This window comes from Melanostigma gelatinosum, assembly GCF_949748355.1.
Source record: "Melanostigma gelatinosum genome assembly, chromosome: 24".
NCBI classification, from domain to species: Eukaryota; Metazoa; Chordata; class Actinopteri; order Perciformes; family Zoarcidae; genus Melanostigma; species Melanostigma gelatinosum.
This window is the reverse complement of record NC_136657.1, coordinates 5,328,540-5,586,642: the sequence shown is the minus strand read 5'-3', so window position 1 is coordinate 5,586,642 and position 258,103 is coordinate 5,328,540. Positions and strand designations below refer to the sequence as shown.

Here is a 258,103-nt window from a genome sequence, read left to right as displayed (position 1 = left end):
AAGAAATATATCATATTAATATGAAGAATGCAAGGAGCAATGGAGCAACATCATGGCCGTCCTTCAAATGCATTCATTTGTATAATTAAATGTTTCTATTTTTAACATGCCGGCTTGTTTTTACAATAAAATATGTATTGAGTGCATACAAAATGACCAATGAAGAGAACAACATGTCAATCCAAGGATGAGTATACTTCACCTCACTTCACATATTACTCATTTCAGATATCCAATGTTCCTAATCAAATCAGAAACGACTTAAATGAATAGAAAGGGGCAACGTGTCCTTAGACTTGCCGAAATCTCTTCACGGAGAGTCCAATTCAACAGCAGAGATGAGAAGGACCTGATCCTTGACCTCACATGTCCTCCTGCTTTAAACCAACTCCTGTTTTAAGAGCACCAGCGCCCTCTAGAGGTACAACAGAGTGACGCATGAGGGCTCAAACAGGGCGATAGATCAGCCTGAGAGATCAGACACTGCTGCATGCAGGACATCTATGATCAACCAAAAATATAGATTTACTGATCGTCACAATCTTAACACATGTAATCTTAAGGCCCTTGACGCTGATGACAGATGAACCATTTCGCCATAAGATGGCACTACACATCCCAAAAACATGAACATGAAAAAAAAAGGACAATCTAGAATTGAAGTCCCTGATGTATATTAAAATGTCATGCAGGAGTCAGACTGCTGTTTGGATCCTTTTCCCTAAAAGTTATTTGCAAGACTGCAAATTAAGTTAAACAGTTTGTGTCTGAATGACATTTTTTTACACTTTTGAATCATGCACTATAATTTTAAAAACGCTAAATCTCCTGCCGTTATATTTAGATATAAATATGTATATTTATCTCTGCTTGCAGTTCTCGGTAGCGTCCACCAGGTGTCCTCACAGTCATTATTCTTTGTCCTGATAAGAGCAGCTCAGTTACAGTGTTGGTTACAATGCCCCGAGCTACATTTCCTTCATTTGTCATTACGTAACACGATTACTGCGTTACCTTTTGACACAGTTACCACGAAACTATTTACTCCAGGTAATCTGGGACTGTGACCTGGTCATGATCACTTTCCAGCATTATCATTCATTCTCATTATCTAGCATCTGTTTGTATCGTTTGTGTATTTTTCAGAAACTTGTACAGTTCCTGTTCTTTGTAATCAGATTACAGTGCTGCTGTTACAGCTGATGAGAGAGAGAGCGAGAGAGAGAGGATGAAAGCTATGAACCACCAGGGGCCCTCAGTGATCTGCAGAGATCCATCTCTATAGCTGCCAGCAAGCAGCTCAGTCCTGTTATTCACAATCAGCTGTGAGCGGATGCAAAAGCTATTTCTGTATTGTGTCACGCAATCCCAGCAGCTATGTTCAGTGGCTGTTTGGGAAGCCGCAGACGCCATTTCCAGGAGGCAGCGTCTGCTGAAATCATCACGCAGCTGATTGATGCATTTTGACTCCTGAGGCTTGTTGAGTGACAGCGACATCAAAGAAAGAAAATGATACATTACAGCATTTAATAAAGCATGACAGCTCCAAAAACACAGCCTGGCCGTTCCATTCATTCTCTTCGTTCATTCATTCATACAAAACACCAAAACAAATGTTGCTATCCTTGGACTTAACATTCAAACTGAGAAACATCAAAGCAGCAGGAGGTTGGGAGAGTGACAGATTGGAAAAGCTCAATCCTCATTCAACAGACAGATTGGCAGGCGGCTGCCGTGTGGCTCCACTCGTCGGACTAATGTTGTCAACATCACCAGTGGAGGTGGTTTCTGTCCCACCGGGGCCGCGATACTGAGACCTGCACGCAGGGATTCTGCTGCGAAGCGCTTATGTAATCGACTGCGCGAGGCCTCGGGAGGCCACTCCAGCACACACGAGGTGAACCGGTTCGGCGTGAAGGAACACAGCGTGCTTTTGCATGGATTTGAACCAGCAACCTCCCAGCCACTGTCGCTCCGACACGCTCTGCTCTCAGGGAGTTCCTGCTGCAGACCTGCCTGATTTATTGCAATTTGCTCAGTGATGAGCATTTAAATGACAAACAGTACATCAACACATTTCACTCAATGAATCAATTAAAGTGTAGTTTGCGTATTTCTATGTGAATTCCATGTGCTTTTCCTCTTAATGTTCTGCACTGACCTCAATAATAACTTCATACATATGCATGTCTTCCTTCTCGAGCTGAAATCATCTATTTTGTATGTTTATGTCACCAGGCTGGCTTTGTTCTTGTTTGCTGTACTACATTTTTGATGAGATAATCTAAATTCACCAGCGATATGAACGATATCAAAGTTTGATTATGATGGACTTATGATGGCGTTTAAGTGTAATCTACTATTTCCAGAAAGTAAAGAGATTCTTCTCAATAATTTTGATTTACAATCGATTTTTCACACGTGAGGCAGGATTATGTAATGTATTATGACAGCGTATTGCCGAGGGTGTGAAATACAGTGAGTGAGTGCATGTGGGATGATGAATGGAGTGGCTGTACTTTAACACACTGGCACCAACGTGAACAGCTCATAAATCCAGAAGGTTCTCTGAGTTCATATGCTGTTAACAGTTGTTGATGACATCACACTAGGCTGATAAGATGAAGGCTTGCTGACAGTCTGCAGTGTAGTGGAAATTATAGCTGCGACATTCGTCAATTAGTCAGTTGAGAGATAATGAATTGTTAATTCATGATTTTTTTTCTCTGGTGTCAGCTTCTTGTGCTGCTTTCTTTTGTTTTATAAGGTCGTAAATTGAACATCTTAAGGTTTTGGGCAACTGAAGACATCAATGTGGGCTTGCAGAAATAGTAAATCATATTTTTCCAGAGAGCGCTGTCTTTATACTTGCATAGAAAACATTCAAGGCTGTTTTCTCTTCAATGAATGGCAGAAAGGACTTTCTTCTGAAGGAAGGGGAGATGAGCACTCGTACGTGCAACTGAACTGATTGTTTTGCAGACAAGATGGAATCAAGAGAATAACAGAGACAACACGAACAAGCAGCACAGACGTCAATAACACCAGTTTAGTGTTTTTGATGTCATGAACCTAACCAAGGAAAGTGTTGCAGATGACCCGTCCTGCAGAACTCACGCGTAAAGATCAACCAACAGCAGTGTAACCACAGATTATCTCTGTGTACTGCCCCTTTAAACGGCTGAAACTTGGCTTTAAAACAACCGATCTTTTCTTCCATTGGCACTACTGAACTCACACACACACACACACACACACACACACACACACTTTGTATTTCCCTCACGTTTCCCGAGTCAGTCGTGGGTTTCAGAGAGTGTGAGAAAGAGAAGAGAGGGCGACTGTGTGTGTGTGTGTGTGTGTGTGTGTGTGTGTGTGTGTGTGTGTGTGTGAGATTGGGGGGGGGGGGGGGTCTAGCCAACTGTGGTCTGTGGGAGATTGCATAACGTGATGAGACTGCAGGAATCTGAGAAAGAAGTCCTATTGTTCACAAGCATGTGAGGGAGAGAGAGACCATGTGACACAAGGTCAGAGTTCAAACACAGAAAAGAGGCAGGGAGACGGTGGGACATCATATTCACCTCCTCAAAATCAATTCAGGAGAAGCTCAGAGACGTCATCTTTAGAAAGACTGAAGTCAAACGTTTCTTACACTGTGCAGGACTGTCACTTGTAATTATCAAGATATCTGCTGACTACTTAATATCTTTTCATTGATATTTTCTCAAAGGGCGCTCCTGCTCTTGAAGTTCACCCCATTAAAACCTCAACATCAGGCTCAAAGACACCCTACCAGGATCTAAAGGGTACTCTAGACACCACTGTGTGTGTTTTAGCCTTCAGTCTGTACACTATCGTTTTCTTATTCACCTTTTAGAGCTCCCAAGTTAAGAAACAAAACTATAGAAGATATAAAATAACAAACAATATGAAGAACCAAAGATGACAAAGCCGCGCTGTCGCTAATTTCCGGGGTGTAATGGTTTCTCCGGAGGACTCAGTTGTGTGTGTGTGTGTGTGTGTGTGTGTGTGTGTGTGTGTGTGTGTGTGTGTGTGTGTGTGTGTGTGTGTGTGTGTGTGTGTGTGTGTGTGTGCGTGTGTGTGTGGAGCCTTGGGTTAACCTGGGTTAGACCTCCTCTGTCTATTAATAATTAAACTTTAATGGTCAATATAGCCTGAGAGGCTGAGCGCTGTGCAGGACCCATACACGGTAGTCTAATGCGCTTGCGCATATACTGGGGGTTATGCGGGAGTTCCGGAAATGCATGTAAAGTGAGACACACTGTGATCCTTAAAACCAGCTGAGCAAACTAAGAAGCCTATATTGCATTAATGTGCAGCTCCCTTCCTCAGAGATCCACTGATGGAGGATATTAGTTAGATTAGCGTTTTACAGGGAGAGAGTTCTTCCACATCGCCAAGATCCGTTATCACATCATGATGACTTCCTGTACGAGCGCCATCGAGTCTGCCGACAAGAAATCATGTATTTAGACCTTCTGGAGCCACACATTGAACACCACACGCCGCAGCCGAGCACTGACTGTCCCACAGACTGGATGCAGCCTTGCGCTGTTCTGCGAGTGCTACATTTTAGTACAGTGTCGGCGATGCGGAGAACATGGGGAAAGCCGCTGCATGCCGCGCTGTTCGCAAAGTTCATTTGGCGCTTAATAAACTTATGGATGTGTTCATTACATCACCATGGCACATATTGTATTGACTCACCATTCTGAATTGTGTGTGTGCTTAGTGTGTACTTGCTCCCATGTCCTCTTGATGGCTGGTTGCATACATGGGGTTAAAGCACTCATAATGATATGACAGTGTTATTAGTACACCAGCACATCATTACTGTAGAACATGATGAAGGTGGACTCATGATAAGAACAGAGAGAATCACACACTATTTCTTTTCACTGCTTCAATTGATTGAATGTCTGATTATGAATAATACACATGCTGATCCGCCCATAAACAGATTCTCACACACACATATTCAAACTAGTTCTATATGGTAATCTACACATACATGTATATACACATATATAGTAGGCTACATGATACATAAGGGCATACAGTACATATATCCTCATATTAATTCGTATCAGTTAGATGCTCTTTGGGCTTGTTTTTATCTACTTATTCTGAAAGAGTTGAGATCATTATTGTCGCTATAGATCTCATTCGATGATGCATTCATGAAGTCTACTGCCAGCAGCACATTAAAGACATATCATCTGATTGGTTGGGGTGATGAGGCATTAAAATTAGCTGATACATTTTCCCAACACTTACGCATTTAACTTGTCTGATGTTTTGCCGTGCTTCCTGTCTCGCCCTCGCAGCGGTGCTTATGGGTGTGAGAGAGAAAGACAGAGATCCCATTAACGGCCATTAGAGCGAGTGTTAACGAACGCTTACATGGCACTTAATGTTTCGGCTTCCTGCTGCGTTTCATAGTCGGTGAGGTAATGATGGTGGGAACGAGGAGGAAAGTGACAGCGATGACAGAGATGGAGAGATACGATCCGACGACGCGCCAGAGAGAACGTCGACTGCAAAATTGAGAAAAGGGGGTTTTAATATTTAAGCAGATATTCTTTCCACAATTTCCAGGGCAATTGCGAAACCAAAATCTGTTTGTCGTCACATCGGACCGAAAAAGCAAGCCAAACGATTTCGCTCACTTCAGACTGCTTTGTTGCTCAGAAGTGGAGCTCATCTTCCACTGATTTGTCTTCCTCTCCTCCCCCTCTTACCCATCTCTCCCCCAATACCTCTCCATCTTCCTGTCAGCCGCCCCCCTTCACCCATACATGTTTCTCTCACTCGTTTGTTTTTTTTCCCTGACGCATTTTGCTTGTGTTGCTCGTTTTCATCTTCCTCTTCGCCGTAATCGTCTCTCCTTTCCCCAGAGGTCCAGTCTTAATGCTACTCTCTCTCTATCTCATCTCTCTCCCACTCACATTCACTCGATCCATCCATCTCTCCGCCCCTTGTTATTTATTATTCATGAATCTGGTTCAGAGAGAAAAAGGAATAAGGATGCATCTGCAGCTTCAAGAGGTCCACAGAGTCTGCTAGCGATGCAGCTTCAGACTGATTCTGCTGCTGTATGCTTGGCAGGACTTTTGACTGCTTGAGTAGAAAATACAGTTTGAATAATATTGATGAAGATGCTCAGACAATTTGGTACTCAGTTGAACTATTCGGGATCGTTTTGCACAGCATGGTCTATTACTCACACGGAGTATAAAATAATCAAACAGTACGCTGAATGTTTTATCCTGAGGCTGAATAGAAAGGAGTGACAAAGAGCTACCGTAGCTTTATATTTGCCGACTGTACCCATGTTTACATCCTGCAGTACTCAGGGTGTCTGTCCCCTGTAATCTTTGATCAATATGACTGAGAAGCTCTTCACCTGCAGATTAAGCAGAATTGGGAGTGTGATGGACACACTTGGCAGGAACTCAGTTTTGAAAGTTTCTTCCTTTAGTTTTTCATGTCAGTTGCACCGATTAAAACCCTTTAATTCCTTTTCTGGGTTAGTTGAATTTCAATAAATGTACTTTGCTAATTAAATCAATTTGTCCAGCTGTCAGCAGGTGCATTCGTTCCTTTTCTTAAATATCTAAAAAGTGCAGCGCCGGCTTCACCGTACCTTTTAAGTGTTGTGTCCACTCTTGAGGCCGTTTGAAGCAGCTTCAAAGGAAACACCAATCATTCTGCATTCGATATATTCAAGGTGCCACATGAAACTGCTTTGCAGCGGCTGTAAATAGCCGCCATTCTCAAAGAGTGTTGGTAATAACATGAATAAACCAACCTTTGAAATAACTGAATAGAATCGGATTTACTAGTGCGTGACAAATAGAGTCCTCTTCAACCGATATACAGTCATTTTGTTATGTAGCTGGTTGATAAATGAGGCAAAAATACATTTTAGGGCACATGCAGGCCTATTTGTAATCCAACTCTTCTCTGTCCACTGCTCCATATTTCACAGAATGCCTTTGGCAAAGTTTGACCACGCCCATCTCAATGCTGTATGAATGTCGACCTGCTTCTGTGAAACAGCCAGATAAAGGATGTGATGTTCTAGTTGGACATGAAACTGACCGTCTTTAAATGCTCCCAGTGGGGTCTGAAGACCGTTACCAATCGGTCCCTCGGGTTCTCATATTTCCAGCAATTTTCGATACTTTACACCACTGACTGATAGTGCCGTGCTGTTGCAGGTGACGCTGTGCTGTTCGGGACTGACCCTGTCCTCAATTTCAGGTAGAAACATTTAGTTGTTAATTAAAAATTTGTTGCTGAATGCCAACTTTGCCTTCTGTTCCTGAGAGAACTCCGATGAAACGCAGTGAAAACAGATGGCAGCGTTGGGGAATTGAGGCATGGCCATTTTCTTTAGCACACCAAGTTGCTAAATTTGAGTTTTCCCTGGATCCTCTATTAAGCAGTCCCACCAGGACCAGCCACATTTTGGTTTTCTTTCAATATCTTCATCATCATCTTTCAAATCTTGCAATTTTCCGGAGGGCTTTGCCACATGGTGCTGAAGGTGGGAAAGGAGGATTCGAGGCCGGACCCCCTTTATTGACTTGGTCACAGGCCTAACTTCCTCATGTTCCTCACATCCTGGAATTATTCTTTATCTTTAAAACAACAATAAACTTACAGTATACAAGGTACTGTATTTCCTACTTGCTTGATTTTTGCCCTCTACGGTCTGTCGCTCTGGATTTGGGAGCCCCTGTAATTATTTTATTTGAGTAAATATTGACGGTATGCTTTGTTGAATAAAAGGACAAGATATTATTCACATTTTGTGGGAGCCTTGATTCCATGGTGTTGCAGTAGCACTCACGACAGTATACGGTGATTGAGCTTTTGTTCCTCGAGTCTGGACCGGAGAACTTTAAGCAGAATACAGGAGGTATCCTTTCTGTGCTTTGCAGAGCCCAAAACACGGCTCGATTTCAGCGGAAGAAAAGGAAATTTAAGCCTGAGGAGGAACAGGAAGACAGCGGGAGAGAGGTGGGGTGAGTTGTGACATAACGTTGCGAGGCAGGGCCCGGCTCCCTCTGCTGGGACTCCCATGATGCCTCTCGGTTGCTCGTAAACACACTGCTAACAGCTAGGTGAGGCTGCTGCTATAAATAGCGCCACACCAGCCCACCGTGCCGCACACACAAACACACTCATGCATAAATGTATGCATACATGATGACGGTGACACATGCATGCAAGGAGCCAAACATAAACACACGAAGCCACACACTTCCACACTGAAATGCTTTCCCATCTTTCCCCTTCATCTCCTCCCTCCCCCCTCTGGATGTCTCTCCATTGTGCTTTCTCTCTCCCTCCATCTCCTCTTGGCAGCACTGCTCCTTCTCCTACTTATCATGTGCTCTGTAGCAGATGGTGGACATGATAATTACCAAACAGTCTAAACAGTAAGCACATGAGAAATCCCTCACTGTCCCTCTCACACACACATATGCTTTTGCCACCTCTGACAGTCTGACAACCCTGAAGAAAAAATTGAATGTCAGACTGATATTTCTTGTGAAGACACTTTCATAAGATAAAGATATTATATCCCATCCATAATCTCAGAGCTGCAGCAGCTCTTTACAGCAGAATGATCCATCCTCCCTTCCTTCCCCTTGTCCCCCATGTGTCCTGATGTGCTCCTCCTCCTCTCCTCTGTTTCCTTGCTCTAATAAATGCCCTATTTTCCAGCCCTGTGGTGATGTAATAACTGCAAACAGCAGCCATGCAACAAACGGTGTCCACATCAAAACATTGAGCCTACTGAGACATTTATTTATTTTCTCAAACTAAACAAGTATATCAATTTTAATAATTGATTATCTGTTCACATTTTCTTCATGCCGAAATGCCAGAAACAGATTTCAGCTTCTCTAATGAAAGCATTTGCTGATTTCCTTATTCTTCTATCAGGTAAATTGCTTATATTTAGGTTTTGGTTCGGCAAAGCAGGTAAACTTGAGCCCTGTGAGACTTTGATGGTATTTTATCGACCCTCGAGTCTTTAATTAAGTGAAATTATTAACTGAAAATTAATCAGCAGGTCAATCCATAATTATAATTATTAGCTGTAGCCCATCAGCAGATATAAAATAAAGCAGGGGTCTTCTGCCCACAAAGAAACTGAGTATTACCACATTTAACTCCAATGAAATATATATCCTGCAATGATTTACAGTGAATGGACACCTGCTAAACAATCAGAAACAAGTGTTTCTGTGTCAAGATAAGGAAAATAATCTATTTCCTCCAACTTGACAGCTACTTCAGGGGAAACCTAAGGGAAGCTGAGTGTAAAGAAAAGTAATATACAATCCTAACAAGTGAATGAATGAAGAGAATGCTCTCACAAAAGTAACCACAGAGCTGGCAAACAGGAACTAATAATTATGGGAAATATCCCCAAAGTCAGGCCGTATATTGAACTTTCGTTATCTGAATGTGCACGTTAGAATAACATTTAGATACAGTGACAATAATGTATATTTAAACAGGGAGGGGAAGGTGCTGACTGAATCTCAATGACTTCCATAAAAACTGTAGCAGCAGAGATTCCATCTGCTTTCCTCCCATAACCTCTCAAACATGTCCCTTTCTGTGTTCCTCCCATAACCTCTCAAACATGTTCCTTTCTGCTTTCCTCCCATAACCTCTCAAACATGTTCCTTTCTGCTTTCCTCCCATAACCTCTCAAACATGTCCCTTTCTGCTTTCCTCCCATAACCTCTCAAACATGTCCCTTTCTGCTTTCCTCCCATAACCTCTCAAACATGTCCCTTTCTGCTTTCCTCCCATAACCTCTCAAACATGTCCCTTTCTGCTTTCCTCCCATAACCTCTCAAACATGTCCCTTTCTGTGTTCCTCCCATAACCTCTCAAACATGTTCCTTTCTGCTTTCCTCCCATAACCTCTCAAACATGTTCCTTTCTGCTTTCCTCCCATAACCTCTCAAACATGTTCCTTTCTGCTTTCCTCCCATAACCTCTCAAACATGTTCCTTTCTGCTTTCCTCCCATAACCTCTCAAACATGTCCCTTTCTGTGTTCCTCCCATAACCTCTCAAACATGTTCCTTTCTGCTTTCCTCCCATAACCTCTCAAACATGTTCCTTTCTGCTTTCCTCCCATAACCTCTCAAACATGTTCCTTTCTGCTTTCCTCCCATAACCTCTCAAACATGTCCCTTTCTGCTTTCCTCCCATAACCTCTCAAACATGTTCCTTTCTGCTTTCCTCCCATAACCTCTCAAACATGTCCCTTTCTGCTTTCCTCCCATAACCTCTCAAACATGTCCCTTTCTGCTTTCCTCCCATAACCTCTCAAACATGTCCCTTTCTGCTTTCCTCCCATAACCTCTCAAACATGTTCCTTTCTGCTTTCCTCCCATAACCTCTCAAACATGTCCCTTTCTGCTTTCCTCCCATAACCTCTCAAACATGTCCCTTTCTGTGTTCCTCCCATAACCTCTCAAACATGTTCCTTTCTGCTTTCCTCCCATAACCTCTCAAACATGTCCCTTTCTGCTTTCCTCCCCTCAAACATGTTCCTTTCCGCGCTGCCTCTTTGCTCAGATGCTTTCTAACTCCTGCATTTTCTCTCCTGAAGCTGTATTAGAATTAATGAGGCCATCTTTCATAATTAAGGCAAACATAAAGCCTCGTCTCCTCTCCCAGTTCTTCTGTTCTCAAATGTTAATGAAGCTCTCGTGGAGTGAATCACCCTGTCTGGAAAGAAAGATGATTTCTTTTGTAATTGCTTCTATGTAGATATATCTGAAGTGGTTTTGGTTGAACAGACTCGTCACTAATGCTCTCCTGCTTGTCTTGGAAGTGCTGGACCTTCATGTCACAAGTGCAGCAAATGTAATGCGTATATCTCTATGCCCCCAGGTGAGGCTTTACCAGTCTTTATAGCCCCCCCCCTCCTCCTTTTCCTCCCCTGAGTTTTGCCTCCTAGTGTCCTTGCGTCATCTCTTTATCATTTCCTTACTGCAATATCTCCCATCCTCCCACCTTCCTTTCCTCGTGCTGTATGGCTATATTTCATAATTACAGCTAATCTTTCTTTTTCTTCTGTCAATCCCAAGGAGTGATCACATCTCCCTCGCCCCTGTAACCATGATACCCGGTACACAGGAGAAATGGCCGTGGTGTGTGTGGTCCCTAAAGGCTGCCTGGCCTATAAATCAACTGCTATAATTCATTCTACTCGTGAACGCACATCTGTCTTAATACACATACATATTTAATGTGCACTCTGCAGCACCTGACGAATGAAGACAAATGATCAATACAAAGGGGTTTGACAGAATGTCAAAGGCTTACGAGGAGCGAAATACCTAGTAATATATTTTAGAGCGAACAATGAATCAATAAAACTATGAGTTGATGGACAGAAAATTAATCAGCAACGACTTTTTATTTACTCATTAGCAAATGCTATTTTCCAAATACAGATTTGTGCAGATGTCTCTTTTATGTGGGAATGAATTCAACTCCCAGCTTCTCAATTGTTCATTTTTGGGATTTGAATACATTATGGAAAACCTCTGGGAAGCTAAGGAATGATGCGTTTAGGTGATTTAAATTTAAACAGCACTTATTTTAGTTTGAAAAACAATTACCTTTTTGAGATTACAACAGTTATTTGACATTGTATGACTATATTTCCAAAATGCAAGGATCTCCTGAACATATTTATTGGCAAAAATTGTAAAAAGAAAAATCCATTTCGCTTGCATATGCCTGTCAAATTCTTATGTGCTTTTCTTGCAGAGTAAATGTTGATGACAGAAGCCTGTCCAAAGATGCATGATGCAAAACAGGCTGGAAAAAAAAATAGGCCAGTCCAAAATGAGCCAGGACTTCCATTCCAGCAACATCTTCACTTATCCACATGGAGCCACATGGAGCCTCGGCCTCACATCCTTCCTTCCACTCACAGCATCAACTAGTACTCTGCTCTCTCCCCTCCATCATCTAGTGAATGGAAGCTTCCTGGTACATGTGCTCTTTGATCTGTTATCTGCTTTGGCCCTGCGATTGATATCAAGAAATTACACTCAAATCTGATTTCATCTGGGCCCACCCGGGCTCAAGTGGCCGTTGAATCTTATTTTCTCATCCCCGGTGGCCTCTAACTCAGTTTGCCAGCCTACTACCAGGAACAAGAAGGGTTTTCCAAAACCTGAACCCTTAAAGCCAGTTACAACAGCTGCAAACACAACACTGAAAACTAATTGAAAGCTCCTTGAATTTGTACATCATTGGTGAAATAACACTTCAGCTTTGTTTCCTTGCCTTTTAAATGTCCTTATACAACTGTTACAGATGTTTTCATTTCATGCTGATGCGTTCCTTCAAGATATAACAATTCATAGTGCACACGAGTTAGAAATCAGTTTTAAATGAAACAGCTCTTATTTTGCAGAACAGCTGTAACGTCGCTTCACTTGAGGATTGGAGAGAATAAATGTTCTTCGTCATCACAATGTAGAGAATGCCATCCAGTGGCTTTTCTTCCAGATCTGACGGAGTAAACGCTGACAAACTACTCAGGGAATACTCGGTTGATCGAACAGGGCAGTCTCTGAGGCCGCGGAGGAGAAGAGTTAGTTTCCTGCCTTGACACGCAGCCACAGTGGACCGTTGTTGCTTTTGGGGACACTCAGCAGAGTAATTACTGAAGGGAACCCCAAAGCACAGAGACCACAGAGAACAGAAGAAAGAGAAGGAGAGTGTAGTCAGGATGACAAACTGTTTCCTGTTGCCATTGAACCCAATCGCCTGCATAGAAATACACTGCTTAGAGTAGATCGTTACCGTAATCTCGTAAAGGTATAATGTACCTTTTTGTAATTTGTTATTTGTTATCACACTTAGCTTGAGATCTGCTATCAGTCAATTCATTTCTGTTCGCATGCAGCATCAGAGTGAATGATTTAGACACAAGGGGGCACAATGTTTTTGGCAGACGCGGCAAATCAAATACACGACCGAAACAAATCATATAACAATCAATACAACCACGGAGCAAATATTTGTATCTTATTTCTTTGCACTGAGCTACTGTGTTTATTCTGTGAGCTCTGGTTCTATGCTTTCCTTCTCGTCCCGGCTTTGTGTGGAGTCCAATAATGACCACATTGTTTTTGGTGCCACCAGCATCACTGGTGGCGAAATGCTCTGCTACCACACACACACACACACACACACACACACACACAGAGAGAGCCTCCGATCGCAGCAAAGAGCAGGCTTATAAGTTAGTGTGTGAGAGTGAGGTAGTTTGCCCGTTTGAAAAGCCGGCATGTCCGCTGATGTGTGTGTCCATCTGTGCCCAGTTGAACACCTTTGTGTGTGTGTGTGTGTGTGTGTGTGTGTGTGTGTGTGTGTGTGTGTGTGAGAGAGAGAGAAGTAGAAGTAGAGTTGGCCAAGGCAGTGGAAAATGTGCGAGCCAGAGACGATGACGTTGGCAGAGTGGAGAAGGACAAACTACTTCCTGATGAATCTATTCAACGCTTTGACTAAACACTCTCCAGCAGACCTTCTTGTCCTCTCTTTCTTTTCTTTGGCTCCAGACTTTCGGTTTTGAACTCGTTGCAGTCTAAAATATAACCAAATAGAAGAAACCAGATTTTGCTGTTGTGGATTTGCGGAACAGAAACATTAAATGGTTCTCATTTGCCTCTCTTAGTGAAAGTCATTTTTATGATTAACATTTTTAATTACAATAACCCTCTTTGCTCTGGCCTTTGATTAGAAAGTGTTGTGGCTGTCATTTAAAACTTAATTATACACTTTATCATCTTTAAACTGTGCATCTGCAAACTCAAATCTGAGCAAATTTAGTTTAGGCCCCTTCTTCAAGGTAAAGAACAGGTAGCAAGGCATTGCATTCATGCTTCAAAGTGATTTTGTTGTCTCTTCTTGTCTTTTATCTGTTTGATTTCCCACGAGCATGCATTGGTCCTAGTTTGTACTTTAAACTGCACTAACATGTAGGTAAGGTGCTGTAGAAGTAAAGACTTGAGGGTTATTCTTTGCCTCTAGTATCTTCAAGACTCAAAGGATGATGAGGACGGACATTGTACACACACACACGCAGGGTCAGTCTGTAGATCTAAGCTTTAATCTAATCAAACCACCCAGCCTCTATTCCACCCATGAGTTTGCGCAACAATTTACACAACAAACACTTTTCCTTTTTTTAATCTTTCTGCCGCTCCATTCATCTCAATAAACCACAGATTAGACATTTTTATCAAACACATTTGTAATTTAACAGACACCTGTTTCCCAAAAGAATCCATAATGTGAGACTCTTACGCTTTGTAATCACATTAGTCTATTCCTCTTAAGCCTTTATAATGAAACATTATTGGGTTTTGTTTGGTTTTGCTGAGGGCAAACTTTGGGTTGAGAAAACTGACATACAAAGAACTTGATTGGTAAAATTCTCGACATAAAACAGTAAAAATGAAAGAAAGAATTCTTCCTGCATAACTGTGCAGGTTTAGGGCTTTAGTTCTGTTGTGACTTATTATGAACAGATCTTTTAAAGTAACTTCCATGCGTCTAAATGTCCAGGTATGCAGCCACCGTCATTACAAAACTGCTTATAATTCACTGCTCAGTAGTCAAACAGAATGAAGGCTGTTGATTCTATGCGATAACTGCTGGGATATACAGAAAAACTCGATTTCAAACTTCACATGCATAACTACAAACTTTCTTCTTTTTAATGGACACATTAGTGTGAAACAAACAGCTTAAGAGTCTTCAAAGAGTTGCATTTCGTCCTGTCTTGATGTACTCTTAGTCTTTTTCAAAAGCACAAAAGACAAGTTAATTAGTGCTCAGTGTGCTGGAACCTCAAACTCCGTCATGATGCCACAAAATGAAACGGCCCAATTAAATCTCAAGGCTCTGCGAGTCTTTCAACGCAGCACAAGACGAAAACAAGGATTCTGAGAAACAAAAATTTAAATTTCATCATTAGAGAGATTGTTCACGCCACTGCAGTTCCTGTTTACTATTTCTACAGCCGTGACACGGCGTAGTCATCTGTAAGATTTCAGCATGTGAGTTTGTGTGCTGCACTGAGAGTAGACAGCTGCAGTTGTCTGAGAAATAACTTCTGCCTCAGGCCAGCGGCCTGCCTCTCAGCGAGAGAGAGACAGAGAGAGAACACACTGAGGATGGAGGGAGGAAAGAGTGCAAGAGGATGGAAAGAGAGAAAACATTTCTGCGACTCGATTTAGCCCTCAGGAGACTGAACAACAGAGAAACCCATCCACTCTGACACACAGTTAATATGTAACTGCTGTCATCTCCTTCATTGGTGCTTGAAGAGGGATAGCCAGCGACTTGACATCTCAGCTAACTCTACTGAGCAGTTTATGGCTTTATCAATCTTTCCTATTCGCAAATTCAGTACATCAGGGCAATCCCAGCCTGCAGAGGACTTCCATGAAGCCCTAGAAGGCTGAAGATGATAATAAACAGGCCTACTGGAAATATGAATATTCTAACAATCATCTTGTGAACCTCTAGGCTTCTGGAGAACACACAATAGTTATGTTTGGGGAGAAATCGCTCAGGATAAAATGACAAAGGTTCAAGATATTCGATGTGTTAATTTGTGTTCGTGGATGTAAATGATTTGCAGAAACACATGGCACAAATGATTCTAATGACGTTTGTTCACAATGAACAGCATACAGACGACACGTAGACGAGATGAACCGGTGCGTGTCTCACAATGTGGCATCCTGGCTTTATAAGGAGAGGAGACAGTTTTATCTGAGGCAGTACCAAAGACCGTTACAGGATACGGAGAGGACTGAACATTCAGCTGGGCTGTCTGGAAAGAGGCTTGTCGTCACTGTGAGATTGTTTTGTTGGTGAGCTTTAGAGGCACATTTTGATCACTTTGGAGTGAACCATGCTAGCCGTTTCCAGTCTTTATGCTAAGCTACGCCAACATCTGTTTAAAAGCACTAAGAGGATCATACTATTCTCATACTTGGATGTCTCTCAAGAAAAGCTAAATGCAACGACAGTGATTTCTTTTTTTTTTTTAAACGTATACTTTTGCACAATGCATCACATGTTCTGTGTTTCTTTGAAGCAGAACGTTTCATACAAGTCAGATTTCCCCTTTAAAACAGCTAAATGCTATGAAGAGTAGCAGGCTAGGGTGCCGCAATCAGTCACTCTACTGAAAATAAAAAGCAATTGTCACAAAACCTTCAGAGAGAAAGTTATAGCACAGGATCGTGCTGCCTGTTCTAGGATGAGAGGAGTATTGCTACACTCCGTTCAAAGGAAGAGTGACATGTCATGCTGTGGAGATATTAAAAACTGTGCCAGGGACAGGGCAGAGAGTGAAACAGGATGCACCGTGTCCCTGCCAAATAAAGTCAAACTGTTCATCTGTCAAGCAGGACAAGTATTATTGTTGTTATTTATGAACTAAACTGAAGGCAACATAGATTCAGAAGGCTAGCAATCAACCGTATGAGTATCCACACACATCATGGCAGCTGGTGCCTGCTAGTCAAAAACACAATCTATAGCGAGTGTAAAAAAAACAGCATTTTCGTAGGATTTTATTGTAATTTGCACAGAAAAGCATGTAGAGTGTGTTTCCATCAGCTTGCAAATGAGGCAGAACAAGTCGTCCCTAAACACTGCAACAGTTATGTTCAAGCTCTTGTGTCTGGTTGAAATAATTATGAATGTTCTTTTAGAGTGTTATTTAGAGAAGCTTTGGGTTGGTGAGGTCACTGAAGAGTACACACTGTACTCCACTTATCTCTTCATCTCTTGAGTGCAGGGGTCACCGACCTTTTTTAAACTGAGAGCTACTTCAAAAAGGTACAAAGGGCTACTTATTTGATGCAAACTTCCTGAACAACAAAATTGCACAGATCACCTTTTAATAATATATGTGAAGAGACTGTTTGATCACATGTCAGTTAATTATTCCTCACAATAATTATTAATAATGATTTCCACAACAACGATGGTATAGCTACACATATATGTTTAAAGATGCAACTTTTATTTCTGTTAATCTGTTTCAACGTTTGAAAGTCAGAGGTGTCACATCTCTGATATTTTTGTATCATCACGTGATTAACGCCGGTTACTTTTGCACATAGCACCTGCTGGTGAATGATCCAGTATAATGTAGACTTTTTGGGACGTCTGGGTCACCTTTCCATTGCGCAATGAAGCCTGCATGCCGGCCCGTCATCGCGGGAGCCCCGGCTGTTGTCACCGACACCAGCTTCTCCAATGGTACCTTTTTCTCCACGAAGAAACGAGTAAAAAGTCTCGTCTATAGCCGGGGGGGATCCAACCCTCCGAGGTGCGTGAGCATCTTCGGGCGCCCGCGTTCAAACCTCTCGTCTGGGCCTTTTCGGTTGGGTACCAAACTCTCTTATGACGAGAAATATTGTCATTTTAAAATCTACACGAATGCGTTTTTGATTAAAAAAAGACAATATAAATATATAGACAATAAAAAAAAACAATTTTAGACGGAGCTCCATAATGACTCGTGCTATTTTTCCGTGTTGGCTACCTCTCCTTTAGTGAGTCTGAAAGTTATTCCTGCATGTGTAGAAAAAGCTTTCTTTAAAATATCAACCAACCACCTGACTCACCATGAAGAGGCTTCTACTGAAGTGAAGACAATGAGACAATTCAATGCTGTATGTGGATGGAGAGGCAAAAACCTGCACCAGGGACCCCCGCGAAGAGGCATCTCTGACGGTGTGATGTCACTTTGGCCGTGCAGACATACGTCACCATCACCGACGTATCGAGCACAGATCAAGCTTAATGACGGCCATTTAGACAAGCTGTCAAGTGTGCACTGGACAGCAGGGCCGGTCATCTACCACAAATACCAGGATCCACCAACAACACTGGCTTTCAACCAGGCAAACAGAGAAAGAGATGAAATGATTGTCTCCATCATACATCCCCTCTTTCCATTTCCAATGAGCAATGGGTTCACACACACACACACACACACACACACTGGAGATCAGAGTGCCAGAGCTGTCACCGGGGTCAGTCGGGAGACGTGCGATATCTTGACAGAACTGAAGTGTTCACTGACACAGAAACACACCGACTCACAGTCTGTCCCTGTGAGCGACCAAGAGTGTGTATATTTAAGGATGTCCTTTCTACATGAAGTTAAGTCCGCCTTTATGAGAAGATTTGGTCTGGACTGGGAATCTGCTCTTAGCTCCTAGCAGGAGAATTTAATTAAATCCATTCATCCTTTCCAATCTTATGCTGTTGCTCTTTTGTTGTCTTTCATTTTCTGATTACTTCAGCACAGTTAGGGCTCTTAAAATCTAAACCCTTATTATATCCAGTTGCTTGTATTTCTGGATGGGCACTTATGGGTCGAGAACATCTGCTAAACATAAAACATGCACATATTTAGTGCATAATATCTGTCAGATTATACAATCAATTAACCCTGGTTCAATCAACTGAATACCCGGTAACTAATAACCTGTGTTAGCCAATAAAAAAATGCATGCTCTTCATTTTAAAACAGCAAACATACTTCTGCTAATTTCAGCATCACGTACAAGTATCTTGCAAAAAAAATACAGTACTGCAGTCACACCCTGTACAGGGAAATACTGAAGCGTAAGACATCAAAGATGTTCTCTTTAATGAGCACCCAGGACACATGATGAGGACGTTTCACTGGGATGAAGGACAGGCGTCGACATTTGGTTGTTTACCAATTACGATGCCGTGTGGAGTCACAAATGTCCACAAAGTTGCAGAGAAACATGCGCTGGTTTGTTCTTAATTTCCATTTTAGTGGTTTGCGCTGCATTCTCTTTTTAATGTTGTTCATGCATTATGTAAAGCTCTGCAAATCAACATCCTTTGCCTGTCCTGTCATATGCTGTCTGAATTTAAGGTGAGAAACCAGAGTGGTTTTGTAAGTACGATAATGATGCTTTTTACAAGACGCTGTTGTTTACTCATTGTTCACATTATTACTCAAAGCTGTGCTCGCCCTGCAATGGGAATTAAAAACTCAGATGGAAGAAAATCCATATAAAAATCACATTAAAAGCTAAGAGTGGTGACTGCTGGTGTTCAGCACTGAACTCAGCAGCGTGTGTGGGCTTCTTTCCCTAAATCTTCAGAGAAATACCTCTTGTATAATCAAAAGCATCAACACCAATATGATAATTCAGCATGTCCTCATTGCATAAATGAATAGACTATGCCAACAGTACCCTCATTCCCACTGCTGTCAGCTGCTGGTTATATATGCGCTCACCTTGTGTCACGTCTTCAGGGACCAGGTGAGACATCGCTGCTTCACTCGGTGGCAGTTTCTGTAACATGAGGAGGGTTGTACATCACCATGCGACCGTCTTTCAGTTAAAAAGTGATACAGAAGATCATATTAATTGGTACAAATTAACATTAATACAACAAATATTGTTTTTGGAGTATGTTATTTTACTTCTCAGGCCTCTATGCTGGTGGATATCATACCTCTCACACACAGGTGTGACCAAAAAACCATTCATTAAACATACTGCGTTAAATGAACACAGCTAATTAGTTACACCTGTGGTGTTCATGCAATAAAAAGTACCATTGGTGGACTAGCTTTAGGTACAATTACTACTGTACGTATACTTGAGGTACTTTTTTGTACTACTTCATACTTCTACTCCATTATTACACATGCTTGCATCACATACAACTCTCGCGGGGGTATTTTTTCTGCACGAGGAGCACTTTTACTTTTATGTTACCTGAAGTTACATTTTGCTACTGTGACGTAACGTTATATAACGTTACTTCCACTAGTATTTTTTGAATGTTGTATTACTACTTTTACTTTGCAAAAAAAGTACAAAATATATCTTAATACTTCCTCTACACTGTCGAAATATTTTCATTTTTTTTTTTTAAATACCCGCCAAAACACCTGTGAGCCGTCATACGGTTACCACATTAGTTTACAGCAGTCTTAAAACACCGATAAGCTCACCTTTTCTTCTGATAAAACTGAATGCTCTTTCCTTGCTTTCTTTTCATGTTGGGAACTCTTTAAATCGGAGTTTTGGGTTAAAGTATCTCACAACCTGCCAGTTAGCAAACCGTGGAAGTGCAGACCAGATCAAACCATTTGATCCGCACTGAGAGGGGTGCGTGAAAACACATTTTTGTTAAATAAATTGTATCAACTTGTTTAACAAGCGAATGTGAATATATAATTGCACATTATCGTTATTTCAATATTCATTTCCAAATGTGGCAAAAGCAGCTTAAATGGCAGTTTTAAATTGCCTGTTTTAATTGTTTGTCAGGTAAATTAGAAGGTGAATAATCCATATTTATGTCCACAATGTCTCAAGAGATTAGATGTCTTTAAAGCTATTTTTATGTTTTGTTTTTAAATATTTAACAAGAAATGTAAAGTTATAACCGTCAAACACAACTGAAATGTAATGCCTTTCCAATTCTGTGGGTAATTCAGCCAAATCAAATAGCTTTTCATCATCACTACAGCTTTTGGTTTTAATATTTTCTGTTTTTTTTCCCCCCCCAACACAAAGATCACAAATGTGAAAATGTTCTAGTCGTATTTAATCTTCTCATTTTTATCTAAAACTGTACAATTGTAAGGCAGCTGAGCTTTTGCTCTCTTAAAAATCTCCTCTGTGTGTGTTCACATCAAGACACAGCAAGCAGTGCGTGGGAGGACAGAGACCTCATGCAGTAGCTGCTTGAAACTCTCCAGCTTCAAGCATAATGGATAATAGATTAGACATACCAGAGCCTCTTGGTAAACTAAAACACCCACCATGTCCTCCGCCACTCTGAGCCAGGACTGCTTCTGCAGAGTTCATGTGAGGCTAGAGTATCTAGCTACCCATCAATCTAAAGCTGCGGGATTGATTTTGACTAACTGATATATCACTGGTTCAAGTCTTGAGTAGAGCCGTGTGTGGAAAGGTTTCCCTTTAGAGTTACCCAAGCATTCCTTGAGAAAACAAATCTCATCTTCGGTTACAGGACACACGCAGACAATAAATGAGCACAGAAAACGTTTATGGGACCTGACTCGAGCGCATTTTTATTGACGGTTTATAACTGTTAAAAACATGTATAAAATTGGTCCTGTTTCAGAAACAAGGCACAGAGTCATGTCAATGTTCAGTGTTCCGTGTCATTATTAGCATTATCAACATCATCATCAGCACGTTCCATCTCAGTATTTGTCTAATAGTAGTATCAAGCATTCCCTAATATAAAAACACGTTCCAATTATTTTTCACAGAGGTTAAAATTTTATTCCGAGCAGCAAGACAATATTCATGCAAAGACGAGAGTGGAGGAGAAGACGCGAGCTGACTGGACCGACAGGTCTTTAATAGTAGGTCTCCCGTTCCACCCAACCTGGAGAGAAAACAAACAGAAAACAAACACGGGATTTAGAGGCAAACAAGGGAGGAATGAGCAGCAGAGATGGAGAAAGAGGCAGAAAAACAACAGCAGAGGGAGAGAGAGAAGTAGGAAAACACAAGAGAAGATAATAAAAGCATGGATTCTGGACTCACCTCCTGGGCTGCGTCTGAGGATCAGTTTACGGATTTCATCATAGAAAAAGATGAGCAGGGAGTAAGGGAAGGCGCAGAACCACCAGCTGGGCCTGAAAAATCACACACACAAGAGGTGAGGAACATGATCCAGTGCCCCGGGCCTGCATGAGCAACATGAGGTAGGTGGAGTTCTGCACGATTGCGGAGTCAACTCGATGTGTGCACGGCTCGCGGGCGGATTTGTGAGATGAGCCTTTTTGTCTGCGCTTTACTCACTTGAGCGGGTACATTCTGAGGGCGACGTCCATGCCCGGGCAGTAAGAGAGGAAGGCGGCCAGGGCGGTCTCCTCGAACAGTCCAAAGATCAGGATCTTGTTCCTGAAAACACACAGGGGAACAATTAGGACTCACCGTTTGGGACAATGAAACCGGAGACATAAACAAACCAATCCGAGTTGACTGAAAATAGCGAGGATTAAAAAATAAATAAATAAATAAAAAAAACTTCTTCATCTTGGTGCCAGGATTTCAAACTGTTGACACTGAGCCAAGGCACTGACGCAAAGCACAGTGTGAAATGCCTTTTAAATACACTTCATATGGTTTAAAGCACAAAATAAACACTGAGGTTATCTAGAGTTCTTCCTGAAAGCACAGCGGCACTACTGAAAAAAAGGAGGTGTGACATTCAACATGGCAGCCGTTTGAGGAGCAGAGGAGAGACTCGACGCGTTTCCTGAGTCGGATGAGGACACGGAGGTGCTTTGAAATATATACCGGGGTGTTTTTGTACTCACTTCATGCCCTGCTGGAAGACAGAGTTCCTCCTGGTCTTACAGATGATCAGATCGGCCCACTGGACGACCACGATGCTGGCGAAGAACGCCGTGTGGCAGGTGAACTCCACGATCTTCCTCTGCTCGTAAGTCTGGCAAGGGAACGCACATCAGAAACGGCGTGAACCAGGCGCCGGCGGCCAGGTTATGACCTTCTACTTGTGATCTGTGCATTGCTGTTACTGACCCACTGCTGCCCATAGCTGTCCTCCAGGTCATTAACGTATTTATTGTCCCAGTTCACTCTGATGCCCAGCAGGGTGGCGGGCAGGAAGCCATTTTCAGCCAAGATCACAAAGTAGGTGAAGAAACCTGCCAGCGCCTGGATCATGCCTGCAGGGAGGAGATTATCTTTTTGATTAATGTCGGAAATTAGTTTGTCTTTCGAGCAGTTTCAGACTGAAGAAATTGATGCAGTTAATTACAATTTGAAACCAAGGATCAATAAATGATTCTACTGAAACAAATTGGCCTCGAGGTCTTTCGGGGGAAAATCCGCAAATATGAGAAAGTGAATGAATTTCAGTCTTTTGAGGACTAAACCATGTGTAATTTGATCCATAAATACAAGAGACTCAGCAGTCTTCTGAGGAATTAGAGGCTTAATCAATGATGATTAAATGATGATTAAATGTTGAAATTGTTGCGATGAATAAACCATGAAGCCCATCTGATTATTTCACGATGCAAATACATAACAGGAGAATTAGACAGTTGTGTCAAGCGGGTCAAGACATTTGAGGACCCTCTTCATCTCAACCCGAAAAATGTATTGATTTTAAAGGTCAAAATGTTCCTTTTTTTTAAAGCCTGTGACATGATCTGGTTAAGAAAATGAACAGGTGCTAATAATACTTTGTAAAAGGAAACCTTTTCCTGGCTACATTACCAAAGAGGGGAAAATCCAAATCCAGAGACACAGCTCTGTCACCACACACATCAGTATGAGCCTATATATGGTGAACGCCTCTACTGGTTATCTTGGACCACCCAGATGCTGAGCTCCAGAAAAATCTACCAAGGAGACGCGGTTCAGCAAACTCCTGGTTCTGGTGCGACTTCAGCTGTGTACTTGGTACATTTGGACTTCTCATCGAAGCGACACAACCTGCTTACCGATCTGTCCGTAGGCGATGCTGATGAGCCGCTCGTTCACCAGCTTGTCTGTTTTGGGGTTTCTGGGCTGCCTCTTCATGATGTCGCTCTCGGCGGCTTCGTACGCCAGGGAGATGGCAGGGACCTGGCAGACGGGGACGCGATCGATGAGCAAGTTGACACATTGACTTCGATGAACCGCCGATCACAAACGAAGGCGGACAGTTGGCCGAATTCTAAGTCATTCAAATGTTAGGAACTGAATAAACCCGAATTTATGTATATTTTTTACATCTTTGCGTTGACGCAATAACAGGAATAGAGTGCGTACTATATTATTGATTTTGGATACTTTCACCACATTGTAGAAATGCAACATTTTATCAGCACACAAGTCTTCACCATGTCAGTTCCCAGGTCAATGCAGAGGATGGTGACGGTTCCCAGGGGCAGAGGGATGTTGGCGATGATGAAGAAGAGGAAGGGGGTGATCTCAGGGATGTTACTGGTCAGAGTGTAGGCGATGGACTTCTTCAAGTTGTCAAAGATCAGACGTCCTGATAAAGTGATGGAAAAATGAATATGGCGAGGAAAATTCAAGCGGTTACACGGATGCTTCTTGCGGTCTGTATTTCCACATTTCTGGAGGTACAATGAGCTTGGCTGCTAAGTCTTACCTTCTTCCACTCCGGTAACGATGGAGGCAAAGTTGTCGTCCAGCAGGATCATGTCAGCGGCCTGCTTGGAGACGTCAGATCCAGCGATACCCATAGCGACACCAATGTCAGCCTTCTTCAGAGCCGGAGAGTCGTTCACGCCGTCGCCTGTCACGGCCACAATGGCTCCCTGCAGAGACGGAGCACAGAAGCGTTGAGGGAAAGATTCATTGTGTGCGTGTGTAGAAGTTATACTCGGACAGAGAATTAAAAAAAGAAGTACAAATGACGATGAACTCCCATTTCCAAAAAGGCACGCATGCTCAGAACTTCTCTGTAACAGGTGTCACAGCCACGTCAGAGAAGAAGCCCCGTTCTTGCCGTTGAGTGTCATTTCCATTTTCTTTGCTTGCACTGCATCACACAGCGGCTTTTCTTTCACACAGCAGGGAATTATTCAGTTTTTCAAAAAGGTTTCAGGGCAATTCTACTTCATCCGACAAGACAAGATAAAAGTGAGACGACAGAGGTGGAATCAGATGACAAACAGAGCTTGTAATCTGGCGAAAATGTGAAGATAATCAGTTGATGTGCTGCATGCTGATTACAGATATGGGATTTCCTTGAGAGAGACGCATTGTTTCTATCATTTGGTATCTTCCCAGCTGTGTTACGCATGGATTCAAATCCAAACGTTTCAATTTTGGTCAAAGTTTGTATGTTTTACCGCAAAAAAATCTATTTTCGCACGTGCGCAGAAGTAGGTTTCTGCATGAAAATATTCTAAATATAGCCAAAAGTGAACGGAGAGACATTTGAAATACAACCTCGGTAATTCTGCACTGCAAATAGCTTGGAGTGTCCGAGTTAGTGAGGAGGGGAATTTAAGTTCTGGGTTCACAACAGGAAATATCAAGAAGTCATCATTGATCCCTTCCCACTCCTTTAGGAAACATTTGGGAAACACTGGAATACAATATGCTAATTCGTTTTCAACTATTTCAGCAGAAATGGATTACGTAGTCAGGGTTTTGTTAAATATTAAACGTCAAGGGATGAAACTGACATTGTATCAGAAAAATATAATATTCGTGGTTGCCCTTGATGAGGCGATAATTAACAAAAACATTTATATATAAATAAATCCATCGTCCAATTCCACACTAAACAGAGTTCTCTGCCTACTGACACATGAATATTCATGCGAGGTCACAGCTTGACAGATGCTGTGCTTGATTATTCCACCAACTTAAGTCATCAGACCAAAGCAATAATCATGAATAAGCATTGGGGATAGGGATATCAAATATGCACTCGTGAATTTACATAATAAGGCGTCGGCACATGCCGTTTGTGTTGATGTTTTTCCAGTTTCCCAAACACTACAGAGGCTCAGAGAAATGTCCTCCCCGACACACAAACACCTCGTTTGTTTAGTTCCTACCTGTCTCTGGCAGCCCTCCACAATGATCAGTTTCTGCTGCGGGGAGGTTCTGGCGAAAACAATCTCAGTGTGGTACTTCAGGATGTCGTCAAGCTGCTCGGGCGCCAGATCTTTCAGGTCTCCGCCATGGACGACACAGGCCTTGGCATCTCTGGAGTATACAAAGCAATTTGGTTACACAAACACAGTTGCACTAGATTAATCAGAAACGGGTTTCTGAGGTCTGAAACAAATGGGGCCCAGAACATGATCTTGGGGTGCTCCAGGTGCAGTTGTGTTTCCATGATAACTGGAACAAAACGCACCCAGGGTTCCTCAGTATTGTCAGTACCTTGGGTTGACTTCGTTGATTGGGATGTTCAGACGAGCCGCAATGTCTTCAACGGTCTCGTTGCCTTCGGAGATGATGCCCACACCCTTAGCAATAGCCTTGGCTGTGATTGGATGATCACCTGTCACCATGATGACCTGGGAAGAGAGGAACACTTATCAAGCCTGAGCATTGTACTTTAACTCTCCCATTATATTGCCACTTAACAGAACCACTGCATGTGATGGAATTAGCTTCATGTTGGCTCTGCATTAGAGTCAACAAGTCATTTCCATGATATTGTGGGCTTCACCTTGATTCCGGCGCTCCTGCATTTGCCGACGGCGTCGGGCACAGCAGCACGAGGAGGGTCGATCATGGACATGAGGCCGATGAAGCACAGGTTCTCAGTGGGGAAGTTCACCTCCTCCGTGTCAAAAGCAAAGCCCTCTGGGAACTGGTCATCAGGCATGCTGAAGTGGCAGAAACCTGGAAGGGAGACAAGAAACGCATGAATGAAGTGATTTCCAGAGTGGTTTCTGCTCTGTTAATTCATTTATTAATTTCAATTCCAGCTGCCGTCCATCCTTACCCAGCACTCTCTCTCCCAGACCCCCCAGTTCCAGGTAGGCGTTCTGGAAAGAGTCCTTCAGCTCGTCGTCCAGAGGCTGCTCTTTGCCGTGCAACAGGATGGTGGAGCAGCGGTCCAAAATCCTCTCTGGGGCGCCTTTCATCACCAGCAGGTGCTTGGACCCCGTTTCAGGTGTGTCATCTTTATGAATGGAGAGCTAGGTGCACAGAGGTAAAAAGAGAAATGAATATCTCCAACAGCATCTGAAAACAACATGAACAATTGGCTTCCGTATGTTAAATGATTGATTAAACTGGAATCTAGCTCCTCGTTCCATACCTGGTACTTGTTAGTCGAGTTGAACGGGATCTCAGAAATTTTGGGGGTTTTGTTTCTCATTTCCAGGACTGATCCGCAGCACAGCTCGATGCATTTCAGCAGAGCCGACTCAGAGGCGTCACCGGCCACATCTCTCTGGTGGGGGAAGATGGAGAACATTAACCTCGACTCTATAAACTCAATGCGTCGCTGTAAAAGCCTCCTGAGGACGTACACGAGGATGTGGCACAAGGCCTGGTACCTCCGACTGTTTCAAATAGTACGGTTATAGCGAAGACACGTGTTCGAGAAGTAGTGAGTATTCAATTAGATTTAAAAAAAAAGATGATATTGCACGAATTGGGAGAGTTTGCAAATGGATGTTTTGATATAGTTTTGCTTTTTCTTCTCTTTAATTCGTGGTTCACTGTGGAGGCATGAGAGAATAACAAAGTCTTCTTCAGGAATTAAACTCAATACGGGTAGTGTAGTTGATATAGATGTCATTTTTGGGGTGAAATATTCCTTACAGCCAATGGTGCAAACCAGCCAAGAACAATGAGCAACGAGCAGGAATGACTGGTAATTAGAGCCATGATGCCAGCCAGTCAGTTACAGGTGATTAACACACACCAACAGGTTTTTAACACAGGGTGGAGACCGGGTCCAAGGACAATTCTGGGAGCCAAGAGACATTCATACATCTGTGTGTGTGTGTGTGTTTGCCGGTGTTCGGTATAATCATGTGGTTACAAAATGTGTGCGTTTACTCCAGGGAGGGAGGTACACGCTGGAAAACAAGCCTGTTGGGCTGAGAAAACATAAAGCCGAATATCAAGATCCTGAATCAATCTGTGCATACGACTTCAGGAAAACGCATCATTCGGCCACATGGACACCAAAGAAGAAAGAAGTTTCCGTTTTAAAATGGCTGAGTTTAAAGAAGGGAATTATTTGTGCACAAGTATTTTTGCTGAAGTGATGGGCAGCTGCTTTCCGGGAGGCGTGAATTTGCATGAATCTTTTAAAATACATTGCAGTCTCGTGTCCCTGATCAGAGTTGAACAAACACTCGAACAGGTGTTGGCATTACTAGAAATGAAGCCAAAGAAAAAAAGAACAATAGGGAAGAGGAACACTTGTTTGGTTTTACTGTAATGTACAAACCGTTTGAAAAAGGGCACATTCAGACTGAAAGATGAGTCAGCAGCACAGGTCTTGTAAATCCTGCCCACATAATGAGCAACAGAAAAAAAGCTTTATTGTTGTTGAACAAAAGAGGACTTTTTCATTTGTCTGATAACATCAGCCCTGAAAAAAGGGCTGTCGTCTCAGAGAAGCCTTAATATTTGGCATTATGTATTCAAGTAAAACACGACTGCAGGGTACAGAAACCCACCTTCAGGATGGGAAGGTTGGACTGCTCTGCCAGGAAGACGGCGCGGTTACACAGTCCGGCGACTCTGGCCAGGGCAGCCCACGTGGCAGAGCTCTTGTCGAAGGAGGTGCCGCTCTGGTTCTCTGTGGTGTCGGCCTCGTGGATCTGGTTGTCGAACCACATGTGGGCCACGGTCATCCGGTTCTGGGTCAGGGTGCCGGTCTTGTCGGAGCAGATGGTGGAGGTGGAGCCCAGGGTCTCGACAGCTTCCAAGTTCTTCACCAGGCAGTTCTTCTTCGCCATACGCTTAGCAGTCAGAGTCAGACACACCTGGAGACGGGAATCAAGTGTTTCAGCTGTAACATCTCAGTCTTTGAACCTATCGAAAATGAGACTCGGGGCAGAAATGCTGGTGAACTCACGGTGACGGTAGCCAGGAGACCTTCTGGCACGTTGGCCACAATGATACCGATGAGGAAGATGACGGCCTCCAGCCAGCTGTATCCGAGGATGAGCGAGAGGACGAAGAAGGAAACGCCCAGGAAGATGGCCACGCCGGTGATGATGTGGATGAAGTGCTCGATCTCGATTGAAATGGGAGTGCGTCCAACTTCAAGGCCAGAGGCCAGCGTGGCGATGCGCCCCATGACTGTACGGTCTCCGGTGCTGATCACGACACCACGGGCCGTTCCTGTAGCAAGGATGATTCCATTTCGTTATTGAATCTCTTTTCAACAGCAAACATCTGTTTCATTACATAGTCTCTGAACTACAGACGAAATGTAGCACAGTCTCTGAACGGCTTTTATGTATCCTGATCCTGTTGTCGTACCTTCAACACAGTTGGTGGAGAAGAAAGCAATGTTCCTGGTCTCCAGCGGGTTCTCATTGGAGAAGTCAGGAGTACGAGTCTGGGGCTCTGATTCGCCGGTCAGAGAGGAGTTGTCCACCTGAGAAATGAAACAGAAAATGAGACAGAAAATCAATGTGTCTACAGGAAAAGAAACATAAAAACTGGGAAGAACGCTGCCACAAACAAACTTCATCCTCCATATGAATGGTTTTAACTCAATTAATATGAGACCTGGAGAGATGAAAAATAACACGCACCTTGCAGCCGTGGGCGGAGATGATTCTCAGATCAGCGGGGATCCGGTCTCCACCCTTCACCTCCACTAAATCACCGACCACCACCTCCTCAGCGTTGATGCACTTCTTCTCGCCGTCACGGACGACCAGGGCTTGCTACGAGACGAGACATGACGGCGAGAGTCCGTTTTAGCTGCTGTCGCTTCTTAGTATATTTGATGCAGAAATCAAACGTTCAATGAATAAAAGGTGTAAAGCGGGAGGGGCACCTGTGGGACCAGGTTCTTGAAGGAGTCCATGATCTTGGAGCTCTTGGCCTCTTGGTAGTAGGAGAAGCAGCCAGTGACGATGACGACAGCCGAAAGCACGACACCCAGGTACAACTGTGAACGTGAAACGAGGTTGAAGAGGTTTGACCCACCGGTTCAGCTTCTGATTTAACGTAAAAACTCACGAAATGTTTTACATCAAGACACTACACCGGCTACAAGGACCTTTGCTTACATTGTCGTTAGCTGGCTCGTCCTCCATTACAGCCTGGATACCGTAGGCCAGGAAACAGAGGACGGCACCAGTCCACAGAAGCATGGAGAACCCGCCAAACATCTGAAGGAGAACAGAACAGGAGGGACCTGCTAAGCCTGGAATTTGAATGAGCACCTGAACTGAACTTCAACACGGCGTCAACATCAACAACTGTAGGAAAGACAACGTGCTCATCACGGCACGGCAGCACCAACACAGACGGCGGATGTCACCTGTTTGCAGAATTTGACCCACTCTGGGGTGGTGGGAGGAGGAGTGAGGGCGTTGGGTCCATCACGAATCAGAATCTCAGCAGCCTTCGCACAAGTCAAACCCTGATGTGAGCAGAAGATACACGTGTTGACAATTCAGCCACATTTAAAAGCAGACTGCAGGCCAGCTACACCGTACACACAAACAAGTCCATGGGGGACTGGAGGTGCTACTAGTTGCCTGCCAACACGCCATCAACAGAAGAACAGGACGACTTCCTTCATCAGCAGGTAGGAGGAAAAACAGAAGGAAGAGGAGGAAGAAGAGGATGAATACACACATTTTCCTCTTCATCTCACTCACATTGTTGAGGTCTGTTCCATATTTGCGATTGAGCTCATCAAGGGTCAGCTTGTGATCATCCTGCGAGAAAGACAGAGAAGAGACGGTGGCGTCAGTTCAGCGGTTATGTCTGCCGCATGCGTGTATCCACAATATGTGTGTGTGTGTGTGTGTGTGTGTGTGTTCACTATGCAGCTGACATTCAGCGCTCATTGTGTGCCGACCTTTCCGTCTTACAAATGACCACCTTTCACAAGGTGGCGCTGCGACAGAAACAGTCAGAGGTGAGAGAATGAGGAGCCAACAAAAGACAGGGGGAGGTGAGAGGAAGTAGAGAAAGGAGGGGGGGGAGGAGGAGGATAAAAGGAAAGTAATGAGGCGGAAGAGCAGAGGAAGATTGCAGGTGAGCAATACGTCGAGAAAAGAAAGGCGTGAAATTAAGTGAGGAGGGAAGGAGAACGCCAGATGAAAGACGGGAGGCAAGAAGGGGTACTTGAAGGGAGGAGAGGCAGAGGACATAGACACTCACCATATCCACTTCCTTCTTCAGCTCATCCATATCCTTCTCTTTCTTCTTCCCCTTCGCCTTCTTCTTGCTGACCTGCTCCGAGGTCGCAGCCAGCTCATACTGCTCGCGGCCTTCCTGGAGACGCAAAATAAACATTGATTAGTAAGATATAATACAGATGAGGAGAGGAGATAGAGATCACAACAACAAGATGTGAAAAGTGGCAGGTTGAATGGGTAATATTCTCAGAGAGCGAGCCTCAGCCTCACTAACTTTACCAGACAAGACCAAAAAGAGGCACCTCTCTGCTTGTCACATGCGGTTAGGCTGCGAGACCACGAGTCCTGTCGGATGAGCGGAGAGTGAATTGTGGATCCCGTCTTTGTGGACACCGGAGCCACCGAGAGGGAGGAGCAAACGTCTGGTCGTTTTTTGGTCAGTTTTTGGCAGATCAGGCCGGAGGGTGAAAACAAAACTCGCTTGTTTAAAACACCCACGTTGGCACTAAAGGGTGCCACTGTGTGAGTGAGGAAAAGCACACAACGCTTTCCTCATTCACCAGCTTTCCGAAACATAACCTCACCAATTAAGTAGCTCAGCCAAACCCCACAGCAACAGCCCACACTGGAGTCTGTTACTGCTAATCACACTTGGGGACATTTTGTTGATTTTCACTCCGACTGCGACACAAACTCTCTCGCTGTAGGCGAGAACGATTTTAATTAACAGAGAGTTGAACCTGGATCTCACAGAAACACACACCATAATGTGTGTGTCTTCCCCAATCACACCATGAGTGTCGGCCCCTTTCTCTCCGCTGTCTCCTCCACACACATCCCCTCTCACTATCGGCAGCCGCCGTGGCTGACGGAGCAACAAAAGGTTGCGTCTTCTAGACGGCTGAAAGCCAGACGGTGTGTGTGTGTGTGTGTGTGTGTGTGTGTGTGTGTGTGTGTGTGTGTGTGTGTGTGAGGCAGAGTGACGGAGAGAAGGTGCGATAGGGAGGAAGAAAAGCGCTGAAGTGAAAGTTCAACGACAGGTAGATCACACGGCAGGAAACAACAAAACGATTTCTACAAACGAGCAATGCGTGTGCAACAGCCATTTTGGAAAGTCTTTAGAAGGCGATATACTTGACGTAAAAACGACCCACCACTGGTGCGACCACGTACGGGCATCCTGCACACAGTGCCATGTCATGGAAATATGCTAACTAATGTAGTTTTTTTTTGCTGCGTTGGCCTTTTAAAGTTTCCCAGGGAGTCACCAGAGCGGGAGAGTGTGATCCCAGCACATGTTGTTATTGTTGATCCAGCCCCCCGGCCGGCTAAGCTGGGAAAACACAGAGCCTGGTTCTGGATCACTGCGGCCAGATCCCCACCCTCTGGACCCCCCGAGGACCCCCAGGGGCCCATCTGGCCCGAGGCAAATAATTCAACGGGGCAGAAGTACTCGAGGTTTGTTTGAGCCTCATTTTAAGTGCCAATACTTATAATTTCAGTTCTGGTTGATTTAGAATTTGTGGAAACAATACTCACAGTTTAGTAGTCTGGAGTCTTTTTATTAATACATCAGCTTCAAGTTTCGGAAATACTGTTTACGTGTACTAAATAGCATATTAGTGTGGAATTTTGGAGGAAACACTAGTTTGTAGTACTGCAAATATATAAATATTGTAATTCTAATTAGTGCGAGTTTGAAACAGATCAGAACAGGTGAAAACAGACACAACACACAAACAGAAGCCTCCTGGACACAGAACAATGGCCCTTTGTACAACTTCCATGAAATCCGCATCAAAAACAAACAAAAAGGCTCAAATCTTTCCATGAGACCGTTAAAGACCACGAGCATGGGGCCACTCCATCCGACCAGCGCTGCGTTTCTTTCCTTCAGCCCTTCACGGAGATTTGTGGAGATTTTTTTGTAAATGGACTATGGCCGAGGAACAAAACTTTACAAAAATGCAGCTTATTTACGCGTGCGTGTTACAGATGGAGACGCCTCATTCGGTGACGTCAAGTTCGAGAGAACTGGACTCTGAGAACCCCTTCAGATAGATGAATGAACGCTTCTCTCTGAATACCAATGAAACCCCAAAAACATAAGACTTCTTGAGCCCCCCCCCCCCACTGCTGCTTTTTTTTCCTCGCCTGAGAGAACAACGACCTACGGGCTCAACCCGACATCAGAGCAGAGCGCTCGGTCAAGCGGACGCATATTTTAATGCACACACTGGTTTTTACAGGCAAGGTGAATTCCTACGAACTGTCCTCCCGAGTGCCGGCAGGGTCTTCAGCCAGATACACAAGCTGCTCATTCAACTGTGACGACACACACACACACACACACACACACACACACTCTCTCTCTCTCCTGGGACTTTGCCCGGTTGCTACCAGCGACTATTACCACACCTATTCAGATCTGTGAATGGACAGAGTCAAGTGTTGGGGCCCCCCCCCTCTCCACTCGTTCATTTCCGCCATTTCCACCCGTTTTTCTCTCTCTCCTGTTTAAAGAGTGAAAAGAAAGGGTGTTAATATACACACCCGGTCGTGTTTAACACTCCGTTCACGTCCTGAGCATCTCGCAGCTTTCTATCCAGCAGAACAAACGTGAATGAATGAATCAATGAGTGTCCTTGTTGGAAACTTTGCGGGAACTTGTTGTTTTTTTTTAACCGCCAGTGACGCACGACGACACAGACATGAACGATGAACAGACGGCCACCATCAGCTTCCAGTGCGTTTGTTGGTCATGTGAACGTGGTGTCACCCGACTCATCTCTGACACTCTATGATCTGTTGAATAGGACAACCTGCTGCTGACAGACGTGGCTCTTAATGAAAGTCACCTTTCACTGAGTCACAATCCACAATATTTCTTCAAAAGCTTTGTGACCACAGGGTCTTCTAACGCAGCACTGCTTTGGACTAGAATGAATGAACCAGTAAATCTACTTTCGGGCCTTTAGCCACACCTCCACGACATCAACCGGCCAAGACAACATAGCTACAAGTTGCATCACTTCCTCAAACCTCTTGCGTGTTCCTGTTGTCATAATCACACGAACAAAGTAGCCTCTGATTCAGGTTTCAGTACCTGACCTGGATTATGGGTTTTCTTTTGGTCACATGTCACATGTCCTCATGGACAGACACAGAGGGACAGTGTCCTCCTCTGGAGTGGGGTTTTTTCTCTCGATGAGACTGTTTCGCAGTGAAAGTTCAAAGAGCCGCTCAAGCTGTTTTGCCAAACACACACACACACACACACACACACACAGAGAGACAGTATGTGAAAGAATGGGAGAAAGCGAGGGAGGGAGGCCAGAGAGGAAAGCAAAGAGGGAAAGAAAAGAGAAATGAGAGATGAAACACTGAAACAACGAGGCGAAGGGAATTACAGAAATAAGAAAAAAAAAGAGAATGAGAGAGGGAGTTCGCCGTGTTCTGTCACAGACGAGAGGTGGCGTGTGACAAAAGCTCTGGCTAATACACAATGACTGCCGAGCGGAAAGAATGTTAAATCCTCAGAGAGCGAGAGAGAGAGAGAGGGTCAGAGAGGGAAGGAAAACAGGTACAAACACAGAGAACAAGAGGGAAACGGACTGTAAAGAATGAATGTGGGAAATGATTTAATTTCAAGTATCAGATAGCTATACGATGGACACGAATATTTAAGTTTCGGGATGAAATATGCTTAGGAATTGCTGCCGACTTTATAACTGAGTCAATTAGGGAGAAGAAGACGGTATGTTGACCCAGGTGAGATTATGAAATATTTAGCTGGACCCCCCCCCCCTCGTCGGTCTCCTGTGAGTTCGTCAGCTGTCTCCTAATTTCTGCTCTGCATCGCTGCCCAGTAAACCAGTCACACTGTGCTGAAGACTGCTGTATACGTCTTGAGCTCCGTATCTGCATTCATTCAGAGAAGAGAAAGCATCCACTAACATAGAGACAGATGACATCTTTATTCACGTATCCCTTCATCTAAAGCTCAGCACTTTGGAAATGTTGCAGTATTCAGCCTCCGTCATGTCTGGGAGCAAAGTTGCTCAATGGTGGCAATGCGGCAACTGGCGGCAACTGGTGCCTCTTGCCCCCCCCCCCGTTTGTTGCACTGCGCTGCCGACGTGATGAGAAAACACCAAAAAGAGTGATGTCACAAGGGTGGGACTGGAAAACAATAACCAGCGCTGTTTAGACTCTCCGTGCTCTCTACCTGTGCTCACTCTCTCCTCCATTACAACAAAACAACTTCTCTTCCTCCCTCTCCTCCCCCCCCTCCCACCAGGAGAGCTCTGTGGTGGAGACCATCTCCTCCAAGTTTAGTCATTTGTTCGTGCCAGCACTGAATGTATGAGGGGAGAGGAGGGAAGGAGGGGAGACGCAGTGGGGAAGAGGAGGGAGGTTGGATGGGGGCAGGGCATGGCTTTCATCACATATGGGAGGAAAATCAGCAGCAGAGGAGCCAAAGGGAGAGGGAGCAACGGTTCTGTGAGCATCATGGATAAAGAGAAAGGAAGAGAGACTGAATGAGCCATTCTGCTTCACATCTCTCGCGGTCCATCTCCCCCCCCCACCACACACACACACACACACACACTTTCTCTCCCTCCATCCAACTCTCCATCCCTCGCAGGCTGAATCCATAATGTTTCTGTAGCATGGCAGGGTGTGGTGAACGACTGATATTTCACACACCCGGGTTCTTACAATTTAAGTTTTTTGGAAAAAAACACAGATATCAGAAGGGCTGCTGGGAGAGCCACAATCGTCTGAATCCTCCTGCATTTGACGGGACAGCCTCTAAAGGAAGCCTCTTGTCAGAATCTCACACTCTCAGTGGAAATAATACTTTAGAATAAATAACGGGACAGAAAAAAAGACACGAGAGTGAAAGATTTTACAACACAAACCACACAAAACCCTGTCTGAAGCCGATCACCTCAGCAGGGGGGGAAGAAAAGACGGAAGGAAAGATGGAGATCTTCTTACCGAGCCTGAAACCTGACAGCAGATGTTTATTAACAACTTTCACACGATTTGTATGCAACATGACACATTCTAGTTGCGATATCAATAATCTGTCGGTGACGGATGACTGCTTTTTGGTGCAATTTTCATATTTATATGACACAATAAGAAAGCTGTGATAAAAAAATGCTGCAAAATAAATAAAAAATGAACCTTTTTATATGCTTTATTCGTGAACCTAGAGGACTAATGTGTTGCAGCCTGAAGACGCAGACACGCGCACAGCTGTTTTCCCTGAACACGGTGCGCAGACCTGATTTAAGATGAGTTTGGAGAGAATTGGTCATAAAGCTCCAAAATCCCCCAGCAGACCAAAAACGTGGGCTGGACTTTGCTTTCCCGTTATCCCTCCCACGAGCGAGCCAGTACCCAGCATTCACAGCTGCTCTGGGGGGGAAAAGTGACACTAGAAGCGCGAAATGTTTGCAAACGATAAAGACACATAACGGCACTTTATTCCCCCTGGAGGGAGAGCATGCGTCTTCATGTATCCGTCATAAACACGAATGCAGATAACTAGTTTTGTCGGATTAAATAAGACACAAACCAGCCGTGAAATAACCTCCCGCAGCCGTAGTTTTCTCGGCTTTTCCTTAAACGTCGCAGCTAATTCCGTTAGTCGGTGAAAAACTTTGACAGTCCGGGAGTTTGAGATCTTCCCCGTTACGTAACCGGACACCGAGAAGCATCTTTGTATCTTTGTGAGCGATGGAAACTTCTTTCTACATTCTTGTTGCCTCTTTCCCTCGACCACATATCTCAATATGAACATGCATTCAACACAAACAACACGGATACTCACTCCTCGTCCCATGGCTGCTTAGGATGTGGACCTAATTCTTCCCAGTTCAAGTAAAAGTTGAGACACAAATCCTTTAAAAAGTATGTACAACATAAAACATTACAGCGAAATGATATATCCTGGCTGTGTCCGTTGTATATATATTTATGTTTTTCTATTATTTTTTTTTGTCCAACAGCACGTGTCACTCCTCCAGGACACACATCCGAGCTCGCGAGCAGTCGCGGCAGACCCTCCAATACTTATAGACGGCGTTCCTTCCATTGTGACGTCGACGCCGTTTGCCATGGTAACTTCACGGATGGAGGCGGGGCGTTCTCTATTATTGGGCATTTTTTCTTTTTTTTTCATGCAACACACACACACACACACAGATAATTCACCATGGACGGGCGAATAAAGACACACTGATATAAATCCAACACAAATAACAGAGCTAAGTTATCAATAACTAAGATGATATTACAGGAAAACACAATGACATCATTGTAAATAACATGCAACAGCTTGAGAGAAATAACATTATTATTTTCCCACAATACACACGTGCACACCATCAAACACACACACACACACACACATCTTGAGGGGCTGTCCAGCACCTCTAAAACCCACCAATTACCGTGTTATATCTTGTTTTGTTTCATCTGAATTTTGCACAAAAGTATAAAAAAAATATTGCCAACAATTCCTCCTACGGTCTGGTTGCCTGGCAACTGCTCCAAGCTAGGAAATAGTTTGGCACACCGCCCCACGTCAACCAGTGAATTTACATTTTAAAACGTTCTGTATGCTTTATTAAACAAAGTACAACGTGAGAAAGTAGAAGTGCCGCTTGGTGGATTTTGTTATCTTCTGACAGAGCCAGGCTGCCAGCGAGGAGGCCCACGCCCACCGTACCCTACACACACACACACACCTCTGATTCATCTGCATCTCACCCGGTTTTAACAGCTGGGTTTGCAGACACCTCCTTCCCCCTGCTGCTCTGACAAGGTTGTTGTGTGCTGAAAGCGGGCAGCCAACTTCTCAACCCTGTGCTTCTAAATCCGTGCGAATGCAGATTCATCCGCGCAACACTGCCATCACCGCAGACAGTTATTCTATGATGCATGCATGGGCCCCCTTTAGCTCTGGGGCCCTCTGAAAGTATCCCCCCCCTTGCATTGTTTCCTCTAACATATCCACCCACCTTCACTGTTATTGGGCCGCAAATACTTGCACCTCTGAGCTCCAGGATGCACCCAGAAACATGCAGCGACTTGTTGTATGTACGGACAGGAGAAGAGGAGGAGTGTGCCTTACCTGCATCATGCAAACCTCTATCTGAGCTTTTGGATGTTTCCAAGGCAAACCGGTTGAAAAGAAACCCACGTTTCTAACCGCAGCAGCAACAAATTCCCTCCATCGCGCTCCTCTCGGCAGCTCTAAAAGCGACCTCTTCAACCACGAAGTAGACTCAGGCAGGACGAGTCCACCTTTGGAGTGCTATTGTACCCTGATAGGCAGACTGTGTCACTCACTGTGTATTCTAATAGACCTGATCAGTTGGCCTGGAGAGCAAGATAAACCCGAGACGGATCAAACAGCGACGGGAAGGATCTGCTCCATCTCGGGCTTTAAAAATCTTTTCTAAAATATGATGAAAATACACAGAACAAACAAAACCACGAGTAAACAAACTAAACCACAGGTGGACTCAATTCACAGATGGACACACAGCAGCCAGCCTTGGCATTGTGGCGGAGTGTGTGTGTGTGTGTGTGAATGTATCACACCTACACACACACACACACACTCCATAACTATCGACAATCTATATTTGTGTTTTGGTGAGTGCATTGCGTGTGTGATCAGTGTAACCGTGTTGCCAGTGCTGCTCTATAAATAGCCGAGATTTTATTTAGATGTTGGCGAGAGAAAGAGAGAGAGTTGCCATAGCAACAGGCACGTTCAGGGGGCCCTGCTTGTGAATGTCGGATGAAGGTATGATAATGTAAGTGTCTGTCTGCCGCCTCTTTCTCCTCTTTTCACAACAGCTTTCAAATCATAATACGATGATTGATTACGCGTCTTGAAGACGCGCGCTACAAATACGCCAATATTGTCTGTTCTCTTGCTCCGACTCTTTCCTTCCTCTATCGAATCACTGCTCTCACCGCCCGTCACTCTCTTTCTCCCTCTTCTCTCCACATCCCTCCATCCTTTTGTCTGCAGACTCCCGCCGTCTGTCTCACACCAGCACCCTCTGCCGTAACAGAAACCACCTGTGAATCAAGGAAAATGACCCCCGATCTACCCGAGTCGGGCAGCATGCGGCTTTCGCTACGATGCTTTCTGGTTTCATTCTGCCTACAAGCTCAAGTGCTTCCTAAGTGTGTGTGAAGCAGGCCATCTGTGATGACACTGTGCACACACACACACACACTGAGGGGGCGGGGGCATTCACAATGACCAAGGTAAACACAAAGTAGACAGCGCGAGAGTAGTTCATTTTCACTGAGGGCCTCTTTAGCATTAGCGATCAACAAAGCTATCCATCACAAACACCATTGTGGCAGACTCTTGAGATAATGGACACACACACACACACACACACACTACTCTGACATGCTGTTCCTTAATATCTGTTCGGTAAAGATAAAATCTTGGGAAAATAAAGATAAATAAGTTGCAGATAACACTGATGAGTCAATCAACAGAAAATTCACTGATCAGTTATTTACTTTAGTCACAAGTACAAACAGCAAATCCGTACATTTGATTTCATTTTCTGTTTTCATATGTTGTATGTGGGCTGCTGTAAAAACAGCTCATTTGCTTGTTGAAGTGTGAATGATTCTCTTTCTCTTTGTCATGATTGCTTTAATGTATGTCCCCCTCTGTGAAACCAATCTGAGGCCAGAAGTGAAGTTTAGGAACCGTCGAGGTGGATAATCCCGCTGCACGGGTCACCGGACCTGACTCACCGGTACACATCTATTGAACCGTGAAACAACATCCTGCATCGAAGCCCTGAAAAGCTGTTTTGAGAGAAGTCTGAGCAAAAACAAAACAAATTTCCAACTGGCATCAATGTACAATAGTACGGAAATGTTTTATTGTGAATGACATATACATCAAAATATTCTTATTTTATCCATGCTTTTTGTTTTCGGGGTCTGACTGACATATCAGACAAATATGTAACATGGCAGTAAATAACGATGGAACACTGACTGTGTGTTGACTCAGTAGTATGTCTCCTGCTCCACCCAACCTGGAAACCAAAAGAGACAGAGTTAGGGACAGAGTCTTGGGGGAATTTTTCACCTCACATGTGGGGGCTAAATTCTCCATGTTGTCTTTCACAGTCAAGTCAAAAAGGGGGGCCGACTCGGTGGCTCTCTGTGACTTTGCACTCAGGCTGTGGGTGGAACGAGGCATTGACAATGGCACGGTTGAGGGTTGAAATCCCACTGGGGGCCTTGCCATCTGCCACAGTTCACTGGTCTGTGTGGAGGCGCAGTTGTGGCATCTTCACAGCTCATGCTAAAAGCTATGTTGTTCGCTAACCTGACAATCCATCATTCACTGCTTCTGCTCTCTGTATTACACATGTGGAACACAAAAGCCTCAGAGTCAGTAAAGGTCTTACCGCCTGGGTTGCGTCTGAGGATATATCTTCTGCCTTCATCGTACAGGAAGATGAGGAGGGAGTAGGGGAAGGCACAGAACCACCAACATGGCCTAAGGTGAGACACAGACACAGGCATTTGATGTTGAATTGGTTCAATATCTGCTGTGTACATCTTGGACTTTCTTGAGCAATACATTTTTATGCCGTATCTGAATATGAATTGAGAAGTAAAGAGAGAAATAAAAGAAAGAGAACAAAACAAAAACACAGAAGGCAGATGAGACAGAAATAAAGACAGGGAGAGAAAAACTGTGAGGAGAGAGACAGGAGACTCTCAGACGGAGAGGAGAAGACAAGGTTATTCAAACAGCAGCAATCACTCGAGAAGAGAAAGGTGAGTGGATGGATGAGGAGACGGCGAGAAGATGAAAGGGTGGCGAGGACAAAAGGAGAGGAGAGGAAGACGCAGAACAATAACGAGGAGAAGAAGACGAGGAGACATGGAGACTTCAGCTCATGAGCCTGTTTTCTGTTTTTCTCTGTCGGGCAAAGAATCTCATCCGTACATTACTATAATAATAAAGATAAAACAGCACGTATTCAGTAAAACCATGTCAAAGCACTGATTGACAAGAAGCTTCTGGGATATGCAGTGAATGAACAGAAAATAGGATTTCATGGATTAACACTTTAACAGGGACACACTTAATGAATATTGTGCTCATGAATTCGCCTGCATACACGAAAAGAAACATTAACATGGAAACATAAAACCAAATAGTTGTCATTTGGGTAAATTCAATATCATGGCTGAGGGAATAATCCCAGATTGAGTATGTAATAGTCTGTGTGCAGGTTTTACTCACTTGAGAGGGTACATTCTGAGGGCAATGTCCATGCCGGGGCAATAGGACAGGAAGGCAGCCAGAGCTGTCTCCTCGAACAGACCAAAGATGAGGATACGGTTCCTGTGGAAGCAAAGAGTCAACACAGTGAGAACACTTTCACCGACGATGAAGCGATGAAGATATGAAACAATGAGTCTCTCAGAAATATTAGAGACAAAGCCCGGACTGCAGAAGTGCTGCATTTATTGTGTGAGGAAATAGAAGTCTGGAAGTGTCTGTATGTGTACGTACTTCATTCCCTGTTGCAGGATGGAGTTCCTCCTGGTCTTACAGATGATCAGATCGGCCCACTGGACCACCACGATGCTGGCGAAGAAAGCTGTGTGACATGTGAACTCTACGATCTTTCTGCGCTCGTACGTCTGGCGGACGGAACATTTAAAAAAAAAAAAGGATGAGCACAACTCCTCCTCTGTTCTTGCCTTGAATGTGAACATTCATTTTGGGCTTGGCATGGCAGCGTTATTAAGAACACGAGCACGACTCACCCACTGCTGTCCGTAGCTGTCTTCCAGGTCATTGACCGTCTTGTCGTCCCACAGCATTCTGATCCCCAGCAGGTCAATGGGGAGGAACCCGTTTTCAGCCAGGATCACGAAGTATGTGAAGAAGCCAGCTGTGGCCTGCATCATACCTAACAGAGAAGAAGAACTTTGATGGGTCTGCTGGAGACGGAGCGTCGCCCTCCCACAACATGGAAGAGGGTTCATTGAGAAACAGCACCAAATAACAACAATCATTCATGCTTACCGATCTGTCCGTATGCGATGCTGATGAGCCGCTCGTTCACCAGCTTGTCTGTTTTGGGGTTTCTGGGCTGCCTCTTCATGATGTCGCTCTCAGCTTCTTCATAAGCCAGGGAGATGGCAGGGACCTGGCAGACAACAAGTAAATAAAACACCAGTCAGTTCAGTATTTTCAATCTCTCTGTCACACAGAGTTGCTTTTATCGCGACTGAAACACGATTAAAAAAAACGTCTGTTATGCCGTCGCTCAAAGAGCTCACCATGTCAGTTCCCAGGTCAATGCAGAGGATGGTGACGGTTCCCAGGGGCAGAGGGATGTTGGCGATGATGAAGAAGAGGAAGGGGGAGATCTCAGGGATGTTACTGGTCAGAGTGTAGGCGATGGACTTCTTCAAGTTGTCAAAGATCAGTCGTCCTGATAAAGTGATGGAAAAATGAATATGGCGAGGAAAATTCAAGCGGTTACACGGATGCTTCTTGCGGTCTGTATTTCCACATTTCTGGAGGTATAATGAGCTTGGCTGCTAAGTCTTACCTTCTTCCACTCCGGTAACGATGGAGGCAAAGTTGTCGTCCAGCAGGATCATGTCAGCGGCCTGCTTGGAGACGTCAGATCCAGAGATACCCATAGCGACACCAATGTCAGCCTTCTTCAGGGCCGGAGAGTCGTTCACGCCGTCGCCCGTCACGGCCACAATGGCTCCCTGCAGAGACGGAGCACAGAAGACTTAGGTTAAACAACCACAAAGAATCGAGGACAACAGACATTTCCCAAAGCTTTTAATCCCAATTTGTGTCGGTGTTTGTTTCCTAAATCCTCTGTGACGCTCACCTGTCTCTGGCAACCTTCCACAATGATGAGTTTCTGCTGAGGGGAGGTTCTGGCGAAGACGATCTCAGTGTGGTACTTCAGCACATCGTCGAGCAGCTCTGCGGTCATTTCCTTCAGCTCACCGCCGTGGACAACACAGGCCTTGGCATCCCTGGAGAGGAAATCACAGCAGAATTAGGACAACAGTTGTAATCCCACATCCCGTTTCTGAGAGGAAAACTAAGGATGGGGGATAATCAAAAGAGGAAAATCATTGGGAAACAGGAAATTCCTTTCAAAAACAGGCAGCGTCACCCCTTGATTAAAATAATGGCACCATCAGCAAAAAGCTCTACATCTTAGCTCGACATCAGACCTTCACTTCAGACAATGAATACTTTTATTACATGGTACATATGTTTTGTATATTTTCATGTCTGTGTCTATATATTTAGAGACACAGGACCGCTCAGAACTGAGCTTTCGTATTTAGTATGTGTACTAACCTGGGGTTGACTTCTGAGACTGGTACATTCAGGCGGGCAGCAATGTCTTCAACGGTCTCGTTGCCTTCAGAGATGATGCCCACACCCTTAGCAATAGCCTTGGCTGTGATTGGGTGGTCACCTGTCACCATGATGACCTGAGGGAGAAGACAAGTATTAACACAGGACGCGACAATGTTTTTGGTCTTGAAATGATGCATACGTGTGCTGTGCAACTGGAAAAACTCACCTTGATTCCGGCGCTCCTGCATTTGCCGACGGCGTCGGGCACAGCAGCACGAGGAGGGTCGATCATGGACATGAGGCCGATGAAGCACAGGTTCTCAGTGGGGAAGTTCACCTCCTCCGTGTCAAAAGCAAAGCCCTCTGGGAACTGGTCATCAGGCATGCTGAAGTGGCAGAAACCTGGGTGAGACGGGAAGAAAATGCTTCACATATTACCGTTTCTCCACCAACATTTTGAAGACAAAAGGATGTAGCTTTAGAATGGAGCTGTGTTGTACCCAGCACTCTCTCGCCAAGTCCCCCCAGCTCAACGTAGGCGTTCTGGAACGCGTCCTTCATCTCGTCGTCCAGAGGCTGCTCTTTGCCGTGCAACAAGATGGTGGAGCAGCGGTCCAAAATCCTCTCTGGGGCGCCTTTCATCACCAGCAGGTGCTTGGTCTCTCCGGGAGTTGCATTCTTGTGGACGGAGAGCTGTGGGACGACAGGTAGGCTGGATTTTAAATCTCAAGTTACGCTGGAACTCATTCATCAAAAAGTGGTCGATGGAGACATGAAAGAACCCAACCACTAGAGGGCGCATATCAACATTTCCCTCCATTACCACCACTAGTATCGTCTTACAAAAGGTTTACTAAGTTTTTGGGGATTGAAATCTGCATCACTTCACCTGCATCGACAGGTTGAACAAAGGTAGAGGCTGTGGGGAAACTCTGTGGGTTGTTTACCTGATATTTGTTGGTGGAGTTGAAGGGGATCTCAGCAATCTTGTCGTATTTGTCTCTCATGCCGCCAACGGATCCACAGCACAGCTCAATACACTTGAGCAGGGCGGCTTCTGAGGCGTCACCGGCTACGTCTCTCTGTGGATTCAAGCCAAGGACAAAGAGTCGGATCATGTGGATCATGGAGTTATTGTAATATAGTGTACACAAAATCTGATATAACAGAGATACACTCAGAATATCCTTTGATAAAAGACGAGAGTTGTGTTTCTGATTTACATGTTACTATTCATAGCAGGTGGATGAAACAGATGAACTCAGACCATCTTAAATTGCAATGATTCGTTCCACAAAAAGACATTCATGATTAAAAGGAGGAAAAATATTCCATGAGGTGGAGATTCTGCTCTGTGCTTATTTACAAGAGATTGTGTTTCACCAAAAGCCAGGGATATCTTCCTCCGCTGGTGAATTGTTTCGACTCTTTAGTGGTCAGAATGGGTGAACTAGAGCAAAACGTTGAGTGTTTGGTAACCAGAAGAGTTAAGAGGAGGATATTCATCGAAGGTAATAAGCTTTTCACCTTCAGGATGGGGACGTTGGACTGCTCTGCCAGGAAGACGGCGCGGTTACACAGTCCGGCGACTCTGGCCAGGGCAGCCCAGGTGGCAGAGCTCTTGTCGAAGGAGGTGCCGCTCTGGTTCTCTGTGGTGTCGGCCTCGTGGATCTGGTTGTCGAACCACATGTGGGCCACGGTCATCCGGTTCTGGGTCAGGGTGCCGGTCTTGTCGGAGCAGATGGTGGAGGTGGAGCCCAGGGTCTCGACAGCTTCCAAGTTCTTCACCAGGCAGTTCTTCTTCGCCATACGCTTAGCAGTCAGAGTCAGACACACCTGGAGACGGGAATCAAGTGTTTCAGCTGTAACATCTCAGTCTTTGAACCTATCGAAAATGAGACTCGGGGCAGAAATGCTGGAGAACTCACGGTGACGGTAGCCAGGAGACCTTCTGGCACGTTGGCCACAATGATACCGATGAGGAAGATGACGGCCTCCAGCCAGCCGTACCCGAGGATGAGCGAGAGGACGAAGAAGGAAACGCCCAGGAAGACGGCCACGCCGGTGATGATGTGGATGAAGTGCTCGATCTCCTTGGCGATGGGAGTTTTGCCGCCATCCAGACTGGACGCCAGGGTGGCGATGCGACCCATGACGGTGCGGTCTCCGGTGTTGATGACGACTCCGTTGGCGGTACCTGGAGAGAGCAACAGATTGTCTCCATAAATAGCCCTTTCACAACTTTCATATTCCTCTAACTTCAACTTAACTTTCATCAAATGAAATCTGTACACAACGAATTTTGACGCAGTGAGTTTCGTGTTGTCTGTTTGTTAGTTCGCTACCTTCAACACAGTTGGTGGAGAAGAAAGCAATGTTCCTGGTTTCCAGCGGGTTGTCGCTGGAGAAGTCAGGAGTACGAGTCTGAGGCTCGGATTCACCGGTCAGAGAGGAGTTGTCCACCTGAAGGAGTGAGAAGTAAAGCAAGACTGAAACACCAAAGACATCCAGAGGAGTGAGAGTGACGTGATGTCTACAGGACAGTGTAAAAAAAACAATGACTGCCATTGTTGAGAGGGAGAACAGAAGAAGATGCATTTAATCCCAAATAAAACTTCAACTGAGGAACAACTCGAGTGAGTCAAAAGAAACATGAGAATAAAAAAAGTAAACTGATGCTTAACAACCACACCTGTCAACATATAGTACTTCCCATCAGATGTTAATCAGCTCTAACCATGACAGACTGTACGGTGTGTGAGTAAATCATGACTTATTTTGTCTCAGTATCCACTTGATCCATGTTTGTACTCAAAAACAATAAAAATGCAGAAATATTGAACATCTTAAGTGCGGTTGAAGCCACTGCTCCAAAGTCTTTGAGGTACGGACCTTGCAGCCATGAGCAGAGACGATTCGCAGATCCGCTGGGATCCGGTCTCCACCCTTCACCTCCACCAAATCTCCGGTCACCACCTCCTCAGCGTTGATGCTCTTCTTCTCGCCGTCGCGGATGACCAGGGCATGCTACGAGAACAACGGTAGAATATGTGTTTTCAGGGCAATTTCTGAACAGGATTATCTACAATCGTATTCCCAGTAGCGAGAGATTGTGCAACGTGTTGTATTATTTGTCACTGTCTTGATTGTAGGAAGTAAGTCAGGAGAAACTCACCTGTGGGACCAGGTTCTTGAAGGAGTCCATGATCTTGGAGCTCTTGGCCTCTTGGTAGTAGGAGAAGCAGCCAGTGATGATGACGACAGCAGAAAGCACGACACCCAGGTACAACTGCAGAAGGAGAGAAAAGACTCAGTCAGTTCATCTTCGGTGGTATCAACTCCTTATCTCACGCTAACAAAGACCCCCTTACGTTATCGTTGGCCGGTTCGTCTTCTGCGAAAGCCTGGATACCGTAAGCCAGGAAGCAGAGGAGGGCACCAATCCACAGCAGCATGGAGAACCCACCAAACAGCTGGAAAACACCATAAAACAACATGCAACTTTCAAGACGTTGCCGGTTTTCACAGTCTGCAAAGAATCAATTAGCATTTCTAAAATTTGAGTATGCAAAACAGCATTCTGTGGCACTCCTGACGAATACAGTTCAGCTGAGGAGAAGTGACTTTTACCTGTCTACAGAACTTGACCCATTCGGGCGTTGTGGGGGGAGGTGTGAGGGCGTTGGGGCCATCTCTGGCCAGGATCTCTTTTGCTCTGGAGTTGGAAAGACCCTAAAAAAGAGACATGAAAAAATGTTTTCACACGGTTTGAGTTAAGTATGTGTTGTTATGTCAGTGTAAACTGAGGAAAATTAGAAAAGGAAAACCTGTCAGTCCTGTTTTTTGTTCTGCTACTTTACAGCTTTGGGACAAGGACGAGTCTTTTTTCATGCCAAACGGCTTTATTTGCTCAACACACACACACCGCTAGTACTTGAGGAGGTGGTGGATTAAAGTTTGAAACAAAAACATCAGCAACCCCATCGACAGGAAGAAAGAACTCCGCAATCTTACAATGACTGCTTCCTCCTTCAATAATCGGTGTAATTAGACAACAAAAACGTGCAGTTAGCTGTCATTCACAGCTTGGGATGTGGAAAGAGTGATAACAGAGTGAGCGGGAGACAAGACAATCAGGTTGTATCTCGGCTGTTATTGAGCCGTGCGTACTTAAACACGGTCATGGTTTTCTTAAAGTGTAAAAAAAAAAGGAGAAGAAATCAAAGAAAGTGTGATTGAAGGTCTCTTTGGAGGGCGACCAGGAGTAAACCTCACAGAGTGCTGCAGTAAATGAGTCCTAAAACCAGGAAATGAGTTTGCATTTTCCAGTTCCCTCGTCTCAAAGTCTGTAATTAGCACAAGCTGAACAGATTTTCTTTGACATAAATGCGTCAGTAAACCTCCTACTAGTGAATTTCGAAGCTTTTACATGTCTTAAAAAAGGCTAACAAGCGGCCGAATGAAACTACAAGACGGCATCACTCAGAACACTAATCCGCCCTTGGCTTAGTGGTGGTGACGTGAAGTCATGTGACCCTGGTCTCGTTCCTCTATAGCCTATCGTTGTCGTATTGCATTCAGCATCATGCACTTGTGTTTGCCACAGAGCTGATTTTCTGCAATAATCCAAATGGAAAATCCCATCGGCTTTTAGTTGAGGGAACCGGTGCGATGCTAACTTCCGGGTTGGCCGACAAAAACAAAAAACGTCATCCCTGCAGCGCTCTATAAGACCGGTGTTCCTGCGTGAATGAAGTCTTTGTTTTGGATCAAACCGAGACAGATCAGACTTCAGAGGATAATCAGCATCAGTGGAGCATTTGGCCAGTGTGCGGCTCTACTGGGTTGTGTAATGGGATTCTGTGCGTGTGTCCTCAGCGTGATGAAGACCATGGTCCAAACAGGAAAATTACATTTTGTGTAGCAGCTGAGTTTCCCCCTTTTTCAATACAAAGTGACATTTAATGACTCTTTGAAAGGTTCAGTCACAGAAATCACAACTTTTCCCTTCCTCCCTCTAGTGGTTTCCAGCCATGCAGACAGTTTTGTATCTACTTAATGAACAGACTGGGACTGACCCATTAAAATCATTGCCCCGACGTGAGTTACTACTTTGCACTAATCTAACGCACAAAATATCTACAAGTGAAAGTGCGTCTGTGCTTTCGACCTCAGTTTGTACTGTGACATCTTCCCTGGCCTCTGGCTTTATCTGCCTCTGTGGCTCACACACACACACACACACACACTCACCCTGGTTAGGTCGGTCCCATATTTTCTGTGGAGTTCATCCAAGGTTAGTTTGTGATCATCCTATGGAAAGAGAGAGAGAGATTGAGAGACATTTGTTAAACCAAGCTAAAACCCCTGTCATTCTAAACCTGCAGATATTATCTCCTTTGAGGATAACAAAATGTGCCGTCAGGTCCTCCAGAGGGACACAGGGAACATAACGATGACGTGGTGAAATGATGGATGCACGCCGGTCCATACAGCCATGAGCTCAGTTACAAACGGACTCATCCGAACAGTTTGCTGCCAGTAAACAGCCCGACTGATACACTGGTGTTTGCTCCACAGAGTAATGCTCATCTGTTGAACTCACGTCAGCAGCGGTGTCATCAACATGAATTTGTTGGATGATTTAATCACAGAAAGTGTTGTTTCAGGTAATTAATTGATCATAGAGTCTATCATTTCGAAAAAGGGCTCACCCGGTAGCAATCTGTTCATTATTAAATGAAAGAGCCGAGGGAAAATGCAAATTACAGCGGATCTGCAAATGAACAACCAGAGAATCGGGCACATTCATTGAAGAACGCCTACAGCGAGTGAACGAACAGAGATTCTTCCAGCGTCAATTGTACGATCTGTAGTCATATCTGACTCCCACCTTTCATTTTTGTCATTCTACGAAACAACAAAGCATTGTGGGCTTTATACAAAACGCAGGAGAGTGAAACATCCCCCGTAAAGACGCCAACGCTGGTTCACTCACGTAGGTGACAAATTCTTGAATTTTCCATTGCGGCACATCGTTTTCTTTCCCCCAGCGACTACTTCCCCCATGAAATAAAAGCTGCACAGCCTGCTGCATCCGGACAAGATATCCGTTCTATAAATAAAAATGTTGAATGTAATGTCATAGGAACCTGTTCATGATTTACCAGTGACCTGTTTTATGAATGACGTTTGCGTAAAAGCACATTTCCTCTGATAGACGGCAGCTTTGTTCCCGGCTACTGTTGGTCTACAGTGAATGAATGAATGAAGCATCAGTTCACACCCCTCAGTGTGTCCCATTGTGTTACGTAAGTACAAGTTTACATTGACCGCTTAAAGCATAATGTCTCACATCCACTGCTTGAGTATACACGAGTCCTGTGTGAACTTAAGACATTTGCATAATGGTAATTTGAACACAATTGTGTTACGCTTGTCAGCAGTTCTTCTGAAGCCTGCGGGGCATTTCTTCAGCAGCTTTGATAGTGCGGCTCGTAAGCACACACATATTTAAATCCTGATTGGATGTCCTAACACACACACAACACACACACACGCCTGCACTACTTTCTTGTGGACGGTTGATGTTGCACATGATTCTATATTTGGCATTTTCTGTTGGACTTTGTCTCATTTCATAAAATCACTGGCTGCTATGTGTTGCTATGGGAATATTCCGCTGGACTTTGACGCCTCAGTTAATTGCATGACGGTGCAATAATGATTAACATGTCGGCTTCATGGGCTCCATAGAGACACACCGTCACACTTATTACTCCTTTGCTACTTACTGTTCTTAAACCGTGGCTCAAATGTGAAACCTGAGGATCATCAATACCCTGTTGCCCTTTCTGTGTTCCCACAATCAAACCCTCTGAGGACACGAAGTGCTTTGGACAGTAGGCAGACACACTAAAGACACCGCCTGCTGTTGATTGCAGTAAATGATATGCTGAGTTAAGGAGGTCATGGCACTTAGATGTCCTTCAGCGGCGGCAGACTTTGAGATCTGGTTAAAGCGTACCGAGGACAATAATCATTAATATGTCACAGAGATGGAAACTTTACTACCTAATGACCCACAGCACTCTGTGACCTGTGGAGTGACATTGGGCAGAGACCGTTGCAGACAAATCCCCACGAATTAAAGAATTAATTGTAAAACTGGCAACAAGCCATCACATTCATATAAATGTAGTTTTTTGAAAAGTTACTTTAGTTCAGCGAAAAACTGACAGCGTCAAGCAACCTTCACTAGACCCTGTGAAAGTCAAAGAGCAGCTTACAGCAAAATGGCAGAAAATGATCATTATGATATGATCCAATCATCAGGGAGACATTTGAACATGTGCCCTTGTATCTACGTCGGCCTTTGAGCTGAACTTGAGACCTGAATCCGCCTCCTTGTGAGCTGACCTTGTGAAGGACACTATCCTACAAGACAAAAGACACTTTGTCTCCAACGAGACGTTTTACGGGTTTGTGTGGACCGCCGTACGAGAGAAGAGCAAGATACTGGAAGCTGCAGATGAAACAACTTTAATAAATGTATATCTGCCTGTGAAACGCCACCGTTTTAACAGACAGTGGGCGGAATGATCGCTCGTCTCCGTTATTGGGGATGAACTGAACGCCTCGCTGACCTTGCAGGCCGAGAAAGAAGAAGAAAAAGCTGACACGAGTGGAAACTCGACTGAACTGTTCTACACAGGAAAACCACGAAACCTCTCCGCGTGCAACTTAACAACTCTGCACATTTCTGGTATCTGCATGATTGTGGCTGGAGGTGAAATGAAACGACACGTGATCTGAACTCAGAATCAGATTCATTTGTGTTTACGGGCCGCAGAAAAAGGAGCAGTTCATATGTTTTGAAGACAATAATGACAACAGAGCCTCTGACCCGGCGTTTCAGCGTTGAAAGCTAATCTAGATAAGCGTGACTTAGACGTTAAGTACAGCTGTGAACTCCTTAATAACATGTGACAGCACATGCAGGCGTGTAAGTAGCAATCTTTATGAAATACGGGTCAGACAGCTACGTCTCATGTGACCAGCCGAGAGGTCAAAGCAGGGGTTTGTCTGACTGTAACACTGCTGTGACCGATGGCAGTGGCCAAGAGTGTTAACATGGCCTGAATAAAGCTGTCATTAAGCATGAGGCAGACAATGTACGAGAGGACAATGGTTGTTAAGTTAAACGCGGTCAACGCCTGTTCCTCTCGGCTCGAATCCAGTCAGATTTTGCAAGTTACAGCACTTTTAAAAAGTGAAATATCGCCTTACGGAAATACAGTTTACAATTACAGAGTGGTTTTACATTTCTTTGTGTACTCACCAGGTCAACTTCTTTCTTCAGTTCCTCCATATCCTTCTCCCCTTTAGCCTTCTTCGATTTCTTGTCCTTGCCATCGGAGGTTGGCGCCAATTTGTACTCATCTTTCCCTCTCTGGATTGAAGAAAGTGAGAAAAAGTAAGCTTCTGAACAACACCGAGCACACGTGGTAAGTTTGCGCCAAGGCTTCCTCTTAAGTTGCACCAGCAGAGGCGCAGAGCGGTGTCAACTTTGCTGTTCAAACATGCTGTAAAACCTGTGTTAACCATTGTTAGAGGGATCGTGAATGACTCATGAATATCTCAGATAAAAAAAAAACAAGTTTGAAGAGTTCCCTGAAACTGTGAACAAATAAACTGAACGCATGCACAGAGCATTTCGAAACTAACTGTCACGCTTAACCAATGACTCAAGCTCAAAACTGAAAAGCACAACCAGCTTAACCTTAACCTAAAGACTCTTGAAAAACTAGTCCAAAACATGTGACAAAGCTCCAATACTTACTCCCAGCCCCATGGTTGCAGTGCAAGTCTGAGAAAACTCAATCCAATTGTCTTTTTAAATTGCAACTTTCCTACTCCGCCTCTCTCTCTCTCTCTCTCTCTCTCTCGCTCTCACACACACTTTCTCTCTCTCACACACTCAGCCCTGAGTCTTCCGCACTCTCCAGAGCAGAGATAGGTTGCTCTGCATTAGCATACCTTTATACCCACAACTGGCTCACCTGCCCTGAGAGGAGGAGCTCGTGGGGGGGGGGGGGGGGGTTGGGAAGAGGTAAAACAAAGGTAAAAAAAAAGGGATGCAGCGGTGGAGGAGGACTACAGGAGAAAGGGGAGGGGTAGATCTTGCTCAACTTCCCTGTTTTGTTCTCACCGCTTCCGCTCCTCTTCTTTCGCTCTTACCCATTCAGCTTCGTGACGACCTTTACATGCGACAGGTGGGCGGTTTGGACAACCAAGACGCCCTCCGAGTGTGCGCGCTCCGTTTACAGTACAAACAGGGATGAACGAATGAAAAAGAAACAGTGGATGGTGGAAAAGGAATGGGAGAGGGATAAAATCAGAGCTCTTTAGGTGAAAGTCCAGCTCTGCGCAGAGCTGAAAGATGCATTTGAATAACAAAGACCCAGAAAGAAAAAGGTGAGACGCTGACAAAGACTTGGGAGGAAGGTTGAAGAAAACCTCACAGCAGAGATAACGAGTGGAATGCAAAGGGAGGAACCCTTTAGCGTTCCCTCGCTCTCTGAGGTCAATGTGGCCTGGAAGAAAGCTACCTTGAAATTGATTCTGAAGTCCTTTCGCCTCATGAAAAGTCAGAATGTCTCTCACAATGCGAACACATTGTGTTCAGATATAGATTCACATCGCTGCCACACTGCGTGAGCTCAAACAGGTCGTTGGCTGACTGGGATTAATATACGTTAATCATCCACAGAAACGCACGGAAATCTGGTTTGAAACCCAGTTCAGGTGAGATTTAGGTTTCTCGTCCAACCTTGAGCAAAGCTCAGCTGCTACTAAACCAGCAAATGGATATTAATACTTGATTCATTGGTCAAAGTGTAAGCCCCACCCTGGTGTTCCTGCGGTGAGCAGAAACTAGGCAAAGCCATAAAGTTGAACTGAGAGTGTTTTAAATGAATGATTGAGCCACACAATGACCCGCACACTCACTGTGTCCTTGAACAGACAAAGGGATTTCTCAACTGGTCAACAAGCTGGTACAGAAAAGCAAAATACTAAAAGTAACTCTGGCTTTATCTTTTATCTGTGGCTGCCACCTTAGCTCGTGACCCTGAAGTCCCTCACACAACCAACAAGTGGCTTTCCTGTTCACTGAAACTCTCAGGGAGGAGGAGGGCTTGTCCTTGTTGGCCGGCTGGCAGCTGGATGTGTTTGTAGTAAACTTCCTACTGTTTATAGTCACTAGACTATGCAGGGAGGCATACAAAGATGAGGGGAGAGTGTGAAATAGAAAAAAGATAGACGAGAGCAGTCAAGTTTTAGGTATATCTGCAGCTCATGCTGCTGCAGCAGAATGCCGGCCTCGGCAACCTGCCACGGCAGCGCAGTCGGCAGTGCATTGAATTCAATTTGTTCCAAATCCACTCATGAGGAGAAAGAGCACGGTGATGCAAGAGACAGATAAAGGGAGAAAGGTTGAGAGAACCCTGAAGGGGACAGTTCAACCCAAAATAAAATTCAATGACATACGACCACACCTTCTATTCAAACACATTCACACACACACACACACACACTCATTGAGACTTTCTGTTTACACTTTTATCGGCGGGATTTCTACTTGAGCATGTTTAAGTCTTTGGGAAATCGACCTCCCACGCAGCAGTGATGTCTCTCCTGCGTCTATAAAACCAAAGGAGCAAACCATGATGGAGCCTCAGCGGCCCCCTCAGAGTTTTTATGCGGCTGTCGGGGGGTTTCAGCTCCATAATTAATGCAGTGTACATTCTTGTTTAACCCCAAACAACGCTCTGACAATCATAAACAGTTTGGGAAGCGAAGACGTAAACATGGCCTTTGGAATGTCATTGTAGGCGGAGTACAAGGAGTAATACTGATATTATCAGAGTAAACATACCAGTAAGTAAACTGTCACTTAAAGGCCATATTAGAGCGGGATTCGGAGACTATATTCACAGCTAAACACCACTAGTGGTATGCGAGGGAGTATTTGTTCTTACTTTTTAATACGTTCTGTGCGTTCTCTTTCTCCTGAGAGTTTCTCGACACGAGTTTAGGGCATTAATAAGTCACTCTGGCTCCAGCGGCCTGAACAAAATGTACATTTAAATGTTCCTTTGGCTAAGCATGTACATGCGGGTACATTGTAAATGTTTCACTCGGCTGCAGATTGCCCTTGTAGTATTCAAACTGTCCTGACCTTTGTACCGAGGGTGACGTAGAGGCATTTTGAAACGTTCAATAATCAAACCACAACCAGCAGTGTTTTACACTTGATAGAGGTCCAGCACTGAGCCAGACTCAAATAAATACAGCTGGAGACAGTCTGCATCCATCCAAACAGATACATGATGACTCCAACACCACGAACTGAGATTACACTCCGACACCAACAATCTGTCTGAAGTTTATTTGGCAAAGATATAGATGTGTGTTTACGCAGCACCTAAATAAGAATATGCACAAGTGTTCAAAGTTGAATTCAGTGTGTTAACTAGACTTTGTCGCCTTGAGTGGCACCATCATTGTGTTCGGTTACATGGACTATAAGGCCAAACACAAAGCCAAAGACACGTGCAGTGACTTTTAGGTTGTCGGGCCACTTTTCATTGTTAATTCAGCGTAGCGGGGGAAGTCACGTTCACGTGGAGTCATTCCTCGTCCTCCAGAGAAGCCTGAACAGACAACGACCGATTGTTTTCTCCAGCAGCCGTCACGCGATTTCAACAACTCGAGACTAAAAGCGAACAACTCGTTTCCAGCCTTTTGGGTTCGACTTCATGTTCTATCTTTTTAAATGACACCAAACAGCTCACAGTGACAAATAAGCCACTACGTGTTAAATTCAAGTCAACATTTATGTCATTTTGTCGACGATCATCTGAAACATACATATGGAGACTATTGGGAAAGACAGCAGTGAGGAAGTGAATAACAAATTCCCACTCACCACATCATAAGAACAGTGTGTTTCTCAACCCACCGAGCTTCCAGGGCTCCCACACACACTGCTGTATTGTCACAGCACAACGCAAGTTATGGAAGTAAGGTTTATACTTGTTTAAAACCATCCCAAGACAGCAACGTTTTCTGTAAGATCAGTGGGAATCGTGAGTAACTGAAGGAGAGAGCAGATTAACTCTTTTACTCACAAATCAAATTGTCTCATTTTTGAGTTGCTATTTTATTTAATGATTCTCTTCAATGCAAGCGGATGTCCTTTGGTCATTTTAGTTCTTTTGAATATGTGGCTCTGAATTCCATTCAAGCTTTATTCCTAAACATTTACAGGCCGCCTAAATACTGTGCAACCTTCTTTGATGAGTTTACTGAACTGCTGTCTGTAATCTGTATTGATTTTGACTGTGTTGTTATTGTTGGTGACTTTAATATCCATGTTGATAATCCCCAGGACAGAGAGTCTATAGAACTATGTGGTGTCCTTGATAACTATGATCTGACTCAGCATGTGACAGGACCCACACACAACAGGGGGCACACTCTGGACCTAATCATCACCAAAGGTGTAAACATTTCCAAGGTTGCTGTGACTGATGTTGCACTCTCTGATCATTTCTGTGTTTTCTTTGAGAGTGCAATCTCCTTGCACACAAATGTCCAAACCAAGGTTGTGACAAAGCGTTACATCTCTGAAAACACCAGTGAACTATTTATTCAGAAGTTCTCCTCCACACCAGCCCTCTCTTGCCTCTCAGTCAATGAGCTTGTAGATGGCTTCAAGTTAAAAATATTATTGATGCCATTGCACCCACTAAAGTGAAGGTTGTCTCGGGTAAGCAAAGATCTCCTTGGAGAAATGCTACGCTGGTCAGAATAGAGAAACGCGAGTGACCACTGATCTTTTACAAATTATAAACATCCCTTCTCTCAGGTGTCTTCCCACAAGCCCTAAAAACTGCAGTTATTAAACCACTCCTAAAGAAAGCTAGTTTAGACTCCGCAACAATGAAAAATGATAGGCCAATATCAAACCTCCCATTTTTAAGTAAAATAATTGAAAAAGCGGTTTTCCAACAGCTGACCAACTTCTTGGCCGTAAATAACTGCTTTGATGTTTTCCAGTCAGGCTTTCGACAGCACCACAGTACTGAAACTGCTCTTGTTAAGGTTTTCAACGACATCCACTTAAACATAGACAATGGCAGAAGTTCAGTCTTAGTGTTACTAGATCTCAGTGCTGCATTCGACACGGTCGACCATGCCATACTCCTAGAAAGGCTAAAAATCTGGGTGGGACTCTCTGGCACAGCACTTAACTGGTTTGAATCCTACTTGAAGGACCGAGAATACTTTGTGTCTGTAGCTGATTACACATCAGAGCTGACTAAAATGACATGTGGTGTTCCCCAAGGTTCAATACTGGGGCCTCTTCTGTTCAACATCTACATGCTTCCACTAGCTCAGATTATGGAAAACAACAAAGTGTGTTATCATAATTATGCAGACGACACACAAATCTACATAACTATGTCACCAGGGGACTATAATCCCATACAAGGGCTGGGTAACTGCATTGAACAAATCAACAACTGGATGTGCCAGAATTTTCTTCAATTAAACAAAGATAAAACAGAAGTAATTGTTTTTGGTACCAAGGACGAACGATTGAAAATCACCGCTCAGCTTCAATCAGTGATGTTAAAACCCACAAACCAAGCCAGAAATCTAGGTGTAGTTATAGATTCAGACCTCAACCTGAACAGCCATATCAAGACAATTACAAAATCAGCCTATTATCACCTGAAGAATATATCAAGGATTAGAGGACTTATGTCTCAACAGGATTTGGGAAAACTTGTCCACGCATTTATCTTCAGCAGACTGGACTACTGTAACGGTGTGTTTACAGGTCTCTGTAAAAAGTCCGTCAGATTCAGAACGCTGCAGCTGGAGTCCTCACTAAGACCAGGAGGGTGGATCACATCACCCCAGTTCTGAGGTCTTTGCACTGGCTTCCTGTCCAACAAAGAATTGACTTTAAAATCCTGCTGTTGGTTTACAAAGCACTGAATGGTTTAGGGCCAAAATACATCTCTGATCTGCTGCTACCTTATGAACCATCCCGACCCCTCAGGTCGTCTGGGACCGGTCTACTTTCTGTTCCCAGAGTCAGAACTAAACATGGAGAAGCAGCGTTTTTAAATCAAGACTGAAGACTTTTCTGTTTGCTGCTGCCTTTAATTGAACCACATTCAATTAATATATTAATCAATTTCCTGCATTTCTGCATTTCACTACTGTATTTTATTTCTTACCCTGTTTTTTAATGTTTTAATGCAATGAATGTTCTTAATTGTTTTTAAATCTCCTTTTCTTTTGCCTTATGTTTTGATGCTTTTAATGGTTTTATGTGAAGCACTTTGAATTACCTTGTTGAAATGTGCTATACAAATAAACTTGCGTTGCTACTAGGAGAAGTTCTGTGTTTTCCGCTTATACGTGAACGACAGTGTACTCACTACAAGTCTCTTACAGGATGTTGAGCTTTGAATCACGCTGAACAAGATGTCACCTCTCTCGTTTGCCTCATATTTGGAGAGCGAGTCACAGAAAGTTCTCAGACGACAGAGCAGGAGCAGAGCCTGCGGTGTTACTGCTCTAAACAATGAAGCTTTACACAAAGAGCAACTCCCTGTTTATGCTTTTGCTGTCCCACATTTTGGAGCATTGGCTGGTGACACCTGCAATTCCCTGAAGAGCACACTGATGTTATTGCCAGCTTCATGCTTCCATCACCAATCTGCCTCAGCATTCAGCACACCAACAAACCAGGAATAGTTCTTTTTGGTCGGAGAGCCAAGAGACTTTAAAGAGCATCATGGTCCGAACTCTCAAAAAGAGACTTCACACACCTGCTTGAAATTCCCAACCCAGGTGTTTGTGACAGGCTGTTGACTCTTAGCGCTCAACGTCAAGCTCAATTCAGCACATGTGGCTTCAAATTTGAAATGTTTTTGGAATTGTTTTGGGGCGAACAGAGATTGCTATCGAGCGGATGACACCAGAACAGAATAAAGAGATTTAAGAAAATTAAAGAGATAAAGAAATTAAACAAGAAGCCTCCTCTCCTCTTAAGATCAGGTCAGATAAAGGAACAGGACTTCATGCGAGTGTTGCTCTCTGTCTAGAAAGAGATCATTTTGGCCAAAAGAAAATGAATATTAGGTCTTTGGTTTGAGACAAAAGATGAGAGATTGACAAAATGTCCTGTCCCTTTAAGGTAATTTAAAATATACTTTTGTTAAACTACCATCATTTCGGACAGCTCACATTTCCATTCAGCAGCTTTCCTTCATTCCACACTGAGCTAAGATTCTCCACAGACAAATCACATGCTCCCCACGGAAGTTATAGCTTTCATTGAAAAGCAACAGACACCGAGTAAGAACGCTTCATTCCACAGGACGTCTTTTCTATGAATTCTGCAATTGACGGCCTTGAAGACGAGACAAAATAAAGGACAGTAAATTGCAGTGAAATGGATGGATCATAAATGCGCAATAATTAAGAAACACGACAACCAGGCCAGACTTTGCGAGAGAGAGAGGAAGAGCGAGGCACACGACTGAGTGTGCTGCTATTTATAGGTCCAAACATTTGCCAGAAAGCCTGTTCCTTCCAGGCCAACTTGTATCAAAGAGAGAGCAGGCAGGATTTATGAAATTGGGTTTTTACATCAAAGGAGAACTGCTGCAGAGTTGGTGATATTAAGGATACAGCATCAACGTATGCAAGACATAGGACAGCTGATGGACGTATTCGAAAACAGGCGGCAACGACAAACATTACAACATGTTTGTCATGACGTAAACGCTCAGTTTGTTTGCTTTGGTTCCTGCCGGAACATCCGGCAAGAACCTCTGCCTGGAACCTCGGCAGGAACAGATGCCTGTCATCTCTGAGAGATCTATGCATCGTTCATTCAGACCACACACACACACACACACACACACAAGAGACCCTGCACATCCCTCTAATCTGGCCACGGATTACAGAGCAATTAGAGGAATGAGAAAGTGAGATGAAGGCAGGAAGAGAAGGACGGACCGGCAGGGTGAGAGATGTGCTTTTCTAGTTTTGATTATTGTTAGCAGTATTAGGGTACTCACTGCCTGATGCCTCACTGTCAAAGCTGCGAGCAGGTATTTCAAACTTAACCTGGAATGAAATTAAACAAGAAGTCAACTGTGATGATCTTGGATTGTTGATCATCTCAAAATGTATCTATAGCTGCCGAAACAAGTGTCAAACTGTCTTCAATGTGGTTAAATGCAAACATTAGCTGCCTTTAAATTTAAAATATCCAGGAAAACTACTATTTAAAAGGCCTGCGAGTGTTTTATTTATGAAAAGAAAGCATACATTAATGATGTAAGCACTGGGAGGCTCGTGTCCAGAACTTCAAATGTATTACAACCACAAGAACAATGCCTTCACAAGCTTTTTGCTCATGTTGATACTGTTGTGGAAGTAACCAGGTCTGCCTTCATATAATATATATTAAGGACTCATGATCTTAAATTGTACAATATTGCACAAATAAATAAATCTAAAGACCCAGGTATCGCCTTTTTTAAACGAGCATATGTTTCACTCTGCAGTGGAGAAGTAGAGCACATGGAAAACGAGTGAAAGAGTGAATGAAAGGATAAAGAAGGAAAAGAGTGACTGTAGGCACTGCCAGCCTGGCTGATCCCAAACCCTGGCAACGGCAACAAAGAGCCACTGTCCCTGCTCGCTCGGTGCCTCACACACTCACGCATGAATACTGTACTGTGTCCACGCCGGCACACACGCAGACAATGACCCCCCGAATGGGAATATTGTTTCAGTGATTTCCTTGTGAACTTTCCTCAAGATTCAGTGCCACTTTAATCAATCGCTGTCTGGTGCGGAGTCAAGACTGGGGTCAAGAGGTCGAGAGGTCCATGTGAATGCGTTGACCGTCGAATGCCGCAGATCGTTACGGAGTCATGAACTCATGATAAGGCGAAGGTGTTGCTTAATTGTCTGCGCTTGGAAATCTTTCTTCTGCTCCAAATCAGCATCCACAGCTCAGGCGTTCAGCTGACGGGCCGCTAATGCCTCTAATGACTCATTTTCGCTTCACCTACCAAAACAAAATGACACATAATTGTTTTAATGCTCGTCTTTACACTTGTTCAATTCGTCATTTCCTCCCCGTCGGCTGTCCCGGTCATGCAGCAGTCACGTCATCTGATTTAGAGCTGCGGTGCATTGTGTGTGCTGAGTGAGGCTTTCACAATAAAAGCCCTGCTGCCGGATACTGACATTCCGAACCAAAGTTGTTTTCACTTCCCTGACAGACAGCAATAACAGGACCTCTGCTCGCTGACTGGGTCAAAGGTCACTGAGCCGGTGGAAAGTTCTCAAACTAGTAGAAAAAGATAAATCAATGGTTGACACAGATATAGATAAAGAGATGATTGAGAGAACGAGATGGTTAACCAATGTGATGTTTTCTTTGAATATACATTTTTTATTCCCTTCAAGTAGCTTTAAGTTGGTCACAATCGGTTTATTCCACACATATGCTACTTTTTAAAATGTTTTTAAGACAAACTTTGAGAGAAAACATGTTGGAGAAGGGGAAAGGAGTTTAAATCTTTACAAAAGCATGATTTTGAAAGCTTTTCTGTCGCTGCTTTTGACTCGTTCTTCCGCACTAGTACCGCTGCAGACAGCAGCTTCCTCGACTTTGCATTCACCTCCACATCGCTGAGTTGAAGAGAGTTAACAGTCCAGACGAGTGGAAGTTGGAGGGAGGAGTCAAAGAGACAGGGGAGGAGACGAGGAAGAGGAGGAGTCTCCTCACATGACGCTCATGGCATGTCTGCTTGTCCTTGGAAAGGACACCGGTGTCTCACAACAAACGATTTCTTTGTCTTTCTATCTGTCTTGTTCTCTCTTTCTCCTTCATACATCCTCATCTCTCTCGCTCTTTCTTTTCTGTCTCTCTTGTCTTTAGTCTTTGCACTTTAGCAAACTTTTTCATACTGCGGAAAAGTTATGAAATGACACGACGGAAGGATTGTTCCACTTTTCTGCGAGACGAGTGACAACCCCCCCCCCCCCTTTCTGCTCCACTGCAGTTATTGCCCAATAGTTCACACACACACACACACACACACACCTCCCCCACATTCCCTCTTCCTCTTCATTATCATAATCATGCTGTCACACACAAAATTCCTTTGCTGACTCCTCCCCTCAGTGAAGACTTTCTTCTGGGGCCCTCACAACTTTCCCTCATGGAAAACTACCAGTGCGCACGCACAAAGACACACACACACACACACAGTGTGATCTGTGTTAACAGTGGACGGCACAATAATGAGAGAAGAGATGGAGAGAGAGAGAGATGTGATGAAAGTGGGAGAGAGAGGGTCTTTGATGGTATTAACAAAATCTGATGAAAATTGTAAAGCTCTCCAACTTACCCACCCACACACACACACACACACACACACACGACAACACTCCTATTTACATTCCCAACAGCCTTGAGTGACTAACGGACGGTTGACTAGAGACAGACTCTCCCTCCACCGTTACCTGCTGTAGAAAGAGAGAGAAGCAAAGCAACACCACCTCCCTCTGGACTAATCCTCCATCGACCTAACTGTGCCTCGCAGGTGCTTTGCTGTGTTCATTCAGTTTTTGTCTTTTCTGTGAAAATAAACAACATATCTGCGTTATAATCAGTGGTGTATAAAGTACCCAAAAGCCATACTTGAGTAAAAGTAAAGATACCTGACTGGAAAATGACTCCAGTAAAAGTAAAAGTCACCTATTAGAATACTACTTGAGTAAAAGTCTTAAAGTATCTGATATTTATTGTACTTAAGTATCAAAAGTAATTTTCTGATATTAAATGTACTTAAGTATTGAAAGTAAAAGTACAAGCAAATGCTGTTCATAAAAAAGAAAAGGGTCAGAATTTTGAGAATGATGAAGTTTATTCTTTTAAGTGCTGTGGCCACCATGACCGAGGACATGGAGCTGTGTTGAACATAATTGGGTTGGCTGTGATCCATCCAAGAGCAACAATGTTCAACATAACATATTGTACATAAGGATACTTTTGCATCTACTATGAACTTATCATCATAACTCTCCGAAAAGCAATATGACACTATGAAGGAGTTGTAACAGTGCGTTTATAAGTCTGCTCATTAGACTAGAGGATGTAGAGGCCAATGCATAATATTATGTTCAGCAAAACATATCCACTTGATGCATCAGGTCAGTGTTGTGAGAAAGGACACCTGCCTTGTAAACTCCTATGGGCCTGATTTGAACACAATAGATTTGATTTATAGTGTGTGAAATAGGATTAGGAAGTTTATCATATTCAGTTACATCTCCATCAAATCAGGTTGAATATCAGGAGAGAGTCTATCCTTCATGTAGACAATCAGAGGAGCAGACAGGTGAGCTGAAGTTTGTTTAGGCACAAACAATGAGCTCCTCTTGTATGCGGGTGCACACACATATTTCCACACTGTACCAACAAACTACTCATATTCACTCAACTGAAAAACTTGACAGGCTCAGCAGAATTCAACGCCTGATTGCAGGTGCTGGTGGAAAAGAAAATGTGATGACTTGCTTCATTCTCAGTTGATTTAAATATTGAAATGTTTGATATTAGATACACTGCTTTTAAAATACTATATTTAGACGTAATACTCAAATTAACTCTGTGGGATGTCCACCAGCATCAAAGTATGTAACACACACACACACACACACACACAGTCAGATCTCTCATGTGGGAGGACGTTCTGCAAGTGTTGCATAGCAACAAAGCATCACGCACAATGAACAAGTGTAGCGGTGTACTGTCCGCGCTGCTGGCACATGTGTGTGTGTGTGTGTGGAGAAGTAATTTGAAGGAATTTAATGTAAACAAAAAAGATGCGGTATAATCACATACTGAGGCTGATGTTTCTCTTTTTCTGGTAAAAGAGTGCAAGAAGGGGAGGATTTGTGAGGAAGGGGCCCTCAGGGGCCCTCAGGGGCTGGTCTTAACAAGGAGAGAGCAGATTGATTTCACACACTCGTAGGGATGGCTTTGCACTGGGAGCCTCTAGGGGCCAATATGACGCTGGATGCAAAGTCAAATATTTCCAGATCCCCTCTGAGCTTCTACTGCAGAAGAAAAACCTGGATTTAGATTTAGACTGCACTCACAGCCCTGGTGGATCATCTCACTGGTCTCACACACACAAAACCACATGAGCATGGGTTTGAATCAGGACAACAACATTACACACACCCACACACACACACACACACTTGACAGAGACACACACGCAGAGTAGCATGGATTTCTCTCTGGAGCCAGAGGGATCGATCTTAGCGTCTTAATGATGACAAAACCAGAGAGATGGTTTTACTGTGGAGGGGAGGGATGAGAGAGGGCAGCCCTGATAGACGTTTTCACTATAAACACACACACACACACACACACCAAGATAGTCATCGATGATACTGTAACACACTCCCAAAGAGACACTCCTGTTAGAGAGGGGCAAAAAAACAACAACACAGACACCACTCTCCATCTTAACCCCATTATTTAGTTGCCATGACAACAATCCACACCCCATCTACCCAAGATAACCATTCTAGCAGTACACCACACACACACACGTGTGAACGCAGATGAGACGATGTGTGTGCAGTGTTTTAGGATCAGAAGAAGGCAGTCGGTGTGAACAAGTTCATCCAGAGTGTGTGTGTGTGTGTGTGTGTGTGTGTGTGTGTGTGTGTGTGTGTGTGTGTGTGTGGGATTAAGGGCATCCATACGATGGATTAGCAACGAAAAGAGCAAGATGTCATCAGCATCTGCCATCGCACCATTTCACTTTCTATTCACCATTTTACTGTTCTATGTCTGTGTCTATTATTAGCTTGCAAATTAAGATGACGTAGTTACATTTTCATTTAGAGGCAAACATGTCTGAGACAACATTGGCAGATTTCCTAATACAGCGTTGACTGTAGAACAAGTGGAAAGCAAAATAAAGAATTATTAAATGTATATTCTGTCTTTTCTTTTTCGGTCTTTGTATCAGCTTTTATCCTGCAAGCTCTTATTCACTTTAAATGAACGTACATATGAATATATTTACAAGAAAATGAAATGACTTGATACAACAAATGAAATAAATGCGGGACTATTGCAGCAACGCTCCCGTCCTGGTACAGCAGGAGTTGCACCTGCTGTACATCCTGTATGCCATATTTTGATGTATTCATATTAATCTCTTTTCATCAGCGTTGACAATCAGGAAAAACAAGAACATATTTGTGGATTAGTCTGTTGCAGGTCAGCCGTTTCGTCAAAGCCTCATTTTTCAATCTGATCATGGCGGGATTTGCAGGGCGCTTGAACATTTTGAAGCTGAATATTTCCATGTGGTTACTTGAGGGGAACATTCACATTTACAGCTGCCTCTTAGGAGCATTTAATGAGGAACAGATATGTGGCAAACAGCATTTATACTGCGTCAAAGTACGATAAAAAATGAATGTCTTGTGACCTTTCGTATTGATTTTTCCACTCCCTGCTGTCTCTCCAACTCTTTGTCCATCTGTTTTTCTGCCCGTCACTCTCTTGTGAATGAAGATTCTCACACACACACACACACACACACATAGCAGCAGCGCAGCATGTCGCATGATGTGGGCAGCTGACATTTCACTGCAAGCAATCTGCCAGTCAGAGTTGGACACACTCACGCGCACACACACACACTCATACACGCAAATCTGGTCAGTGAACGAGGGGTTTTTTCTTCAGCCCCGGTTTACGCGATCGCGTGCACGTGTTACATAACACTTCATTCTCCGACTTTCTGCCATTTAGTTGTCCATGTGTGCAATGAATCACCAAGCTACCAGTTTAACATAGCGTGCACGTGCGCACTGTTGTGTAACAATCGAATCATCGCGTGGTTGGAGAGGCGTCGGGTGCACTAAACGCTCCATGAACCTTGGAGCCGTAGAGATGCACTACAGCTTGTGAACTAGCAGGACATACAGAAGTCTGATGGAGCCCCTCACTCATAATAAATACGTTGAAGCTAAACCTACGATACATCTCACCCACGCTGTAATACACACAAAAGATAATGAGCAGTACTTTTTATTGCAGTCGCAATACTGATATCCCTGAAACGTCGCTTGCAACTGCACTGCATTCTGGTCTTTTGTCAATTACAGCTGCTATTCATACACACATACATGTAAAGTCATATTGTTTGTCTTTTTATGAGAATAACAAATCCCGATGTTTTTGAAAGTCAGAGAAGAAGCTGCTGCTGCGGGAGGAAATCGTCCACCGTTGAGCTTTTCTGCCAGACTGCCATCGCAAAGTTGCTATTTTGAGATGGAGTGTGCTGCAACGTGACAGGTGTAAAGGTAACCATGGCAATCAGACAGCGGGAGTGGCGAAAGATGTTTTTAGAAACCGTCTAACGAGGAAAGAGAACTATCATCAGTCCTGTCTGTAACCAGAGTTCATTATCTCTCCTCATCGCAGCTGCAAGAAGTGAGCCAACTCAGTCTGTAATGAACCAGCGAGGAGGGGATTTGCATAAAGAAGGTAAACATATAGTTTAAAAAATATAGTAAAAAACAGCAGATGGTTGCCACCGGCGGTCCAGCGACGTGACGGCATCTATTGCTCCCCTCACATCTGTCACAACGTCCCTCTGATCACTGCAGACCTTTGTCCGTTACAGATGATGAGACGACACACAAAACTCCAGCTCGAAAAAGGTATTTTGTAAACTTGAGAATTGATCGATGCACACGTCTTCAAAGTGTTAAGAGAAGACACAGTGCAGTACTCCTCCGTCCTCTATCTGCTGTGTTCTCTCATCAGGGAGCCCTTTTTCCACATGGTGCTCCACATCTGCTTCTGATCATGAAAAGCAATGCAATATTTATCCAACGTAACATCTGACTGTCATTATTAAAACAAATAGAAATATGGAGCGGAGTTAAAGGCCAAATCCCCAGATCGGAGTGTATCAGCTTTACGCTGCAGAACACAAAATACGGGTCCGAGTTTACACACAAAACAAACTGTTGAGAGCTTGAGAGGCAACGCTGGGGCGGCTCTGAGATCTTAACCTCTGCACTGCGAGCTCGGTCATCAAGAGCGACTGTTCATTCAACGTAAACAAGAGAATGAATCGGAATTTAAAATATATGAAATATATGAAAACATGAAATCCAACAATGTGTCTGTGGCTCCCTGAGGCCCAATCATTGCTGCTTGCACTGCTGTTCAATCTGGGTCAAATGTAAAATCAGAGCTAAAATGATTCTACAATAATAAAACTAATAAAAAAAAAGACATGCGCTCCTCTATCTGCCTCGCACACATACACACAGATGTTGTTTATATTTAAGGAAAGCCCTCCTCCTGTCTTTCCCAGAATCCCTTGTTGTTTCTCCCAGCATGCTCGCAGGTTGCAGGGAGAAGGAGGAGGAGCCAAAATGTCAGAGGTCACCTGACAGAAATGTTTGATCTGTCTTTCTCCTCTCTGCACGTCCTTCTCCTCAGTATACATTCGCTCAGTGATCAAGTTTGGGATGGAGGGACGTGTACGTGCACTTTAACACGCTTCCTCTGCTCTCTGGGCTCATGAATCAAAAAAAGTCCAGACTTTTCCCATTTGATAAGATCACAATGACAAGAAGCGAAAAACAGAATCCGCTCACTGTTTTCTGCTCTGGTTTTATGCAACGAAAGGTTTCAGCGCCTCCATGAGAGAATGTCTTCGGACACCAAACAACTGACAAAGGACATTTCTTTATATGTTGAAATTAAATTCCCTTTAAAACCCTTTCCAGATATGGTCACACAGCAGTCCCGAAGAGTTCACAATACGTCTTCAACATGTCAATAATACGATGCTGCATTTATTGCTGATGAAAATCCTCCTGCCGTCCTCAATCAGGGAGGTCAGAGGACAAAGTTGGCCGTCTCAAAAAGTGAAAGCTCCTTAATCTATTCCCTTACAATCCTGCAGATTGTACCTTGATTTCATGTCGTCTCAGGTCGAGTTATTCGGCCTCGTAAAATAAACCTCTAGCTCCACCTAGTGGACCATGTTGTGTAAGACTGTTACACCTGCAAGTCTGTGTCCGGGTTGATAGATCCTGCTAAGAAGCCTGCATACTCCGACAGTCCTCTTCGGCTTTTGATATTGAAACCCAATCTCAGATTCCTGGTATCATTGTACCTAACAGCTGCAGGGATGACAGCATGGAGGAGAATGCCACAGTACCAGCAGCCTTAAATGGAGCCACTAGTCCTCCAAATGACTCCGATATCCATTTAGCAAACTGTTCACTGACGCATGCTTGTTAGCGGCGGTTATGCGTTTCCTTTGCCTTTAAAATGACTCAATATCTGTTCCAGGACGTTTTAGAGAACATCCGTGTTTGCCAAGCAACTGCCACAAAGGGATTGAAGCTATGTGACCTGCAGAGAAGGTCACATATCTCCGACGACACTTCGCAGTGTGCGTCAGTGGCTTTGGGGGTCCGAAACGCTCCACTTGAAGAGATAGCTTCCAGAGCTATTGTCTGAGAATGCAGGCGACGCGTGTCAACACCGCATTCAAAGCGGCCACGGTGGGATACCGCTGTTAAATACAAGAATATGTTTTTCAAGACTTGTCCATCGATCCTTCATCTCATACACAACAATTAAACAATTAAAGTAATTCATGCATTTCCTTATCAGTGTCATACATCACTGAGAACAGCCTCAGCCGACACCGTTTTCTTTGTCACGCAGTTTAAAAGCATTCACGAGTCGTTTCTGCCTACAGCTCACTGCTCGATAGAAATCATTTGCTAATGCTGATGCGACTCCAGTTTGACCTTATTCATGGGTCAGCGTGACTCACGGAGCTACAGCAGGTGGGGGGTCCTTTCTCTTCGGAGGTTTAACTCTGCGTGTCTGTGGAGCTGGGTGATCCACAGCAGAGCTCGGCCTCCCCTCTATCTTTAGTGAGCCGCGGCCTGTGAATGTGGGGGGGGCTAACTTTATCTGGACCTCTGTCATTGAAGCTGCTGGTATTTTTAGGTGGTGGCTAGCAGTGGCGGCAGCAGCTGCGAAAGCATTTAAAGCCCCCCCCCCCCCCATTCCAACTCTCTCTCTCACTCTTTAGCCGTTGGACAATGACACTATCAGAGCTGACGCATAAACCAGGCGCTCGGCTGAAACGCTGTGGCCATTTCCCTCTCGGCCACCTGCAACCTCACGCCAAACCGAGGGGACGCAGCCGAGACCTGGTACCTGTGACTGTGGGCCGCCAAGTGTGACCGGAGGATTGACTTTTTCCTCACTTGCTGCGACTCTCGGCGAAGAGGAGGTTTGCCAAATGTGAGCCAGAATCTACAAACAACAAAGCGGCGAGACAAAGAACCAGAGCTGAGGAGACTCGCAGAGCAACAGAATCTCTGCCAACTCCACCACTCAAATTGAAGGGACATCAATGAACGTTTCGAGGACATAAACCTCACATCTGTGACGGAATGCTTTAGAGACTCGTATCGCGGTAAGTTTATCATGTGACTGCTTAAGAAGAATGATTTCTACCCATGTGCCAACACAATGCTCAATGAGTAGCTGAGCCTCTTCCGTGTGTTCACTGATCATAAGACTTCAGAAATATCTGACATGCTACCCGGAGAGCTATTTTCCAGCCAAGACACGAGCATGACTACATGATCCATGCTGTGCAGAGGACACGCATCAGATGCGAGTGCGGTGCGTCAGGGACGGTTAATGCCAAAAGAAAGATGGCGACAACAAGCGGGAAACAAATGAGCCACATGAGAGAGATGAGAGTTTTCTACTGGCTGCTTCAGGATCAAACCATAGGCTGTCAAGAAAGAGGAAGTTAGCTTGAAGAACTTATTCAAAAATGGCAACAATGTAAAGAGACAAAGACAATCCATCAGGAAGGATAGAGCCGGCATTCATGCTCCATACATACAACTCATGAGTCCGTTTTGTCTTCTTTAGTGGCTGCAGACTGTTCAGTTTACCTGCTGTGTGGCACACGGGCTCTGGTCTTTTTTTGGACAGACTCCTTTATAAATACACTCTTCAGTGAGTTACAGCACCAGCTGAGAGACGAACAAGAGCGGTTTACGATTGCTCAGAACCTACTTTACCAAACCACCAAGCATGTGATCAACACCTCACTGAACATGTTCAGCTGAGCCTTCATGACATGTTGGATACATGAAACATTTTAGAACACTCCTGCATCGAATCATCCCGATCGGATTCCTGCCCATAAAATATCTCCCATTTGAGGTCAGGTGTAAACAGGTCAATGTGTCACCAGTTTAGATCGTGACTTTGGGTGCGAGCTTCCATTAAAGACCAACGCCTTATGAAATATACATTGTCTTTATCTTACAGCTCCTTCACCAGAGATAAGAGGCTCTTACTGAGGCGATCCCGCAACAAAAGAAACTCATTCAAACCACAGAGAGGGTGACTTCGTCATGGATATTTTTGGAGGTGCTCCTCGTCTTTTGGGCTACCCACGCCCTGTGGTGGCACATTGTGGCTCAGACGCCACACTGAGGTGCCAAATTGGTGGGGACCCTCGTCCCGATGTGATCTGGGAGCGTAAAAACATCCAGATTGTGTCCGATGGACACTGCAAGCTCTCCGAGGATGGAAAAGCGTACCTGCTGACCATTACTGGAGTAACTCTGCAGGATGCTGGCCAGTACATTTGCAAGGCCAAAAATAGCATAGGTGAAACTTGTGCTGCAGCCTCACTCAAAGTGGAAGGAGAGGCCCAGCCACAGGAAGGGGGGCAAACGCAATTAGGAGTCAATGGTATGCAGCAACCACTGAGAGAAAATGGAGAGTTTGAAGGACACCAGAATGGCTACTGCACAGGGGAACATGGTGACCACAAGAAAGAAAATGGAGAGGAGCTGAAGTTAAGTGCACAACGAGAGGCGGTTGATTTAGTGTCCGATGATAAACCTCGATTCCTCATCAAGCCGCTCTCTTTGCGCGTGGGCCGGGGAGAAGACGCCGCCTTCTCCTGCAAAATCTGGGGCACTCTGCCCGAGGTGACGTGGGAGAAAGACGGGAAGAAGCTCGGCGACATCTTCGAGAGTGCACACTTCAGCGTGAGCAATCAAGATGGCGGCTGGTTCCAGCTCAAGATCTACAGGACGCGCATGCCAGACAAAGGCGTCTACACCTGCAGGGCCGTCAGCAGCCATGGCCAGGCCTTGGCCGGCGCCGTCCTTCTTGTCGAGCCCGTACCGGAAGGAGAGGAGGGTCAAACGTCCTCAAACGGTCACGCTAACGGCCAGTGGTCGCCGAAGCACAGGGGCGGGAGGCTCAGTTTGTTGAGGGTCATAGAGGAGCCGCCCGTCAGAGCCTCTAAAGCCAAGAAGTTTGCAGTGGCAGAGGGGAAGCACGCCAAGTTCCGCTGCTTTGTGACAGGAAAGCCCAAGCCAGAGATCATTTGGAAGAAAGACGGGGTTCCCCTAGAAGCCGGGAGACGTCATCTGATATTTGAGGACCGAGAGGGTTACTACACGCTGAAGGTTCTGTACTGTAAAGTGCAAGATACGGGACTGTATGTGTGTGCAGCATCAAACGCGCTTGGAAACACCCTCAGTGCTGTTCACCTGTCCGTCAAAGGTAGGCGACATCTGCAAATCATCCCCTATTTTGAAGTAAACACATCCACACTTACCCGTTTCCGTTGTTCTTCAGGCCCAGCGGTGCGCTTCAGGCGTCCATTAAGAGATGTAGAGGTGAGGGAGCGGGACGTCGCCGTGCTGGAGTGCGAGGTGCCCGACGAATCGCTCCCATCTGCCTGGTACCTGGAGGACCAGCGGCTGATGCCCAGCAGTAAGTACGGGATGGAGCAGAAAGGAGCCACGCGGACACTGACCGTCCATGACGTTGGGACGGACGACGACGGAGTGTATCTCTGCGAGATGCCAGATGGAGCAAAGAGCATTGCAGAGCTGTCCGTTAAAGGTCTGTTGGACAAGAGAGGGTAACACTTTACATTTTTAGCGGAAGAAAATTGTTGCACAAAACAAATGAACGTAAAGAAAATAACTTTCCACTTTCAGGGACGATTGTTCGTAAACTTCAGCGGAAGCTGGAGGTGCTGGAGGGCGAGAACGCGGCGTTCTGCGTGGAGGTGGACGGCGACGACATGGAGGTCCACTGGTTCAAAGAGGGTTTGAAGCTGCACGAGTCTCATCAGACGATCCTCAAGTCTTTCGGCAAAACTCACATTCTGGTTTTTGTCAACGTGGCCTATCACGACTCGGGGGTAGTGACCTTTGTCGCAGGAAGTTCCAAGACCTCATCGCGTCTCAAAGTCAAAGGTGCATTCAGGAAACGCTAACGTACATGTTTGTTTTAACCGTTTTCAAACCTTATTCTGCTCATTTTCATATTCTGTGTCTTTTCCCACTTTTAGCCACAAGACATTGCCCTCCTATCTGCCCTGTGGGAGTGAAACTGGATGTGGAGCGACCCAACAGCACCCTGCTCACCTGGGTCCCTGCCCCCAACAGCCAGACCTCCACCCGATCCATCTTTGTCGTGGAGAGACAGGAAGTGGGCTCCCAAGAGTGGCAGAAGTGTTTCACCTCGGAGAACGCCACCTCAGCCGAGATCACCAGCGACAGCGTGCCGTGCGAAGGCGACTACCGGTTCCGCGTCTGTTGCATCAACAAGTACGGGCGGAGCGGCCATGTGGAGTTTCCCAACGCTGTCCACCTGGGTGAGGAACTTCCTGCAGAGCAGAATTGTACATGTTAGATGGCAGACTGCCTTTAAGTAGACTAAGTTTGTATTGTAAAGAGTGGAAATCTCTACCAGGAAGGTGAAACTGCTTTAACTTTTTTTTGAGATTCTAATTGTTCCATCTTCCTTAGTTCCCGGACCAAAGATCTGCTGTCGGCTCAAAGGCTGCGAGGTTGTGGAAGGAGAAGACGCTCCCTTCTCCATCGAATTGTCCGCCCCGATGGTCGGAACCTGGTTTCTGAACAGCGCTCAACTGCAGCATGGCGGACGATACTCAATACAACAGTCCCAAACACGGCACTCGCTGGTTATCCGTGGAACGAGCACGACGGAGGACACGGCAGAAGTCACCTTCATAGCCAACGGAGTCAGGGATTCAGCCGTGCTCGAGGTTAAACGTAGGTGTCGCGATCCGCTTTTCCTTTCACTCAGCATGTGACGGATGCGTTCCTTTGGCGTTTATTTGTCGTGTATATTTCTTTGCAGCTGCGGTGGTGAAATTCAGTCCTCTGTCAGACTCAGACAGCAACAAGAGGGTGGACATGAGTGACCCCATTGTTCTCTACTGCGAAGTCTCCCACCCCCCCGCCAAAGTAAGCTGGTTCAAAGACGGCACTGAGCTCCAGGTGACCGATGGCTTCAACATCCAGTCAGATGGGAACATGAGGAGGATTGTGATTCAATCAGCTGATGCATCTCACTCTGGAGTTTATTCATGTGAAACGTCAGGAGATGTCATCAAATTCAACGTGGACGTTGCAGGTATCAGGTTTTTGAAAAGTTGACAAAGATTGCTTTGTACTCATTCATACTTTTTATTGTGAATTAAGAGCTTTTTTTTTTATCGAGACGAATGCTACACACTTGCTGTTTCCAAAATGTTTACATCTTGAAATGTTAGTGTGAACTTCGGCTCTAAGTTAATCTTTGGTTTCACCAAATTGTCGTCGGATTATTTCTCATTTTAAGGCGGCATCTCCGGTACCTTGTGTTCCAGCTGTTGATCCGTCGCTCGCTCCTCCTGTTGTTGTTTTTCAGGTCGCGCGGTGGAGTTCAAGCCGGCCTCAGAGGAGGAGCTCCATAAGAGCGGCATGGAGCTGGACCCCGTGGTGCTGCTCTGCCATGTCTCCACAGACGATGCCGAAGTCGTGTGGTAAGACGACGAGGAGCCAATTCCTGTCAGAAACATTTCATTGAAAATGATCCACGAGGCGTCTATTTTTAATCTGTCATCACATAAATGTATCTAAACTTTGATAAGTGAGTTCTAAATGATCTAGTTGATTATTTGAAACCCCGTGTGTGATTCGGTGCGTCTCAGGTATAAGGACGGCTGTGAGATCCAGCCCACTGACAACATCACGCTGCAGGCAGAGGGAAGCCTGAGGAGGCTGATCATCCGCTCTGCAGACACCTCAGATGCTGGCAGCTACACCTGCCAGGCAGGAAACAACAGCATGGAGTTCACCGTCAACGTCAGAGGTATAGATACCTGTTGAGTAGCGTTTCAAGACACATTGATTTGCTAGTGCAAGTGCAGAACATCTCTCTTCATGCCTTTTCACACACACTTAAGCCACATTCGATATGTGATTTGCCGTTACTGTGCTTCCACTAACACAGAGCCTCCAGTGATGATTGTGGAACCCAAGGATGATATTGTGATGGAGAGCTATATCTCAGAGGAGATCCACCTGCAGTGCGAGTTGTCTCGTTCCATCGGGACGGTGCGGTGGTTGAAGGACGGCCAGGAGGTGGAGGGAGGCGACAACATCCAGCTGATATGCGAGGGTCCTTACAGGAGGCTGACCATCCTCAGCGGCTCGGTGGAGGACGGTGGAGAGTATGTCTGCGAAACAGATGGAGACTCTGTCTTTTTCCAGCTTAGTGTCAAGGGTAAGACTGAAATTGCTCACTTCTGATTGTACCATACATCTAATAGAAACGTGTGGAAGTGTTTAACTGTCGTCCTCCTGCACCAGAGCCGCTGGTAAGAATCGTTTCCCCCAGTGAATCAGAGCTGGAACTGACTCATTTGGCCTCCGAGAGGCTGGAGCTCACCTGTGAGATCTCCCAGGCGGACGCCCCAGTCCGGTGGTACAGAGACGGCCTGGAGGTTGAGGAGAGTCAGCGCTTGACGCTGGAGGCGGATGGGGCCCGACGCCGGCTGGTTATACCCATAACCACTGTGGACGACACAGGGGAGTATGTATGCGACACTGAAGATGACTCTGTGGTCTTCCTGGTCACTATTGCAGGTAAGAATGAGCACATTAGGACAGATCTAAGACTTTTTAATACTATTTTTTATGATTCTTTCCTCTTTAATGACTTTATTCCTTTTCATTTAGAGCCACCAGTGACGCTTACTCGTCCCAAAAACACGGCGGACAAACTGGAGAGTTTTCCCGGCGAACCGATCGTGCTGGAGATCGAAGTGTCCCGGTTCAGCGCTGAAGTCGTGTGGTGGCTGAATGGCAGAGAAGTGGAGGAGAGCAGTAACGTCACCATCACAGAGGACGGGCTCATCCATCGTCTGACCATCCACTGTCCCACCCCAGAGGATTCTGGGAAATACACCTGTGACGCCGTTGATGACAGAATTGATTTCCAGGTCAAAGTTTCAGGTAATGTCAGCTCTGGAGACGCTTTCTGTAACAAAATGCAATTTTCAAGACCACCATGATGTTATAATGACTGTCAATGTGTAATTCTGCATCATCAGAGCCTCCTGTGACGATCCTGAGAAAGACAGAGATGAAGACAGAGATTAAGTCCATGATTTCTGATGAGATCGTGCTGGAGTGCGAGCTCTCCAGAGCCGATGGCGTCACCAAATGGTACAAAGGTAACTGTCGCGTTGGGGGCGATGAACGGTTCTGCGAAGAGGAAGAAGGTGCTTTCCGCTCATTGGTCATCCTAAACGCTGAACTCGGCGACTCGGGAGAGTACTTCCTGGATGCCGGAGACGACAATATCAGCTTCCAGGTTACGGTACAAGGTAGAGTTACATTAGTGAATTTTACGAATTAAATGATTTCGTTTTAAAACCGTCCCTTAAATGAATCATCTGTCTTTTCCCCCTTTGCCTTAGAGCCTCCAGTGACAATCGTGGGCAACTCAAATGAGCCCGACTCCCAGGAGATGGTGGCAGGGGACGACCTGATCCTGGCCTGTGAAGTGTCCCGTGCCAACGCCCCCGTTCAGTGGTACTGCAATGACAAGCTGCTCACCAGTGACCCCCGGACCTACATTGAGAGCTCCGGCACGCTGAGGAAAATGACCATCTCAAATGTCCAGCCCTCAGATTCTGGGAAGTACGTGTGCGACGCTGCGGACGAGAAGATGATCAGCGTTGTCAGGATTCAAGGTGAAAACTCACACCGATGTCTCCGGAGATACGATGATCAATAAGATCACCTAATGTCTTCCTCTCTTTCCTCCTCCATCGAAGAGCCCGCAGTAACGTTCGTAAACAAGGAGGACGACATTGTCGTGACAGGGTATGAAGCAGAGAGCGTAACATTGACGAGCTACGTGTCCAAGGAAAGCGCTCTGGTGCGTTGGCTGAAGGACTGGACGCCTGTGGAAGGCGAACGTTCCCGAGCACTCACGGAGGGCCATAAACGCACCCTTACCATCGAGCCTTTGAGGCGCTCTGATGCCGGAGAGTACACCTGCGATGCCAACACGGACCAGCTCCACTTCAGCTTGCTGGTGAAAGGTTCAAATCTCCTCTTTTCATCCGATAAAATGATGAAACATCATTCTTTTGGACTGAAAAGCGATTTTAGCTTTGATTTTCTTTGTGTCACAGAAATGAGAATCAAGTTTGCGAGGCCCCTCCGAGACACGGTGGCCCACGCTGACGGCATGGTGACCCTTCGCTGTGAGGTGGGCAAGCCTAAAGCAGACGTCCAGTGGCTGAGGAATGGCGTGGAGTTGGTTGCGAGCAGGAGGATCACCATTCGGGCGGACGGTGTGGAGCGAAGCTTGACCCTCCACCGTTTAACCAGAGAGGATGCTGGCGAGTACGTCTGCGAGTCCAGAGATGACCGGACCGTGGCGGCGCTGAGAGTAGAGTGTAAGTATGCCTGTGCTCAGACGTTCGGCCTTTTCTTACGCGAGGTAGCAGGTTCATGAACTTTCTTGTGTCTCTTCAGTGCCTCGGGTGGTGGAGTTCCTCACAGAGCTCCACAACACCACTGTGCTTGAAGGAGAAGACGCCACCTTCAAGTGCGTGGTTTCCCCTGAGGATGTCCAGCTGGTCTGGCTCATGGACAACGAGGCCATCACTCTTGGTGATCGTTTCTGGGCAAATCAGAACGGCCTGTGCCGCACTTTGGTGATCAAGAAATGCCAGATGTTGGACTGTGCGAAGATTACGGCAGAGGCCGAGGGACAGATCAGCAAAGCCAGCCTCAAAGTTCAGGGTAAGGCCATTTAATGAAAGGAAAGGAGCGGTTGTATTTCCAGAACTGACAGAAGTTCATTGTGATTTGTACTTCTGTCTCTCCTCCCTTATATTCAGAGGCGCAGGTCATGTTTACTAAGAAAATGGAGGCTGTCATGGCGGAAGAGTTTGGCGACGCCACCCTGGAGACAGAGATCGGCCTTGAGATGGGAGAGGTCCAGTGGATGAGGCAAGGGGTGGTCATCCAGCCCGGTCCCCGACACAAGCTGGCCCAGAACGGCTGTAAACGCAGTCTGACCATCCAAAACCTGACTCTGTCAGACCGGGGAACCTATCGCTGCGAGACTCTGCACGACCGGACGCAGGTCAAGCTCAATGTAGAACGTAAGACGTGGATGTTTGATCAATTACCTTCATGATTTATCAATTATCAAAATGGTTTTGCCAACAAATGGCATTTATACAACATTCCTCTCCCTCATCTCCTCCAATCAAGCTCGTAAAATCTCCATCCGTAAAGGCCTGACTGACCAAGAAACCGTTGAACGAGAGACCGCCTCCTTCGAGGTGGAGCTCTCCCACACGGATGTGGAGGGAATCTGGCAGAAGGACGGCATCCGGGTGAAACCGAACAACCAGTGGCGGGTGAGCACCAACGGGCTGGTCCACGGCCTCACCCTGTCCAACCTCACCCTCGAGGACACGGGCACCATCGTCTTCTCCGCTGAAAGGGTGCGCACCGCTGCCAGGCTCACGGTCAAAGGTAAACACAGGCCAGTGGACTCCCTAAATAAGTGTTGGTGGCCTTCGATTCATTCATTGGATTTGTTGAACCCGACAGAGACTCCGGTGACTATCCTGAGGACGCTAGCCGACGTCCGTGTGGAGGAGGAATTTCCAACCACTCTGGAGTGTGAATTCTCCAGACAGAACATCGAAGTCAAATGGCAAAAGGTAAAACAAACCAACAAATGCTCTCATTGCTCTTGACTATGTTTAGGCTCACTGTAGAAAATTGCAAGGCGTGAGAAATACCTCTGTGCCTTTGCTTCCGCCAATCAGAACGGGACGGAGCTGAAGCCGGGGCAGAACTGTCGGATCTACTCCATGGGCCGCAAGCGGTTCTGCCAGATCATGCAGTGCTGCCGGGCTGACTCTGGTACCTACACATGTGACACAGGGGATATCAACACTTCCTGTTCACTGGAGGTTTATGGTAAGTGTCTGCTGCTACAACACACATCACGGTAACTCCAGGTTATATGTTGTGTTGTGTGTGCAAACACTCTTTACTCACCTCCCAGAGCATAAGCTGGAGATCGTGCACAACCTGGAGGACCTTTACATTCAGGAGGACCAGAACGCCGTCTTCATGTGCGAGGTTTCTCTGGAGAACGTTCCTGGGGAGTGGTACAAAGACGGCCACAAGATCCGGCCCACTGGCGCCATCAAGATCCGCACTGAAGGTCAGAAAAGGAGGGTGTCGATTATTGATGGGACTGAATGATTCTGTTACGCGCTTCAATGTAGATTCTACAAGTCTGTTGTTGTCCTTCAGGGACCAAACACTTCCTACTGATGTGCAACGTCAATGCTGAGGATGCTGGGGAGATCCGCTTTGTAGCCAAGGCTGTTGAATCTACAGCTTCCTTAGAAATAGAAGGTACGTCCATTTTTACCTCGAGCATGTCCTTTTTTTCGGATGCTAACAGCTGGAAAATGTTCCATACAAAATCTTAAAAACGTTTCCTTTGACTTCAGAACTCCCCGTTTCTATTGTAAAACCCCTGCGAGATCGAACAGCCCTGGAGAAACACCGCGTGATCCTCGAATGCACCGTTTCCACGCCTCGCTCCAGCGCCGTCTGGTACAAGGGCAGCGAGGAGCTGCTTCCCTCAGATCGGGTGGCGATCCTGGCCGACGGATGCTCCCACAAACTGGTGATCCAGCAGGTGGCTGTGGAGGATGAGGACACCTACAGCATCGAGGTCGGGGAGCACACATCCAAAGCCAAGCTGATGGTGGAAGGTAGGTTGGGTTGGAAGCGAAGGAGCTTTAAATTAAAGGTGAATTAAGTCGTTTTGCACAACTTTTACTGCTCCGGCTTACATATGTACCAAGAATGTTTAGGGGTGATGGGTGTGCAGCAATACCAATGTGTTATAATAAGGTAAAATGTACTTCTCGCTTCTGTACCTTACCATGAGAACACTTGTTTCCCTGTGTGCAGCCCAAGCCCTCGTCATGGTCACAGAGCTCGAGGACGTGGAGGTAACTGAGCCTGCGCCTGCATCCTTCCAGTGCGAGGTGTCCGTCGCCATCAACACGCCCCCTCTTTGGACTCTGAACGGGGAGACCCTTCGGCACGGCCCCTCTGTCCGCCTGGAAAACCACGGGACGGTCCACAAGCTCACCCTGAAACACACCAGCGCCGACATGAGCGGGGTGGTGAAGTTCACCACGGGCAAGGCCAAGAGCAGTGCCACGCTCAGCGTCACGGAGACTTAGAGGAAGAGAGAGAACGGGAGTCTGAGACAAAGAAAGAAACTGACTGCACCCGAATCTTTTCAACATCCATTTGTCATGTTTGGATAACCTGCATTAGCCCTGTTCTGATCTTCTTTCAAATTGAGGGGATTCAGTGACGCCAAGTTATTCCCTTTTTTTTTTACTGTGTAGTCTATATTTATTTGCCTGATTTCTAATTGACTTTATGTTCTTGTATTCTGATGAAAGCTCCCCAAAATAAAACAGGAATTATATGGTGTCAACTACATGTCATTTGTGTTCTCTGAATAGACAAACTATTTGGTAACATCTATATATCAACGCTAAATAAACTGATATTTTTGCATTATAATGTAACGTTAAAATTGCAGTGAGCTGCATTTGTTAATTATTTAATTATTAAGCTTCAACCACTCATATAAATGCCATATCTACATAATAATGTTTTACTAATATCTAATTGGTAAAATAGAGATGGGAGAGGAAATATGCCCCCAAAATTACTCAAACCTCATTTAATTTACGCTGTGCGAGATACGACGCACAATAAGCTTAATTCTCCTAAAAAAGAACTAACCAAATGCATACTATAGGAAAGGAAATTCAAATGTGCAATAAATATGATCTATAATCGGTGTATTTGATGATATTGGACGTACATTTATCAGGTGTCCAGAAGGAAGACTCCACATGTTGCTCCGTGTTTGCTGGCTGCGGCTCGTAGCCGCCTGTTAGCTAACAGGTTAGCCGCCTGTTAGCTAACAGGTTAGCCACCAGGTGACTAAAACACTTAACGGCAATTACAGCAGACGATATCGTGTCCACAGCCTACGCTGCCCCCTGGTGGCCAAACACAGTAGTTCACTAATTTACGGTTCTCTATAAAGTAATGTTTTGATATCATAATAAGCATAGCGTTCATTAGCATGGTTGTTAATTCAAATATAAGGAATTAGCGGATAATACGTAACAATAAACAGCACTTGGACCATCTTTCATTTAGCATTTATGGGGGAAAAAAACATTACATACAGTCCATATATAATTTGGTACGATAAAACAGGTCAAAACTTTGGTTACATCTATTCAATCATGAGTACAGTAACATGAATATTCCAAATATTAATGAATGACTGATAAAATTACTTAACGTTCCTATAAATACTCCTGTTTGCCGAAGAATTCCAAAACAACAGTTATCGGCACTGAACTTAGATGAGACGTGTGATGATGGCTTACATGAAACGCACCAAAATAATTACCCTGTTACGTGTCTACAACAGCAAGATACTACCCTTTTAGTAATTTGCTGGTGCTTCTGGATCCATATATTGCCTATTAATATACGAGGTAAACAACCAGGCCTTGCATGGAAACAAAACGAACTGTGAACATTGTATCACAGTCGCACTCCTGGGCAAAAAAACCCACTCATTTAGAAAAGAAACAGGCTAATTTGATTGACAATAATTTGTTAAAACATAGAAAAATAACGCAATCGCTCTTAATATGTCGGGTTTAATTGTCGTCCCTGCCTGATCTCGGTAAAGTCGCATCACAAGCCTGCTACGGAGGCTCTTAGTCAAACCCACGGTTTCATTCTTCACTCAACACACGGTATTGTCAACGCATCCGAGGGAGATAACAAGAGGCCTGCTACATCACCACGTAGAGCTAAAAGAAGCAATACACAGTCAATGTGTGAGCTTTGAAAGGAAAATTCCACCTTAAAAATCATCTTTCTTTGAATGAATAGCAAATTCAGTAGCAGTACTGTGACTATCTCTTCATCTTGTGCTTTAATTCTCCAAATGTGAATGTGAAATAGCAACTACACTGAAGGAAACCAGACATGTTTAATATTTATTAAACTCCAACGTAGCTGCACTAGAATGAGCTCGGCATTACGTCACCATGAACAAAATAAATCTCCACTCGCTGTTTGTGTTGAAGCGTTTCAGGGTGGATTCCTCCTTTAAATCTCACTTTCTGCTCACCAGACACCTCACACCTCCTCGAGTCCTCGTGGCAGCTCCCCGTCCTCCGCACACGTTTGATAACAAAGTCCTGAACTTGTTTCCAGCCTATGTGTACCGCTTAGGGAAAAAGAAAGAATACGTTGAAGCTTATGAGAACCAAACTGACAAACCAAGCTGTGACCATCACACAACTTTCAACAGAATTCAAGTTGTGTGTGTGTGTGTGTGTGTGGCTTTAAAACGGAGGACCAGAGAAGTCCATCCTGGCGTTGTGTACGCTCACGACGGTACACAAGTGCGTGTTGGCCGTCCATCAATCTTTACACCGCCGTCCGATAAACAGCTGCTCTCTCACCGTCACGGGCAGATGGTTTGATATTCATATTAGTGTCTTACTCAGCTCATTATATTTATATATATATTTACTCATTTTAAAAGGGATTAGAGTTGTGTACATTGATTTTTTTTCAAAATGTTGCTGCAAAAGGACATTTTGTCCATTTTAAAAGGCAACAATCCTAAATAATGATCTAATGCTGCTTTGTAAGTTTGACAATTGTGCTAAAATAATGTTCTGCATCACAGTGAAAGGGAGGACTATAGACTATTGATCAGATTCATCCACAACTCTCCCAATTATTCAGAATCACCTGATCAAATCGCTGTAAAAACTCTAAAATGACACCACAATAGTGTGATAATTGACTGAATTTGTGACTAAGATGTTTAAAAGACATCTACAGTACGTATACACCATCTGCTCTTTCGATGACGAGGCTGACGGAGTCCACTTGCACGTCAATCTTTCCAAATCCTGCATCTTGTGCAGAATCAGACTGATGAATCCGTGAGAAGCACCCAGTCTGTGTCCAGAGGGTTCACGGCGACAGACTTCTTCTGCGAGGCTCAGTGGCGCCGCGGAAACATCCATTCATCCATCCCACATCGAGCTGACGCAGAGAAAAGTTACAAATATCAGGGAGTTTTCTGTTTGACCAGTAGGTGGCAGTGATGAGGCCACTTAAAGTCAGAGCAGTGAGAGCTGGAGCCTCGCTGGTGTGGGCAAATCCGTGTTGTACGCCGTTTTGTTCAGAACACCGTTAGCTGGCGGCCCCTTGGTGCTTGAGGACCGTGTAGACGTTGTCCACTTTGCTCAGCTTCTCGAAGAAGGGGATGAGGTCCAGCAGCTCGGTGTCGGACATGTCGTCGAACCACGAGGCCACGGGCACCTGGATGGAGACGCAAATGATCAGCGAGCACACGTGGGAGTTACGAGCACCGCCGGCATGACTCGGGCGCTGCGTGTTCTACTCACTGCGTTGTCGGGGTGGAAGATGTAGGAGGCGGGGGAGTTGTCCACGATGATGACTTTGTTCAGGTCCCGACCCAGGCGGCTCAGGTCCTTCACGTAGTTGCCTCGGTAGAAGACGCAGGACTCCCGGAACAGGCGGGAGCGGAAAGCACCCCACTTGTCCAGGAGGTCGGAGACGGGGTCGGCATACTGCAGCCATAACACGAAATGAGTCGTTAAGCATGCGTTTGCAGGAGTTTACTGTCAGCAGCAGCTGGTTTCCTCACCTTGGCTAAACTGGCAGTGAACAGGACGCACTCAAACAGTTCCCCCATTCTCTTGAGGAACTCGTCGACGTGGGGCCGCTTCAGGACATACACCTGGAAGACACAGGAATCTTAAACCAGGTTCCTACACAGCTGACATATGCAAAACAAAAAAAACAAAAAACATGTTTCTACAAACCGTAGCTGCCCGAGGAACTACGACGCTTTGCTGTGGTTTAATATAATCTGTGCAAACGATGAAGTAACATTTTAAAGGTTTACATAGGGGTACAAGAACGAGCATGCATGAATCAAACATTTCAATCTCAGGCATCCAAGATTCATACACTAAATATGCTCGTATGGATCACAGACAGACATTTGGCTCCAAAAGTAAAAAGCCAGGACTTGTTCCCTTGAAGTTCCTCCAGTTTTCTTCCTCCTGCGGTGTCGGCGGATGAGGGTAGCGTTCCTGAACCAAGTCATCCGGAATAGGCTGTGCTTGTCTGAACAAACCTATCCTGGATTACTTGAATCAGGCCCAGACCCACGGTATGTCATCCGTCTCCAAATCCCTTACAAAACGCAGACAGCACTTTAACCCCGAGAGCCCAGCTATCACACGACCACAAGGCCGGCGAGGCGACAAGTTAAGAGTGAGGACATTTTGGGTTTTTTTTTTTGAGTGGGAGTGTGTTTCCAACATTACCTGGTGTACTGTTCCATCTATTTCCACAGGAATGATGAAGTCTGCATTGTTCACAGGCTGTTGGAATGACGACAAAAAAAGATATCGATGTCGAAGATTGAATCTTTTCCAATCATAAGGAAGTGTGTGTATGTAGAAGGAGGAGTGACTGTGTATTTGGGTTCTTCACCTTGAACGAGCTGTGAACTAACGTCTCATCCAGATCTATAACCACGCAGATCTTTCCGGAGTCTTTAGACTTCACTGGAGCCAGCAGTGGCTTCACCTGGAAACAGGAAATATGTACTTCAACCTGGGACGCAGCTAACTCCAGCGATAGGAAACACAGACCGTTATCGCTCCAGTGAACACACCTTGGAGACGGTGCCGTTCTCTTCCACCAGCAGAGGGGCGTTGTTGTTGACCGGCGGGGGCTCGGGCTGGTCCCGACACAGGCAGCAGAAGAGGCTGGAGAAAAGGCCTCTGCTCCTGGGCTTCTTGGAGGACAGAGAGGGGGAGGAGCCTGCAGAGGAAGAAGAAGAAGAAGAAGAAGAAGAAGAGGTGGTCACCAAGCTGCAACCCAAATTACCTCTTATTTGAGAAGCTAGAGCTGATTGAATTAGTTTAATCGATAAACAACTTATTGATTATTTTAAAAGGTTTGTTTGTTTTTTAAACAGTTCAGTAAAAATCCTGCCATGAGCAGATTTCTGCCTTTCTAAAAACAGAAAAACAAAAGCTGTGACAACTGTATTTTGGTGATATTAACTCTCACGCTGATGACTCCATCTCGTGAACGTATGACAACAGCACAAAGTACGTCCAGCAGCTTTCCTCATACTTTGGTCATGTGCACAAAACCCTCCTGGAGACACGCGGCGCTGCCAAGAGCTCTTGCGTAACGCTCTGATGTCAGCAGCAAACAGCCCCAAACATCAGCAATGAAGTCGCAGCTCTTTAACAGCGTTATAAAAGACATCATGAGGACACCAGGCAGTCAGAAAATAAAAGTGAACCACTGACGGCAATTTAAAACACTGAAATGCACGTACATGGGACACTTAACATGAATTTAGGTTAGCAGTGATAACTTCTCAGAGGAAGACATTCCCCCTAAAGTTCATCATCCATTGAGCTGAACTCCATTGGTCCATTTCCGTGTCCCATCAATCTCTCATTAACACTCCTCCTCGCCTCCTTTTCTGTCTCCTATTACACTTTGTTTCGGCCTCTTTCTGCTCCCTCTCTCTGTGTGTGTCCGGACGTGACTGTGTTACCAACACACAACCCTCTGTTGTGCGTCTCTCTCTCTCTCTCTCTCTCTCGCCTCTTTCATTCCCTCCTACGCCATTTGTGGATTCAAACTTCCATCTGACCCTCTGGCGTGCTCGGGTCCAAAACAGGAAGAGGAAACAGACGGGTATCAGTGGAGGAAGCTGCTTGCCATCATGTTTGAGTGTAGCGGGAGCCGGCTTTATGATACTATTCATTTAGCTTCAATTCAGTCACAAAGAGGTAGAGATTTGCAAATTAACCTTATTTACTCCCTTGAGTCCTCACTGCTTGCTTTCCTTTTTCCCTCCCTTGAGCCCTCGCTCCCTCCCTTGTGTCCATATCATTTCCAGCATTCCCTCCCTTGTCCTCCCTCTAGTCTCCACTCGCTTCAATAGTCATGTTCCTCACAGTCGTTTAAGAAGTAGAACCTCATTCTGCAGTGTTTTACGTCGTGGTTTCTAACACATCTGGCTTCAAATCGAGATGAACCAATCGTCTGTTTGTGGGTCAAGTCTTTAAATTTATACGAACACTGAAGTAAGTTTAGCCGACCTCGACGTGTCATCTCGTGTTACAGGACTTACTGAAAATGAATAATTCAAACTCTGCGGAACATCAGGGAGGAACAATTCACGCTCAAATGTTGTGCGATTGACGCTCACGCTCTCAATAACCGCTGAGCTTTAGTCACATTATGAAGTTAGTCGTCATAACATATGGAAAACACCGTTTTGTTGGCTTCCAACACTGCTCGCTGCATTTACAAAACAGCCACAATCAGTCGTAGTGATCTCAACAGGACCGTCGGCATATTAAGCAACAGCTTGTGAGGTTGAGAAACGTTCACATACCACACCAAAAACAGCACCGGCTTAACAAGCCATTCATTCGTAGACTTGCTTTCTACAACCGCAGGACATTTCATTTAAAGTTGGACTTATGAGCCAATCTATAACCCTCAAACGCTGTAAAACCACGTCATGTGGATCCTCTAAACTACGGAGAACCTGAAACTAAAAAGAGTTTGATTCGACGAAGCTTAAAACAGCTTTGGGTTGTGTCAGAATTAGGCGGGACAAAGTCAACATGCTGTTTGAGACAGTGAGTATAAGCATGCGTGAGGACGCGGTTATGTAAAAGATTAAGCTGCACATTCACAACAAGGCCTGATACGTTTGTGTGCATGCAATAATCAGTAACGCCACGATACAGATGTCAGTGTTGCTCAGACATCGGCCTCTATGTGAGCTGCAGGTTTCTCGGGGATGATGACTGACAGGTCACCAGACTATTCAGTAACCTGCATTCTCACTCCCCCGCCTGTCCTGCAAAGCTGGCGTTGAACACACAACAACTGATAAAAAGTGAATTGTTTCATTGAGGAAATCAAAATTTCACAGGCCGGTTAATGAAGTCAGGGAGGAAACAGAGGAGCACTGTAGTAAAATAAATAAGCACTAACAGCCACGGCAGCGAGACAGAAGAGATAAAAACACACATTTGATTGTCACACTGGGGCCAAAGTAAACACATTTTTGTGATTGTTTTATATATGCATGGTGCTGTAATATCTATACTATTTAAAGTGGGTTTAAGGTATTCTCATGCTTTTATTTAAGTAGTATAAGCATTGGTACGTCATTTCCTTGACTTTCATCACAGGCCGAAGGTCCGCAGACGTGATCTTTGTGCACAAAAGTGAGACAATGTGTCAGTTTTAGTGCTGCGGCTTGTTTTCAGTTCACTTTACACCAAAGAGTGGCGTTCATATATCTATGCAGAAGCTGTCGCAGCGGTTTCTGCGTCACGGAGCCCTGCAAAACACACTTAAAAAGACACGTATACAGCCACTTACCTCTCTCTCCTGCGGCTTTATTCCCCTCTTCATCCCGGCTGACTTGGGTGATTATTGAGGACGGGTTGTCCATCACATCCAGGTCTGCTCCAGAGTGCTGATCTCACACTTTTAAAGTTACAGATAGTTCGCTGACTCGGTGCATTAAACCAACTTAACATGAACAAACACGGAAAAACATCGCAGCACGTCGCCTACAGCACAGCCATTACACTTCGGGCTAAACTTTTTGAAGTCTGAAACTTACAAAGACATTTGTCAAGGAGGTACAAACTTTGATTCAATATGGTGCCTCAACTCCGCTCGCAATTTCAAGATACAAACATGGAGGTTTCAAGGCTTCCCCATTTCACTTAAAGTGGCGCAGTAAGAGAGAGGCCGTGTACAACACACTCACCTCCTCTGGTTCGTCTACGGGTTTGACGACGATCCCTTAAAGTAGCCCGAAACAAACTTACTCAAAACATAGCTAGTTAGCTGAGCTATCGGGCTAGCTACTGGACATATTACAGTCAAATATACTGCATAAAAAACATGTATTTACACTGATATCGGTGGATATGTTGGTCTACAACACATTAACAATGTTTTACTAGACAACCATGACGGCAACATGTGAAATAAACGCTTATTTATGAACAGGCTACATGTAGCAAAACTAACCAACTTTAGCTCCTGCGATACCACCATTGTACGATACCATAGATAGATATATCGACAAATATTTACACCATATTTGCAACTTCTAGCCCGGCACGTTTATGTATATATATGTGTCTGTAGTACTGCAGTTGTTGTGTAACGGACAATATTAGTTGTTATACTTTTTTTTGTAGTAGCGGTAAAGAAACGCCCAGTTTGGGTCCCCTTGAAACTGCCTTGATCCAGGGACCGTCGCAAAAGTGCAGACTCTCTCGCGAGCGTGCATTTCTGTTGTTCCACCAAAATACAGTAGCAGGGTTTAAAGTCTGACTGCTTGAGAATACACAGTTGTTTTAGTGTAGTTTGCATGTCATAGTTTGTCAAATAGAGGTTTTGTGTAAATATTTTGCCTTCATACGTCATATTTGATCATAGAAGTGTGATGTTTTCCTTCCTTTGCCATTATTGTAGTGTTTCTGTGCAGAAAAAGCTTATTGTTAAATGCAGGAAGGATAAGCAAAAATCTACTTTTTCACATTTTTTGGTTTTGCATTGACTCATGCATTTTAGTTATCTGTATATATGAATATAATCCTATATCATTGTAAGGTAACAATCATAAAACATGCAATACAACCAGAAAGCAGTGCTGCTTATTGATTTGCAACTTTGTCTTTCTTGTTCAGACATTAAATTGCAAAATGTCTAATGGTAGACACATTTATATTGTACCACAGTAAATGTTGTCATATTGCACAACCTTATACTGTACTGCCACTAAATATAAATATTATTGTTGCAAGTTTACCTTTTACTTTGCAAGCTCCATGGTGTTCAAGTGTATAAATGTATTTTTATAGCAGCAAACTTATAAAAGTATAAATATAATCCCATCGAAGTACTCAAGGGTTCATTTGGAAACCCAATGTTGCATTCCACAAAGCTCAAAACAAGTAACTTTTCCCCAATTGTATCAATAGTTTATTCCATACCTTCTCATAAAAACATCTTCACCTCCCACATATAAACACCGCAAATTGGTACATTTATAAATCTCCAAACGTCCAAATTCATACAAAAAGGAACACTGTGATAGAGCAATACACAAGACGTTCTATTGTTACAAGGACTGCGTGTACTGTATGTATGCATGTATGTAAGAATCTAAAGTCCAAATATTGCAGTCAAACGTTTGCTTTGTTCAGAGTCAAACCTTTGTCATGTCAATTGTGAATTATTACCACTGGAGACACATTTACAAGAGAAGTATTTTGGATATCAATCCGATTTAGGCACTGACTGGGCGATCATGATTGAAGCAACCTGACCAACCGATGGGCAATACTGAGAAACCACAGCAATTTACCAACGGATGACTCGTCCACGTAAAATGTAAAATCTACATTACAGACTGCTTTTCATAATTTATTACAGAGCTCAGTTTCAACCACAGACCAAGAAGTTGAACCAAAAATTCCGAGCTCACCCTAAAACCAATCGCAAAGACACTCCTTATTTTTATCCTTTTTTTGTTGCATCGATCAGAATTCAAAAAGTGATTCAAAAATGCTTTCGCACACACACACACACACACACACATGCAAATAAATTAACATGTAAAAAGTAAACAATTTCAAGAAGAAAATAATATTTTTGGTTTTGAGTTTTAAAATGTGTAATTAAATTCAAAAATAAATTAGCAGCTTAAATCATGGTACATTCACACGAGTTGTTTACTAATAAATTTAGTGACACAAACAAGGCAGGGAAAAAAAGAAAGCTAATGATTCTCATGTTCCAGGCTGATCGTGCAGACCTATGTTTATCTAAACCAAATAGCAAATGTGCACTTTCAGAATTCACAAGGTGACCGAGAAATGGCGCAATCAAAGAAAATCAAAAGAACATCCCGTGTCCTCACAAAGAATGAACTGTTTCTGAGCAGTTCTTCAATTCAACAAACGTGTCACGGCGGTCGTCTCTTTAGTTTCGTCTCAGAATCCCTTCAGTGTTGAACGTGTTGACGTCTCCCAAAATAACACGTGGACTCACGCTCTACCCAGCTGTCTGCCCGTCCCCTGAGCCTCGACCTGTGCCCCACCGGTCAGGCGGACGTTTCTCATGCAGCTTCGATTTGGCAGAATCGGACCCTGCAAAGCGTTGCGGCGCTGCATTTTCACCGCCGTCTCACTTGGGGCTGGGAACGGTCGCTGGCGAGCTCTGGTAGGTGCGCAGCAGCACCGTGTGCTTGGTGGCGGCCTCCGAGCGACGGCATTGCTGTTCCACCAGGAACTCCTTCAGTCGGCCGGAGGTGAAGGTGAGAGTCTGTCTCCTCAGCTTCATAAGGTAGGAGTCCTGCAGCCAGGCTTGTGTGAAGCAGTCCCGCGTAGTCGGACGGGCCCTGGGAAGACACAGAGAAATACACACAACGTAACATTTCATATTCTGCATTACAGGAAGTGTAGAATCGGACTTTGCTGACTCTCACCATGGGTAACTGCTCAGCATCTTCTTGAGAAAGGCGGAGGCACTTTGGGACACGTTTGGGTGAAGCTTCGTCGGGTCAAACTTCGCCGTCAGGATTTTGGATTGGACTTGCAGAGGGTCTTCATCTTCAAAGGGCAGTCGACCACTGAGCCTGGATGGAAAGAGAGGAAAAACGAAGTTGAGCAGGAGAGTTCCAAAATGTAATTAAAATGTGGCGCCTACTTTAACAAGGGATTGAGCTTTTGACACATTGAAACACACATCAAGGGAACAGTATTTTCTTGTCTTTAGTGTTAACTAATAAGCCTGTTTTTTGGGAACGCTTCAAATGTATGCGATGTCTCACTCACAGGATGTAGGCGACAACGCCAACAGTCCAAATATCCGAAGGAGGACCAACCACTTCACCTTTTACCATCTCAGGAGCTTTTGTCAAGAGGATGAGAATTTAGAAATACATTCTTTGCACAAACAGTAGCATAAAAAGCTTGACATGTCGGAGTCAGAGACTTATATCTGAACTTCAGAGAAGTCAGAAGACGTTCTCGTCCTCACCCATGTACTCCAGTGTTCCTGCTCCGGAGTCCCAGAGTTTGAGGCTGAGGGGGTTGAAGCTCTGGGCGCTTCCAAAGTCCACGATCTTGACGGCGTTGAGGTTGGTCACCATGATGTTGTCGGGCTTCAGGTCCAGGTGGAGGACGCGGCGGTGGTGCAGGTACTCGACCCCCTGGAGGATCTGGACCAGGTAACCCACCACGTCGTCCTCGGAGTAACGGAACCTGACGAGAGCGAAAAGAGGTTATTAGACGGTATCACCATCGACTCTGCCTTTTTATATGCATGTATACTCACAACTTGTATCCATTAATATAAAAATGAAACATAAATATTCAACTTTAAATCAATAAAAAATCATCAGTGTAGTGTTTCTGAACCCCTGAATTAAATCGATGGTTTCACCATTTAATTAAAATACATTTAGCCTGAACTCAAATCGACTAAAGAAGGAAAGGCCTCGTCTCCGGCCCCCTGCTCTGTAACTCCGCGTGAGTTTGTGTCTCTCACGTCTCCGTCCTCCTACCTGTCTATGAGGCTGTGCAGCAGCTCTTTGCCGTCGCAGTACTCCGCCACCAGCACCAAGTAGTGCGGCGTGACGTAGGCTTCGTGCAGAGCCATGACCTTTTCACTGCGAAGGGATTTCAGGATCTCGTACTCCTTCAGGACCTCCTGCTTGTTCTCCTGGTTGTAGCAAATGATCTTGGCCATGTAGATTTTGCCCGTCGTGTTCTCGCGGCACTCTCTGACGACTCCGAAACGACCCCTGGCACAAAACAAAAAGGAACATATGAACCTAATGTAACAAACGTAGGCGATGGAGAAGATTCATCTTGCCGAGACAGTTACATCCAGTCATCCAATATAAGTCACTTATATTTCTTTCTTACAATCATATCAATGTGAGTTATACATCATTCTTACATCTATACATCAGATTTCTATCATCTTTTTATGGTAAAATATTTTCTAACTGAAGCCCCTAAAAGCCAAATGTTTGTACAGATATTTAAGCTCAATTTAAATGTGGCAAGTCACACAAAACCCATACAATTGTCCAATAAAGCAGTGTATAAAAAGCAGGATGAATTAACTTCAGCAGCCCTTCTGTCTCACCTGGCTTTCTCATCCAGGAAGGTGTAGGGTTTCTGTGGAACCCCCTGTCGTAGAGCAGTGGAGGGCGTAGCGCGTCCTGATGGGGTGCCTCTGGTGGGGGTACTGACCCCGTCACCAATAGGGCTCAGGCTGGAGGACTGGAGCACTTGTGGGGAAAAGGCGACAGGAGTCGGCGTCACACGAGCGGCGACGGTGGTGGTGGGGACGTATGTGGGCACAGAGGCCACCGCTGGTTTGATTGGCGCCGATGGCGGGGACATTGGAGGGTTCTGGGTCATGGGAGACACCACGTTTACTGGACTCTGGGGTTTGGGGAGGACAAAGGGTGGAGGTGCTTTGACTGCGGGTGAAGAGGGATGAGAGGAGCTTATTTTTAGAGCGTCTTTGGTGGTTGCACCTGTAGATGGCAGTTGGGGGTTTGACGCGGGGCCGGAGGGCAGAGAGGGTGGAAGAGGTGAAGCAGCAGGGGTGGCTGCATATTTTGGAGAGGTGACGGTGGAGACAGCTGTCCTGGGAGCGTTGTTCTGGACTGGCTTTGTCACTGAGGAGGGGGCAACTGGTTCAGGTGGTGCTGGGACTGTCTTTACGACGGCCACGGCAGGTGAAGCTCCTCCAGCTGAGAAAATAGAAACACAACCTTTAAAAAGGTTACTGCCTTCATCCACCATGTTGTGATTGAAGCCGTCAGCGACCCAGTCCAGCACGAACAACTATACCTGTTGAGTCCAAGCTGACTGGAGCAGAACAGTTGCTGTGCGGTCCCTGTCCTGCCTTGTTGATACAGGCCACTCTGAACCTAAAAGTGCCACCTGGTGGCAGGTCTGTGACATTGTAGTAGCAGTCCACAACTCCAGTGGCTACAGTCAGCCAGTTCGAATCACCTGCAGCACAGAGGGACAATCCATAAGGGATCTTTAAGGATAGAGCATAGAGGGATAAATGAGGCAACCGAATGCTGTATTTGTAAATGTTGAAGTATGCATATTGGATGTACATGTGTTGTCAATGGAATTATGAAGAGAAGAAAGACAAGTGTCAACAAGTAAAAGTCAGAAACGAATCTTGTTTTGTTCTTGTTGTAGTTCACGTATTGACCACCAGAGGGCGGGGTTGTCAAACTGATGGACAATGTGGACATGCACATGGATGAAGACGAAAGCTTGCAAAATGTGATGCAGAAACAAACATTTCTTATGTTCGGTGAAAGAGACCTGGAGCCAAATGTAAATTAGGAAGTGACAAATGATTGTGTGAGCACCTGAACCAATGCTGCCAGGCAAACAATACATTTGGAACGAGACGACAAGGCAATAACAGCCAGAAGGAAATCAATCAGAGCAAGAAGTCGGAGTCTGCTGCTCCAGGTTTGTGTGTTTCTCCCACCACATTATAAGACAGTGATGATTCATCATGTTAAATGAGAAAAAGCTGTGGCAGCAGCACCGGTGCAGTCACTATTCCCTCCAGGGATGACTCCGTCTAGGTTGTGTCGCTGGGTATTGAGACTCATATCCCCGGGCGTTCTCCACATATGTTACAAAGCCAAACATCGTCAAAGCTTTTCAAACACTGCTACCAGCAAAGGGAATGTAGTTTTAAAACCATCGAAACTACCTACAAACCAATTAACAGTGAAGCATTTCACTCGATCTTCATTTGGATGAGCTGAATGTTGCTCAATGATAGATGAATAAAAACCAGTCGAGAGGGGACTCGCCTTCTGCTTTTCTTTCCAGGCTGTAGCTGCACGGAGACTTGGTGTCCGCTGGCTTCCAGAGCACCAGGGCTGTGTTGTTGTACGTCTGGGGGACTTCAGGGGTCCCCGGCCGCTTTGGGACACCTGAAAAAGAACAAATTAGATGAGTGTGCACAGGCATGCAGACACACATGAGTTACACAGTTATACTGGGCAGATGCGAGTGCTGAATACGAGTAGACATGCGGTCAGAAAACCCACCCTGGGTTTTAAAATGTAAGGTATTCAAGTGGGTTTTTTTAGTCTCAAGGATTTTCATGTGCATGTGGTTTAAAGTGTGTGTATGTGGGTGGTTTCACTGTAACGTGGTTTTACTACTGCGTAAGCAGGATTGAATTGCGTCCTTCACAGGCTTTAAAAGCTGCTTTATTTCAAGCGCTCCACATTGCAAAATGTTACAGCAATCACTGACTCAGTCGATTGAAATGTCACTTTAAATCACGTTGAGGTTCAAGACACCAACGACAAGATGTTCATTTTCTCGAGCGCAGGATAAAAAAAATGAAACACACGATCCAGACGATGGTGTGTGTTTTGCGGTAACACCAAACCAAACTTGACACAAACGGCGGCGTCCTGTAATTTCAAAATGTATTTCCCCATTCAGCCTGTGCACCGGCTGCATCAGGCGAGATGAGCTGTCTGAAGTATTTCTCTCACAGCAAGAGATGATCAAGGGGAGACAAACAACATCAGCGGTTGAGATTAGAAATACTACACGTTCAAATGAAATCGATTGCACCCGACGTCTGAGGAATGTATTTTCCACTGAAACCTCAAAAGGCTCATTGCTGTCGTTGCATTTTTAAGCAGCACTGCTGTTTTCTTTACGCGCCATTAGCGCAAAGGCATGACTGGAGTCTTAAATAATGACCTGCTGCAGACGATTACTAAATCCCCGGAAGCATCATTTGTTCCCATTACATGATGAATATGAGAAAAGCCGAAAATCCATGAAGCCAATCTACTGTAAAAGTTAATCTCTTGACATTAACATTCATTTAAACTGTATCAACATCCATTCCACCTGCAATTAAAACTAAATGATGGAAAATACATCCCATCATGAGGACAATTAGTGTGTGTCCATGAAAGGCGAAGGAGCAGCTGTGCCTCGAAGAGATCTCGCACTAAGTTAATGAATAATTCCCAACTCCCATTGCCCCCCCCCCCCCCCCATTCTGTACAATAACAACATTAAGATCAACACTTCCTGGAGAGCTACGGGCTGAATAAGCTACTTACAAGCTATGGTCAGTGTGCAGGAGGTGGTGATGGTCGCTATGGGGTTGGTAGCTACGCATTCATAAACTCCAGCGTCCCTCCGGCTGGATTTCATGATCATAAGAAGCTGCCTGCCATCTGGATGAGACATCAGGTTGATCCGGTCGTCCACCTCCAGCGGCTTCCGATCTGGAACGCACAACAAATGTAGGAACTGAGCGGCACTTTCTGGATAAAACCACGAGGCAGAAATATTCTGAGGGGGTTTAAGTACCATACCCATCGCCCATGTGATCTCTGGATGTGGACTTCCAGCTGGAAGGCAGCTGAGAGTGACCGACTCCCCCTCCAGTAAGATGTGGTCTTTCAGCTTGATGTGGAACACGGGGGCAAAATCCGAGGCAGAGCGGATGAACTGCTGGCTTTTTGACAAGCCCTCCTCTTTGGGGACGGAGGAGGGCAGATCAGACTGAGAGGGGGTTTTGTCTTTCTTGCCCCTCGTCAAACCCCACCTGTCCCACCGGGATCGCCTGTCAGTCTCCGAGGCTTTTCCGGAATGGATGCTGGAGGCGGAGTCAATCGATTCCTTGGATGCAGCAGCGCCGGTCTGTTTCGCGAGCTGATTCTCGGGGATGCCCATTCCTTTGAGTCCTCGGCCCTCAGATTGGGAATGACGATGGCGGGTAAACAGGGGCGTCCTCTTCCCCTCTTCACCCTCTTTTCTCTCCTCAGACTGACTGCGGATCGTCGAGGTAATTCCTGCCACTTTGTTCTCGAACTTGTGTCGCATTGCCAGGACTGGGGAATCTGTGACTTTCTTCAAATCCTTCTGTGCCAGCTCTTTCTGACTTCCCCCGGCGTCTCGGCCCTTCCCCTCCTCGGACTGGGTCTTTATTTTGGCAGAGATTCCTGCCACTTTGGACTCAAACTTGCGCCTCATCGCCGAAACCGATGACTCCTCAGCTTTTCTTTGTTCTCTCTCGTCCACCTGCCTCTGTGCTCCTGCACTGCTCAGCTCCTTTGTATCCAGGGACTTACTGCGACCGATAGCCCATGAAACCCTCTTGTTTACAGCAGTTTCCTGCACATCCTGATGCTTTTCCTCCTTTGGCTTCTCACCTTTCTTATCAACGGATGTGGACCTCTTGGCCCGCAAGGAAAACCTCCCAATCAGGCTGAGGCCCGTTTCTTTCTCTTCTTCTCTTAAATCTTGAACAGATTTGGATTTCTCCTGTAGTCCTTTAGAAACTATTTCAAGAGGCGCCCCCCTTGGCCCCGGCCTGTAAACCTCCTCACCCCCCTCGCCCCCCTCGCCCCCCTTCCGGTTTAGCACGGGGGATTTCTCCTCCGACTTGTTTCCGGTCAGTTTCCGGAGGCCACGAGTCAAAGACGACTCCCGCTTCTTAAACCTGGCTTCGAAAACCTCCTCCGAGTCGATGTCTCGGATGTCTGTTCTGAGCACGGGCTGGCGGGGGACGCCAGCAGGATCGGGGTTTGACGAGGTGGAAGCAGAACCAGGAGATCGATCAGCAGCCGCTACTTTGGCAAACACTGCTGGATGCTCAGGCAAAGTGGGGATTTCTGTGGACCTTGTGTAATTTGTTGTGCTCGAAACTGCATGGATGACACTTGCATATGCAGAGCAGGGTTTGCTGTTTTGCGTTTTATCTCCCTTCATATCCTTTTCATAAATACGTAACTCTAGATTTTCTTTCTTCTCTTTTTCTTCATCATCCTCTATTACAATTATAGGCGTAATAACAGAGGGTGATCTAGAGTCAGATTCTACTTGATCTGGCTTTTCTAACTTGGTTTTGATCCTTTTCTCTGTTATACCATCCATGTTCTTCTCGTTCACACTTTGCATATCATCACGTTCTTTCACATTGGTCCGTGTTTGCTGTTGGTCCAACCTTCCTGGTGTTGGGAGTATAAAGGAAGTCTTCTTTGTAGGCGAGGCAGACGTTTGTTCTGTGATTGCCGACATTGAGGTCGCCTCCTGGAACTTTTTTCCTTCTATGCTACCATTGCCCACCGATGGGATCTCTAAGGGGGCTCCAAACCTGCGGTGCAGGGGCATGGGCTCAGAATCCCCCTGAGTGAAGGAGGCGCTTTTACAAAAAACGTTGGTCGTTGGCGCGTCCTCTCCTGGGTTCTCTGAAGACGCTGCTCTGGCGAGAGTTGATGGCCCCGCTCTAGATCTCCTCAAGTTCCGATCAAGAGACCCAGTCCGCCTCTCGTCTTCCATGCCGAGTGTTTCAAACAACGGCCCTCGCAGGCCGCTCATCTTTTTGTCCGCGTTTCCTCCCCTGAGCAGCCGCTGCCTCATCAGTTCCAGCTTGAGGGCATAATCCTCCTGGCTTAACTTCGCCGCCCCGGGGCTCGGGCTGCGATTGGGTAGTTCCATAGAAACAGCCTTTTTCAGGCTCTTGTTACTTTCTTCTGAATCTTTGTTTGCGTTTCCCTCTTCTGGGTCAATGTGGAGAAGCAGTGCTGAATCAGCAGAGCTGCCTCTCCTCATCGTAGCCCTCCTGGCTTTTGTCAGAGTTTCGACACTTGTTTCTTTTTTAACGGGGGCTTGTTTTGCCTTTTCCATTTTCTCCTCAACTTGGGTTTCCTCTTCATTCTTCACGCCTTTATGAGCCCCTCCTCTCGTACCTGCCGTCTCCATGTTGTCCTTTTTCCTTGTCCCATCAGCAGCAACACTCGGCCATGCAGTGACGTCTTCGTCCCCCGGGATCTCGTTAAGGGAGACCCTGGAACCAGAAAAGACCATGGACAGCGGCATAGGAATGAAGGGAAGCTCATCTACATCTGCATCGGAGTCAGAGGAAGAGGAGGGTGGTGGGGAGCCTTCTTTCAAATGCCGGGCCACAGCAATGGAGACGTGTTTCGATGACTCGTTCAAAAGCTCTGGGATCGACCGCATCACCATCTTGGATTTGTAGTTGATAAGGGAACGCTGAAAAAAGAAAAGAAAATAGACAACATGAGTGAGTTTACTGCTCCTACTTTATCTGCAAAGTTAAAACTGAACCTTTCAGACTGAAACAGATAGTGGTGGGAATAGACGATATCCTGCCACGTTTAGAGGTATAAGTCAGGCCTATGGACTATGTCTAGTCCCGCTTTCATTTCCACATAAAATAATGTTCAGTAGCTTACCTGCCATCGCCTTCTCGACAAAACTTGCTTCAGCATAGCTGTGCTGATGCTCTTGTTCGTTGGCGACTGCAAGACGAAAGGAGAGGAGTCAGCATTCACTTACATACACCAAACTTTCCAGTTTCTCTATATTCTCTATATTCTGAAGGTTTTTACTGAGTTTTTTCTTTTATACATTTTCTTTTTATATGTGAAGTATTTTTTTTACAGATAACTCACCTTGAACCAAGGATGACGAAGGCACTCGACGGCACTGGGCCTCCTAGAAGATGAGAAATGAGGAAGGAGCATGCTACCGTTTAGACAATGCGGAAGGAAAATGATATATCTTTACATATGTTTATGGTAAAAGATAAAGCCATCAAGATGCTTACAGTCGGTCCGCCACCAAAAGCTTGATGACAAATCCCTTCGCTTCTTTGCAGAGGTCGGCGAACATGCTCTCCTCAAACGCCACGTTGTAGTCACGGATGTTTAAGGCTGTCGCTCGGTCATTCTCACCAGCAAAAGGGGACACGCCAGTCAGGCTAAAACAAAACAAAGAGAGATATCTGTGCTTGTTCTGTTCTGTTGAAACCACACAAAGTAAAAACAAATGACAACAAATCCATAGAACATACCAGAGGTACGTGACGACACCAGCGGGCCTGTGGGAGAGCAGGACAGACGAATGACATGTGGAACACAAAAGATTTGACTCTGCTGCAGATCACAAGGTAGTGCCTGCATTGTGTGGTCACGCTGGAGAACAGGTGGCTCACCATATGTCTGTTGCTGTCGAGACGGGAGTTTGGTTAACAATCTCTGGTGCAACGTATTCCGGCGTGCCGTATTTGCAGTAGTGCGCCTCAGAAGTCTCCAATTTCGCGGCGTTACCAAAGTCACAAATGCGGATCAGGTCGCTCCCAGGACTCGCCATTAAAATGTTTTCTGGCTAGAGGGGGGGGGGAAGAGTACCCCAACAAAAACAATGTTAGGTTGTGATAAAAGAATGTGATGAAGATGATGCGGCGGCAGAGGTGGAGTGGACAGATACCTTCACGTCAAGGTGGGCAATGCTTTTTTGGTGAAGATAACGAAGACCTTCCAAAAGCTGCTGAACGCTCCAGCGGATCTGCAGAGGAAACAGCGGGGAGTGAACTTCACGGCCATGTTACATAACGATAGCGCAGTGCAGGCAGCGGAGGAACACACACCTCCAGTTCCTTGACTGTTGTTTTTTTGGCCATTCTTTCCAGCAACTCCTCGTGACATCTTCACACAATAGTTAAGGGGGAAACAAAACCCCCCCCAGAGCTGTGGCTTGACCGCACAGTCCAAGGGGTAGGTGCATGAGAAATGAATTATAAATGAGCAAAACTCCCACACATCCTATCTCTTGCCAATTCCACTCATCGGCAGTGAGTCGGAGAGAAAAAGATGTGCTGCGCTGTATTCATGCCTCCAGGGGAGCGCAGAAGACATTAGGATGAATGCAATTTGAAACAGTACTGCAGGAAAGGGCCTTTTTGACTTAAAGATAGGAACATCGAAGCAACAAGAGATTAAAAAAAAACAACCTGTTCTGTCGTTGGACAATACAGATACAATCAACATATTAAAGCAGAGTATTTCCCCATCATAGATAATGCGATTGCGCTGAAAGGGATACAGCTCTGTGATGAGCACCACCGCACTCTTCTTCTCAAAGGCATCGTGGAAATAGAGAATCCTCTCGTTGTCCAGCTCAGACAGCAGGTCCATCTCTCCGAGGGCCAATGCTTTCCTCTTTCCTCCCGCAGAAATGAACTTGGCGGCGAACTCGGCCTTTCCCTTTTTCTGAATCACCCTCTTCACATAGGAGAAGGCGCCCCTGAATCAAACAGCGGACACATTTGCAGTTTAACACCAAACAAATACTTCATGTCCTATTTAACAGCACAGTAAAAGAAAAATGAAAATGCAGCGCCACCGTCCAATAACAAACTCCTGATTAATTCTTTAATTTCACACCAGACAAGACAGAAACAAATGATAGGAAAGGAATATTTATAATACGAGCTGGAGCCCTCGTTACAGGGCACAAATCTAAATATAGCTATAACAGCATATTTTGACCTTTGTGAACAGTACGTCTGACAAAACAACATCAGCTCAAAATGTCAACTGAAGGCTTTTAGGAGCTTTAAACCTGAAGAATAAAAATGTCTCTAAAGGTATTTAAATAGAGACATGACCTCACATTGATGTTGTGGAGTCCACAGAATACTCCTGGAGAAGATTCAAGTCATGAATCACTGATAGTGTTGACCTTTCCCCCCACATTTAAATAATAAATTATTCTTTGCAAGATGCAGCATTGCTACAGGAGAATGGAGAGACAAAGAGGCATGGCCGTTGTATAATTGACTTTTTGTTTTTCTGAACGCCGATGTACTCGCTGTGTGTGATGGGACGCGAGACGGCATGAGTGTGCGGTCAGACACACACACACACACACACACACACACACACACACACACACACACACACACACACACACACACTCACCTCCCCAGCTCCTTGTGGATGTCGTAGTAATCCGTCAAACGCCTCATCTTCCTCAGAATGGTTCCTTCGTCCTCCATTGGCTCTGCTGCTTCCTTTCGCTCTGCAGGGAGCAACAACGCAGGCATTTTTATGCGTGTTTGGCTGGACACGTGTGCCAGCATAGTGACAGATGGTTTCATCAGGTGGTCCCTTCCCATATGGTGTAGATTTAGAGGTGCAATTTTCAACAACAACCAGTGTATATTGTTTGTTTGGCACCGGCAAACGGCTATAATCCAGACTAAATGGTAAAGATCAAAAGCAAATCGAGGAAAAGCCTGTCGGTAAACCATTTTTGGAACAGGCCTTTAATTCTCCAAACAAAACCGATTGAGAAATGATCATGAAAAGATGCTGCCTCCTCATATCTTTGAATCTCATAGGATTATAATCATGATTACTCGGGTTTGTGCAGACAGTATTGTTGGACTGCAGACCTGTGTGAACTGTGAGTTCAGCTTTGCAGGAGTTGGAGTCGGCCAGGTTCTTCGCAGTGCAGGTGTACACACCGGAGTGTTCGGGGCAGGCGTTGAGGACAACAAGGGAATACTCGGGGTCGTCGTACACAAATGTGAAGTGGCTGCTCTCAGAGAGCAGCGCATCGTCCTGCAACAGACCAATCGAACACGGTTAGTATGGTGAATACGGTCTTGGATTACACTCGCAATTCTGCTATTTTCAATGTCACGTTTCTATGGCTGTTGTGCTGCATCACTTGAACTCCTCTTCATCTGATATCAGGACAAGTGTACCTTATACCAGAGAATATCTGGTTCTGGTTTCCCTTCAACCACCACAGCCAGACGGGACGTCTCCCCAATGTGCACATCCACATCCTCCATGATGGTTTCAAACTTGGGCGGCACTACGGAAGAAGAAGAAGAAAAAAAAAAAAAAGATGAGAAAAATCTCACATTTAAATCATGGCTGAGTAAAAAGGAAAGTCATTTTTGGCGAAGCTCTACTACATTCATGGTCCTTTACTTAAAAAATAGCTGCAGCTCAAATGAAATTACACACAGCTCCTCTTCGTTGGCATTAACCACTGCCAGGAGTAAGTAGTAAGTTCTTTGGATTCAAGCTGAAATGCTAAATTTATCATGTGGTGTACTGCCTCAACTAAACCGACCCGCCATTGCCAGCTGAGGCGTGCAGAGGTCGCTGCCAAACTGGTTGCTGGCCGTGACCACGAGCTGACCGACGTCCGAGCTCCTGACTCTCTGCAGCTTCAGGGTGTGTTGGTCGTCATCTGGCATGCTCATCTCATACATCCCCAGTCGGTGGACCAACACCGCCCCCCTCCTGGGTAAGACAAAGGCATGATATCAACCTCTTCTGTTCTTTGGTTTCTGTTTAAAATAAGCTTCCTGTTTGACATTGCAGACGAGGGTATTACTGCGTGGACTATTTTTGAACCCCAAAATAAAACCTCACACTGTGCCACAAGATGGAGGAACTGACCTTTTCCAGGTGACAACTGCGTGCACGTGGTTCAGCGTGATGGTGACGCTCGCAGGTTGGTTCTCAACGACATACACAATGTCAGGTTTGTCCAAAATGACTGGTGCTTTCCTTGAATAGGGTCCTACAGGGGTAACAGATATATCAACTGAACATCGTCTCTTTGAAAACACAAAACATATCAAAGCCTACCTCGGCTCTTTTACCTCTGTCCAGCAGCTGGACCAGGTCAGTGGAGGGTGATGGTTTGCTCAGTGTCTTCCCGGTGGACGTCAGGATTCTGAAGGCGTAGCGGACTCCTTTGGACAGGGAGGCGGCGGTGTGCTTGGTCTCCCTCAGGTTGGACGCCGCGACAGACCACTGGATCGAGCCCAGAGGCTGCTGCTGGACCACATATAGCAAGGAGCCGGCATCTGCGCACACACACGCAGACACACACGGTGTTTAGTGACGCAATCTGGATGGCAATCAAACACACAGTGAGGTGCTTAAGATTCAGAGAGAAAAGGATTTTGTTTTGTTTTCAAATCTGTGCTGATATAAAAAATCCAAAAGGGGCTTAAAATAATCTCAAAATTCTTTCTCAAAATAGAAGCCAAAGGAACCTACCAAATGAAGAGTCAAGCCTCTTTGGTCGCTTCCAGCTGAGGCTTATAGTTTTCCCTGTGATGGCCTCGATCACTGGAGGACCATCAGGGGGGTCAGGAACGATATCTGTTTCCAAATAAATACACAAAGATATACGTATCAAATGGGAAATATTGCATCTCTCAGCTATGGCATCAAACATTAAGCCTCTCCACCTGTACCTGTGACGTATAGATGTGCATAGCAGGTTGCTTTGCCCAGTTTATTGGAGACGACGGCCTTGTAGACGCCCCCGTGAGCGTGACAAGCGCTCCGAATGGCCATGCTGTGGACATCCCTGTCTGAAGAACAGACGCACAACTTTCTTATTTACCGTCATTCGATCCCAAAATGCTTTGCTTGTTGCTCGGCCCTTTGCTTACGCTGGGTCGTCTTGCGCTCGTCGCTGCTCTCGATGCGCTTGCCGTTGTGGTACCAGGCCATGGTTGGGTAGGGCAGGCCCGCCACTTTGCATTTCAGCAGCACCTCTTTGCCGTCAATCACCTCCACGTCAGCCAGAGGCTGGACAAAGTCCGGCATGGTCCTCTTCTCCACCTCACTCTCCAGAACCTCAGGCTCCTCGGGGATCGATGGCATCTTCTCCAGCTTGGCCCTGAAGGAAGGAACGAAAAATCCGAGCACGTACACTGAAAGACTGATGGGTTCATTGAATGTGTGTCATGCGCCTTCACTCCGTTAGAAAGATACATCTCCTCCTGAAGCATTTTTCTTTGCCCTTGCAAACAAAAATGTCTCCTCTGACTTTTACACTGACGGCTTCGTTGTATTTGTTCCGCTTTTAAAATGACAAAATTAATTTTGAGTTCATTCATTCAATGTACGAGTTGCTTCTCATACATGTGAGAAGAGATGGCAGCTCGAGGTTCTTGCATGTAGAGCTCAGCGGTGCATTCGGACTTTCCGTGAATGTTTTGAGCGACTGCTGTGTAGAAGCCTTCGGTGTCGCTGCTCACGTGGGCGATGACAAGTGAGTGACGACCCCCCTCTTGAAGGGGGCGAACATCATCACTCTCCTCCACTCTCGCCTCTGAAAGAACGTCAGCGTGAAACTAAATCGGACACGTGCACCGAACACCACGTTCTTCGAATATCAGACACAACACTGGGGGATTCTTACCAAAATGCATCCACGTGACTCGAGGAGGAGGGGATCCGCTCACCTTACAGTCAAAGCGGGCAGTGCGGCCTTCGATTACCTCCAGGATGTCCAGCTTACGGGTGTACAGAGGCTCCTTGGACGGGGCGACGCTCAGGCTTGCGTTCGAGGTCAACTCCTCTGTAAATGCAATGACACGTTCTTCAGCAACACGTTTTTGTGTGGCAATTTTCAGATCTGTACTTGATCCTTTCCCCCATGTTTCATTGAAATCTGTTGACATGTTTTTGAGTTTTTTTAAACGAAAAGACGAAGCATCACAACAAAGAAACACAACCACAACCTCTTCGGCAGAGATATAAACTGATATGAATGTGTGTTTTCCAACTTCTCTTGAATACCAGTGTTTGTAGTTCACCTTTGGCAGTGCTAAGCTTGCAAGTGTATGTTCCACTGTCATCCTCGTGAACTGAATTAAGCAGCAGACGGCATCTGTAAGACAAAACAAGACAGCCTTTACAAAATGATAATAGTAATCAAAGAAAACGAATGAAGTAAAGCAGAAAAGAACTCATAGAAGACATGAACCCACCTCTTGCCATCAAAGTGCATTTTGCAGTTGAGCAGCGCCGGCTGGATCAGCTTCCCATTTGAGAGCCAGTCCACATCGACGTCTGGAGGTCCGGTCATGTGACACTCGAACATGGCCGACTCTCCGGCCTTCACCGCCACACCTTTTACCTCCCGGGTGATCTTCAGTGCCGCTTGTGCTGCAGACGCTGATTTAAAAAGAAAAAAAACCAACAGAAAGATTAGCAGCGATGAAATATTACACGATATTTCTCACGACAGATTCAATTCTTCATTATTCACCTGTGACCTCCACTCTGCACTCCGCTTGCTCGGATCCGTACTCGTTGACGATCTTGCAGACGTGAAGCCCCGTGTCTGACCTCTGACCTGAGCTGATTCTCATTTCACTGGTGTCGTCGCCGGTCTCTCTCACAGCGAAGTTTCTGCCTTTTTCCCCCTGAAGTTAGTAAATTGATTATCTTTGGGTTTGGATTGATGGTCGCACAAAACAAGCTAATTCATGAGGGCACCTCAAGCAATGGGAATTATTCATTCTTCACAATTTTACAGACAAAACAATTAACAATCTAAAGAATGATCGATAATGAAAAGAAATAATGAAGAAAAATACAGTTTCCATGATTTCTTTAAGTCCTCCTCCTCCTCCTCCTCCTCCTCCTCACAATGTTGGGGGACGTATTGATCCTTAATGTTGATCGTCAGTCCTAAAGATCAGCTGTGTAAAAACAGATCTAGATGTGGCATCGGAGGCTCTCCTACCTGAAATGAGGGCGTTTCTTTGAAGTGGACTCTTTTACTCGGAGCAGTTGAGTGCCGGAGCTCCATTGCCTCCTCCTGAGGGCTCAGATCCTCCTCGTCTGGCTGCGTCGGACTTCTGACTTCCGAGGCCCCGACTTGTTTCCCACACTGCATGTGGGTTGACTCTGCAAGAACGGGAGAGTGACGTTGGACGTACATATAACAGACTTTAAAGCAAACATCATCTAATTCACCTTTACTGGGGTTCATGAAAAAATGAACTCTGATTTGCTCGCTACTTAATTTGTGTAATTAAGTACAAATCTCTTTGAAATATGCTTAACATGGCAACAGGGCGGCTCGATAAACCTGGAACAATCTGTCAGGGCTCTGATGTTTACAGTCTTTGCTTGCTTTTCTGGAGAAGATTATCTTTGCCAAGATGAGCAGTTGGCAACATAGAGTGCAGAGTTAGAGATGAGTGGGCCATGTGCACCCACATATACGCACAGAGAGCGTAGGGACCTCTCTGAAGTGACTAACTGCACAGATAATGTATTAATCCCTTAATCCCTGACCCAATCATTCGCTTATTCCCATGGAGTTCCCGAGCAGACACTGTCTGGACCCGTGGCAGCTTCCACTAAAGTCAGAATGAATTCACTGGATGGAGAAATAAAAGACCTCTTTAGACTGCTCTGCTCGTTCTCTCGCTGCCTTGTCGCTTTCTTTTTCTCCCCGCTTCTCATTTTCTCTGTCAAACCTGAAACTCAGACATCTGGCAGATAACAGAATGAATAATATCCATCCGGGGAAGAGAATTAAGTCATGTCCTCCGGCAAACAACGAGTACTGCTGTTGAACTAAATCAAAAGTCCAAAAAAAGAAAGGAAACTGGCTCATCTGCTTTAAGCTGCAGGTGGAAGACGTCGAAGACAGGTTTGTCCACATGCGCAGATAAAAGATACGAGAACTGACTTCAAGCAATAAAACATGAAGAACAAAACCGAAAAACACAAAGATGCCGGATTATTTGTCTTCGGTAGGAAGGTATTCTGATGGATTGTCATCACGCTGGCATTAAAAAGGGAAAAATGTCAAAATAACCTACCTAGAGTCACATCTCTGAGCGGCGTCTGTGCACCAGAGGATAAGTATTTACACAGACCTGCCAACTCTTACACAACTGCTGCCGCACAGTCAACTAACCTTCCTTTTCAGTCTCATCCTCTATTCTCTCTCTGCCTCCCGTCACGTTTATGTCAATAGTCTCCAGCATTCCTGACATCCCGAGGATCACACAATAGCATCTGAAAAGTTAAATATCGAATAAAGTTTTGAATTTTCTTTTTTGAGCAGAATCCACAGAGGATGGTGATGCTCTTCAATGAATAAACAGCTGGGAACTGATGATCTCTTTCACCATATTGAGGTCTGACATCCTTCCGTCATTCTCTTCCTGCCAAAGATCTACTCTGTTCCCAGCTCAACCAGCGTAATCTCCCAGCACATTGTGGCAACTCTGTAGCATGAAATCTCAAGAGCTGAAAAACTGCCTGATTAATCTCACACAGGGACATAAAGCAGACTGCAATTACCCGGGAGAACAAGAGGGCGGCTAAAAATACGCCTGCAAGCGAAGACTCCGCTGGCCTAATATGGAAACGCAGGCCCTGGTGCTGCTGGTGAGTCGGCACCAGAGCGTACGCTCACATTTGTTGACAAAGCCGGGGAAGCGCAGGTTGCATTTACATGAGCTGATTTAACACTCTGGGAGCGCTACGAGCTTTTCAACACAAACACCAGCGCAGGCCCCTTTAGAACAGGAACCTCTTCCAGGAGGAGTATTTATTTTGTTTACACCTCATTCCGAATGCCGTGCCTGCTTTTAAGACTCGGGAGACCTTTGTGTGTGTGACGGGGCAGGTCTGCATTGTGAATCCGCACCGAAGGGGGGGGGGGGGGGGCTCAGTGCCTTTTAAGAATTAATGGGATGCCATGGCAACTGTCGCTGCAAGAAGCCCCGTCGGGATGCTGAGCTCCAGCAGGCCTTTGTAGCCATTAAGACAGAATGTCAGGCGGAGGAGGGCTGGCAGTGGATTAAAGCCAGTTTGTGTGTGTGTGTGTGTGTGTGTGTGAGTCAACATGTATTTCAAGGAGAGCATCGTCTCCGTGTGCCTCAACGTGTCCGTCTTCATTTAAATTCGCGTCGCATCCTTGCGAATGCGTCGCTGTAGCAGCAGATCGAACAAAGCCAATCCCTGCAGGTGTTGGGATATCCTTCCATCTCTGGCCTCGGCTCACCTGATTGGATGTAGAGCGCGGCGCTGCAGGACGCTCTGCCCGCCGCGTTGACGGCTGTGACGCAGTACGACCCCGCGTTGTTCGGCCTCATCTGCTTCACCGCCAGGCTGTGCTTCTCCCCGTCAGCCTTAACCACATGGAACGCGTCGCTCCGTATCGCCACATTATTCTTCCTCCATGTCACTGAGGAGGCAGAGACACACTCACAGATGGCAAACATAGTAAAACCTCCCACAGAAAAGCAGATAAAGCACAATCCACCGTACAAAGATGAGTAATGAATGAAGCTCATTCGTTTTGGTTCTACTGAAAAAGACGATGGATTATGTCTTTTCTGCTGCATGAAGCCACAAATCACTGCCTTTTTATTTTCTTCCTACGAAAACAGTGAATTAAAGGATGAAAAAGAGCTGCTTATCTAAAAAAAAATGAAAACACAAACAAGCAACAAAAAAACCCCCAAAATAATCAATTCCGAACAGCATATTGTCAGTTGTACCTGTGGGAGGCGGACTCCCGGTGATGAGGCATTTAAGCGTGACCGCCGAGCCGTTGGATGCCGGGGTGTCCACAAGGGTCCTCTGAAACCTCGGGCCCTCAGCTGGCTCCTCGTCAGCAGACAGGTCGGAGTCATCGGACGAGGCCCCTGGAAACAACAGGTCAGGTTTATGTGTCACTGCCGGATTCCTGGTTTCATAAATGAAAGACATAACACCGACCCAAACTAACCCCAACTATCCTGAATGTGTATTTAAGCAAAACGTTTTTCCTCTTTCCTAATTGTTTAATTATCTCATAACCCCTTAAATGAATCTAGTCGGTTAGGAAGCACTCACTTCGGCTAATAGAGCTGAAGCGCTACTCTACCACGTCAATTCATATGCTTTGGTTTCAACATTCATCTGTGGTGGCTGCTGCTTGTGTCGACTTAATTTAGATTTTTTTACAAAGACGCTTATCAACAACCCTCATACAATACCTTCCTCTGGAGACCTGGCTTGAACAGAACGCCCTTTCTGGCGAACGTTCCCCTCTTTCCTTCTGGTCTTGCTTCTCGCGTTGCCCCTGTCTGCAGCACATTCTGTCTCCATGGGTTCGTCCTCCACCAGGATGGTGGGGATGTTCACTCTCATGGCCTCCGCCTTCCTCCTCTTCACGAGAGGGCTGATGGGGGGAGTGGGTGATGGGGCGAGCCGGGGGGGCTTGGGTGGGTACTGGGACCCTGGTTCCCTCACAGTGAGTGGGGAGGCTCTCTTCCCAGTCGGGCTTGGTGCTCTATGGTCTGCTTTGTTGTCCGTCCGAGTCTCCCTCCTTGAATCTGTTCTCAAATCTCTGATGGGAGATGAGGATTTCTGTGACGTGGTAACCAGTGCGTCTTTGTCAGCTCCCGCAGAGTTTTGTAGAGTTTCCCTGTGTGCAAAGACAAGAAAACTGTAATATTGACAAGTATGAATATTATATATATTTTGAGTAGTGTAAAATGAATATCATGTGTCCAGACTTGTTGACAAATCACTAATCTTACAAAGAAAAATAGACAAGAAACGTGATAAAAAAATGAATAAAAATCCAAACCTGTTGAGGCTTTTTCTCGTGGCTGTTGGCAATGGTTGCCCTGGTAACTGGTGAACTGGTGCCGTCTCCATGGTAACAGAGATTTTTTCTGTGCTTCCGTGTGACGAGGCCTCCACCGGCATCCCCCGTGAGTCTGGCTGTGTCATCTTACTCTGTTCAGGGTTGGTACTTTGGTCCCCCGGGCCTTTGTCGCGCGCCTGTGGAGAAATCTGCAATCTGGCGTCCCCGGCCTTTCCGGCCTCCAGGGCTCGCTCCCTTGCCTCCCCGGCCTTTCCGGCCTCCAGGGCTCGCTCCCTTGCCTCCAACTTTTGAACCACTTGGGGAGGAATGGGCTCTAGCTTCCCCGTGGCGAGCCTCTCTTTCTGCGACAGCTGCTCAGTGGAATAAGCCTTCTTCAAGCTTGGTTTCCCCACAAGTTTCTTGATCCTTTGGAGCTCTTCGGCAAACCTGCTCTGGTAGCTCTGGACCCTCTGGGAGTAGCTCGTCTTGTCCTCTAAAGAAGAGGCTCGTTGCTTGAACGCCGCTCGCTTCTGCAGGATTCGGTCGTCCTGTTTGCCGGGGCCTCCTGTCTTCTTTCCGCTGTCGTCCGAGTCGCGGGAAGCCGCTCGTCCTAATCTAGAACCTGATACAGATCCGACTCCTCCCGGCAGATCAACACTAGCCGTTCGTTCCTCAAAAGCAAGGACCTTGTCAAAGATCTTGGGCCCAGCACGAGCCAGTTTGGGCGTCATGATAACACTGTTGACACTTGGCGCCTGCTCTGTCTTAGAGGATTGGGGATCTGAAGGTTTGGTTTTATCCGGGTCTTGGTCTGGGGTACTGATGCGGTTTTTGTGCGTACTGGGAGGTGGCTGGGGAGAAGACAGGGGGACACGGGAGGAGAGCCCCTGTGATTCGTCAGCAGTTTGAGTCCTAGAGGGGTGAGGATTGAGGGGAAATGGAGGTGTGAAGTTAGAGCTCTGGTGCAGCTGCCGTAGGCGTTGGGAGAGTAATAAAGAAGCAGATGAACGTCCATTTGTGTCATTTTGTCTTATGTTTTTATATTCACCAGTGAGTTCCTTGTGTTTTGTCTGTGCTCTGACAGTGTAAAATGAATTGGCAGAGAAAGGAATAAAAATAAAACGATGTCGCCGACATGTACGATTTCAAACGTTCCTCAGAACTTAACCGAACTGCGGTGAAGTGGAAGACACCAGAAGACAGTAATAATTGGAAATTGTAGGCAATGTCGCAGCAACAAAATTCACGACATGAAATAAAGCTTGCTGCTTTAACTTTAAATACAAAAACATGCCTAAAAAGAACCTGTGAATCACATGATCATTAATTCGTGAGAACATTCATGCTAATATTAGCTCGGATCAAAGCCAGCAACCCATGCATGCCACAGCAAACCTATAAAGATATGGTGTTCATCCAAAAGGGAGGGGCCGCTCTACAAAACATGCAGTGGGTAAAAAGAGTCATCACAGTTTCCAGAAGTGCTGAATAATACACATTAGCAGATTGAACCATCGTGTCCTCTCTAATGGCTTTAAGAAATATGAACAATGATGTTTTTTAAGACCTGTAATCATCGTTCGATAGAAATCAAACCACACGCACAGCAATACAAATCAGAGTCGAAGGAAAGTGTGATATCAAAATAAAAATGGGAAGTAACAAAGCTTGAATATATGAAATAAGAGTAAAAAAAGAGTCACTCATGGAACTTATTACATATGGAGTACATTTTTGCGAGTTGGGTCTATGTAGGATGCAATGTCTTGTCTTATGTGTTAGTTTTCTTTGCGATTTGGGGGTTGTGGCCAGTCTTTTTCGTTTTTTTAGTGGAATCCTAAAAATGAAATGCCATGTGCTATAACGGCATAGAAAATGTCCTCCCTCTGTAGAGGCTGAACATGCTCCCATAGTAGTCGCTGCCGACAGAAACACTTTCCTCCGAGCCCTGAACAGGCCGTGCCAGGTTAGCGTGAGACGCCCGGATCAGCGGTTCCACACCCAGGTGACGGACAGGGGGGGCCCCCTCAGCGGGAGCCCCACCGGGGGCTTGCCTGGCTGGGTTTGTGGGGTCCAAGTGGAGCCCCGGAGGGCGGGAGCCCAGAGCGCGGAGCTCTCGCTCCACCACAGGGTCATAGGCACCAGGGAGGGTGGCCCTGCGATCTGAAGGGTCTGGGTTATAGTCCATCATCCCGCCTCCCTCACCTGGAGGGAGAAGAGAGAGAGAGAAAGGACCAAAAACAAAAAGGTGTTAGTGTGGGTTAGTTACTCAAACAGGAGTAAATGGTGCGTTTGTGAGGGTTTAAAAAAAAAAGAAAGAAGAAGAAGCATAAAATGTATGAGAAAGCATGGACAAAAGGGGGCCAATTGTCTGTATTATGTATTATTACCATACTATATCCCAAAAAGAATGTAATGAATTCACTGAACGATTCAGCAATGCAAAGAGCAAGAATCCTGAGCTGGTAGAAAATGATACTGACGTAAAGCGGAGTGCAGGAACATGCACTAAGCATAAAAAGGGCAGGATGGATCAAGACTCTATTGATCGCTAGAAAACAGGAAATGAAACTGAACAGAGCGTGCACCACTTAAAGAGATCCTCCCCCGTCGCAAATCAGGTCATGATTGACATTTTAGTGATGAGCAAAGGAGACAGAAATGCTTTGGCAGCGAAAAGAAAGAGCGCTCAGCATCTTCCGTGAACGACGGAAACCTTGAAACAGCGATGGTGTCGGGGATGTAAAACGACAGACTGCAAAAATACAAAATGATAGTGACTCAGCGCCACAATCAACAAACTATCAGTTCCTCTCACAGCAAAAAAATCGTCCAGGGGGGCCACTGAGGAATATATCACACACTTCAAGGCCTTGACATATTGAGCTTCAAAATCCAGTTTTCTTGAATGAATCTCCTGCAGAAATGTTTAACGAGGCGGCATTCTAGTTTTTGTACGCAGCTGAGGCAGCCGGAATCAGTTCCAATAGAAGAATGATGCATCACCTCATCCCTCCCTCATTTGATATTCTCTTTTTCGTTATTTGTTGCTCGTCTCTGGAGGGACGTGATGAGGGCGTAGTCGGCCCGCCAACACGAACGCTTAGAAAGTGCAAACACTGTGTAGAAGCGAGAGAAGAACATAAAATGTCTTCCCGGTGGAGGAGAAGGGTGTCAATGTTTCTGCTCTGTATTCAGACGTCCATTTTTAAATACAAGACGCATCGTGACTTTGCTTCTGTTGGCAGATCATGCTAAAGGTCAGAGTTCAGCAACAACTCTGACTTGAAGGTCTGCTGGAGTCATCTGAACTCACACTGACAGGGAAGTCATTGAATGAAAGACCTGTGGTCGGGCGACCAAACCTTTAGACCGCAATTACAGAACTATCGAAGAATATGAAAAACCGCAGGGCTGCAACTCACTTCGTTAGTGATTTATCTGCTGTTGTGTTAAATGTATGTTGTTCTAGAAAGTTGCAAATCCTCACAGATGGACGAAGCAAATGTTTTACACTCAGTGGTCCTAGCAAGTTAAATCATTGGTTAATCACGTTAATGCACAATTGCAAACAAGTGCTCTCAAATGTCGGATTTTATCCAACGCATGTTTCGGGCCAAGCTGATAACCGCCCTCTGTTAAATCTATCAAACACAATTTGTAGATGTGTGTATTTGGCAGCGATGTTGACTCACATCGACTGTAAATAAGGTTTGAGGAGCTGCTGAATATGTGCATGCCGTGCTTTCCATGAAATACCTGAAGGTCCTCTCCGTCCAGCCTTGTCTTGGTGCCTCCCGGGCCCTTCTTTGGTTTCCATCTGGGGTTCTGTGGTCTCATCCTCTGTGTTCTCAGAATCTGAAACAACGGGAAGTAGAGCACAATGATGAGTTAAGATGGAGGAAGAAGGTGGAAATTCAGGAAAGAGAAACTGAGGAGGAGGAGAAGAGGAGGCTGAAGACAACAACGGAGTCTCGGCGAAAATGACATTTCACGTTTGATGGTCGCCTTGAAAGGAGCCGCGGAGGACCCCCAGAGGGAAATAAAATGGGTTGAAGCTGGAGCGTGACATGGAGGGAGGGGTACGCATGGATGCTCTCTCCTCGGGTCTGGAGCCATTTGACTTTGGCAAGAAAACAGCAGGCTGAGCTTAGTTTGCTTCGTCAGACTGAACGCTTTGTTCCTCTTATTTCTATTAATATGTCACCCGCTAAAATCATTGCAAGCACCCTTCTAAAACACAGTACCTCTTAATGAAGCCTAAAAATAGCACAAAATATGAAGAAAATTACAGAAAAGCGGGTGTTAAAAATGATCTTTTTACATCATGACTCCAAACCAAACAAAAATTTGTCTCGATGGCATATTTATGAGATGATTACTGTGTAACGGTTTCAAAGGATCCGTATCAGTGAAACGACATCAAGTGAAGATGACAATAAATGGCAGATAGTCACAGCAACTGAAATCACAAAACATGTAACGAAAGACGGACAACATTTGATCGTGGTCTCGATTATAGAAGGAACAAATACAGATGTAGACAAATGAAATATTACGGAGCACTGATCTCTCGAGGGAAGAAAACACAATGAAGGGAAGTGGACGGGGAGAAACAGAAAGCACAGTACGGTCACAGCAAACCACATCTCTGTGGCTGAGATCACGTCAGTGGGGTGAACGGATGAAGTCAAACGGGGACGGATGGGAGGAAGAAGAGAGAAAGAGAGAGAAAGATGAATCAAGACAGGCAGGTTTACCATAGCTTTGCTTTCGGCAGGAGCGGAAAACTTCACTTCCATAGTGGCAGCAAGAGAGGGCAGACGGGAGAGCACCGTTACTATGGAAACCAGCATCTCTCTCACCCACACGACCAATCCTCTTCGTACCCATTAGAGTCTAAAAAGTCAGCAGCCAAACTGCTGGGTGGCTGACAGATACGTTTACTGGTTAGAGAGCTGGCGAAGGAGGACGACGACAACCGCAAAATAGGTTGCGGCTCATTGCGCCTCACATCAAGTCAGATCCTGATTAGATAATTCCAGAAGCTCTGCCTAATGATGAGAGAGCCAGAGGAGTAGGAACAAAATCACCATCAACTCGTTACAGGAGCGCTACTTCCTGGGAGTGGGTATGTAGATCCAGCCATCTGTGTCAAATAGCTTGCACAGCGGGCGCGGGGAATCGACTCCGCGAGGTAATTATGAGGGAATGTACATATCACCGTGTATGGATTCTATTGAAATGTAAATATGATTTGGAGGAGAGTACAGCGAGCCTCTGGTTTGGCTTGATGGCGGATTGAACAAATGTTCCGACATAAATCATCGAGGCCACATATTATTCACTCGAGCATTTTATGCAGAGAGGCAACAGCGCGATTACAAAAACATTGCTTTGTGGGGGTGGATGTACAACAATAAAACCCACTCTCGTTGTAAGCAGTAAAAACATATAAATACAATAAAGCACTTTACGTGTTCTACAACAGCAACTTTCATATATAAAAGCGTTATTTGGAGAATAAATCAAAGTGAAGCAGATGCTGTCAAAGGCTAAAGACAAGACATAAAGAAAATCATAAACCTACAGATTTCTAACAGAAATCAACCGATAGAATAGAGTAGATTGGGTGTGAAGCTTATACTGACAACACACCATGGGTAAATCTGCCAAATGTCCTCGTGGAATGCCCAGTTCTCTGAAACAAGATACAAAGTACAATGTATTATTCAGCAGCGAACACAGCCAAAGATTCAGTTGTACACAAAACACCAGAGTGAAAACTGCAAAGGTCCCTTTTGCCCAAAAGCACGGTTGTTGTCACACCCTAAACTCTAAGAAGCAGAAGGTGTGATGACTTTAAACATGCTGGATTCGTAGTAGAATTTGTCGCCGCTTAGAAATCACCAATGTGGACGAAGAAATGTGCACACATCTGGAGTTGACTGGATGGAAACTGCATGGCGAGAAACATTAGATTTCATCATGGCATCTACTGGTGTGTTCCTTGAGCATGAGGTCTATTCCTGATGAGTCACAAAATTAATCCACAAACCAAAAAAATCCACCCGTTTTTTGGAGCTTTCTCCAAAGTTGTAAAAAAAATCTGGCCCTCACAAAGTCCACTCTCCAAATGTCTCGTTTTGTCTGACCAACAGTGCAAAAATGTATTTGGTTCATTATGAGAAAAGACAAAGAAAAGTGACAGAAAAATGACAACTGCTTATTCATTTGGTCTTGTCGGTGGGTCTAAATGCAGTGAATATTTTCCCACTTCAGCGTCAGTCAAAAGAAACTTCAACAACTACATTTCTTCGGTTTTTATCTCATTTCATTTGAAGACATGAATCTAGACAACAGACGTCTGAAGCACTAGAGGATGATATGATCATATCAGGATAACAATTCAGCTGAGAGTTGATAAATGGAGAATATTGAATCGTCGCCCGGCCACATCTATAATCACAGATGAATCCCTAAAATGATAAATGTCTGACAAACTCTCCAGGCCATTTTTCCAGCGAGTGTCCCTGCTGATCAAGCTTCTTGGACAGTCTGTCAATCAGCACCGAGCAGCTCCTCATGTGACTCACTGCTTCGCAGCAGGTGGAAAGCGAAAACAGCAAACGTGAAAAATGAAATGACTCATTTCACACTCATTTCCTCCCCCACGTTTGCTGCGCACTCAAACCATGACCATTGGTTCATCTTCTTCTTCTTCTTTTTTTTATGAGTGTCAGGCAATTTGAGTAACTGTTGCCTGGTGGCAACTGCTGTTTGACTCCACGAGAAGCTTCCATTCATGTCGTGATCTCCATTGTTATGGCCTCAAGGCAATCTTATCAGCAAAAGCCAGCCACAAACTGCATCCGTACATTTGGCAAATTCTTCAAAAATATTCACTGGGTATAATCCAAATCCTACCGGCATTATTCTCACAGATCTGCTGTTGGAAGCGAAAGAACAGGTCTCAGGGGTTTGACAACGAAAGTGGAAAACAGGGTATCCATACTTTCACTCTTTTGGCTTTTTCCCCAGTGGTGCTCGGTTGTAAACAACATATTCCCGTGGTATTCTTTTACCACGTTATCTGTTACAAATCAGCACATTTGTGTCTTATTTATCAGGTAAAGGGTGTGGCATGACATCCCAATATGTAAACCAATAATCTCTGTTAAAAAAAAAGCTTTACATCACAATCATTAAATGCATTTATTTGTTTTCCAAAAAAAAAAAAAAAGGAGCAAACTCACCTGAAATCTCTTCTTGGACCAGATTTTCTTCATCTCTTCAAGTAGTGCGTCCCGTCAAGCGTGCGAGATTACCTGTGGCATGAGCTCACAAAAACCTCCCCACAACCCGAATAAGCTCAGGGTGTGGCATCATCAGAAATAAAAAAATGAAATAGAGATTCAAAAACGGGATTGAGCCGCCTTTTGTGCGTGGGTGTGTTTGCTCTCCAGTCTGGCAGCAAAGACGGGGAGAAAGAGCGACAAGATGCAAATCAGCCGGAGCCAGGTGCCTTTGTGTCCGAGCGTGTATCCGCTGATGTGAACAGCGTCTCTCTGTGACGTAGACGAGGCAAATGTCAGCCGGTTTGTCCAACCCCCCCCCCCTCTCTGCCTCGATCGAGAGCACGCTCAGTGCAAGAGGAGGTGGGGGTTGGAAGGCTGAGCATAAGGGGTGTGAGAGAGCCGTGGACAAAGGGAAGAGATGGAGAGGCGAGAGCTAGAGACGAGGTTGGTTGGGGAAAAGATGCAAAGCAGAGGAGAAAGAGGCAGATGACTGGATAGAGGGGATGAAATGTCTCGATGGTAAAGAGGGGGGAGGGTTTGTGAAATCTCTCTATTTCCTCTTGAATACAAACAAAAACAACTCCTTACTTCATCCTTACACCCTGTACCTCTCAGTCTATCCTCCTATATTCTTTGTTTTCCTCCCCACAAAACCCACAAGCTCACAATGATGTATCTATAGACCATGTCTGTTAGCTTTAACCAGCGATAGGGTGAAGGTTACCCCCGCCTCAAGCCGCCGAAGGCTATTTAGAGCAAACACGTTCCCCTTCTGGATTACAGCACGATGGATGCTACTTATTCCAGGTACATAACAAGCAGCAGCCACAGCCTCAAAACAATCATCGTTTTCACTGTGGATTATATGTCACTGTGGAGAATATGAACCGCCTCCCACCGTCCTTCAAGCCTCCGTCTCTGAAACACACTCTGACACCCGTTAATTGTTCTTTCAGACACATCTGTGCTCCCCACGCCACCTCCATCAAACACATCTAAAAACGATTACAGGCAGACCCAGATCTCCAACGAGCCACCCCGAGTCCATGTCCACACTGCAGGACAGCCCTTCTTTCCCCGACTAGCTCCGCTGATGTGCTTTTTAGCGTTGTTAAAGTGCGGCACGTTCCTGTTTATGGCCTTGTAAACACACAATCAATATGGGAGATTTACTCCTGCCATGAATCACGAGTTGCTCCGTGAATGATTTTAATTCTGCCGATTATCCCTTTTTCCTCTTCCTCCTTTATTTTGACGATAATCACCCAGCTGGAGATGGTATTTTTTGATATCTTGTCATCCTAAAGGCATCCCTATCTTTCAGTTTAAACCGAACACAAACACAGATGCAGTGGATTTTCACTTGGCACTTTAACAAACCTCCCTCTATCCGCCCTCGCCCGCCTCCTCCATCATTGAGAGGCATTCGCTCCGGCAGAAAGTGCAGCAATCAATACTAGTGCTCTATGCATGATATGGGATACACCCCCAAGTAACAGTTCAAAGGCAGCCGGATCAATCGGCTCATCATAACACAAGATTCCATGACCGTCACCCAATCAGAGGGCAGATACGGTCGTGAAGCTTCCATTTGCTTGGAATCCACAACGACTCAGCTTCCACCAAATCTCTGGCTGGAATATCATAAGGCATCAGCCATTGAGGCAAGATAATTCGATTGTATTGGTGCGTGTCATCTATCTTACTCTGAATCTGGTTTCGTTTGACCGCTCAGGAGGCCACATTTTCCTCTGCACCTCTCAAACCTGCAGTACACACAGACGGACAGAAGCCGATCCTCATTATTGACGTCCAACATGCGTCAGAGGCGCCTGTGCAAACAAATCACACGCATCTCATTTCAAGAGTCACATTTAAACCCGACGGCTGCACCATTTGGCTCCTGCGATCTCAAAACAGATGGAGAAATCGTTAAAAACCTTTTTTTGGACAGGTGAAATTCAGAGCGCGCTGTGGTTTAATGATCTTAAAACAACAATCGAGTGAGCAGACTTCACGGAAACCCATTGATTTTGTGACAGAGGCTGCTTTCTGTGGAGCCGCCTTGATGGATGCCTTCCAGGCATGCAGCTTTATCAGCAGCAAGTCTGGCAGAATCTCTCCTGCTGCTGTTACATCACACTGTGATCAATCTGTTTCTCACATCCCACCAGACCTTCCATGTCGTGCACGTCCACTTTGGAACCAGCCATCTTCACGATTGCTTCTTTATTTGCCCCCCCCCAAAAAACCCTTCAGAGGCAAATATGGCCAATGTTGACAGTCACACTGCAACCCGATCCTACCAACTAATCCTCACCCTGAGGGTTCCTGTGCACCAGCGGGACGGAACACAAACACACTTTTTTGCCAGACCAAGCACCAGGGAAACAGCGCTGGCTTTACCACTCACACGTTGCCCCAGCTGCCCCACGAGAACGGAGGTAATTGCAATGCATGCTTAATCCACTTCAACATAACATTTAGAGAAATCATCACGCAGCGATAGAGTATTCCTGCTGCAGGATGCCAATGTAAGACAGACCGGGTCAGTAAGAGATGCCGTGCTATGCGTCATCTACAACAGACCGCTGGTTCAACTGAAACACATTTGCAGACATAAAACTATTAAATATCTCATTTATAGCCCTTGGAATTGCAAGCTTAACTGCCAATTCTTTAATATTTTTTAAAGTCCCAATTTGTACCGGCCCAGATACATACATTTATACCATATAATACACATTGTGGCAAATTTCACTTCCTAAACATCTTGCTCGGCGTGTTTTAATTCAGTTAAACATATCACCAATGTACACAAAACTAAAAGCATCAGCATAATATCAGATGTAGCCATTAGTCTCATGGTAGTCCATGTATTTATACACCTGTAAATTAGTTTGGAGAGTCTAATTTCAAATCTTGTTCTCTGGACTTCGGGGGTGGGACGACCGCTTTGTTTACATTTGATCATGTGACGGGGCCTTTAAGGGGATTTCTGTAGTTTCCTGCTTAAATGTTTGAGAGAAAACAACAGATAACTTGAGTGTTGATGGGCAGCCATACGCCTTAAAGTATCGCCTGCAGCGAAAAGCATTATCCCCGTGTAGCTGGGGCTTTGCAGAGCAGGACGAGATGTAGAAGACACACATACTGAATCCAATTAAGCAGCAGCCTCAAGTGCATGGCCCTGTTTTCATTTCCATTACAGCTGTTCCACTTAGTCGAGTATGCGTTTGATAAATTCCCTGCCACGGTGTGATCCTTCCCTCACTGCTATCGCAGAACATACTTTGTATTGATGCCGGCTCCCACTCACCTCTCTGCTTCTTGCTCCTCGGCCCACGCACACCTTCCCCAGCATTCCTCAAAGCTCTCCGTGCATCAAGCAGCTCCTTCCGCAACATCGCCCTCGTCTTCCTCTGTATGTTCCTTTCAACAAAAAAAAAAGAGGACTAGCTGGCTACTTCTGCCCCGAAGATCTTCTCCCCGGTGTGCAAGACTTCCAACGGGGCCTTTCCATTGAGACACACCACCTTCAACTAGGGAACTTTCTCATCATGACTCCAACAGGCCTATTTCTCCCAGTTTCGTCTTCTCTTAATATCTTTAAAATGGCTTCCCTTGCAGCCTGAAATGAGAAATTGGCCGGACACGGAGGTGCTGTCTTAAGATGGCTGCTGGACCTGTTAAACGTTATCTTCCCGAGCCCATGTCTGTCTTTTCTGCCCTCTCCCTGTCTTCCCCCAGTCCTCCCTAACTTTGACTGCAGTCTATTTCCAGTCCTGCACAGTACAACCCCTCCAGTTGTAGTGTACTTTCCCTTTGCACCCCCTTTCAGAGAGCCTGCCCCCGCAGTCAGAGCAGGAGATTAAACACACCACGACACGGAAACTGGACAACCTTTGATGTCCTCTGTGGGTCACTCTGCTTGGACGGCAGGGGGTTTTCAATCCAGAGTACAATGCAGACATCTTGTTATGCACCATTAAGGACAGGCTACAACTGCACATGCATTGTGGGACAGTGGGACAGTTACAGGGACACCAGTCAAAGAGATCTTTTTATTCTCTAAGCCATGTCTTATGGGAACGGGTGACAGAACACCTAAATCCGGTCTCACTACACGTGTCTAGACCAGCTCAACCCAACAACTTCCTCAAATCCACCGATCCACAAGGTCCAACATTTCCCTAACACATTGAAACTAATCACACCGTTGTGACGTGATGTCAGCGACACAAAACAAAGAACAAAGAACTTAGGGATGCGTTTCCCACCTGTTTGGGCATGTGACCCCCTAAAATGAAGAGGACGCATACATCTCCCGGCTGCTTTGTTTCTGCTCTCCTATCTTGTTATGTTGTCCAGACCCACAGGCTGGAAACCACTGCTTTAGAAAGGTTCAACAAAGATCTCTCGGATATTATCCTATGAGTAATTGCAAGTCCTGTCTGGGACATTCATGGCACCTGCGTCACAATATGACAATCTGCTTGAGCTAAAAAAAAATGCTTTGCTTCTTCCTCAGAGCTTGCATGACGCGTTCCCGGCCCTCAGATGCCCGACAGTGGCTTAATCAAAAGCTATACACCAGAGGGTGACGTCAGTAAAGTGGTCTAGACTTGTGACACAGCACTACTGTGGCTTCTGGTTGGTCTGATCGCTCAGGGCGATATCTTAAAGTGACAGACCTGACTGTCTGTCTGTCTGGCTAAGTCAGTGATGCTTAAAAGCTAACCCGCACAAATACACATGCACCCCCCCCCACCCACCCACCCACCCAGTCTCTCTTTCATCACCCCTGGCCGTGATTGAGAGTGACAGTGCCGCGTCTTGACCGTGGTGATGCTATAATTATCTGTGATGTCTGCTGGTGCAATCGGAGACGGGGCCGGCGGCATCCGCACATCACTGGAGCACGAGCCCTCCGGCCAGCACGGCACATACCAGGCCATAAATAACCACGAGAGGAGAGAGAGAGAGAGCAAGAGAGAGACGAGGGGAGATGTGGGAGGGAGGCAGAGGTCAGAGAGATATAGTAAGACAGCTATGATCCAGAAAATGGATAGAAACGAGGACGTGGTTCTCTGTTTTTAGAGAGGCTTGTGGGACGTTCCCATATTTCCTGGCTTAAATTAGATACAACATATCATAGTAGGAATGTTTTTACCAGCTGCACAAATCCCAACTTCCTCATCTCTGTAAACACAACAACCAAAAGGGTCAGCTGTGCAGCTGACAGAAAGCCGCTGCAGGTGACTCTCCTCCACCTGGAATGAAATGAAAATGTCTTCCTGTGAAAGAAAAGTGCCAGTTGCTTGCGATTACCTTCACCGAGGTCCATAATGGCCAAGACGGCGCTGCAGCTTGCTTCTCCCAGCTCATTGGTCGCCACGCAAGTATACAAGCCCGCGTCGCTCATGCGGCAGTCCCGAATCCACAGCCCGCCCGAGTCCTGGCCTTCAGATGGAGGGAGTGGCTCATCGTTGTGGTACCACGTCAGCAAAGGTTTGGGAGATGCTGCTACCGACACCCTCAGTCGGATATCACAACTTGTTCCTACTGCTGCTTTGCGGAGTTTGCGGATGAAAACTGGCGGCGTCGGTTCATCTGGAGAAATCTGGTCCTTGGTGACTTTGGGCCTCTTGAGACTGGGACTGGATCCGGGGCCTTCTGCCATCTTGATTTCTGTCAGACTTCTTTATGGGCGTTTTACCTGGTAATTGACTGGGTTATCGAGATCAGCGGCAGTTATTGGAGGCCTCTTCTAAAAGGCTCCATGGCCTCTGATGTCTCACGGGGAGTGCAGAGGATGCACTGGGGACTGTAATGACCAGAGCACATCCATTAAAATGACATCGCAGTTATGATTAGATGCAGTGTTTGCTGGTGAACGGGTAACAACACATATTTCTATACATTGTTATGAAAAGCAACCTTTTACAGTTGTGTGAATAATGACTTCCTGTCCATAAAAATGACATCATTAGTGGGCAAAATGCTGAATAAAACAAGACATTCTACGTTCAGTGAAGGGTTGAGACGCCAACGCGAAGACAAATACTGAAGTGGCATTACCCCGGTATCACAGCTTTGGCTTCATGACAACAAATGTTGAACAAAAACTTGAGTGGCAAACTGGGGATACGGAAAAAAAATGGATGTAGTCATAAGTGAATTATGGGAAGTGTATGATCTCGATTTTTTGGAGTTTGCTCCATGCTGAGGGCTAAAAGTCAAGATGTCCCTCCCTCTTTTTCTGATGAGAGCACCGCATCAGAAGAAAAGCTCACATGGGCCCCATGTTTGTTGGCTTTGGGACTTCCTGCAATTATAATCATTCTTTGAGTAATATTTTTTTTGGGGGGGGGGGGGGGGTGTAATAATTATTCAACATGGCAATACACAGAACAGCATAATTACTGATCATCATTTGGATTTGCTGTATGTGCTAATTTATGAGGTCCCGCTACGCTGATCCAAAAGAGTTGCTTAAAATAGACTTCACCCGATAATAGAAAGAAAAGGCATCTTACCTCACTTTTGCCATCAAAGATGAAAGGAATCCCTTTGGACATCCCCGCAAAGTCCAAGTTAAGGTAACAAGATCCATGGAGCAAAATATTTCATCTCAAATCACTTTGCTAAAGCCCGCGTCCCTACGTGTCCTTTAGCGAGCTCGGGCTGGAGGTGTAAGTCCACCCGAGATCATGTAGCATTAGCTGCCATGGTCCCTTTCAACAGCTTCAACACTGCTGAAGACTGCTGAGACTGAGATCCGTCTTCTTAAAGGTCATCCACTCAGGCCTTCTGCTCTAGTGTCTTTTCAGTAACTACATTTGAGTACTTAAAAAAAAACCTTTTGAGCTTTTTGGTACTTACAGCAGCTCATGTTATCTCTCTCTCTCTCTCTCTCTCCCAGCTCACTGCTTCAACTCCCTCAGGCTGGGAATGACAGCTGCACCACCACGGATAGGTCACATTTCTTGGGCTGCCATCTATGACACACACACACACACACACTTTAGATAATGTTATCAACCAGTGTGTGTGTGTGTGTGTGTGTGTGTGTGAGGACATTTTGGCCGGGCCTCACTTTGGGACAGACCTTTAAAGGCCTGTTTGAGGATTCAGACTTGGTTGTAAGGTTCAGGTTAAGCATTCTGTATTTTGATGGTTGAGGTAAAGGGGTTCATTACGTCAATGAGTGTCCTCACAAAGATAGAAGTACAAGGTTGTGTGTGTGTGTGTGTGTGTGTGTGTGTGTGTGTGTGTGTGTGTGTGTGTGTGTGTGTGTGAGAGGCAAAGACAGCATGTGTGTGACAGTTGGAGTTGCTATAAAAAGAGAGGACAGTGATTCATACTACTGTAGAGCAGTGATATAACAAAGTAACGCAAGTACCGGTAGTTGGAATATTTGCAGTAGTCAAAATACGATATGTTTAACGTATATATATGTATATACATATATATATATATATATATACGTATATATATATATACGTATATATATATACGTATATATATATATACATATATATATATATACGTATATATATATATACATATATATATATATACGTATATATATATACATATATATATGTATATACATATATGTATATATACATATATGTATATATATATATATACATATACATATATATATATGTATATACATATACATCCATATGTATATATATGTGTATATATATGTATATATACATATATGTATATATATATATGTATATATATATATATATGTATATATACATATATATATATGTATGTATATATATACATATATATACATATATATATATGTATATACATATACATACATATGTATATATATGTGTATATATATGTATATATACATATATGTATATATATATATATATGTATATATATACATATATATACATATATATATGTATATATATATACATATATATATATGTATATACATATACATACATATGTATATATATGTGTATATATATGTATATATACATATATGTATATATATATATATATGTATATATATACATATATATATGTATATATATATACATATATATACATATGTATATATATGTGTATATATATGTATATATACATATATGTATATATATATATATATATATATATATGTATATACATATATATATGTATATACATATATATATATATATGTATGTATATATATATATGTATGTATGTATATATATATATATACATATATGTATATATATACATTTCCATTTTGCCAGTAGAATAATGGTGTAGCTAATTGATGATTGTAACATTCTCAACTGTAACTTGTGATTGTTCATTAAAGAGAGTACTGCTACAAAACATGTGATATCCATTTGTATTGTTGGTTAAGAAAGTCTTGTCTTAAGTGACTGTTGTTTCCAACATTTACACTTTAAAAAGAAAATGAATTAGAATAGAAAACCCCTTACTGTATAATTGTCCTGTAACAGTAATAATTTGAGTAATAAAAGTATATTTCTTGTGACAGATAATTTACCTAAAAAAGGTGTTTTATAATCAAGCACGTGGTATTTTTAGTTGCTGTAGGCCTAAATGATAATTCAATCTGACATTTAATCGACAGAAAGAGAATAATTGTGATAATGTACTAATGTATTAAATACATTTGGGGTATTGTGTTGGGAATATATCACTATTTGACATGAGGCTCTACTTCACTCTCACCGGTGAACTCTGACCCGATGACGCATCCTCACACGGGAGAAGTTCTCGAGTCCTCCTGAACCTGCTCCACAGAGACTTATGGAGGATGAAGTGAAACAGGAGAGGAAGGAAAACAACATGGATAACGAGTTCATTGTGAGTTATTCTGTCATTATTGGGTTATTTAGTCAGAGGCTGAACGGACACAAACAAACACGGACAGGTAGCTTCATTTGTAGCTAGCCTAAAGCTAACCTATGCTAACGTCTCTACAGTTGGTACTTTGCCTGTTTGGGGTGAGTAAATGAATGACGCAGCGGTCAAATTCACCTGAATCATGCGAGACGTAAACAAGAGATTATTAAACATCGCGTTTTATATCGATTTTGTACAGTTTTCCTACTGTTATTGTCAAAGGAAATCAACGCCACCTGTGATGCAATGAAGTTAGCGCACATGCTCTTGAACTACATCCGGATGTGATGATCCTGTCTAGTTGGTTTCCGGTTTTGTTTTGAAAGTTAATTTATGAATGAAATAAAAGACTGACGTTACATCATCAGCTTTTCCTGAGTGATGAAGCTGCTTGTTACATAAATTACACATTTTATTGTTTGACTATCATATTTATTGATACTGAGTGATACATGTGCCCACTGATCACAGAAGAAGTTGGAAACAACTTTGGTGATTTTGTAGTTAAAAGTCAAGCTCAAAGAACAGCCACATCCACTTTCCAGTAAGATCTTCTACGACATATTTCTTGACTTAATTTGATTAGAATTATTTAAAATAGTTAACGAAAAAATTAACTGAAAGATAATTTAATTTTCCACTCTTTATTTCCTACAACAAGGTCTGTTTGAATGTTTGTGACATGGTTCAACTTGAAATTAATGAAGGACTTTATTTATTCTGTTTCATCGTAGACGCTTCCAGGAGGTCTGGTGTTGACTCGGTCTGTGGGAACTCTGGAGGAGTCTTCAGGTTTGTCCAAATCCTGCATATCTCTGTCATTTTATCCATGAATGTGTTGCTTTTCAGTGCCTTTATTTGTCTCACACTTTTAGATGTTTGGCCTCAATGACATCTGGGAAGAAGACGTGATGAAGAGCAACTGAGAGAACATCGTCTCTGTGTTACAGCTCTGAGGTAGGGTATTTATTTTCTCATTACCAGCTGCATTGTGTTTAATGTTGTTGAACATTGACGGCACAAGAAATATTTTAAATGTAGTGGCCTCTTTAGCTTCATGAACTTGTTGATATGATCTGTAATGGACGTGGACGTTCACTGTGAATTCATTATCTCTGATGTCTCCTCAGAATAACTGAAGATGATATTACAGCACATTTAAGGAGCTCATTTTCTTCTTTGTTGGTTCTCAGAGAAAAGACAAAAGGCGGTGGGGGAGGAGCAGCAGACAGGATGGAGACAAAGTGTTCAAGGTGAGAGACGGGCCCCAAAAACACCACCGTTCTTCCACATCTGGAAACTGCAAATGACATGATACTTGTATGTGAATGGTTGTGTGTCTGTAATGTGTTTTGTTTGCATCTCTGTCCTTCAGAAAACGCCAGCGGAGCAGCTGGAGAAGCTCAGGGAGGCTCATGAGAAGCAGCTCAGCCGTCCGAGATCTCAGACAGAGGAAGCTGGACCAAGTCAAAGTAAGGGAACACCAGTGAATCAAAATGTTGTCTTAATACTGTGATTATTGTTTCAGCAAGTAAAGTATGCCATAAACATATCAGTATAGTTTGTCATGAAAATGTACTAATATAGTTTGCACTCATGAAAATGTTGTTGTATTTATTGTTGTAGTAGTAATAATAATACATGTATGTGATGCATTCTCTAACGTTGTCCTTCTCTTCTTCTCTCCTCAGATGAGTGCAGACTTTCCAGACCAGACCGGACCAGAGGACGACGGGGTTTCTTCTCTTCACTGCACAGCAGCAGAAGAAGACGTGGGTCTTCTTCTGCTGCTGTGCGGTTACTCTGAGATCTAAAATAGAGAGTGGGGGGTGGAACAAATTTTCAAAATTTGCTGTGCAGCTAAATTTTTGAATAAAAACATTTACATAACCCTCGCCGGTCATTTCTCTGAAAACCCAGGAGGAGACGGACGTCTCGACTCCCGGGTAGTGGACATTGATGTCTTCACATAGGTGGGGAGCGAACCCGGGTCAGCGCGATCCAAACCGGGAACCGTGTAAACGCACCATCATGTCACTCACGCTTTGAACTCTTCTCTCGCTACATTTGACTTCTTCCTCTGGCTGTTGGACCTCAAAAGTTACTGCACCACATAAGGATTGAACCCACAACCTCCTGTCTTCTAAGCAGTCGTCTATCACCACGAGCTATCTGATCTGATGCACATATCTGGCTCATTGCATCTTTGTCTCCTCTGTTTTGACTGGCTGACCTTAAGATGTAACGCATTACTGAAGGTACAAACTCATAACCTCCAGTCACTCATAACCCAGCCTCACGTATGTCAAGTCGTACATCTTCATACAATATTTAACTTCCTCATCTTGGGTGTTGGACCTTAAAATTCACCGCACCACGGGATGGAGCCCACAACCTCCAGATTCCTGATCGGTCCTCTATCACCCTGAGCCATCGGATCTGACACGCTGCGCTGCTGCAGCGTCACACATCCTCCTGCAACAATAAACCATCACTCTTCTCTGTGAAGCTCCTTCAGTTTTGTTGTTAGTGTTTCAAATGTGTGGAGGAAACAGACTGGACCTTCCTGAAACACAGTTGGGGTTTCATCCTTTCACCTCATGTTGTCACGCATCACTAGTGTCAGCACTTTCACTCAAAAAGCACTGCACCTCACAAGGAGCGAACTCATGACCTCAGGTCTTCTGAGCAGTCTGCTAACTGACTGAGCTATTTGGTCACACCGCCTTCACTCAGCTCTGAAACACAGAAAACCTCTGGAACAAAACTAACATTCAAGCTCCTTTACAACAACGAGAGATTGTTCTGCACATTTACAAATAAAACATCAGATCACATTATGAATCGTCATCAGCTCTGGTGTCTCTGATCGGTCGTGGAAGCAGACCGGACCTTCCTGGACCAGAGATGGATTTGAACCCTTCTCCTCAGGGCGCCACGCGTCACTCGCTGTCAGCTGCTGATCTCGGTGAGCTGTCCCTGAAGCACCAGGCCCGCACATCTGTTCTGGGATTTGTTCTCCACACTGCTGCTACGTCATCTTCTGACAATCACATTCCCAGCCCGCGAGTCGAGAACCGAGCAACGTGTGAAAAACGAAATCCAACCCGCTTGACCACCTATGACGCTTTTCGACATTAATTCCCAGCCCGCGAGTCGAGAACCAAGCAACATGTGAAAAACGGAATCCAACCCGCTTGACCACCTATGACGCTTTTCGACATTAATTCCCAGCCTATGACGCTTTTCAACATGTTATACGATGACTTTTATGAGACTTTTTTCGACATTAATTCCCAGCCCGCCAGTCGAGAACCGGCCGCATGAAAAACCAGGAATCCAACCCGCTTGACCATCTATGACGTTTTGAACCCTAACCCTAACCTGTACTAAGTACACAATGTAAAACATGCAACAATGTAAAGAAACACAAGGTTTGATAAGATACATTATATACACAGTTAGTAAGAATTATTTAATAAATAATTTAGAATAAATATTTTAAAATAATTATTTAGATATTAATATTGGATGTTTACGACATACTATACTGTAAGTTCAGTAAACTTACTATAGTGTACTTAGTACAGGTTAGGGTTAGGGTTTAGGTTAGGATGACTTTTATGAGACTTTTCAACATTCACAATTTCATAACAATTTTCATGCCGCGAGTCGAGAACCGGCCGCTATCTATGACGTTTGAACCCTAACCTAAACCCTAACCCTAACCTGTACTAAGTACACTATAGTAAGTTTACTGAACTTACAGTATAGTATGTCGTAAACATCCAATATTAATATCTAAATAATTATTTTAAAATATTTATTCTAAATTATTTATTAAATAATTCTTACTAACTGTGTATATAATGTTGCATCTTATCAAACCTTGTGTTTCTTTACATTGTTGCATGTTTTACATTGTGTACTTAGTACAGGTTAGGGTTAGGGTTCAAAACGTCATAGATGGTCAAGCGGGTTGGATTCCTGGTTTTTCATGCGGCCGGTTCTCGACTGGCGGGCTGGGAATTAATGTCGAAAAAAGTCTCATAAAAGTCATCGTATAACATGTTGAAAAGCGTCATAGGTGGTCAAGCGGGTTGGATTCCGTTTTTCACATGTTGCTTGGTTCTCGACTCGCGGGCTGGGAATTAATGTCGAAAAGCGTCATAGGTGGTCAAGCGGGTTGGATTTCGTTTTTCACACGTTGCTCGGTTCTCGACTCGCGGGCTGGGAATGTGATTGTCAGAAGATAACGCAGCAGCAGTGTGGAGAACAAATCCCAGAACCGATGTGCGGGCCTGGTGCTTCAGGGACAGCTCACCGAGATCAGCAGCTGACAGCGAGTGACGCGTGGCGCCCTGAGGAGAAGGGTTCAAATCCATCTCTGGTCCAGGAAGGTCCGGTCTGCTTCCACGACCGATCAGAGACACCAGAGCTGAAGACGATTCATAATGTGATCTGATGTTTTATTTGTAAATGTGCAGAACAATCTCTCGTTGTTGTAAAGGAGCTTGAATGTTAGTTTTGTTCCAGAGGTTTTCTGTGTTTCAGAGCTGAGTGAAGGCGGTGTGACCAAATAGCTCAGTCAGTTAGCAGACTGCTCAGAAGACCTGAGGTCATGAGTTCGCTCCTTGTGAGGTGCAGTGCTTTTTGAGCGAAAGTGCTGACACTAGTGATGCGTGACAACATGAGGTGAAAGGATGAAACCCCAACTGTGTTTCAGGAAGGTCCAGTCTGTTTCCTCCACACATTTGAAACACTAACAACAAAACTGAAGGAGCTTCACAGAGAAGAGTGATGGTTTATTTTTGCAGGAGGATGTGTGACGCTGCAGCAGCTCAGCGTGTCAGATTCGATGGCTCAGGGTGATAGAGGACCGATCAGGAGTCTGGAGGTTGTGGGCTCCATCCCGTGGTGAGGTGAATTTTAAGGTCCAACACCCAAGATGAGGAAGTTAAATATTGTATGAAGATGTACGACTTGACATACGTGAGGCTGGGTTATGAGTGACTGGAGGTTATGAGTTTGTACCTTCAGTGATGCGTTACATCTTAAGGTCAACCAGTCAAAACAGAGGAGACAAAGATGCAATGAGCCAGATATATGCATCAGATCAGATAGCTCGTGGTGATAGACGACGGCTTAGAAGACAGGAGGTTGTGGGTTCAATCCTTATGTGGTGCAGTAACTTTTGAGGTCCAACAGCCAAAGGAAGAAGTCAAATGTAGCGAGAGAAGAGTTCAAAGCGTGAGTGACATGATGTTGCGTTTACACGGTTCCCGGTTTGGATCGCGCTGACCCGGGTTCGCTCCCCACCTATGTGAAGACATCCATGTCCACTACCCGGGAGTCGAGATGTCCGTCTCCTCCTGGGTTTTCAGAGAAATGACCGGGAGGGTTATGTAAATGTTTTTATTCAAAAATTTAGCTGCACAGCAAATTTTGAAAATTTGTTCCACCCCCCACTCTCTATTTTAGATCTCAGAGTAACCGCACAGCAGCAGAAGAAGACACACGTCTTCTTCTGCTGCTGTGCAGTGAAGAGAAGAAACCCCGTCGTCGTCCTCTGGTCCGGTCTGGTCTGGAAAGTCTGCACTCATCTGAGGAGAGAAGAAGAGAAGGACAACGTTAGAGAATGCATCACATACATGTATTATTACTACTACTGCTGCTGCAACAATGGTGATCAACGTTTTCATGATTGACTACAAACTATATTAGTACATTTTTATGAAACTATACTGTGACTTTTAAACTACTTTGAATGAACTATTTTTGTATCAGTTTTCATGCAAGAATTGCTCAATGTTCACGGATAAACTCACAAAGATACGAAGGATTTGACAAACCTGAAGACTCTTCAATAGTTCTCACGAATCGTTTGAACACCAGAACAGCTGCAACCGCCTACACGAGGAAACACACAATCAGTTATTTAACTCTAAAATGTTACACTTATTGTGAGTATGGTATTGATTAATTACTCTTGTTGTGAGATAGCATGTAAGCTAAGAGCTCGTCCACAGGTAGCGTTGATTACCGGACAATAACACTCGCAGAAACTAGAACAAAGTGGATATAACACGCCATATTCCTTCTCACAGTAATCTACAATACTCGCCTCGAATCATTCGGTTAAATTTGACCGACGTGTCGTTCATTTATTCGTCCCAAAAAGCCAACTTACCAACTGTACATATGTTAGCGTAACTCTGTAAGCTAGCTAGCAATGCACGCGACCGTGTTTGTTGTCTTCCGGTCTGCTCGCTCTCGGCGGAAAGGGGGTCACTGAGTTTCTTCCGTCGTCGAGTGTCATTGCCGAATTTTGGTTCCCATCATCATGAATCTGTCATTTAGGAGCAGTTGGAAACGTATTGCGTATATTGTGTTTTAGCAAGTTGTTTCAATAAAAACTCACCTGGAAGGAAACATGAATTATTTTAGTTGTATTTAGAACATGAGGTAGAGCACTTCAGCCTCCTGTGGCCAAAATGAGTATTACAACAAAAATATAAATTTACCTGGTAAAAAACATTTTTTTCAAAGATAAAAAAAAAATGAATCAGACTCAGAAATTCTCAATTTTCTGTAGCTTAAAAAATGTAGAAAAAGAAAGGGGCCAAAAAAGGTAAAGAAGAAATGGTGGAATAAAGATTTGAAGAACAATACTTGGAATGCTGAATTCCTACTTTTGTCTGACAAAGCCACACGAAATAAAGCATCAGAGGATGCTCAGGCCTTGTGTCGTTTTTTTTCCTCCAAGAAAACGGTGCAAGCTTCCTGTTCTGATGAATACCATCAAATGCAATTGGTTGGTTCAAAACAAAGCGTCTGTGAACATCTGGTGTTCGGCCTGTTAAATAGCTGATTAAATGTTGTTGTGCAGAAACACACCTCATGAAAAAACGTTTCCCGGAGACGGATTCAAGGCCAGTCAGATAAAGAGGGCCCACAGTAGACAAAGACTTTTTGTTCGTGGGAAAACAGGTGTGTGTTCTAGATATGGCCGCTATGATGAAGTCAAAGTGTGCTTAATATAAAACTTCTGCAATACAGGTCACAGATGAATGTTTTCAGCATCTTGAGAAGGTAATACCAGCTCATACAAACTCAGATATTTTTGTTATGACTGTGAAACATTTATTGTCCACCTACTGCAGATGATAATACAAACAGAAAATATGTCATTTTATCAGACTAATATGATCAGGATTATGTATGTCAACGCAACATAACTCTGAAGACTTGACACTCTGCAGTAGAGTGTGAAAAACCTTTCTAATACCATCCGTCTATGCTTTACATGACACAACAAAACACAGACAAATTCCCTCAATACTGTGTGAAACAGCCACCGAAGCAGATAATGCAACTTCCCAATCGTCAAGGCCGTCCTTTGCCATCTTCCACTTATGTGTTGGAAACAAAAAACGCTTTTGCTTGCAGACTTCACTCAGACTCGCTCGCTGCGGAGCCAAAGAAACGTGTGAGAATTAGGAAAGTCACAGACGAGGATCAGTTTTGTGGAGCTCATTGGATCTCCATCTTTATAGAAAGGCTGTTCCACACTGGAAAATCGCCAGACTTCCGTTTTGGACTTTTTTGTTGTAACACTTGGAAGGTATTTTCACGCCCTAACAGTGCCAAGTAGTTGCGTGCAGTACAGTTATGGTGTCCTGTGCTCTTTTCGTCCTGGGCCCTCTGTGGATCCACATTCTGACACAAGCCTGCAGGGGAGAGGAGCTGTCCCGGGAAGCTGCGTTGTCCTGGTTCAGAGAGCGGGTCCTGGAGGGCCTCGGGCTGGAGCAGCCCCCTCTGACCACAGTCCAGGGTCCTGATAGGGACACGGCACAGCAAGAAGCGAGGCATGCACCCTGGAGGGCCCCCAGGACAAGCAGGACAGCGTGGGTCAACCGTCAAACCAGTCCGACCCAGGAAACATCTGAAATCATTCTCTTCCCCAGTTCTGGTGAGAAGCTTTGCTGCTGTTTTGTCTTTTACCCAAATAACAGCTAAAATACTCTTTCCATTCACGCCAAATCATTTTGGATCCTTAATTCAAAGGACAACATGCGTTATCAGATTTTTCTCACATCTGCACAATAAAACTGCCCCGATCATGTAAAAATAAATCGTTTTGTTCTATAGGGTACTTGAGCACAAGACGAGACTAAAATGGAACCAAAGTGAAACTACACTGCCTGGACTATATTTTCTATAGTCATTGCATATCTTAATGTTGAAATCACACTATTTCATACGGTAGTAAACTCACTACATGCATGCTGCAGACACACAAAGCCAAATACTGTAAATTAGTTCATGAGTTCAAGTTATTGAGTGTGTTGATCTGAGAGGAGGTAAGAGAAGCCTCCTCCAGACAACAGCCTGGCAATGAGGATGAAGCCTCAAACTCCACTGACTGCTTTCTTATCTCACTTTGGCAGACTCATCCTGTGCCACATCTGACTCAGCTCTTGGAGAAACCACTGACAGCCACGTCACGTATTACTTCCAGCCCTCCATGAACAACCTGGAGATGCTGGTCACATCTGCCCACTTCTGGTTCTATGCAGGCGAAGGAGGCAACTCCTCCACCCAGCTGTTCATTCTAACTTCAGTGCAGCAGCTTCTTCGGGCGGCAGAGGCTCCACCCAAGACGAGCTCAGATGGATGGACCACCTACCACCTGGATCAAAAGCCACTGGCCTCTGTGGCTGTGGGCCCTTTCCTGCTCCAGGTCCGCTGTCCAGCCTGTCAGTGTCACACCGGCGAACCGGACAAGACGCCCTTTCTTCACATCCACGCTCAGCCTCGTGGTCCTGTCCGCTCACCCCGCCACGCACCAGTAACCATTCCCTGGTCTCCCGCCGCTCTGGACCTGCTCCAGCGGCCCTCTCAGGAGAGACCTCAGCACAGCGACTGCCTCAGGGCAGAGATCGAAATCAACTTCGAGGAGCTGGGCTGGGGCAGCTGGATCGTCCATCCAAAGCTGCTGACCTTCTACTACTGTCATGGGAACTGCTCAGCCTGGGATCGAACCACCGCCATGCTGGGCATCACACAGTGCTGCGCTCCGGTCCCAGGGACCATGAGGTCCCTGAGGATCACCACAACATCTGACGGCGGGCACTCGTTCATGTACGAGACCTTGCCCAACATTATACCTGAAGATTGTACTTGTATCTGAACCTGAAAGCTTAAAGGGCCAGTACAACCAAACAAAAAGGACATTTGTTCCTTTTCTGCCATCCAGCCAAGCGAACATTTCTGAACAGACCCTTCAAAGCTGTGCATGCCACTTGTCTTACCAACCACATACTCTAAAAGTTTACTTTTTTTAAGCTACAATCTGAAAGGAAAAATACTGCAAGGCCAGCATTTTATTGCTTTATTGTGATTCTGACCTTTAGAGGGCAGTCTATGTCTACTTTTACACGGCTTCATTTCACATCAATACCTTCACATACAGTCAGACGTCTGCTAATGATGTTCATTATCAATATTAAAGCATCGATTTAAACATGGAACTCAATTGTGTTCTGTAAATACCACAAATAAATTCAAGGCTTCATATTTTTTGTGTCATTTACACACAAAAAAAACAAACAAGCGCAGCAACTTTACCACAGAAAGAGTCGAGTCCAAAGCATAACGTTCAAATATATTTATTTACTCTGAAGACAAAATAATCTCTACAGTTACAAAAACTACAAAACATACAATAGAAAAAAAAGAAACTTATTAACCATTGGTTAAATATCATATTCAAAATGGAATGTCGTACCGTGCCACAAGTAGCAAAAGTCGTAGTGAGATGATTACAAAAATACAGTATCAAAACGCTCTTTGGCAAGGTTTCACTATTCCAGCCAAAGACCATAAAACCAGGCTATGAAAAGTGTGAACTCTGTATGAACACTGAAAGCTATTGATCAGAAGCCTCACCATGAATTTAAGATTATACGTGTTTACATGACGACGGGCTGTGCGTCAGCTGGGTTTGGGGTTTTTTTTTTTTTTTTTTCCCCAGGACACATGAAAGCATCCATGTTTCAGCACAACGGAGGGCTGGTGGTGCACACGTCAAGACTGGAAAATGTGTCTCACCAAAGAAGAATGCCAATTTCAAAAAGACGAGGATGGAATTTCATTGTTGACGGTAGAGCGGGAGACAGATGTTTCCAGCCGGTTAGCAAAAAAAACCCACAAAATGAGAAATTATTCTTTTCAATTTCTGCAAAGATGAACATTGTGATGAATAATTTTTATTAGGACACAATTTAAGGGAGGGATATACCAACAGCCACGAGCCTACTTTTCAGAATTCGGTGGCATTAGTGATGCAAAAAGTAAATATTCTGGAGATTTCGACAAGAAATAGTAAAACAATAAAATATACGGAGTGCTTTGTGACTTGATTGTACAAAAAAAAAATGATTCTTTGAAATTCCTTGGAACATTTCCTGTCGATAAAGAATTCAAGCATTTCCCAGGTAAACATTTTGGCCGAGTCGAGCAAACACGGGCTTCAAAACGCCGTCAAATATTTCTGAAATGGTGTGGCGTGTGGATAAGAACCACCAATAATCCCAAACATCAAATCTGTTTAAATTAAACGTGACTCATCCAGCGCAGGTTAAGCCGCCCTCCTTTTGCAAAGAAACGCTGCTGCACACGCTCCAGAAGAGACATTACCACAGACGAGCCTCGACAAAGAGAGACGTTAACATTCGGCGACGTTGCATAAACAGAGAGCCTCTCTTTTGCGCTGAAGACAACAGACGTACACTTGGCCCGGAGGAGGTTTAAGCTTTCGGTCGTCCTTTCAAAGGTCTGAAACGGACGAGGATTATTGAATGGCCACAAAAACACAGAGTGGGTGTAGACAATGTTTTTAGCCGAAAGGCACAGTCAAGGTTTGGAAGCAGAAACTCGAGATGTGGCAGGCTTTCAAGTTGAGTCGTGGAGATGAACCAATTGTCACAATACAAATGGCAGGTCAGCATTTTTTTCCGACTCGCCTCTAATACTGAAAGGCATATTTCTCCCATCTACACACACAAACACACACACTCGCATACGTACACACGCGCTTTGGTCTCCCTCAGTGGTCTGACGGCACTCCCATATGGGGTGTAAGGCCAGTAGGAATGGAAGAACAGACGTTTGAGGCAGGCTCAGGCATGTATTCCTAGGAAGAGGAGGAGGAGAGACGTGACAGACAAATATTTAGCACGTTTGTTCACTGAAAATGGCGTCTCGCTGACCTGAGGTCAGGCCTCATGGAAATAAACCAGAGGGATGTTGACAACAGAGCCAAAACTAAAAATGATCTGCAACTATTTGGACAGTTGATTTAACAGATTCCTAGTTCAGAAGTTGACTTATAGAGAAAACATATTTAAAAAAGGTCTGAGATGCTTATCGAGACAGTTTAGGGCAATCGTTCTTATATTCTTCAAATTGTTTGTTTTGCTCACTCAAGACAACAGCATAAATAACTTTCCATTTGTAGTCTAAAAACACTCGTTTTTTAAATGAGTAAACCTTAAAACTCACGAATGTTTGGCTTTTCTTTGGATGAATAATTGAAATTATTATGTTTTGAGGTTTTAATGGACTAATTTGCTCCTTTACTACCCAACTATAGAAAAACTGCACGTGGAAAACACATTTTTTTTTAAAAACCGAAATGAAACTACTTGTATAAGTGTGCCCTTTACCTTTCTCGCTTGCCTCCCCCTGCTTCTCCTGGGCAAAGTTGAGGCGGTTCTGCTCGACGGCCGTCTGTGCAGCCGTGTTGCCCTCGGGGCTGCTGCTTCGTGAAGGGATTCCTTCATCTGCCTGGTAGGCCAGGTCCAGTTGCTGCTGGGCCAGCTTCAGGTGCCTCCTCAACCGCTCCAGCTCCTTGGACGACGGCAACTCGTTCCCGAAACTCTCCCGCCCGGAGTCGCCTATAGGCGAGTCCCTCAGCTCTCCCTTCAGCTTCTCCTTCTTCATGGTGGCGTGGTATCCTGGTGGAGCGGTGGCCATGGCACGCGAGGCGGATGGAAGCGGGGTGCGAGAGCCGAGCACGGCCCGCCTGCGGAAGGTGTCTCGGATGCCACCGATCCCCAAGTGGAGGATTTCCAAGATCGTGAGGAGCAGGCAGAGGAAAGACACGACGTACATCACCAGCAGGAAGATGGTCTTCTCCGTGGGGCGCGACACAAAGCAGTCGACGGTGTGCGGGCACGGCGAGCGAGTGCAGACGTAGGAGGGTATCACCTCAACGCCGTAGAGGACGTACTGGCCGAAGAGGAAGGCGACCTCGAAAGAGGAGCGCCAAAACAGCTGGCACACGTAGACCTTCATCAGGCCGTCACGCATGATCCGCCGACGGCCGTCATGCTTCTTCTCCGAGCCTTGAAAACAAAAAGGAGACACTGGTTGGAACCTGAAGCGGTTAGAAGCCTATTAGACAGAGAGTTGGAAGTGCTTGCTGTACTTTTTTCCTCCTTGTCGGGTTTCTCTTGTTCGATCTCTTCAGCGACCATGGGGTCTTCCTCTCCGTTGTCTTCAACCTCCTCGTAGTCTCGAGCGGCCCCACGTGTGACGATGGGCATCCTCTTCTTCTGGTTCCGGACGGGCCGGTACTCGCTGTCGTCAAAGCGGGCGATCTTGTGCATGGCGAAGCCCAGGTACATAATGGTGGGGGTGGTGATCATGATCACCTGGGACACAAAGAGACATGATCTGACGATACATTCACAACTAATGGCGAGCAGTCATTGAACTGTGACGTGCGGCTCACCTGGAAGATCCAGAATCGGACATGCGAGAGCGGCGCAAAGGCGTCGTAGCACACGTTCTCACAGCCGGGCTGCAGCGTGTTGCAGACAAATTTACTCTGCTCATCGTAGTAGATGGTTTCCCCGCCGACGGCTGTCAGCACGATGCGGAAGATGATGAGCACCGTCAGCCAAATCTTCCCCACGAAGGTGGAGTGGTTGGAGATCTCGTCCAGCAGACGAGTGAGGAAGCTCCAACTCATGGTGCCAAGATGACCGGGGAGCTAAACGATCTCTGGACGAAAAGGAAAAACACTGATTCAATACTTTTACTCTCGTTTCATTTCCCTTTTTTAATGTCAATGAGCCGCCTAACGCAGTCACTTATTATTGCAATGTAAACATGTGTTTTTTTTACTTCCACTGCACAAACTACAATAACCAGACAAAGCAACTTTAAGCCGCATTTGGTCAGTTCACACGGCCAGAGTTTGATATTAAAGTTGGAACAAATCACATTTTTGTCAACTACTTCATTTCTGCCATTTCCTCAATTCACCATTTCCAGCCTCTCAAATGTGATTATTTGCTGCGTTATAAGTTTCCTGTGATGTTAAATGACAAATAATGAATCATCAATCTTCCCGATTATTTTGTCGACCAACTGATTCATTCAGAAAATAAGCGGTTAGATATTCGACAATGAAAAAAAGAGTCTTTAGTCAAATTAACAAAACAAACTCAAATACTCGTCACTGGATTAATAGGAAGTGTACACATGCATCAGGTTCCACACAATGATTAAAGAACGCAAGTGCAAATACAGCCATGCAAGGTAAACCGCAACCGCAGGGCTGAGAAATACACACAGCCACATGCTCTGTTGTAGTCACACACATCTCTCAGGCAGGTATTCATGCGGAAACGACACAACTAACTCAGAATCAGTCCCGTTGGTCCTGGTAGCGGTTTGGTGAACCTGCATTCTTACAAGCATCCTGACCGGCTCGGCCTGAGCTGCTTAATCAAACATCAAAGTGTCGGCTGGCAAGTCGCAGCTCGCCGTGAGGAGGCCTGCTGCGGCTTTGGACTGCAGGAATTATGACACTGAAGCGGCGCATGTGGTTAGGAACTTTTTTTATCCCTTTAAATTCTGTAGAAAGCACAGTTTGATGCAGCAACAGGACCTTGGCATGGAGAAAAGAACTGAGCAGGTGCAAACATTGCAAGTGATTGCTTCTTTAAAAAAGGGGATAATTTGCAGAAAAGCTCGATTTACCGAGTTCTGCAGGTTAATTAGAAACAAAAATCTGACTTCAGACTTCGTGCTGTAAGTTTGATAACTTAGCTAGATAATATTAGGTTTCTTTCTCTAAAACCAGCCAAAAAAGTTGTCTTGAAGCAAATACAATGTCAGAAGGTGTCCAGTATCGGTTTAGTTAAATATCTGGACATTTAAACTGATATTTACTCTAAAAATAACGACTCAATGACACCAACACTAATAGAGCTGAACAAACTCTTTGCACCTACCTTCTGCACTCTACTTCCAAAAAACAAATAAAAGAACAGGGTGTAGTTAAGAAAATAACCAGCATTTCATGACTCATTGGAACAGGACAAGGCTGTGGCCATTACAAGCATCTGTAGGCACGTCGCCTCGGATCAGTGCACGAGAGTCAGGCCCTCACTCGCCAGCTTACTCATCCATTCCTACGCCAAACCTTTCTTCCATTTGGCGCCTTCCCTTCGCGCTTAGACTAGGTGAGGCTGACTTGCCCGAGCCTGGCCAGAAGGATATACTCCACCATAAACAGAACTGTCATTGTCATGGTAAAAATACTGCCCCGGCTACACCAAAGCTATGAAAACATGTTGGAAGTTGGCGAGATCCAGATTCCAGACATGGAAAATTACAGGCCTTGAAACACTTCTCGGATCTAAAATTAAGTCGGAGAACTTTCCTCATAAGTCGTTTTCAAAAGAGGGTTGAGAAGGCTCCAGCCACGTCCCATCGTTATCTCATGCAACGGTGGGACGTCGGGGGGGAACGTTGGTTGATTGAGGAGACAGAAGATTTTGTGACCCTGAAGTAAAGTGTGAGATGGGAACACGTACCGCCACGAGGTGACATCTGTTCTCTATGTGGAAGTCTATATGGAAAACGCAGTACTTGGTGAAATAAATAAATATGTATGGATAAAAAGGGGCACTGGACGAGGCGGTTTGTCCCTTTAAAACGTCATCCGTCCCAGTTACCACCGCGCTTGGTTTCCGCCACCGAAACTCTTCCTTGTGATCCGATATTCAGCCCTCTCCGGCTCAAACTGCGCTTCGGGGGTCACGACCCGTTGTGAAAACTCCCGCACGCCGAACCAAAAGCATCTTTTGAGAAAGGAAACGAGTGGTGAGACAGCCGTGGAGTCACCAGTATAATCAAAACACAGTATTGCTGAACAGTGTCAACACATCGCCATCTTTTAAGTTCTTAATATTATTTTCCTCAAGGACAAAATTAATCTCCCACAAAAAGAAACATTGCAAGTTGAATGTGGATCACAGCCTGGGTGGTGTATTACTTTGGTGTCCTTCTGCCAAGAACTAAAAGATTTGTCCACCAACTCTTGGCAGGAGAGACAGAAACTTTGTGTACTTTCAGCCTCTGGCTTCGCACCACCGACTTCTCAGTGTTCTTTTAATTCTTTGGGATGTAAACCGACGTACAGCAGGTGTGACTGCTCCAAAGGAGAGTTCGGCTCCTGCTAAGGGCCCACGAGAGGTTAAAGACTCCTCCGTAGACGGACCAAATGTCCTCAGCCGAGACTTTTACAGCAGCCCTTGTAAACACACTGTAAAATGTGCCACCCTCCAATCTAAATAAAGACAAGAGGGAAAGCAGATCTCACCAAACGATCTATTTGACTCGGACAAACGGGTTTCCTAGCGCAAACATTGTTTTTTGTCAATGCCACCTTCCTAAAAGCAAACCAAAGACAGCTTTCAAACAGTAGCTTATTTGCTCATGTGGGCTAAACCCGGCTCCACTGATTTAATGGCTTCTCTGCTCCAGGAGTCACTGGGCTCCAGGAGGAGATGGAGGGGGGGGTTGGAGAGCTTTTTTGGGCAAAGGATCTGGACAAAGCGAAGGCGAGCGGACATTCCTGCCTAACCAAAAGCAGAGAGCTGGATTTTGTAGGGTTCAGGGAGCAGACAGAGGGCACATGAAATCCCCATGTCTGAGCAGCAGGAAGTTTAAAAGATCCGAAGGAGGACGGTTTGAAGGCTCTGAACACGCGTTGCTGAGTCAGACTGAATTGTTTTGGAAAGTGTGGCATTCCTGGAGGAAAACAAAGCGCTGCAGAGCCTCAGAGGGGAAACTAGAGCCCGGTGATGAAGATGAAGCAGTCGTTTTCAAAAAGGAGTCACAGACACGATTAGTTTGGAAAGTTAAAACCACTCGGCTGGTAGTAGAATTACTCATTGAAAAACAAAAGGAAAATCCCTGCGGTGCGAGGTTATTCAGACATTCAGTTGTTAATTTATGCAAAAATAGCCTTTGTTTTTGCAGTTTTAACAAACTATATGCTTTTATAACATCTTGAGTCGAACTAACTGACTTCTATCAAAGGTTTACAGGTCATATGTTCTCATTTCAGCTTCAAACTAACACAAATAGGAGCTCGCAGCGACTCACCGCACTCTGGCACGCGCAATCCAAAATTTCGTTCCGTGGAACTCACTTCGCAAACTCAGACTAAAGTCTGCTGGTAAAACAACTCAACTCAACGGCGGTTTAACGGAGTAGAAGGAAGAAACTAAACTGTCGCAACAAACCTCTCCTGCCGCAAAAGAAACCCCCCACACCAACCTTCTGCGTCCCAATCCGCGTGGCTTCTCTCTCCTCTCGCGCTTAATTGCTCGACCAGCTTTACCTAATTAGCGCGCGCTCTCATTGGCTTCTGCGTGCGTCCGCGTCCGAGGCAGTCGTTCAGTGGGAGCCCACGCAGCCCGCATTGACCCCGTGTGTCGGGGTCCCGAACAAGAGGACAAAAGAAGAATCTCTGATTCCCGCAGGCTCCTGCTCTCCTCCCCCCCCCCCGCACCACCTCCACGTAACTCGGCCCCATTCAAGAAGAGGAGGCCCCTCGCCTGAAACCTGAGACCCAAGACTACCGTTCTGCCCTCCAGAGCTATGGGAGTCCCTATTATACGTTGTAGAACACGAGGATGCTGTGCAAGTGTCACAGTGAAACCTCCGCTCTCCAAATGGAGTTTAAAGCAATTCAAAAGACACCACGAGGCACAGTGAAGCCTTCTGCTGCAGCTGTTATGCCTTCATTTAGCACATGTGGATTGAAGGACAACCAGGTCTGCCTAAAATATATTAAAGTGTCTTTTATGGACATGCATTCCTTATAAATACAGTCAAAAGTTGGTAAAGTTGATACAACATGACAAACATTTTAATATCAGACCTCTCCGAATGCACCTAGCTGCCCTGCAATTCATTATATGAAGGTTATAATTAGTTTGTGGTGTTGATTCAGCATTTTGAGGCTGTTGACTGCAATATGTTACTAATATTTACCCTCTGATATTAATTGGATGGACAAATGATTGGCTCACGACATCCTCCCAAATGATCTGATGTATTTCCTACACGTACTGATGTATAAAATGAGTGCACTGCCCCTTTAAACACTCCACCTGAGGAGATTTATGTTGCTAGAACAGTTTACATTCTTGTTGATAAAAAGCACACAGAGTGCCCCAACAGCATAATCGAATTATTTGTCTCTCTGCTGAGGACCCCGTGTTATCCACAAGGCCCTCAGTTTGGCAGCCCACCGGCCTGACAGAGCGCTGCGTGACTGGTAGCTTTTCGACGACGAGGCCCACCATCCAAGAATTTACTTGACTCTGGCGTTCAGCAAAACAACAGATTTCTTGCTGTCATGCACGGTGCAGCTGTATAGTGCTCCTGATCCACCAGAGGAGGGGGGGGGGGGGGGGGGGGGGAGGCTGTGGGAAGTCAAATCAGGCCAGATGTCTGCGCCCGGCCAAGTCTCCATGGCTTGCATCCCAGCTCTCCTCCGTGCTTCTCACGTCTGATCCAAGTGAGGCACGAACTCAGTCACCTGCATCTTTTTATCCTCACTTATTGACAGAGAAAAATCATGAATCTCCAGGTATCCTGCAGGGATCCTGATTTCTTTTTTGTGAGAATTAGCTTAGTCTATTCTGGCCCTCTGGTAGCCCTATTAAATACCACTGAATATTGCAGTAGAGGAGTGAAAGGTGCGACAATTAGAGCTGAAAAAAAGGACAATGAGATTATGCATTTAGCCAAAATGGAAACCTCTTGGGGCTCTACATTCCTCCCTCCACCCCTGCAGTGAATATATTAACTGCTTGAGTGAGGCCAGGACTCACTGGTACGGAGCACTTGTGATTTTATGCCCACCTGCACGGCCTGAAGCCCTTGTTTCTTACCGAAAGCACAAATGCTGCGGTCATGTTTTAGCATCTTACTCGATTGCTTATTTCCTCCACTAACATAAAACTTTGTGACATGAATTCATGGCGTGCAATCGTTATGACTCATGGGTGTTTTAAGGCCGAGTTTCTGGGCTCATTAACTTGCCCGTATTGTCGGCCAAAAACAAAAGGCAGCATGGAGCAGGCTCTGAGACTTTTACAGAAAACACAACAGAACACGAACAATCAACACATGGATAATAAAAAAAAATGAAATGCATGGCGTAATATGGGCATGCGAGAGTGAGGGAAATGGTCCCAGATGCCATATTAGAAACAAAGCAGAATTAACGTACCATTTACTCACTTTTTAAGTACCTGCTCTTTACTTTTTATGTAAACTACTTTTAGGCACTTGATCCCGAGCTTCGCTCAAATAAAGAAAAGCAGACGTAGATATGAGACGAAGATAAACTAACTTATCTAGTCGAACAAATCAGCCCTTTATAAACGCGTACTTTCTGATTCCAACTCGAGCGCCTAATATTGTTGACTTATGTTCTAAATGAAATCCGAAAATCCCAACAAGCTGCAGCTGTAACGCATGAGTTCCTAATATGAAAGCTTTGTCGGGTTTTTTTCCGCACATATCCTGTAACTCCTTTTGGATTCGTTCCCCGTTGAACGGGCCTTCATGTGTCAACAGAAACCATAAGCCTCCACTTTTCTTCCTGGAGGTTTTTTTTTTTTTTTTAGCAGCGAGCATCCTCACTGCAGTGTCTTTGTCCCCGTCAGCTCAGAGGGTGCTGCTCTGCACCTGACCTCTGACCTCCTTTTGCAGGGAAAGTGAGAAAGAGGCTCAACCACCAAGTGCTCTGTTGTTGTACTGTTTGAAATCAGATTAATGGGAAGAACATTAAAACCAGGCGGCAGAAGGAAGCGGGCGAGTCGTCGCCAGTCATTTGTGTTTTTGGGGGATCGGGGGGGGGGGGGGGGGTTTGTCGGCCACGTGGGTGCAATTGAAGGTGAGCCAGGTCTCGAGCGTGTGCACGGCACATGTACATCACCGGTGGCTGAGGAAATATTTACACTGTGAAATTGGGTACCTTTACACAGCTGAGCCACAGCTGAACAACAGAGCTTTGCTTCAAGGGCGGGAGGCGGCGTTTGGTGCCGAGTGGCAAAAAGAATGCCGTGTAAGCAAAAGGCCACAAGTTTGATCCAATAATCAAACATCCCTGAATTGTTCTGCATTCCTTCGCTGGTGCCGCTTTTAACCGGCGCCAGAAACAATGTCGTGATTAAGTTGACCCAATAGAGTAGGAGAGGCTGGTGAAGACAGCAGCTATTAGTCAGCACCGATGAAGGATTGGAACCGTGGGAGGAGTGGAAGTGACATCATTCACAAGTTTCTACGGGTTGATATGTAACGTGTACACTGAAGAGAAGGCGCCCTGTTGAAAGTTGGATTTGTTCGGTCAATAATTCAAAAGGACGCTACAGAACTGTGAGACATCTTGTTTGCAGTTAAGCTCAAAAGGGACATTTATTTCACTCTGTACAAATACATGTGTAGCTGTTCAAGTTTGTGAAAAAGAAGCCACACAAAAAAAAACACAAAAACACACATTACTTTTATATTCACTTATAAACGTCATACATCACGTTTTATACAAAAATAAAATACTTTTGTTGCGTGAACCCATATGAAAACAATGCTGACAAAGAAATTCATGAAATTAAACTGGTTAATCTAACTTAATTTAGATCTTTAGTGCACGATTATAATATGTACAGACTCCATACATAATGCACACTGCAGCAGAGGTCCTGTATTGGTTATATGAACAGAAGCAGTGAGTTAATACTCGGCAGTGTAACTCCACTGCACTGAATGAGGACGGCGCTTAACCAACATTTCTTCCATCGGTGATCAGAAAACACACAAAAACAAACTCGGGTTACAAATGAACACAAACAAGAGGTTCCCAACTCGTAGAGAAAACACCTGCAACTGTTCATCGTCGACACGTTCACAGAGTTCCTGCACATTTGCACTTCTGGTAAGCTTCTCAGGTCACATACCACGGTGCACAGACGCATCATAAGACCCTAATTGGGGAGTGAGGTGACCCTCGGCGACACCGTCTCGAGCCGCGTGTTGAGCGCGTGATGTCACAACACGTTGCGCCCTAAGCAGCGAGGAAAGGCTCTGTCCAGCTTAATGAAGGGGGGGGGGCATATTCTAGGCTGCAAAAACCCAAACTTAATGCCCCCTTAGCTCCCAAAACCCAAATCTGATCCGCATCAGTTGACTGAAGAACTCTACTTTAAGGTGCATTTCAACATCTGTGAAAGAATAAAAATAAGGCACACTCCATTGAAGGAGCGCAATCGCTTCCAAGTTGTCGGCCTAAAAGGCGATGAAAGGGTAATGGGACCAGACTCAGGGCAGAGAGAAAATAAAGACGAACTCGCTCACGCTCAATAAACATTTCCCAGAACCAACACGCAGTACATAAAACTCACAGGAGTTGTTTCCATGCCCCCCCCCCTCCTTTATGCGGCGTCGTGTTGCAGGCTCGTGTGCAGTTTCACTCCGAACATCGCCTCCCACTGTGCTCTGACCCAGGCCAGCAGACCCTGGAGGAGCTCGGCGCTCTCCGAGCGCACGCACCACGTCTTCTCCTGTTTCACCGTCTGCAGGAGGAGAGAAACGCAGCGAGAGAAACCATGTAATCACAAGTCGATCGACGTGTTCAAACTGAAACTGGCTGCTGCTGAATTTGCATGCGTCAAAAGTCATATCACGGCTGTTAACCATTAAAAACAAGCATTTCCTCATGTGTGAAAGACGACAATATCATTTTTGTTTGATGACAAACTGGACTTTCTATCAGTTACACATGCTGCAAATCGTTCACATGAATGAATCAGAAACGGGGTCGATCCAAGTCGTACAGTCCTGCAGAAATCCCCCCAAAAGCATTTGCAGACCAACCTCATCGTAAAGCTTGATATCCACCCTGCACTGGTCTGAAGGCCACAGGTTGACTGAGCTAACGCAGCTGATGGGGAGCGTTTCTAAAACGGTAAGGCTTCCGCTGTTGGGCTCTTGGTGTTCATTCACCGGCAGGCTGCTTGAGCTTTTCCTCCACTGGTGATCCTCTCGGAGCAGGTACAGGGTTTCCCGGGTTGCCAGGACGGTCAGCGGCATCCACATCACCTCTGAGAGGAAAACAGGAGAACATGAGCCGTCTCACATTACGTAAACGGTGAAGGAAAACCTTTTAGTCGCTTCTTTTTCAATGATGACCGCAGTCACAAAGCTCACGAATCACAGACATAAAATGCTGAACAAAGATCAGTTTCGGTGTAATATTTCATGTCAGAAAGCTCCGTCTTCAGCAGAGCAAGCAGAGCGGAAAAAGGCAGATCTAGGCTTGCTAAAATGATTGCACTTGAAATTCCACAGCCGCGTGTCGCCCGCAGCTACGTTGCTGTTATACGAGTCTGCTGTAGCGCAGACAGACAGTCAGGCATCCTGTAGCACCGCCGCACGTGCATTTAGTCGCCTGCCACTCAGTTCAGTCACGACAACTCTTTCTGTGTTACAGTTAACATGGAGCTTCAACCTCACGTCCCCTGCTGCACACCAATCACTCTTTCATATTCTCGTCTTCTGCAGTTGATCGGGTTAATCCCCTTTTTGTTATTATTTCTACGATTTCCCGGCACTCAATTCTACGACTGCAGGAACATTATGAGGGCTTTTATTGTGCCATTTACTCGTGGCTTTCTTCCAGCTGGTTGAAAGGAATGTTTACGATGCAGCTTATTCCACATTTTCCCCAGACTGTGAGCTAAATGACTGAAATACAAACGAGAAATATCTTGAGTTGCCTTTACACACACACAGAGCCCGACTATAAATCCAGAAAAGATATCAGGAAGACAGCAGCGTTAAAAATAATTGGCATGACCAGCACTGATCTTTGAACCTTCAGACGCCATTACACACGACATGTCGAGTCCTGAAACCTCACAGCTCGTGCACGTGGAACAGGTAGAAAACTCAGATGGAGGAATGCAAATGGGAGGCGAACCCTCTACTGATATTAAAGAGATATGTGGAGAAGAACAGAAGGATCCTTCCAGGTTAGGATGCACGATAAAGATTACAATGTAGGATTCATGGATTTGTCACCTTGCAGAACAAAAGCCAGAATGTAGAAAAACTGCAGCTGGCCGTCCTCCACATCTGCCTGGATGTCTTCACACACTAGAGGCCTAACGGATCAAAAGAAAGCAACACTATTACATCCACATTGATATGCGCTGTAGAGTTAAAAGCACAGGCACCGTCGGCTGACAGGTGCTGCCACGCTGTCTCGGAGATGGAATTTGTCAAATGTCTCGACTCCTCTGGGCGGGACTAAGACGCGAGAGGAGGCGAGGAAAGGAAGCGAGGATGAACAAACGGGGGAATGTCTGTGAAACTGAAACGTTTGATTATCCTCAGCGCGTTTATTTGTGTGGTGCCCATTTTGCACTTCTTCATGAGAAGCACATTCTACAAAGAGAGTTGTCGAAAAACAACTGGAGGTGATCGAAAACACCACACGACATGCACGATTCAGGGTTTGTAGCGCTACATGTGTTACAAATTAAGATGCGGTTTAACAGTTAATTTAGCGGTGCAGTTCTACAAAATAAAGCTGATTGTAATCAACTAAAGATGTGCCAGATATATGCAGCGCGACAACTCCCTTTAACTCACACCTCCCGACCGCATGCAAATGTGCAACACACGATTCAGACCACATCTTCCAGCATGTAAACAAATAAAATCAAAGATGTCTGCCGTGTTCTCACTGCGTACCAGAGATGGTGCTGAGGGTTGAGCCTTGTGGTGGAGATGGACTTCAGCTTGCTGTCGGATTTGTGAGCCATCTCACGCACAACTCCTGAGGAGAGAAGAAGGAAAAAGATGGTGGAAGTACTTCTTGGATTTAAAAGTCAGTGATTTTCTGTGGCAAATGAAGTATTAAAAGTATCTTGTAAAGGGCAGAGAAAAGGTACAGTACAGCCCAAAGATGTCACACCCAAATATTCATGGCCTAGAAAACACAAAAGCCAAACTCTTCAAACTCTTCTTCGGCCATTGTAACTACGGTAAGAACGCCAAAAGGTCTCTGGTTGCAGGTATAACATTTCAGCCTCCATAGAGTCAGTGGGTGAGAAAATGTGGGGAACACAATGTGCTGGCCCACATTCACGGCTCGTAGCGTGTCCTCGAGTGCGACGACAATGCAGGGCAGAGAGGAGAACTGTGGTGTGGCTTCACTGAAAATAAGATCAGATGACAAAACAAAACCTGCCGTATCAACATGCTTCTTGTGAAACCGGTGACAAATTCCATGTATGCGTAAGCACACATGGCCAATAAAGCCGATTCTGATTCACATGGACAGTTTTATCGAGGTGCCATCCAAGTTTGCGGCGGCCAGACTTTGGTTGTTGCTCTGGTCGGTGTCAGTGTTCCTGCTTCCTCCCGTTTCAGTCCCAGACTCCTTGGCTGCCTCCACCAACACCAACAATGCCCCTGATGATGTTCACATGAAATCAAATACCACGACACTGTTTGATGTGTCGGACAGCATGAACGTTTAGATGTCACGCCATGTCCTCTCGACTACTGAAAAACGTGAAGACGTTGGGGCGAAGCATCCATTGCAACATCGAACAATAAAAGCTGACAAATTTCCCTCCTAAGTGAGCGAAAACAACAGAAGATCAGCAACTCTTTTTCTGTTTTTGTTTCTTTTGGCTGCAGAGTCCAGAGGTCTCGTGTTATCTCTCATGTTTCAGTAAAGTTGTGTCAGACTCGGTTTGGTTTCTGAGCTCCAAACGGTCCCAGTTATAACCACATCCTCTCCCTCGCTCCTCCAGCCAGCGAGCCCTCCGTCATTCCAGTTGTGGTTTTCATCTTTGTCCACATGATGGGAGCCAGCTTGGACGATAGATGGGGTTTGTTATACTTCCTCTGACAGAATATCACAACAGCTGTTTTTGGAGTTAATTTGGCGACAGAAAAGAGAGTTGGTCATCTTTGTCTTCAAGGATCAAAGGAAATATAAACGTCACATTCTTCGTGTGAAGGTGTTTGGCACTTCATTTTTGTGGGACGCACCTGAAAGCAAACCGTTATTGGTGTTTTCCACTTATCTGCTCCGTCTTGGACAACCTCTGTAGTCTTGTTGAAAGCAATCTGGAATCATTTTCAGACAGGAAGAACACAACGCACGAAATGAGCCGCTTATGAATTTAGGCAGAAAGAAAAAGCAGCTCTCAAGAGGACAGACGGGAAAGCACAAGCAGGAAGAAGTGGGAGATGCATCTAAAATGTCCGCGGATCGTCAAGAGGACCAAATGTGACTCCGGGGATAGACGACATGCTTCTGGGTGTTCAATGAAAGCATCGTCTGTCGTGACAGTTGTCTGATGTTAAACATCACTTTTCATGTACGTCCAAAAACTCTTCTCGCTCGATTGTGTTTGAGCGAAAGCTGGACAGAACCGTCATCAGACTGGAGGCAGAGAGTTGTGGAAAAAGTGGGACTGCTCTTCTAATCAGTCAGTTTTCCTCTGAGCTGCTAGTCCTCCTTTGCAGAAGCGTTGGTCTGGGCAGGATGTACTCCGTCTGCGTGAACCCAATACCGAAGGGGGGCAGAGATTTGCGTCACGTAGCACACATGTGGTATTGTATTAGTGAGGGGAGTAGGTGGGCTTTCTGTGGCAGGAACATGCTGTTCTAATACCTGCTTCAGGGATTCAACGGTACTCTACGGCTTTTTAATGAATCTAAATTCGGTTTATATTGCGGCATCTTCCTTCAGACCGCCCCGAGGAAAGTGCTGAAAACCAGTAAGAGTAAGTAAAGAGCAGGATCAGCGACTTTCTCTCTCCGACTACATTCAAAAACTTCCTTTTATCCATTTTTCCACACATTAAAAACAGAAACCATTCTCCACTTTGCTGATATTCGAGTTTCCTTTTACCTGTCAAGAGGCCAAAGAAGCGTTTGCAGCGTGAACTGTCCCTCACGAGGAGGGTGTAGGCCACGCCCCCAAACTCCATGTGGATGCTCTGAGAGGCCAGTCCCACTTCCAGGTAGCTGAGCTCCATGATTGGGTGGCTGTCCCGCTTCTGCAGCCAATCGGAGAGCTGGCCTCTGCTGGGGAGGAAGCGACATCAGGAATCAGGAAGTGCACCAAAGTTCACTTTTACAGTTTATGTATTCCCTGCATTTTTCACAGATTAAGTTATACGGTTAAAATAATCGTTTGGCTTCTTGCACAGCGCTATGAAGGCGAGAAGTCACTACCTATGGTTAAGAATCACAGTAACTCTGGAGTAGTGTTGCCACAGCCATCGCAGCACGAGCTCATGTCTGAGGAGCAGACTTCTTTTCGTTCGTGTGACGGAGGAAGCGATGAGGCGAAAAGCCTCCGCGGTCTGCAGACACTGCGAGGTCAATGTGTTCTCAAGATGTGACCCAGAAACCTGGGCAGGTTTTGCAATATAATCCACACCATTTCTTTGTCATGCACACAATACATCCATAGTTCATCCCAAAAACATAACACTGCAAGAATGCAAATAACTGCAGTGTGAGAAACTCAATTACCTACTTTCTCATGCGGAGGAAGTATTTTCTTTGTCATGTAAAAGTCCTCTACTCACTGGGTTTCCGACATCATTTCCAAGAAATAGATTCGCTGGTTTGACACCACCAACAGAGAGGGAACCTGCCCTGGCTCCCCAAATTTGACAGCCGACATCTGAAGGCACAGAGAAAGAGAAACATGACGTGAAGCAGGTAAATGCGTGTTGTCTTTCATGGACATTTGCTCAACAAATAGCAAAACGGTGCGACACAATAATGAGCATCATGGAGCTTTGGATTCAATGATGAACTGTTCACAAACATTCTCAGCCGTCACCGGTTTTTAGTTTTTCACAAGCTCTGTAGTGGTTTTAAATCTTGCTCAATGTCCTCTAAAACAACGCAAGAAGTAAAAGCACAAGTGAAACAGCGAGCCGTCCCCGCATAAACAAACATAACTAAGGGGACCTCCTGGTTCCAGCTGTGGTTTGCTTGGTCCCGTTCCGCTCTTTGCTCCTCTTCCAGGTGTCTGACAAGAGAAAAAGCAATAGCCTGCTGATTTGAAGAGCTCGCAGGATGCAATGCATATTAAAGAGTGACAGCAGGGGGGCATGAAAGTTGTCAGAAAGAAGAAGATCGTGTGTTGAATGAGCTCAGGGCAGATTTACTGACTGCGTTCATCTTCGCCGCCTGCGGTGAAGTGTTGCAGGTCTTGAAGCCGTCACCACCGCTGAAGCTGGAATCTTTTTGGCCATCAGCGAGATACGCGAGAGGGCTTGTTTTTTTAAAACCGCGACCATAAAAGAAACAATAACAGCCACATAAAAACATGATGTGTGCGATCACTCACAGGCCTCCATCACTGGCAAAACTCAGCAGAGCGAGAGCCAATAATACTGCTTCCTGCCTTAATGTGAGCTCCCGTGAAGATTTAAAGACCCCGAAAACCTATTTTCTCAATCTGCTTCTTATTGTGAGCAACTGAGTCCTACATGGAAATATTATTTCCTGCCAAAGTCAGAGAAGTTTTGGTTATTTCACGTGACAGATTTCTGAATTCCTGCTTGTTGCATAACAAGGCAGGGCTAACAGCCGACAGCTAGTTAGCTTAGCACAAAGACTGGAAACAGAGGGAAACAGCTAGCCTGACGGAAAACACAACCCAAATAAATAATCTCATCTCTTGTTAAAAATATGTAAATAAATAATCTTCCATTGCTTACGTAGTCATGAATATATTATGTCATAGATTTATACTGAAAGGGCCTTTAATATGTGCTTGGCTCACTCATACACACCTTGAGGAAAGAGTGAAGCTCTTCCTCCTCCTCAAAGACGTCCACATCCAGGAAAAGCTGCAGCCGATGGTCCACCGCCTCATAGTCCTCCGACAGCAGGTCCAAATCATCTGCAGACACATAAACACTTCAAAATCTAAATCGTTGGGTCTAACGTGAAGGCCAAACTGAAGATGGTGTTAAAGATGGCAGTTAAAGCTGTTAAAGCTGACATCCATCATTATTAACACTTGCATATTTCAGCACGAAACGGAAAAGAAGCTGTCATGAATTCGGGCTGAAATACAGTTCAATGAAAACATCTTTGTTGTCTACATTTTTTCCTTCCCTCAAATTATACCTTGCATTAAAAGTGAAGTTCCTGGCAGCGATGCAAAGACTCACATACTTCTTGGCTCTTGTGAAACCTTCCATAGATTTTACTGTGGGAGCCTGTGGCATTAGCCAACAGCCCCTCAGGCAGAAAACACCTTTAAGAGCAATAAATCCAGCAATGGAGGCTATTTGAAAAATTGATGAACGCTCACAACTAATCAAGAACGACCAAAAGAAACCCGACGTTTTCATTTGGAGAGATCAGATTAAAAAGGCTTTCTGAACCTTCAGAAAAAAGGTTCTTCGTGGAGGTGAAAGGTGCAACCACACACACACCGATTTATCTCGAGAGACAAAGCACTTCTTCAGCAAGGAGAAAATTAGGCCTCTGCTCCACAACAACGGGTGCACTGAGCCACCAAAAGACACGACATTGAGTAGGAAAAAGTAGGGAAATCAGATGCTGTGAGAGATACAGAGCGCCTCCAAGGATTTCTTTGCCACACAATATCCGCGAGATCCAAATACTTCCCATCTCTGTTCACTTTCAATTAAGACTCAAATGTATCTTTCGGGAAAGGCAATGGAGCTGACGTAAACAGTTTACACCGCATGCCACAGTTGATGAGCCTTCCACCGACCATATGACCGGCAGAATTCAAATCAAGTCATAAAATATCATTTATATTTTCCTGCTGTTTGGGCTTTCCTCCAACAAGCAGTGCTGCAAACATCGCAGTGTTATTGTGGATGCAAAAGATCTGCGGCCGACATGGTTTGTCGGCATTTGAGTCTTTGGACTTTTGGGCAATCTTGAAGAAGTCTGTTTTGGCTCTGAGACACTGGCTGCTTTCCAAATCGTGTACTTTTACTGCAACTGCCCTTACAAAGTACGCACTGTTGCCTTCTGTATGTATACAATTGGGACACACGACTCATCTATCTGTGATGTCTCAGCGGCTCGGTCGCTGCGACGAATCTTTGGGTTGGCGTAGCCAGAAAAGTACCATTTACTGCCTATTTTTGAGGAAACTGATTTCCTCAGACCCTGCAAAAAAGTGCAGACAGAGTAAAAACCCACCAGTCGGGGAGGATCTGCCTGCAGGTGGGCCGTGGACTTCCGGTGGTGTACCCGTAGCGGTGTAGCGGTAGCTCCCAGCCAGATCCTCTTTACTTTGGTACTCTGTGCCGTAGGAGAGACTGGAGGCATCGGCCTGATCAACCCCGATGAAGAAGGAGCTTCCGTGAGCAGTGACGAAGGTGGGGTCTTCTGAAGCCGTGGCAGCGTCGAGGACAGGACTACTGCGAATACTGCCGTCCGAGTACTCATCCTGCTGTGATGAAGATGACACATAGAAATGATGAGATGAAATTACAGCAAGAGAGAAACCAGAGAGAGGGGGAAATGATCAGAAAAGACCTTATTGGTACGCCGAGCGCTCTGGTTTACATCGAGATGGTCGTCCTCTCTCTCCGGGATTGGCGAGCGCTGGATGGGCGTACTGGAGTAGGGAGTTGATTGGTCAGCCAGCTGCACTACATGATCGCTACCACATTCTGGACAGATAGGACTGTCTCCTGACAAAAAAGGGAAAAAAATAGGAAGTTGTTGCCAAAAAAGCATCATACTAGTGTAGCTTAAAACATCTAAATTGCTTACAGCGAATAAGAGGTGCTCCCCTTGTGGCCTTAAAATGGTTATTGCGATAAAATCCTTCTTTAAAGAAATGAACATGGGAAATAAAATGTTCGCCCTTTGACTCTACTGTGTGAAGGTTTAATAACGCTGACAACCAAATGATGGACAGGAAACACGCACGCCTTCCTTCCTAACAAGTTTCATATGAGGGAGAAACCTTGGTTTGTATCTGCAGGGCATGGATCACTGAAAGCCACACGCAAACAAAAGCCTCAGTTCAGACGCGTGCGAAAGACGAAGGTATTCATTGCCTGAAACACTAACAACGGAGCACAGATCCAACAAATCCTCAAAACATCTGCCGAGCAAAGCACGCGCGCAGTCTGTGCATGCTGGAGCAGGTCCTAATGTTAGGTTTGGCCGAGGCGCTGGGAGGCGGCTGCTGGAGCGAAGGGTATTATCTATGCTGCTAACGACAGAGGTGGGAACTCAGCGGAGCGGCTCGCCTGGCAACGAAAGACGAGAGATGATGCACTCAGCCCTGAGCCGACTACAAACGGGTTCCTGATAGTTGAGGAGCGGCCATGAAGTGCTTTGTAATGTGTGACCGTCTCTTTTCGCATCTCAGATTATCAACAACACACCCAGCTGACACTGAAAGCACAGTTTTTAGCAGGGACAAATAAAAATGCTTTTTTTTGGGGATAGTGTAGAGTTTGTGAGGCTGAGCGTGACTCGGTATGATGGATGAGTCACCTATGAGCGGATATATTTGTTCAGTCTTTTCTACTTTTTTTATGGATTTCCCTCTATTTGACGTCTGGTCAGTGACAACAGATCAAAAGCGGTGTCCCGTCTTGTATTTGTTGATTTGTTCCTCTGCCCATGTACACTTTGTAAATGCGTTTAACATCTTGCCAAAGTCTACAGATGCAAATTTAGTTTTTTCCACCGAATAAACAAACCGAACGAAAACAAAGAAAGGAAACCAAAAATTGCAGCCAGCTTTCACAGATTTGAAATGACCTGAACAACGCAAGTGTTTAAAACAACATTCGTGCAAGTGCTGCTCGAAGGCTACTGTAAACACCGATCATCACTCTCACCTTTGGTGTCTTCATTATACTCTCTCAGCGCCTCCTCATCCTGTTCATCCAAACCTTCTGGAAGCAAGGCAGCCCCTCTCCCCCCCGCCTCCTCCTCCTTCAGCGTGAACTCTGACCTGCAGCGAAGGCACTGCAGGCGAACACGGCTGGGTCGGAGCTCAGAGTGGCGCCGCTGGTTTTCCTCCGCAACATGAGTCAGCACGTCAGTCAGAGCCTAGTCAGCAAAAAAAAAGCGATAGTTTTGTTTGACACAGAGCGTTAAAAAAACCGGTTGAGAGCACACGAAACAAGTTGACTTATTCGGCTGTCCACAGCTAACTATTTCGGTCTTAAATAAGCTTTCTCTGGCGAGTTTAAAATAAACAGAAAGCTATTTGCATGTTCAAAACTTTGCAGCCTATAAAACAGAAACTGTAGGAGCTTCACAGAGGGCTGAAACTCAGTCGGGGATAGTTTGAGGAATAAATCATATCTGGTAGTGGAGGCCTTAATGAGCAGCTACGGTTCAGTTGAAGGCGTTTGTTGGGGTTTTAGACTTCTCACTCGAGCTACGCGTCTGGTTATAAAACATAATTAAAGAAGACGTACTGGAATGTGCATTGGCTCGCCGTGTTAAAACTATATCTGGCACAGATTTTAAGTTGCACAACGTGAAAGGACAAAAGTCGAAGGGAGTAAATATGGTACAGAGTGTGCTGCTCGGTGCTGACGTCACGTTTGAAAAACAACAGGTCACATAGTTGGAGTAAAGGGCAGCCTGTGAGCATGATCAGACTGGTACCGGATGCAGTGGGCGGGTGGTGTTCTCATGCAGGTGCTTTGCGTCACCTTGTATGTGGTGCAGTCCTTGTACGAGTGTGCGTAGATGAACATCTCTGGGTTGAAGGTCTAAACAAGTTGTCAAAAGTCTCTCCTGAAAGGAATGAACAAAAGGAGGACTCAGGGGAGCGCGTGCCATTAACCTGCAGTGCTTGTTGCGGGTCGTCGTCGAGCAGGACGTAGAGTCGCCTCCTTTTCTCCCGGCTGATGTAGTCGAACTGAAGCTCCACAGCTGGAAGCATCTCTTCTGTCTCCTGAGAGCGAGAGAGACAGAAAATCAATATGGTTGAAATCAAGATCACAATAAACAATGTTTATTTAGCAATGTTTAACGTGCAGCCGAAGCAATATCGTGAGGAGGAAACCCATTTTAGTCTTCTTCATTCAAATGGTGATGGATTAAAAAGACCCCAGGGCACAGCTGCAGGAAAACACCTTCAGTCGTCTCCTAAAGTTTGACACTTTGTGCAACAAATATTGTTTTAAGGAAACCTTAACTCGGACTTGAAGGAAAATCTTAACTGAAGGTGATCTGTGCAACCGGCCCCAGAACCTCCCAAGTGCTTCCCATCCTTCCATCTCTTCCCCCAACCCTGCTGTCCTCCTCTCACCCCTCGGGTCCAGGCAGCCTCTGTGCTCTCCACCCGAGCCAGGCTGCCGAGCTCCAGGCGGCATCTCTCCCGGCCGCGCTGCATGTCCACCTCCAGCACCAGGCCCTGTTTGATGCGCAGGAACACCTCCCTCCTCTTCGTCCCGCTCTCGCCCTGTCCCTCGTCATCTTCTACCTCTTTGTCAGATAAGACACCCACAAGTAGGGGGTGACACAGGTCCACTAACAACAAAAAAGAGAAGAGAACCATAAGATCCTTTCTGTGTCTGTCTGTGTTGTCATTATACAGATTTTTTAACCTTACCTCCCAGATCCTCCTCCTCCTCCTCCTCGGTGTCTCTGCTCTCTCCTCCAGCCAATCTTTGGGACTCTGGACTGGACCCAGGTGAGCTCTTCACTACCTGACTCACCACCGTGCTGTCCTCCAAGGTGGACCGTGAGCTCTGGCCGGGCCACTGTAGGGTAGACTCTGTCTCCTGGTCTGCATCCGTGGACGTCTCCAATCTGGGCTCAGATGAGAGCAGCGGTGGAGGGAGGACCTCTGGGACGTCCAGGGACGGTGGAGACGGCTGACGCCCAGGGCTGGTGGACAGACATGTGGTGGCGTTGAGGCCGTTGGGGAGGGGTTGACCATGAGGAGGTAGCTGGTTCGTGGTGATGGTGGAGGGGGAAGACCCATCGAGATGATGTTGGTACCTCAGCCAATCCTCTCCTATCTGATCTCTGAAGCTGGACATGCGCTCGATCTCCTGCTGGTGGGGCAGGACAATGCCTAGTGGAGGAACAACATAGTCACATTCATGCTTTAAATATGAGCCAGAGTCTTGATCACCAACAGATGCAGCTAGTAGTGGAAAAGATGGATACAACTATAAAAGTCAGCAAGAGAAGGAGGTGAATTTAGATATTTGGGCAGACATGCTTTTAAAACCCACTCTGTGAGGAGGAACGCAGCCTGGGCTCGTAGTCGGTGTCACTGGGCTCGGATATGCTGGCCCTCCGCACTCTCACCTTACTCTGAAACACAAAGAGGCGTCACAGTGTTCAGTTTGTCAGTGTTTACCAGTCTAGATAGATCAATAGAGAGTTCAAATCCTCAAAACTTAAGTGGCTTAAACAGAGAATCAGGACTACACTCGGGGCAGCTCTCTCACCTTGGCTTTCTTCTTCCGGATGTGTGAGACTTCTCCGACCGACATGCTGTCACTCAGCTCCCCAGCACCGCTGGACACATCCTGGTTGCTCCGTTCTGTTGGCATGGCTACTGGAGGTGCAGGCTGCACCTGGACGATCAGCCGGCCTTGTTTTAGCAGAACCTGCAGAAGAGATCATTTAGCCATAGCATTTACACATTTTGATGATATTTATTGACCCAGTTTGCTACACTGGGATTAGCATGAATTGATTGAGAAACTTACTGATAACTCAGACGAGGACAGCGAGGAACCGTCAACTTTGAGCTGGTAAAAAAGGAAAAGTCAAACAGTGAGCTTTACTCGATCGACAGAGAGAGAATCACCAACTACGGTGATTATCAAATATATAGATTTCCGTTTTTTCGGTTCTATTTCATATTAAACTGAATATCAGTGACATTTAAAAACATCACCTTTGACTTTTAGGAACTGGGATGGACATTTTCCATGTTTTCTGACATTTTATAGACCAAAGATTAATCGATTAGTCTAGAAAGTAACAGTCAGGTTCATTGGTAATGAAAATCGTATTATATTTGTTTGTGCTTCAGCGTTCTTTAAGTTTGAAAAATGGCATAAACTTGCAGCTGGAATGGTTACTCACTCTGAGGTTTGCAGCCTTTGGGGAGAGATGTCGGACGGTGCAGGTACGGTGGGTCTTCTGGAAGTACAGCGGGTTGCCCTCCAGGTTAAGCTAGCAGAAGACACATACGACACCATCAGAATATAACTCCTAACAGACTGAACAGGATGTCAAAGAGAGATGGGACCCGATTACTTCTAGCAATGGAAATCAATAAAAAGGTTTTGAGGCACAATTTCTGAAGAACTGAGTGGTATCTGTGTGTTCAGGGTTAAGAGAGAGGTGAGGGAGGGGGGCAGTCAGCTGTGAGTTTCCTCTGTTAAAAATGGACGGATGGCACTTTTTTTCTCATTTCTATTTGTGTGCCGTCGATATGCTGAAATGTTTAACTCTAGTTTCTGTTGAAAACAAGTGAAATTCTGCTTAAAACAAAAAAAAGTGTTCATCTGACCGGGAGTTGGGTCTAAGAAAATCAATGTGTCGACAAATGATACGGTTCTGCATGTGTTTCCCTACCGTGTTGAGGCAGTGCAGCAGGGAGAGAGGAGCCAGCTGGGAGTGCTCCAACAGCAGGTTGTAGGCCAGGTCTAAGTGCTGGAGTGAAGACAGCTGCTCCACACCTGTTCAATCAGACAGCAAAGCAATGCAGGGACAGACCGTCAGACACAAGTATGCAGCAGCGACATAAGAGGAACCTGCAGCTCAAATCTCTAGTTTAATTCTCCTCTTACATCCAAAAAGACAAAATAATCTGATGCGTCCCTGTGTGATGAGCAACAACAATCCAAGACAAACAGAATGCGGTAGGGGGTCACCGCACAGCGATCAGCTTCCTGTTTTTCACGTTTCCCTGCGATTCTATTGGCTGGCTTGTCTGGACTGACCGTGTGTGTTTAAAAAACGAGATGAGACCGTCTTCACCACAGTCGCCTTTACCGTTAATGGTCTCCAGTTCATTGTTTCTGAGGATGAGCGAGAGGAGTTTGGCCCTGGCCCTGGCACTGAGGCTCAGCGTTGGCGCCCTCTGCAGGCAGTTGTAGCCCAGGTTCAAGTGTTCCAGTTCACTCAAGGGCTGCGAAAAAGCAATGAGGAAATAAGATATCGCCCCGAGCCAAACAAGGTGTTGTCACATACAGGAAACATACGTATGAATTTGAATTATAATTCAACAAATAGAAACCTTTAGAAATTCAGCACACTCTTGAATCTTGTTATGGCTTAAATCTAAGGACTTCAGGACGTTCAGTAAACTCTGTCAAAGAAAGAGACGGTTGAAGTCAGGTGAAGATAAAATCAGCCAATAAGTCGGTAACAATGCATCCGTGTGTATTTGTCTCACTAGTGACTGGTCAAGGCAAACAATGGAGTTGTAGCTAAAGCTGAGCGTGTGCAGTTCCAGCCAAGGCAGTGCTGAGCTCAGGTCACCTCCGCACAGGGAAAGTAGCTCCTAAAGAAACAGACACCCATATACCATTTCAAATTTGACTTTTTTACAGCCAGACATGGCCTAAATACCACCAGTGACACTTGCTGATAGATATACTGCACACTGACAGTACCTCCAGGGAGTTGAGGCTCTTTGAACATGTGAAGACCTCCAACTGGGAGTAAACTCCTCTGAGTCCTTCCAGACAGTGTGGAGGGACTCGCTTCAGCTGGAGAGGAAAAGAAAGGAAACATTAAATGTTTTCATGACAGAGTGAGAGGTAAAGTGATGTAAACCGAGGAGGGAATGACAGAATTATGGTTCATACTCTACCTCCAAATATTTTAAAGACTTGAATGGGAAGATTTTCACCACAGAGTGAAGTCTCATTCCTGGAGGGTTGATGAGCTGCGTTTTAACAATAAAGACACACAACACAGAATACAAGTAAACAGATATGTAAGCAACCGTCTTTAACAAACAAACAGTTTCCGATGAGGCTTTTCCCCCTATAGAATTGACATAGAGGCTTTTTCCATGTCAGCAGGACTTAAATATACAAATGTCCACTTGGGGAGACCACCAGTCCTCATTTCAGAGACCCCAGCTCACCTTGAGGGAGATGGTCTTCTGCAGGACGTCAAACAGGAACTGCAGCTGCAGCAGCGAAGCAGTGTCGGCAGGGTGGGAGGGCAACGCCAGGAAGCCATGCTGCTGGCTCCTGGACAGCAAGTGCTGCTCAAACAGCCTGGTGAGCTGCTGCAGGCTGGCCGCCGACAAGGTCAGCGTGCTGGTGCCGTCCAGCACCAAGTCTCCTGGAGGTTGGGAGGGACGAGTCATTTAACCCTGGTGACATGTGAAGAAAAACTCTGTGCTGACAGTGTGTGTTTTGCATAAACTAGAAGATAACTCAACAATGTGAAACCTGCGAGGAACTAACTGTATTTCTGTAAGTGCTGAATTTTTATTCATTATATTTATATTGTATTTATATTGTTATTATTCCTGTCTGTGAAGCCTGATTTTTGTATCCCTAATGTTGAAATGAATACAAATGTAAAAGACAAACAAAAAGACTCTGGAGAGTCTGTAGCTCTTATTGTCTTAATAAGTACCTGTTTGAGTGAATACACCTGCTATTGTTTTGGTTGAATTCTGCATTAATTGTCACACTGTAACATACCATCATTTCTGAGGAGTGTTGCCAAGCTGTGTACAAGGGACGACTGGCCACTTTGAGGTACAGCCATCCTGAAACAAGGGATGGTGTTAACACAATATTCTTCATCCGTCAGTGCGTTTATTGCAACGTTGGCTCGCATTAACATTGAAAACGCCACACTAGCTGCAGCTAACGTTAGCTCAGCTAAACTAGCTAACTGACTTCCGGGTAGAGAAAACGACATACCTGTGCAGTGACAGCCAAACAGTAGACAGCTGACATGAAGTGTTACTTCGAGAAGGCAGTTCTAAAACGTGTTCATTTTTGTGTGTGAGGAAAAACAACGTCTAAGTGGTCGTTTGTTTGTTTCCCAGTGCAGCGTACGGGATGTTGACATTTCTTTCGTCACATGACGACTTGCCTAATGCGCCTACGGTGGCCCCGATGTACCATTAGGATAACCACTCAAAAATAAGTCGAAACATCTCCCCTCTCTATGATGTCAACTGTCAAATACACACAAAAAATGACAGTGTTTGTTGTTGCCTCTAATTAGACCTTTATAACCTACTGCTTTAAATTCACAAAGAGATGAAACTAGTCTATGTAAACTCAAAAAGAAGACATCAGTGCCCCCCCCCCCTCCCCTGACTCAACAAAACTGCTTGACAAATGTTGTAATGTTACAACTATAATATTCACATTCAAATCCAACCGAATGCATTAGCTTAATCTCCAAATAACACTAAATGAGTCGATTTCTGTGCTGCTTTTTCAGTGAGTTGCTCTTGCTTAATTACTGCAGGTGGCCACTAGGTGACGCACTTTAGCAAGGATCCCAGACTTCACAACCAGGCTGAGAGCTTCAACTTCTGGACCGTAAACCCACACATTAACTCAACACATTAGTGCTTCGTTAGGGGATACGTAACGCTGTGGCACCATAACAGACACTTCAACAAAGATTTGCATGAGCAAATAAAGCCAGAACTTTCCTAATTTGAACATGCATCACTTGTTGCTAGGCGGCAAACAAACACACTTACACTTGGGCACACACACATACAAAAAACACACGCACACACGAGCATTTTTCCATTTGGGACTTGTGATGTGAACATTTCCATGTAAGGATTTATGTACTGCAATTTGGTAAACATTTATATTCAGTGAGATGTTGCACATTGCACCAGGTGGTTAAGTGCATGAAGCTAGTTTGACAATTTTCTTACCCACATGACCTCTTGCAGTAGGCCTATTGCGTTCAAATAAAAAGCTTTTACAACATTTTAGTTGAGGATATAAACACATAATCCAGCTGTTTCGATGCTGTACGTTTGACTTCATTTCATGCAGGCACACTAATCCGATGACAAATTACTTTTCAACCCCTCGACTCATTGCCTCTAGTTATCTAATCAGTAGTCCAAGCAAAGGGAGCCTTAATTAAGTATAATCAAAGCCAAACACTGAACAGTGCACTCATTCATTGTCGAAGCCTGAAAAATGAACATGGGGGTGTCTTTAGGGACCTGTTTGGGTTGATAAGAACCAAGTATAGAGCCAAAATGACACTAATACTACACTTTTGTGTTTGCTTTAGGAATATGCATTTAGGATTTAGAGACAGATGTGAAATTATTGGCTTACGCTTTGCATCACAAGTGAAATAGGTTTCCAGGACACGACAGTCTTTGCAGCATTCTTACTTACAAACAGGCTGCAGCCATTGTTGCAGCCGTCTTCCAGAAGCCCTGCCGAGAGGCTGCAGCTCAAAATGAGGCCGGGTGAAGCGCAGCATTACCATCTTTAATCGCAGAGTTAGCGGCTTATGTCACCACTCGATTAGGATTCAAACATTTGGCCTGTTCAGAGAGGTGGCCGAGGCAGAATATCAAAGCTAGGAGTGAAACTTACAGATGTTTCCAGTTAGATATTCACTTAGCGTAGGCGAATTACATCATATAATTTATAAATGAATGCTGTGTATGACTTCATCTGAACAACTCCTTTTTATTATTTATGAGTAACTTATAGATAATGTATAACCCGCTTCAGTTGTAAAGAGATTCAAAGACATTTTTAAGTGTCTATTAATGTGTTTGTCGGCAGCTATAACTCATCATTACTGCTGTGTAATGAATACTTGACAACAACAAGTTGTAATCATACATCAAGGAAAATGTTGCGATTTGGTTAAAAGGCCGGGCAGAGTTTTGGGGACTTGCTGTTCTCTGGCTTATAAACCGCTCTCTGTATACTTGCTGTATGTGCCCTCAGCACATCAGTGATGCCATACCTTCCTCTATCAATGTGGAGTTTATCCAGAGGCTGTTTTTACAGTTCCATGGGGAGGAATTTAAGTAACTGACCTTGGTGGGGATTACTTTGCACACATGGGCAGATACTGCGGCCTCTTAGGCCTATTAGCTAGTGGCTATCCTGCTGCTTTTCCACCCATGGTTTCATAAAATGACATATGAGGTTCTATGTGCAAACAGCCCTCTGGGCATCCTCCTGACTCACACCCCTGAGATACAAGACAGCTTCCAATGTGCCCTTTCTCCCTCCTCACGCCCCCCCCAAGGTGAGCCAGGATGCCGATCGTGAATAGGGCCAAATAGCGTTAAATCAGGGGGCACCCACAAAACAAAATCATCTACATTTAAATCTGAGGAGTAAGATTACACATGCCACTTCTATTTCTGGGCCCTTGGATAAACACCGATTAGTGTACCGCACCGGACAGGGTTAATAGGAGCTTGTTCGGTGGGTAAGCACGACACCTCAAGGCTTGGCCTCACCGATCGATAGGAAACATTGCTGAGTACGTGCACAGTACCATTACTGTGCACAGGCATATAAGTTGGTAGCAGCTGGCAAGTTTTAATTGAGTGTCAATGGACATGTCTGCCACGGTGGGGAGGTCTTTCCATGTAAGGAATGCTCGGCACATAGTCCTTTTGTTTGTTTGTTTATTTATTTATGCATTCTGGGAGTCGGGGCAGACTGCGCTGATTGAAACAAACACTCCACAGTATGTATGGCAATGCAGTCTTCCAGCCAGGGAGCTATGATTTACTGCCTTGTTTTTGACACTGGAGCACGAGCTCAAGTTTCACATTGACTTCTATTTCTATGAATTCTGTTCTGCAAAGCAGTTTTATAATTGACTCGAGGTAGTTCTTTTGCCCTTGACCACAAAGAGGTCAGGGGTCAGGGTCGGCTTTGAAGATGACAACGAGGCTTTGATTTAATATATAGAAAACGTGTGTGAGCTTTTGTGTATATATTTGCAGTGATATCTTTTCGTCAAAAGGAAGACTTTCAAATGTTTCAGCTGCAGAAAGTGAAAAGCCATTCGCAGCTGATCTAACTCATAGATTGTATGGATCAAACTGAAAGGTAATTTCAGTCCAATCAGACTGCTGTATTCGCAGAACATCAAATGCATTTAATTCAGCCAATTCACTTCAACTTGTAATTCATTCTGGGCCAGCCAACTTTAGGATAAGGGACACACATTGGTGTAATTTACCTCCAACGTTCAGCAGAGCCAAAGGACGACATTTGAACCAAATCCTCTGTCTTCCCACATTAACACCCACATGTGGCCCCAAGAGCAAACCTGGGAATTTGTAGGACCCAGCAGACCTCCCAGCCCCCGGCTTCACCTGTTCGCATGCACATTTCTTCCCCCCTTTCTTCCACTTGGGATTGCCTTCTATCGCCCCATGATAATGACAAAAGACCTCATGCATTTAACAATGCTGTCGTACGCGTGCAGCTTGCTGGTCCTCTCCGCGTCTTTTGCCGGTGCCTCCCTGGCCGAGATGGTGTTCCGCTGCCCCGGCTGCACCGCGGAGCGCCAGGCGCTGTGCCCGAGGCTCACCGAGACTTGCGCAGAGATAGTGCGCGAACCCGGCTGCGGGTGCTGCCCCGTGTGCGCCCGCCAAGAGGACGAGATGTGCGGCGTGTACACCCCGAGGTGCACCACCGGTCTGCGATGCTACCCGACGCCCGACTCGGAGCTTCCCCTGGAGCAACTGGTGCAGGGTCAGGGGCAATGCCTGCGCAAAGTGGACACCGAGACGGCCACTTTGAGCCAGGAGCAGCGGGAGCAAACCAGCGGTCAGTCTGTTTCCTGGAAAGCTGTTTTTATTCTGTACATTTTGAATGACACTGTCTAGACTGCAGCCTGAAGAATAGTGTAGACATTTTGCATTGCCATGAGAAGGCTGAGCCCAAATCGGTGTCACCATTTTGCACAAGTGGATGAGCTATGTTCATGTTATATCATACATTCTATTTATAGTGTCTACAGTGCACCCTTTAAACAGTAATTGGATAATTATGCGCCCCTTTAGAGCCTTTTTATGCCCTTTGCCATCAGGATTTACCCACAGACTTGAAATAACCTGGAAGTTTGTGCTATCAGCACTTTGTTGCATCCATTATGTTGCATTAGGATGTTGGTCTTTATGTGTATTTGAGGTGTGCTATTTCTGAACTTCTTCTGCAGTCAGGACCTCTGTTCTTCTGCCTGTTGCATGAGGTATTCACTCATGTTAAAGTCTGTGTTGCATTGACTTGTTTATGGTGTTGTGAATGTGCATGGGGAGAGAGAAACAAAAGGAACAGTCACCCAGCCCAAGTTAACCTCAGCTATGCTCCAAAACAGCTGGAAGCTCCAGTCTCCCCACTTTAAAACACTGTGACAGAGAACAAGGTAGTGGCCTGCAAGATTCCCAGAAATTACTCGGTGGGATCGTTGCGGAGAACATCATCGTATTGATGTTGACATTTCCACAGGGGAGTGGAGAGAAAGGAGTGGAGAGAGACAGCAGGAGGAATGCAGCATTGATTGGAAAAGTGGACTTTAGGCTTTGACCAGAAATAGCTATAAAGTGGTGTTGACAGTGACTGCATTAACCGGGCTGTCTACCTGGAAAACGAGCTGGATGTATGAGGCAGGATCACAATAAGGCTTCACGAGGCCTGGAGCCAGCAAGGCTCATGTGGCTTGTGTTTGAATGAGGACAGGTCGCAGTGAAGAAAGAGAAGTAAACCTCATTAATTGGCTGATTTTGAAGCCGCAGAAACACAGTCGACGAGTGTGCAGCGGAGCCAGCTGCGCTGTGATTTTTACTCATTTCCAAATCCTTGCTTTGTCAGAGTTTACCTCCAGACTGACACGTGTTTGTTTTGGCAGCGAACTCTGTAGAGAAACTACCGAAGAGTACCCCTGCACCTCAGTAAGGACTCTCCAGCACACCGAGAAAAAAAGGGCAAAAATGTTTGCGACACGTTCGTGATCTAAAAACCACAAATGACTCAATTCTACATTCATGTAACCGCACACAGCGCCCTTCAAACAATAACACACACGCAATAAAACAGGCGTGAATTGCAGAGTTGCATAAGAGTAAAACACGAGGGCAAAGTGCACGAACATCATGTAAAGGCTTGCTCGCGAGACAGCAATTTGTTAGGTGTCACTGATGTCTCTTCCTCGGGTTTGGCTCAGGATGCGCTCCGCCTCGCAGTTTGAAAGGTTGGAGATTTAGTTAGATGTGTGCAAAAAGCCGAGAAAGGCTGAATACATAAAAGAGAATGGAAGAGTGTGACAGGGATTTTTATCAACAGGAAGCACCAGACTTTCTTCTTCTTGGGTCCTCAACCTCTGTTTCAGCTTCAAAATAAGTTGCCCATCCACTTTGTGTTTTAAATATAACAGAATAAACTCACTGTTGGTGTTACAGATGCTCACTGTCAGTCGCCTGCTTTCCAGTTGGCCAAGTTTGATACTGCACAGACTTGATTTCCTGTCATAAATTCTTCTCAGATACAAAAAGAGGAAGTAATGAAAGCTCAGCTCTTGGAAGATTGAGAGGAAACTTCTGGCTGCGACGCACTACAGCTCCTTTGTTCCAGGAATGAATGTGTAAATGACAGAAGAAAGGGCTGATTATAAGACAATAATTAAGTGGCTGTGTTTAGCTGAGCAGGGGGAGCCGTGACTGGATTTGAAACCCTGGGCAAAGAATCAAAGGGTGAAGTTTTGCAGCTGCTTTATTTAGATGTTTATAAGCCTCAACATCCTGGCATCCTGTTGCTCTTGCTTATTGTCGTCCAAGTAAATGTCTTGGACACAAATAACAAATTGTAAAACGTATTACACTGAAATAGGATTATGTAACGTTTCAAATCAGTGTTCGAAGGGACATTCACAGAGTTCCAGCTTTTAATGCGTTTCAAGAATCGATCTGATGGTCGTATCCGTCGCAACTTGCAATGACAGCAGCAGCGTAATCCTTGTAAACTGCTGGATCAGCACGAAAAACAACCAAAGAGGTCAAAGGTCAGAGTTAATATTCCTTTGACCCTCGAATGATCACAAGAGCGAAAAGGCGGCGAGAGAGGCGGAAATCCGTCAGAGGATGGAAATGCAGGAGAGATTACACATTTGGGGAAGATACAAATTTTGTTTCTGTTATTTGCATTAAAGTATTTATTCAATTTCTTCAAAATGACAGTTTGTAATATTGCATACAATACATAATACCAAATATTGAAGAACTTCAAAATTCACTTATGACGGACATTCACGTTTGCTTTATCAAAAGTAAAGTGTTTGAAAGTGTCTCAGTGAATAGTGTGTTATGGGGCTGCAAGATGCAGATGCAGATGTTTCTGTGACACTCCTGAACCAGGCTTGAATTGAATGGGTAAACGTAGACATGTGGATCCATCAGAACGTCTGAATTGAAAACATTAAAACATATGAAATTGCAGAAAAGCAAACCCTGTGCGCTCTGATTACCTCCCTTTGGGCCTTCAGCATGTCTGGTTTGTGTGTTTGTGTGCCTGCACGAGTGATTGCCTGCACGTGTACACTGCACGCAACTACACTGAGGATTTGACACAATAGATTCCAAAAAACGTGTCACGCTTTGGCTTAATTCTGTGCAAGAAGCGTCTCAAATAATGTGCATATCTTAGAACAGATGAATATAGACGTTTAACTCTGAATCCAGATGTTTGCACACGTTCATGCAACTTCAAATCTTGAGTTATCACGATATCTCATGGATTCAAATCACCAGGACTTCTTTGTGATGTGGGGAACTAGGAGGATCAAATTGGAATATTTCAATAATATAACTAAGTGTATTTGTTTTTCAATTTCTGACTTTTACTGATAACATCAATATTCCACGTTCCCTACAATTTAAGCTGAAATGCCTCCCTATTCTAAACACCCACAACTTTCCCACTAGCCTCTCTGTTTACGCACAGTATCACTTGATATTCCGTTCTCAAGGAAACCTGGACCCAAATAAAGCTTTCTTTAATCAGCCTGCATGGGCCTTCAGTTGTTATGACTGGGATCATGCCATATGTGACCTCGACAGGGAACAAGTTGATTAACAAAGTCCAAACACGGCCCTCGGCTGGCAGCTTGAATGTCTCACGGATTAGAAAAAAATGGATACAGTTAATCGGTTATTACTCCCCAAAATGCCCATTTTGCCCAAACCTGTCCAGATTCAGCTTTACATGTCGAGAAGTCTTTCGTTTGAATGTTGTTGAAAAATGTATGAAGATGAAAAAGGAGGTGGAAAGAAAAGAGGAAAAGTCCTGTTCCGTCTGGTCGCTGGAATCACATTGTTAGCTAACAAGGGGCATTCCGGTGTACCTGCGGGGGCAACCAGACGGAGCCCGCAGGACTGAAATAGCTCCCAGATAATCCCAGGCTTCTCCAAAAACAGGGGCGTTTGTGCCATCCCCCCCCCCAAAGGCGTCGACTTCACGTTTAGTCGTGCCAAGAATCTCCTCGTGCCTATTGAGATCCAGAATGACCTTCCCACCCTCGTGTTTGGACAAGGGTGATTTGAGACAATACAAACCTTGTCTGAAATGCTACTTACACTGGAGGGGAAGGGCATAGCAACTCTTCCAACAGTTGTTGAGACGCTTCACTAAAATATGGCACTCAAGGAAAAAGTTGGGGATGTGTACGTACGTGCCAGAGCCTGTCCAAATCCTGCTTTCAGGTGACTGTTGCGGGCCAGAAAGGCCGGGAGGTAAACATATCTGCACTTTGCTGAGTTTGTGTTTGGAGGAAAACAGTCCCACTCGGCCGTGCGGTGGGTGATGGGCTGCAGCTACTCTTTGCCGTTTCTTTCATCAACTTTGCAAGTGGCACATGACCTATTTCCCACCTCAGAGCTGCCTTAAAAAACATATTGAGAGAGAAGACGTCTTTTTCTTTTTTTTTTACATTCCAACATTTAAAGGGACAGCTCAGTTTTTTTGCAACTGACTCAGCTGTCTTTTAGACGACCAGTGATTTTAGGTTAGCTTCGATAAGTTCCTGGATGTCTGGATTTATTTATTCTTGCCTGTTGAAATACAGGGTTACCCAAAATGCTTACAAACTCACGTCACATCCATGAGTTTGTCTGACAATAAAACAAGGGTTCAGTTCATATCAATGGGAATAGGATGGAGCGAGAATGCTGACGGCTGTCCTTTTTCAACCTGTCCATTCTCCACCCCGCGGCCAAGTTCCGCCATTTGCTTAGTTGACCAGAATCTGGACAATCAGACATGACACCTCTGGCCTACGTGCCATCTGGCAATTCGACATGGATCAGATAAAGAAAGAAAGCCTCTGGAGCCATTGTGTGAGGATTAACTCAAGCAGTGGACTGGACAGTAGGACGGCTGCTTTGTTGATACTGCTGATCCCAAGCCCACCGCTGTGGAACGGCTTGGACTGCGGAGGCCTAGTGCCCCCTGAAAGTGGGGTCCTGACCCTCTGTGTTGGTGCGTTTGTGTGCGTGTACATTCGAGTGGGAGATTGTCGTATTCGGCGCAGTGATGCTGTTGCACTTGGATACTGTCGGGATTATGTAATGCGGCAAAACAAAAACACGCAAGTATTTTGTGTGTCGTGTGTTTATCCACACACACACGCGAGCACACACCTGATTCCAGTTGACTTTTGCCCTTTTTGGAAAGAGACCCAGCCTTCAAAGAAAAGCCGGAGAGAGCACGATGGAGCGTCATGAGGGGAACTGAAGTCCAACAACACCAGATCTATCTGATGGCAAAAGGCGCCAGCACCGTGTTATTGCTTCGTTTGGAATTTCCTTTCTCCCGCTCTCTCTTAGGCCTTTTGTAATCATATTCGACAAGCGGATGTCAAATTTACCTCTTGCAGAGCGCAGAGAATGCCTCTCCAGTCCACCACCACCACCACCAGCAGTAACACACACTCGCTTTCATTCTCTGTCCCGCAAACGCCCTTTCCACAAGTCTGCACGTTGCAGCTTGGCCCTTGCATAACTCAAACGATCCACTCGCTGGCCCACTATTTGGCCTTCTCTACTGTCTGTGCTTATTTCCCTTCTTTCCTTCAGGCGTCAAGTGAATTCCTGCCGAGATGAAATCCACGCGCAAATGAAAATCAGAGAAAACAAACACTCTCCTGACATATTTTAAAGATATTCTCACGAGCTAAGCTGAGCTGAGATGTGACCGTGTTGCTTTCTGAGGCATTTTCTTCATCGAAAATCAGCTGGTTTGGAGTGACGCTCCTTTTCCACTCCCAACCCCTAAGTATGCTCTGTTGTCAGAAACAACATGTTCTGTTGAACCTGATGGCTTCTCACATTGTGTGCTCCATCTGTTTGAAGAGAGGGTTTTTTTTTATATTTTTTTTTTAGGTTGATGTGTAACAAGACTCCAAGGAGAGAGGAGACGGTCAAACGGAGACTGGAGGAATCACTGGATGTGACTCTGCTGTTTGACATAGTTTCAGTGACATAAACAGGACATGCATTTGATGTTGGTTTAGTTTGCTACATGACTAATGCCTTGTTCATGAAGTGTTATTTCCATATATTTAACTCCATAAACAACTGGCCTTGTTGTTTATTGCTCAGCTCATATATTTCGCCATGCGATGAGAGGTTTTCACGAACCCAAAGTTTTGAGCAACTTTGGTCGTTTTCCCCTGCAAAAGAAAAACCTTTTCTTTTATGATTCTGATGCACCATGCGATCAGAGGTGATCGCTTGAGTTCAGTTTGATCCACTGAAGCATTAGATGTGTTGAAACCTCATCATTCTGACCAGGCCTGACGAGGATCAGGTCTAGAAATCTCGGTCGAACTCATCAAGAGGTCTTCCAAACACAAGTGTAAATGTCTGATGATTTTGTTCATTTATCACCACTTTTAACATCTGCTCATGCAATTAAATCACAGCAGTAAGGAAAAAAAGCAACCATGGAAACCTGACTGTGACTAAAAGTTCAACAGAGGCCAACTTTTCCGAGAACCACAAGCTCGTTAACGGAGCTGCATGTGGTTGCTTCGCTCTGTGAGAAAAGGAAAGGATTGTAGTGACTCATTGATTGTGCTGATGCGTTTCAGAGCACTTTAAACAGCGGTTTGGACACTTCACCCCCGCAACATTATGTGAAGTGAAAGTGTCAGTTGGGAAAATGGTCACAGACACGAGAACTATACTTCAATCCTAAAGCGAAGAGCAGAGTTCGGCTTCTATATCCTGGAGGGTGCAGGTGAGCTCGATCAACTGGCTACCTTTGAATTAGAACCGATCATCAGACGCATGTCCTGCCCAGTTTATTTTCTACTCTTTTGGGGACACAGTTAAGACGCAGTGTAAAGTGTGAAATATGTGACTTTTTTTAACAACTAAATGTATCAACGCAGTAGAAATTTGGGCTACTTAGATGAAGATTTGATGGATTTATATGTCTCCACAGGCGAGGCTGTGGAGCCGCTGCCTGAACAGGGTGTGAGCGAGATCCCGGCCATCCGGAAGCCCAGCAAAGAGACCACCTGGCTGGGACCCAAAGAGAGCGCCGTACGCCAGCACAGACAGGAGATGAAGACCAAGATGAAGACCAACAAGGTGGAGGAAGTGAAACCCCCGCGGCCCAAACAGGTGAGGCACAACAGAGTGTCTGCTCCACAGGAAAATCATTTTTGAACCTGTTCAAATGTTGTTATTCTGGAGCTTATAGAATAAGTAATGACTTCAGAACAACCTGGCACAATATACTGTAAATCTGTAAGCCATGGCATAATAACGACGGTCAGCTTCTACTAGACAAGAACGTGTGAGTAGCGCAGTCTTTTCCAGAAGAGACTTCCCTGCACTACCTCCTCAGCCTGCTGAGGGGAGAAAAGAGGAGGTCAGTGTCGCCTCCCTCTGGTCCAGCAGCTGTGGATATTTGGCTGCTGCATTGAAAAGTGTTTTATTTGAGGATCATTCAGAGTGCAGTTAATGCTTGAACCTGTTGATAAGTGATCGTTAAATTCACTGTAAAGCCTGAGGAGGGAATAACGTAAACACCTAACAACATTTTCATGTCATGGCACAAAGAAAAGGCTTTTTTTTTCCCCCTCCAGTTTCTTCCAACCAGGCAGATATTAAATGCACCTGACCGGCTCTGTAATCCGGAGCGAGTGAACCCCGAGCATTTCTAACCGGCATCGTGGTATTTTCCATCCGCTATAAAAAATCAGTTCAAGATCATTGCTCAGCCAGAAACGTATAGCTGTCTCAACGAGGCATTTGGCTGTGTGGAATTGTGAGGTAAATCTGAGGTCACTGGCAAGAGTTGTTGTTCATTACTGGCAAGAAAACAAGATTCATTTGCTCATTACAGAAAGCCCCTTCAGCTTTATGACGTGTGTGTGTGCCTTTTATGTGAGATTTTATGTAGCATGTCAAAAATGTGCTGATGCCTCGCAAACACATCTTGGTGTTGATGAATGCATTTCTGCTGTGTGCGTGGATTAAACTGAATTCATGAACATTTTCTTTTGTTTGCTGTTGTTTTTAAGACTCAGTGTCAGCAGGAGCTCGACCAGATCCTGGAGAGGATATCCAAGATGCCCTTCAGAGATAACCGAGGTCCCCTGGAAGACCTGTACGCCCTGCACATCCCCAACTGTGACAAGAGGGGGCAGTATAATCTCAAACAGGTGACTCCAGGCATTGTGGGAAACCGGGTGGTAAGCAGAGCAGGTGTAGAAACTTGATACTATACATGCGTTGAAAGGAGAAAAAGTGGGTAAAGCATCATAACCACCAAATTAAACAGTGACATGCGGCTTTATTTTTGTCTTATTAAAGCATCTTATTTCACATATATGTGTTTAAATACTGTGTGTGTGTGTGTGTGTGTGTGTATCTGCATATATAGAAAAGAAAAGGGATCTAAATGAAACACGTGCGACCTAAAACTGATATTACACATAGTTTTGCACAACACATGCACAGTGTCGTCATCTAAAATAGCGTAAAAACCATGCAGAAATAAAACACAGCATGTTGTGTTTCAGTGCAAGATGTCTCTGCACGGGCAGAGGGGCGAGTGCTGGTGCGTCAACCCCCACACCGGCCGACCGATCCCATCAGCCCCCATTGTGAGGGGCGACCCCAACTGCAGCCAGTACCTCGGAGAGCTGGAGCTCCCTGACACGGACCAGATTTAAAGTGGCATGAAAAGAAAACAAAAAAAAAAACTGTAAAGTACTTTGGAACAAAAAACAACATCTGAGTCAGCGATATATTATCTTTCTATTTGTGTGCGTCTGTAGTTCATTTGACGCCGTTTGAAATCTGAGCCGCCGAAAAGGATGAAACGATAGAATCCGGCGTGCTGCGTAGGATGCAACTGCAGATTATTTGTCGAAGTAAAGATAAGACTTCCAGTAGACGTCCGCTGGAGTGTTGGTGACTTTTGCTTTACTAATTGTGACTTTGCTCAGAGTTGCTCTGTTATCGGTGTTTTGTTCCGTTTGTGTTGAAAAGTGAAAAGCCTTCGACGTATTTGGTTTTCGGTGTGTTTTCGTTGTCCTCGCTTGTTACGCCTCATTAACAGATAACGCTATTAAAATGGGAATAAATTCAATGTGCGCCTGCCTGTGTCTTAATTTGTACACACTCGATGCAGTGTTGTTTTGAAAGGTAAGAGTCATCCTGAATAATCTGTACCAAATTTCACGAAAGTTCATCCAATTTCTGTCAAAAACAGAGAACGTCGACCTCGTACTGGTGGAGGAAAAGTCCGGATCACTAAAGTGAGAAGGGTACATCATCTGGTGAGCATGAATGTCTGTACAAAATGTAACGGTGATCCATTCAATACTTGTTGAGACGTTGCAACTGACCAGAGACGTACGGTATGTTTAAAAGAAAAGGACTCCCTTACCTTCCTTATTTGGTATGACTGTGTCAAAATGAATCACATTTAGCGCAAAACTATGCTGAGCTGGCCTCTGTGTGTTGAGTCTTTCAAAACATAACTCACCTTTGGAAACTCCCCCAATGAGAAAAGTCTCCGATGGCAGTTTCAGAGTGTCAGAGAGATCGCAGCCGCAAAAAAAAAGAAGAAAACTGACTCAAACAAAAGTGCAGTTCTGCCTTTTTTTTTTGGGAGTACATGAACTTTATTTAAATAGTGATTTGTCATTACAAAAAAAAACGAGTACATCAATGACACGCCTGTTAAATATTTCACCATAATGTTCACATGAATCTTTTTAAGAGATTCTGAATCACAGAACAAACAATGTTGCCCACCAGGGCTTGACTGAGCGATCTTTGTCAGCAACCAACAACCAGTCCACAACACAAGGAGTCCACATGCAAATGGGAATTCAAAGTGGCGTGGGGCAGAAAGCACTTCAATTTCCATAGAAACTCAGCGAGCTCGCTCTCTGCGGGACACACGGCACCCGATGAGCGAGTCGAATTTGCCTGCGTGGTGGCAGCGAAGACCCTTCAGGTGGAAACGTCAACAACGCGGCGCCTTTGCATACGATTTGCGTGCCAAAGAAAGGAGACGCACCACGTTTATGGGACAGTAGCTGGGGTAGGCTGACCTCGTGAGAAGTTAAACCACAGCTTGTTGTAGTTGAGAACTATAAGGGCATGGCACATACAGTACACAGTATGCACACACACACACACACACACACACACACACACACACACACACATTTACAAAACAGAGGAGGCAGTTGTCTGGACTTGAAAAAAAGAGGCCGGCTGTCAAATATCTCACCTTTGACAGCACAATGCAGTATGTTAGTTCATGAGCGCTACGCGAGATGTAGAGAATAATCATCGTCAACATTTACATTATTCATACGCATTCTGTCGCTCATTTGTCATTTGATTCTCCCAAAATTGAAAGCTGAATCTTTACGGTTTTCTTCTTGAGTTTGGAGCATAAGTGCTGGTAGGCGGGAAAGAAATTAGAAGTGTTAATCGTTTAGCCACGTGGAAAATATGTCTTGTCTCAGAACACAATCAATGAACATAGTAATCAATATCATACAAATATATATATATATAGTCCTCTATTATCTATGGATATAAAGAGGTGAGGTGTTAGCTAACCTCAAACGTAGTACGATCAGGAGCCACATAAGACCTACATGTGAGAGCTTTTCAGTTCAGCTCCCCTCTAGAAAAAAAACACAGTCCATCACACCTGACCATATATCGAATAATCTGTGCTATATTTTCCTGATTGGCAGTCATTAAGTGTGCTAGCTTGATTGGCAGGTTTAAGAAGAGGCCGCTCTTTCCCTCTCATTCGTTGCTGTTGCTGCTGCTGTCGAGTTCTTTGCACTGCAGGTCTCCTCCGGCGTAGTTGATGCCGGGGATTTTCACGCCAAACCGTCCGACGCACCAGCAGATCCCCCTCCTGCGACCACGAGACGGCTTGCACTGCAAGTACAGAGTTCGCAGAAAAGGGATGAGGCGCTTGCGGTACTTTTGCTCTATCAAATTATCGTCTCGTAAACCAAGCTGCTGTGGTTGCAGTAAGAAGCAGATGCAACCGAAAATACCTTTCCATACCTGTTTGCGCTTGAAGAAGCCCTTCTTGTCACAGTTGGGGATGTACAGAGAGAGAGCCAAGACCCTGGAAGTGTCCTTCATGCTCTGAATGAGATGATCTAGTCTTCTCCCACAGGGGCCCTGAACACACACACACACACACACACACACACACACACACACGTGAGTGTTTGCATGGTCACAATGAAATAAAAGAAGTAAGGAGGTGGCAAATACCTCCACTAATGAGGACTTTAGTCATTTGTTCACACCTTTTTGGCGTGTGTGAAAGAGGCCCTGCAGGGCATCATGGCTGGTTTCTTTACAATGATTACCCTGTGAGCTGAGTTTATAATCCCTACTTCACTTACGAACTCAGGCTCCAGTTTATCCAGGCTGAGCGGGGAGAAGTTCAGGTTGCTGGCGGGTCCCAGCCGGGCCAGCTGCTTCTTGCGGTCTTTGGCCTGCTTCATGGCATGGGCCTTCCGGCTGCCGATGTGGTCTCTTCCGTACAAAGGCGCCTTGGTTTGGGGCTGCATGGGCTCTGGGACGGGTAGCACTGCGTCATCGTGGGATTCTCCATCTGATAAAGGGCAAAGACTCATTATGATGCATGTTTGAGGTTTATTAAAAACGTCCTTATGTGTTTTTCTTGTAAACAGCAAGTTAACTGCATCGTCTCCGTCGCAAAACATTTGCGAAGCTGAAAGATCATTCAGAACTCTCCCTCTCAATCCTGCTCTTGTTTAAATGACATGACATCTTTAATTTGGAGAATCAGCAGCTTTACTGCATCAATGACCCGATGCACGGTTTGACAGAACACAAACGCAACTCCTGAAGCAAGAACACGAATGTGCACCAGAAGTCCAGCTGCATGTTCGTCCTCCAAAACAGGGCTTCAATGCTTTTTTGCATACAGTCGCTCAGACCTCAGCGCTCTCCCTCGGCCCACCCTCCATTCACACGAGTGAGTGGCTGTGGCTTTCTTTCCCAAAAGCCCTTTAAACTGATATTCCCCTTCAGTTGCAGCTACAGCATTCGCCTTGTATGTGTCCTAAGCCACAGCTGGCCCATTTCCACTGCTGTGTCACGCACTTCCGTTTCATTTTGGCAGATTGCAAATTCTGCTTTTAAACCCCTCCCTACTAAACTAAATTGGGCGGTGAAACAAGGTCATCGCCACGTAAAAAAACCTGCCGAGCCCCTCCACCCCCCCCCCCCCAGCAATGATGAAGATGATGTCATCCATCCACATAATGACAGGTCCTTGGAAAAAGCAAGAGCTTCCCCCATCCTCCAGTTTCCTGCTGACAAGGTTCTTTTTTTTTTTCTTCCTCCAGAGAAAGCTGAGGCAGATAAGCAGCAAGCGTAAACCCAATCAAGTCCTCACTTGCTAATCCTCGAGTTTGTCTAATCTGACCTGTGCTGACTGATCGCATCGTTCTTCCTCTCCCTTTTCTGCGTGTTCGCATTGTGAGACGTGGGGATCCTGCCGAGCCGTATCCCTGCAGGTGGAAGTGACAGAGAACTCATTCCTTCCTTTCTTTGCTCTTGACAAGGACTTTTTCTTCCTCGCTTCATGTGGGAAACTGACATGAAATCTGTCCCGAGAATGTTGCAGAAGAAGAACTTGAGCTTCTGGGCTCACACACTTGCACAAAAAGGTGCACTACTGGTTTTTTTGTCAGCTTTCATCCAGGTTTGAATGACAACTTGTGTCATTTGCATTATAATTGTGCAAAATGCACACATGCATATGGTGCATTAATTGAAGGATGTGTTAAAACATACCGTGTAACGGTTTTGGAGACACATTTTATGAATGCACAGTATGTATGCAGACACATTTGTCGCTCTTCTCCATTGTCTATGAAATGTAATTTGTGTACGTGGTGTGTATTTATTCGTGTGCATATGGGTTTCGTTTAATTTATGTGTTGAGAAAGCGCCCAGCAGGAGATGTGGAGTTAATGGAGAAGCTGGCTGACGGGCGGACAGATGGGGGATCAGTAACCCACGCTCAGCCTGCATTCTGCTGAATCACTGCACAGCCTGGGCATGCCTGCAGCGCCGAGATGTAGAGAGGGAGGGGAGGGGAGGGAGAGGGGGAGGGAGGGGAGGGAGAGGGGGAGGGAGATGAAGGGTGGGACTAACAAAGAGGGGTGGGAGGGAGCAGCGGATAGTGTGGGAAAGGGTGGAAAAGGGAAGGGGAGATTGATAGAAGATTGGAGTTTTTGCAGTTTTTTTTATTACAATTTCTCAGATGAAGAGCGGCTCTGAACGATCTTACTCTGCTGGAGTGAATGCAGCCAAAGATTTAACAGAAAATGTCATGATAAAAACAATATGAATGGACTGAAACAAGACAAATTTGAATGAATCATTTGTATGACAGTATTTCAGTGTTTCCATCATTTCTTGTCTTAGCAAGAACAACTGCAGCTCCTTGGCTGAAGTTTAACACAGCCAGTGAGGTTATTTATTTCTAGCTTTACCCTGAACCAAAACTCCAATCTGCAGCGAACTAAAGCTTAACACAGAACGGGTGAAACTGGGGGGGGGGAAGAAGAAGAATAGGGTGTAAAAGATGAAGAGGGACAGTAGCCAGGCAGGGAAAGAGGAGAAGAGGCAGTGTGGTGGGAGAGAATAGAGAGACAGAGACAAAAAGGTGGGTTAGGTGTGGGAAAAAAAATAAACAGGTGGTGGATGTAGAAAAAGTAGAGGTGTGCAGGGCAACTGACAAAAGAATAGCTAGAAGACAAAAAGGAAAAAGAAACTGTTGAGTAAGGGAAGAGGGCAAAATCTGATTTCCCACAAAGTGCAGACACAGTGACTGTCCCTGAACTGCCATTTAAAGGAGCCAAAAAGGAGTCTCGCGGAGCACCACCTGTAATCTTCTCCCTTGTTTTATGTCGGCTGGGGGCCCCGAGGCGACGGGCCTCTCACACGAAACCTACTGATTTATGGCCCGCAGCCCCACAAGGGCTATTCAAACCAAGATGACAGGTTGATGGAAGCTCGGCATTGTTGACAGAGTTCACAGGGTCAAGGCGCACGGGGTCTTTTGAGTCGTGTGCCTCGGTAATGACAGGTGTCAACCCGTCTTGAAGAGGGCTGTGAGTTGACTCCCATCAGCCTCGCTGGCTCCCAAAAGAGTTCGGGGGGGAGGGCACCCAAACTCACTTCACCCCCTTTTCTTTTGTCTCGAAAACAAAAAGCAAACTCATGCATATTGGAGAAATATGTTGTGAAAGGGAGGGGAATAGTGAAAGTGTTTTATTGGATTGGTGATACCAGTCTGGAGGTCGTTTTTTTAAATTCACCATTGCATCACTGGCCCACTCTGTGTGTCACTTGAGGGCTTCATTAAAATTCCTGCATGAACAAGAGAGGAGAAACATCTCCATCCAGCTGTTTGCTATTGCTTTGCACCAGAGCCTTTTAGAGCAGCGGTTGATGACACACTTTGAGCAAATGCAACAGAAACACCAGCAGAGCTGACACAACGTTAACCAAGTAGAGCACTGCACATTTAGTGCTGGAATATACTTTAAAGCCATAGTGGAATGAGGGGAGGAGGAGGAGGAGAGAAGGTTTACACGAACTATAATGATGATAACATGTATGCGATCTGAATCAGTCATCTCTCCACAGGCCTACCTTTCAACGTATGCATCAGTTTATACAACTTCTCGTTCCTGCACACGCCCCGGCCGTGCAGGAGTGCGTGCAGCGGCTTCTCCTCGCCGTTCTTGGGCAGGCAGCGAAGCCCGCGCGTGCACGGCCCGGTGTACACGCCGCACGGCTGGCCCTCTTCGAGCGCGCACGTCAGGCAGCAGCCGCAGCCGGGCTCCTTCACCAGGTGACAGCCCACCGGCACCGGCGGACACATGGACTGGGCCTTCTGGTCGCACGGCTGGCACGGCACGTACGACGAGCCGCAGCCGGTAATGCTGAGCAGGGGGACCACGAGGAAGGAAACGCTCAACAGCATGGCGCGCTTCTTGTCTGGACTGCAGGCTGTTTGATTGAAACCGCAACGAGTATCAACTATATCTTGTGCTGAATCCCTTTTTTGCAAAAAAAGATTGGAGTCCGAAGGAGGAGGGGGGTGTTGCATCCACAGGTGCCTTGCGCGCTCAAGTCCCAAAATGACAGCGCATCCAATGCTCGCAATCCACAAAGACAGTCACTCTGCTGCTTCCCCTGCGCTGTCCCTCAACCCTGCAGTCGCAAATGAATTCAAAAAAGAGAACAAAATATCCAGACACCACGGATCTCTGCCTTCAACGATGGGTTTTACGCGCGAGCCGATTGTCTCCAAATGAGAGATGGAAAGCCTGATTCCAACTGTCGCTCCCTCTGTAGGTGATTTAACCCGCACGGGTTGAGAGCAAAATGTATAATCTGTGGCTTTGAGCTCGCCTTTAAAAAAAAAGAAACATCCAGAGGCGAAGCCTACAACGATGGGTATGTCAAACAACGTTTGGAGGGGGAGGCGCACTTGTCAACTCCGTGCGCTGCGATGCTGATTTCACAGGGCGGGTGCTGGCATGCCTCCAGATCTGCCAGATACGAGGCGATGCTCCTGAAGGCGACTGAATAACGAGTCTCTCTCGCTGCAGAGGGGCCATTTAGTATCCCCGGGCTCGAAGACAGCGCGTGTATTCTTAGTTTAGTTGTTTCTGCTGAAGAAGAAGGCAGATCACTTCTTCCGAGCACTTCAACCGAGAATAGTATGGAAACTCAATTTAAAATCGCTGATGAGGTCGTTTGAATTGCAGCCAATGAGCTCCCAAATCATGCTGCTGGGTTTAGGAGAGGGAAGAAAAGTAGTTTTAGTGTTTACAGACCTCTTGTATATAAAACTGGTGCCATTACTGCAAGCACGAAGAGAGACAGAACAACTTGGCAGAAAAAGAAGAAAATGTCGCATGCAAAGTGTTTTGTTTTGTTTAAAGAAAAACAATTGAGGGTCAACAAAACTGAGCAAACTCATAAAAGACAGAGATTGAAGGTGAATATATTTCTTTCTCAGCTTTTGTGGAGCACATTTCCATGGAGAGGTTGTGACTGACAACATATGCAGTCAGCGTGTTACTGGTCCCTTAATGCTCACTTCCTGCCCTTACTCAGACTGACGTTTCCAACAGTGTTCATCCACACGAGGAGGGTTTTGAGGTTAAACTGTATGATTCATACAACAGTTACAGTTTTGACCCCTAATCTTAGAGTTCAGATTTGGGTTTGGTCTCCATCTCTGCTACTTTCACTGGGAATCCCAGATCCTGATCTCCATCAAAATCTACTTGTTCGACATAACCTCCTTAGACAATGCAATGAGATTATTCAGATACATGTTCCACTGTTCACTGTTCCCATGTGCAGCTACGAGATGGATACATAACCCCCTGAAGCCTAACGTGTCATTTTCCTCTCTCCTTGCTTATATCAGAAATCTTATCACGGCACTAAACCAAATGTAAGACTTTCAAAGCTAAGGGTGGGTTCCTGTTTGTGAAACCAGAACGCTTTTATAATTCCCTACAGATATCTTTTCAGGGTTTCTCTCTTTTGCCAAAGTACTGTAACTTTAAATATTTGTGCGATGCTGTCTCGTCCATAACAAATGTATTCTCCAATGATCTGCACAATGAATGTAAAAAAGGTCCAGATCGGGGCGAGCCGCACTCGGACCGACCTTTTTTTTTATGACTCGGCGAGGTCAGTGTCCAGTGAGATAAGTGGTCAGCTCTCATGGATAGTAACAAAATGCTCATAATTCACTTGGTGTTTTGGCAGATACCAATATATATCTGAGGATCTTAGAAGATCTGCATGTCTTTGTTTTTACTGTCCAGAGTCCAAGAGGAGTTCATTTAATGCTTTTGACCCTGGTCATCTTCTTGGAAAAGTGCCGTGTATACTTCCTTGATTATTTGGTTTAATTTGCCTCTTTGTTTACATCCTGTTATTCTTCTTCTTGGTTTTGCACTTTAAGTGGAGTTTCCGTGGCCCGTGATGGGATAACTCTAACGTCAGTCAGTACTGAAACTGACCCACACTGATCAAAGCCTCGATATTTCTTTGCTGTGTCGAGTTTCACTTCCTCTCTCACCCTTCCCCCAGTCGCGAAACTTTGTCGGCAAACTCTTTTCAGATCATCCGACCCCCTGTTTGCCGTTTCCCTTGACCTTCGCGCCGCATCAGGTGTCAGGTGACGTCACAGGTGCCGGAAAGGTCAGCTCAGTGTCGCCCACGCACCCCTTTCATTTCCCTCGCCTACCTGTCCGGATCTGAAGAAAGAGCGCCATGCACATTGTAAACCTGTGCGACACATCTGTCTCTCACAGGTTCCAACAAAAAACAACAACAACCTCCCTTTCAAACGTCGCCCTGAGACGCTATGGTTCATAAATTGGTGAGTTATTACCCAGTGGCACATTGGAAATGCTGGTGTTTTTACACTTGTTTTGTGTTCTGCAAATGTGAGACAAGGAGGAGCTGTGCTCCAAGGGCTGCTAGGGTTCATAAACCCCGACGCTACGTTCTGCTAAGGTTGGGTTTCCTGTGTAGTTTGGGTCTGAGTCAGTTGGTGTATATGGGCCTCATGATGCACAGCTGGTGGATGTAGCTGTTCTCCACAGAGGGGAATGGTTCGGGATTTCCCTGGAAATTAAACCCAGGACTAAATGGGAGGGTTTGATGCTTTGGTTGTCTATTTTAACGACGTCTATACAGCTCCTTTAGCAACACGCGCGCTGTTTGGGGCGTCACGGTACATTATCTACAGTTACATTGAATATGACCCGCTCACCCCGAAAACGTTACTTTCACTGTGGATTCTCAAGAGGTTTGAGAGGTACTTTTCATATCACAACTCAGCTTTCAAATCATCCATCTTTTGCCCCTCTCATGTACGATTCCCTACTTTTTCTCCACCATTGTTCGTCTGCCTCTTTGTCTTCATATCCTGACCTACTTTATCCGTTGGAAGACACCGACGCTTGTTCTGGAAGAGATAATGGAGCTGGAGTCAACTTGGAGGAAATGATCAAAAGCAGAGAAAAGGAGCAACCTCAGCGCAAAACGGTCAGGAGCGGCGATACAATCGATGGGATACGGCGCTCCAGTGTCGCGTTTCTCTCCAGCCCCGGTACCTCGGGCTAACCTGCTGCAAAGTGTGCCAGACGATGAAATAATCCTTGCGAAAGTGATATCTTGAAAGCCATGTGCAGCGAGACGTTTTCTTGGAAGTAGTATTTGTTTGTGCCTCCGACTTCTAAGTCAGGTGGCAAATAATCATCTTTATTTACACGCATCAACGTTTATTGTTGTCGGGCATCATTGATCATTTGTCCCTAATTGTTTCGTCACTATTTTCCATCCCAAACCCTTCTTACTGCCAAACGCTACCAAGTTAGCTTAGCTGGTTAGCATAGCTGACTTTCCCAGCTGAAAACGTGCGGCAGCACGTGGAGAGTTGATCATCGCATTTCTCATCTAGTCTGCTGGGTTGGACGACGTCTGCAGCCAGGATGACGAATGTGCGGTTTGCTTTCCAGAGAATAGATAGAAAAGTGATTTCGATTCGGTCTGTATGAAGTTTAATCTAAATCTAATGCAATAACCCACAGTGGATTTTTACTGTGGGTTGGCTTGAAGCTGCTGCTAGTTATCACTCCAACTGTATGCAGCTTGATGTGGATCGGCAGATGACTCGTTCGTGTGACTGATGTGTCAGAGCTTACTGTAAGCGACAAAGCCTCGTAAACCGCTGGAAATGTGCTGAGGCAGCACGCGTAGCCCTCCCCCATACACAGAGGAAGAGTCAGTTCCCAGAATACTGTCAGCACTTGATTTTCAGAAACAATTAGAAGAGTCTAAACTGGGGCTGAAACTCCAAGCAATGCAACCGTGTCTGTGTTTCGACGTACAGGTGGAGCTCATGGGGGTTTCCCACAAAGCATGCTGGGAAGAAAATGACTGCGAAAGACGAATGAATAAGATATACTGTATTTCTTAAGCATGCCTAATAGCTCTTTAAGTACAACAAACTCACGTATGAATCATTTTGTCACAGGAAGTGATGCATTTCATGTTTCTGGCATCAGCTGCAGTGTTTGTTTGGAATAAATAGATGAAGAACTGGGTTTATAGAATGAGCAGTGATCAACACCACCTGCAGAGAGTTAATCAAGGGAAAGTCCCAGGAAAAACACATGTCCGGGTCATGGCCACACTGTCAGATTTCCACTTAACATGTGGGAAGTGAAATGCAGCGATACCACATCAATGGCTGCACAGCATCAATGACGGTATCTGAATCAGAAAAACAACAACAGCATCATGTGTTGTTCACAGGCTGCAGTCAAGAAAAATGGTCTTTTACTGTAAACTGCATGGCTGCGGTTGCTCTGATTCACAAACTTGTGAAGATGACAGTGCTCTTGTATTTTCCATGACACAGCAACTGCAGTCCCCGACACCAAATTACACATCGGGCAGTTTGGGAAATGTAAACCGCAAATCAGCAGGGTGCTGTGATCTGCATGCAAAACTATAGAGCAAGGTAAGAGGAGGAAAAGCCGGCGTTTGAAGAGAGCTGGAGGCTGCAGGGTTCAGTCAAGGAGGAGGTTAGAGGAAGCACTACGTGAGATGGCAGATTGGCTAAAACCATGTCAGCACATCTGTGTGGCCCTGGCAACTGTGGATTGGACAAAGGCAGATCATTGCATCCAGATGTTGGAAAAGCTTTTGGTGCGTCTGTGCCACGGTGATTCTATTCGAAGAAACAAATGCTTTGTTTCTACGACTTCGTGGAACCTGAATATTCAAATCGGTCTGCAAATCATCTGTCTTTTGTAAAGTGAGCTGTATTTGAACGACCTGCAGTGAAGACAAACTGTGTCAGGTGGTCTCTCTCTCAGAGGGAACTCGGATTTGATCCCTAACGAGTATGCGGCGAGGACATCTACACCAACCTCTAACTCTCACCCAATGTAGCACCTGCAAAGCACAAAGTGGGAAACCATCAAAACATTTCTTGGAAAACCGGATTTTGCCATCCTCGTTTCAAGTCAACAGGCATTTGAAAATGCTTTCTCAGAATTTGCGGTTTCTTCTGGTCTGCAGCGTGGCATGCAGAACATATAAAATATGGCTGAATTTGGCAAGAGGCGGCTCTCCGAGGAATCATTGTGATTTACTGCTCCGAGGCTTCAGCCCTTGTGGGCCCGAGTGATTTGCAATTGCGGTCACCCTGTCCTCCGCGTTGTTGCTTTCCCACTGGCGTGATGGTGAGCTTCTTTGTAAAGGGTCTTTCCCAGAATGAGTCCCACTGCGGTGTTCGAGGTCAGAGTGATTTTGGAGAAGCTAAACTAAGTCCTCCTGGCCTCGCTCGTGCATCGCTTCAGCCAGTGTGTCTATGAAGTGCCAGAGAAGCGGTTCCTCCGGTTAACATCCTCTTTTAATGGCACAAACACAAACAGATGAACGTGCACACACACACACACACACAAGCAGATAATGCCAGTGACCAATATATTTGCTGGGATCCTCTTAGGGCTCATTCATTTGGATTCTTAATGATTCAAAATGATCGTGCGACTCGGGCCAGCCATAACATCTCGACTCTGTGTCCCGTGTGCCATTTTATTTCTTATGCTACCCAGCAGACACGCTTTCGTGAGCACCACAGAGCCGCTGCCTCCGATTAAATGATCAGGCAATCCTCCCCACGTGTGTAGAGGAGGTACTACTAACTAGCCATGAACAGCATGATATCAATTAACACCAAATAAAATGAGTTCCTGGTCCTTAAGGAGCTAGATGTGAATCAATTTAACAGTCTGCGTGCTTTGTATATGTAGGGTTTGATGTTGCTGCATGTTAATGTGACCATGTGAGGGGTGTTTATTTGAATATGGACCCCAGGAAGAGCAGTTATTGCCAAGGCAACGTCTAATGGGGATCCCAATAAACAATAAACAATGAAGCTCCTTACAGCCTCGATCTTTGAACCCGTCCCAGCCACAAATAACCAGAGGCTGCGTCTTCACAATGAAGCACTTTGTGCCCCTCATTCAGCGCAATAAAGCAACTGTGTAATCAGGTTGGTTCCTGTCTCCATTAAACCAAGTCATTTCGTTCAAAATAGTTGAATCATTCCTTGAAATCTGCTGACGAAGGGAACGCTCACACGGTTCACTGCAACCTTCAATCAAATCGTAAATATGTCAGGTTTGAATGCTCATAAAGAACACCCTTTATGCTCATAAAGAACATAAAAAACGCTGCTCGTACCATTACTTATCCTCAACAGTTCTACCCTGTGTATAATGATGTGTCAGTGTGTGACGAAGCCGCGGTGAGAGGTTGTGTTTTATGACCCTGACACAGTTTGCATCAGGTAAGACATTTCAGGACAGCCTTTGTCAGCGTCCTTGGGGATCCTGCATGTCATGGCGATGTGAGAGGCCAAGGAGACCAGCATGACGAGGGGGACGAGAGACAGAAAAAAAAGAAGAAGAGGTTTCCGTGAGCGTTGCAGATTCCTATCAGAGGTGCTGAGCTTGTCAGTTTCGCATTTTTGGATTCCGAGATACCGAGAGATTGTGGAAATGTGCATGATGTCTCCTGCAAGAAAAAACCGAAACAAACAAAAGCTACCCGTCTCTTCTCTTTCTGGTTTTGAGTAATCAGTGTGCCTCCCACCCCCCCCCCCTGGAATCTGTCAAGTATCAGATACGTGCAGTGCTTCCAAAAGTCAGCTGGATTGAAGCTCTTGTTTGGGGATCTGTGAGCCGCCGCCAGAGCCGTGTCTCTTTGCAAGACATGCGATACGGCAACAGGAGGGCATTGTCGGGCTCGACTGAGTCAGTTTTGTAGCGAGTAAACTCTCAAACAGCGAGTGAGCGCACATACTCGCCGGTGAACGAGAGACACACTGTCGTCTTGTGTTTCAAGTGCTCAGTTGCAGCTATAGCGAGATGACTCAACGACAGGAGCCTTTCCAAAGAAAGTTGGCGGGAAAAATGTAGAATAGACGCTTTTTTGAAACCTCAACTTGTCCTTTTTACACTTCGGTTTTTGTGCGGAATAAAGAAACGAGTGTTAGTTAGCAAACCTCAGAGGTACCTGTCGCTTTTGTTGAGTTTCGGACAGAGCTGGACATCCCTTTTTAATCATCTTTTGGTGGATTTAATGAAAATAACTCACCTCCACATGTTAAATCTTCCACACCTGCAACTTTTAAGGCCTAATTTCTCAACTCTTTCTCTTCCTCCATCCGTCAAGAGCTGAACGACAGCAGCCGGCACTCGTCTGAAAAGAAAAAGAACGCAAAACAAACCTTTCACTAAGCTGTCACTGACACGTCTTAATACCCACTACAGTCGTGATTCAATGACATGTCATACATGCGGCCTGAGTCACTCCTCTTGGCGGAGACAAGGCTCGAACAACCACACAAGGGAGTTGATGGAAATCTGTCAGAGGGATGCACCTTTCCTCACTACTCGCACAGAGCCGCTCTTGTTTTTGGACAGAGCCGGGATGTGTGTCGTGTGCACGTTGACGTTTTTTGGCCATTGTGTGAAGGGCTTATTCTTAATGCGAGCTTTCTTTCACTTGCTAAACACAGAGCACCGTTGCAGAAACATAGGCGACATCCTCACCTGGATCCTCCAAGTCAGCGTGAGACGTTTGCATTCAGGCCTGAACTAATACCTTGAGAGAGCTTTTTGTTGGAGCGTATTTGCAAAGCGAGAGTCTTAAGGCCTTCCAGGATTACGGCTTTAGACGGTGGCATTTCTCTGGGATTATGCTGCACGTACTGCTTGTACTCTTCTTGATGCCAAGCCAAGTAGAGCTCAAGACAAGTTAATAAAGCTGCTGACATTAGATGAGGCAGGAGATGTGACAAGAGGCAGTTTAACTTCACAACTTTCAGTGTTATTTCAAGATTGTGGGAAGATCGTCTTTCCGTGATGTATTGCATGCATTAAAGCACAATTGGTCAGACTCATGATATCTATTGATGTTCAGGTTATTTGGACTTTTATGATTTTGCGTCTCCAGTCTAAAAGACTCGAAATAGCTGCAGGAACTTGGAAACTCTACATTGGTTTGAAGAGGTGAGTTTGTTTTGAACTGAAAAGGGAATTTGGGAAATCCTTTCCTTTTCTGCAGGTATACGTGAGATGGCAAAAGACTGCAAAAGGGCAAAGGACAGCAGGGCAGATCTTAACCCGCCACCGGGGGCCTGAACCAGAGTTTTCTCTCCCGGCTGCGCCCATCCAGCTGATCCAGCTCAACCACGGCAGGCAGGGAAGCGAAGTTTCCGTCTCTCTGTGTTTGCAAACCGGCATCCTTCCCCAGCCAAAAGACAGAACAGGCTGCTATTAATTACGAAGATATATTATCCTCTTGCAAGAGGTTCGCAGCAACACCAGTATCCAAAGCAAACAGATACGGTGTGCTTGGAAGCTTGGTGCCTTGCACAGCTGCCATGCCAAATCCAGGCCCACAGATCCTCTTACAGCAGATCAGAGAGCGGGAGGAGGGGAGGTCTGTTATCATGCATGCTGCAGCATCCTAATTCCCATTTTCATCTTCACTTCTCGACTCCAAAAACTGACAGGAAAGCAGCATGCAAAAAGTGACTTTCACAATCTGCAGCGAGAAAAGTTGCCTGGACTAACTTCTGCAGCATCGGAAGAATCCGATTGCACGAGTGCGCGATAAATACTGTCTGCGATAGCAGATGGTTGTGTGGGAGGGCGTGCGTTTTTCAACATGCATAACACCATATCAACCCTGGAGGAGGAGATAGAGAGGATTGCGTTCATTACACTCAAGATGTTACATTTTGGCCAAGAACCACTGAGATGTGACGATAAAACTGGATTTCTTTCCCATCAGGCAGGTGGTTCTAATACCATTTGACGAAGAACATGTTGCATTTATTCTTCACAAACCATCAAACGAAGTCAAGCAAGTCACCCTCATTTCGCTAGAAAGGGATTTAGTTAATTGATTTACAGTGTGAGCCTCTAAAGCGAGGGGCCCCTCGACAACGTCCCGCAGTGCCGTGCACAAAGCCATCGTAAATAACCATTATTCCTTTGACATTACCTGCAAACTGTGAGGCGAGGACATCCTGTGCAGTCAAAGGGAGAGCACTCAGTGTCAGGATGATGGATGAGGCTCGGCCGTGTTGTTTCGATGGAGAGATGTGGAGGTAGATGTGCCTGAGAGAGATGATACCCAGTGGGCTGTTTGAGTGACAGCGAAGCGGCAAACACACGCTGTTTTTGTGCGAACATGTCATGTCATGTAGTCTGGAACCAATTATAGGTTCAACCAAACCATTTAATAAATATATAGCATAAACTTTCAGAAATGTATGAATATTTGTTGTTTGGCTGACTGATACATGAACCAGTTGCGGCCCATGTCAATAAATATAGGGTCTAAAAGCAGATGAAATCTTTAAATGTAGTTATAAATGATTTCTAAAACAAAAAATAAATAGCCCTAAAAAGCGGGATCCTGCTGAGACCTAAATGGCGTTGTTACCATCCTGTAAACGAAAGGCCTGCTGAAGTGAGCGCGTGTGTGTGTGTGTGTGTGTGTGTGTGTGTGTGTGGACCGCAACACTGTCATCAAAGTCTCCATCATCAGCTTCTCTCTACAAGAGGCTCAGGGGGAGACAAAACAGCCGGAGCATGCTCATGTTGTCCGGGAGTTGTTGTGTCCAGGCCTGTGATTTTCTGCCTCCCTTCACCTCACACGACGCTCGCTCCATATTAAGTGAATTTCAGACATTCCTCAGAGTTAAAAAATACTCCAGCCTACTGGTAACGATTACTCGCAATGGATTCATCCCGTCACCGTAACTTCAACCACACGAAGCTCAACTCTGGATTGTTTCACCCGTGTCTGATTTTGTTGACCTCCTGTTTGTACAAGCGCTTGTCCTGTGACCCATATCTGATTCCCGTATTTAAACCGGAACTCTGGTGTTGACGTTGAAAACAACCTGCATGCATAAGTGACGTCAAAGGTGAACAACTACAGAACCAAGCACAGTCTGGGCAGCAGTCACAGCTGCACAAAAATACAAAAACAAGGCAGACATAATGATCCAAGATCAGCAACGGGCCATTGAATGTAGGATGATAAAGGAAGAGGACAGCCCTGACTGTAGCCTGGAGATAAATGAAAGTCCAAAAACAGAGTAATCCTACCCTGGCATTTGTCTGTGGACTATTTAACATTTTGATGTACCTCTACTTTGGAGTTCAGCGTGTATAAAACGTTTACACATAAGGATTAAGAGCTGACTCTCTTCTCAGCTGCCATTTAAGCTTCCCGATATGTATGATGTCGTTCCCTTCTCCATGCACCTTGGAAGTAAAGGCGGAGTTGTCCCAAAACCCGAATCTCTAAATAATTTGCAAATAAATCAATCAAATCAGGAAAAATTACTTTTTTGCCAACTGTACATATACATCACAGACAAAACCAGACCCGGGAGCCGCTTGGTAAAAAACAAAACACTTCTGCTGTCGACCGCCCGAGCTGCTCCTCTGGTGCAGTTGTGGGTTGAACATTTTGCTCAAGGGTACTTCTGACAGTCAGAGAGAAGGATGAATTATGCTTTTTCGCTTCCTCTACCCACAGCTTTCCAGGCAGACTGGGGATTTAAAGCGGTCGGAGCTTGGAGACATAAGCCTGTGTGTGTTTTGCCAGCCCGCATAGGAGTTTGTTTGAATGTATCTTTGGGGGATTGACGGGTCTGATGACAAATGCCGGTGATTCATTGATTACTTTGCCAGCTGCTGAGATTGCTGCCGTTTCAAATCTGTGTAGAAGTAATTAGTTTGAAACTAAAAGGAGAAAATGAAATGGAGACGTAAAAAAACGCTGACACCCTAAAACATCTCTCGGTAAAATATTTGGTGTTTTAGGGGGACTCATAAAAGGTCAAAATTGAAGCAGGGAGGCAGATAAAATCAGACTGTTTGTCTCGAGCAAGGGTCAAGCCCTACATATCCTGTTCGGACATGAACAGCAGTCTCCTGGGTGACAGTCCTGTGTTTGTTTGACCCATCCACCCCGACCTCCTACAAACATGGACTTTTGCATACTAGGGTTAAGCCTCGGTTATGCTTTTCGTACAGACATGAGCTGAATTTCGACAAGGAGATGCTCTTTTATCCTTCGTGCGGTTTTCTCCTCGCAGCAAAACCGATATTCTCCCAAAGTGACTCACATACATACTCAATATATGCAGTATATTATATATTATATCCTGTTAATGCAGAACTACTGTCCTGAAAGAATTCCTGCTTTGTTGGACTCTGACAGATTTACAAGGTGCATTGTCCAGATCAAGGCGTTTACAGCATATACAGTGTGCAGGGCGTCTGAGTGTGCATACTTTTCTGTCTGATTCTTTTATCAAATTGATTTTAACAGGGCAGAGAAGCAGAATGGTCATCCAAGTCTTGGAGAAATATGCTGTTTTAAGAGTGAGGCAGAGATAAAAAGGAACGTTAGGAGAGACACTTTTTGTAGTTTTCTGGCAGCGTCGTCTCTGCACGAGTGTGTCGAGGGGTATAAGTTCCAGCGTGGAGGAGATCGTCTCGATTTTTGTTGCTATTGGCAGAATTCATAGACTAAATAATGGTTGTGTAATGGAATCGGTGCTGCCTTTAAACACGGGAAGTAACTGGGGGTGGTCATGTTCATTCATGCTGGTAATTATCACTGAAAGAAAAAAGGCAAAACCCATTCAAAGCAAAGAAATTATGAACTTTGGAAAGACACTGACCGTGTTGCATCAATCCAAGATTTAAAACCACTTCTGTGTCTGACTTGGTCAACATTTTGATACTGGGCAACCATGAACGAGAAGTCATTCCTGCTCTGGGAGCACATGTTCACCTCAAAAGGCACTTTCCAGCCAGATGAATCTTCAAGTTAAAGGTTTCTTACTTTGGAAAGATTTCCAGAAATAAGATCTCGGATGTGGAGACAAAAAGGCGCCTTGTATATAAAACATGTCACATGAATAATATCACCTGAGGAAAAACTCCAATAAAAGCATCTGAAACTAATTATGCAGGTAACTCCATACATTGCGGCTCCTCTCAGCTGGCCCGAGGACAGGACCTTCCCAAAGCCCTGAGGCTGCTCAAGGGCCACGTCGTAAAAAATAAACACGTACGCCCCGACATGACTCACGTTTGGGAGTATTCACATTAATGACATTTTGTGTGTGTGGTCATACAACGTGCTGATCTTGTGTCTCTACGCGAAATATGAAGCTTCAGCCAGGAGACTGTTAGCGTAGCTTAGCATAACGACTGGAAACAGGGAGGAATATTGGCCTGGTTCTGTTGAAAAGCAGCAGAATCCACCTATCTGCTCTCTGGTGGATGAATTATATCTTGTCTAATCTGCACAAATGTAAAGATGACAACTTGTGGTGTTATGAGGATGCCGCACTTTGCTTAGTCTTTATGCTAAGCTAAAATTCAAATTACTTGGCCAATCGCAAAATACGGCATGCCTTGCTAAAATTCAAACATATCTCTAAAACCACAAAATAAGTACAACTTCTGCATATGTTTTTGTGGCGGAGACCAGAGGAAACATTCTTTTTCTGATCCTGGCAGGATGAAACCTGCTCGTTTCCTTCCAAATCTAAGTCCACGCTTCACTGAGATGCCTCATAGGCTCCACTCAGCCTCACAAAAGTTGACTCTTTCAAAGCCGAGTTGGGTTCGAATCCTCACACGACTGGATCGTGTATGTCGGTGCGGCAGATATGAGCACTGATTAGCGCTCTGATGCACGATCGTTGTTCCGGAAAGATTTCACATGAGCGTGAAGATGAAGGGGAGTCAGTGAGACACGACGAGAGTCTAACAGGGCTTTGCTCTGCAGCGTTGGCGGGAGAACAGCTGGCCCGTTTCAGGGCCAAGCGCTCGCGGCCTCTTTCTGAACAACATGTGGATGTGAGGAGAAGCCCAGTGTACCGTTTCCAGCCCTAATTAGCCTGCACTGTTATCTTAAGGAAAGCCTCAGGAGCTGTGAATCGTTCAGGGGTTAGCGGCTAAACCCAAGCTTCTCCTGACAAGATCACCGCAGGAACAGCATCAGAACATCATGGACGAGCTTTTAATCATTTCAAAAAATATGTCTGGATGTTTGGAGGCAGCGAAACTGCAAATGCTTTTAGCGTCACTTGAAAGAAACACCTGCTGAAGACTGAACCTATGTCTCTCATGAAATCCAATAATAAGTCCTCTTTGGGAGGTAAAAGACAGGAAAGAGTTGGAGTGCAAACCAAAACAAGCAGGTTGATTTTTCCATTTGATAAGAGCAGGGTGGGAATTTCCCCTTATTTGAATATTTACAGTCCAGTGGCGTTTACATGTGCAGGGGTCAGGTTTTTCCGAGACAACAGAGTGCGTGAGTGGAAGGTCATACCTGGGTGAGATGCCTCTCACAGTCGGCTCATGTGTATGACGTCTTCTCTTAAAAATGTTGTTTTTGTCTTTGTCTCCAGGCAACATTAAACACGGCCAATACAAGCTGACATGAAAGAAAAATTCAAACATTGCCAACTTTTGTGTCCATTTTGTGTGACTGCATACGGGTTAGCGAACTAACAGTGACGTAGTAGACAGTCAAACGTAACTGGTCATTGGAAATTCTGCGTCTGCTGCACCACTCGATAGCGCTCTGAGGCCCAGGGGTTGAGAATAGATGGCCTAGTTTATTTGCTCCAAATCAGTCGATGAAAACACGCATTTATTTTTTGCAACATTTCAAAAGTTCGCTTAAAAAAGCAGTTCATCTTTGGTCTGGAAGTGAAATATGTAAGGTTGCCTGAGGATGAACCGTAAAGACTTTGGTGATTCAAGTGTAGGCCCCATCAGGTCACAATGTTCACCGATTAAGTAAAATGTCTTGACATGTTCCCGATGGATTGGCCGAATTTTGTACAGGCATTCATGGTTCCCAGATGCTGTATCCTAACGACTTGCTCTTCTGCCTTTTCATGTAGCACCACCACCGTCACTGTACCTAAAATGTATCTGTCCATTTCTATTTAACTCCTAAAAATGTAAGCTTTTATCACTCATATACGACTGGAGAAATGCTTGTGTTTTAGTCGACGAGGAAAAGTGCTAAAAATGCTTCGTCAGGTGTATTTGAACCTTGGTGGATCCCAGGCCACAAACGTTTGCCACTTCACGTCTGTTTAAAGTGTGAATGTATATGTGGTAGTGTCTATGAACTGAGCCAAGAGACCCATGAGGCACATGGTGAGCGCGTACCTCCCTCACAGCTCATAATGTGCCACAGCGAAGTGGAGAGCGACAGTGCGTATGTCATTTTTCAGGGGGGAGGGGGGGGAGTGTGTCATGCATATTTGGGAGTTTGAACACTGTCTGCAGCCGTGAGAACCTCACAGACTTCTGATTATATTTCTTTATTGCCTGTCTCCGTCTCCCACGCCTCAGACTCCCGCTGGTCTCGGACGTGGCGGGGCTCGGGCCTTAAGCTTGGAATCAAACACCGAGCAAACAAACAAGACTGAGCTACCGCTTGGAGAGCTGCCTTGTTGACTCTGGAGTTCCCCGAGTGGCTCGGCCACAAACACACACCTGTTATCAATTAGTTTGCCCTTGTGTGATAGTTGTTGAGCTCTGGGACGGTTTGATTTTCTGGTTGTGGTTAAAACTCATTTAGTTATTTATTACCGAATCAGGAAGCTGCTCAAATGGGGAATTAAATAGATAAATAGGGAATAAACAGAAAATAAAAATAAATTAGAAGCGATGTCCACACTGAAAGTTGGAAACACCAAAAATGTTGGATACTTTTTGGAGACTCTGCACATGTTCCCCCAAAACAAACTCAATAGAAAACCAGATTTGCTGCCTTGAGAGGCTTCAAGGCAGAAATACTTTACTTCTTCAGATCAATAAAGAAATAAAATAAATTCTGCACATTTTTTACTTTCTTTGCGTGGCACCAGAACTGAAGAAAATAATACTAATAATGCATTTTATTTGTAATGCGCTTTTCATTAAAAAAATGGCAGCGGGTGAACAAACTGTCACATGTGCCTTCAATGCAAAATTGTTTCATTTGAGATTTGGATTTCGATCAAATGACCAAACTCTTTGTTTAATATGCCACATTTGATTTGTCTGAAGCACTTTCTCTCTCAGGGACACACACACACACACACACCAGTCTGCTGAGAGGCAGCAGCTCCTTAAATAAACTTCCCCAAGGTGTCCCATATTGAACCTAACGAGCTTCAGCCGGGAGCTGCACACCTGACAGAGAGGCTGAATGATTGAGGTTTGGAGAACAAAGGAATGCTGTCAAATGCAGTAAAATCATCAATCAAGACTGCTATAAAACCGATTTATCAAGTCACAAAACAGCCACATAGCTTGAATGTAACTCATTTGTATTGCTTTATTGTTTTTTTTTCTCCTTAGGAACAGGTAAGCCATGACAATATAATGTAAATGATAAGCGCAAACAAAATCCAAGACCCTTGTACATTCATAGTATCACATTCATCCAACAAGTCCCATCTGTAAAGGGGTCACACATCTCCTTTTTCACTGAAACCAGGTAACTCTTGACTCAAAGCCAACAGGTAAAATGCAATATCAGACTCTTATTTTTTTTAATTTAGAGAACTTTTCTTTTCCTCAAAATGACTAAAAATGGCACAAAGCTTGTTAGTCGTCGATTTAAGTGCAATGTACCTCTTTGCTCTTACTAAAGCGCCACCATACATTCCTCCATTCGTTAACACTGACCGTTAAAACTGCAATGATGCGACAAGGAAACAAGATTTTTTTTAAACATGTCAGGAAAAAATTAAAAAATAAAGAATAAATAAGAATAAATAAATCAGTAATCACTTTTCGAGAGAAGACACCTTTGGCAGTCTGACGAAGCTGCAGCTGTGGAGCTTTAGCATCAAATTTCATTTACCTCCAGCAACGACACCCATGTGGAATTTCGTCTTTTGGTGTTGTGAAATGTCAGTGCTTTGTTTCCACACTTCCAACTGGGGCAAAGCGGACCTGTTCTCTCTTGAACAGCCGATGGAGGTGGGCACATTGTTTTACTGAGACACCAGTAAAAAAAAATTGATAAAAAAGCAATCTGCAGCTGAATGTCTCACTGTTTAAACCCAAGGGCCCCTTGTGTTAGTTACATGAGCAATAACACACACTGGCTGGTTGAGCGTTCTTAAATCTGCTGCTAAAGCTGAGCGAGGTGTGTAAAGTGTGAAACACAAAAATGGAGTAGTTGAACGTAAAAAGCGACATGCAGCATAAAGTGTTTGAATCTTTGGCAAAATTATAAATGTAACTGTCATGGGTGCATACAGCTGTTTTCATATTGCATTTGAGGTTGGCTTCTGAACTTTTTTTCGTGCTTTCCTTTTTCTAAAATCGACAGCATCTACCAGCTACAATGCATTTGCTTCTATGAGCGTGTTCCTGCTGCTGAAACACGCTCGAATGCTTCTGTCCATGCAATCCAGACGCTTCCATCTCATTCATGCCCTTCCTCGTTCTGAGAGAACGCAAAATCGGAAAAAGAAAACAAAATATGACGAGCCGAAAAACAAACATATACATGTACAAAGTAATGTACACCATATATTCAGACACATTTCAAAATCATCTTGAAATCTTTAGCCAAAATAAGTATATATTTTTTTCTCAACCCATTTGGTAATCTTCTAGACTGTACAATATATGTATATATGAGTAATCATGAGGGACCAAAGCAACAAAAATAAATACTTTTTCGCTATGTCACCTTTCAAAGTAGTATATCTATGTACATTTATATCAATTTTCCTTAGCTTATTGTGAATGGTTGAGCGTGTGTATTCAACAAGCAGGCATATTGCGCACAGTGTGGAAACTCCTTTTTTTCTTCTTCTTTGCCCTAAAAGGTATCTAAATGTAAATTTTGACGACACTGTGGAAGGAAAAACAAAGACCGGTCCGTCCTCGATACAGTGAAAGGTAACCCTGGCTCAAATGGACCAAACAAAGAAAGTAAAAATATAGCATCTCGCCATCATGTGACTACTTCAACAATGGGTTGTCTACTTCTTTTCAGGACTCTGAGAAGAGTACAAAAATGTTGTCTATTTCATGCAGCCTTTGACAAGTCATACAACCTCAGTGTACTTGTCTAAAGGTTTTTAAGTCATTTTTAGCACACAGCATAGAATGTTTTCAGTGATGTTGAATGTAGCTATGAGGGAGGGTGCAATTTGGGACAACAACATGCATAAAGAACAGTGCATAGGTCCAGGTCATTGGGCCAGTCCCTGGTGATTTCCAGTGTGTTTCAGTGGCAGCGTCTATCAACAGAATCCACGACTGCAAGCAGTTGGTGATGGGCAAGTCAATGTGACGCTTAGGGAGAGGGTCCAAGCCTGAAGGGGTAGCGCCATCTTGTGGACAAGCAGTCTTCCTCTCTCCGACTGCCATGCTATCAGGAGCTTGCTGATTTCAGGAATCCAATAAGCGAGTTTTGAGAGAGAGAGAGATCAGGCTTGGACCGGGCGTCGAAGTGATGCAAGTGTGCATTGACACAAGGTGCAGTGACCTCAGCGTGGCTTTTTTTTTTTTTTTTTTAAAGTCTGGTTTGCTATGCGCAGTTTAGATCAGTCTTTGTTTCACTGTAGAGCCCTTTCCAAAACACAACAGACCCGAAAAATGACCACTCAAAGGATTTCACAATGATTTTTGTGGAAGGTAGAAGAACCAAGCTTAAAGATCAAGCGAACATGCATAAGGTCTTCAGACACTGTTTTGCTAAAAGCCATCAAGGCCAACTTTTTTCCTGAAGACAAGTTCAAGAAGAAACCGTATTTTTTTTTTCTTTTTTTTTTTTGTTCAACACTTCATCTTTTGAAAAGAGGAAATAATAATGGCTTGATAGCTACATCTTTCTTGCACTTGTATTGCAACTACCTTTGGTAAATCAATCAACAAAATCGACAACGGAAAACCCTGAAACATACGTGTCCTTACGTGTTCCTCGACTGAACTTAGCATTGTTCCTTTCGTCTTTAACTAGCATTTCTCCCAGTACAGGTTCCCATGTTAGTACATTTCCTCCCTTCACGTTCACAGTTCCACACCACACTTCCACGAGAGCCACTCTGGATTCCACACCAAACCCCTCAAGTAGAGACTCTTCCAAAAATGTCCAATATCAGGACAAACCAGCAAGGCAGAGAGAAAAATAGAGAGAAGGGAAACAGAAACAAACCAACAGGAAACAGAAAAAAAGGACATCATCGAGTCCTGGCGGAAAAAGACACCAATGACGAAGGAAGATTTCAAAATGGCCGCTGCCATTCGGACATTGGGGATTTCACCGCTTCATCATTTTGGAGGCAAAGCTGACGATGGCGGAGGCGGGCTGATCTGGGTCCAGCTCAGCAAACAGGTGGCTGACATTGTCTGTTGTGCTTCCTTGTTTCCTCGCCACGAATCCGAAAAGCCTGGAAGGAATAAAAACAACAACAACCTGGAGTTAGTATTTTTCTGATATCCTATAGCACCATAATAACCTAATAATAAAGTAAATTGCATCAAATATTTATTCATTCTAACTATAAACGTACTTCACTGAGCCACCTCCTTCTTTGCCCCATCTATTGAAAGAAAACACGAGATGTTTGAATGAAACAATCAAAAAGTAGCTTTCTTTTATTGACAAGGAAACGGGTCTTGAGGTTTCTTACTTTCTGTCCTGGGGATCAATGTCGCAGTAGGTTACCGTGTTGATGGGATAGTGTCGCCTGAAGAAAAGTCTGCAGCAAGAGAAATGAACACACGCATTGTAGTTATTACGACTCAGCAACACATACATTTGTGTACTTGTGTAAATCCGTTAAAGCCTCCACGTGTACGATTTTCTCACGATTGAAGCATCTTTTCAGTTACTCCGTTTGCCACAGTACCTTCTTCAAGATCACCACTCGGGGCGCCAAAGTAAGACTGCTTTTTTTTTGGCAATCTTCCTCTATGATTTGATATCTTTATCATCACGGTAATTATGACACAAGGTTCCAGGGCTGCCCCCCTTAATCAATTAGTCGACTAATCCGTTGTTTTGGTCTTCGTCGACGAAGATTTCTTTCGTCGATGAGTCGTTTTTTGATGCTTTTTCATGCTGAATTGAGCACATCAACAGTAAACACAAGATTCGAAGTGATGCTTTTGTGTAACCCGCTGTGGAGAAACAAAAGGTTTCTGCAGGTGTCGACTCACTTCCTCTGACTGTCGGTGAGCGTGATGCCCTGTGTGGACACTTTGAAGTGCACGGTGGTCGCGGCAGGCAGAGGGTTGGTCGCCAGTGTCTGACTGATCGCCTTGGCAATGGCCTGAGGCCCCGTGAGAGACTCCATGTCCACGGAGTTGATGTAGAGAACATTGCACGCTAGAGGATAACAACACAGAGGCACTGTTACATAAATACAAGAGGAAAACCATGAGCATGCAGCTCAATGTGAGGGGACGGCAGATGCAGCGAGGAGTGTTTGAAAAGCCGACAATAAAGACTGTTGTGTTTTTCATGCACTTCACAACATGACGATCTGTGACTCTCAATGTATCGTGCATGCATTTCAAATTTAATTTGGTGGATTCTTTTTAAGTTGCTCTCAGATGCAAATAAAAATGGAGTGAATGACTTCATGAAAGCATTGGTTTGTGTGAGAGCAGGCATCACCGCATTCACATTCAGTCAGCGTGCATGATGCAGCGGAGCAATGCAAACCAGCATTTACCATGGGCCTCCTCAGGAACCTTCTGAACTGTAAGGTAAGGGTGACAATGTGTGAGCGAATGAACTGATTAATGAAAGGTTTGATGTTGAATCCATAAAAGTGGGTTTAGAATTTCAATTCTTCTGTTTTTCCACAGATCGTTTATTGTCATATTTTTGTTTGGAAAGTCACTTTGGAAAGTACTCGAGCTCCTGCATTACTATTTCATTCGGCCCCATTTAAACAACAGTAATGGTTGCATTTTGGCGTGATGGAAGCTATATCGGTGATCAGTGACACTTTGAGACTCTACAGTGTAAAAACCTGTGACAGCATCCACAGGTGAATTACAGAGGAGCTTACCTGCTCCCTGCTTCAGAAGTTCAACAGCTGGATCAGTAGGTGTGGCGAGCTCCAAAGCCTCTTCATTTGGGTCTGTGAGTGACAGAATAGAATAGAGAAGAAAATGAATTAACTGTGTCAGAAAACAACTTTGCGACACAGACTACAAGAAACAAACGGCTGTTTGAATTGCAATAAACAGCAGTAACATTCATCTATAGATAAGAGGGTAACGCTGACCTTTGGCGGGGATCATCAGCTTACAGGGCAGAGCCAGCGGAGTCATCGAGTGTTGGTACACCAGAGCAGAAAGACAACCTACAAACACAAAATAATCTCTCTATTCAACTTGATCACTTTGATATCAAACGCCGATCTTCAAGACCGAGGCAATAAACTCACCAAAGTAGGGTTCATTGGGACAACCCTTCAGACGGACGCCTTTGGGGCTCGTCTCAATCAGGAAGTGCCTCACCAGCTCATTAGTCATGTCACCAACTGGAAAACATAGGAAAACATCAAAAATCTGATATCCTGCTTCAAAATAAAACTTTCACGTTGCCAAAGTTTGTTTCTTTACCTTTTTTGGTCTGTTGGATGGTTGGTGGCGGGCAGGCGACCTTCATGGCCAAACCGTAGGCTCCTCTGAAGGAATGGCTGTCCCTGATGATGAACGCCCCGGGCTCCCTGTCCTTCAGCACATTGATGGCTGAAGAGACCATGGAACCAGAAAAGAGGAAGACGAAACAGGAGGATGAGAAGATCAGAAAGGGAGATGAACAGAAGAAAACAAAATGAGGAGGACATAAAGGGGATGAAGAGATATATCTGACTCTCACCCTGCTCTCTGGTGATGTCTGGCTTGTACCAGAATTTGGAGGTGTCCTGGACGAACTTGACGTTCATCTTAATGTCCGGATAACCATCTGTTTGGACCAAAGAGACAAGGACATGATAACTGGAGAGGACACAAAGATTCCGAGAGGTAAACTACCATGTCATGTTTCTTCGTATCACCGTATATGGACTTTGAGACGTCTGGGAGTGTGTGTGTGCCAGTCAGGTTTGGTGTGCTGCCACCGCTGGCCGGCGTCAGGTTGTTGTTATCCGTCCTCTCAGCGTCTCCGCTGGACATGTGCCTCTTCTCCGGCAGCTGTGGGGAGACGGGGAAGGCAGGCGTGGAGGGCGGTTGGGCGGCCCCCTGACGGGAAGCAGCCCCCAGCTCGTCAGGCGTGCTGTGGCCGCTTGCCGCCGTGCGGCGCCCCATCAGGGGGCTGGGGGGCACGCCAGCTGCTGCTGTTTGAGGGTTTCGGCCAATCAGAGGGCTGGAAGGGACGCCGGCTGGAGTAGGGTGTCTGCCCAATGAGGGGCTGGCTTGACCCAGGCGTCTCTGCAGGGCGGGGCTCGGCGGCGTGTTGGTGGCCACTGTGCGGTGGAGGGTGTTGGGGCTGCCGGGGACGGTGTGGACCCCCATGATGTTGACCTGGGAGCCCTCGGGGGAGGCGGGTCTGTAAGGGTAGGAGGGGATGGGACTGTGCGGAGAAGAACCAATCCTCCTCCTGCAAACAAAAGAAGAAGACATAATTATTATTTTCCATCTGTGTTTCGTATCAATGGTCGACACCTTAACTGTCATTTACTACAGTATCACAACATACAATACATATCTGAGTGTCTCATCGGCTCATAAGGAACTATTGATATGCAGATTGGCTATTGATTAGTATTCTAATTGATTCGGTGATGGTTTTAAACTTGCTGCTGCTATTAAAACTACAGGTCCCACTCACCCATCAGCGCTGTGGACGGGACTGCTGGAGGAGAAAGGAACGTTGAATGGTTGTGCTCTGCAGTCCCCAAAACTGCGATTATCTGAATATCACAAAGCATCACAGAAACAAACATAGTCAGTGTTAACTGTGTGTCATTTCATATGTTTCATCCAGAACCAAATGGGATGCAGTAATCTGACGTCGGACCCAAAGAAAAAGTTGGAGTGACAGGAGACGCATATTGCCGCAGAAATGTCCTTACCTTGCTCTCCGTCATTAGAATCAGAGTCTGACAGCAGGAAAAGATAGACAGCCAGAGAAAACAGATGTGTGGAAGAAGAGGAGGACACGTTTGAGCGCGAAGCAAATCTGGGTTTGTGTTAGCTGTTAGCATTTAGTGGAAGCATTTCCAGGAGTGATAAAAGCTTCTTAATGTTTTCTATTCCACCTTTTGATCCTCTTAAGTAGCTTTAATGTTGTTAGAATAATCAAATGAACAGGACTGTATTATATTTGATGGGTGTAAACTGACCTGATCCGCCCTGGTGATGAGGCTTCAGTCCCAGAGCTGACAGAGGAGTCTTGGTTAAACCTGGAGGAGAGCGAGCTGCAGGGGAAAAGACAGGGATGTAAAGGAATACAACTATTAATCACAACCAACAACGAGGACAATGAGATGAGAATTGCACATACAAGCCATGCAAGGATGTAAAACAACCAATGTAAGGCATGAAAAGACACAATTCTTCACTGTAGCATCAATGCAATGCTACATGACAATGCATTAGATGGATGTTTGAGGGACACTCGGTTGCACACAACGCACAATTAAAATGAAGTATCTTATTAAACGGTCAACAAGCACTGAGGTGAGCTTACTTCCAGTCCAGGACAAGTGGTGGGATAAGAATAATGGAATGCATGTGGTGGCGTGTTATTTAGATGACGGTTTTCTTAAAATTACAAATTATAACACTGGAGCTGAAAATGAGCCATGAGCCATCCATCCACAACGCAAGTATTCAGTCATGAACAGATCGATAGCATGCTGCGACCCAAACGGGGATCGGATACGTATTCGATTGTGATGAGATGAGTCAACAACATTAAAGTTTGAAGATTAATGTTGCCAAGTGAGGTGGAAGACATGAAAGTCTGAAGAAATCGTTATTTCCAAAAAGATCTTGTCAGTGAGGAATCTAAACACGCTGATGCATTTTTCTCAGAGTAACAAGTGGAAATAATATGGCATCTTTTTACAGACTAGATCCTGTGTATTCCAGGTACTGGACATCCGGTATTTTGGAAATATACTCTTCATTTTCATTCATCCTCCACTTACACAAGACTCCAGCTCAACAGCATGGCCGGGATTGCTCACTTAAGGTGGCATGGAGAGGGGTGAGGTGGCGTAGATATGAAGGTTTGTGCCACAGAGCCGATTCTTACTGCAACAGCTGTGTGCGTTCAGGACCGACTGCAGGAGAGGAGGCCAACCGCACAGTCTATACACAACCTGTCAAACAACCCGCTGATCGCTGTGGTTGGCGCTGTAACCGACCGGGTGTCTGGAAATTGAATATGTCTCAAGGGCTTTGGTTTGAAGGAGTAATATATTTGATTTGGCGTGTGTGGCCTCTCCTTTCACTTTTCCCGAACCTCACAATGTCGAAAATAAAGACAAAAAAAACAACAGAAAACGTCGGTGCAACGAGAATCCAACATTCATGACGACATACAGAAGTTGTGCAACACTTCTTCAACTTCAATTCAACTGCTCTCCATCATCTATATTTCTATGTGTTTGCGCAGCATATATTTCATATTTTTCTTGCACTGTCACTCCTCTTTGCATTTGTCCCCTCTAAATTTGCTTTTTAAGTAAAAACATCTCCACATCTTTCTGGGCAAGGCATTAGCAGTGGGGACAATGGCGGTTCACGCTCATAACACAGGAAATTAAGGAGTGAATTGCAGGCTCGTGAATGTGAGGAGAGACTCGATTTCATCTGCTGCTGAGAGTTTAAGTTGTGAAATGTATTTGCAGTGTCGTTACACTAGTTTTCTCTCTCAGGTACATATTTACTTGTCCAACCAAACTACGGTGATAATAAACTTAATAAAATGATCAATCAAATACAAATGAAAAACATTACTTTTGTTGATTTCATTATGTAATTATTTCCTGGTTTTTCCTTTCTCATGTTTTCATACGTAAATCATTTATTTGATAATTAAAAATAAGACAAAAAAGAGTAAATCAGGTCAAAGGTCAGTGTCTAGAGGGTTGGAGAGCGGCCCCTGTCTGCAGGCTGGGTGAACCTACACATGTTGAAGTAAGGAGTCTGTGGCGACACGGGGAAGCTTGGGGTCTGGGGGGAATTCTCACCACCGCCTCCAAAGGCGGGACTGTTGTCAAACCCGTCGGCATCGTCATCCTCAAACGCCTCCCGGTAGCTGTGCATGGGACCCTGGAAGAGATGAAGAGGGGACAGGTGTACACATACCAGAAAAGGGGTTTAGACATCTTCCACTTGTAGGTCATGTGAAAGTTTGGTCAAAGTACAAATATACTCCAATATTGTTTTTCACAAAACAAAATGCTGACCTCTCTGGGACGTCCTCCCGGGTTGAGGGCCAGATTGTGGGCAAAGTCCGGCGAATCCACCATCGGCGTGTTATCATGGCTGCTTTGGTACTGTCCCTCACTGGTTGTCCGACGTCGACCCGTCTCCTGCATCACTTCTGGAGTCATTCCTCTGGATCGAACCCCTGAAAAAAAAACAAGAGTGGAATTTCAACAACTTTATTCTCCACTTTTAAAAGTAAAGCCTGGGCTTAATAAAAAACCTGCCTTTATCGAGAGAGAGAGAGAGGGAGAATCAAGAAGTGAAGGGAATAAAAAAAGCAGTGGAAATAGAGAAGAAACAGGAATTGATGAGAAGAGATCTTAAAATAATCTGAAAAAATCAGTTGGGATGCAGAGAAAGATTCTACAAATGCAGGGGGAAAAAAGTCAGAAAATAAAAGCGAGGGAAAGTGGACAAACCAGAGAAGGAAAAGGAGCGATGGCGGTCAGATTGTTGCGATGTCATGCTTTCACTGATGCCCCGAATACGAGCGTTGTACTCTGTTCACCGGGGGAGGGAGGAGGTCAGGGTGGTGGATGGAGGGCAGGAGGTGGAGGAGAAAGGTGGAGGAGGAAGGTGGGAGAGGTGCAGTGGTGGGAGCAAATGGTGGGAAGGGTTGTCCATACAGCAGAGAGATGGATTGAACAGAAAAGGAGAAGAATTATCAGAACAGAAATGGATCTCATGAAAGTGAAGAGAAAATGAAAAGAAATCTGTCAAATGAGGTGATAACTTGCGCATTGTCCAATTAATTGATTTCCATGACTGTAGGGTTGATGATTATTTCATGTTTAAAAGTGGTTCAGAATTAGATGATTTGCTCCACTGGGTGGCGCCTGGGAGCATCCACATGGTTTCACATAAATGAAAATACAGATGCAGACAATGCATGGAAACTGGAGCCTCTGAACGCTCGGTTATTCTTACTCTCATCCCATCTCCACTCTCACCAGAGTCCGCTCTGCTGCATTTCAGCTGCAGAGCTAATTTTATGACTACAGGTCATTCCTCTGGTGCGGCACCCCATGATGAATCGGTAACAGAAACTGCTGAAAGCCGCACTGCTCATGTGCTGCATGCTGCTTGAGACTAAAAGTGCCTCCAGCTGAAGTTCACACTTAACAAAATGAACTCGTAATTCAGTATAGTGTCCAATCCAGTCAGCCGTGTCAGCATTTTGGATGCACACATTTTGCCTCGAATGATTTAAAGCCTAATTTATGAAACAATAGCTGCAGATCACTTTCAAAGCATATTGCACTGCCATAGATCCGAATTAATTTCTGCTGTTCATCCTGCTGATTTCAGACATAACTCGGAGCCTTACCGGCGATGCGGTGAGCCACCAGGCCCTCCAAGTTAAGCGTCTCCTGCTCTGCATCTTGTTCTTTGGGCAAGGATGAAGAAGACGTGTCTTTTGGCTGGGGGGTGAGTGCGGGGAGAGGAGAGGAAGAGGCACTGTAGCCTGGATAAGGAGACGAGTCCTGCGGGTCCGGGGAGTGGGAAAACCCGCCTCCTGGGTACGAGTTCACAGGCTTCACTGGCACCTGCTGGTTGAAATTAGGGGAGGGATCTGTGGGGTAATGGTGGGCTGCTTGGTGCGTGTGGAGGTAGGGCTCTGGGGTGTGTGTTGGGGTGGTGTTTTGGTGTTGGTAGCCGGCGTTGGACCTCTGGGGAGAATAGACCGGGGATTCCATGAGGGGGCTCTGGTTGGGCAACGCTCTCCCAGTCGACCACAGGGGCTGATGAAAGGAGTTGTTGACGGACCCGGAGTTGTTGTAACCATGGATGGCAGAGTCTGCTTGGTATGACGGTCTTGCAAGGGTATGCGAGAAGGGTGCCTGGGATGAATTGAGGCTGTCCTCCCCAGGAGGCGCACTGTGGGACTTGGACATGTGGGAGTTGATTGGGTCCAGGTCGAGCATGAGCATGTTGAGCGCTTCAATGGACTGCTCAATGTCCCGCTGCGAGGCTGAGGTGGGGAAGTGGGGCAAGCTATGGGTTGACTGAATAGGAGGGCCAAAGGGATCATCTGGTAGGCTATACTGGTGCCAGGTGTTGAGACCCCTTTGAACAGCCTCCCGGCTACTGGTGCTCCTCTCTGGGGCCCTGGGCATCAGCTTCGGGTTGGTCTCAGGGCTGCTGGCTGGCGGATTCCCAAAAGACTGTAAACGGTACATCCCTTCTCCGTTCTGGTAGTTGTTGAATCCCCCCTGTGGCGATGCAGAGTCCACAGACTTCTCTTGCATCGCCGTGGGTGTTCGTACTCCATGCACAGGCATCTCACTCAACTTTTCCCCAAGAACAACTCTCTCAAGGTAGGGTCCGTCGTTTTGCCTGCTGCTGGGCGTCTGTGATTGGTAGTAGAGGTCAGCCGGTGTTGCCTGGCCCTCCAGGGATGAGAGCGTGCCCAAGCTGTCCACACTATTGCCCTCTTGGCTATTGGGCACCTCGTCGTCGAGAATTTCTGTCTCGCGCTCCTCTGTTGAAGGGGCGGCAACTAGCCTGATGTGGCCCCCGTTGACGTGCACCTGCGCTGGGACCAGGTGTCGGACACCTCCTCCTGGACTGGTGGACGTGGACAGGTAGGCTTGTCGTTGGTGAGTTGGTGCTTCGAGGCCACTCAGAAGTTGGTCGAGCTCTTTTTTCTCCTGCGGGCTCAGCGACGGGTGGGTCGCTGTTGGGTTGTTGTGGTTCACGGCACCCTGCACGGACTGGCTGTGCTCATCAGTACGATCAGTCTTGATGGATGCGGTGGAGTTGCCTGAGTCGCTGCTCACGGATAGGGTGTGATCGACGGCAGGGAGGGAGGCGTGGCCTATCACAGGAAGGGTCTGGTCAGTGGTTTGGAGGGGATGACTGGGGTGTTGTAATGGGTTCTCGGCATTGGTCAAGGGGTTTTCATGGACTGGGAGGCCGTTGATGGTGACAACTCCCTCCAGGGAGTCTTTCTTGCAGACCCGGGCATATAGGCTTCCATCAAGTGGACCTTGGGTGTGAACAACATCTGAAAGAGATGGAAAGATAGTTCCATGTTTTCATGCATTTCCAACCATACACATCATACAAACATAGAGAAAAGGGTGAGTACAAAACCTGTTCGAGATTATTTGTATCATCTTGTCTTCACACACAAACACCCCCCCCCCTCTCTCTGCATAAGATTATTTTTATCGAGGTTCAGCTCCAACAACACAGCCCCTCCAGCTCTATTAACAGCCAATTTGCAGTGCTAAAGCCCCTGTCACGTTGCGTCAGTGGACATATTTATATGATCGCTTTTGGTGTATTTTATTTGTTATATGGGGCAGGACAGTATTTCATCTCAACTCAAATTGAATCAAATTATTCGGGCCTGGCTGTGCTTCAAAGAAGGAATGAAGACTTTACCTTCGATAACTTTCAAAACAGTCTGTAAGCTTCCACAGTAACACCGAGTGACTTGATAGATTGTTGAATAAAAGAAAATGCATCACAGGTCATTTGTGGCACATGAACACATAAACAGAGATCAGGTACAGTACTGTAATTCACACACGTGTACTTTAATTGTAGGCCAGGGCACTATTTCAAACAGTAAAACACTATACTTGCTTCCATGAAAATGCAACAATCACACGAGCAACAGCTCATTCTGTGGTAACACTTGTGCTTACCAGCAGAAAGTAACACGGAGATACTGGCTACCCATATCCAGTATACATTTGCAAAGTGATACATGACATACACATGACCACGGCTGGCTCGTATGTGGGATATTCCGAATTGAGCGACCCCCGGGGACAGATGGTGACTCGCTCGGACCGCAGCTATTTCAAAAGCCATGTCAACAACAACTCACAGGCACAGTAGCAACAAGAACGAGAGGGCAGGCGCGGAAGTTGTAAACACAGTTTGTTCCTGAGGTTGTTTTTGATGATGACACGAGGATTAACATTATGAGAGTAAACTGTGAGGTCTAAGGTTATATTTAGTTTTAAGTTAAGTCTAATTCCACACAAATGAAACCTAAGTATTATTTAACTCATAAAAAAGTTTTGTTATTTTGAATTTATATTTCTTTCTTGTCAGCAATAATTTATGAATCCTGGATATCTCATTTTTATTTCCAATATTAAGTGACTTCTATTTTTTAAATGCTTCAAATCATAATTACATTTCTATATCACAGTGTCAAATTCAGTGGAAACATCCTCCTTACCTGTACTTTAGGGAAACTCTCAGAAAACCCTCAAGAAAGGATGAACTATTTCCTCTTCTTCAGCCAAATACATTTCGATTAAAAAGTCACATTTGAGTCCTTCGGTAGCCTCTCAGTGACTGAGCTTTCTGCCTTTGGGCTTCTTGTCTTGCTCTCCCTGTCCTCTCTGATTCATGTCCTCTCATCACCCAAAATGTGCTTCACTGGAGCGAGGCAGGGCCGTACCACCGAAGCTGCCGAAAGGGGTGAGCTGGCACTCCGGGATGATCTGTGACTGTTCCCGGCAGCGGGGGGAGGGACTCTACCGACGTCACCACCACATCCTAGCTTCCTATGAAGCCACGTCGTTTCAAATAAACTACAACTCCCACGCCCATGCTGACATTTCTCTGAGGTTCAATAAATGTATGGAACAGGAGTGACTCACTTAAAGTGCTCCAAGACATATGAAACACTGTCATCCAGGTATGAACCAAGTAAGGACCAAAGAATATTGGATGACTCTGCGTCAGAAGAAATACCTTTCTTCTGGTGTCAATAAATAGCTGCAGCAGACCCCAGATTAGATCGGTTGAGTCACCAACGCTTGGCGAACACAAATAGCTAACTTGTTTCCTACTGCGGTAAACGAGTGTAACATTCCATTCTCTCCGCTTCAAAAGGACAAAGACACGTTTACCACAACTCATTAACATATTCAATGACAACCAAATCAGGCTCAAGAAGTACTGAGAAAAAAGACAAAATGACAATTACATTTAGCATCTAAACTGGCCCTTTCATCAATTTAGCACGAAGGTCGCTCTGTCTCACACACACCTGTCCATTCTCTGTATTCTCTCATGCGACAGGTGCTCTCCTCTCGTGAAAGTGCCAGAGGCATTGCTCATACAACACTGCACACACACACACACACACACACACACACACACACACACACACACACACACACACACACACACACACACACACACACACACACACACACACACACACACACACACACACACGCACACACACACAGCACCTGCCTCTTAGCTGTATTCTCTTAAGTGTTCGCTTGAGTGTCTCATTGGCACGTTGCAGCCTTTGAGGCCATTAAAAAGCCATTTAAACATCTGCGGCAAATGGTTTATTATAAATAGACAATGTGCTACAACCACTGATGTTGCTGTATGAAATGCACCAGCTGGGATGTTATATACATAGTTAGTTCTTTTGAGATTAACAAGACAGGGCGATCGAGGCGGCACGTTTGTCAACACACCTATAAAGCAATGAGAACATGGGCGGTTGGCCATTTTGGTGCTAGACATTGTAGCTTAATGTGCTCCATGCACACATATTTCTCACTGGGTTCTTGGCTTATAAACCTGTGTGTGTTTAGCGCTGAATGTTGGAAGTGAGAGGCGGGACAAGAATCATTCCCCTCAGGGAAGAAAAATATGAATGGAGAGGTTGAAATGTTAGTTGGGTTGCTTCTTAAAACCATCGGAATCATTTGACTGTAGAGTCCAAAAGATCAAACAAAGTCAAGTTGACCTGTGAAGGGGTTCCTCAGAGCTCTGTTGCTGGACCACTTCTGTTTCCATTTATGTTATACGCATATGACATTCTGGCCCAGAAAGAGACTTCTTAATTATTGGCTTCTATGTAGATCTAAGTAGATTGTGCTGGAACTGCCACCTTGTTAGTTAATTGGTATTAACTGAAAGAAAATCCTGAAATCAAACATCTTCAGAAAATTGCTAATTCCTGAAAGGACAATATTCAGCACCAAATATTTTAAAAGGTTCCTGGGTGGATTCTCCCTTTGAATTCTGTTACGAGCTGCTTTAGAAGTTTACAGGGCTGGTGGAAACTTAAAGACGGGCTTGACACCGACATGATGACCTTATAAAAAGGGCCAAACCCATTTTTACAAAACACAGACACATAAATATAGAAACACACCTCAGGTTTCCACGCATAATTAAACGGTCCCATGGTGGGTCGCTCACCCACTTCGGAAAGAGGTCTGCAATTATAGTTTTATTGGATATGGTGTATGATTTCATGTATCTTTATAAGTGCACATATACACACACACACATGCATACAGACATCTACAGTAAGAGCTATTTGGAGTGGGAAGTTGAACTTTGAAAGGTCTCTTTGGAGTTGGTAGAATCTCTATGGGTTAGGAGGAAACTGGGTGTGCCAGCAGTAAAACTGGGAGGTTGGGAAAAGTGAAGCACCCAGCTTAAAAGAGGACCGGCGCGACAAAGAGGAAAAGAACCAAAGTGCATTAAAGACAAACCAAAACAATGCTACGCTTACACTTCAAGGAGCGGGATGATTTTATATTTGCCATGTCTGCCGCTCAGTCCGTCTGTCCGGCTGTCACAGTTTGAGGTAACGTGACGTGACTGTATCAGTGTCTGTCTCCACGATTGCTTTCAGGATGATGTCATCCATCCGCCTGTCTGTCATCTCAATGACTGTCGTAAAAAAAATACGTCCGTCAACCAGTGTACTGCTCCCATGTGCTCCTCTCAAAAGGGCCCAAGTAATCTTCTTTGCATATGAACAAGAAAATAATATATAATGCCATAAAAAGAGGACAGACAGGATCACGTCAAGATAATTCGCTGGCCTGTGTGTCTGCCTCTGTGCGTCTGGCTGTCTCCTGACTGGCGGGCTGGTTTTCCGTGCATCTGTCCATCCATCTGTCTTTCACTCATGAGGATCAGTAGCTGTCATAAAAGTGCATCTGCCTGATGTCGAGCTAGATGTTGATGCATCTCTTCTGAGAGCTTTGTGTGTTTAACTCAGAGACAGAAACATTCTACTGGATTCAAGCACTGCACTTCAATCCAAGTGCAAAAGAGGCTCACTAACAATCTTAAGCATTTGAATAAATTAATAAAGTTTCGTCAACCTCAGGCAAACCTATTTAATGTTTTTCAGAAAGGATTTGGAGGAGAAGGTCCTGAGAGAGAGAGAGAGAGAGAGAGAGAGAGAGAGAGAGAGAGAGAGAGAGAGAGAGAGAGAGAGAGAGAGAGAGAGAGAGACACATCTAGACAGACAGTAGGAGAAAGGAGGCATTAAGAGATGAGGACTGGCTCAGCAGGGTTTCCAGGGCTGGGATTTGAACCTGCTGCTGTAGCTCACCGTGCTGTCAGCAAGAGGTCGAACTAGAAGCATTATGTGCTCATGCAAGACACACACACACACACACACAGGGGGCTTTTAAAATACCTGACTGCTCTCCATTTATGCAGACTTTTGTAGGCCATTTTTAGTGTTCAAAGCTCTCCTTAAACCCCGATGTACTCGGTTTGACACCAAGATAAACAGCATAAAGAATGAGGAAGAGTTCGGAGCCAGTCTTTATGGCATTGAGTTGCATCACTGACATAAAAAATGAATTACAATGTTGTTTAACATAGAAAGAAATGTAACAGAAATGATGATGTCATTTAAACTTATGTGTAGAGTGAATATGTTGTCAGACATCAACTTAAGTTACTCAGAGGTTTGTACCAGAAGACTCAAGTGTTCACAGATAAACAAACGAACAAAAAGTTGCAACTTCTCACCTCCTGAGCTATCCCACATGCATCGTGTCCCAGTCCGAGCTCTCTGGAGCTCACATGAAGTTACCAACCGAGCTCCCTAATAGTTTTGGTGTACCCAAATTGCAGCCCGCTCATAAAACGTTCCACACGCACACACATTGCTCGCTCCATGACTCAGTTTATACCATATAGGTGCCAAACACACAGGATGCAACAGTGTTGACATGGAGACACGATAAACAGACTAACAGACTCATGTCTGCGGACCGAAAGAACAAAACGTTACATACAAGCCGTTTGGGCAAATGAGCGAGGAAATTACGTTTTAGGGGGTAAACCTGCATCATTTTGCCTTTAAACCATTTGCAAAAAGAACACACATTTTGCACACGAGATTTTATCAAATTTGAATTCACTGTATGGTACTGGCAGTTTGAAGGAGTAAGATGTTTCTAAATAGTAAAGAAAGTTGCTCGAGGAAATCCCAAGGCCTTACAGAACTACTCACCGACCAATGCTGTTCAGCTGAACTCCGTCTCTCCTCGATTTTACTTCATTCCTGAATCTCTCCTTCTTATTTCTTTCTCCTTCATTCAAAGTTCAGCAACATATCCCAAAAATAACTTCCCTCGCTTTGACGTTTTGGCAAATCTCTGCCTCTCTGAGCCTGCCTCTCTATCTCTGTCTCTGTCTCTATCCAGCTATTCCAGACATGTTTCAGGGCTCAGCCCCAGCCAAATATGGGAGGAGGGCAGTAAACAAGGAAGACAGCCTGTGCTGTCACTGGGCCCGCTGCCCTACTGTACACCACACACACACACACACACACACACACGTGCTGGAACACACACGGTTATTCTCCTGCGGCAACACACTATCTTTAGTGGTTATTCTCATTTTTCAGAACTCAAGGGATCATTACATTCCCAGAACACGTTTAAGTGGTATGACTTTCGGTCAAATTAGAAACATATGAAACATCTACTTGATATATTAAAGATGCTAAATGAAGCACTTGTAAACATCAGCATCCAGTATTAGTTTTAACACGCCAAACTATGTTTTTAGTGCCACCAACCGTCTTCTGGCATCTCTTCAAACATTTGGATATTTGCCATAAAGCTTCAAGAAATCTCAAAATGAAATGAATAATTTTCAGATGTACAACAGGACACATGTCCCTTTTTAAAAACCAGATTTGCTCGCATCAGTGCAGTCGCGCCATGGCTGCTCAGTGGCCCAAACGGTGGCCTTCTGAATGGTTTGACCTGCGGGTCGACAGCTGCCACCACACCACAGGGCTATTAGTAGAGCAAAGGCAAGCCGACAAACACAAGGTGCACTGCACACACACACTCTTAAGATTCCACATCAAAAAAAATGCTAAATCCTGCAGATGCTTTTCAGACACCCATCTTTCGTTGATGCCTCTCAAGTGGATTTCCAAAGTCGCTGGACTCTGTTTAAAATGGCGTCGGGATGAGTTAGCCGAGGATGAAACGTTCTTTTTACACCCGGACAAATAAACAAGTCTGGATTCTCCAAATGATGCCCGACGAGTGATAAGTGTCCTGCAGCGTGTACAAATAGGCCGTTCATGCATGCCAGTGTTATTCGTGTGGCATCAGTGTGTGTGGTCAACTCAAATGTGTATTCTAGCATGTTAAAACTAAAAAGACTTATATTTCACTTTTAATTCAAACGCTCACAGAGCTTTAGAAACAGCTCTCCTGTAATTTTCTTTAATCTTTTCCTCCGAACGTGCGGATTCTCGTGCCCAAAGTGTCGGAGCGAAAGGCTCCAATCAGAGAAATGAATAAACTGGCCGAGAGGTTTTTCTGCTGAGTGCTGAGAACACCGCCACCCATTCAATTAGAATCAAACTTGCAATCCCGGCAATTCCCACTGACCTTCTTTCAACATAGCAATTACCGCAACTGTTCTCTGGGGACGTTGATAAAAAATGAAATGGGTCTTTGTGAAGCTGTGTGTAAGAAAAATAAATCCCATATATATATAAACGTGGATGCAGCACTACGATGAGTGCCAAGTCCTGACTCAACTGATGCTGAGTGCATCCTCCTGTTTTCTCAGATTCACATTTATGTTAAGTGGAATGGTACACTTCTTAAAGACTCTACAATATTAAGGATATTTTATGATATTATCAGTGTTATGTTCAGTTTATGACAGATATTTACTACAAAGAGTGAGTCTTTGCTGTATGTCATACATGTGGTATTCCATGCACCGATTCTTCTATGGATGACTGAAGAGGTAGGAGGGGGTACACGATACAGGCCGACCAAGTTTCAAACTCCTGATGGGAAAGCTGGGAGTGGATGGAGGTGGGTTTGGGCACTTGTGGGACTTGGGGTTGCTGGTGTCTCAGGTTACAACCCCCCTGAGAAGTGGGCAGCCACCGGCAGGGCGACTGACGCCCCCCTATTTCTGCAGCGGCTATTTAAAGGAGTAATTGACAGACTGGGTTTTAGGAGGGTGGGGGAGCTGTATGGCTTAGAGGAGGAGAGGCGGTTTGAGGAGCAGAAAGAGAGACAGAAAGAGACTCTTCAGTTGAGTGCAGAGTGCATCAAAGCCAGAGATCTTGAGCTGAGGTGGTGACTGAGGAATTGGATTTATGTGCACTGCATTTTAAGTGTGGCTCTGAAACCTGTATGTGGATTAGTGATACTGAACATAGTTCATATTTGTCCATTTGTGAAGGAAAATTTAGTTTGAGGCGATAACGCTGTGGATGAGTGGAGACAACGAATCCATCTAACTGTATACTTGTGTGTTTGTGTGTGTGTGTGTGTGTGTGTGTGAGAGAGGACATACCGTGCTCGCCATCCACCGTGTCCTCGCAGCGCTGGGTGAAGCTCTCGTACGAGTCCCAGCGGATCAGAGGGTCCTGGGTGTTGTAGTCCACGGAGACGCTTGGCCCGTTCTCCAGGTGGCCAAGGCCTGAGGAACACATGGCATGATGTTAACGAAGCCCCAACAAAACGCTCTGGAAGTTAGGAATCAAAAACCTCCAGAAAAGTGATCGCTTCAATTCAGAAAATATGGTAATTGTCACCTTTTTGAAAATGTTAATGATACCTAATATATCAAGCTTCATATCAAGCTTCACATTGGTCAGGAAAAATTGATTACCTTTGATTTTTTCTGGTCCATATGAGAAAACAAACTCCACCTTCCCATACTCTGGGAACCTCTCGTCTGTATGGAGACACACAACAGAGAAATGTTTTGCTACTTGTAAAACAATGTGATTGGCAACTTATTTTCTTTATGATCACAAAAACACAGAGAAATATTTTGTAAAATAAAAAAATAAAAAAATCACACCCACCCAGAGAGCCGTTACCTTTGAAGGTATCGTCCAGCTCGTTCTTCCCGAACACCACCCCGAGGTCGTGGATGGCGCAGGTGTGGAACTGCACCCTGAACATCACATCCCTGGTGGAGTTCCTGTACCTCTTGTGGTAACACTTCAACTACGGGGAGATAAGAAAGAAAACATCAGCACATGAATCAACGTATTAATCAGTTTTAGTGTATGATAATAAGGTCTTACCAGGATGTCTCCCTTCAGAAGCAGGCCGGGCTCAATAGTGATACAGATACTTGTGTTGCTGTCTCCTTGCACATTGCTGTTATAATAACAATAATAACGCGTTAAAATCCAATACAGGGTGAGCTCTGCCCTGCATTTAAACACACACCACACTGAACTGAAATAAAAGTTTCCGTACTATATTCCTGACGTATAGACCGGTTGCATCGCCTGGTAGATCTTCAGGAAAGGACGGCAGCCTGTGAAGGGAATCAAAACCAGGAGCTTGAATCATTCCCAAGAGAACCAGCAGGCTCTTTCTGTTCGCTCGGCAGAGGTATAGAAGCTCACCTCCTTTGGACTCAAAGTTGGGTATGCCGTGCATGATGACGTGATGCAGGAACAGAGGCTTGTTGTTGATTTTTATGTGGCCAGAAAGAAGTCCGTTGAAGTATCGCACATACCTGAAAACAAACGAGCGCAAGCATGAGGTCTCCAATTCATGAAGCACATCCAGCTGTGCACAAATTCAACACGATATATTAATAGCTACGGCTACATGATCCAAGCATTTGTGGCTGCACCCCATCCAAGCAGATTAGACCCTCATCCTGTGTAATGCACCTTTACCGCCCGTCGGCTCCAGCAGCCCAGCCAGAGCTCCGACCATAAAACAACCTTCATCCACTACGGGAAATGTCAGAGTGAATGGGTGTGTGGAGGCCGGTCGGGGGTCCGTTGAGTGTGGTCTGGTTGTTAATGATGATAACAATGATGGCACCTAACGTGAACTTGACCGTGGGGTCGCCACATGCAGACGCTCCCCCCTTTGCTCCGCTGTCAGTGTCCAGATGGTGTGGCCTCTCTGAAATTCAATTAGACTGAGCGGGGAGGCGGCAGGGGCTTGTAGTGTCATTTGAGACTTAATCATGTTCTGCGTTTTACCAATGAATTATCCGATATTAAAGCCTTTCAAACTACGTACACACGCATATGAATTGAATAAGCCAAGATTAAAAACAAGTTAATGAAGAAGAGAGCCCATAAAACAATTCAGCCCATTTCCAGCGTGCACAGTGGCAGCCATTCCTCTCAGCAAGTTTGTTTGCTGTTGCATTCTAACATTTAATTTTACAAGCTTCTGTAGCAGCAGCAGCAGCAGCAGCTCATCTCCTAATCTTGATGTTAATGTCACACATTCCAGACCATAATACTTGCAGACTCCAGGGGCAGAGATAATTATATCCAAAGCAGGAAATAGCAGCGTGGCAGAGGGCAAGCCTATAGACCTGTTCGAGAATGCTGCCTGAATCACAAGCTGAGATGAAGTGGTGTTAAGTCCCCTGCTGTTTCCTGTGTTTCCTCATTTATTCCCTGCAACCTTTGTCCTGCTCATCTTTTCCAAGACGGGCTCAGATGAGGATTCCTCTCTTCGCAGGAGAAGAGAGACGCTGAGGGGTCAAGCCTTTAAGCAGTTAATTGCCTATTAATGTGGAAGGGGCAGGTAACATGGTAGAAGCAGATCTATGAGTAAAAGGAGGATTTCCCAGAAGATACTACCCCGAGAGGGGGCTGCATTCAAAATAAGACATTTCTTAAATACTTTTAAACCACTCTTGATTGGTTCTGGTTTGGAATTTGCGCTCTATTCATGAGCAGCCCATTATCTCAAAACACTCGATGTTAAAAGTGGAGAAGAAATGGAGGAAAATATGCTCCGATATGCTTAGAAGACAGGAATGAACTGCCACAGAGCCCCGCAGCCTCCCCCGAGACACCAGAGGAATCCCTCAGACAGACGAGATAGACGGCTTCTCTCCGCGCCGCGACGTTTACTCACAATTATCCCAATTAAAATTAAACTGGAGATAATCTGAAGGGGGAAAAAAAGGAAAGAATTTCCTCTGAAATGTTTGTCAAACAACAACTGGATCAGTCAGTTTGTCTTGTTATGTTGAAGCAGCGTGCATTCGAAAGTATGAAGAGCAAAACTCTCGGGGGGTTTCTCTCTTCACCCTCTAAGAATGTGAGCGTATTCGTCGAATGTAACATAAACTGCAAACATTCGGAAACAGCAGGCAAGCTGCTGCGGCAAAGGTCAGACTCATAAAGCTTCATGTCAGGCAAACAGGAAGTGAGGTAATAACTGACCGTATCTGTGACGGCTGGCCCACAGGAAGTGCTTTGTCCTCGTAGAAGCGGCGCATTGCAAACCTGTCCAACGCCTGGTCAGCACTGCATCACACACATTTGAACAGACATTGTGATCATTTGTCATACTCGAGAGCAGTTTGCAGTATCAAAGCTGCACATTTTTCCCCAAGTTTGAGATTGAGAGAAATCCCCCTGGCCTTCATCATTTACAAAGTAGCTTTAAATCCTCCTGGCTCCCTCCCACCGATCAACATCTGGTCACATTAAAGAAAGATGACATGTTGGGAGTGCTTCTTCTCACAGAGCCAGAATAATAAGCTTCAGTGCTTTGCAATAATAATAACATCGGCGTTTCATTTTCAAGGCTGCTCAAGTCCCAGACCTCGAGGGCCAACTGTGATTGACTGGCGCTCCTGTCCTCACAAAAGGAAATCACGATTCTTAAACATCAGCGGCCTTACTCCTTCACCTCTGCTGATCAATCTCTCCGCTTAAACTACAGCCAACAACAATGAAATGTGGTAGCAGGATCATGTCGACAGATGTTTGATACCTTGCGGATATGTTGCTGTAGTGCATGTACGCAGCCACCACCACCCCTGTTCGACCTCGGTTCCCCTGTGACACAGAAACAGAGACCACAAGACACGTGAACATCTCGTATCACACCGTGTGTTTAAATAAGACACAAAGGAATGTATAACTGCAAGAAAAACTACAAGAACTCTTTGGCTTTTGCTTGATTAAACAAATGAAGTAAAACGTGATAATCGGTTTTAACTGGTGCTGGTTTGCAGATTTATTACCTTTGGACGGAGCCACGTTTGCTGCTTCCCACTGTTTATAGGCTTTATGCTAAGCTATGCGAATCATCTTCACATTGAATGGACAAATATGAGAGGGGTATCATCTGAGTCAATAGGAAAAGGAATCAGTGTATCGGTAATGTTGAACTACACCTTACAGAATATTAAATTCAACTGGGCACGAGGAGGAGGGCGTGTCCTTGATGATAAACACGTGCTGTTCTTTCACATTCTGAACATGGTGCACCGTTCCTCCCTGCTTTACCTTGTTGTGCAGCACCACTACGTTGCGCGGGTCTCCATTGAGCCACGTGTCGATGGCCTTGCACATGCTGCAGATCTTGTCGAGCGCCGGTGCATGGTGGTCTGGCCAGCCAAACTCCACAACCTGAGGGTGGGGACCAAAAGAAGGGGTTCTTTCATGCCTGGTTCTGGACTGGCTTTGAATGGGATGTTGATCACCGATGAATAATAAATATGTGATATTCTTTAGCACTGTAAGCTATTACGTGCACTGTTTCATGTTTTTATAACGTTATCTCCCAAGAATGTGGTTGGCACTGCACTCTGACGTGGCACTTTTCTGAGGTTGCAGATTTATCAACATTTGATCGTGTGGTCAGTTATAGTAATGTATGTAAACTCGCCACCAATCAGTGGCCACAAGTTAACCGTGCAGTACTTAAAACAAACAGCGCAAAATCCTCTGGCCTCGGGTTACTTTTGGTTTAAATCCTCTCTAAACAGGAAGTCACGTATTAACATGTGTTTGTATGTGTCTGGATTCAAACAACAAAGATGATCCAGCTGCTTTGTACCTTAGGGTTTACATTTGATAAGTCACTGCTCCACTCGCTCAGGTTGAGAATCTGAAATCAGAAAGAGAGCATATCTAAACATATCAAAGCAATACTAATAATGTTGTTTGTCCCTCAAAGAACTCACAGAAACACAGTCGGATCATTGAAACATAAAAACACATCATTTGATCAGATAATGTTTTTTATATAGGAGTCACTTTAGGGGGCGTTTCTCACCAGATAGTGCTCGCCATGTTTGGACCGCAGCATCGTTGCCACCTCCTTGAGGTTGGTGGTGTAGCTGCGTTCCTCGGCGCCGGCGGGGAAACAGACAGAGATGATCCTCTCTGTGATGTAGACCAGGTCCACCTCATAGCTCTCCTCCATGGCCGGAACCACACTCTGACTCCTGGAGAGGCAGAGGGAGCGAGAGGTATTGATCTGAGGATTTCACCTTTTCACCCGTTTCACACTTGATGAAATGTAAACTCCCGCAGATCACGCTTATGGTTCTTGGAAAGGAAAAGATTCACAATCCGTCACCGATTGTTGACGTGATCTCTGTTGATATCACTGAGATCGATAGCATAGAGGTGGAATGATCATTTAAATGTCTAGAAAGGAGGAAAAACATCCAGAACAAACGATCCTTTTTTGGACTTTTTGTCCAGACGAACATTTGGAGTCGTGCTTTTTTTGCATTTCTGAAGGAAACTGGCAAATCAAAGGAAGTTTTTAAAACTGAAAAAAAGAAGATGCATTTGGTTCAACCGGTGATGCTGGAGGAAAAATAAACTTTATTTCTTAATTCATTCCATATACCTTCATCATTCCTACTGCTAAGTAAGTGTGTACATCTGCACATTCGAATTCCGTACAACACAATAGTACAACAATGCTGTGTCTTACCGCGACTGCTTTCGCAATATCTCCACACTCTTGCAGGACCTCGTAGATCCCTGGAGAGCGCACACACACACACACACACACACACACACACACACACACACACACACGCACGCACACACAAAATGCACATATAAGCAGAGGGAGGGGGAGAGAAAAATGATTTATAAGCACAGTCTGTCTTAATAACGGGGGATGTTATTGAATTCAAATCTGACATAACCTGGTAAAAGTATGTCACAGAGGTTAAACTGAAACAGTTTTGGAGGAAAACAAAGAAAAGAAGAGGAGGAAGAAATGGATGGTTAGGGGGAGAAAAAGGAGAATAGAGGCAGCAGAGGAAGAGGAAGAAGAAGGATAAGGCAAACAAAAACAAAGTTCTCAAAAAAAGTAAAGAGAAGAGTCCAGCAGAGAGAGAAAGGGAAGGAGTAGAAGAAGAAGAAATTGTTCAGGATGAACCGAAGAAAGAAGTTTAAAAAAAGAGAGGATGAAGGGTAAAAATACAAAGCAGGATTACGTAGTATTGGAATTAAAGACAGAAAAGAAGAGGAAAAAGAAGGAAGAGAAGCAGGAAAAGGACGAATAGAGGAAGATGAAGAAGAGAAGGAGAACTTGAAGAAGTAGAGGATAAATGATGGAAAAGACAAAGAAAGTGAAGGATGAGGTTGCTGGGAGAGAAGAGGCAACTGAATTAGAGTAGGAAAGAGAAGAAGTAGAGTAAGAAAGGAAGGAGGGTGAGGAGGAGGAGAAGAAGACACAAATCACAACACATCAGTGTGTTGCAGGAGAAAACCACCCTGACTCAGGTCAGAATCTCAGCACACACTTTAATTACCCAGTCGTGTATTTAGTGAGGAAAGACTGGAAGCTGTTCTACTGTGACGGGTGCTGCAGAGGGAAAATGTTACTGAAGCTGCTGTACTGTCGAGGAATCGCTGCATAATAGATGCTAGAGTTGGCTCTTCCTCTCACTGTTTGTTGGCCCAGAGGAGAACTTATCTGTATGAGTCGGCTGCCATCAAGATGAAGCCATCCAAGAAGATAGAATGACGGCAGAATTTATCTTCGTCCACTTCTTTCCCTCGTCAGAGAGAGAGAGAGCGTTTGGGCTTCACCGGTCAAGTGGTTGAACAGAGATATTGGCAGGAGAAGGGTCTGGAATCACGGCGTACGGTTAAACACACAGCCCCAAAGCTCTCTCTCTCACAGATGAAGCTAATCCCAGCCCCAGGAGCCGAAATGGGAGGCATAATTCTCTGTGATTTGACAGGAACCAGATGCTAGGCGGACCGCGGACGCTGGTGTTTGCAAAATGAAACAGCCTGTTCGCGTGGGGCTTCGTGGGGTGTCACGCCGGTACGTTTCACATCACAGGAACAATCTGTTGTCTTGTAGCAACATGGGCGCAGCATGAACGCCTCGTGAAAGTCAATGCAGCATGTAAAGTGGAGTGAACTGTCTGTCCATTTAAAGGCACTTTTTTTACACGGTGAAAGGCTGGTTCTCCTCGTCAAAAAGATTCACGTGAAACAACCAAAGCCAACAATAAATGAAGACATTTTTCCTGTGCAGCCAAAGCATGATACCGCATATCTTATTCCTTAGAAAACACATCAATGAGTGACGTGTTCCTTCATGAACATGAACCTATACCTCGTGCCACATCTTACTTTACATGAAATGTGAATTCATCCGCTGCTGAAAATAGTCCCAAACAAATTCCCTGTTCTGCTGTTTGAGTATTGAGAAATAGATTGTTTCAGTCCATTTATGAAATATGTTGACGGTAAGGAAAATATATAATACCAACCACATTCATAAGAGAATACGATCATAATTAGTTGCATATTTTAGCATAGATTTCATTAAATATGATCAAAAGCTCCAGAAAAGCTACAAATGGACTTTGTAAAAGCTTTTTGTCAACGAACGCATTTCACACATTTTAAGCTGCACACTTCCTGTGTGGGAGGGGCCTACCTCGCTGAACAGGTACCCAGTGCTCCACCTCCAGGATGACCGCAGGTGGTCGAAACGCCTTCGAATGCAGCGGCCCAGAGGCATGGCTACAGATAGACTGGAACCGCTTCTCTAAGTTTTACGATTAAGATCATGAAATCAAAACAAAGAAGCTCCGGATCCTCATGCTGGAAGAAGATGCTGGACTTTATCAGCGATTATGTAATATATATATATTGATGCATCTTCTCTCCGTTCTTTCCTCTCGACTGTCTTCGCCCTACTTTCTCCTGCTTCCTCTCTCCCTCACGCCCACTTTGTGTTCTCTGGATCTACTCCTCCCTCGGTCTCATTATCTCTCATTATGTCCGACTCCCCTCCGCTTCTCTCGTCTTGACTCCCTTTTTTTCCCAGGCCGTGTGTTTGTGCATGTATGAATGTACAGTATGTTTGTGCTTCTCTGCTGCACATGTGTTTAAACCTTAATTGCTTAAGCAGTAACATGACGAGTCATTACAACAGAGACATTTCTTTCCTTTGTATTCTTTGTGCACAGTGAAAATGTACAGCAGTGGTTTTGATTTACAGCGTCTCAGTCTCTGTCCTCTCATGAGCCACAAACTGATTTAATAAAAGGTTCCCACAGTTAGCAGCCACAACATATGGATGATAAATCAGGCTCACGAGCCTCAGCTGAGGATGCAACTCGTTTTTATATGAAATGTCTGAGTATTTACTCCCAAACACCACTTAGTCATTGTCAAATAGTTTGTGACAACTTTCTCTACTTACAGTAAAAATGAGTAGCCTCTGTCTTGGTATTTTTAGTGCTGGCACAGACTCATAATTACATCCACGTTTCCCATAAACCGTGTTGCTGAGAGGATATTGATACTTTGTTTCCATTGTTTCTCTGTTTCTGCGTTTTACCAAAGAGGATGAACACAATCGTACACCTCTTATTGCACAAAGAACACAGCATGAGTTTCCTGCTGATGGTAGATAATTACATCATTTCGAAAATATTGTCTTTTGAGTGTAAAGATTGACTCCCTGTAAGCTGGAAACTTGGCCCAGAAAGGTTTGCAGCTTGTTTTGTGTGCTGTCTGGAATCACAGCAACCTGCAGTGAAAGAAGCTGCACAGAAACCTCTCCATCCTTCAGTCCCTGCTTGTCAGGCAGTGAGTCTGCGGACCTTCTCTCTTCCTCTGTGTGAAGTCCCAGACTGTGAATTAATCTCCACGCAGACTGCTGTACACAGACCGATCTGTGTTTATAATCTCATTCTGAATCACCGCCGCTCTAAACATTCGGGCGACGTCCGACGTAAACACTGACTCATTATCGTGACTCACGGAGGAGAGAAATACCAGGGATGCGGGACATCAGTGCTGCTTTTATCTTTTGGACAAATGTTGCTTCTGGTTTCATGAAAAGGAAAACAAAGACATGAGCCTCTTATGATCTAAAAACATTTTAAACAAGCTCACAGATTTATGCCTCTGTGACCTGTGGTTTGAGTGACCTGTTTTCTCTCTGCCATCATAGTGGTTCTCCCCTCTCTTCATTTTCTGGAATCTCGCCCTCTTGGAAACAAACACCCTTCATGGTTTAGCGATGTCAAGCTAAACATGCATGCCTAGTCTCGGGCCAGGCCTTGGCAGCCATTTCTGGCACAGATGAGACACAATTTGCAGTAAACTGGCAGCAACAGATGTCACGGCAGCTTTCCCCATTTTGTAAGGTATATACCAAATATTTCTTTATACTGGCACGGAACACAGCGAGGGTTAAATCATTTACCTCAGGCCACCTGGTTGTATCGAGTCAGGGATATAATCATGGACTTTTTCGTCTCTTAGACAGGGAACTTAGCCACTTAAGAATTTGAATTACATTCGTTGTGTTTAGATTATTTCAAAAAATGTTTGTTCAACTTTAAAACATTTTTTTACCATTAACAGATTCCAATTCATGGTCACTTTAATTTCGAGACGGGTCCCTTTACTGTAATTTAAAGTCACGAGAGCCGACCTGAAATAAAAAGGAGTCGAACCTGCAGAGCAGCAACAGGAGCTCTGATTGGCTAGCTGCTATGTATGGCATGCTGCTGCCACCTTCTGCAGTGAGCAGGAACAGGTGGTCGTATTTACAAGTTATAATGAATTTAAAATATATTAATTGAATATACTGAAACACAGAATCAGTCTGTGATTATTCCAGTGCCACACTCCAGACTCAAGAAAGATCACCAGTGCATGTAAGTGTTGTTATTCCAGCAGGTTGCTGCATAACAATAGCAGCCTTTATGAATGAGGAGCGTGGTCTACTTGGCATTCACACTAATGAGGAAGAGGTGTTACTCACCGGTGTATCTACATGCTTTAGTGGCAGCTGAGGAGTGGGAGGCTGGAGAGAGAAGCGAGACAGAGTCAGTGGGTTCGTCATTGTTTCTCTCACACCGAGGAAGAAACAACATGGTGAGAGAAAGGATGAGAGACACACAATCCTCAATTGTAAAAAATTTAAATAAAATCAAATCTCAGAACACAGATATCCAAGTAGCAGAATATTTCAAAAGAAAACATTCAAAATAAAACTATATTTCACGATATTTCAGTGCGTTCAGCCACATCTCATGAAATTAAATGTTTTTTAGATTTGATGCGGGTAAAAAACAGAGCAAATATAAAAGTAATCTGGTCCACAAGTGGAGAGGGAGAGGCAGAGATGCAGAAGCAGAGACAGTATGTGAGAAGTGGAAAGAAAATATGTACACACACACACACACACACACACACACACACAAAGAGCTTGACAGTGATCCATGTGTTAAGGAAAATGTCTTAACTGGGTTAAGTACAGCGTCTCAGGCTGATGTGAGCTCTATAAACAAAACTGGGGACTGTTTAACAAGCTGCTGCAGTCATTTAAAACGGCCGGCGTCCAGAGTAAATAAGTGAAAAGTAGTTACTGCTGCTCGGGAATGTTCCTAATTTGGTCATATCATCGGTGGTTAATCTTGAAAATATAAAACAGGACTGACTGTGCCACTCTTTATCCGACTTTATTGACTAGAAATCAGGAGAACGATCAAATTGCTTTTCCCCGCTGGTTTTCTAATCACGACCCACCATTTGCTGAGCGTGCGTTCTTTATGGAAGTAAATTAAATCTCCCATTCAAAGCTCATTAAAGGGAAAATGACTCGAGCCTCAGTGTTTCAGTGCATAAATCACATTTTGTCTTATAAAGGAGCAACCCCGAGAGGAAAGGAGAGTAATCACTTTGACTGCAGCCCAGTTTCTGTCCTCTCCGACTCTGTGTTGCATCTAAATAGCTTCCTGAAACTTCTCAGGACCGTTTTCTTCGTTGCTGTGTCTTAAATGTATACTATCAATTGATTGTATACTTGTACTTCAATGCATGCAGCGGGCAACAGGACACGGAGGGTGTCTTGACCTGTCTGTGTGTGCTTCTGACACAAATCCAGGAGGGATCATTGCATCGTGACGGGGATTTCAGAGGTCAATGAGATCTTTAAAAGATGGTCTCATGGTGCACACACACACACACACACACGTTACACTCACCAGATCATAGTTGGTAGTTAGTTGACATGATGTGGTGACCTGTAAAAGGAGAAACAAAGAAATCGTGAGTGAAGAAAAGCATTAAAGTCTGCTGAAAAAAAGCTGTAAATGTTAAGTAGATCACATTAAACAAAGACAAGATGAATAATTCAACAAAACCACCATAAAGGACATAAACTAGTGGCATGTTATGAAGTACTTTAGGAGTGTGTTGTGTATATTCTTCTGTAGAAACAGGGAGGGAGAGACATCGCTGAGAGTTTCCCCCTGAATGCCGGAGTATTCCCCAAATCGCCCTGATTCTCCCAGCAACAGCATCACTTGTCCCCTAATTATACTTAGAGCGGTATTGATTTCCTGATGCTGTAATGCTACATGTAGCGGCTTTAAATAGCAGGCCATTTTGGTACTCAACGCTTATAGTATCCATGACAGGCGAGTGTGGCTCCTAATAGTCTGCATAACCCTGTGCACCGCTAATCCCTGATTACGGCGGGTAAACAGGCCCTCTCTGGCAAGCTGAGTGACGTCCATGTGATTGCGTTTACTTCAGCGCGCACGAGGGAGCGCATGGACGCATACGTGTGCTTGATGCGAGGTGACGGATGTTTGCGAGCGGTGAGATGAGAGAGCGCGCTATCTGGAGACAACAGACGCAACGGCAGGAAGGAAGCCGCCGTAATTAGTTTGCTCTGGGAAAACAAAAGACTCATTGGCTTTGTAATGCTATCATCAAGTGTATCAGAACACAGCAGTGGGATAACATCTCGGCGGAGCAGATTCCACCGAGCGCATTGGTGTTATCGGTCCGCCACTCAGTGCTGATACGGTTATGTGCTCCTCTAAAAATATGAAGAAGCTCACCAAGGGTGTACGGAGGTATTTCAACAAGGTACAAAATGTTTCTGCTGATTTCTATGTTGCATTGCCCTTTAATATGTTACCACACTGACTGGTTCTGCTTCTGATATGCACACTGCAATATGATTTGCGCCCTTAAATAAGACATGAAGTGACATTTTTCATGTCGTAAAATCTGACTTCATAAGCTAACATTTGCAAGTCTTGTGTGGACATCAGTTGGACCTTGTCCTTGTGTGTGCATGTGTGCGAGTAGCCATTCCTTTTGAGAAACACAACTTGGAGGGCATCATTTTTGAATAGCCGGGTTAATTAAGTGAATGAGTTACAACTGTTGCAGGTGATACAAGGAAGTGGTTAAAAGTCTAAATAAGTTGGAGAACATGCATCTGATGACAAGGATGCGTGCATTCACAGGATTGTTTGAAAAAAAGATATGTTGCAAAGAAAATGTACACCGAGCTAAAACACAATAGCCCTGCAATAACTCCCATATGCATGGGTGTATTTGTTGAAAGTTGATCCAGCTGTATGGTCTTGCAAATATTGTTATCACAGCACTTTCTTCAGAGAGGCAGTCATGAGAGAAGACGGCCCGAGCAGCAGACAGAGAGAAAATACAGACCAACACCGTGTCAACTTAAAATCCTCACCGCATCACCGTGCAACCAAGCGAGAGAACAACAGCTACCCTGACTTCATCCATATATGGCGGCTGCAGCGAGAAGCCAGACTAGCACCAGGCTTCACGTGGGCTTTACCAGCTCAGACGGATAAAAGTGAAGGAATCGCCGAGAGGCCCTGCCACACGCTTCAGCACCTCAACTCCATCCGCCTGCAAATGTTTGTGCAACTGCATCTGTAAAATAATCCAGTTCAGTTGAATAGGGATAGAAAAAAAGAGCTCTTTGTCTGAGTTATCCGTTTTTATCCGCGCATTGTTTCTTCAGCATATGTCTTGCAACGGACGATTTGAAATGATGAATGTTGACCTTTTCTTTGGCCACTGAGTGAGTTTCACCAATCACTTCCCAGCAAAGTGACCAGCAGACCGCAAAGAAAACTCTCTGGCATGTAGAGAAACAGAGTCAAAGTGTTGCCTAGGCTTTTAGAAGAGGGAGTTTATAATCTCGTCGAGTCACGAGGGGCGTCTGGGAGGCCGCTGAACTAGAACAAGGAGTCAAGCGAGCCGAGAGGCCTCATTAGGGGGCAAACAGAGGTGAGCTGAGGCGGGACGTTGTTGAATTACCCGCAGCAAAGGTGAAATGTCTCAGGTGAGTCTCGACAGCTTCACAGAGGTTCCCTCCTCTGTCTTGATTCCCCCCCCCCCTCACAATGAGAGCGTGGATCAGCGACAGCGAGAGCTTTAATGACTTCAGCAAAAGTGCTGCTCAAGTACTCAAGTGGGTTTCTATGGAAATGGAGAGCGCAGAATATCAAAGCAGGACTCTGGAGCCCGGTCCACCGAGCTGAATCGTCGTATAATGAGTAAACGTGCCGCAGTTCAAGCAGGATAGTGATGAACAGTTTTCCCTCCACGCTCACACACTTCAAACAGGCTGGAACAAGCATCCTCAGAGAGCCGAGGAGGAGCAACACTGGCTTGCTCGGCAACCTTTGCATTCTTTGTTTGCACTTTGTCAAACAACAAGGGCAATCAGCTTCCATCGTCAGTGCTTTTATTGTTTTCGCTTTGTGCTTTTTGACAGGTAAATGCATGTGATATATTGCGTGGCATACCCATCAAGCTTCTTATTTTTCCAAAGCTTAAAGATTTGTTGGAAGTTGAGTTTTTTTGCCCACTATTTTGTTGCTCTCTGCCGTATTTTCCAGAGATGTATGCCCTCTTACCCCTCTGACTTAGCAATAATCAATCTGGTCTTGACTTGATCTACTTCAGCCTAACTGATGGGAGAAGGCATGTCTCCCACTGTGCATAAATCACCTCATTGGCTCCAATAAATAAGCCTGCCATTGGTCCAACCACACTCAGAATTCCTCAAGCACTCCTCCTGCCCACACAAGAGCCACTGCCGCGCTGATGGCAGTTTGCCTGAGAAAGTAAATTCTTCACTTTCCAAACGGGGGCCAAATAAGGACTGAAGCTCAAACGGCCCCTTTGGAGGGATTTATACATCGGCTGGGTTTCTGTTTAACTTGGAAGGCTCATAAATCCGCCGAGCTGCTGTGATGGTGAAGAGCCCGTTCCTTTTCCCGCTTTGACATTTTGACATAATGTCAAGTGTGTAACACGCCATGTTCGACTGGGTGGCTGTGTGTCGCTGGCAGGAGCGCGTTGGCAGCGGCGAGTGATGTCGTCAGTGGCTGAATAATGATGCAGAATTTAAACCGACGGTTAAATCCAATCGTCTCAAAGAGCAGAATGATGCTTGGGAATATTTTACCACTAAAATGCTATCTTTCCTTTATAAGAGAGTCAATAATTCAATATCCTGTGAACCAGAGAATCCACTAAACATGTAATTTAGTCACGGGTCTAAGCGTTTTGGTGGATATTTAAATTTGGAACCAAACATCAGGAAACATGCTTTTCAGTCTGGGCAGCTCCATTTGCACCCAAACAGGATGGAAAATAGCTGTTGTATAAATAATTGTTTTTTTAAACGTACACACTGCCTGCCAGCTGTTTTCCATCACCAACCGGGAGCGCAACACTGACAAGGTCTTCCCACGGCATGAAATCCATATGATGGTCGTTGAAATGACGAGGCCGTGGCTGGACAAATGAAGTAAAAAGTTCCTCCTCCACCCTTCTCATGAAGAATCCACCGTCTAAACGTTGTGGATGAACACAAGAAGGGGATATATTTTTCATATGAGAAGAAAATCACTACCACATGGTTAACACAGCATAAATAAGCTGCGAAATCGACCGACAAGCACGAGCATTTGCTTCTACCCTAAATGGTTCAGACAAAATACACCACAACACACAGGAGGTTATTTACAATGAGATGCATCACAGTGGATTGCCTTCTTATTTCAACTGTCTTGACTGCCAGTGAGCTCAGATTTGTGGCCAACAAAGGCACTGCCAATATTTCACCTCCAAACCCGACATGCCGATGTCGGGTTTGCCACTGGGGAAGCGACTGTTTGGTCATGGTCAGGCCACAGTGAACGGTGAGGGGGCTCTGGCTTGGCTTGTATGGTTACAACCAAATCACTGCGAGCTACAGACATCAAAATAGCCCATTGGACAAGGAAATTCTGAATATCAGTTGTGCAATTGTGGCTCACTTTGGACACAGGTTGAAAACCTACAAAAATTGTGAGTTCATTTTAAAATCGTGGGAGAGGTCGAAGACTTTTTTGCGATAGAAAACGTGCAAACGTGTAACACTTCAAAGGCCGGGCTTCTGTGAGAAGCTGAAAACAAGCATGTTTTCATCATTACTGCACAGAGCCGATGTCGGACGGTGCTGATGGTCTGTTCCGGACAGCGTTCGCCTGCCAGTTCCTGGTTAATTAGTGCTGGCTACAGGACGCTTTCTCTCATTCCACCACTGATAGCACAGTGAGGCGAGAATAAAGAAACACCGCCAAGCCAAAACAAAGGGTCAACACACAGAAAATCACCATCAAATACAGGCTAGAACTACAAACTAGAACACAAGATACTCAAAAGGATTACTTCTTAATTTATGCGGACTTTTCTTACGTAAGTGTGAATCTGAAAACAATCACCTGGTATTGAAATGTCCTGTCACTCGAGACTTGCTTTTTATTTTCCCTTGCCAGCCTGTCACTTATTGACAGGAATAAGTCAGTGGGCTGAGCCTCTGCTCACTCAGCCTTGGCCTCTTGTGTGGTTGCATGTTAAATGCCATCCTCCCCGCTCACTACTGCTTTTATAACACATACTTTGGAGCTGACGCAGCCGGAGGTTTTTTTTTTTCACAGTTTACCAGCCACACGTTCTGTTTGTGTGCTTTTCTCTCGTGAAGCCGACCGTAGAATATCTCAAAATTCAATCTGAAAAACAAACATGATGCGTGACATGGCAAAACAAACATATCTGCACAAACGTGCGAGTGGAATTTCTATTCGGCAATCAAAGTTATCTACTTTGAAGATGATTTTCATGGTATGTTTTTCTCAGCATTTCTGCTGAGGCTGCCAAGGCTTCACTCCTTGATGCGGCAAACGATGAACCGCCCTGAGGGAAGCTCGGCATGTTATTCAGGGATGGGAGAGACAGATGGAAGAGACAACCGGTTCAAGAGGGATAGATCTACAGGGAAAGCAGCCATTCTATAAGCATCACACTTGGAGAACATCTTCGTGTTATGAGACACCAGGGAGACATGAGTTAGGGCTTTTTCTGCAGTTTAAGAGGGTTTCTGGGCAATGTGGAGAAAGTGGCAAAAGGCCGTTTTTCCTCGTGACTTACGACCGATTTGATAAGTGTAATGACGAGGCGAGAGCATGAGGGTTCAAGGTTCTGTAACATCTTGAAATGGAATTCAAAAAGAAAGAAGAAAAACGTGTCGCAGTCAAAAACAAGTGTTGAGTTTTGGCACGGTAATAAAACCGCATTCCTTCTTGTCGTTTTGACTCTTTCGTGGAAGACGGGACACACAAGCCTCGCGACCTCTTGACTGTTCATGTTTAACTGCCAACCTTGTGTTAGCTCAAGTTCAAAGGTGAGTGGCTACCATCTTCAGTCTGCATCCTCTCTCAAAGGTGCCAGAAAGAAAGAGTGTAAGACATTTCCTGCAAGTGTTCTACGTGACCAAGTGCTCTACTTTATCTCTCGTAGTTCCACAGCAGATGGGGGTTACGCTGGGAGGGGAAACGCGTGTTTGCCTGCTGTGTTGACCAGTTGCTCCGGGTCTCTCTGCGAACTCCGCAAATCACTTCTCGTCGGGGCAGGAAAGGCTGACGAGCCTCAAACAGCAACTGGAATGAACTCTGACTGTCCCGTTCCCATGGGAGCAACTTTCCCATGAGTGGGTGGCAAAACCAGCCCGCACCCAAAACATGCAGAGGAAAGCATTTTATAGCTACAAGCTCAAGCACCAACAGCCTAAAGCACTCAGAATTCAGCTTTCTGAAGACCTATTTTAAGCCACGAAAGAATGCAAAGAACTACAAATTCAGAAAACATGTTCAACATGCCAACCATGCAAACTACAAATGGAATATACTGCAAAAAAACAAAAACTCCATGCGTCTGAAAGTGTACTCTGCCAGCTGTCTTACCTGCACGCCGGTGCCACTTTTTCTCACGCTCTCTCCCCCTCTGCCTTGTTTCTACCTCTGCATTCTCCCTGCCTTCAGACCCCCCTCTGGGAGAGAAAGAGGGCAAGAGAGGGAGTACCAAATACAGACACTTTCCTCCTCCTCCTCCTCCTCCTCCTCCTTCGCCTCTCTCGCTCAAAACAGCAGTAATCCCAAACGCGTGCCAGAGAGCTACTGATCTCGATTCTGTGTATGCATGTGCGCGCATGTGGATGTCTGTGCAGCCTGTGGACTGGACCAGGATACACTCTTTGTACTGCTGGCTTTGATTCCTCCCGTCAACTGCCAAGACATTTCGAAACACGCTATATAAGGCCAAGAAAGTGGCTTGGGGCTCCTTATGATTCCGGTACCCAAAACGAGAGAGCAAAAGCCGTCAGGGGGCCGACAGTAACTGTATCCCTCCCTCTGCTCAGCCACTCTGTCTATTTCTCTCTCTCTCCTCCCTCCTTTGCCTCATAGCCGTCTCTGTTGACACATGCTTGACAGAGAGAGAGTGAGAGGGAGACAACTTTTCTCTTCTTCTCTCTCAATTCAAACGTCTCTGACTGAGCAGAAGAATGTCCTTCCAGTCTTATCTTATCTTAAAACGATTCTGAGCACACTGCTTTACATAGAAAGTGCTTATAAATAACAATAATACAAGAGCAGTGCAGGTTCAAACAGAATCCTCTCAGGCAGCTTTTTCCCCCAAAGCATTTATCGTCAAATCTGAAATGGTACTTTTGCCTTCTATCTATGCACACACATGCATGCACGTTGACCTCAGAATAAAAACTTGAGGTCGACAGACAGACAAACTCCAAAATCCCTCTTTTCTAAAATACTTGGGAGGAAAATGTTTGCCAGCGCCCCGTCGGGTTTTAAGCACCCGGGGTGAACTTAGCTCTTGACCTCCAGACGAGGACTGAGGTAAATTGGTCCATCACTCATCTGCTAGCACCCGGTTATTAGGCCGCCCGTACAGTGTTGTCTGCCAGCTCTATCTCCCGACTACCGCGGTGCATCTATACCGCTGAAGGGCGTCGCTATGGAGAAGTGCTGTGACGGCTCTTTGATGTGACGTGTTTGCGCCGGGGAAACAGACTTGCCTCTGTGAAGGGCTGCTGAGGAATGAGGAGGCTTGTGTGTGTGTGTGTGTCTCTTCATTTTCTCTCTCCCTCTCTTGTTCTACCTTTTTCACTTTCATGCTTGGACAGTTGCTCTCTTTTCCATGCCAACATTCTTGAAACTCTCCTCATCCCTGCCTCTATGCACATCTTACTGTGTTTTTGGTCTTGCTTCACGCACGTTCTACCTTTGGAACATAAAGGAAAAAAGCTGGTAAAACACCACTGATAGCAAAAGATGCCATTTGGGGACCATCTTATTTGTGCTAACATCCCATTTTTGTCTTTCTACCAATCATTCGAAAGCTCTAATGTCCACACAAACACATGCCGAGTCACATAAACAGTCGAGAGTTTTACAGCAGGTGGTAACATGTTCTTGTGGAATATTAAACAGATTCTGGGTTGCACACAGGTTAGGATGTGGATTCAAATGTTGATTAAAAAGCTCGAAAGACCTCGAACCACTTGACCTCAAAAGTCTGCACCGGAGGAGATCCAGCTTAGCTGAAGTCAGGCTGAGTCCAGTTTGGAATGTGCACGAGTTGACTCGGAGACAAACAAATGAGCTTCAAAGTTACCTTTAAACAGTAAACGTCAGCTGTTACAGGTGCAGACCCTGAGAGTTTGATGGAGCTTCCTTCCTTCTTCTAAAATGCTTCTTCTTTACTTTCTTGCACATCGGTGCTGGTGTTATGTAAGCTGCCAGTGAGCTCAGCTTGACAGAAGAGGATTTTGGGCGACGAGTGATGAAACGGGGCCGCCTGAGTCTCCTCGCGCAATAATATCCCCTGGATTTTCTTTTGCATGACAAACGAACTGTTGAATCTGCTAAAAATAGAAATTCAGCATGTGACTAGGCTTCCAAATCTGCTGCGAAACCTTAATAGCTTCAAACCAAGGATGCACTCTCTTTGCTCCAGGTTTGGAGAAAACCTGTTGATTCAAGAACAGTTATTTCTTAAACTATCAAATGTAAAATAGCCGACTGGGTTGACACACAAACATCACTATGAACAATGCATGCTGTCAATAATTATGTCAAGTATAAATGCATCAACAGGAATACGCTGCTTTGGATTTGAATGCGTCTCGTACTCTCTGTTATTTTATTCTTGGACTGCCACCGTGACTCACTTCCTTGTCCCACTGTTTCACCCCTGGTGCTGCTCTCAGATCTGTGAACACCGACAGGAAGTGGAAAAGCCTGATTACGAGAGCACTTTGTTCGGCTCCAGCTGAGAGCAGCGATGAGTAAACAAGGCGTGAGATTTCTTAAATGTCGTCGCTGAATCAAAACTTGTTGACAGTACAGATAGAAATGGTTGGTAAACCGTGAGAAGAACCTGGGGTAAGTGTCAGCAAATCCCTGCCTGGTCCCATTCACCTTTACTGTAATTATCAGAACTTGGAAGTTCATCTTATTTTTAAATCTGCACCCACTTTTGGCACATTTTCTAGTCGTTTGGGAGTTCTGTGCAGCCAGGAAATCATGTCTTCTCTCCCTACAGTTTGCTTGTTTGCGTTGCACAACCTAATTTCATAAAATGCAGCCGGGGAAAGACAAAACATTGTTGTTTTCGTGAGGATTATTCAAACGTCTTGCGCTCTCACTCGTCTTTGTCCAACCCGTTCCCATCATTCCTCCCCGGCCCAGCCTTCCCCTGCCAAACCTCGCCTGTGTCTTCCAACCCGCCAGCCCGTCGAACAGCGCAAACCGCTGCAGCGGCATTCCAGGAGGCTCCTCCAGGACATGACAGGGATAAATCATAAGGAATAACGAGTGCTTGTTTCCGTGGAGGGTGAGGGAGAACCGAGAGCTTACAGACTGTCCAGTCAACACGCGTACTTGCACACACGCATGTACAAGGTTCTGTTTGCATATTTTCGTTGCAACGGTGCCAAAATGGAAACCCTGAATCCAGACAGTGGAGTGAACGAGTTTACTCATAAAACAGTAGGAAACATTCATGAAATGTGGGCAGGTTACCACAGTGATGTACGATCACATACATAATGTCCACAGCAGCCGGTTTCCGCCTTTAGAAATCGATTTAAATAATAAATCGAATTTATTGCACCAACGTTTCTCCATCCTGATTTAAAGATTCATGTCTAACAGAGAGCATCTGTCTCCAACCACAACTTGGGTGTCCAGCCAGGTTTCGGGCAGTATCCGATGCAGCCACATCACCCATGTCCAGACAAGCCTCCACCTCAACATGGACAACCATAACAACTACACTAAGGTCACCAAGTCTGCACCGCGGGACGAGAACGCATCCGCCGCCGAGCTGCGACCTCCTCGGGGCTCCAATAACAAGACGTCCACGCAGAGATGGGTGCGGTTGGACGGAAAGGAAAACAGAATGCGACGGGTAGCCAGAGACGATGAGCCGTTCTTCATCAAGGCACATTGGTGGACATCCGTCTGTTTTTTACCAAAACAAATGTATGTCCTCCGAATAACTGAGCAAAGGCAAATTTAGCAGGTTGATATGCAGTGTTTCTCACGCTTCTTGATGTCAATGGCCGCACAGTGAGGCCAACGTCAGATGCCAGAGAACTTTTCATGTTGTTGCGATTCCTCTGGTCGCCAACAGAGATCAGTAAAAGCCACTTGGTGCTCCTCAGAAACTAATAATAGAGTCGAACAAATATTAGAATCAGCCTTGAGACATGTGTAGTTTATGTGTAATGTAAACTCCTATTGAGGTTATTAAAACCACAATACTTTCACAAACAATGCCTGTCTGGTGAACTGCAAAACCGCTGGCGACAACCTCATTGTGCTTCATGACAAATGTACTGTTCAAGGCCTGCGTGGAGTCGGAGGAAAGCACCGCCGTCTGCCTAAATCCACACTCGTATTCGCACAAAGACTTTATTTTTCCACACTTTTACAGCCTGAAACAATGAGTGTGCCGCTGCCATACTGTGTCCTGTTTATTTATTTATTTTTTTTATTCGGGGGTCATTTCACTGGATAAAGCCAACACAAATGTTTAGTCCCGAGTAAACCAATTTAGGGATTAGCACATTCGCAAATAAGGATTCGGGAAATCGTGCCAAAGCTGTAATTTTTAACCAAATTAACCAAAGTCAAAACACTTCCTTCCACAGCACTATTGGTTCTTCTTACCATTTTCTCATCTCAGACACACACACCTCTGACTTCTCCTCCTAAAAAACATGTCTGTCACCACCAGAATGAATGACTCATGACTCTGGTTCTCCTGATTATTCCCCCAATTTGCCACCACAATTGGCTTCGGCTGGTTTTGGAGGTATTTGGGAGGTTTTTCCTCTGATGTTTTGGGAACACGCAGCCTTTGCTCCTGCAGTAATATTTGGGTAGAGCGATGGTTTTAGGGGATGTTTTGGGGGGAAAGGGAGAGAAGGTAAAAATCAGGGCAGACTGGAGAGGAAAAGAGAAGCCAGACATTTCTACATTTCTCCCCACCAGTCACAACTAAAACCACTAAGAACAGCCTTGTTACGCTCTTCCCCTCCGCCCTTTCCCTCCCGTCTCTCCGTCATTCATTCCTCCCTTCCTTCTCATTTACTCTCCCCATGCATTCTTCCCCTTTCCACTGCAGATTGGGATCGAATGTGGTGAGTCTGACCGAGAAGAAGTAGAACTTTTGAATACGTGATTCGATGAGAGGAAGCAGACGGCATGGTTTTACTTCCTCTTCAGGAACTTTAACCTGCAAGTCCACTGGAACCTGTTTGAGATTGCACCGAAAAAGGATGTGCATGCTTGGATTCATCTGTTGTGCAGGTTTTAATAGAAGTCAATGGAAGATAGAACGAATATTCGTAAGACGGAAATGAAATGTGACCAAAACTTTACTGGCTTTCAAGTTACACAGTAATCTACAGGGAGCGTGCGCTTTCATCTGCTGGCCAATGCAGTTGCTTGCCGGAAGACGTCACATTAAGTTGTGGCATTAAGTTGTTTTTTTGGGGTTGGATCCCTCTGTGTCTGCAACCCCATTGTGCCAGTGCAGTGGCCTCATTCATTTGAATGAGAGTGCTGCATTTCTTTCAGTGACGATCGGTCTAAACACGGCATTAGTCTTAGCTTGATTGAATGAATCACAAAAATGTGAACTCTTACAGAGCTGCTGTCTCATTTGTTATGTAATAGTTACAATAACAATATAAAATATAACAGCCAATGACCAAGCATATGTGTGTATCAGTAGGAGTGTGTAAAATACATCATGCGTAAGTTAAGTATTGCATGCGTGAGATTGTTGATGGGCACACGTTGGCATGTGGGTGTGCATGAGTAACAATATCAAGTAATAACTCATAATAACTAATAAGGAGTAAAAGATGTTCAGGGTCTTACCTTCCCTTCACATTTTCTATGGAGGGACAACCGGCACACTGAAAGAAAAGAGACAAAATGAGGTTTGTAGTTTGCCTTTTGCTCCAGAATAACTGTGTTCACTGCTGAATGTACTGAAAAGGAAACAAGGTCAGCTCTCATCCTGACACGAGCATGCAGTGGTGCTGCCCCCCAGTGGCCACAAGAAGCAAACATCCATCCATTTGTTTGTGTTTCAGAAGCAGCAGGTAAATACCACTGGATGCTTCCTAAAAACAATACGTTTCAGGTATGATTTAGATGAGCCAAATATTCGTGTCAAACAGACGCAGTGAGAGCATGTCAGCCTCCAGGCACGAAACCGCCATGTTGGCAGGTACGACCCTTAACCCCCACCAACACCTGCGGCCTCGCTGTCGACCTGGGCGGTCCCCATGGCGAGAGCGTTCCTGATGTGTGAGGTGTAAGTGCTGGGTGGTCTCACGCAGGAGCACACTGGTAGAAAAACACTCTTCGGTCGTGATCGTGACAAATGGAACACTTGGTCATTTGGTGTGTGAAGCTGATTTGTCATTATTTGGAGCTTTGAGTGAGAGTTAAGTGAGCGTTTGTCCAGCCAATTAGAGAGGCAGCTGTCTAATTGTGAAAAGCCAGACCTCGATATGATTCCAAAACATGTTTTATAATGCTTCATATACATGAAGAATTTATGCACACGAGAATATATTAGTTTGATCCCTTGCGGGTGATTGTGTATCGGAGGGAAGCAAACAAAGCTTTGTGGTGATCAAAGCTCAAGTGATGTGTCAATTGAAGGAAAGGTTTAAAGGAAGGGTTTTCCACTGTTTCACAGCTTAGCTTAGCTTAGCATTAGGACCGGAACCAGGGGGTTACAGCTCGCCTGGTTCTGCATGTCAACACTAGCTTCTGATCCCGGCCAATGAATTTCCCAAAATGTTGAAATATTCCTGTAAGGGGCACAAACAGTACACCTGAAGGCCGTGCAGGTAGCAACACAACCTCAGTTGGAGCACGTACATCCTGAACATCTGCACACATCTGTAAAGAGTGCACAGCACATCGTCTTACTGTCACATCTTACCTCAAGCAATGTGACCTTTTTTTCCACAGCAACACTTCCTGTAACGGGCAGGCCAGATGCTCAGATCGAACATGTGTCCAGGTGTTTGTACAGTTTAGCAAAAGGATCACAACTTATTTTTCGCTGCTCAAACCAAGTTTTTGCACATAAAGCTGCCGTTAGGCTTCAGGAGGCAGTTTTGGGTTTTTAGCTGGATGACTTTGAGCTTTACCATTTGGCAAGGAAAGCTTATTGCAGTCGACTGTATTTTAACACGGAGGATGGATGAACAAAAGAGGGATGAAAGGGAAAGTAATTCTCCTGTGCTCCCCTTTGCACTCTTTTTCCTTTGTTTTCCATGTCTGTCTCCAAATCCCCCCATACCCCAATTTCTCTCTCTTTATCCTGCCTCGCTCTACTCCCCCACCCCTTACCCCTCTCCCTTTTCCCCCTCTTATCTAGGCTAATGCAGCAGCAGCAGCCATGCTAATTTTAACAGCAAATCCTCAGCCAAAGACATACCGTATGCACAGTAAAGGAAAACGAGTGAGATGGATGCACAGCGAAGACAGACAGAGACAGATGTAGAATAACAGCTGCCAGACACATTTTACATCTTGTTGAACTGAATTTCTGTGGACTTCTGGTTGGACAAAACAAGCCTTGTGAGGTCTTCAAATTGTACAGAGTATATTTGAATAAAAATCAGTTTTAATCAACAGCAAATCGTATCGGTAGCTGTGTGTATATACGATGTTGGATGCTTTGCTCAAGCGCAGCAGAAAAAGGAAAGTCGAATTCACTTTGTTTGTCTTCAAATTGGTTCAGAACAGCTATGATTGTTAGTGCTTGATTATCCCTGAATTTTGCCCCAGTGCATGCTGGGATAGCCCTCAGCCCAGCCAGCCATCGTGAACAGGAATCAGGAGAACACATTCATGAATGGATGGCTGTCTGGTCACTCATCGGATTCAGAGTTGAACTGGAAGCAGGAGACTCACCTTTGCAGATGAAGCCCTCCTTGGTGATGGCCTGCTTGCATATATCACAGCTCTTGGCCTTCTTGAACGGCTTCATCTTGAAGGTGTGTGTGTGGACGCCCTCCAGCTCGTCGGGCTGTGGGAAGAAGAGGAAGGAAGAGAGATCAGGAGGGAGTCGGTTGAATTGATGCCAGCAGGTCCACGGCCAGTAGAAGCACATTTGGTATTCGGAAGTGATATATCCGCATATGGCGGCACGTTGGGGGTTTGATCTCAGTCTTTGCTGGTTTCAGTTGACCGCTTCACTTGTGTCTTTGTTATTTTCTCTGTTTTAAATCTTTGTACCGGTAATTGAATGTCTTTAATTTTTTGATTGTTGGTTGAACAAAAGAAGCAATTTCAAGATGCAACTGTGGGCTCAAAGAGGCTTTAATTACCATATTTTTGTTTTTTTCTGATATTTTATAGACTCAATGACTGATACAAAACTGATACAAAAAAACTGATACAAAAAAAACAAATTACAGTTTAATAAATGGATAATCATTAACTGAAGCCACGCTTAAACCATCTAAAGCCATGATTCTAAGCTCAGTTTATACAAAAAAGAAATAAACATGCAACATTCATCAAGTTCGTCCATAAAATGTGTTTTTATTTTCTTTATTTAATCAAAGACCAAGAAGACTTTCAGATATTATTTTGCATCACAATGTTGCAGCTACATGCGCACACACTGACACAGTCCGCCCACCAGCAGAGGATGTTTTCACTTTGAAGTTTTCTAATTAAATGACGAATGAATGATGAAGAGGAGAGAGCGAGAGCGAGAGCGAGAGCGAGCCTCACAGCAGCCAACATCTCAAAAACTCGAGGAATGCTGTACGTGTGTGTGTGTGTATACATTTGTGTGTGTTCATACTGTAATGTATCGTGTGTGTGTGTGTGTGTGTGTGTGTGTTCGGGCCGTGCTGGAACATTTCTCAGAGCAGCCTGAGGACACAGCAGCTCTAGAAACTGCACCAAAACCTGAGCAGAGCAGTGAGGAACAAACAGTGCACGTGATTCTTGTCCCCCTTTAATAAGTAAAGATACTGAAATACAGATGATGATGATGATGATGATGATGATGATGATGATGATGTGTAGACGAAGGTGGGGTTGATGTATGCATGTTGTTCGTTGGCAGGATAACAACTTAGACCTTTGCAAAATGAACTCCATCACTTCTCTCTTGTATTACTGACATGCGGTGACATTTCCAACACTTTCAAAGCACCGCTTTGTTAAAATGTGATCTTCCCTCCAAACAGCTGCGCATTACTCTGTGTTGATTTGACTAGTTTAACCGGGAGCATACAAAATGCAGCCAAGAACACTGTAACTGGGTCACTAGAATTCCCTCTGAAGGCGCCTCAACTCTAAAGCAGCTCAACCTGACTCTGAATACTTGAGAGCATCATAAAATTGTTATTAAAAACACATTTTTGGTAATTTATGGAACAGTCTGAGTAATGCATCCCATATTGCATGTGTTTTATGATGGTTTTATTCTATGGCACAAGGCTGTTTGGGTTAGTTTGATTCTTTTTTCCCAATCTTAAGGTCAAACTCATTAAAAACAACAACAACAACGACAAGCAGCTATTTCCAGCTCTTCTTTTTCTTCTTGCTCACCCTCCAGCACCCTCCTGGATCTCCCCATAGTCCTAACTTGAGCTCTCTTTTACCGCCATCCCTCTGTCTGAACAACCCCCTTGGTGAGTCATAACGATGACGTCACTTCCTTTGTGTGTTTGTGCAGCTGGGCCGGTCTGGGTTGGGCTCCGCTGGACTGTAAACCTTAGTGCTCTCATGTGCATCTTCTCAGAACTTCAGCTTCACAAGTACTACGACTACTTCCTCTACAACCACAACTAACCACTGCTACTGCTGCTGCAACCAGAACTACTCCTTCCACAGAGGACTCCAGGTGTGATGAGGCTCCCCGATGAAAACAAGACCACGTTGTGTAATCCTTTGCCTCATTGTCTTTGAGCTCATTTTCTGCTCTCTTTCTGGAGCTCCCTGCTCTTTTTTTCCTCTCTCTGTCTGCCGCAGTCAATTTGGCTCAAAGCTTTTACAGAAGTGTATAGCTCAGCGTTTTCGCTGCCCTATCTCCCTAAATCTTAATGGCTTTTGTCCCACTGTGAGACCGCTCGCTGTAAACTCCACAGAGGAATCATGGCCGACCTTGGCTGCACACAGCATGTTACAACAGGTAGCGTCAAACAAACAATATGCTACACACTGGTAATTCCTGTACAATACTTAATTAACCAACAGTCTGCCGTCCATCTCATTAAAGGCATTTTTCTCTCATGAGTTGGTTGATGTGTTGAGCAGCAGCTCAGGTTTAAACTCAGACAGACCGCAGACATTTCTTTCACTCAGTTTCATTGAAGTGAAGCGATCTGAGCCGACTGATATCCATCGTGATCGTTGGAGAACTGCTGAGATGGACAAATGTGAGACAGTGCAGAAGGAAAACAAAAGGGGATTATGACATGGAGAATTATTAGAAATATAACTATGAGACCAGCTACTGCTGCCAAAACATGCCCTGACAATACATTACAAAACAAACTCACTAAGATTCAAATAAAAACATGTTAATGGAGAAATAAATCATTATTTGCTTCAAGGAACAAATATATTAATTTAAACTATTTTATTCCAAAATATTCACGAATGTCTGGAGGACTACAATCACATAAAACTCAAACTAAATTACACAGGTAGATGTGGAAAAGTAAAATAATGTCTGAGGATGAAACTTCAGATTTTCAGACTATGAGACTGAATAACAAGACTCACATCTTTTACAGTGTGGGCCTGCCTGGGTTTATAAATAGCGGTTGAAGCACCTTGTGCCACTCTACAGCCTTGATGTTAAAGACGGACCTGGCACAAAGCCGCCGGCTAAACCAATCAGACACAGCCAGCTGTGCCACAGGCAGGAGCCATGGTTACCTGGCTGCCACGAAAACTGAGTTCAACGTGTCCTGTCACACAATGACGGATGAGGTGGGATTAAAAAACCAGGGAACAAAAATGAAAACATACAACCACAAGTTTGCACACACACACATACACAAACATGCATAAACATGCATGCAGAGGTGAGTATCGCTACAACAGGAGGGCAAAGGGTTCATGGATTGCTGCCATGCAGCATCTGGGATTCAACTGTTTTTCAGAGAAAGAGGGAAAAGGGCCTCATCAGCTTAAATGGCGAGTAATCAACAAAGAGAAAAGCAGGGGAACACGTCCACAGTGGAAATGACCCTCTGAGTTTTACAGGCTGGGTTCTTTTTTTCAGGGAGTAAAGATGTTCGTAAACCTCACAATTAGGCATGTAATCAGAAAGCCAGTTGACTAATGGATGCCATCAGTTTCTTAACCAAAGATTTTATTATCCGGTACAAAACAACTTGCCTCCTGATGTTCATATCAAGAAAAAGCTTAAGATTAGCAAAGAAAAGTCCATCCAGGACAAAGAAATCTGTAACTTTTTACCACAAATGTTAGAAATCACTAACGGCATTTTCATATTCTGCACGCTCCGAAAACATTTTCTGAACAAATCCACTGATAAATAAATAAATATGAGCATGAAAACGAAAGATAAAAAGATGCAATCCTGTATTGAGGATCTTTAATAATTCAACCTGGTGAACCAGAGCCCATATAGAGTTCAAACACCAGAGTTGTGACCGTTTGTCACCAAGGTGATCGCCGTAAATCAAGAAAACCACACAACAACAAAAACATCATGCTGAAATCTTCATAAATGTTCAGCCAAGATGATTTTCTTCAACAACCCAGCTGCTAAAATCAGTCAATCACGAACACTTTCAGTCACTTTTGAGTGCGTGGCTCTTTCATGGAAGCTGCGCATTTGAAAAAAAACTGAAAAATCACAAGCCCCGTCCTCTGTGTCGTGTTAGGACGAGACTCCCAGCAGAGGCCCGGGAGAGGAAATGGAAAGGAAAAGGGAGAGGGATGGAGATGGAGAGAAAAGAGGGGGTAAAGGGATAGAGTGAGTGGTCTAAGAGCAAAGGATGGAGGAAGAGGAGAGTCGGTGTTTCTGTGAGAGTGTGTATGTGTGTGTTTGTCCTGGCTTATAGACAGCAGGCCCAGTAAATCAAGGCCCTATGCTCCTCTCCCCCAGTTGCACTTAGCTAATGAAAAGCATCACTACGCTACCTCGACCGCCACCCCACTTAGAGCCAAGAAGTGGGAGCAGGAGGGAAGTGAAAGGGAGGGAGGGAGGGAGGGAGGGAGGAGGAGGATGGCACTCTCTCAAAGGCACTGCTCTTTCATTCTGCACAGGGACGACACATGGACACAAATTAGTCCTGGCACATGCAACCAATCACAAAACATGTCCTGCACGTACACCGAAAGACGTCAACATGAACTCCTGTTATTTGCTTCGACAGTCAAGTGTAGAAACCAATGAATGTGTCATCTATGAGCATCGAAGACCGAGGAGATTAGGATGGACGACATTTACGTGGAAGTTATTTTTAATCCCAGGGTGGCCACTTCAAAATATGTGGAATAAATTGGCTAGGAGGTGAACATAGTGGAGCATTTAGCAGCTAAAAGAGCAGATATTTCTTCAGCGGGTTGGTGGAGACCAAAACAGAGATGAAAGGAGTGTGATAATTGAACTTACATTCGCTCGCTTGCTCTGTGTCGGCTGATATGTCAATGTTGTGTTAACAGCTTGTTTCTGCTGCCTCCAAGTGGCCAAAAAGATCAGTTAAATACAAGAATTTGCTCTTGGATATTACCGTTGTACAGTTGACACGATTGGAGGTCAACACAACCTTTTTGTGTACACAAAGACATTTTTGACTTTAACTTTGTCCTGCACCCCTTTGTCCTGCAGTTTTCAACACATGACAAATAAGGTGGACACAGCCTGTCCGATATCAATTTTCTCATCCACAGGTTATTTCCTCACACCAGTCCACAACTTCTATCACCACCGAGTGGGAAGTAATCTCATCAGTCAGTGTAAAACCGTTAAAACGACAGACTTCGTTCACATTTCAATGAAAGTGTGCCAGACTCTGCGTCGCCTCGCCGTAAACTCTGCTCTCATTGGCAGCCTCCGCTCTTGAACTCTCTCTGAATCTGTGATCTCAACACACAGATGGCAAATCAAACGGCTCAAATTAGCATTGCGGCTAAGATCGGCCTGCGAGACGGTTTAAAACGCACCGCCAAGTCTTGTTTCTATCAACGACTTTGCTCAGCACAAAAATCAGGGGCTCCTAAAAAATGTCAAGGACCCTTACATTTAAAAATGTAAAGCCATGCAGGTTGATTGAGGTGTTGTCCTAACCATCTTTAACAACATAGCGGAGAGTGATATCTCTTCTTTTATAACCCCCGAGAGGCCTTTCTCACGATTATGAGTACATCAGTGATTAAGTACCCATCATAGTAATGCATGTCGAGCCGGCTGTTACTGGATAATCCACAGGCACAGTTTTGTAAAGCTTTCTCTGAAATAGTGAAAAGTAGAACAATACGGTCAGGGTATGTATTTTAGATGAAATAGACACATTCCTTCGGATCACAAACAAGCTCAACTCAAAAGAAGCTCGAAATATGGATCACATTGAATGTTTTTTACAATTTGAAGGCACTGACAACACACAGTTCTTTCCTTGTCTGCATCCAAACTTCATTGTACATATCTGTGTACAAGAACACAGATATGAACTCAGGATGTTTTATTTATGGAGCTGAATATAGCCGATCCCAGTGGACGGACACGTGGGCCGGTTGCCAGATTGTAGTAGAAACTGTGTGTGTGTGTGTATATCTACCTCCCTGCTTATTTGTGTGGGTGTGATATTATACGAATGCAACAAATAAACCCACATACATTGGAGTGTGTACGTGAGGGCGCAGCCGTTATACTGTTTGCGCGAGCGTGCGATATGATCAATACCAGGTGCAGACAGAGAGACACAAAGATCAATGAGCTGTGATCATGAAGTCCGAGCTGCTTATGATCATTAGCCGGCTGCTAATGAACTCAGAACGCCGTGTTTGCGAATGAGCTCTCCTCTCCTTGAGTCCATCTCTGGGAAAAAAAAGAAAAAGAACAAAGCGGAGATGAAGCTTTGAGAGGTGGATTGCAAACATTTCTGTGTTCCCTACATGTTGGTACAGATGTCGATACTTCATGTGGGCAGGTGAGAGTGGACTATTTTTAACTGCATCCAATGTCATCCTATAACTACAAGCATACATTCTGTTTTTATGTTTGAGTCGTCGACAGATAGATATCTGCTGAACGTGGGCAGAGATCCAGACTCGGGTATGAGATGTGGGGGCCGAGTAGTGCACGGTGCCCAGGGGAAGTCTGCCAAACCTCGGTCGCGGACCGGCTGGTGGTGGCCTGAGGCCTGGAGGGAGGCGCCCGGTCACATCGCATATAAATCACCTGGTCACGGATACGAAGAGCATTGTTTAGCCAGAGTGACGGCTTGCACTCTCTGAGGACGGTCTGAGTGTCAAGGATACAGCACCGCACGCCGTGCATGTATATAGACACATGCACAAATGCAGTGGTAGAGCATGGAGAGTTGGAGGGATCTGTGGCAGCGGACAGTCGGCCTGTGAGGCAGCTGAACAGCTCATGAGGTCCTATCGGAGGCTGTTGACCGAAAGCAGGTCTGAATGCAGTTTCGTGTCATTTGAAGGTGGGCTTCATCATCAAAACCACAAATATTATTAATATTAGCATTACATGCGGAACAAAAACTTTTTTTTTTATCTCTTTATTTGTCTCCAAGCCAACTGGATAACATTAGAAAAAGCTGGAATAGAGTGTGGGCAGCGGTAACCGCTGAAGGTGCCAGATGAAGCCTCATGAGAGTACTTGACCCTTTATACTGGCCAGTGCTTCAAAAATAGCGAATTAATTGGGATTTATACTCAAGTGAAAGGATGTTCTCGAATGTTTTTTTTTATATCTATCACTTTTACTGGAATAGATATTCATTACAGATTCATTACACAAGAATCTCCTCACTCAACGCAAGCTAATCAGCAGGCCGGGCTAGCGCTTATTAGCAGAAGGAAATGACATTCCTAATACACGGCAGGCCACACTCATACAGCGGTGACACACACGGAGGCGTGGCAGGCAGTAACGGCCTAATCAAAGCCAGATTGATTTTCAGAGCTCTCTGGGGATTCTGTTCAGTCAATAAGGGACTCTGAGACGACAGAAGACATGATGGACCTACCACACATCTGGACTTACAGTCTTTCTGCTGCCTTGTACTACAGATGTTGTCTTTGAGCAGCCTGGAAGCCTTTGCAGACTCATGACGGTGTACGTGGTGTTGTTGTGTCATTTTGTAGTCTTTCGACTTTTAGTCGAAGTCAAACTAAAATAAACACGATAGCCAGAGCCAGGAAAAAAAATAGTAATAATATGCTCCAAAAATGACGGATTGCGCCTTTAACTGTCAAAGTGACCTTTTCAAATACTGTGATGTTGAAAAAAAGGGATGCATGATTAGACTTTTAAAAATGATGTAATCCATGCAAAGCCACTTACTTGCACTACACATGCTTGCCGTAGTATTTTCCAGGGAAGAGAGACAGCGAATGTGAAATATAGAGTGGTCGGCATCAGTGAAAATCTGTAGTCACTGCAGAACCCCATGAACGTTATCCCAGGTCTTAACGGGAGCGCCCTGACTGCACTCGGGTAAACACCGGCAGGAAACCCTTCAGTGAATATGTTCAGAATCATGTCGCCTGTGCTGTGTCAAATAACGCTTGTTGTTATTCATAGCGGAGCTGCTTAGCATATTGCAGAGCGGTAATGAGCTCACAGAAGTATTCGGCCAGCGCTGGAGGAACTAGCCTGCATTTGTGGCTGTTTCTGTCAGCATGTCAAATCTAATATTCCCCCTCTGTGTGTGAGGGGGGGGGGGATACATTATTAATAGCATGTATTTGAGGAGCTTTCTTAGAACCCGCTTCTCGCACGTCACTCAGCCTCTCCTCCTCTTCCTCTCTCACGCCCCACAACACTCATGTCTTCCCCTCTCGTTCCCTCTTCAGCGTTCGTCTCCTTTTGTTGTCGACATTGAAGGGTGATCATGTTGGATTGGAGGCCTTGCATCTGGACAACTCAATGTCTCACTTTCCCCTTGCATCTAAATGGCCCTCTCCCCCACTGCAAGCGACAGAAAAGTAGGGCAGATGCCTCACTTAACACTTGGGTGCGATCATTACACAGCATTCTTACTCTAATATGTGATTCTGTGGCTGGATTTTTCATTTCACATGTATAAGAAGAAGTGTTCCTCAAGCACAAAAAGACATCGCGGGCTTAAACGCGAAATTTATGTTCCTAATGTCCACATTCACATGCTTCCATAGTCCACACACATCCTCACGCATGTCCAGAGGTGTGTTGGCGTGCTTGACTTTCTCTTTTTTTCTCTTTTTTTTGTTTAGCCAAGATGCTGCGTGGAAAGCCCCCAGTTCCTGACACACTCAGTCAGTCCCAGATAGCAGGAGAAGCGAGAAGCGAGCAGATTAAATTATACAGGAGAAACCAGAAATAGCTCCATCGCCGAAGCCGCGTGGACCCAACGCAAGAACGCGCCGATGCGAGTATAGCCACAGAGCAGTCAACTAGATTAGTCCTGCAAAGGATCACGGAACGGAGTCAGTAGACACACCGGCCATGCTCCGACGTCCGACAAACGTCAACCGGACCAGTGACCAAAGGCTGAAGGATGTCAGTGGAGAAATCTAATCTCAAGCTTTGGCTAGGATGAGACCGGAGTCAATTTTGCACATCTTGAACCAGACAAAAACAGTCATTTTCCAACTTTCGAACACCTACAGAAGCAACAGTGGTGCTGCTGCTGTGCAGTTGCTTCAAAAGGAACCACTGATCATGAACTGCTCACCTCTCTACACTCGCTACACAAATCCATTGGGTCATCCATAAATGTGACTAATTTGGTTACACCTCTCTCACGCCTATAGAGTAGTCTCGCTGACGTCACGATCTCCTTAGTTACGAGGTCTGTCCGCCATGTTGGAGTACATACAGATCCTACATGGCGCCGAGTAAACAAGGAACACGTATCTCGTGAACACCCCCAGTCGTGACAGCAAATTTCTCGCGACGTCGCTTGCATAGCTCCTTCGTGTCATTTCCTTGATGTGTAATGACCGCTGGCAAACGAAATAATGATTTCTTGTCTATCAGCTCTGCTGCCACAACCAAAGACAGCACAAAAGTTCACCATGATCGATAGGTTATGCGACTCAGCCGTGCATGCCAGTGGCTTTGTGTGTACTCCAACATGGCCGACAGCTAAAACTGTGACGTCACACGAGACCGCTCTATTGAGAAATACAACCTGTTTCTTTGGACTGCATCCAAAATACAGCACCTTTTGCTGCCTCTCTGAAAATCGACACCTTATTCCATGGTGACCTTTAGCTGATCGTCCCAAATATGTGATTACTTACCCAAAACATGCAGGAGAGGCAAACCCAGGTCCTGGCCCTCCCTGCCAGGGCGGAGGGCAGAGACAGAGAGACGGAGGGCATCCTGGAAAAGGGCTCTCCGGGCTCAGGACAGAAATCCACGGTATTCCCAGAAATTCCCGGCGGTTCCACGCAGGCGTCGGCGACACAGATCCATGCCAGACGTGCACGGTGCACAGAGGGTGGGGAAGGGAATGCTCTCGTTTTTGCTCTCGGGTGGACTCAGTCAGTCTCCTGCATCCGAGCTCCCTCCGTCTCTTGCTTGCTCTTTCTTCCACTCCTGTGCCTTCTCTCTCCCTCCCTCTCTCTCTCTCTCTCTCGTGCTCCTTCACGTCAGCCCTCCTCTCTGTCCCTCTTGAAGTGTGGTAAATGTATTCCTTGGAGGAAAGGGGGGAGGTGAGTCTTTATTTTCTCCCTCCCAAAAACTCCCCTCTGCTCAAATGATCCTTGTTACCCCCTCCTTACCCTTCTCTCTCTTTTACACACACACACTATTCATTGACCATCGTCCACCCCTTTGGCTTCCTTGCGCTGCATCCCTCACCTCTCTTTCCCTCCACCTCTCCTCTGTGAGCACGCTCGCTCATGTCTGCCCTAATGTCACTTCAATTTTTCATCGGCAACCCCGTCTTGTTTCCAGATCTCCCCGCTCTTCCTTCAGCAATAGTTGCAGGACTCGACAGCTGCCGTGACGCAGCCGAGTGGCCGGACAAACAATGAGAATGTAACAGGTCCTCACTGCAGAAGCCGCTGGGAACTATTAGAAAATATAGCTGAGCTCATCACTGGGGTATACATATGTTGCATATACAGATGCACAGGCAGTCTCATTAAAAGAAAGGCCATATACAGAAATGTGGCCATATGGTAAGGCGTCCATTACTCTTCTTGCAGTAAAAGCGGTGACATCCTTTATGTTTTGAGAGAAACACTGTCATAACTTCTTCTTCTTCATGAGAAACACTTAACGATTGCAGCCAAGCCCGAGATGACACACCCCTGATGACATCATCAGAGTTACTTTCTCAGACTTTACAAAGCTCTCTACAGTGTCACAGAAGAGTATAATGCCGACGACACGATTCGGTAAATAAATTGATTTCAACCTCCCTGCATGTATCTGCGTGTGTTTTGCATCCTCCCAGGTCCTCTGTGTGTGCAAGTGCAAAATACTTCACGCGCACGTATGCATGCGAACGTTCTCGAGCACATGTGCATGTATACATCTATATCCAGTACAGCTCTGAATCAACATTATATCAGCGGTGAGGGCACATTATATCACTCCACAGTCAGATCCATAAAGGGCTAAGAGCCAATTCATTTTGAGAAAACACCCTCTATTGATCCTTGCTGCACTCCATCACTTCCACTGGAACAGCTACCTCAATCCATAGGCTAACCTGACACATAATTTGTGTGTGTGTCTCCCTCCATGTGTACTCGTATCAACATAATGTCAGCAAAGAGCACTGTGTGGACGCTTTGGGGGACCGGTTGTGCTGCAGCACTCCTGAACTGGTTTTCAAATGGACTTGGTGGCTGTGTTCAACACATGGCAGCCACTTTCTCCCTGCAGCCAACTAGTCTAAACTGGGTTGCTAGCAGCCTCTAGTGGCCTCCAACCAACCCTCAGACAGTGTCTGCAGATATAGGTAAAAGCAAGCTTTTATGAATATACAACTCATGCATGCATCTCATGTTTTTCTGCTGTCTGGATGTAGCCAGAATACTCGGTTACTACCTGCAAAAAACATTGATTTTGGGTCTGCTATTGGGAGTGGTGTATTTTCTGAGTACAACATTTTTGCACAGTGAGGTCAGGTTCTTGTTCCCTTATTCCCAGTGCAACATGCCAGAACTCACTGAAAACACACAGCCAGGCAGGCACAAGCACACACTTGTACTTTATTTCCCACAGAATACTCACGGAAAAGGGACTTTAGACCATCACGGGACAGTAAAACTCCCCATTAAAGGCCTGACTAATGATGTTAGCAGCCTTCTACCTACATATTTAAAGGTTGGGGGAACTTTGATGAACATACACTGACAGAGTGATATTTGATCACCAGCTCCACAAACACAAAAACGCCCAAGATGTTGAAATATTATGGTTGTACTAGATATACTGCTCAAACAAAAACTGTGACGGAAGAGAGGAGAGGAGAGAGAGAGAGAAAAAAATAATTCCACATTGACTCTGCAGTCTCCTCCTCTGTCACTGGAGAATCCATCACATTAAAGCTTTAATGCTAAAATAACAAAGCATCCATCATGCTGAACGCCGGCCCAGAATACAGCGAGCCATTGAGGGAAGAAGTGTGCAATTCTCTGGGTGCGGTATCTGCACACAGCTCGCCACAGTCGGACGACATTACTCAAGGTAAGTTGGGAGCGTGTGATAAATACGACGAGCAATGAATGAGGTTTTCATGCATATGCTGGAGAAGAAATCTAGAGGGAGAGAATAAGGAGCTATTCAGCGGACAGGCTCCCCGTCACAGTCTTCTCTTCTGGCTGTCTGCAGTACTGCCTGATGTGAATTTACTGCCCTGGGGGACATTAGTTCAATGAATAGGGAGGCAAGTAAACAGAAAATACTGGAGGAGAGGAGGGCAGAGGAGAGGAGAGGAAACAACGGGTGAAACACGAGGAAAGAAGACGCCACGATGTATATGGAATAGAAGGAAAGGAACATAGAAGAGAGGAGAGGTGAATTCAAATACAAGAAAAGAAACTGAGGGAAAGGAGAGGACAGAGACAAGGAGATGAGATGACACAATGAGGAGAGGAGAAGAAAGAAGAAGAGGGGAAAACAAAGGAAGGTGAGGAGGACAGGAGATGAAAGGACAGGAGAGGAAATTAAACGGAATAAAAGAAAAGGAACAGAACATGAAAGAAGACAAGAGACGAGACGGGAGGAAAGAGGACAGAGGCAAGAAAGGAAAAGAAATTGGAGGGAGGAGACGACAGGATATGAGGATAGTACCACAGTAGTGTCACCATAGTAACACACATGGAGAAAACCTCCACCTCCCTCGTCTCTTCCTTACAAAACTGCCACACATTCACAGTCAAACACACACACACAAGCCGACAGTATTCCGAGCCCGTCTCCCGTTGTAACCCGGTCCCATCATGTGGTGGAGGGGGGGGGGGGGGGGGCTGTGTGAGCCGCGTTGCCATGGAAACTGAACACCTCACGGCGGTCCTCGAGGGGGAAGACACAGAGCCTTACCTCTCCACTCTCACCTCCCCGTTGGTCACGTGACAGACCGAATGGTTGTCTTGTAAACTGCAAGAAGTGTCCTAAAATCCCTTGTACAAGATGCAAGATGATGTTCAATATTTTGATGATGATCTTACGTATTATGTGTACTGACGACTACATAGCGCTGGGAAACGTACAGTATATACTGTGCATCTTGTTCTCTTTGAGTTTACACTTCATCCGAGTAACAACTGTATCATTGTTCGAGAGACGTGGAAAGATTCATATCTCTGCCAGATTATCAATGCAAAAACTCGCTGAAGTAACATCATATCTGACCGCATGTTAAGTCGTAATAAACACGTTTTCTTCATCTGCCAACGCTGTCATATCAACCTTTTGACCGTAGAAATGAAAGAAGAAAAACCTGTTGCTGCACTGGAATCAAGACAATAGAGTTTTGGAAAATAACAATCTCAGGCCTCAAATACAGACAAGAACTTGATCTTTGCAGCTTTTTTTAGTATAGGGGCTACATGAATGTTCCAAGTTAAAAGGAACAAGGGGACAAATGTATACCATATATAAATAACAAGGGTACATCCCTGGTGACAAGTCCCATTTTACGGTGTAGGCACAAGAGTAGAATATGTGCCTGAGCTTCCTCTCTAACATCTCTCTCTCTTCATTTACAGCCTCGGTTCATCAATGGTTTTTATATGAGTGTTTCCAAGAGTGAGGAAAGAATCAAACAACAGGAAATCCTCTTTCTAGATTGAAAGGAGAAAAAAAAAGCCAAAGCTGAGAGAACAGGCTGAGCAAGAGCTGGAGACTGAACGAACATAATGGGTTGTGGATTCATTGCATAGGGTCGAGGAGATATATAGTGTGTGTGTGTGTGTGTGCGCGTCTGCAAAGGCACTAACAAGCTCCACACACATTTAAACACGCATACGAGAGAGTGCGACAGGGGGAGTGTGGTGGGATTGAGCGCGGGTGTAGAGATAAGGAGCTGCGGCAATGGGGGGGGGGGGTGCTGCTGGTGTTGGTGCTGCTGGGGAGGGTGTTGGGGCTTGGAGAGACGGGCGGCTGCAGCACTGCACGCTACGCCGTCACCACAAGCAGAAAAATCCATTCATTACCAGACTAGCCCAAACGCCTCGCGTATACGCAGCGAGCACGCAGTCGAGGGAGCGTTGCAGCAATGCAACACTCAAGTTCCAAACCTTTTTGACTGACGCCTATGTCCAGGAGCGGGGCTTTTCAAAAATAGCAAACGGTGAGGATGAAAGGTATGAGGGCACGTGAAAGTCCTCGAAAGGCGTCTTTCCCGAGGGCGCATCGCATCACGCTGATTTGGTCAGGGTTTCCTGCCTTATGACAATTGTTCTAGAGACGCTCATGGTGTTTAAAAAGATGAAAAATCATCCCACCCATCCCCATTCATCAGAGGATGACCTCGGGTATTGTTTCTGGTGTCCCTTCATGTGTGTAAGTGCCTGTGTGAGAGGATATGGTGCCATTTCGTTGTTCCACATGATTGACTATCTGCTAGAGAAGAGCACAAAAAAAGCAACGATTGCGCTCCATGTTTCCCTCATAACATTGGCTCCGGGGAAGCAGACAAAGAAGCCGAGCGTGCGTACAGCCGATGCCATTCGAGGAACTCCGTTTGGCCTTTCTTGCTCATACACATGTGCCATGCGACCATCGGAATATGGCGCAGGGGATGAAAGACTCGCAGCCCTCGTCAAAAACAAACAAATACAGCATGACGTGCGACGGCGGGAGATGGATGAGAATCAAGAGCTCTTTCAGGGGATTATGCAAACCCCCAATAATGGTGCATTACAATTCTGCAGCTCCGAAGGCAAGGTGACCCTATGTATCAGGAGCAACATTTGTTCCAGGTTTGGTTGCTGCGAGTGCCTGGCTCTAGTGGCATGTCCAAATGTGATCTTCATGGTTCCCCACCGTCTTCCATCTGGAGCGGCTGCCTGGAGACCACTTGGAGATGTAACACTGACCTTGAATCAGCACTTAGAGGGATACCAACCAGTCTGCCAGAGCTCATGGTCCATGACCAGCTGCCAAGCTCCTTTTCACAGCTACGTTACTTGGTGGTTTAGGTAAAAACCAGCTGGATGCATGTAATGGATGAGTGGTGTGACTCCGAGCAAGGCCCAGCCCGACGTATATTTCATGCAGGATGAGGATTCCAGACATGCGTTTTTGGCATTTATTGTGGGAGAAAGTCATCTGCGTGCGTTGAAGTGAGACATGAGAGACGACATGTGCAGAACTCGTCATCTAAGTCCACTGAATCCCGGCTCAGTCTCCCATTCCCCCCTCCCCACTCCGTGAAGTCTTACCTTGTCTCGCTTGGCCCCCCGCAGAGGAAAGAAGCAGGCGAAGAGGAACTTGCCCCAGCTGACGACGGCAGCCAGGCACCAGTTGAGGCGAGCCATGCCTGCGTCCGTCCCGTCTCGTCTGCCAGCCTCTTATCTACCCCCCCCCCCCCTCGGTGCCCGGGATAGGATCCTGCAACCTCCCCCCCCCCCCCAGTAAAGAGAACGATGTCAAGTGAAAAAAAGACCCCGCAGCGCCAGGAGACCCTCTTGTCCTACTCCGTGGAGCAGAAATGAATTGAAAACCTTCCTGCAAGTTGGACGACGACAGGGGATGTATTTTCCTTTCTTTTTCTTTTGGCAATTTTGGCAACCTGTCTGGCTATGTGTCTGCAATTCCAATTTGAGGGGGAACAAGGGGGGCCGGTGTGAAGCTGCAGGCGTCCCACAAATGGACTAGACCTTTGGACGGTCTAGGGGGACCTAATAGCATCAAGAGCCTAAAACTGCCCTCCTGTCTTTGCATCCATCGGTCTTCCTCTCTCTGTGGTCTCTTCTGTCTCCACAGCCCGGGTCTAAGACGAGTCAGTCCTCAAAGTGTGATGAGCACCGTCGGCTGCATAATGCGAAGAGCCCGTCGCTGATCGACAACACTGTTACACATACGCACGCTTTCATGCCCACACTCCCTGTCTCTCACTCATACACACACACATTCACGCACATGTACGCTCGCCTGCAAAAACAGAAAGGGAAAAAAAAAAAGCCCCGCTGTCCTGGCACATACATCCACAGGCAGAAGAGCCCCTCTCTCTGGTCACACGGAACCCCTCCAGGCTCAGGATCCCCGGTGCTTCGCGCTCACACACTCCGCTTACACACACTCCGCTTACACACACTCGTCTCTCCCGCTCTCTCTCCTGCTCTCTCACACATACACACATGCACTGATGCTGCAGCACTTACTCAGCCAGCGCGGGAGGAGGGGAGCAAAAGAGTGAGGGGGGGGGGGGAGAAAAGGAGAAATGACTGGGAACATAACGGTTGGAGAGAAGAAAAAAAAGATGGAAAACAGAAAGGGTTTCTGCTGAGAACGACAGATTGAGTGTATTCATCCAGTGTTTTTTGTATTTCAGAGTTGAAGCCAGTGGAGACGGGCGATGTGCGTGTGAGCGAAAAGTGCGCATCAAGTAGTGATCACTGGGAGAGGTGGAGGAGGCGGAGGAGGTGGAGGAGCAGCGGAACGGGCTGAAAGAGTGAATGGAGGAGTCAAGATGGACGGATGAGAGACAGGAGAATGACAAAAGAAAGGGAAAGCAGCGAGTCGCAGAAGGAGGGGGAGACTGTTTGAGAATATCGAGCAGAGAATACTGGTGAACACACACACACACACACTCACCAGCATGCGCAACATACGCACACAAGCGGACACGCAGCAGCCGTCACGGTGCAAGGCGGATACAAGGCAGGCACGGGGGTGAGATGATTGTAGTGTGTGTGGAGAATTGGGTCGGAGGGAGGAGAGAAAGAAAGGATAGAGGGTGACAGAAGAGGAGAGGAGCTGGGTGTTGAATCATTGTGTCTTGGGTGATCATTTCCCTCACACACACACACACACACACACACACACACACAAACTGCAGGTGGTGCACAGGCTCGTTCACTGTGCTGCAGTCTCTCTACGCTTCAGTGGGAGCACATTTTCACTGCAGAACGCTTTTCTCTGCTATACCCCCCCCCCCCCATACACCCACCTCCTCCTCAATCCCCCAACCCCTCCCACCATGCACACCAACGCAATCACAACACATCAAAGCAATGAGCGAGGGAGATAAAGTGTAGAGAGGATGCTGTTCTGTCAACCAGAGCTAGCTTAGCCTGGGGGGGGGGGGGGGGCATAACACAAATTGTTTGGTCGAATGGAAATACATTGGCAATAACAATAAAAAACAAAACAGATCTTTTGAACAGAGAGCTGCTCCCATCAGAGCGGCGCTGCTCTTTGTATGAGATCTGCATTCAGTGCACATGTCGGTGTATAAACACAGTGCACAGTGCGCCATCTATCCAATATGTTCCTGCATGAGACCGACTCAGTGGGTCGCTTGGTAAAAAGCATCTCAAGCATTTGCAGATGTTCAGAACAAAATGCATTTCATGCAATTTATCAACTGAATGCATGAATACATATTCTAAAGACTAGAGGGCTGTGGTCACTAATAACCAAAGTACTGAAGGACCAATCACGCACAACCATTCAGCGACTAAAGGTCTCTGCTGCGGCAACGACTGTGATGACCGCTGCACTGGTCAAACGTCAAAGGACCCAAGACCGACATCAGCTGTTTGCAAGCAACACGACTGGTCACAACATCGGCCAGGAGTCAGCGAGCGAGCGGGGAAAGACAGAGGAAGACACTCACACTCACACCAGAGGCCATCTTTGAACAGAGACAGGGGGGGGGGAGAGAAATGCACGACCACCTGTTGTCACAACATCAGGAGGGATCCCAGATGTGGAGTATAGATCAACATGAAGTCAACATGAAGTCTATAAATGGCTACTGTTCTGCAAGAAAAATTTGCCACCAAAAAAGCAAATGGGCGCAGAAATTGAAATTGAACAGTGTATTTTCCCTTTATGTCTACATTATTGATGACGTGGACCTGCTCCTTTTACACTGAACTGGTTCGCTGCTTTTCTTTCTAAATCTGACGTTAGATATGAATCAGGTCACATTCATGAAAAGGTTTGTAGTAAAATAAAATTAAACTGGGCAGGTATTTTGTTGACAGTATAGTCGGGTCCATTTTCATCAGTGGTATTGACGGAGGAATGTGTTTTTGTGCTGCACAGCTTTCTACAGCAGTGTGTTCTGTACATCTCAGTGTGAGACTGGGCTCGTGTCCCACTCTCTTGGCAACGCGCTGACCTTTCTCATTAGGCATAAGCAACTTGCATAATCACTGCTGACTTCTATTGACCGGCCTGTCACGCTGCCTCTCCGTTTGAAAAAAGTGCCGGCTGCCAAAAAAAAAACAACAACTTCTCCCTCAATGACTTTCCCCCTGTCATGTGCAGCAGGATCCGAATCTATCATCTTTCACAGAGTGCACAAAAACAGACACAACGTCGGCTTTTTTCATCCTCTATTGCACCACAGGTTTTGTAACACTGTCAATATTTATCCAATGTTGGCTGTTTTGCCTTCTGTCCAAATATATGCACAGTTTGAAATGAAATCCTGTCCCTTAATATTGTTTAATGTTGAACTTAATGAGAACCCTCCCTCCCAGTCTAACAGCCGCAGCTGCACACTCACGTATTCGGTGTTTTCATTTGCTCAGAGCAAGGTTATGTGAATTTTTCATCGCGTGCAAACAAAATCGGAGGAAAGGTAATTTGAGTTCATGCTTTTCAAGATTGTAATGAATGTTTCATT

General features: G+C 45.1%; 12 protein-coding genes across 23 annotated transcripts; 3 read left to right on the top strand and 9 right to left on the bottom strand.

Moving 5' to 3' along the window:
- Positions 1-21,161: 21,161 nt before the first annotated feature.
- LOC306797348 (sodium/potassium-transporting ATPase subunit alpha-1-like) lies at positions 21,162-37,016 on the bottom strand. Its single transcript, XM_079296673.1, has 23 exons — positions 36,815-37,016; positions 30,992-31,105; positions 30,484-30,543; positions 30,141-30,242; positions 29,887-29,988; positions 29,652-29,765; positions 29,404-29,538; positions 29,126-29,243; positions 28,716-28,984; positions 28,315-28,623; positions 26,937-27,071; positions 26,619-26,814; positions 26,340-26,515; positions 26,048-26,184; positions 25,717-25,867; positions 24,294-24,462; positions 24,019-24,173; positions 23,638-23,761; positions 22,709-22,854; positions 22,483-22,613; positions 21,962-22,063; positions 21,704-21,795; positions 21,162-21,542 (listed from the first exon to the last, which is right to left on the bottom strand). Exons 1-23 carry the CDS (start codon positions 36,824-36,826, stop codon positions 21,514-21,516), a joined length of 3,078 nt encoding a protein of 1,025 aa, XP_079152799.1. The 5' UTR covers positions 36,827-37,016; the 3' UTR covers positions 21,162-21,513.
- Positions 37,017-39,884: 2,868 nt separating this feature from the next.
- On the bottom strand, positions 39,885-79,088 carry LOC306797347 (sodium/potassium-transporting ATPase subunit alpha-1). 2 transcript variants are annotated; one of them, XM_079296671.1, is made up of 26 exons: positions 78,957-79,088; positions 78,053-78,215; positions 77,791-77,918; positions 71,269-71,560; positions 51,750-51,860; positions 48,662-48,721; positions 47,039-47,140; positions 46,780-46,881; positions 46,584-46,697; positions 46,301-46,435; positions 45,754-45,871; positions 45,337-45,605; positions 44,936-45,244; positions 44,356-44,490; positions 43,909-44,101; positions 43,635-43,810; positions 43,406-43,542; positions 42,921-43,071; positions 42,624-42,792; positions 42,349-42,503; positions 42,092-42,215; positions 41,830-41,975; positions 41,573-41,703; positions 41,300-41,401; positions 40,452-40,543; positions 39,885-40,073 (listed from the first exon to the last, which is right to left on the bottom strand). In XM_079296671.1, exons 4-26 carry the CDS (start codon positions 71,536-71,538, stop codon positions 40,045-40,047), a joined length of 3,330 nt encoding a protein of 1,109 aa, XP_079152797.1. In that variant the 5' UTR covers positions 71,539-71,560; positions 77,791-77,918; positions 78,053-78,215; positions 78,957-79,088; the 3' UTR covers positions 39,885-40,044. The 2 variants fall into 2 exon arrangements, with proteins under 2 accessions (XP_079152797.1, XP_079152798.1); XM_079296672.1 differs by lacking the exons at positions 71,269-71,560; positions 77,791-77,918; positions 78,053-78,215; positions 78,957-79,088 and adding an exon at positions 68,431-68,448 and having other exon boundaries at positions 39,886-40,073.
- obsl1a (obscurin like cytoskeletal adaptor 1a) lies at positions 71,624-79,263 on the top strand (the record flags this gene model as incomplete). Its single annotated transcript, XM_079296842.1, has 23 exons — positions 71,624-71,629; positions 71,680-71,917; positions 72,013-72,318; positions 72,473-72,739; positions 72,828-73,103; positions 73,380-73,494; positions 73,663-73,823; positions 73,965-74,237; positions 74,324-74,599; positions 74,693-74,968; positions 75,067-75,342; positions 75,436-75,711; positions 75,796-76,065; positions 76,159-76,425; positions 76,505-76,774; positions 76,873-77,139; positions 77,252-77,518; positions 77,597-77,709; positions 77,818-77,971; positions 78,060-78,221; positions 78,314-78,418; positions 78,517-78,783; positions 78,986-79,263. 23 exons carry the CDS (start codon positions 71,624-71,626, stop codon positions 79,261-79,263), a joined length of 5,166 nt encoding a protein of 1,721 aa, XP_079152968.1.
- Positions 79,264-80,262: 999 nt separating this feature from the next.
- LOC306797008 (carboxy-terminal domain RNA polymerase II polypeptide A small phosphatase 1-like) lies at positions 80,263-87,311 on the bottom strand. The gene is made up of 7 exons (XM_079296156.1): positions 86,618-87,311; positions 83,862-84,010; positions 83,678-83,773; positions 83,509-83,565; positions 82,821-82,913; positions 82,558-82,743; positions 80,263-82,471 (listed from the first exon to the last, which is right to left on the bottom strand). The coding sequence occupies exons 1-7, from the start codon at positions 86,688-86,690 to the stop codon at positions 82,343-82,345; spliced, it is 783 nt and encodes a 260-aa protein (XP_079152282.1). The 5' UTR covers positions 86,691-87,311; the 3' UTR covers positions 80,263-82,342.
- A 902-nt stretch (positions 87,312-88,213) lies between these two features.
- On the bottom strand, positions 88,214-109,455 carry LOC306797186 (striated muscle preferentially expressed protein kinase-like). Of its 2 annotated transcripts, none has more exons than XM_079296417.1 (37): positions 108,547-109,455; positions 107,951-108,381; positions 107,471-107,617; positions 106,972-107,154; positions 104,689-104,852; positions 104,209-104,365; positions 103,928-104,114; positions 103,754-103,827; positions 103,357-103,515; positions 103,077-103,266; positions 102,602-102,831; positions 102,401-102,520; positions 102,201-102,305; positions 101,798-102,004; positions 101,592-101,715; positions 101,260-101,432; positions 100,883-100,995; positions 100,568-100,736; positions 100,092-100,191; positions 99,214-99,414; positions 98,759-98,816; positions 98,599-98,676; positions 98,324-98,496; positions 98,183-98,209; positions 97,937-98,089; positions 97,782-97,824; positions 97,563-97,628; positions 94,677-97,359; positions 94,419-94,586; positions 93,135-93,257; positions 92,134-92,298; positions 91,418-92,033; positions 90,828-91,067; positions 90,302-90,525; positions 90,097-90,172; positions 89,748-89,897; positions 88,214-89,660 (listed from the first exon to the last, which is right to left on the bottom strand). In XM_079296417.1, exons 1-37 carry the CDS (start codon positions 109,275-109,277, stop codon positions 89,447-89,449), a joined length of 9,222 nt encoding a protein of 3,073 aa, XP_079152543.1. In that variant the 5' UTR covers positions 109,278-109,455; the 3' UTR covers positions 88,214-89,446. The 2 variants fall into 2 exon arrangements, with proteins under 2 accessions (XP_079152543.1, XP_079152542.1); XM_079296416.1 differs by having other exon boundaries at positions 91,418-92,054; positions 108,547-109,391.
- Positions 109,456-110,053: 598 nt separating this feature from the next.
- On the bottom strand, positions 110,054-122,739 carry LOC306797187 (striated muscle preferentially expressed protein kinase-like). Its single transcript, XM_079296418.1, has 4 exons — positions 122,384-122,739; positions 121,176-121,671; positions 112,306-112,404; positions 110,054-110,751 (listed from the first exon to the last, which is right to left on the bottom strand). The coding sequence occupies exons 2-4, from the start codon at positions 121,525-121,527 to the stop codon at positions 110,405-110,407; spliced, it is 798 nt and encodes a 265-aa protein (XP_079152544.1). The 5' UTR covers positions 121,528-121,671; positions 122,384-122,739; the 3' UTR covers positions 110,054-110,404.
- Positions 122,740-132,416: 9,677 nt separating this feature from the next.
- inha (inhibin subunit alpha) lies at positions 132,417-133,938 on the top strand (the record flags this gene model as incomplete). Its single annotated transcript, XM_079296282.1, has 2 exons — positions 132,417-132,717; positions 133,196-133,938. The coding sequence occupies 2 exons, from the start codon at positions 132,417-132,419 to the stop codon at positions 133,936-133,938; spliced, it is 1,044 nt and encodes a 347-aa protein (XP_079152408.1).
- Positions 133,939-134,400: 462 nt separating this feature from the next.
- LOC306796970 (gap junction gamma-1 protein-like) lies at positions 134,401-141,584 on the bottom strand. Of its 3 annotated transcripts, none has more exons than XM_079296071.1 (5): positions 141,390-141,584; positions 137,545-137,816; positions 137,239-137,464; positions 136,475-137,155; positions 134,401-135,942 (listed from the first exon to the last, which is right to left on the bottom strand). In XM_079296071.1, exons 2-5 carry the CDS (start codon positions 137,782-137,784, stop codon positions 135,929-135,931), a joined length of 1,161 nt encoding a protein of 386 aa, XP_079152197.1. In that variant the 5' UTR covers positions 137,785-137,816; positions 141,390-141,584; the 3' UTR covers positions 134,401-135,928. The 3 variants fall into 3 exon arrangements, with proteins under 3 accessions (XP_079152197.1, XP_079152199.1, XP_079152198.1); XM_079296073.1 differs by having other exon boundaries at positions 141,454-141,545; XM_079296072.1 differs by lacking the exon at positions 141,390-141,584 and adding an exon at positions 141,216-141,375.
- Positions 141,585-144,532: 2,948 nt separating this feature from the next.
- Positions 144,533-161,191, bottom strand: stk11ip (serine/threonine kinase 11 interacting protein). 3 transcript variants are annotated; one of them, XM_079296193.1, is made up of 26 exons: positions 161,069-161,191; positions 160,844-160,911; positions 160,273-160,475; positions 159,994-160,068; positions 159,794-159,889; positions 159,574-159,681; positions 159,415-159,486; positions 159,171-159,306; positions 158,751-158,854; positions 158,256-158,345; positions 157,874-157,915; positions 157,610-157,771; positions 157,391-157,472; positions 156,760-157,227; positions 156,457-156,677; positions 155,989-156,099; positions 155,027-155,240; positions 153,702-153,859; positions 153,363-153,615; positions 151,967-152,076; positions 150,746-150,843; positions 150,061-150,236; positions 147,882-147,966; positions 147,207-147,289; positions 146,001-146,227; positions 144,533-145,699 (listed from the first exon to the last, which is right to left on the bottom strand). In XM_079296193.1, the coding sequence occupies exons 2-26, from the start codon at positions 160,908-160,910 to the stop codon at positions 145,559-145,561; spliced, it is 3,582 nt and encodes a 1,193-aa protein (XP_079152319.1). In that variant the 5' UTR covers position 160,911; positions 161,069-161,191; the 3' UTR covers positions 144,533-145,558. The 3 variants fall into 3 exon arrangements, with proteins under 3 accessions (XP_079152319.1, XP_079152321.1, XP_079152320.1); XM_079296195.1 differs by having other exon boundaries at positions 150,061-150,233; XM_079296194.1 differs by having other exon boundaries at positions 153,363-153,612.
- Positions 161,192-164,556: 3,365 nt separating this feature from the next.
- On the top strand, positions 164,557-173,732 carry igfbp2a (insulin-like growth factor binding protein 2a; the record flags this gene model as incomplete). Its single annotated transcript, XM_079296235.1, has 4 exons — positions 164,557-164,953; positions 171,623-171,804; positions 172,710-172,850; positions 173,211-173,732. The coding sequence occupies 4 exons, from the start codon at positions 164,557-164,559 to the stop codon at positions 173,361-173,363; spliced, it is 873 nt and encodes a 290-aa protein (XP_079152361.1). The 3' UTR covers positions 173,364-173,732.
- Positions 173,733-174,309: 577 nt separating this feature from the next.
- igfbp5a (insulin-like growth factor binding protein 5a) lies at positions 174,310-180,159 on the bottom strand. Its single transcript, XM_079296777.1, has 4 exons — positions 179,383-180,159; positions 176,091-176,302; positions 175,741-175,860; positions 174,310-175,608 (listed from the first exon to the last, which is right to left on the bottom strand). The coding sequence occupies exons 1-4, from the start codon at positions 179,840-179,842 to the stop codon at positions 175,471-175,473; spliced, it is 930 nt and encodes a 309-aa protein (XP_079152903.1). The 5' UTR covers positions 179,843-180,159; the 3' UTR covers positions 174,310-175,470.
- A 15,911-nt stretch (positions 180,160-196,070) lies between these two features.
- On the bottom strand, positions 196,071-249,209 carry tns1a (tensin 1a). 6 transcript variants are annotated; one of them, XM_079296751.1, is made up of 35 exons: positions 249,081-249,209; positions 239,523-239,637; positions 237,462-237,499; positions 225,867-225,905; positions 224,642-224,683; positions 220,319-220,368; positions 219,647-219,818; positions 219,428-219,478; positions 218,875-218,997; positions 218,357-218,421; positions 217,801-217,884; positions 216,001-216,113; positions 215,849-215,909; positions 215,671-215,746; positions 215,446-215,590; positions 215,247-215,312; positions 214,929-215,054; positions 205,657-207,336; positions 204,749-204,829; positions 204,308-204,471; positions 204,026-204,170; positions 202,232-202,306; positions 201,962-201,988; positions 201,718-201,799; positions 200,945-201,486; positions 200,767-200,853; positions 200,508-200,636; positions 200,330-200,425; positions 200,168-200,245; positions 199,949-200,020; positions 199,607-199,633; positions 199,089-199,257; positions 198,560-198,628; positions 198,440-198,469; positions 196,071-198,316 (listed from the first exon to the last, which is right to left on the bottom strand). In XM_079296751.1, exons 1-35 carry the CDS (start codon positions 249,159-249,161, stop codon positions 198,187-198,189), a joined length of 5,130 nt encoding a protein of 1,709 aa, XP_079152877.1. In that variant the 5' UTR covers positions 249,162-249,209; the 3' UTR covers positions 196,071-198,186. The 6 variants fall into 6 exon arrangements, with proteins under 6 accessions (XP_079152877.1, XP_079152878.1, XP_079152879.1 ...); XM_079296752.1 differs by having other exon boundaries at positions 215,461-215,590; XM_079296753.1 differs by lacking the exon at positions 201,962-201,988.
- Between the last annotated feature and the right edge of the window lie 8,894 nt (positions 249,210-258,103).

Bases quoted from the DNA above. Each gene is read 5' to 3' on its own strand.
- LOC306797348 (XM_079296673.1), bottom strand. The intron at 29,989-30,140 runs GTGACATCCGCC...GTTCTCCTTCAG, and splicing joins GGGTCAAATTCTGCAAACAG to ATGTTTGGCGGGTTCTCCAT. The intron at 26,516-26,618 runs GTAAGGATGGAC...TCTCCCTTCCAG, and splicing joins TCTGGGAGAGAGAGTGCTGG to GTTTCTGCCACTTCAGCATG.
- LOC306797347 (XM_079296671.1), bottom strand. From the start codon at position 71,538: ATGCTCTTTGCTCCATCTGGCATCTCGCAGAGATACACTCCGTCGTCG. The intron at 43,072-43,405 runs GTTAGTACACAT...TTTCCTCTCCAG, and splicing joins GTCTCAGAAGTCAACCCCAG to GGATGCCAAGGCCTGTGTTG. The intron at 41,704-41,829 runs GTGAGTCGTGCT...TCCGTCCGCCAG, and splicing joins ACAGCTACGGACAGCAGTGG to ACGTACGAGCGCAGAAAGAT.
- LOC306797008 (XM_079296156.1), bottom strand. From the start codon at position 86,690: ATGGACAACCCGTCCTCAATAATCACCCAAGTCAGCCGGGATGAAGAG. The intron at 82,744-82,820 runs GTGAGGAAACCA...TTATGGCTGCAG, and splicing joins TCACTGCCAGTTTAGCCAAG to TATGCCGACCCCGTCTCCGA. The intron at 82,472-82,557 runs GTGAGTAGAACA...GTCTCCATCCAG, and splicing joins TCTTCCACCCCGACAACGCA to GTGCCCGTGGCCTCGTGGTT.
- LOC306797186 (XM_079296416.1), bottom strand. From the start codon at position 109,277: ATGACGCCCAAACTGGCTCGTGCTGGGCCCAAGATCTTTGACAAGGTC. The intron at 98,817-99,213 runs GTATCCCTTTCA...TATTGTGTGAAG, and splicing joins GTGGTGCTCATCACAGAGCT to ATGTCACGAGGAGTTGCTGG. The intron at 98,677-98,758 runs GTGTGTGTTCCT...TTTCCTCTGCAG, and splicing joins CAACAGTCAAGGAACTGGAG to ATCCGCTGGAGCGTTCAGCA.
- LOC306797187 (XM_079296418.1), bottom strand. From the start codon at position 121,527: ATGGCAGAAGGCCCCGGATCCAGTCCCAGTCTCAAGAGGCCCAAAGTC. The intron at 112,405-121,175 runs GTAATCGCAAGC...CCGTTGTTTCAG, and splicing joins CATTATGGACCTCGGTGAAG to ATTCTGAGAACACAGAGGAT. The intron at 110,752-112,305 runs GTATTTCATGGA...TTCTCCCTCCAG, and splicing joins TGGACGGAGAGGACCTTCAG to GTGAGGGAGGCGGGATGATG.
- LOC306796970 (XM_079296071.1), bottom strand. From the start codon at position 137,784: ATGAGTTGGAGCTTCCTCACTCGTCTGCTGGACGAGATCTCCAACCAC. The intron at 137,465-137,544 runs GTGAGCCGCACG...TTTGTGTCCCAG, and splicing joins TCCGATTCTGGATCTTCCAG to GTGATCATGATCACCACCCC. The intron at 137,156-137,238 runs GTACAGCAAGCA...TTTGTTTTCAAG, and splicing joins ACCCGACAAGGAGGAAAAAA to GCTCGGAGAAGAAGCATGAC.
- stk11ip (XM_079296193.1), bottom strand. From the start codon at position 160,910: ATGGCTGTACCTCAAAGTGGCCAGTCGTCCCTTGTACACAGCTTGGCA. The intron at 160,476-160,843 runs GTATGTTACAGT...CCCAACCTCCAG, and splicing joins AACACTCCTCAGAAATGATG to GAGACTTGGTGCTGGACGGC. The intron at 158,346-158,750 runs GTAGGGAAACAC...GTCTTCTGCTAG, and splicing joins TGCTGCACTGCCTCAACACG to CTTAACCTGGAGGGCAACCC.
- igfbp5a (XM_079296777.1), bottom strand. From the start codon at position 179,842: ATGCAACACCCCCCTCCTCCTTCGGACTCCAATCTTTTTTTGCAAAAA. The intron at 176,303-179,382 runs GTAGGCCTGTGG...GCCCTTTATCAG, and splicing joins ACTGATGCATACGTTGAAAG to ATGGAGAATCCCACGATGAC. The intron at 175,861-176,090 runs GTAAGTGAAGTA...GTGTGTGTTCAG, and splicing joins ATAAACTGGAGCCTGAGTTC to GGCCCCTGTGGGAGAAGACT.
- tns1a (XM_079296751.1), bottom strand. From the start codon at position 249,161: ATGCCCTCCGTCTCTCTGTCTCTGCCCTCCGCCCTGGCAGGGAGGGCC. The intron at 204,171-204,307 runs GTCAGCATTTTG...CATCTCTTCCAG, and splicing joins CGGGAGGACGTCCCAGAGAG to GGTCCCATGCACAGCTACCG. The intron at 200,637-200,766 runs GTGAGAGTCAGA...TGGTCTCTTCAG, and splicing joins AGACATCACCAGAGAGCAGG to CCATCAATGTGCTGAAGGAC.